Genomic DNA, 265,436 nt, shown 5'->3' with positions numbered 1-265,436 from the left:
AAAGTTTTGTGTTATCGCTTCTAATCATGCAATTTGACACACACACACACACACACACTGAAATATAGTTGAAAAAAGGTACTGAAAGAAAATAGTTAAAAATGGTAGTTAAAGAAATTACTGACCATTATACCCCATATCGACTGAGGACTACAAAGCCAATAATGGTCAGGGAATTGCTGCAACGGCAAACTGATCGAATGATCAGTCCACCATCCGATTCCCAGATCGAACTGCAAATGCAGAAGATTTGAATAACGGTGGTCCTTAGGCAGCAAAAAAAAAACAAAAAAAAAAAAAAAAAAAAAACACACAGACTAGTACTCCAGAGGAAAGCCATGCCACTGACACAATGTAAGTTTAACCAGATTATATAGGCAGATAAAGAACTATAGATGGCAGTGTGGGTGCAGTGTTAGCAAATCAAACCCACTACTACCATGTGATATACATATATTTGAATAATGAAATATTGTTCAAAAAAGGTAGTGAAAGAAATTAAAAGAAATAAAGCAATCATCAGAGGCAGCAAAATGCATATTCTTCTACATGATGCCTAAAATATAACTAAAAGTAAATTTAAAATAAAAACTAATGCCAGTAAAAACTGGTATAGTTTTATTTTAAATTTACTTTTAGTTACATATATACAGGCATACCTCGAATAACGAATAGGATGCGTTCCACGAAATTACTTCGTTAAGCGAAACTTCGTTTTCAGAGGTAAAAATACTATGGCCAGAATAGGGATACGTTCCTACGTAAAGAAAATGAAAAGCTTTTTTTTCGAACAAAGAAAAGTTTTATTAAATAAACATTCAACTTACATACAAAGTGAAATCACATTTTAAAATATGAGTCTAAAGTTGCTTATGCTTTTTTTCTCTTTCATTTAACAATTGCCTATACGGAGTTATTGCATTTAACACTGATCGCTTAACAATAAAACTTCTTCCTAAATCAGGATCATTTTCACTAAAAAAATTTAAACGTTTTCAATGTCATTTAAGCAGCTTTTTAAATCTTTGTTTGTTAACACTTTTTCGGCAGGAACTTCTTTAACTTCGTCTTCATTATCTTTGTCTTCATTGCTAACAAGGTTTTCTAAATCTTCCACTGAAAAACCATCATCTTCTGCATTCAATAAATTTCTAACATCCTCTTCATCGACATTTTCGAAACCTATTGATTGAGCCATCTGGATAACTTCATTTCTAATTTCTTGGATGTTATTTTCTTCTTCTAGTACAACTTCTGGCCATATTTTGCGCCAAACTCCATTTAAGCATTTCTTAGTGACTTCTTTCCAAGAACTATCAATGTTTTCAATTGCCTTTTTAATAGTGTAGTTTTTCCAAAAGGTTTTAACTGTCATTTCCTCTTTATCCTCTAGTTCAGTTAAATTGCTTAATGTTCGACGCAGATAATAAGCTTTAAATGATGCTATCACTCCCTGATCCAATGGTTGAATCAGAGAAGTTGTGTTTGCTGGAAGAAACACAACTTTGACAGGAATGCATGTGTCCAATGTGTTAAGATCAGTAGGATGTCCCGGAGCATTGGCTAACAATAAAAGAGCTTTTTCTTCAAAGTTGTTTTTTTGACAATACAGTTTTACTTCAGGACAAAAGTGGTTAACAAACCAATCAGTAAATAACTCCTTGGTAACCCACGCTTTTCTATTTGCTTTCCATATTACAGGTAAATTCATTTTTATGTTACCTTTTAACGCCCTCGGATTTTCTGAATGGTAAACTAATAACAATTTTAATTTATAATCGCCAGAGGCATTTGATCGAAAGGGTAACATTAAACGGTCTTTAGCTGCTTTGAACCCAGCAGCTGGTTTTTCTTCAATAGAAATGAAGCTTTTTGTTGGTAGCCGTTTCCAGAACAAACCGCTTTCGTGAACACTGAACATCAAATTTGGTGGAAAATTTTCACGTTCAATTATTTCCTTTAGTTTTTCTGAAAACTTATTTGCGGCTTCTCCTGTTAATTTTACACTATGAATCCTGGCCCGTTTTTTAAATTTCTCGAACCAACCACGAGAAGCCCAAAAGGTTTCCGTAATTTCGTCAGTTTGTTTAGATTTCAGGTGATTAAACTGGAATATTTTTTTTATGTTAAATGGGGCTTGAAATTGCGGACTTCGTTATATCGAAGCTTCGTTATCAGAGGTAACGTTAACCGAGGTATGCCTGTATTTATTTCAGTAAAAAATCTAGTCTTCTGCTGATAGAATTGTATCTCTCTCTCTCTCTCTCAGGCAATTACCATTACAATTTGTGAGACCAGCAACAGATGTCTAACACTAACACATAGCTTTGACTTCACTGGCAAAAGGTGAACAGCTGACAAAAATACAGATGTTCACATTGTATCTACCTGATGCTATGTGAGTGTAGGTTTCAATTCCAGGGGATGAGTGACCTTAAATTATAAAAAAATGATAAAAACTTTTATTATTAATTTATCTCATTTATTTTCATTCAATATATATTTTTTTTATTAAGTTTAGCAAATCATAATTAATTGATCACTATTTTCAATTCAGTAAAAAACCCAAAAAAATTAATTTTTTACAATTACACACGAAAGGTGAACACCTTTCGTGTTTGTTTGAACTGTGCATGGAATGAAGGTTAAGATGAATAAAGATACTTGTTGCCATTACACTTGAATTTCTCTAAATTGTAATTTTCAGAAAATACATGTAAAAGTAGGTTCCAGAAAATGGAGGGTGAAGGGATAAAAGAGGTTCTGTGCATTTGAAGTTGAAGAGTAAGTGAATGTGGACTAGTTGTAGCAGGTGTTCGCACTGGTTTGGAAGAGTCGATGGACTAAAATATTTAACTATAACTATAATATTTAACATTATGGAGGAAGTTGTCTTTCAATGTGACGAACGTTGGCATGAGTCCCACGTACATGCTCGACATTGTCAACAGCAAGTGTCTGATTCTGCCCAGTAACCCATTCAATTTCCTTCCATTTAACATTCATGTGCTTCACTTGTCTAATACATGACCACGCCCGGCATTATTTGATAATCCATTGTAACGTATTTGTATATTAATGTTAGCTGATGAAGGGACCCATCATCCCGATATAGTAGAGGTATGATTTCTCTGTGAGATATCTATCCAGTTAACTGTAAAAGAATAAAAGAAGTTTACCTCAATATGATACGTAGAATATTTCCATATGATACTCTGCAGAAATTAAAACGAAAACTAAAAATAAAAAAAAATCTTACATTACAGTAAGAAATAATTAAAAATCAAATGAACACAATTAAAAATCAATTTAACGCAATTAAAAATTAAGTAAAAAATTAATTTAAAGAAAAAAATGCAAAACGATTTTCCTTCCTGAAGCTGACAATGCTTTTCGACCATATGTCATGATCACAGAAATGAAAATTACTGAATGGGTTGAGCATGGAACTTAAATAGGGATTATGTCTTTGCGCATGCACGTAAATTAGATATGGAAAATGCCGAGTTTCTGTAGGAAACAATAGGCCAAATAGGAAAGCTGGTCTTATGTAATTTTACCTGACTGTAAAAAGTGCAGGAATATTTATGTTCTGGCTTTCAATTCCTTTAACAGTAATGTAGTTGTTTTTTCAATATGTGGTTAACATTTTATTGTATTTATTGACCAAATTGGTGGTTGTTGTTATTTGGTATTCTAGGAGAATTAGCAACTAAGGCCATATTGCTCCGGGGATATGCGGTGGTCATTCCCTGACCTTTCCACATCCTCCGTATTTGGTGGATCACGGGCTCGAACCCCGGTCTAATCAAGAAGCGTGCTGCGCACTGCTGCTCCTGCCCACCTGGCTACGGAGGTGCCTCCCCAAATTGGTAAATAGTGCCAGGTCTACTTCAAGATAAGTGGAGGTATCTGATACAACTGACTAATTTATTAATATAATCAGGTTAATTGAGGTATTACCACTGTACCTCCTTTGTCAGCTCTCTGAATAATGATATTGTAGAACGTATTGAGCATTAGCTCTGGTTCATACTACCCAGTTAATAGAGGCCATGTAGCACCTTAAAGAATCGTAATTTCCTTTTCTGAAATTATAACTCATCCCTTTGCTTTTAACTACTGCTACCTCTCTCTTCATTGTCCCGCATAGAACTCTGTGATCACTTTCTGCTACTGGTTCCTGTACTGTCAGCCCTATTATGTCATCTGGTTCATGGGTGATGAACCAGAATAGTGATTTATACAAAAAACTGAGCATAAAAGTAACAACTTTTATACATGAGCCAAGAACATTCAGTCTTTGCAAATTCATTCCGCTAATCACCACGTGGACATAATATTCAGCACCTCAGCTATGATATATGATATATGGATAGCCTATGTAATATGTATGAAAAAAAGAAGTAATGATTTCTACTGGTCTGATTTTAACCAAAATCCATCCTGTGGGAGTTAATTTATTATTACTTTTTGATTGAGGAAGAAAGGACATGAACAAGGCAATGGCAATTTATGCATATATGCTGAAATGCCTAAAAATTAAAATAAATTTAACATTTCTCAAATAGATTTATTACAGGTCAGTGAACAATGTTCTTATACAACTGGGGTCATAAGCTCACCTAGCTGTGCTAAATTTTTAATGATGAACACTAAAATTACTGAATAGAAAAATGTAGAAAATTCAGGTCATAATTTTTTAGATTATTTTTTTTAAAGCTGAACATGAATATATAAAGTTATATTCAATGTTCAAGAAACTGTGCAAACACTAAAACTAAGCTAAGGTACTAGATAAAATTAAAGGTACCTCAAGCAAAAACTTCTCTGTAACATGCAATATGTTGTAATAACTATTATGAACAGTGGCAGTTCCAGTATTTTCTAAAGGGATGGTGGGCAAAAGCAGTGTTTGAAGAATCAGTAAGCTTTAATCATAATGTAGCAGTAAAAAAAAAATCCACATTTTGATAAGGGGGACTAAGCCCCTTAACCCCCAATCTGGGACTACCATTCGTTAAAAGAGAAGAGAAGAATATAACAAAGATTTTTTCGGGAACCAAATTTATTTAGGGCAGCAGATTATATAGTGCCTTTACCAGCCATATGATTAAAATTAAGAAAAAATGGTTGCAGGAAAACAGGATGTTAGCATTCCCAAGATATAGCAAAATACAGGCCAAAATATGTAGGAAATAGAAAGAGATTAGAAATATAGGAAATAATACACATACATAAAATGAAAATAACAAAAAAGTTCTCCAACAGGTAGACACTTGACCACGTTTCTCTAAATGAATGATTTTGCCACTAACATATCACGATTTAAAAATTACTGGAAATACAGGACAGTGTTATAGTATTAGTATAAATGAGTTAGGTAATGCACATTACATTCTTATCAAATAATGCCCCATAGAGAGTAACGCTTCAAGTCATCAAATGCAGACATTGTAGGGATATTTTAGACATGATTCTTTGTCACCACCAGAAAAAAATAAATAAATAAAAAAGCTCAAAATGATTCACTTTTCCTTCTCAAATAATGCCCAAGCATGCAAAACATACTTTCATTTATATATATACAGGGTGTCTCAAAAATATTGGTACAAACGTTTAGGGGAGGTAGGTAACATCTAAAGGAATGTGAATCGCATAGGAACCCATAACCGGAAACGTCACGGAAAAGTAATAGCAGAGGCACAAGAACCAGAAATGACACAAGACAGTAATTAGTGGAAAACATTTATCTGACATAATATTAACAATTGAGTACGAGATGGATGCATTTCATGATGTTACAACAGATGCTCGAAGGTTCCACCATGAGATGCGATGCATGCGTGACACCGACGCAGCATGGGTTGGCGGACATGGTCGAACACACCTGGAGTTTCTTTGACAGTAGCAGCAGCACAGATGAGTCTTGCCACAAGATCCATTTCCATCTCCACAGGCGATTCATACACGATAGATTTGAGGGCCCCCACAGAAATAAATCAAGGCTCAATAAATCAGGTGAGCGTGGGGGCCAGGCAACGGGTCCACCACGGCCAATCCATCGACAACCAAAATGCCTGTTCAAATGGTCACGAACACACCTTCCATAATGGGCAGGTGCCCCGTCATGTTGAAACCAAATGTAGCATCTCACATTTGTTGGAACATCGTCAAGTAACCCTGGTAGAACTTGTTCAAGAAAGATCCAATATTTAGCGGAGTTCGTGCGGGATGGTAACAGGTATGGGCTGACTAAGCAGTCACCGACCATACCTGCACACACATTTATTGCGAAGAGATGCTGTGCTGCATGGGGGCACACACCGTGTGGGTTGTTGTGAGCCCCCACATGAGCAATGTGCTGATTGAATAAGCCTTCCCAAGTGAAATAAGCCTCATCCATGACCAAAACATAGGCTGGAAAATTCAAGTCTTGAACACTTTCTTGGAGAAACCACTGCGAAAAAGCCACACGTGCAGGATGATCTTGAGGGAGCAGTAACCCTTTGGAAATGAAAGGGGTGTAAGGAATCGTGGTGCCAGCCATGCTGTACATTGCATTGAGACACTCCTAAGGCAGAGGCAAGTGTGCTGGTAGTAGGATTATTCTGGATGGCATTCAGCACACTTTCTTTCATGGCAGGAGTTCGCGTCGAACGTGGTCTGCCCGCACTATTCCTGTTACCTCTAAATGACCCATCGCACAAATTTTGATGCACACCCACAAACGGTGGTCCGGTACATGTCTGTCTGGGAAGCGTTCTCCATAAATTCGTTGAGCAGCTCATCCATTGCTCTCTGCTAATCCACACACTAGGTGCATGTTTGCCAGCTCACAGTTCGTATATTGATGCATGCTCTTCACGTGGCAACTACTGCTGCTTGAATGAGTAAACCAGAAATTTTTCCTCTTGCAAACTGAACAGCGCCGTGTACCGACTTAGGGTGACGTTTCCGGGTATCGGTTCCTATGCGATTCACATTCCTTTAGATGTTACCTACCTTCCCCTAAACGTTTGTACCAATGTTTTTGAGACATCCTGTATATATTAGTGTCACAGTCTTTTCTGGTCAAGAACTCCTTTTTTTAATTCCTAGATTTACTAGAAGACCCCCAATCAAAAAAATAAAAAAAATCTCAAAATTAGTGATGTGGGGGGGATTTTTGTCTCTGTGTGGGCTCCTATGGCATTGTTCATGGGCCTTGAGCAGTCTGCAAACCACAGTTTGCATTTGAATGATATAATATACACAATTGTTTTTGTTATTTGGTTTTTAGGAGCATTAACAACTAAGGCCATATTGCTCCGGGGATATGCAATGTTCATTCCCTGACCTTTCTGTATCCTCTGTATTTGGTGGTCACGGGCTCGAATCCTGGTCTAATCAATAAGCGTGTGCTACGCAACGTTGCTCCTGCCCACCTGGCTATGGAGGCGCCAATATATACACAGTTGAACTCATTTATAAACAAACTCAAAAAAGAGATGATGATACTTTCATTACACATCTTTACATTCTTTATAAAAAGTAACTGCAACAAAATGGATGAACAAAAATATAGCACTATGTATATAAAATATAACTAAAACCTACTTTTTTTTTTTAACCAATCATGTAAATTACTTTTTTTTCCCACTCCTTTCAACACACCCTACTATCAAGTTTTCAAGGAAATTAATTTCTTGTTTGAACTCCTGCACGACCACCAGGTCAGTGGAGTTTACAATAAATCAATCAATACAAATGTTAATCATATTTAGCAGTAATGGGCTTGAACCCAGTCCACTCAAAGAGCATGTGCTACTGCACTTGCGCCCCTGACCACTCGGCTACATCAGGCCTGGCATACCACCATTGTTGGCATGCCTTATGTCACAAAACCATTTTTTAGCTTTACTTAAATGCTCTTAACACCATTTACAATTTGTGGTAATTTATCTTCATCTTAGGACATTTTTTGTTAATAACTTCAGAAGCAACCCAACACCTGTTAATATCAGACTTATAAACAAGTTGTCTTCTGCAGTACAAAATTCATTCAAAGCCTTCTTTACTGCAAAAGCCAAATGCCACAGAGTTCCTCAAATAGGCCTTGGGAGTTAGGAAAGATAAATTTTGAAGGAAATTATTAACTGCAATTGAATACATTGACCTCAATTGAAAAAAACAAAAACAGTTCAGATCTCTTTCTAAGAAGCCATGTAAATACTCTTGACAGCAAATGAACAAAGCAGGGCCATAGTTATGAGCAAAACTTCAACTCAACATTTTAAAGAGGACAAAGCCTGTACCTACTCTTTCCAAAAAATCTTCAGTTTTCCTCCTACTAACAATTACCTGATCTCTAGCTTTTTGAAAGTCAAACATTGGCAGCTATGACCATAGTAAATTCACTTGGTAATGTATCAATTTCCATTGCACCTTTATTTTTTTATGTACATATGGTGTAATAAGTTTTATTTAGTTTACTTACAAAAGAAAGTGACACTGCTTTATTCACAATAATGTTCAAATAATCTATACCTGTTATATGTTGCAGTTGTATTAGCAAATCTAGATAATGCTCTCAAAAGCCAGCCTAAACTATCCAAACCACACATGCTAAGTCCAATTGTCCCCATGCTATTTTTGTGTTCACTGCAGTGTCTCCAAATGGTACAACAAAAATAAAAAGTGATTATTCATCAGACTAGCACACTCTTCTAGCCATCAACCATACAAATGAAATATTAATGGCATCACAAAAATCAGTTACTGGTGATGTGGGATTAACCACAGACTGACTTGGTTGTCTATTGTCGCACCAATAGGTGGTAGGGGATACATTGTACTGTGGATTCCGGTTATTTGAGCCACCGGTTAATTGGGGCAAATAAAATCTTAAAAAGCAAAAAAAAATCTTAAAAAACAGAAACCAATCGAGAAAATAGCAGGGGTTTACTTAGCTTAATTGGGACAGCATGCCGTTTAATCGGGGCAGGAGACCACAGCACTGGAGATTACCCTACGATACCACATGGTTCGGTCGAAATTCTGGAGGTCACAACCATAAAAACAATTAGGTCACTTGTTTATTGGGCTTTTCTGTTAGTGAAATCTATCATAAATGGACAGTAAACTTTTATCTTACTGAATTTGCGATAATACCGACAGCTGGAATTCTGTGGGTTATTATGGTGAAATGTGTTTACACTTCCATGAAATCTTCAATCATATAAAAAAATTAATTTTTAGAATCTTCTCTTCATTCCTATTTTTAAAGCTTTGTAACTCGTTACTCTGTTCTTACTTGTGCGTATTGTGTTACTTGCAATTTGTGTTCCATGTTCTTTGTTATTGATTGCTTATCTTTTTCCTGTTTTAAATTTTAACCCTCACCCACTAATGTCAGTGAACAGAAATGTCAACTAGTTCGTATGTACATATTACAGTATGTATTAATTATTCTGATTATCACGTATATTCTTCCAATTTTCACGTATCATTTAATTTTTTAATTGGTAAGGTAACATAGGGTAAATTTGTGCTTAATATATCTTTGCTTTTATAGCCTGTAGATAATATTCCTCCTATTTTCGCTAATTAGAATTGCTGTTTAATAGAATTAAAATTCAATTCACAAACATGATCACAATGACTGGCGCTTGCTACACATCGTATAGTGAACGGTATTTTACTATGGTGAGTTCGTCGTAACATGACTTGATTGTACAGTGAACCAATTGTAAGGGGGGCAGGGGATATATTGTATTTTTAACTATTTACGTGAAACTTTGGATAATTGGGGCAGCCGCTTAATCGGGCCAAAATGCACTAGTCCCGATGTGTCCCAAATAACCGGAATGGACTGTATATACTTTGAAGTGAGTATATCCATTGTCACACACTAAAAATGTATATACATTCATAACAGCTCTGAAAGAACTCTCTGGACGTACTGTTCCAGATACACATGCACACACATCCTCCGGAAGAAGAGGATAAGTGTGTTCATGTATATCTGGAACAGTTTGTCATATTTTGATATTGGAGGTGGTGTGATTCTCTCTCTTAGAAAGAATCACACCACCTCCAATATCAAAACATGACAAACCATGGCATTGTTGCCTCTTTACAAATACTGCTTTTAGTATGTGGCAAATACTTCCAAAAGTAATTTAGCTGGAATGGTTCATTTCTTACCATGGTCAGGAAAACAACAAAATCATATTGGACGTAGCCTAGTGGTCAGGCACGCGGGTGCATAAGTACACGTGCCTTGAGTGACCGGGGTTCAAGCCCGTGACTACTGAATACGGTGCTGTTTCTTGTATTCTGTCTATCTTGTGAACTCCTCTGACCATTTGGTCGTCCCGGAGTATAAACAGAAAATTTATTTATTTTTATATTTCAGTAGTCACCAAGTGTGAACTGCTAATTTCTATATTTCTTGAAACTCAGTTTGGTTTAAACAATATTTCTAACAATATTTCTCACCCAAAGGGCAATATAATTTTATAAATTGCAAATATTTTCTGTATTCTTATCAGAAATGCCTTAAAAGGCTGATTCAAATCTATATTAATGACTGTTGTCACATTATTTAATGTGACAACAGTCAAATAAAATGAAAAATCACTTCATATTTAGCTCCTGTGTACTCTTAACTGCAGGCATAATATTACACACTTGAGTGTGTTTGTAATATAAAAGCTTAACTTTTCAAGGAAAGCTTTTCTAAAACACTGCTAAAAGTCAACACTCAGTTTAAAAACATACAAAAAAATTGAGCCAGAAACATAACAGGCAACATTTAATTTATTCAAAACACTTCCAAACTCATGGTGTTCCAGTCCTGTGATCAACTTGAGTGCTAAAGCCTGCATGCACACAAAAAATTGTATGCACTTCCAGCATACATTTGGCAAAGCGCTCAATTAGTGAACACAGGCTTCTGAAGTGAAGAAGAAAAGGATATATTCTCTACGAGTTCTCACCCACATCAGAATCCTTACAAGTTTTATTCAATGTAATGTAAAATGCAACTCGAATAACACAATGAAATTTTATAATACTGGTCACACCTGACCAATGGTCATAAAATTGTTAAATTGTTCGCTTTGCCTTTTTAATATCTTATCTGTGTTAAATAAAAAGTTGTATTTTCTCCAATATCTCTGAAGAAATAATATCAATTTCATTAAATTATAGTATAATTCCATACCTTTTAGCAGTCATTCTAAATCAATATATGGATTTTTTTTTTTTTGATAATGTCAGTTCAAATCTGTCCATTGTCTAACTCTGGCTGTTAATCGGTTCTGGAAATCAAATGATTTCCATAATCAATTATTTTGATTACTGAAATAATAAATTATTAATCATTCAATTATGCCTGTCACTAAATTCACTTCTAGTAGCACACTTGTTACAGCAATTCTTTTAAGGGTTATAGATCTTTTATGAACATACCAAAATGTATCATTTTGAAAAGCTACAGAATAAACTATTCTGTAGCTTTTCAAAATAAATTCAACATTCACCTATCCTGAATGCTATGAGATATATCACAAAATTAAAGAGACTAATTTTTATAAAATGCAACGTAGCAGCACTGTGCATGTATATTACCTATCAGCACGTAGGTTGAACTTCCCTCTAAATGAGTAGTGTTTTGTTGCCTTCAGTGTGTCAAGTCATTATGAAGTATGCAAACCATGTGTTTGTTGACTGTCTCACGAAAAATGGAGTAGAAGAATATTAAACATTATGCAATCAAATGTTGCATCAAACACAAGGAAAGCATGCTGAAAATGTATGGAAAGTTAGAGCTTACAGAGATCAGGTTTTATCCCGAGCCCAAGTTTTCTGGTGGCACAAGGCATTTTCGGAAGGATGTAAAGCTCTTGAAGATGAACCAAGTGGAGGGAGACAAGTATCGGCAACAACAGTGAAGAATATGGAGAGGGTAAGGGCTCTGATTATGTGTGACCAACAGTTGAATGTGTGATTGATAGCAGGTAAGCTGAACATGGGTCACAGTCTATGACACTTTAACAGAGCATGTGCAAAATTTGTGTGAAATGGTGCAAAAATATCCCAGTGAAGAAAATATGCAAAATCAGAACATCTAACTTGACTGTGTTCAAACTGAGCCAGAGTTCCTTCAGCAAGTGATAACAGGTGACAAAACATGAATTTTTGAATAAGATCCAGAAACAAAAAAGGCAGGTGCAGAATTGCCTACCACAAATTCACCATGCCTGAAGAAAGCACAAATGAGCAAACCCAGAATCAATCTACATTCTTTTTTTTACCAGCATGGAGTGGTGTACAAAGAATACGTGCTTCAAGGTAAAACTGTCAACCAAACTTTCTTCATGAGTGGCAGCAGAAAAGGGTTCTGTGTGCTCGATCTGAAAAAGGTCAAAAACTGGATTTTGCATCAAGCCAATAAACCCTGCCACTGTGTGATATGTTACCGAGTTTGACCTCCAAAAACATTCCACTGCTCCTACAGCAACTGGTTCCCTAGATCTGTCACCGTGTAACTCCCCCCCCCAGCCCAAACTATCAAAGAATTGCCTAAAAGGGCATTGTTTTGGGACAATTGACAACACCCAGAGCACCATAACCAATGCACTGAAGGACCTCACAGAAGACTTCCAGTACATCTTCTAGGGAGATGGAATGAGCGCTGGAGGCAATGTATAGCTTCTCAAGGATTTGGTTGGTTTTTTTTTGTTTTTTTTAGGAGCATTAGTAACTAAGGCCATATTGCTTCGGTGATATGCGGTGGTCATTCCCTGCCCTTTCCACATCCTCCGTATTTGGAGGTCACAGGCTCGAAGCCCAGTCTAATCAAGAAACGTGTGCTACCCACTGCTGCTCCTGCCCACCTGGCTATGGAAGTGCCGCTTCTCAAGGAAGCTAAGTATCACCTCCATAATCTATCAGCACTTCAGGTGCAGCATCATATATCCAGTCCTTTCACCATAAAAAATATAACTGATTAATGGTTGCTGAAAGCTAAAATACACCAATGACAAAGAATCTTTGTTCCAGTCAGTTTCCATTTGAAATTCTGGCTGTTGCAATTTCAGCTCAATAGGTGGAACAAAGGGGTGCTCTTACCAAGAACGGCTTCAGTCTGCAAATTGCACTGTCTAGAGACTAAGCACCTCCGAGGTGTCTGATTGAGGTGTTTAAGGCTGAGAATGGATTGCACCAGCTCAATGCTGATGGGATTCTTCCTTTTGTTCTGACCACATATGAGGGGGAGCATAAATTGAAATTGAGGAAAGACAGTAAGTGGTTGACTGCTGGAACAAATTTCTATTTGTTGTTGTGGAAGTTGATAGTTTAAATAAATTCAAGTACTAGACAAATTGAAGGGAATAAATAGGTGAAATGGGATGCATGGCTGAATTAAGGATGAAATAGGCCTCCGGCCATATATAAATTTGAGGCCCCTTCCCCGGCCATATTTAAAATATATTATCTTACACATACATAAAAATACAAATACTAAATAGGTTTTTATATTTATATTGTGAATAGTAATTCCTTGATAAAAATGTAAAAGTTGAAAAATAAAGTACAGTACTTATAAAAACAACTTTAGTAAAAACTTAACTTATTTATTGTACAATAAAAAGGTATAAGAATAAATTTAAACACTTAAGTTTAAATATGCTTTTACATTACATGTTTTCTTGGTTTATTATTAGAAATTTTTATCACTACTTTAGAAAATATTTACACTGAAAATGAGGCCCTTGGCCAGTTTTGCCTTAGCATTAATGCAGCCCTGATGGGATGTCTTTTTTTTGGCTGATGCTGTATAAGCTTGTTTTCTTGCATCATTTTCCACTGCTAATGCTAATTTTGATGCACCTCACATGGCATGTGTGTGTGAACTTCATATCAATGTTTTGTTTGAATCTGATAGTTCATTTAATAGTAAACAGTGTTCCTTCTCGAAAATATTATTTTCATATTAAACTATTGCTTAATGTGAACTAGATAACTTCTGCAGCTAATAAAGAAACAAACTTCATTTATTGACAGTAATACTGTTTGATTTAGCATAACTTGAATTGCTCCAGAGATTTACAGTAAAAAAGTCATATTAACCACTTACATGTTCCTCTCTGCTAACAGCATTTCTCTCTCCAAGACTAAAGCTTTCACTTGAATTTCATCAAGCCTTACATGTTACAAAACTCACAATCAAATTAAATCAAATTATATAGTCAAGATAACTGCAATTCATTTTAACTTGCAGAAGAATGACTACTTCAATGATACTTGCGTAAATATGTACCTAACACTTGAATAAGAAGAGTGACTATTTTGAACAAAATTTTTACATTATGAATTATTTAAGACTGGATCATTTCAGGAGTCGAACTGGACACACTGCTGCTTTAACTATCACACAAGTTGTCAAAAAATTAAAATAAGAAAAAAAAAAAAAAATAATATATATATATATATATATATATATATTAGTATAAGGGATCATTTGTGGTGTTTTATCAAATTTCACAAGTTTTATTAGTTACAATGCTTCAAAACTGTATGCCTCCAAATATCTAGTGTTGGATTTCGGATGCTCGGCCTAAGAACAATTCAAATCAAGCACAGTCAAAAATTCTTAAAAAGTTACACTTAGTCACAATCATTAAATGAACTGTAATGTAAATTAAACCATGTCATTAGAACGATACTGCATGCTTCATTAAGGGAGCATGCAATATCGTCCAAAAGGGACTGTTACTACGCTGTTGAGTGATGTTACTGGAGGAGTTGGAAACCTATAGCACTGGTGCCAAATGTAGTACTTGGAACTACCTGGAATGGCACCAGAGAATATCCAATTTAACCATCCCACCAAAGCACTGTTTCAAAACCTACCAGAGAGGCAACAAATTATACCCACATTTTGCATTTACAGAGCTTATAAGTGTACCACTCCCACCAAGCACCAAATCATTTTAAAAACCCTTACTTATCTACAATGTGCTCATTTGCTGCTAAATAATAGCAGGTAGTTCCCTCAGACACAAACTCCTCCTTGATTAAAAAAAAAAAAAAAAAAAAAATCAACAGAGGCTTCAAAGACATCAGAATTAACCCAGCACACCACTCCTGCAATACCTAAAGAGTATGAGGATCTGGTAAGGAGGATAGTTTTTCAATCAACATGTACAGAAAGCAATGGTGGGAGAGGATTCTAAAAGCTATACTGGGTTGAGGTTGCCAGTTTTGTTATATTGAGACAACCATTACAAATAATTGGTAAAATAAAATCAGAGAGCGTAATTATGAAGAAAATTACTAAAAATGAGATGATATATTTGCGAGCTACATTAGTACAGGAGAAAAAAAAAAGGTGTAGGAGAGGCTAGTATTACACTAGTTTTGGTACTGTTTGCCCCCAAACAGAAATAAATTTTCTCCACACACAGGCTTATAACAGCAGTTTTTCCTATACTGTATTCTGGCAACTTTAGAAACCTCACTGCAGCTTTCTACAAGTCAACTGTAAAGCAGTCTCCCTGAGTGGATATACCCATAATCTATTACCACTTCAAGAGTGGATGCAACATCATGCATCCAGTCTTTTCATAAAAAATAACTGATTAATGGTTGCTGGTGAGCTAAAATACATCAGTTACATAAAACATCTTTGTTTCAGTCAGTTTCCATTTGAAATTCTGGCTGTCGCAATTTCAACTAAGCATAAGTATCTCATTAGATTTTTTCCCCCCCCATAGCCATTATATTTTTTTGATTTTACTTTTATCTCTCCTCCCCGAAATGTTACCACCTTGTTGCGGTGGGGAGGCTTGAGTATCCTGATGACCCAGAGAGCTATGCTGGCGGTAGCTAGACTACCGGTAGGGCCACCCTAGCCAGACAGGTCAAAGGATAGGGATCAGACGAAGAGTAACATACTGGTCCTCCAGGTTGGGGGTTGTGCGGGAGACTGGTTCCCTCCCCATGTAAAAAAAAAAACTCAAAGCTTAAACAGGACGGACAAAGGGACATGACTCGGACTGGAAAAAGGAAACGAAAAGGAATAACGGACATTTTAAATATTGTATCTTATGTACATGGAACATAAAAGGAGGATTAGGATATAAAGAAGCCGAACTACTTAAACATTTAAAACAGAAGAAAGTAAATATAGCAGTAATAACAGAAACAAAGAAAAAAGTAAAAGGTACAAAAGATTATGATTATTATACAATGATATACAGTGGAGTAGATCAAAAGGAAAGAGCTATAGTGGAGGGGTTGCAATATTAACAGATCGAAAATGGAAAACCAAAATACAGAGCTACACGTTTATAAATAATAGAATAATAACAGTAAGATTTAAATTAGACAGAGGTTATTTTTGTATAACTGGAATTTATGCTCCAGAAGATGGAAAAGAAGAAGAAACAGATAAATTTTATTTAGAGTTACAAAAAGAACTAGATAAGAATGAAAAAAAAGGACCATGTAGTTATTTTTGGGAGATTATAATGCTTGGGTAGGGAATAAGCCAATAAAAAATATTATGGGATGTGAGAAAATAAAGTAAATGGATATAAATTAAGAGATTTTGCAACATTTAATAATTTAAAGATAAATAAATTTTTTAGAAAATGTGATATACATAAATATACATGGTTGGCAAGAGGTACACAATCAATAATAGACTATGTAATAGTAAATCAAAAATTAGCAAAACAATGTCGAGGTACTAGGGTGTTTAGAGGATATGATATTAATTCAGGTCATTTTTTAGTGGCTTCAAAAATAGAGTTATTGGCTAAATGGAAGAAGAGAAAAGCTATTAAACAGGGGAAGGAGGAGTTGGGTTATAAAGTATATCTACTTCAAGAAGAAAGTATACAAAATTTATATGAAAAAAGGATTAAAGACGAAATAAGTAAAACATCAGAGAGAGAACAAATAGAAGAATGGAATAATATACAAAATATAATTCAAAAGATAGCAAAAGAGACACTAGGACAATTCAGGAAAAACTATAAGAAGAGGGGGGGGGTAAAGATATGGAATGAAGAAATAGCTAAAGCAGTACAAGATAAACAACATAAATATTTTAAATATATACAAAACAGGAAAGTGAGAATGAAGAAATATATAAACAAGAATACAATAAAACTAAAGATATAATAAGGAAGACTAAAGCAGGGTCATGGGATAGATTTATAAACACAACAGAACATGATGTTCATGGAAGACAAAATCTGGCATATAAAATGATGAAACACTTGAATAGCACAGAGAAAGACACTTCAAGAATAAATATAATAAAGGAAGAACAATGGAAAAAAACATTATGAAGAATTGTGGAAAGTCTCAACATATCAAACAGAAGAGATACAGTTAGACCCAGTTAGTTACATAGATCCGATAACAAAGGAAGAATTGGAAAAGGCATTGAAAGCTACAAAAAATAGGAAGGCAGTAGGAATGGATGGTATAAATGCAGAACTGATCAAGTATGGAGGAAGTTTTTTAAAAGACAGGATACTAAATTTATTTAATAAATGCTGGGAACAATATAAAATACCAGAAGAATGGAAGACAGCAAAAATTATTTCAATATTAAAAAAAAAAAGGAAATAGAAATGATACAAAGAATTATAGAGGGATTGGCATACTAAATACAGTACATAAAATGTATAGCAAAATAATAAATAATAGAATTAAAATTCTCTGATGAAATATTAATAGAAGAACAGGCAGGATTCAGAAAAGGAAGAGCATGTACAGATAATATATTTATATTAAAACAAATAATAGAAAAACCAAAAGAGTTTAATTTAAAAATGCATTTAGCATTTATAGATTATGAAAAAGCATTTTATCGAGTAAACAGACTAAAACTATGGGACATATCGAGTAATAAAGGATACACAAAGCATCTTACAAAAATAATACAGTTTATATCAAGGAACAAAAATAGTAATAGATACAGGTAATAAATTAACAGAAAAAAGTATAATAAATCAAGGAGTTAGACAGGGATGTAGCTTGTCACCAATGTTGTTTAACATATGATATGTAAATGGAAAGAAGAAATTAATACAGGTATATATTTAAATACAAAGAATAGGATTAATACACTGTTATTTGCAGATGATCAAGTAATTATTCAAGATAGTGAAGATAACTTACAAAGAGCAGTATTTAAATTAAACCAAATAACAAAAGAATATAAAGTTAAAATATCAACAATGAAAACTAGAACAATGGCTTTTAAGGGGAAAAATATGGTGAGAACAAACAGAGTTATAGACAAAATATCTAGGATGTGATATAACATATGATGTCGAAGAAGATATGAACCAGTAACTGGCAAAATTTCAAAATATATGTGGAACAATAAAAAGAACTCGGGCTAAGAAAACAAGGAAAGAAACACAATTGAAATATTACAAAGTAATGGCAATACCAACACTTCTTTATGGTTCTGAAACATGGATACCGAAACAGAGACATTAATAGAATACAAGCTACAGAAATGAAAATTTTCAGGTATGTTAAAAGATGTACAAAATTAGATAAAATAACAAATGTAAATATTAGAAAGGAATTAAAGATTTACCCAATTAATGAAAAAATTATAGAATATAGACAAAGATGGAAACATGTAGAAAGAATGGAAGATAATAGATTCCCTAAATTAGCTTACACATATAGAGCAAAAGGAAAAAGAGACAGAGGAATACCAAAGAAAAGATGGGCAGGCCTCTTTGAGATCGGAACAGGCAGATAGCCTAATCTGTGAAGGAAGATAAGACTTTTATCTCTTCATGTTTAAAAGCTACAGAATTCTGTCGAATGCTCCTACTCAAACCTATTCCAAATTCTCAGCCACTCCTTGTTAAAACATTTAAGATAACCACATGAATTAATCTACTGATATTAAGTTTTGGTAATTTATCATTAGGAAAATAACTGTTTAGTAGTTAAAAAAAAAAAATCTACATTAACAAAAACCTTTTCCCATAGATACCAATTTGCACATAATACACATTACATGTTGGAAAAGCAATGCAATGCATTTCTTCTTTAATTTTTGTTAATTCTCTCAATTGCCAGAAACAAACTAATTTCAACTGATTGCACAAGCCATATCTCATAATTACAAACACAGTAGGCCACCATAACGATAGCCTCATGTTTACATGAAGGGAGCATAAAAGAAAGAAAAGCACAACTGATTACACCATTATAGAAAATGTACAGTATCTAAAAACAACTGGTTAAAGATACAAAAGGTATATGAGGTGTGATAAAACTTTTGGGAACTAATATTTGGGAGAGATGAAGATTAACATCAATTTGGATGGATTTTTGGAGGTTGTTTCCTCGACACTGTATGCACTGATTTAAATGTTTTGGCAACTTCTGGAAGCATTCCTGATAAGCTTCTTTTAGAGTTACTAATAGTTCTTGTTTTGCATTTTGAACAATTACCTCATTCATTGAAACAATGTCCTTTTAAGGGGTAAAGCTGCTTGCTTCTGGGGGAGTGGAAAAAATATACATGAAAGAAATAACAGGGAACTAAACCGATAAGTATGGCAAAGATGGTAGGCCACAATGCTTTACAAGAAATTCTTGACTGGTTTGCACTGAGAATGCAGGGGCATTATCATGCAACTAATAATTCCTTGAATCCCAATTTTTCAGCTGTTTTCTCTGAACAGCATCATGTGATAATATAAAACATAAAACTGTTTTATAGAGTTCCAGGTTCACCAATTGATATGCAAGACAAATTCATAATGAATAATGCCATGTGAGTCAAAAAAAATACAATAAGATTATCTTCACGTTTGACAGTTTTTTTGCTTTTTCTGGACCTTGGAGAAAATTGGACAGAAACAATGGAAGACAAAAAGTGAGGGTCAAGAATTAGCATGTTGAAGATCATGATATGTGAAAACTTGAAGCTCTCTGTGATCAGTGAGGTTGCAAGGCACAAACTTGGTTGAAATGCACTGCATTTCAAAATCTTGTGTTAAAATTGACATGTACACACCATAAGAAATACCAATTTCACTAGTAGCCTGATTGACAGTTACCCTCAATCAATCTTAAACTATTAGAGGGTGAGGATTAAGTTTTAATAAGACTTTACCACAGCCTAGAGAACTCTGAAAAGTCATGGTCACACTCCAAGTCCTCAGTGTGTGTGGGTCATGAGTTTGTACGTCAGTTTTATACCATTCTTAATCAAGCTCCTTTACATTTGCACAGGTATGTTACAATAAAATATTTTTGTGGAATTTTAAGAAAGGAATCAGGAATCACCAATCATATAGCATAACTATTTTTGAACTTCTTTTAGAGAATAAACTTTTATTTCATAAAGTTTTTTTTTTTTTTTTTTAGTTGTTGGCACATCAGCTTCTGTGGCCATAATGCATCTCCCAAAGGTTTTGCATTTTTACTCTGATCCAAGCCCGAGGTGGGATTCGAACCCGCGACCTTTGGGTTGCCAGGCAGGCACTTTACCCACCTGGCTGGCCCGGTCGGCATTTCATAAAGTGTTATGGCATTTGTTTCATCTTCATTACAGCTCTGCATAGTTTAAGTTCAATAAAATAGGATATTACTCCTCAGTATTTGACTATATTTCCTGAATGCTATCCATCCGAAATTTATTCTTCTCTTGACTTTCAGCCATTTATCGTTATTACAGCTAATGACTTCTCCCAGATACGAATCCACCTTTTCAATTTCTGCTCCTTCAATGATTATACCCCTTATTATTATTATTAGCAATATGGTTCAAGGAAGCCTGAGGCTTATGCTGCACCAGCCAAAAAAAATTTAAAATATTCCCAAGAAAGAGAAGAATGATGATATCCAGCTCAGGACCCTGGGTGTGCCAAGCCCATACTCTCCAGATGTGAGGCCTTTCTGTGGCATACTTGTTCATCATTTGTTTTAGCCATATTGATCTTTAGTCCGAAATCCTTAAACTCTGCATAACTGATTAAGATTTTCCTCTTATAATTCTTTGGGATCGTGGCTTATGATCATAATGTCATCTGCAAATCATAAATGGTTTAGGTTACTCTCCATTCACATTGACTCCTTTCTGTGACCAGTCCAATTCTCTGAAAGCTTCTTCAAGGGCAGCAGTATAAACAACTTCGGAGATATTGTGTCTCCTTGTTGAACTCCTTTCTCAATTTTAAATTTGCTACTCTAATAAAGGAGGTAGCATACTCATTTTCTTAAAAATCGTAATGTATGGGATGCCTATGCCTTGTCTTTCCAGTGCCCGAAACATTGCCTTATGCCATATGGAGTCAAACGCCTTCTCATAATCCACCAATGCTGGGCATAATGGTGTTTTATATTCATTTGCTTTCTCCATTAACTGGAGAAAGCAAATGAATGATATTACGTGAAGATGATCCATAGTTGAGAATCCTGTCCTAAAGCCAGCTTACTCTTTTGGTTGATTCTTGTCAAGTATTCTTTCTAATCTGCTAGTAGCTAATTGGTCTATGATTTCCAATTTCTGATTTATCTCCTTTCTTATGCAGCAAAATTATGATTACATTATTCTGCTCCTTAGGTGTCATGCCCTTCCTTAATGTATTTTGTGATGAATCTTGTCAGTTTCTGTGCCATGTCTCTTCCTCCCAATTTTAACAACTCTACAGGTAACATCTTCACCTGGGGCTTTCTGATTCTTCATTTTCTTCAATGCATGTTCTGCCTCATCAGGAAGGATATTGAGTAGGTCGTATGTGTTGCTAATTTGTGATCCATCTTCGCCACTGCTTTCATCATTTCCTTACTCTTTATATAATTCTTTACAGTAGTCTTCTGTTATTTGAATTATGCCTTCTCTGCTTTTTATAAGTACACCATCACTATTCTTCAGTTTCAGTATCACTTGTCTTTCTGTATTACTGCTCATTACTATGCTGATTTAAGTCCTTTGTTTTCCCTTAATGCTTGTTCTACTTTTCTTGTGTTAAGCCTTCTTATGTCCTCTCCGAGTCTCTTTATAATGGCTTTGCATAACTCAGTATATTCAATTTTGTCCTTGTCAGTGTTTATCTTGCTCTTCATTTGTTGTCTTTGGTTCATCATGACAAGTGTTTGACTAATTTTTTCTTCTTTGGATTTATTTTTACCAATGGGTTTCTCAGGCTTTTATCACTTTCAGAAAATTGCTGTGTTACTATCGTTATCTTGGTCCTGAAAGGTCTTCAGAAGCTCAAACTTGTTCTTAAGTTCCAGTACATACTGCTTTTTCTCATCTGTTATCTTAAAAACATTTGTATTATTTATTCGAGTCAGTTTTTTCCTTTCTTTTCTTACATCTATATGCAAGAAATAAACACATAAATGTCAACACAAATGGTAAGTTTATGACTGCTTTGCTTTAATACGGAAGACAGTAGAACACTAAACTTTTCTTGGAGTGCCATGTCACAAGAGATTATCAATCAGCTCTTTTGTGGCTAGAACAGAGAATCTTATCAGCACAGCCAACGTGCTTCGATGTAAAAAAGTATGCCCACACTTAGATGCAAATTGGAAAAGACTTGTATTTAAGCCACTAGATTTCATATAACTTGACGATTTCTATTAGTGCCTTAAAAATACCTTTCACAGCAAAATTTTCCTTGGGGGGTATACAGTGACTACTAAACCAGGAAGGGTGTGCTGCTGCTGCTGCTTTAATTCTCATAACATCTGAAATGGAACCCTGAGTAGCCCTGGCACTGTCGGTACAGATGTCAATACACGTCTTCCGGCTGAGTTCAATGAGCACAAAAGAAAAAAAGAAAAAAAAAAAAAAAAAGCTCCAGTTTGAAATAGCTTCTGTTGTAGTGGCTTTCAGATAGTCACAGATAAGAATATCTTTGTATAAGAATGTCTCAGCTTTGCACAACTCAAGATAATACAGGTATCAAACAAATACTAACAGCACAGCTAGGACAACAGTGCTCTCATCAAGCTGCATGGTAAAATAAGGCAATAACTTAGGTCTATGAATAGTTCATTGAGATTGGCTGAGCAAATTAAAATTCTTCTTTTTACTAGACAGCAGCACGTGTTTTATTTTTGCTGATTCATTAGGTCTGAATATTGTCTTGCATAAGTCAACAGTGATTGGTATTATCAAATTTTCAATATTGAGGGCTCTCCTTGACAAGCAATGCAATAGCTCCTATCAGTAAGGCTTCTAATAATTATTTTTAAGACTCACAAATAGATTGCACAAATGAAGCTTTTTGTGAAATATTTCTTTTTCTCTTTGAAATAAGCACTGGACTTGCTGTTCAAGGCTCGACTTCTTTCAAAATGTCTCATCAACATGGAGGGTTTCATACAGTTATTGTCGAGTTTCTGTTCACATATTAAACACTAGAGGGATTTGATTCTGCTCATCACCACAATAATAAAAGCATATTTCAAACATTCATTTTAATAATGTCGTTTTTTTCCTTCTTATCTGGAGCTGATTTGGTGAATGGCCATGATTACATGTGTCACTTGGTCTGAAGTGTTCTTGACTTTCTTTGCATCTTTTCTCTGGATTTTCTGTTCTCTCTGTAGGACCTAACTTTCTCTTTTTTCCTCTTACTAAAAATTTATACATGATTGGATTATTTTAAATTTTTAAATAAAAATAGTTATGCAGAAAAAACATGTCACTCCAGTACAAACTAACAACACAAAGCATTTCTGGGATTCTTATCTACTGTATATCCGTATTTCTAAGAGAAAATAGCTAAAAACTGGCTGCATGTTCACTTCGATATATTCAGTATTCAGTTGCCAGTGCTCGTCAGTGAATAACTACTGTAAACACTCAGCTAGACATGCAATAAAAAAAGTATTTCAGTGAAACCTTAATTACAAACAACTATCTCTGGTAGGGAATACAGTTACTTTTTGTCAAGCTCAGTACATTAGTTACAAAGTAAATTTTTGTAAACAGCAAAACATCCTTTCTTACACTTAAGATAGCATCACGTGACTTCACTTCAGAACTATGATAGGCCAGCCAGTTTGGTTTTCTCAAAGAATAAATTCTGAGCATCAGAAATAAAATACATTTATTTCTGATCTAAAATTTTGCAAATAGTTGATAAATTCGCTGGAAAAAGGAAAATCTCCGCATATCTATTATACAATTGTCTTTTCACAATTTAAATTGACACCCCCTCCAGTTCGTAATCTGAGCGAACAGAAGAATTCCATCAGAATTGAGCCTGCTCAACCCATTCAAGGCTTATACACCTCAATCAGATCACCTCGCAGGTGCCTAGAAGAGGACCCCTAGATTCCCCCTACCAATCTCGCTGCCCTTCTCTGTACTCGCTCAAGGCAACTCTACATCCTTCCTAAAATGAGGCCTCCAGACCTGTATGCAGCATTCAAGATGTGGCCTCACCATTGCCTTATACAAAGGGATAATCACCTTTTCCCTACTAGCAAAATTCCTGCATATCATTGACAATATCCCATGACCTGCTCTTGCACCTGTTTACACTGCTCAGAAAACTTCATATCTGACTGCACAATTACTCCCAAGTCTTTTTCATTTTAAACCACCCTAAGTGTAGTACCACACGGTTGGTACATTTCTCTGGGGGTTACTTCTACTCATATGCAGTACTTTGCATTTGTCAATCTGCAATCGCCACTTCACAGCCCAACTTTTCTAGATGTTGTTTGTTTGGTTTTTAGGAGCATTAGCAACTAAGGCCATATTGCTCCGGTATATGCAGTGGTCTTACCCTGACCTTTCTGCATCCTCCGTATTTGGTGGTGCCAGGCTCGAACCCGGTCTAATCAAGAAGCGTGTGCCATGCACTGTTGCTCCTTCCCACCTGGCTAATGAGGCGCCCAACTTTTCTAGATCCTGTTGCAATAGCACACTGCCAACCTTTGTAACATCTGCATACTTGGACATTAAGCCTGTTATACCTTTATTAATATCATTGATAAATATATGAAAACAACAGCGGACCCAACACCAAACCCTGGGGGAGGGACTACACTAATAACATTAGTCCACGAAGAGCAGCATTCACTGATTACCAATCTCTGTCATCTCCCACTCAACCACCCTTTTATCCATTGTAGCAACTTGCCCTTAATACCATACTGCTCCAATTTGTACAGTTGTCTTCCATGTGCAACAGTATCAAAAGCTTTCCTGAAATTCAAGCATATGATATCAAAATTTATAAAGAAAAGAGAAGAGATGATTAGTATTAGTAATGGCCGCATGGTGCAAGAAAGCCTATGGCTTATGCTGCACCAGCCAAAAAAAAAAAAAATATCCGAACAAAACAATGATAAAAACAAAATAAATAATAATAATTAATAAAAAAAAAAAGGAAATTAAACCTATCATCCCACGTGCATCCCCTACTCGAAGGCACTATCCAGATGACCCTTGAATTTCCCCAAACTGTCTACCTCTACCACCCACCCATGAAGGCAACTTATTCCAGTAATTTATAACTCGCTGGCTAAAATAAAACTTCCTGCAGTCCAATCTAAACATTTCCACCCGTAACTTGAATTTATGTCCCCTAGTTCTAGCATCATTTATAATCTTGAAAATTTCGCCCTCATTCATTTTACTGATGCCTCTCAGAGCTTTAAACACCTCAATCAAATCTCCTCTAAGGTGTCTAGTTTCCAAACTCTGCAACCCACATATTCGTAGTCTTTCTTCATAAGGACACCCTTTTGCAGATCTCACCAGGCGAGTTAGCCGTCTTTGCACCCTTTCAAGAAGCTCGATGTCTTTCTTTAGGTGCGATCTCCATACTTGAACACAGTATTCCAAGTGTGGTCTAACATTAGCCTTATATAATGGGATTATCACGTCCCTATCTCTACTTGCAAAAGTTCGATAGATCATCGATAGGACACCATGGGCCTTCCTTGCAACCTGTTTACAATGCTCAGAGAATTTCATGCCTGACCGTATCATACCACCCAAGTCCCTTTCCTCCAGTACTGGGTTTAGTTGAACTCCACCAAGTGAATAAGTTATTTTGGGATTACTGTTTCCCAGGTGTAATACCTTACACTTTGTTGGATTAAAGCATAGATACCTTCATCAATGTCGTTTATGAAAATTAAAAACAACAGTGGTCCTAATACTGATCCTTGGGGAACCCCACTTCTTACATCAACCCAATATGAGAAATAGCTATCACAACCCTCTGCCTCCTGCCCTGAAGCCATCCTTCTATCCATCTAAGGATTTTACCAGTGATTCCAACCTGTTCCAGCTTATAAAGTAACCGCTCCTGTGGGACTGAGTCAAAAGCTTTGCTGAAATCTAAATAAACAATGTTGAAATTATTCCCTAAATCCAGCTTGTGAGTGACCCTTTCGAAATAGCGAACCAGATTTGTTAAACATGATTTTCCCTTTACAAAACCATGCTGAGTATCCTTGAAAATTTCAATTCGATCCAAATGATCCTGAATTCCACCCTTGATCATTGCCCCCATGATTTTCCGAGGCGCCTCCGTAGCCAGGTGGGAAGGAGCAGCAGTATGTAGCACACGCTTCTTGATCTAGACCGGGGTTCGAGCCGTCTCCACCAAATACGGAGGATGCGGAAAGGTCAGGGAATGACCACCGCATATCACCGAGCAATATGGCCTTAGTTGCTAATGCTCCTAAAAAACCAAATAACCATGATTTTCCCTACTACTGAAGTCAGACTGACAGGTCGATAATTTCCAACTCACTTTTAGAGCCATCCTTATGTATTGGAGAAACATTTGCACTTTTCCAATCCAAGGGAATCTCCCCAGAGTCTAGTGATGCTCGCATAATTAGCCTCAATGGTTCAATGCACTCGCTTGCTGCCTCTCCCTTAAGATTATAGGGTATATTCCATAAACTCCAGGAGCCTTACTGGTCTGTAGGCTCGAAAGTTTTTTTCATTAAATAATCTTGCAAAATTTCAATATCATTAATTACATATTTTTTAACTTCGCTCCCACAATTTCCCATTGCCACAAAAGGTTTTTCATTTGTAAATATCGATGCAAAATAACTGTTGAGTTCATCTGCAATGGCAGCTGGTGTATTTAATACTATCCCCTTTCCCTTACTTGATCTTGGAAACAAACGCCTCTTGAATTTCTGAAGGCAACGACCCCTTGTGCAACAAACCAATGAGTGCTGATGCAACAATGAGTGATCAGTGAGTGTGCATTTAGTTGATGACAATGAAGAATTCTTTAATTTCTTTAATATAATTTGCTTGATTTTACAAGTTATGTTTTAATTTCTTTGGATAAATCAATCACTGTTTAAACAAACTAAGTACATTATTGAGAACGTAACCCCTTTTTAACATTATGTCTATGGTAAATAAATTCCTGCTTTACGAGAACTCACTAGGAAAGAACTCGTAAAGTCGGGAACTATGTTGGAAGAACATGTGGCCTAATTAACTCATCAGTATTGTACCTGACGTTAATAGAAAATTATTCCTCCTAGGCGTTTACTATTACACCTTGCAGATTTTCTTCCACCCAGTTGTGTAAGCAAAATTTTTTTTTTTTTTTAATGGGAACCCCAAACACGAAAGGTATCAAAAACCTATAGTACTTAGTACCGTGCATGGGTTGAAGGAGAAGTATGGGGGGGGGAGGGGGATGCCGGAAACTTTGCTCTAGAGACTAAACATGGGTTTCACCACTTCAAGACTCCAATAAGCACAGTGGTGGTAATTCACCGGTTGATGAAAGTCATCTACCACCTGAATCAGACCCACAAGAAGAGAATCTTATTCATAAGAACGAAAAATATTTGGCTGCATTTTCTGCAAATGTGAATCTTTAGAGATGTTTTAATTTTTCTTTTTCAGTTTAGTGAATACACTCCTAGAGGGTTTCACTCAAATGCTTACAAATGTTCAACAATTTGGCAATCTTATGTGAATAAATCTGTGGTGTAATCACCATTCTTCATGCAACTATCACTGAATGAATCCCCAATGAATGATAATATTATATGTAGTAAATAAAATATGTTGGCTGGGAAAGGAGAATGTACACAGTACCCTCCTTTGTTTTAAGATCACATTCTTTCGCAATAAGTGACAATAACAGTTTTTTATGTATTACCATTATTTAAAAATAACTAAATGCACAAGGCATAATACGTTAAGAGTTTATCTATATAATATCGATGTAGATACACCATAGATAACTTAGTCATACGATGCCTCCCACACTACCATCATAGTGTGGGAGGCATCATTTGCTCTGTATCTCATATTGTGCTCTTCCTTCACAATGAGTTGTCATGGTATTGCACTACCTCAAATAAGTAACACTTCACTAATAGAGAAGGCTATTGTTACTTATCCTCAGTGAGTACCACTACTTAGATGGCACTGTTTCAAAGCTATTGGCCTATCATCAGAAGGAAGAGCACAATATGAGATATAGAGCAAATGATGCCTCCCACACTACCATCGTAGCTTCTTACGAGTTATCTATGGCGTATCTACACTGATATTATATAGATATTAAACACTTACTGTTAACATATTATGCCTTGTGCATTTAGTTATTTTTAAATATTATCATATAAACCATTTGCCATCTCTCATATTGTATGATTATCTTCAAAACTGGGTTGTCATGTCTATACCAGGGTACCTGCTCGCCCACCCACCAATGATAGGCCAATAGCTCTGAGTGGCGGTACTCACTGAGAATAAGTAACAATAGTCTTCTCTATTAGTGAAGCATTAGTTATTCGAGGTAGGACAATACCAAATGCAACTCATTGTGAAGGAAGAACACAATATGAGATACAGAGCAAATGATGCCTCCCACACTACCATCGTAGTTTCTTAGTTATCTATGGTGTATCTACACTGATATTATATAGATATTACCATTATTGCACATTCACACCTCCCTTCCCTACATCACATATCAAGGATACAGTTTCAAATTTTATTGCTTTTGGGTACATGCTTATATGACCATTTAGATCCTTAGAATATGCCTTTTTTTTTGTATAAGCCTTTAAAATATCCTGCATATATGTCTGTGTGTAGGGGGGGGGGGATTCACCCCCAGACCAATGGGTTAAGAACCTCTCCAGCTTTCAACTGGATCTAACCTAAATCTCTTCAAACAATTGACAAAAACAGCATACCCACTAACAGCCGTGGAAGACCTGGTCGGTAGTGATGCCATTTTTGTTGTTACGTGGAAATCACTGCCTGCTGAACTTTTTTTGCTCTTAAAAAAATCTGATTTATCTAACAATATGTCTTCAAAGCAATGCAACATATATAGCATCTTAGCAACTCAACATCCTTAGATTCAAAAACAATATCCAAAGTAACTTCAGAAATGTTATCAGTGAATTAATTTTAGCACATCGAATGTGCTAGTTAGGGGGAACTATATTCTGTATTTTTAAGAATAAACTAATTCTTTGTTAATGTCATATGCAGCAGAGTTCTTCATATAATTTTAAAAAATGTTTTCCTTTACACAATAAATTAGATGTATGATTTTCACGAACTTACCTTTAATCTCATTCTTTTGCTTTAAGTTTTTACATTAGGTTTATTTACTGTTTGTTTTATAATCTGAAACTGTCTCTTGAGGCTGGAAGATTGCATATAGATCTAGACCAGTGGTGAAGGCAAATTTATCTTCTAAGTTATCCAAGGCAGACATTAAAACTATAGTCTGGTTTAGCATTACATCCCTAGATAATCTATCTAGTACATAACCTTCATCAAATTTTTGCTGTGCATCTTTAAAACTATATAGGCTATTCATTAATATTAACATTTTATGAAAAATGTCTCTACATAATATAAAACTTGGATTTCAAAGTCTCTCTGATTACTTATCACTTTATGATAGTTTTCTTTAGAGCTTTTTTTAATTAATGACTGCAAGTGGATCATGGATTTTTCAGTTAGGGAGGGGAGGTAATTTTAAAAAATAGGTCTAGAAGTGTTACTGCAGAATTTAACAGCCATGACAGCTTGAACATAAGTCTTACGATATGGACGTTTTGAATTATTATTAGGCTGGCATTTAATAAATTTCTAGGCTAACGTTTTTTTTTTTTGAAAAAAAAAAAAAAAGCTTCAAAGGTTTGGGAACTCATCCCCCACACTAATCAGGGGAAGAACCCATAATTATATATAAGAAATAACCAAGAGGCATATCTATATGGCAGTGCTCTGCTAATGCTAATAGTATTGTACCATAAAGATAAATCAAAAGGGTTTTAGTTTTCCAAAGCTGAATATGTTTTTAAATGGAAGCCAAGCAAATATTATATGTAGTAAATATTAAGATATAACATTATTTTCAGAGCCCAAATTTTTCAGTAGCTTATTTTGTTATATATACAATAAAATCTCGATAATTCAGACTAAGATGGCAAAGGTAATCCAAATTACAGGATACAATTAAATGTAAATACTTTCAAGCCTTACTTATTAGTTCATATAATCAAATTTTTTCACAATATAGCAAAATATGTTAATATAGGAGACAAATAGGAGGACACAAATATGATGAAAAGAAAAATTTAAGATAAAACTGAATATAGAGATCAAATAAAATAGAACATGAATAATGTAATGTTTTTAAACATTGAACTTTAAAGTGTTAAGCTTTAATTGCAGTAAACATAATAAGATGCAGATGTCATTTTCCAATTGTATTTGACATTTTTAAAGAATTGTAAATTCTGCTCAAATTCTATTACATTGGTATTTCATGTTGTTCTTCATTTCTCTTGGAGCACAAAAACCATTTTTTAACTTTGTCATCAGAATTAGAACATTTATCAAGATATCAAGGTAACTTGTCTTTGTGTAAAATCGCCCCCTCTTCTAACTAACAGATTACTTGAACTACTCTTTCTGTTTCTTCTTCAGTTACCATGATATCCAACCTCATCTTCACAAGCTTCAACAATGTTTTTACAATTGTTGAAACTAAAATCCTGCTCACTGTTTTTCACTAACCTATCGGCTCTGCAAAAATAAACGGTTGCTTCTGAATGCACCTATCAATCAAATAGCCTGTGTTGTAGAGGATGCTGTGTGGCTGCTAAAAATTCCCACTTTGGAAGTTTTTGAAAACAGACATTTTATATTTAATTACTATACTAAACTGTTTAATAAATAGTTTTAATTTTCTTAATCATATCGTAGCTTATCCCGGAGTTGAAGCTTAATATTTAGCAAATATTAAGTTATAACTTAATCTTCACAAAATTATTCTGGGCAAACATAACAGCCTAGCAGATACTGCCATTGCCAAAAACAGTGCAGTTTTACTATACTCTTATTTCTTAGAGTATGTGGTATTTTTAAATTACAATTAGTATAAAATCATGTCTCAACAAGAGTAGCAAAGCAAAAAATCTCAAAACAGCAGGAATAATGCTTTGGCTTGGGAGAGAACCATTGATGGCAGTTCTCTTGTGAATCAAAGCAGCATATACTGTTCTTCTTGCCATCCTTTGCCAAGTTATCTGTAGCAAAAGATGGGGATGTTTGTGTTCTTTGTTGCAGAGTATAAGGAAATTAAATGCCAATCAGCATATGGGCATGTACAAAAGCTTATAAGGAACAGGGCTGATGCCCCTGAAGTAATAAAAGAGTGGGACCTGTAAAGCACTCAGCCACCCAGCACAAGAATGGATACTACACTCAAGCATCACACAACACAAAAATCCCACATGGCAGAATGCAAGAAGTAATTACTGTCAAGGGAAAAAGGAAATATATTTCATAAAAAGGATAAGTGGAATAGTATCAGGGTATACCTGCCTGGGAAAAAAGGTTCATGATTTGTAGAGCAGCTATATTCTTTTAAGGACTCAAAAGTTCTACATATTAGCACTAATGATGTAAACAGTGGCAGATATGAAAATTTATTTAAGTAAAGGGCAATGTTTAGTAAAAGTTGCAAATTAGGATTAAATTTCAGAGTCTGGATTCTTCCCTTGAAACTGCACATGGAGTACAATTTTTCTCAGCATGGTCTGCATTTAACAGAAGAGACAGGTTTTAAAGGATGCCCTTAGAAGGGGTGTAAGAATATTTGCTGATGCCATCAAGGAACTATTAGGTGGGTCAGAAAATGGTTAGCTTGGAGGAAGAAGTGTACATAGACTAATAGATTAACAACAGCCATAGGCAGTGGCAAAAGACATATCACCTTTCATTGGGTTGGTACAATACTGAAAGCAGTAGACAATGAAAAAGACCTGAAGAAAACTGTGCATTTCACAGGGTTTGTCAATGATATACAGGAATTTTGTTTGCAAACCACATCTCAGGGTATTGCATACAGACCTGGAAGGCTCATTTTATGAAGGACATGGATCTGTTGGAACAGGTGCAACAATATTAGTGAGAGACACAAAAGGGTACCCTTACCACAAGACAGACTTTAGTTCTGCAAAATTGCAGTGTCTGGAAACTAGGCCTCTGCGGGAAAATCTGATTGAGGTGTGTGTATAGCTCTGAATGGATTGAGTATGCTAAATATTGTGGCCTCCTTACTCTATCTCAGATAACACACATAAGGGGGGCACAAATTTAAATTAAACTAGGATGGTTGAATGACAGCTGTGTGGAAATTTGCTTTCAGCCAGAGTTTAGTTGATTGTTGAAGCAAACTACCATTTGGTGTTGTGGAAGTAGGTCATTTGAATAAATTTAAGGAAGAATTAGATAAATTATTAGAGGGGGATGGATATTGAATTTGGGTGGGGGGGGCATAAGCTTGTTTCCTTGCATCATTTGCTAATATTAATACTATCAATGTCATAATGGTAATACTCTATGATTTTTTTTTAATGAATTCCAAAACAAAAAAGTATTAGAATCTATAGTAATTAGTATCATGCTTAGGTTCAAGGTTGAGAAGATGACACTCATTGACATACACTTTGAATTTCTGTAGACTGTAATTTTCAGGAAATACATATGAATGATAAACAATGAAGAAAAAGCTAGGTTGTGCAATTTGAAGTTGGACAGTAAAAGGATGTTGACTGGTTGTGGCATGTTTGGAATTGTTTGAAGGGGGGGAGGGGTTATAGAAGCAAATTCAGAAGAACAGTGCCTGTGGAAGTATTTATAGAAAATGGATGCAGCAGAAACAGAAAGCTGATGAGACAATGAAGAGATGGGTCATTAATTAACCTAACTGTCCTTTTTTTGAATGGAGTTTAGAAGCCTGAGAAAAGTTATGGGGGCACCACCCCAGATATGGGAGCAATATTCCATGGTAGGGCAAATTTGAGATTTGTACAGGGTGAGTATTGGGTTAAAAGAAAAGCAAGGCTGAGAGCAAAGTCAGGATAATCCCTAATAGAGATATGTGATCTTGTTTAGAAATCTGAGTATCACCCAAGATAAGCAGAAGAATCTATTTTGCAAGATACAACCGAATTTTAGAAGGAATTAAATTAACTTTAGCCCTGCTGGAAAATTAGCTGGAGAGGAGCACTTAAGGAATTGGTAGTAGACAGAGCCAAGTGGCCAGGAGTGGGAGTGCAGTAGCACACACTCTTTGAGTAGACCGGGGTTAAATCCCCTGAATGCTAAATACGGTTGATCTGCCAACCTGCACTGGACCAGCGTGGCAGATTATGGCCCATTTCCCTCAACATTAACTAAGGAAGCTTCCATCCTGCAGTGGGTTGATAATGGCTGCAGTTTACTTTACTTTTACTTTATTCAAAACGTTGAAGCCATTTGGAGCAGGGCAATACTTTTCAAACATTGGCAAAGTGCAATGTGGTATTATCAGCAAAACTACGGACACGATTTCCAGTCAATGGAAAAAGGTCATTAACGTACAAGAGGAAAAGAGCGGGAAAAAGACTTTTGAGGAACACCAACATTAGTTGAGAAGTTAAAAGACAGAGCCATCTATTATCACCTGCAATGAGCAGTCAGAGAGAAAACTGGATACCCAATTACAAAAAACAGTTGGCACTACCATAAGATGGAAGCTTATTTGACTATGTCAAACACAATCAAAAGCCTTTGAAATTTCAAGCGAAACCACTTGAGTTTCACCAAACCTTTCCATTGAAGTTGTCCACAGATGGATAACATAAGCCACTATATCACCAGTGGATCAACACTGATGGAATCTATACTGGTGTTCACTGGTCACGAACTGGCTGGACCTGGCCAAATTTTCAAGCAGAAGGAAAAACACCAGTGGAATAAGAAAGTTTAAAAAGGTGACAGAGAACAGGCATATCTTAGGAGCACAGTTTTTAAGAACAAGTGGAGAAAGACATACCATCATCGCCAGGCAATTTCTCGGTATCAAGACTGTTCAAAATTTTTGTGACAAGAGACTACAGGAGGCACTGAATGGAGTTTACTGGGATGGTAAGAGGTGGTTTACTAAGATCATCAATACAAGAGTTAAAAGAAAAGTAGAATGCCAACAGGTTTTAACAGAGTTGGGAGAAGGGATGGGCAAAAGCTGTGGCTAATAACTTTGGCAAGAAACCAGATGCTCAATTACCATTTGAACAAGAAGCAAGTTTACTACTCTTATACTCTTATGCATGTTCAACATCTAGTTTGGCCTGATTAATAACTGCTTTACAATCATTGCAAGCTTTCGTGCAGGCAGTAAATGAACTTGGAGATTTGGATGCAAGCCAATTGTGATATACAACATTCTTATCTTGAACAGCTTTAGCACATTTATTGGAAAACCAAGGTTTAGATAAAGGCAGAGTGTGGAATAAAAGATTTCATTCCTACAAGAACAATTTCACTGGCACAACCTGAGAAAACTTTGACATCAGAAAATTTAAAACAGTAATCCAACCAAGGAAAAAAAGAATTTTCAGACTATTCCATTTTGTATTCTTGTAATGCCAAACATGAGGTTGGGAATGGCCCACAAGAGAAAGGCACAACTGGAGAAGAGACCATTACCAAGTTGTGATTTGAAGTGGCCAAAGGACCACTCACCTCAACTGTATACTTGGAAGGATTGTTTGAAAATTTTCAAGAGTATTGGCCGTGTGGTTATGATTGCCTGGTATTCTGTAGGCAAATGAACAATTTGTGAGATGCCACTGGTAACTGCAAAAGCCTCACTATCACGACCAGCTGGAGTTGTGAATATTAAGATCATCAAGGAAAATTAACTTTCTGTTAAGAAAGTTGAACTGGAGACAGTCATATTTCAAAGTGATTAGTGGAGCTGGGAGAATGACAGAGATAACAGACGAATCTGACAGAATGGGTTAGAAAGATTTTAAACCAGAGAAGATCAAATAGGAGATTCCAAATCACTGTCTCTGAGAGGGAATATCAGAGCAGACATATGCACAAGCACCACCTTCAAAGTGAAAAGAAACACACAGCAAATACAGTGGAAATTGTTTAACATGAAACTATGGGGGCAGAAATATTTTTTCGTGTTAAAAGAAGTAAACAAAAAAAAAAAAAAAAACGCCAATGTGTTTGATGTCGTAATAATCAAAAGTGTTAAGGTAGAAAGTTTAAACAAGTTAACATTTTATGCACTATATAACACTACACAAGGGGCATTTTACAAAACACAATTTATTAAAACTTAACATGTTCATTGACTTCATCTGATAAAAAAAAAAAAATGTAAAAATTAAAAAAAATAAATAAATAAAATAAATATATATTTTTTGTAAAAAAATCTGATTTTTTTTTTTTTTTTTTTTTGCACTGTGTTATTTATCACCTTATCTACAAATTGTTCAATATCATCCATCATCTGGTTCATTTCACCACTCTCGTATGTATATTTAAATATCTGCACATACTTTTTATCAATTTTCGCATTTCTGATGTAGTAGGAAGAGGAACTAACAAAGTGATGTCATTGTCTACATTATCATCACTATATTCACCCACAGGATCCACTTCCGTAGGCCGTACAATGTCTAAAATATCACTATCTGTTAAAATCGGTGCTGTACAAAAATTAGTATCATCAACTGCGACAAATTCATCCAAAGATACTGAACTTTCTAAAAGAGATGAAACACGCCCAAACATTTCACTGAATGTCGGTTCGATTTCTTGATTGTTGTTGTTTTTTTTTTTTTTTTTTTTTTTTTGATTTGGTAGTTGTTGGCGCATCGGCTTCTGTGGCCATATTGCACCTCCCAAGGTTTTTGCAGTACTTTGATCCAAGCCCGAGGCGGGAATCGAACCCGCGACCTTTGGGTTGCCGGGCAGGTACTTTACCCACTCGGCTAGCCCGGTCGGCTTCTTGATTGTCTTGGGTAGGTATTAAATCTGTCATTTTGGAAAATCCAGCATGACAAAAACAATTTTCAATAGTCTTTGGTGTTACAAGATTCCAAGCAGTGCACAACATATGCAATGCATACAATAAGTTGACAGAGAAATCTTTTGCTTCAATTGTGGCCAAATTTTTCTTAGCAATTGTTTTTGGTAATAAAATTTTAAATTCTGTATTATGCCTTGATCACAAGGCTCTAAAATGCTCTTAGTGTTTGGAGGCAAAAATATAAGCTTTATAGCTTTTAATCTCATTTCAGAATGAGCTGGACAATTACCAACAATCATGGCAATTTTTTGCGTAAAAAGCGTTTATCTAAATTCAAAAGCCAATCAGTAAATGTTGCCACGGTCATCCCATCCACGCCGTCTTGTTTGCCACGTACTCAACCAGTATCTTTTTTTTTACATTTTTAAAACAGTGCAGATTCGTGCTCTTCCCAATAACGAATAATAAGGGTAGCTTTTCAGATCTGTCCGAATTGCAAGCCACCATTACCGTTATCCTCTCTTTGGACTTTTTGCGGACAGAACACTGCCGTCCCTTAAACGATAAAGTTTTATCGGGTAAGCAGCGATAGAACAACCCCGTTTCGTTGGCATTAAAGACATCTCTCGCACTATATTCTTCAAGCACTGTAGGCAATGTAGACTGCAGACAATCTGATGTCATACTCGGTGAAACTTGATCTGCTTCTCCGCAAACATTTTTGAAAAAGATGCTGTTTCTTTTCTTGAAACGTTCCAACCAGCCTTGATTCACAGTGAATTCAATCCCCATTTGAATTGCAAACACATCTGCTTTTTCCATTAATAGAGGTCTAAATATTGGAGCATTCTGAACCCAGCTTGTTTGAACCAAACAAGTAATGCCGCCTCCAAATCTTTGTTTGGCCATTCTCATCATTTCCTATCCGGCTCAAACATTGCAGTAAGTTAGTCTCTATTCTTTATGATTGCCGACAACGTAGAGTTAGCGATTCCAAACTTTTTAGAAATGTGTTTTCGAAGAATCCCCTACATCTACTGCTTTAAGCAACTCCATTTTTTTTTTTTTAACTTTAAGCGAAATAGCACTTTGTTTACGCCCTGATTTTTCCATTGTACAGTTGAGGGGGATAAATTTACAGACTTTTTACTAAACATGAAATTCACCACTTTATACAGTACGTGTCACTCACTTCAAGACTGTAAACAAAATGTTTTGCCCGCCGACGGGTAATTCCATTTGTTTAAAATGATAAGGGTGGTGTGCAGAAAGCAGCATCTTTGTACTATCTAGATATTGTTTATTATCAGATGTCGGCCTAGTCAATAGAAAATTGAGTCAAAGTCATAAACAGTAAAAATTTAGTGATGGCACGGCAGCTGGTATACTTTTTTGTTCTTGTGAGATGCAAAATCTTTTTGTGTTAAACGTTTTCCAGTGCAATTATAACAAGAGTGGTAGTTAAATCAGTCAATAATTGGGATTTTGTCAGATAGTAAGTAAGTGGAAATGGACTTCACTGAGATTGGAACTGAGACCACTTGAATTAAATGAGGAAGTGTTTGGGAGGTTTACATCTTTTCACAGTTTAAGTTTTTTTTCTATTAGTTCGACTATTCATGATGTATTCAGGGGCACGTTGTATGAGGTAACAAAATTTTTGGATATTGTATACACATGGCAAGAATATATCCAGCTCATTGGTATAACATGGTCTCAACGATGCCCCTGAATACCACTACTCTGGCTCCCTCCAGTCACTAACTCACAAATTAGAGACAGTGAGATTATACACCAACAGATCCACATGCCTCCTAGTTACCAGTTGGTTCAGTCCGGTGGACTATCTAGCAGCCAGCCTGCCAACACTGTTGTAGATGTATCCTTGAAATATAAGATAGATTGGATCTTGCCATGATGCCCATCATAACCTCACAAGATATCAATCATACTGCATGATGGAAAAGATGGGAACTGCCTTAGGGTGGTGAAACATGGGTTTCATCGCTTAAAGTCTCCAAATAAGCAAAGTGGCAGTACTGTACAGGTTGATGAGTCATCTACCACCTAACATTGCCTGGTAACAGAGGAGTGCCATTCCTCTGTGTGGCACAGATGTTGCACCTTTACCTCTGTTTATGTTGGTTCACACCTAGGTGATCACCACCAGTATACTAGGTGCATTATTTCTAGGCTTTCACATGGAGGTTATACACAGAATTACTAACAGTCCCATCATTGTGAAGGTGCAAGCAATCGATGATTGTTGCAGAATGACCAGACTTTGCTGAAATTTGGTATACTTGACACATGCATCACCTGAATTATCACAGTTCAATCAGTGTTTTAGACTCCTAGATAATAAACCCAGCAGTTCATACCCGAGAGAATGTGTGACACAGCCTCAAGGATGGCTCCAACGTTTAGTACAGCTCACAATTAATTACATAATAAAATGGTGTATGATTTCTTCACACATTCTATTTTTTTTTTTTTTTTAATTTTTTTTTTTTTTATTTTTTTTTTTAAAGTCTGCCATTTATCAATGACAAATGGGTGAAAAAATTTGTCCTGATGTGTTTGTTTTGTTTGTTATTTGGTTTTTAGGAGCATTAGCAACTAAGGCCATATTGCTCCGGGAATATGCGGTGGTCATTCCCTGACCTTTCCACATCCTCCGTATTTGTTAGTCATAGGCTCGAACCCTGGTCTAATCAAGAAGCTTGTGCAAGCACTGCTGCTCCTGCCCACCTGGCTATGGAGGCGCCTGTCCTGATGTGTGATGAACCATGTGAGAAATTGCTGAAAAACTGGGTATCTCCTCTGAAACGTGGCAAGTTGTTTTGGTTGAAAACAGTGGTATGTGTTGACTGCCAGCAGATTTTGTTCAAGGTTGTTGAACAAGTACCAATAGGTCATTGTCAGACACTGTAAAGGGGCCAAAAAAAAAAAAAAAAAAAAAAAAAAAAAAGAAGATGGACTTAACTTCCTAAATTGTATTTGGGGGGGGGGGGGACAAACTGCCTTTAACTGAAAAATAAAATAGTGCATAGTTTCTTCACACATTGTATACTTTCCATTTAAGGGAAAGGAAATAAAACATAACAATATTCTCAAATAGCGCCACCCTCCATTCACGTATATTGTGACATACATTACAACAGAGCACATGAGGATTTCTACACCCAAATATACTCTACTGTATAGTAATTTTGTACCTAGGCACTACATTTTTGAAGACAGCTGTGTACCTTTCAATATATACAGTATAATGTGACTAACAAGCAAGTCCTTGTATGCTACAGTAAAATCTGGTTTATTTGAGGTTCAAGTGACTAAATACAACCACTAAAATGGGTTCAAAACACTCAAACAAGAAAAGAGCATGTCAGTATTAATCAAGAGATAAATTATTCAAGTTAAATATACAAAATGTTTGCAATTCTCTTTAAAGTCGTCTTGACTAACTTTAATTTAGCTAAAATCAAGAGATAAATTATTCAAGTTAAATATACAAAATGTTTGCAATTCTCTTTAAAGTCGTCTTGACTAACTTTAATTTAGCTAAAATGAGATAAACAGCCATTGTACTGGGAGAAATCAAATTTCACATAAAAACAGAGACTAAGTTTCATTTTTATTACTATTATTGTCACAAAGCTTGTTACCTAGAAGCTAATAAACTATGTATTAGCATAAGCAATATGTTGTTTATTATGTATAATTGCATATATCTGTTACCAAGAGAATATCCATATCTTGGGATATTATTTGGTGTGTAAAGCTTATAATAATGTAAGAAATGAAGGATATTTCTCACTTTTAGCATATTACTTATTCTATAAACTCTGTAAAGTACTCTTTCTAATTACAGATATGTAACTGGTGAACAGCGCTTGCAATGAGCTGGTGACATCCCCTTAAAATAACTTTAAAGCAAACAGACAAAGTCCAAAGTGAATACAGATGGAAGAATGTATACTTGATTAGATTTGTCAAATTTTATGCAGGTTGTTAGAATTAACCTACTTTTGTATATATGTCACTATTTATGGAGAGTGTTAACTACAGATATAATGAAACACATTTTTTGCAGCTGAATCTACAATGGACATTTTCTAGCTCTCTTCAATCTCAGCTTTTGTAATATGATGATAGAGTGGTCACTGGTTCATGGAAGTGCTATGATCAGTTACACAACTCCAACTGGCCAAAGCAATTCACAGTAAATTATAAAGTTTACTAAATAAGTGAAAACATTCAAAAAATTTTTTTTTTGTATGGATTACAAGTAATAAATATAAAATTATTTCCCAAGGTATTCTGTCAGGTATATACAATTATGAATAATAAACAACATAGTTCTTATTTTAACTTACATTGATAGAATTTCTTTACGGAAATAATAAAGATTGCACACATCCCATTTTAAACTATTCCTTAAAGAGTAGTTAATTTTTTTACCATTCAATAAGCCCCCTCCCCCCCAAACACATTCAATATTTTCTGTACTGTTTGTTTGGGGATTTTTTTAGGTGCATCAGCATCTATGGCCACAGTGTGCCATTTTCTGTACTGTGCGTGTACATAGTGATGTAACAAATATTTACACCTCTTGTGGAAATCATGCATTTTGTACTAGTTGATCAGTGCATTTTGTGTTCATGGGTGTAATGTTTTTAAATGGATTAACACTAATGCATTCACAGCACAAGTTAGAGGTACACGAATTGCCTGTGATAATGTCTCTATACAGTGAGCAGTTCTTAAAGAAGGGAATAAAAATGTAAAATTTAAAGATGACATATACAGTGTAATGAATTATATTAAACAACTACAGTATTGAATTACTTATAGCTCATAAGTTTTGTTATGATACTGCTTGACTAGTTAGTTTCTTACATTTCTTTTTAAGCAGACAAATTATTTTCAAGTGGTATCTAATTCAGACTTTAAATCTCATGTAATATGGATCATTCAAAATACATGTATTTTGAATGATCTATATTACATGGCATATGAAGCTTTCCTATTAGTCAGCGGACCATATAGATATGGTTGAAATACACAAATTCCATATTGGAATTAATGAGAATTTACCGTAATCACATTTAACTGTATATATTGAAAGGAACAAGTTTCTTCAGTATCATTTCCTACAAAGAACAAGTCTATTAAGTATATATAAAATATTTTTATGCACAAAAAAAAAAAAAAAATAAATAAATAAATAATAAAAATAAATAAATAATCCGTGATTCATTACACTCTTTGGGATGTTGAACCATTTTAAAACAGTAAAAACAGTGTGGGAAAATACACAAGTAATTTTTGTCAGCATGGAACTACAACATTACAAAATGACAGAATAGATATGACAGAAAGAAAAGAACTATTGGTTTTATTACCACAATTTATACAAAAGGTAGACAAATTATTTACAGCTATAACAGTTTCTAGTGACTTTATGATGTATGGAAACACCTGGAGTAGCATTTCTGCACAGCACTTCACGTCCCAGTATTTTAATACATGATGCATATGCGGTTGAAATACAGAACAGTGAACGCACTGCATGACCATTAATATTTTATGAATATGCCAAAAAAAAAAAAAACATACATCTTCATTTAGTTTTTATGCAATTTATTAAATAACTGTCTAGATGAAGCGTGAGGAGAGGTTAATATAAACAAAACAATATAGCATGTTGTTCCCGTTTTCTTTTTTAAAAAATATTTTCCATATGCAGAAAAATGAAGGTAATGGGAAATAACTACAAGCCAATGCTTATAACAAATTAAATGTAAGCAATGGCGTATGTGTGCATACATACGGCACATGAGGGGAATGAAATTTATGATGACTACCATTCTTTGGCTCAGCCATTCTACACCGTAGTAAATGACTGGTACAGAACTTTGCGTCCCTAAATCACAATAAAATCCTAGTTTTCTATATAATTTATTAGCTATTAGTCCCCCCCCCACCACCACCACCATTACTTCGAAAAAATTGGGTGAAAGATTCCTGTTCACATAATAAAATTTATCCTCATCACAGCCTAGTAACAAAATAAAGATAGAAGTGATAATAAAGTCTACCAATTGATATATAAATGTCTAAATAGCTGGTTTAGCAGAGAACTGTTGTATACTGATATTTTACATTTATACTGAGCATCCAAATTATGTTTTCAGTCCAAAACTAGAAGCCTGACTATACATTTAAAGTAATAAAAAAAATTGGGCAAGATGGTTGTCACACCTACATTAATGTGTAAAATGAAACTATTTTGATGTATCAGCAAAAAAAAACGAGAACTAATAATTTTCTACCTATAATTACCTGTTACTTTCATTTTTTTGGATGGGCTACTAAATAATTATGTACATTGCTTGGTATTTAAGTCCTGATATTTGTATGAAGCATGGAGAAATGGAATTGAACAGAACTTAAAAATAGACTGCCTCAATAAATAGATGGCACAGTAATACATACAGCTGATCAATGAAGCCATTGCCCTTAAAGTTGAAATAAATATATGGAAGTCTATTTTCTTAAACTTTTATAATTATGGCATCTCTAGATTCTCAAATTGAGATTGCTTAATCATTTTATTAAAGCAAAGTACCACAAAACTGTTTTTTTCACCCTCAATTACCTCGGTAAAATCAAACTAGATGAAGCAGTATAATTTAACATAATTTTTGCAAATTCAAAGATTAATCTTATAATATAGTAAATGAGCACGGAAATACATATATTAACTGACCTCTTAATTAGTTCTGGTCAATTATCTTAACTTAAATATCCATAAAGTCTGTTCAAGTAAAATAGTTTGCATAACTGATACTCAACCAACAAATTTCAATTGATAGATTTAAAGTATACAAAAAAAAGTGTGTTTGTGTATATATTATAATTTTTTTAGATTAGCCATTCGTTATGATTTGTATGTTATTTATAGATAATAAACCACTCAAGAAACAATTTCTTTTAAATAATCTAATGACTAGCAACAATGCTTGTTCAACTCAATAATGTTCATACCTGAACAGAAAAACTGCAGCATACTTCATCACAGTATCATCTGTTTATTACCTGGACTCATTAACTTACATCAATGAGGTTTATAAAAACAGCTGATGATCATCACAATTTTTAAATGGAACAGTGCTCCTTTATATGTACAATGATTTTTTTTTCTTTCAAAAGACCATGACAACATGGTACTTACAGAAAAATAACGTAGGTGATACAGCTAGCATCTGTTTCTCTGCACTGCCACATGTGGCGGCAGGCCAACATTATTTTATGGAACAATCTGTTGCAAAATGAGAATTCTAAAACAAACTTCTGGAAATGATCAGCACGCCATGAGTCTTTTAGTATTCCACCTTGTTCTGTTGATTTATGTTCACCTTGTGATCAAAACGGTAAGAAGGCAGACTGGCATGCACCTTGGTATCTTCCACTTTAGGGGCTATGGGTAACTGGGGAGAATGCCATACATACACAAACCTCTGCTAGTAGAGAGGCAACTGGCAAGTCATTGCACAGATGAATCTCTACAATTAAGAACTGTGTGTACATCTCTTCAAAGCACACTAATTTACATGCCACTTCTTTAAGTCATTTTTGGCTATTTAAACTGGGTTGTTATCCTCTTCTTTCTCTCCTGGGGTATATACACAAACCAGGAGAGATGAATGATTGAGCAGTTAATTCATGGCAAAATACCGTGGCTGAGTGCACACAGCATTACTCCGGGAAACTAGAAATTGGATGCATATTATGGGACTGAATAGCCCAAATGGGGCAACACATTCTATGAGATGAGTATACACATACACACACAATGAGGCACGCACACCAACAGGACTTTTTTTTTTTTTTTTTTTTTTCTATTTTCCATTTCTTTGTCCTCAAAATTACAAGATGACTTAGCCGTGGGAAATTCATTATCAGAAGTGTGAATTGTTAAATGATCAAGTTGACTGTCCCATTTATGCTTCAGGTCAAGCTCATTAGAAATGGGGAAACAAAGGCTACTTGTACTCTTTCAGGTAATGATTCACAGGCCACACCCAAGCCATCCCAAAATATAACAGTTCAATTAAAAAAAAAAAGAGAAAAAAAAAAAAAAAGAACATTCAAAAACAGGGTCCCTTTTTTTTAATCCTGTAGCAAGCTCTAAGAAGCAGTGTCTCTGAGGACACATACACAACAGCTGCACTAAACACACAAAATTACAAAGCAAGTAAATCAACTGTTTCCATTTTTAACAGTCAAATATGCCCCCCCAACAAATATATATACAGCTGACTGGACAAAAACAGATTCTATCATTAATAAATACTGCAGAGCAGAGTAGCAAAACAGACCTGCAAGTGGTAACCAGAATTAAAGACACAGGAGTAAAAACAGAAGACAGGTGGAGGGCATCAAGGCAAGATCACACTATAATAAGCCAGTGTCCATTTATTGACTCCGATGAGCCAAACGGTAATTGGGATTCATAGACCATCCAGCTTCCATATACCACAGCCAAACTCTGTTTTACTGAATTCAAAATGCTAGCGGCGACCACCTCGCCCTCCTCTATTGTCACCTCGTCCAGTACCCTGCATGCCACCCATTCCACCTCTTCCTCCCCCACGACCACCTCCCATTCCACCTCTTCCCATCATACTGCCTCTTCCCATGTTCATACGTCCATCGCTTCCACTAGGACGTGGATCTCTCAGCTTTGTCTTCTTCTCTTCCACATTTAGACGATGGTTGTTGTAAATTATTGGCTGCAGAGAGAGAAAGAAGAAAAAAAATTACAGATAAAATTTATAAAACACACACTATATATATATATATATATAAAATTCACACCACCTCTACTTTTCATTCATATCAATGAAAAGTATCATTTTCTAACAAATCAAGGTATTAAAGTCTTAGAAATATATGTAAAATTTGATTTCAGCTATTATCTGTTTCCAAATTGCAAAAGGCCTGTGCAATAAGCAGCACAATTAGAATAAAACTCTGTATAATAAATCTATGCATGAATCTAAAGCAGATCTTAAAGAAAAGGATAAGCAAACCTTCAGAGAAATAACAAAACAGATAGCAAACTGGAAGATTATATGAATGCAATCTCATCAAAATCTGAAAGTATCACTATTTACAATAAATACAGGATATACTTATTATCAGTAAAACGAAAGAATGTTTAATTACTAGTAAATTATCAATAGGATGCATAGTGTAATGAGTGGAGGGGGGGGAATACTACATAAATTAGCTATGGTATTACATTAAGTTGTTCCCTGGTCTGTAAAAACAATTTGTTACCTTTAACTTACAAAAATCAACTTGTATGTATTCTCTTGTTAATATCATGTTCATATCAAAATGTTCATTTAGATTCGATATGAAATCAAACCAAAGAAATATAAGGTGTCCAAAAATAAAAGTATAAAATATAATCTTGAATAGATGGTTAAATCATTGTTTTTCAACACTATAAAGATTAATTCAAAAAATTATTGTTGTACTATATGGCATCCATTAGGCAGCATCATAATAAACTACCAGGCAAAAGGAACTGCACAAAAGAAAGCATGCTCTGTTTTTTGGGAATATCTGAGCACAGATTGGTTACCATACAACAGTTCGTGTGGTACAGCCCACTTCCTGACTAATGCAAAGATTGCATTAGTCAGATTTACGTAAAATCGAATTTTACGTAAGTCAGAATTATAATAATTGTATAAGATGAAGACAGGTAAGGAGAAAAGAGGAGGATATCCCGGCCCAGTGAAGCCCCACTCCAGGATGGATTGCTAGAACAACACAAGAAAAAAAAAAAATAATAATAATAATAATAAATAAAATAAACGAAAATTAGAGCTCTGGACCTTTGACAATTTCCTGGCCTTCTCACCACCAAAAGGGTATTTTTATTTCTCTCTTCCTTCCTTAGGGACTAGAAAGGGTGGACTCCCTCCCCTATAGAGTTTTTTACCCCAAGTGAATGAAGGGAGCTGGAAATTTCAGGAAAATGAATCCTGTTTTCCTTCATTCAGTAAACAACTACTCTGTCAGTGCAAGAGAGGCGACTTTATTACAGTTACATCTCAGAATGCAATTCAAGCATTGAAACACGACATTTTATGGTGAATTTTTCGGGCGTTGTGTGATAATGAAAATTCAATTTTTCTCTTGAAATTTTTTGATGGTATCAAATGCATATCAAGGAAATATTGAAGTATTCAATAACAATTACTTACAATTTCCCAATCTGTCACTACGAGTAACGGATTATTTTCACAATCTGTTATTAGCAGCACATTTTTTTTTTCATTTGCACACCAGGTGAGATGCATGCAAAGTTCCTTGGACATCAGTTTTCAAAATTCATAATGCAGATATTTTCTTGAAATTTCATTAGAAGATCAAATATACATCCATGAAACTGCTGTTCCGATTTAGTCCTCTAAAAACAATTACAATAAAGCGAACTTTTTTTTTTTTTATGAAATGTGCATTGTAGTGGTCAGTTTTACAACAGTTCCGATTTAGTTGAAAAAACAATTACAATAAAGCGAACTTTTTTTTTATGAAATGTGCATTGTAGTGGTCAGTTTTACAACAGTACCCCCCCCCCATTTCCAATAGATGAAAATCCTTGGTATACATATTGAAGGAAGGAAATGCGATATTTTAGTTTTTCAAAAACAATCGATTGCAATTCTTTCGTACAACAATTACGAAAAGTAGTAAAGCAAACTGTTGTGAGAGAGCCATGCAAAATAATGTTCGCAAGTAATGATGCTCAACTGTTTGTTTTCCACGAAAGTTGTTTACAGTTTTATTTTCTCCTTGGATCACCTTGGTAACGCTAATGACATAAGCTTGACCAGTCAATTATCTCTCTGCGTGTGTTCATTCGTTTTAGCCAGAGGCGCGACGAGCTGACGCGCAAATTTTTGAACTAATGCTGTAACGCGTTTTATTTTCAAAGCTTGGATCTTGTTTTGCCGACATCAAAATTTAATAAATTGAAATGTTATCATACATTTTTGCTGTTTTAGAGTGAATTAATAGTTTTTGCCGAGCGCTACAGGTAGGAAATCAAAAAATATACTTCTGTTTATGTATATTGAGAGTTTCAATTTTGTAAATTGAGTAGAAATTAGTTTTTTTCAGGGGTGATAACTTTCAAGTGAGGGATTAAAACAGGGCAGACTAGAACCGTGTCAAGTGATCTAGAAGTCTTGGTTTCATAGCCTCATTTGAAAAATAACTATTACACATAAGACATATGGACTGTCTTGAGTCGAATGGGCTTTCATTAACACGGTAAGCTAGATCCAGATCCAAAGTGTTGACACTTTCTTTTCAGCACTTGACATGATTGAAGATGGGTTGAATAACTACAAAGAATTAAATAATAAAGTAAACTATTTTTATTTAACTCTCATAACCCATGTCACTCAAAAATAAAAAGCAATGTAGATCAAAAATCAACTTCCACAAGGAAACAATAAATCAATAATAATTGTCGCTTAGAAAGTAGAAACAATTGACCGAAACATTTCCTCATCCCAACCATTCCGCATGTATTGATCAATGAAACAAAAGAATAAATAAATAAACCATGTCCACCACGCTACCACCAAGAATTGCGTAGACATTACCTCTGAAAACACTTAGGCATTTAATGCCTATGAAAAGGTGGTTGAATTAAATCATGCCCACTATCTTCCTTTTATCAAAATTTCTCATACACTCCTAATATAATATACCTATATGCTAAAAATCAGTTGTTTCAGGGGAAAAGAAAACCCAATGAGAGAAATTAAATATTAAGGAATAGGATGTCGTTGGATAGGGTTGAACTTTGGAGGGCCACAAATAATTTTTTTGCCCCCTTGGGGCAAAAACTCAAATTCTCAACTCCTTTAGATCAGGGATTCTCAACTGGGGTGATATCACTCCCGTTGAGAATCCCTGGTCTAAAGGAGTTGAGATTTTCATTATATATATAGTTATATAAAGTCACTACTACAAGCTATTTCAGTACTGTTTATCTTATTTATTTTTATTAATATCATTATATTGTAAAACAGTAAATCTAATCAGCAATTACTCTTTTCTTACTTCATGAATCCCTTTAATTCTAAAATAAGTACAGTTAGTATTAGTATTAGTAACGGCCGCATGGTGCGAGAAAGCCTATGGCTTATGCTGCACCAGCCAAAAAAAAAAAAAAAAAAATCCGAACAAAACAATGATAAAAACAAAAAAAATAAATAAATAAATAAAATAACTAAATAATAATAATTAATAAATAAATAAAAAAATAAAATAAAATATAAATAAAAAGGAAATTAAACCTATCATCCTATGCGCTTTCCTTACCCGAAAGTACTATCCAGATGACTTTTGAATTTCCCCAAACTGTCGGCCTCTACCACCCATGAAGGCAACTTATTCCAGTAATTTATAACTCGCTGGCTAAAATAAAACTTCCTGCAGTCCAATCTAAACATTTCCACCCGTAACTTGAATTTATGTCCCCTAGTTCTAGCATCATTTATAATCTTGAAAATTTCGCCCTCATTCATTTTACTGATGCCTCTCAGAGCTTTAAACACCTCAATCAAATCTCCTCTAAGGTGTCTAGTTTCCAAACTCTGCAACCCACATATTCGTAGTCTTTCTTCATAAGGACGCCCTTTTGCAGATCTCACCAGGCGAGTTAGCCGTCTTTGCACCCTTTCAAGAAGCTCTATGTCTTTCTTTAGGTGCAGTCTCCATACTTGAACCCAGTATTCCAAGTGTGGTCTAACATAAGCCTTATATAATGGGATTATCACGTCCCTATCTCTACTTGCAAAAGTTTGATAGATCATCGATAAGACACCATGGGCCTTCCTTGCAACCTGTTTACAATGCTCAGAGAATTTCATGTCTGACCGTATCGTAACACCCAAGTCCCTTTCCTCCAGTACTGGGTTTAATTGAACTCCACCAAGTGAATAAGTTATTTTGGGATTACTGTTTCCCAGGTGTAATACCTTACACTTTGTTGGATTAAAGCACAGCTGCCATTTTTCTGACCATTCTTGAAGTCTATCTAGGTCTCTCTGAAGAAGCTCAGCTTGACAGTGATCATTAACTACTCTACCAATTTTAACATCATCTGCAAATTTAGACATCACGCCCTCTATCCCTTCATCAATGTCATTTATGAAAATTAAAAACAACAGTGGTCCTAATACTGATCCTTGGGGAACCCCACTTCTTACATCAACCCAATCTGAGGAATAGCCATTTATCACAACCCTGTGCCTCCTGCCCTGAAGCCATCCTTCTATCCATCTAAGTATTTTCCCAGTGATTCCAACCTCTTCCAGCTTATAAAGCAATCGCTCATGTGGGACTGAGTCAAAAGCTTTGCTGAAATCTAAATAAACAATGTCGAAATTATTCCCTAAATCCAGCTCGTGAGTGATCCTTTCGAAATAGCGAACCAGATTTGTTAAACATGATTTTCCCTTTACAAAACCATGCTGAGTATCCTTGAGAATTTCAATTCGATCCAAATGATCCTGGATTCCACCCTTGATCAATGCCTCCATGATTTTCCCTACTACTGAAGTCAGACTGACAGGTCGATAATTTCCAACTTCACTTTTAGAGCCACCCTTATGTATGGGAGATACATTTGCACTTTTCCAATCCAAGGGAATCTCCCCAGAGTCTAGTGATGCTCGCCTCATCACTAGCCACCTCTCTTAAGATTATAGGGTAAAAAGTAAAGTGCAGCCATTATCAACCCACTGCAGGGTGGAAGCCTCCTTAACAATTCATGTTGAGGGAAATGGACCATAATCTGCCTCGCTGGTCCAGTGCGGGTTGGCAGATCGACCGTATTCAGCAGTCAGGGGCTTGAACCCCGGTCTACTCAAAGAACGTGTGCTACTGCACTCCCGCTCCTGCCCACTCGGCTACGGAGGCCATTCCATCAACTCCAGGAGCCTTACTGGTCTGTAGGCTCGAAAGTTTTTTCATTAAATAATCTTGCGAAATTTCAATATCATTAATTACATATTTTTTAACTTCGCTCCCACAATTTCCCATTGCCACAAAAGGCTTTTCATTTGTAAATATCGATGCAAAATAACTGTTGAGTTCATCTGCAACGGCAGCTGGTGTATTTATTACTATCCCCTTTCCCTTACGTAAAGGTCCGATCTGGTTTGTCCTGCTCTTCTTGGCATTTATATATGTGAAGAATTCTTTATCCCCCCTCTTTGCTCTGTTTGCTAGTGATTTCTCATAAACTGCCTTTGCCTGTAGTTGTACCACAAGACAATCTATTTGGCATCATCTGAGCTACCTTGTGGTCGATGTTCAAGTTCACTGACATATATGAGGGAGGGGGAATAAAGAGGAAAGCAGATGTTTTTTCTTGGATAATCTGTATTAGAAAACAGCTTACCAAAATCATAATTACATGTTTATTATTTTTATAATGCAATGCAGAGCATCGCAAAAGATGTGCACACATTTTAGGAAATGAATAAGATGAATTACAAACCTAAAACTATTATCATTATTAGGTGTGCAACTTGTGCAGATGTTCAAATTCTCCATTTGCTTTTAGGCACTGTTCACAATGGCAAACAACTCTGACAAATGTTCTGCAATGTACTGGGATAGCTTCCCAAGCTTGTTTAATTTAATCTTTTAATTGTTGAAGTGCACCGTTTTTCTGCTGTGTATTACATCTTCCAGTTAGCCACATAAATAGAAGTCGAGGGGTTAAATCAGGTGAATGAGGATACTTGACACTTCCTCATATGCCCATTCACTGGTGTATGAAATGAATAAGGTATGTTTTAACATCATGATAAAAATGTGGAGGTGCCCATTCTGTTGATAGTAAACCATCTGATCCCTATATAGTTCATAAATGGCATACATAATGGATACATTAAGGATGTAGAAGTTCATAAAAAGGGCAACTCTTCCTTCAAAACACCAGCTGACAATTTCTCTGCATACAACAAACTCTTGGTTAATTCAGTGCCTTCTCTACATGTATGGTTGGTTATTTTATTTATTTATTTTTTTTAAGGAGCATTAGCAACTAAGGCCATATTGCTCCGGGGATATGTGGTGGTCATTCCCTAGCTTTTCCGCATCCTCCGTATTTGGTGGTCACAGGCTCGAACCCCGAAGTGTGTGCTACGCACTGCTGCTCCTGCCCACCTGGCAACGGAGGGCCCTCTATATGTATGTCTGGATTATCAGTATATCATGTGGGACATGATATACTGATAATACGCACAGTTATGCCAATTCACTGAATCAACATGCTTCGATAATGTCCCATGATTAAATAATCTTGCATCCTCATCCACAAAACAACTCGGCAATTGGGACCACTTTCATTCATAGTGTAGCAATCTTGGCACACAGATTTCCACTTAGCACTTTTGAGAATGTTGTGTACATTTGCTTTGCTGATTCCAGTCTCACAAACATGTCTTACAGATTTTCATGGTATTCAAGCAAATCACTGCTATACAACATCAAAATGTCCTTGCCCTCAATGAGTGGGCTGTCCCAGATCTCTGCTTGTGCAAATCTTGTGATACCATACATCAAATTTATCACGTACACTTGAAATTAATATTCACTGTTGTGGTATTGTGGCAAATTCATTGAAGTTGCACTCATTCTCAGATTTCCAGGACCACCATAAAATTGTTTTATATTGTTCACACATCAGGTTCCCAGCTAGCATGTTGTTTACACTTCACAATATATTGGTGGCATTTCTTTTGTTTTAACAACCAAAGACATCTTTTATCAACAAAGCATACTAATCAAAAACCAAAAAATAAAATAAAATAAAATAAATAAATAAATAAAAAATTAAGTTCAACTACTAATGTGATTAAATATCTCACAATGAAAGTTACTGTTGCAGATGTTGCCCTCTTTAGAAATGTTCACAACAAAGTCTGTCTAGATTTGGTTGCCATGAGCACTTACAAAGCTTCACCATTGCACTTGGGAAATAGCAACCCAAAATAAACTTACAGATTTGGTGGAAGTTGAACTAAAGACAGCAGAGGAAGAAGGGATTTGGGAGTTACAATACAGCTGGACACAGAATTCTCAAAGAAATATAGACAGGTGGCAAGGAAAGCCCATAGCATCCTATCAATGATTTATCAAACTTTTGGCTGTAGAGAAAGCAGTTTATTTTTTAAAGATCCAAACTGTCCTAGAAATTATATATATATATATATAGTCATATACAGTCAGTCCTCATATAACACATGTTTACACTACACGAACCGAATTCGCTTATGCACGAATCACCTTTGTGTTTACAAGAAATGGCAGTCGAATGTGGAATCACCCCAACTGAATGCAACACGATAGCAATGAAGAGAAGATTCTGAAAATGTATTTATGTTTTTTATATCAATGAAGATCATAATAACATAAAAACGCTTTTCGCCATAATAATGTAAAAACCCACACAATTCCAGCTATCGGTATTATCACAAATGCAATTAGATCGAGTTTACTACCAGTTTATAACAGATTCCACTAGCAGAAACGCAGCTGGAAATAGTTTTTATTGTTTTATGGTAGTAACCCCCAGAAATGTGTTTTAGTAAAATGTGAGCTAGTGAGGTGTTAGTGTGTCTCTGCCTTTATGGTGTTGTTTATTCAGTTGCTACACGTGCACAGCTTTGTTTATGTGTACAAGCATGCCTCCTCATTTTGTAATTGTGCTTTATTCCCTAAAAATGAGTAAAATACTTAAAAGTTGTGAAAAGGAAGCGTCCTGGTGAAGACACTATTACAGATGCAGAGAGAAAAAGAAAAGCAATAGATTAAACAGAGGCGGATTGGGTCAAAAATTCTTACCCGGGAAAATTTGTACCGGCCTCATACTAGCATTTATGGCCAAAATCACACCGGCTTCCATCCTCTTCTGGCCTCCGGCCCACTGGGGTTCCCCCGTTAAGGCTTATGGCCAGTCCGCCTCTGTTGATAGAGAAAAAATATGAAATTTTGAAACACTTTCAGCGAAATTAAGACCGTGTGATATTGCCTGTGCTACTCGCCTAATTGAGGCAACACCGAGAATTAAAAAGAATGCAGAGAAAATGAAAACAACTTTCATAGCAGGAACAACTCAAAGTGTAATTAAAATCCATTAGATCAAGACACAAAGAACTGGAAGAGATGGAATGGCCGTCATCTGTTTGGATAGAAAAAAAAAAAAAAAAACAAGTTTGCTTATGAAGAAGCAAAAGCATTAGCAATATTTTATTACGTAATAGTCGTAATAAAATACGTAAATATATTATTATGATTATTTATTGTGTTTGGTAATGTTTTGGTTACAAATGTGTGTTCAATCTTGGATGGTCGGCACTAACCCTATTTTTCCCATAGGGCCTGTTATTTATATTGCACGAGGATTTCTAGGAAAACAACTATCATGCTATACGAGGACTGATTGTATATATATATATTTTTTTTTTTTTTTATTGTTTACCTGGTATTTTTTTGTTTGTGGACTTCAGCTCTGAACTTTGTTTTTCTAACCAGGTTGAATATTCTCTCATGTTCAGCATTGCTATGAGGAATTGTTAAAATGTCAAGAATGACTTGGGATAATTTTTTTTTTATATTTCAAGCATCTGTATATACTTGCCATTTCACCAAAACAGCAATTTTCAAATGCTGTTGTAACATTTAAAAGAAACAAGTAAAGTGTTTTATTCAAGCCAGAAGAGAGAAACCTGAACAGACTTTCTGCATGGATGAACATAAAAACAAGCCTAGAATTACCAGCTTGCTTGGGCTGTTCAGGATTGCCTTTTTTAAGAAGTTTACAATTCAGAAGTTCTTTTTCTTGAGTTCATCAATTTATCTTGTTAAGAGATCATGAACTGGATTTGAACATGAGTCGGCACACTCACTAGTGATCATTGGTTCTAGTTTTCAATTTGTTCAAAGGTTGCCAACTGTTCTACCAGTCTAGTTGCACATTTAATAAAAAAACAGACGTGTACATGCATGCTCCAATTTTTTTTTAATTAATTTATTATTATTTTACTTCAGTGGCATGCACATATTAAAATTATCTTTCCTTTAGCACTTCTTCCTAGCTAGTAAACTTCCACCAAGTATACATCCACTTTCACAGGAAGGCATGCGGTTCCCTTTTCACCAATAAATTAAAATGGCAGTGTATTACCAACCAAGTGCTTAGTGCTTGATCTCCCCTTTCAATATCCTCAATAACAGTTTTTAGGCCTACTATAACATACACATTATCAACACTACATGCCACAGTTTTTTGAAGGAATCTCTCATTTCAAGTTGTTCTTAAGATCACATCCAATGTTACCGTGCAGAGTGACCTTCCAATGATGGTACACAGAGAGCTGATTTCGATTTTACCCCCTTTTTTTTTTTTTTTTTTTTTTAATTACAAAAGGTAGCCACAAGGCAATACAGCTTGGAATCATTTTGATTCCAATATTTTCATGAGCTAGGATCATGATTTATATGATAAATTGTTATTAAACATGGCAGGCCTGCCTAGTAGACCTGCATAACCACCTGAAACTAAGAATTCATCCAGTCTCCGATGGAACTGGAACCAAGATTTCTCACAAAGAAATGGGAAGCTGTGGAATTCCACTATGGCATTCAAGACAATTCATACCTCAATCACAACCATCTTTATATTGCATGGCTATTACCAGAGGGGGAAAAAAAAAAACGACGTTGGCTCCATGGAGCCAAAGGTAGATCTGTGAATAACATCATGTGAAATGAAAAAATACAACTTAGGCTTAATAAAATCAGTTTTATTTTATTTGGTATTTTCATTTACAATCAACAATAAAAGTTTGTGGTAACTAAAGTGGGATACATAGTTGAAAATTCAAACTATTAACATTGCAGTTGAAGACCCAAGTCAATACATGATTGACCACACGTAGTAGATTTTGTAGGTTCTGATGCAAGTTTAAGATCAAATGTTGATTCCATGAAGTCGAGGAATGGGCATTTTCAGGTTTCTTAACATCAATGTTGAGATAACCCATTAAAATTATTGGGATCTTTTGAAAGTTGAATTTCCTTATAATTTTAGGTATGTCTCCAAACTTTAATCTGCTCCAATGTTGAATTAGGTGAGATCTAGAATGTTACAAGCAAAGTCTTCTGTCCATTTATTTATCAACTTCAGCTGCACAAATGTCGCCACAATTATCTGTAGCAGTCATTTGCTGTAGCGCGTCTGCATTTACGGTAATGAGAATATTTGACGTGCATACATACTGTCAATTCGACTTAATTGTATATCACAACACCACCAGATCACACAGAAAGCTTTTCAATTGTGTGATACATTTATATCCTTGAACATCAACATTTTCATCGTTTTCAAGCAATGTTTCATTTAATGCCAAGATATTCGATTCCATGAGAATTGGATCGGTCACAATGTCTTCACTATGAAGTTTCAAACTGTGTATTCAACAATACCATTCTGAAACTCAATGAAGCAACTTGATCCCAAAACGTAATGTGGTTGTAGAGAGCATTTCCAAATGATGGTTATTCAAACGTTTCAATTCAGTTCGAAGATCATGCATCTTAGGTGCGTTACAACCACGAGCATGGTAGAATGTAAAGTCGTCTTTCTGATGTATAGGCCATTGATGCTTCTAACTCTTGACAATACAACGTATACCAGTTGTTGTTCGAGACTCTTATCGTAATCGAATACGATTTCTTTGAAAGTTCCACCCTGAGATTTATGAACCATCACGGCACAAGCTTCAACCAAAGGAAATTCGATTCTTTTGCATTTAAGCATTTTGCTTTTGAAAGATACTGTGGCGGAACGTCTCGTAATCGGAGTACAGCCAAATTTTTAATATGCCACGATGCGACAATATGTGTGGGCGAGACAACTCTTAGTTCCAACATTCTTGCTTTTGAAACGTAACCACAATCTTTTGATTTCTGTTTCTTCTATCTCAACATGCTGTAAAGTTTCAATTGCTCCATTGACCAAACCATCTTCAATATTGATGTTTGTATTGATCATGTAAGGTTTTCCAGTTGATAGATGCAATATTTATAGCAAACCTCCAGTCTCTGCTACGCTCATTTGATGGAGTTTTGTTCGCATATTAGTCAGCTGTTCATGACTCTTGTAACCGGTGAAGTGATCGTCAGCTGTACAATCAATGGTGGTGTTTCCTTCCAATGCTTGAGCATTATAGTGAACAACATCGTTGTTATGATGAAACAAACGAACAGCATTTGGTACTTGTTTCACATGACAAAGTAATGAAGTATTTACTTTAACGAGTTGTTCAACTCTCGAAAACTAAAAATCAGATTTGAAATCTAGTTATATATCCTTGTATGCTCTCAAAGAGCAACAATTTTTTTGTTTACTGTTTTTGTCTAACATTTATAGTTTTCAAGATATTGCGAAAACAAACATGAAAATGCTTGAATTTTTCAACTCTCAACTTTGCATTACTATTACTCGGGAACCATAAGAGCTACATCAAAACTATTTATAGATGTAAAAACTACATTTCCTACTGAACAATTTTGTTCCTTACTATTTTTGTCTATCTATCATAGTTTAGAAGTTACTGAGAGTGAAAGTAACTAAGGCACAAAGGCAAATGACCAAAATGTGAACTTTTTTAGTTTTTTTGAAAAAAAATTATATTAAATTTCAAAATTTTTATTTTTCTTGCATATTCATTGATGGCATTGTATAACTGACAAAATAAGTAGAATTTATACTGTCTATTAGTTTGGGAGATATAACAGCAGTTAGATGTTTCACTTTTCGTGACAGCCTGAACGCCATAGGGTACCCCCCCCCAGCATTATTCACGTCAAAAAATAAAATAAAATAAATAAATAAATAAATAAAAAAAAATATATAGATATATATAGTTTTGCCTAAATCACTGTTACTTGCAACCATCCCTAACCATATCTATAAAAATTTGCTGAAAATCAGAATTTCCATTTTTACATAAAGTAAATAAATGAACAAATCATGCATGCATGCACAACATGGGATCCATTTTAAATCTAGATGCCCTTTTCAATTATCTTACTACTGCTAATTGATTTCCCTTGAAACAATATTTTTAAACTAGATTCACACTCACCCTTTTATTTAATACCAGATTGGCTGAATCCGCTTCCTCAAAGACCACAAATCCATAATTCTGAAAAGAAATCTGATTTCACTGAACAATTTAAAACAAAAATGAAAAAAATAAATAAACAAAATAAATAAACAAAATAAATAAGGACATTTTTTATTTATAAGAAATACTGTATGATGATATAAAATCTTAATTTCACAATGCTGATGCTACCTGCAAGGAGAACCAAAATTAAAATAAAAATTCTTAAAACTGAGAAATGTTATTTTCTATGTTTTATTTAAAATTAGTTTCTTGTATATTTTACAGTTAAAATTAATTTTCTACACAGCATGTGAGAGAGGCAACAAGAGAATGCAATACTCATATCTTATACTGGTAGCAACTATTCATGCATTAACAATCTGCAGATAAAAGATCCACTAGGTAGCAGTAATTGTGCACAGCAATTGTGCACAGAGTGCTGTCTTGTTGAAAGAGTACAGTGCCATCTGGATACACTGTCACTACATAGGGCAAAACATTCTCCAAACCATGATATCAATGCTGCTGGCTTGTTTTCGTTCAACTGTGCAGTCTAGTTGCAGCCGCTCCCTGTCAAATACACACTCATCCATCAGCATGATGGAGCTAGAATCTTGACTCATCAGACCATGCAACTCTTTTCCAATTGTCCAATGTGCATAAATGCAGAGTTCTCATGCATAATGCAGCCAGTCACCATGGGGAGATGAACATGTCACCTACTCTTACAAAAATGACTGCAGGGTGGTGTGCTCTAAAGCAGTTCTCTGTGTGCCCTGGTTGTACTCGGACATTAACTTAGGGATTGCAAGCCTGTCAGTTGTCCCAGACATTACATGTCAACTGCCATTCCCTTTGACTGTCAACCAATGGTGCTTTTCCCTGTTGTGGCATATTGGGTTCTGTCCCCCCTTCGGATCATTCCCACCACAACTTCACTATGGCAGGCCTCGAACAGCTAACGCATGCGGTTGCTGAGATGTTGGCTCACCTTCCTAGCACCACAAATCAGTCCCTGTTCAAACTCCATCAGGTCCTTCCCTTTCCCCACTGCAGAGGCTTTATACTGAGAACTGACAGGCCCTACCCGTGCCGTCAATATATATGCTGTGACATTACTCCTCCTAGGTGCTGCAAGATGGGTCTAATTCTGGAGACAGAGTTTGTCATGTTTTGGCTTGGCTCATAAGTGTATATTATCAAGGATACCAAAGCTACAGCAGATATAAACTAGTCTACAATCAAGTCACAAAGGAGGTTAGACATGCTAAGGCAGAAGTCTTTGGCAATGAAAAGCAGCAGACCTCTTTGATTATACAAACACCAGAAAGAAGGGGCTGAATCACACTAGTTCAGTAGATATAGATTCTGAGAAGCTATTATAGATTTATATTTAGACATAAAAAAAAAAAAATTTTTTTAAGAGTTAGGAATGACAGAAGTTTATCAAATTCTAACAGAGCTAAGATGGCTTTGCAATGTCTGGAAGAGAAATTATTGAAGCTAAACTTAAGGCACCTGGGGTGGAAGGGATCTGTCCAATTATATTAATGGAGGCAGCAAAGGAGGTAAGCAAGCCATTAGCTATAATTATGAGAGAATAGTTTGATTGGGGAGAGGTTCCTATGGACTGGAGATGTGTGAATGTATCCTCAATTTGCAAGGAGGAGATCAAAAGTTGACCTGGGTAATTCTAGACCTGTTAGCTTGGTTTCTGTTCCAGGGAAAATAATGGTGTCCGTGATAAAAGAAATAATGTATGATCATTTTTGAAGGAATGTGTAAATGAGGTTAGACTCCATTTACACATTCCTTCAAATCTTTCTTAAATTTATTCAAACTATCATCAATCTCTACAACATTAGGAAGTTGTTTAAAAGCCTTTTCCACTTCAATTAGGGCATATTACAGATACCTAGTTTCTAGAGGCAGTAATTTACAGAACTCCAGTCTTTCTTGGTAAGAATATGGTTTCTGCCCACAGCTAATCTTGTCCCTAGTTTCTGTACTTTTCCAACAGATCTATCTCCTTCATAAAGTGGAGTTTTCAAACTAGTATGCCTAATGCAGGTTTTTTTTTTTTTTTTTGTTAGTTGTTGCCGCAACGGCTTCTGTGGCCATAATGCACCTCTCAAAGTTTTTTCACTACTCTGATCCAAACCCAAGAAGGGATTCGAACCTGCGACCTTTAGGTTGTCAGGCAGGTACTTTACCCACCAGACTAGCCCGGTCGGCCTCTAATGCTGTGGCTGACCACTGCCATAATCACTTTCCTCCTAGCAAAACTCCAATATATCAATAAAATAACTAAGAGCTATTCTAGCAGCTTATTTACATTGCAAAGAGACTATACATTTTCCTTTATATCTTTATCATACTCCACAACTTCAAGTTTGGTACCTCCGAAATGGTATGTTATGCTGGGATTAATGCTATCTGAATGCAGTACCTTGCTTTATCACTATTAAACTTCAATTGCCATTTTACAGCTCATCTGTTTAATTTATCTAGATCCACTTGAAGTAGCATACACTGATTACTATCTTTAACCACTGTGCCCATGTTTATATTATCAGCACACAGACAAATGACAAACCTGAAACCCTATAATGTCATTAATAAATAATAAAAACAATAAGGGAGATCAACGGTATGGAGCCCCACCCCATCACATTAGTCCATGAACAGCATTGGCCATTTATAATTACACTTTGTCTCTGCTCCAGTTTATATAACAACAGTACAGGCAGTACACTATCAAAAGCTTTACTGAATTTAAGTATAAAGTGTCAAAATTATTCTTTGCATGAAGTTTCTTTGCAACAACCTCATAGTACCTAATCAGATTTATGAAGCGTGACTCCCTTTAACAAACCTATGCTATGACTGCCTTCTGGCTACACCTCTATCAAATGATCTTATATTACTTCTTTAACTAATGATTCCATTATTTTAATCTGCCAGATCTATAGTTGGCCACTTCACACTTTGAACCACACTTGTAAATGGGAGATACATTTCAGATCTCCAATTTACAGGTACTTCCCCAGAATCTAAGGATGCTCTCATTATTATGCCTACCAGTGTTGGGTCCATTGTTGTTTTCTGTATTTATAAATGATATTGATGATGGTATATCAAGCTTAATGTCCACGTTTTCAGACGACATAAAGGTTGGCAGGATTGTTAAGGACACTACTGACAGTATACTGCTGCAAAAGGATCTGGAAAGGTTGAGCAGATGGGCTGAGAGGTGGAAAATGAAGATTAACATTGACAAATGTAAAGTACTACATATGGGAAACAGTAACCCCAGAGCAACGTATCAACATTGTGGTATTACACTGACAGTGGTAGAGAATGAAAAGGACCTAGGGGTAATTGTGCAGGCAGATATGAAGTTCTCTGAGCAGTGCAGATGGGCTGCAAGAGTAGCTTATGGTGCATTGTCAATGATACATAAGAATTTTTCTAGCAGGGATAAGGAGGTGATTATTCCCTTGTAAAAGGCAATGGTCAGGCCACACATAGAGTACTGTATTCAGGCCTGGAGGCCTCATTTCAAGAAGGATGTAGAGCTGCTGGAACGAGTACAGAGAAGGGCAACAAGGTTAGTGAATGGAACAAAGGGTTGCTCTTACGAAGAAAGGCTCAAGTTTTGCAAATTACAGTGTCTGAAGACTAGGCACTGGCGAGGTGATCTGATAGAGGTGTATAAAGTCTTGAATGGTTTGAGCATGCTCAATGCTGATGGGATTCTTCCTCTTGCTCAGAATAATCACCTGAGAGAGTATAAATTCAAATTGAGGAAAGACATATGTAGGACAGACGTGCAGAAATTTGCCTTTAGCCAGCGGGTAGCTGGTTGGTGGAACAGACTTCCATCCCTTTTTGTGGAAGTTGATAGCCTAAATAAATTTAAGGCTCAGCTGGACAGGTATTTAGAATGAACGGAGGGATAAAATGGGAGTAGGTTTTTTTTTTTTTTTTTTGGCTGATGCTGCATAAGCTTGCTTTCTTGCATCATATGCCTCTACTAATGCTAAGGTTTAGCATTAGTTTAGCATCATGAAAATATTGGAATCAAAATCATTTCGTAACTTCTACAATTATTTAATAATTGTAGCTTCTACAATTATTTAATAATTGTAGAAGCTACCAAGCTTTTGTTTGTTTGAGATTTTTTTAGGCACATGGGCGTCTATGGCCAGAGTAACCAACCAAGCTTTTTAAACCGACTATGAGATACTGTTCATAGTTTAGACCTAAATGGATGAGACAAACTGATGATAGTGGCAAAGAAGAAAAATGCATGGAATAATTATAAATTATCAAGGAAAACAGAAACATACAGTAACTACAAACTAGTCTGCAATCAAGTCACACAGTTGGTTAGGCAGATTACAAGGAGTCTCTGGCTAGGAATGTGAAGAAATGTAGTAAAGAGTTTTGTTTTTGTTAACACTACAGGGAAAGAAATTAGCTACATTGGTCCACCAGATGTGACTGGTTATTGAAATCATCATCATCATCAGCCATTTTCAATCCACTGCAGGATGAAGGCCTCTCCAGCAACTTTCCAGTTCCTTCTGTTTTGAGCACTGGCCATCCATTTACTACTCAAAAACTCATGAATTTCATCTATCCATCTCCGCCTTTGTCTTCCAGGTTTTCTTCTAGCTCCTCTTGGGTACCATTCTGTTATTTTCTTAGTCCATCTGTCATCATGTCTTCGAGCTATGTGTCCTGCCCAAGACCATTTTAGTTCTTTAATTTTGATAAGAATGTCCTTTACTTGAGTTTGCTGCCTAATCCATGTGTTTCTCTTCTTATCTAACATTCTAATTCCCAATATAATTCATTCCATTCTTCGCTGTGTAGTTCTTAGCTTCTCTTCCATTCTTTTGGTGAGTGCCCAAGTTTCACTTCCATAAGTCATGGTGGGGAGTATACATTGATTCATTATTTTACGTTTCAGACAAACTGGGATATTGCTCTTCAGTATGTGACTATATTTCCTGAATGCTATCCATCCAAAATTTATTCTTCTCTTGACTTCCAGCCATTTATCATTATTACAGCTAATAACTTGTCCCAGATAAGTATATGACTCCACTTTTTCAATTACTGCTCCTTCAATCATTATTTCCCTTTCCGTGGCATACTTGTTCATCATTACTTTTGTTTTAACCATATTCATCTTTAGTCCAAAATCCTTACTAACTGTGCATAACTGATTAAGATTTTCCTCTAATTCTTTGGGATCGTGGCTTATGACCACAATGTCATCTGCAAATCGTAAATGGTTTAGGTACTCTCCGTTCACATTGACTCCTTTCTGCGACCCGTCTAATCTTCTGAAAGCTTCCTCAAGGGGAGCAGTAAACAGCTTCGGAGATATTGTGTCTCCTTGTCGAACTCCTTTCTCGATTTTAAATTTGCTACTGTCTTTGTCTAGTCTAATAAAGGATGTAGCACTCTCATATATTTTCTTCAAAATCATAATATAAGGAGTATCTATGTCTTGTCTTTCCAGTGCCCGAAACATTGCCTTATGCTGTATGGAGTCAAATGCCTTTTCATAATCCACAAATGCCAGGCATAATGGTGTTTTATATTCATTTGCTTTCTCCATTAGCTGTGATATTACGTGAAGGTGATCCATAGTTGAGAATCCTGTCCTAAAGCCAGCTTGCTCTTTCGGTTGATTCTCATCAAGTATTCTTTCTAATCTGTTAGTAATGACCCTTGTGAACAACTTGTAGATGTGGGATAACAAGCTAATTGGTCTATAATTTCCAATTTCTGATTTATCTCCTTTCTTATGCAGCAAAACTATGATTGCATTATTCCACTGCTTAGGCATCACACCTTTTCTAATGCACTTTGTGAACAGCCTTGCCAGTTTTTGTGTTATGTCTCTTCCTCCCAATTTTAACAACTCTACAGTAACTTCATCTTCCCCCGGGGCTTTCCGATTCTTCATTTTCTTCAATGCATGTTCTACCTCATCAGGAAGAATATCGGGTATGTCGTATGTGTTGCTACTTTGCAATCCATCTTCCCCACTGCTGGTATCATTCCCTCGCTCCTTGTATAATTCTCTATAGTAGTCTTCTGCTATTTGAATTACGCCTTCTCTGCTGTTTATAAGTACACCATTGCTATTCTTCAGTTTCAGTATCATTTGTCTTTCTGTATTACTGCTCATGGCTGCTGATTTAAATCCTTTGTTTTCCCTTAATGCTTGTTCTACTTTTCTTGTGTTAAATCTTCTTATGTCCTCTCTGAGTCTCTTTCTAATGGCTTTGCATAACTCAGTATACTCAATTTTCTCCCTGGCAGTGTTTTTCTTGCTCTTCATTTGTCGTCTTTGGTTCATCATGACAAGTGTTTCTTGACTAATTTTTTCTTCTTTGGATTTCTGTTTCCCTATAGGTTTCTTGGGCTTTATCACTTTCAGAAAGTTGTAATATTCCTCGTCGATATCTTGGTCCTGAGCAGTCTGCAGAAGCTCAAACTTGTTCTTAAGTTCCAGTACATACTGCTTTTTCTCCTCCTCTGTTATTTCAAAGACCTTTGTATTATTTACTCGAGTCAGTTTTTTCCTTTCCTATGTCTATATCAAGTGTACATCTTACCATTCTGTGATCACTTCCAACATTTACCTTATTCAGGACGGTAACATCATTCACAATATATCTTCTGTTAGTGAGGATGAAGTCGATTTCATTAGTAGTTAATCCATTTGGACTCTTCCATGTCCACTTTCTGTTCACCCTTTTCTTGAAAAAAAGTGTTCATTACTGACATTCCTTGAGATTCTGCAAATTCCACAAGTCTTTCACCTCTTTTATTTCTTTCACCAATTCCAAAATTTCCTATAGTTCCTCTTTCTGCACTGTTTTGCCTTTTTCCAGCCTTAGCATTGAAGTCCCCCATAATAATAGTGTAGTGGGTTTTCTGCTCATCTAGAAGACTCTCAATTTCAGTGTACATGTCTTCAACCTCTTCATCATCATGGCTCGATGTTGGTGCATAAATCATTACAATCTTTAGCTTGTACCTCTTAGAAATCTTGAGTATTAGTCTTGACACCCTTGGTGATGTACTTTTGAATTCCAAAATGTTGTTTTTAAAATCTTTATGGACCAGAAACCCAACGCCACCTTCACTCTTTTCACTGTTTCCATTGGTGTACAGCAGATTTCCACTTGATAAACTTATAAGTGATTCATTTCTTCTTCTTGTTTCAGCCAAACCGATGATATTCCAATTCACATTTTCTAATTCCTTTTCCAGCTCTAATATCCTGTCTTCACCGATGAGTGATCGTACGTTATAACAGGCCAAGTTCAATTTCCGTGCATGGCAGCCTGGTCGTACCCAGAGATTCTTAGCACCCTCTGCTTCCACTCTGATCCTCTCGCTGCCGTAAGAGGGAGAGTTATTTATTTTTGTTATTTATTTGGTTTTTAGGAGCATTAGCAACTAAGGCCATATTGCTCGAGGATATGCGGTGGTCATTCCCTGACCTTTCCGCATCCTCCGTATTTGGTGGTGACGGGCTCGAACCCCGGTCTAATCAAGAAGCGTGTGCTACGCACTGCTGCTCCTTCCCACCTGGCTACGGAGGCACCTAAGTAAGAGGGAGAGTGAAAGCTGCTGGGGACTGAGGGCCATTTGTATTGTTGTGCTCTCATTGCTGGAGGGATTGGTCTTTTCCTCTTCACGCTGACCAGGCGTCTTGAAGAGAACCACTCTGCACGTTCGTTGCCACCTAAGTGACGTAACAGGGCTCACCATCGAGAAGGTGTGCATGAGTGGATTTTAGGGAGACAGGCCAACCGGACTTCTCCTAAATCTTCTGTAATAGAGAGATATTGGATCCATCAGTGTTTTAGGCTGAGTGTCTGATAACACACAGGATACCTGTTCCCCTCTAAGCCACTGGTTATTGAAATAGCTATTGATAACTATTTTGGTTTTTACACACTGAATACAGTCTGTCCTCGTATAGCACGATAGTTGTGTTCCTAGAAACCCTCGTGCAATATAAACAACAGGCCCTATGGAAAAAGTGGGGTTAGGTGCTGACCACCCAAGATTGAACACACATTTGGAACCAAAACATTACCAAACACAATAAATAATCGGGTAATTTTAAGCGTTATAAAATACTTACGTATTTTATAATGATTAAAATAGTAATAAAAATAATATTATAATATTTTTTTTTATTATAATATAATAAATAATAAAAAATATTTATTTAAATAATAAAAATTTATTAATAAAATAGTAAAAAATTTATTATATTAAATAAATTAGTTGTAATAAAATACAGTTGATTCCGGTTATTTGGGACACATCGGGATTAGTACATTTTGGCCCAATTAAGCGGCTGCCCCAATTATCCGAAGTTTCAAGTAAATACAGTAGTTAAAAATACAATGTACCTCCCCTTTACAATTAGTTCACTGTACAATCAAATCACGTTACGATGAACTCACCATAGTAAAGTACCGTTCGCTATACGATGTGCAGTAAGCTCTGGTCATTATGATCACGTTTGTGAATTGAATTTTAATTCTATTAAACAGCGATTCTAATTAGCAAAAATAGGAGGAATGTTATCTACAGGCTATAAAAGTAAAGATATATTAAGCACAAATTTACCCTTTATTACCTTACCAATTAAAAAATTAAATGATACGGGAAATTCGGAAGAATATACGTGATAATCGGAATAATTAATATGTACTGTAATATGTACATACTAACTAAACTAGTTGACATTTCTGTTCACTGACATTTGTTGGTGGAGGTTGAAATTTAAAACAGTAAAAAGATAAGCAATCAATAACAAAAAAAAAAAAAAAAAAAAAACACTGCACACACAAATTGCAAGTAACACAATACGCGCAAGTGGGAACGGAGTAACGAGTTACAAAGCTTTAAAAATAGGAATGAAGAGAAGATATTGAAAATTATTTTTTTTTTTACATGATTGAAGATTCCATGGAAGTGTAAACACATTTTACCATAATAACCCACAGAATTCCAGCTGTCAGTATTATCGCAAATTCAATAAGATCGAGTTTACTATCCGTTTACAATAGATTGCACTAACAGAAAAGCCCAATAGACAGGTGACTGCTAATTGTTTTTATTGTTTTATGGTTGTGACCTCCAAAAATCCGACCAAACTACGTGGTACAGTCAGAGAAAATCTTAGGGTAATCTCCAGTGGTGAGGTCTCCTGCCCCGATTAAACGGCATTTTGTCCCAATTAAGCGAAGTAAACTCTGGCTATTTTCTCGATTGGGTTCTGTTTTTTAAGATTTGCCCCAAATAAACGGCTGCCCCGATTAACCGGTGGCCCAAATAACCAGAATCCACTGTACTTATGTATTTTATAATACGTAAGTATAAATTATAATACATAAGGCGTAATAAAATATTGCTAATGCTTTTGCTTCTATCGTAAGCAAACTTGCTTTTTGTTTGATTTTCTATCCAAACAGATGACAGCCATTCCATCTCTTCCAATTCTTTGTCTTAATCTAATGGATTTTAATTACACTTTGTGTTGTTCCTGCTATGGAAGTTGTTTTTATTTTCTCTGCATTCTTTCTAATTCTCGGCGTTGCCTCATTCGGTTTGTAGCGTGCAATATCACATGGTCTTTAATTTTGCTCAAAGCATTTCACAATTTCATATTTTTTCTGTATCGACAGAGGCGGACTGGCCATAAGCCTTACCCGGGAAATCCCGGTGGGCTGGAGTGATTTTGACCATAAACCGTAGTATGAGGCCACTATAAATTTTCCCGGGTAAGAATTTTTGACCCAGTCCGCCTCTGTTTATCGATATTGCTTTTTTTTTTTTTTTTTCCCCCTCTCTGAATCTGCAGTGTCTTCACCAGGACGCTTCCTTTTCACACCTTTTAAGTATTTTACTAATTTTTAAGGAATAAAGCACAATTACAGAACGAGGAGGCATGCTTGATACACATAAACAAAGCTGCGCCCGTGTAGCAACTGAATAAACAACACTGTAAAGCCCGAGATACACTATTAACACCTCACATTTTACTAAAGCACATTTCTAGGGGTTACTACCATAAAACAATTTCCAGTTGCGTTTCTGCTAGTGGAATCTGTTATAAACTGGTAGTAAACTCCATCTAATTGCATTTGCGATTATATCGATAGCTGGAATTGTGTTGGTTTTTATGTTATTATGGTGAAATGTGTTTCCCCTTCACTGATATAAAAAACATAAATACATTTTCAGAATCTTCTCTTCATTCCTATCGTGTTGCCTTCGGTTGGGGTGATTCTGCGTTCGACTGCCATTTCTTATAAACACAAAGGCGAATCGCGCATAAGCGAATTCGGTTCGTGTTATGTAAGATATCGTTCCCCTATTTTTAAATCGTGTATGATCGAATTCATGTAATGTGAACACGTGTTATACGAGGACTGACTGTACCTATTTTACACCTGCATTCACACATGAAGTGCTTGTGGATAGCTAGAATCATACCAACTTATAACTGGGTGCTTAATGATTTTGATAACACAGAAGTGGAAGAAATTGTTAAGGTTAAAAAGCAAATAAGGCACCTAGCACTGGTGGAATCCATCAAATTATATTAAAAGAAGCAAAAGAGGTAAGTAACCTTTAGCCATAATTATGAGAGCACCATTGGATTCAGATAAGGTCCCATGGACTGGAGATGCACAAATGTCTCTTGCATTCATAAAGGAGGATCAAAGGGATAAGTGAGTAACCACAGCTCTATAAGCTTGACATCTGTTACAGAGAAAATAATGGAATCAATGATCAAAGAGGCAATGCAAGGTAATCTTTCCTGTAATCCAGTTATATGGCAATCACAGCATGGATCATTAAGAGATCTTGTCTCACCAATGACTGACTACTGTGATATCATAACACAAGAATTGGATGCAAAAAATTTTTCACATCACATCATATACTTAGATTTAAGAAAAAAACTTTTGATCCTGTTCCATGTGCAAGACTGGTGTACAAATGGAGCAGTGCAGCATTAGCAGCAAGTTACTTCTATGGATAAAGGGAGTGAGTGGCAGAGAGTGGTTATCAGTGAGCACTGCTCTTCTTGGACTAATGTTATTAGCACACAGCCCATTAGAGTTCAATGCCAGGCCCTTTATTGTTTTCAATATTTATGAATACCGACAAAATATCAGGATGAATGTCTAAGTTTGCACAAGATACAAAGGTTGGCAGGGAGGCTATCACACATAGGGTATAATTCTGCAACAAGATGTAGATTTTTAGGCAGATGGGATGAGAAGAGGTAATGGAGGTTTCGCATTAAAAATGCGAGGTGCTACACTACCACATGTGAAGCAGTAATCCAGGATGTCATACAAACTGGATGGTAGCGCACTAAAAGTAGTGGCAAAACAAAGGCCCAGGAGTAATTGTAGTCTTCTAAGATAGCTGACGTGGCTCTGGTCAATGATTGATGGTGTCCTATTGATGGTTTATCCGCAATGATGGTGTCCTATTGATGATTTATCGAACAATATATTCTGTAAAAATAGCTAGGTCATAACCCCACTGCACATATAGACACCTCATCTGAAACAAGGCATCAAGCTTCTTGAAAGAGTTCCAAATAAAGGTAACTTGCATGTTGAGATTGACTAAAGAGCAACGAAAGACTGATTATGTGGGATTGGCAACCAGGCACCTTAGAGGGTACCTGATTGAGGTTTATGAAGCTCTAAGAGGTTAGCAAAATGAACGACAGAATTTTCACTGCTATAAAGAATTCCAGAACTAGGAGGCATAAATTCTAATTATCGGGAAAGAGGTTTAGACTAGATTGTAGAAAGTTTTCTTTTAGCCAGCGAGTCGATCACTGGAACAAGTTACCCTTGCAGGTAGTTTAAGCTAACAATTTGAAGAAATTCAAAGGTCAACTGGATAGTTACGTATGTGAGGAGAGAAGTGCATAATTTGTATTTTCTTATTTTGGCTAGTGCAGCAAAATTCTGCTGACATGCTATAGGGTACATCAGCAGACTTGCACTATAGGGCTAATATTAATAGTAAAGGGAGAATTAGATTATTGAGGGCACAGGCAGTGAGTGTTCCCACCCACATTTGGTTGACACTGTTTAAGCTTACTTCCTTATGCCATTTGCCACAAATATTGTATTTTTAGTAACTCTTACTTAGTCTATGTAATTACTAGTCCCTTATGAACCCTCATCAGGAATTGAACCCCCCCCCCATTACTCAGGCTACTGCATGTCACAATAGAAACTATGCAAGAATCAATTCTAGTTCTGCATGTGGGAGTTGATACATTATTAGTCTGTGTATCCTCCTCAAACTAAGTTTTCTGACTTCCACAACAAATGCCTTGATAATAGTATTAACAAATATTCTTGTGCTTCTTCTATTCAAATGAAGGCCATCTGAAAAGCAGTACTGCCCTAAAGAAGCAGTATCTGTTAACAAGTACTGCACCTTGGGTCACACGCAATCTCTTCAGGACCAAACTGATTGACAAGGCTCCCATCAACAACCCTCCTCTTCTCGTGTCTTGACAAAATTCAGCCCTAATCTGCAACTTTCTTTAAACATTGCTTTGCCCTTAAGTGAATCTTCAGATCACCAACTCTTAATATAATTAGTACCAATGCGTACATCACCATTTATGTCGTTAAAAGATAATTTTCCCCCAATACCACTAACTCTTGTCCCAGGAACAGACATACTCTAGTACTATTCCACCTATCCTTATTCAATAAAATACTTTGCAGCTAGATGCATTAGGGCAGGCTCGAATGTTAAGATAAAACAGCTGAATGCTGGACTTTATATTATCAAATACTGTATATACAGCTTGTTATTTTTTCCTACATTTTTTGTTTTATTTTTAATGTTAATTTTAGCACATTTTTAGCCATATTCGGCTAAGAGTTTACTTTTATTACTACTACCAGCATGGATGTCTTTTAAATTGAAACTCAGTGGCAGATTTATCAATAATCATAGTAAGCACAAGATCAGGACTCCTAAATCTGGTATAATTAAAAAATAAAGACAGTATACAAGTCAAAATATACCTAAAGCCCCAGCACTGATGCAGATTTGCAACAAGTGGGGGCACTACCACCACAGGGTTAAGGTTGGTTGGTTGGCTACTGGAAGTTTAATGGCGCATCAGCATCTAAGGCTATCGTGCGCCAACAGGGTTAAGGCAGTTACAGTATTGCGTCTTGCAAACCATCTAGTATCACTAAGGCCTGACTTAGCTGAGTGGTCAATAGAAAGAGTGCAGTAGCATGTGCTCTTTGAGTGGACTGGAGTTCAAGCCTGTGACTGCTAAATGCGATTAATGTTTGTATTGATAATTTTATTGAAAATTCCTCTGACCTGGTGGTTGTGCCATTAGTATAAACAAGAACATTAAAAAAAATTTTTTTTTATTATATTACTGCAAAGTTTTTTTTTGTAACAAATTTCAGTGAGAAGTGGATGTTAAAACAAAAGCATATCAAAAAATGATGCTTCTTTGCACGATTTTGCAGTTCTATTTATAAGATTTAAAGAATGGTTGGTTGATATAAGGAACATAGGCTCCTCGACTTTCTTTTTTTGCCTGTAAACACGAATATATGCCTGCCACGTTTGCAGCATTATTATACGTTTGGCCTCAACAAAATTATATATAATCTCATGGCGTAAACTTATTGAAAGATAATATTTATCAGATTTTCAGAAGAATGTTATTCTATAGAAATGAACATAAAGAAACATTCCACAATCTCCCCCATCTGGTTATAAGTATCTTAAAATAAAAGTCAACTGATCCACGTGACTTGCACTGGGTGCCAAATCAAGTATAATAGAAAAATACTTGGTTTCTTTCATTTCATTAATAAAATTGTTCTGCAGGTGTTCCATCATAATATTAAAAACCTTATCATATATATGTGATAAAAAGTTAGTTCTGCTGGAACAAAATTTTTAGTTTTCTGATGTCTTTTTTAGGAAATCTTTGTCTGCTAGATCATCTATACAAGTTACAAAGTTGCCCTTGAAACTCAAACTAAGGTATATCCATTGTAGTCTCTCAAATCAAGTTCTAAATTTGCAAGCAATTTAACAGTTGTCACAAAATACTTTAATATCTTTTGCCAATAACAAACACTTCTTTTTCAAATTGAAGTGCCAAATGAGAATAAACTGTGTCCATTTACTTCTTTTAAAAAATGGTACACATAGCACTCATACATATTTTAGATTTTATGTTCTTTAGAATGTGATATAGGCACAAAAAAATTGGAAAATTACAAATACTTGCCCTTTTCTCAGGTTCATTATTAGGAAATAGTTTACAGATATAGCAACACACACACACACACACACACACACACACACACACACACACACACACACACACACACACACACACACACACACACTTCTTAGTAAACCAACCACTGTACCTTTTCCTTCATCAAATAAAAATGATTTTCCATAAGGTGGGGGTCGGCAACCTCCAGCTCTTTGAACTACAACTCTAACTTTTAGCCCACATGTACAATAAGTGACGTATTTCCTTGAGAAAATATTTTCGAACATGAACTACATTAAAAATAAATCAAAACCGTCTGAACAATGCAAGTGTCTCGGCATCTTTAAAGATGAAAATTACGGCATACTCGCTCAAGAAGTTCAGCAGCAAAAGTCACATTAATTTGTACCTAATTGGATGTTTGTTAGGTTTTTTTTTTCAGTATTAATAAATAATATTTAAAAATATATATTTTTCAATAGAACACCTTCCCACTATTCCATTTCTTAAACCCCCCCCCCATCCCAGATTGAGCTGAGGCACTGCTCTTCGGATTATTTTTTTATTTTTTTAATTAAATCAAAAATGGCTCTTCACTCGAAAAAGGTTACTGACCCCTACCATAAGGTATTTGAAATATTTTCTTTTTACAATTTCATCCTTGTTTAGTCTGCTATGTTAATCAATTTCCAAAATGGAAGACTCAAAAACTGTTTGTAAAATAAATTTGCACATAACATTCTTCAACATATCTAGGAATAATGACCTCAATGTGGCTGTGAGGGGGGGTCTACTGGAATGAACAGCCATGTTCAGATTTTCAAACAACAGCATTTAAAAGAAACAAGTAAGTTGATTTCTTCAAACCAGTAGAGAGAGAAACAGACTTTCTGCACTAGTGAGGATAACATGGCTATGTAATTGTTAGCTTCCTTGGCCTATTTAGGATTGCTTTTACAAGACATTTGCAATTCAACTTTTTGTTGGGGAGTTCATGAATTGGACTTGTATGCATCAGTGCCACTCAGTAGTAATTGCTTGTGGTATTTTTCAATTTGATAACTCTGAAGAGTGCTCACATTTAACCAAAAACAGCCAAGATGTACACAAGATTCAAAATCTTTTTTACTTCAGCAGCATGCATCAACTAAAATTGTTAAATTCTATCTTTCTTTTTAGCACTTCTTTCTAGACAGTAATAAAGTTCCATCAAGTATTGCATTCACGTTCACAGGAAGGCATGCAGGTACTTTTCTGCATACAAATTAGCAAGATGACAAGAACAACCAAGTGTTCAATCTCTTCTTTTATTATTCTTGCTACTACAGTTTTTAGCCTATCATAACACTGGTACATAGGACTGCCATATGCTTTCACATTGTTTAGAAGAAGTACAATGTTATACTCTGTAGCCACCTTACAATGCTGGCATTGAAAGCAAGTTGCTTTTGATTTGATGGTTCTTTTTATTACGAAAGACCACCACAACGGGATATAGTTTTAATTGGCTTGATTACTGCCATCTGTTAGCAATCAAAAATGGCCTACTTTTCAGAGCCACCACTACCTCTTCTTTCCCTACTTGTGCAATTTCACTACATCTGTTTTTTTTTTTCCTTATGCAACAGCATTTATTTATTTTTATTTTTGGATTTCATTATCAGGAATCATATTCCTGAACATGTCTGCATGATCCAGCACAACTCAGAGGAAGATTATGTTCTATGACAAAATATGCAAATAAACACGTGGAACACGATATCAATACAAAATGCAACATCCATTTTTGTGTTTCTTTCTGTGCACTGACTAGTGGCCAATTTGTTAACGAAAATAAGTAGAAATTTGCAAAATTTTAAAAAATCCAATTTTTACCTACTTTTGTGTTTTTGTAAAAATAAATGGACAGAGAAATTGTTTGTTGCCAACTATATTACAATGGTGAAACTAGAAGGGTTAAATAGAGCTCATATTTAAAACAGACAGATCAGATTCTCGGCTGTAAATCGAGAATTGGCAGCTATGAATATGAAATGTACTGTAAATATCCTGCTGTGCTGCACCTTCTTAATGACATTACTCTTCTTAAGCCTTAGAGCATAAAAATATTCTTTCATATTCCTCATCAGAATTATAAAATTTAATAAGAGCACTGAGAAACTTCTGCCTTCGTCCAATTTAACGTTTTCTTTATTTTAATTCTTTTTCTTCACTTTCTGAAGTGGCTGTTGCTTTTTCTTCTTCTCAGGCATGTTCTTACATCATCCATAATAATCTTTTGCTATTGTTTGCAATATATTGCAACTATCTCTGATTCCAACTAAATAAGTAAGAACATGCCTGTCATTCACGCCTTTCAACTTTCAGAAATCAAAGAAATCTAGCTTTAGCTAGAATGCACCAGAACTATGTTACAGCACTACCTAAACAGTGTTCCTAGTCTTTTCTTTCAAACTGATAAAGAATTACTGCATCTCACATGCCACAACAGGTTAATCACACACTGCCAAGAAAAGCAACAATTGTACACTAAAGTTTCTTGCTTTCGCCCCTTCCTCATTCCATTCAATTACATAGAATTGGCTATTCAAAGTTTTTATGCTTCATATCGTGTACCATGCCAACTTGCATGAAATGACTACCAACCATAGTGCTAAACAAAGAATAAACCACCTGATTGCTATCCATTAATACTACTTAAAAAAAAAGAAGAAAAAAAAAAAAAGGAATGAAATGAAATTAGTTATGATCCATAACCTTGTTTTGACCATGATGCAACATGCCATGCCAAAATCAACTTACTCTGTTTTACTTCATTCCAATTTGCAGCCCAATTGTAAAAAGTACATTTTATGTTATAATTTTTAATACTGAATAGCCACTGTCTTTTCTCCTTTTTTAACTATTTAAAAGTTGCTAACTAGCATTTTTAATCTCATCTTCTGATTTTTATTCTGTCACTGATATTTTTGTAGAAATAATCTTTTATTACCCATTCACCTAACATATTCTTGTTTACACTCCGGCACAACCAGCAGGTCAGTGGAGTTTACAATAAATCATCAATACAAACGTTAATCATATTTGGCAGTTACAGGTGTGAACCCTGGCCCACCCAAAGAGCGTGTACTACTGCACTCATGCTCCTGACCACTCGGCTACGTCAGGCCTACTTGTCCACATAAACCTCCAACAAATATGTTAAATCTGCTCAGACAAGAATAAAGCATATCAAACTGTCTTCCATCATAATCACCAGTTTCATTTTCTACTTACATTAAACTTTGCAATGGTAATAACAAATTCAAACAATTTGAAAAAAAGGACAAGAGTAGGAAACCTGCCTATGTCGAAGTTCCAATAATCTTTTACACTTTGTAACCACATAAAGGACACACTTTTCCCTGCATCTTTTAAAAAACACCTGGCAATAAATCTGCTGGAATGGGAATGATTCTGATTGAGTTTTGTGCCAGAGTCACAACTACACTTTTATATCTGCATTCAGCTCCAGTGTAACAGGTAGCTGAATGTGATAGGTGACTAAGTCAAAAGGTAGTGCATTTATTTGCTTTAATTTACACACTGCTTTCATTGTTCTGTAATTAAATGTCTTTTCAAAAAAAAAGAAAAAAAGATGTTACTTTAGTTTTCAAACAGCCCTCATAAATGACAGCTGGATAACAATGACCAATGCATTCATTATATTAATTTTTTATAAGAAAATGAGAAGAAATTATCTTAATTTTTACACTAACACAATTCCCACAAAGTTAGCAATTTAGTACCAAAAAAGTTGCCATGAGTCTTACATCAATTATAGTATATCTGTTTTGGTTTTTTTTCTCATTAGAGCAAGTGAGAACAATACTTACAGGAGGAGCTTTAGTGCCACTATTAGGTTTTGGATTTACTTTGCTGTTTATGCGTAATTCCACCACAGTGCCATACTGCATAAAATGGTCCTTCAATTCTTCTTCAGTAATCCTATGGGGTAAATTACCAACAAAGAGTTGATGGGAATCAGGATAGTTAGCACCAATAGGTTTTCTTCTTTCCATATCACCACCACCATCTTCAATTCGGCCACCAGGCGGTCCAGCCGAGAGATCACGTCCGTCCATAGGTCCGGAGGATCGCATAGAAGGCCTAATTGATCTTGCAGGCCGCTGTACTTGAGGAGTCTGTCCTGGACCTGAACTTGGAGAAGTAGATATACCAGGACCAGTAGTACTAGGCTGATCTGGCTTAGAAAAGCTAGATGAAGGTTCTGTTTTGCTGTGCGAAGTTGTCTGAGCTGTTACGGGTGCTGCAACAGGAGCAGGAACTGCAGGAGGAGGTGTAGTACCTATAAAGCCTCCAGCAGAAGCATTTTTGCTTACCATGTTTGCATAAGTTTTAGGTTCTGGAAAAATACAAAATTAAAAATTAATGTACAATGTTAAATGAAATGTATTTATTTAGTTACTTATTCATTGTTGTTATAACATAGAATCTTTATCAATTCTAACGTGGTTTAATACACTACCTGCAAGCAATTAAATTTTCTATTTACAGTAAGTCCCCGACATACGTAAGACATATGTTCCAGAACTTCTTATGTAAATTGAGTTTTATGTAACTTGGAAATGATTAATAAAATATTTTCTACTATATCCATGATAAGCCAAAATTACAAAAACCACATAATATTCTCAAATGAATGAAGAAAAATAGTTATATATATATATATAGAAATACAATAAGTGCCAGTTATAGTGATCACTGGTTATTAAAACCAGCTGCATTATAGAATCAAATTTCGAAGAACTGATTCAAATCAATAAAATGCACTACACTTTCTTCATTTACTAGAATCACTTTCGGTTATAAGAATCAATTCTGAACGCCTCTGTAATATTTTTCCAAAGCACATTTTGGAGGTCACTACCATAAAAAAAAAAAAAAAAAAAAAAACAATTTGCAGTTTATGGTTTATTGGGCTTTTGCATTAATGCAGTTCTATTAGTGCAATAAACAGGTAGTAAACTCGATCTTATTGCATTTATGATAATACCGATAGCTTCAATTCTGTGTTTTCACATTATTATGGTGAAATCTGTTCTTCATCTCACTTGCATGTGTTGTTGTTAGTTTACTGTTTTAAATTTTACAACAACAACAACAAAAAAAAAAAAAAGTCAGTGAACAGAAAGAATGAATTTGAGTGTAAAAGATAAGTTATGAATTACAGAAACATATGATAAATTAAACCTAGGCAATACGTCTCAAAGGGAAGCGGCAGTAAAATTAGTAGCGTCTCAGTCATCTTTATCAAATTTATTAAAATCATGTCACACGTTAAACACTAATATGATTAATGAAACCAGAAAAAGGAAGCGTGAAGGGAAATGCCAAATAGTAGATGAAGCTCTGTACATTTGGTTCAAATAGGCCAGCTCATTTAATGCACTAATCAATTGTAGCATTCTTCTTCAAAAAGCTAATTATTTCTCTGAAAAACTACACGAAGAATTTAAGGCGATGGACAGATGGAATGAGAGGCATGATATTGTTTACAAAAATCTTTATGGCGAAAAACAGGATTCCAATGGTTCTGCAGCTGACAACTGGTTTAAAACCTCTTGGTAAACAGCGTTAAGCACTTATAATCCTGTAGACATTTTTAATACGGGTGAAATTGGGCTAACCCAGACCACTGCATGATTTTTAAAAATTCCTGTGCGTCTGCAGGAAAGAAGATCAAGGACAGGATTACAGTTCTTTTAACCCGATTCGCGTCCGTTGAAGAACAGAAAATGTGTATTGCACCTACTAACAAGCAACATGATGCAAACAATCAAGATGAAGCTGTTAGTTATAGGCAACGAGTAAATCGCTAGATGTTTTAAAGGAGTAAAAAGCTGCATGTTCCAATAATGCCAATGCCTGGATGACAGCTTCTTTATTTGAAGATTATCTTCGTAAATGGGATTTGCAATTGGATAACAAAAAAAAAAATGCATTGGTTTTGGACAACTGTCTAGCTCATCCAAAGTCGAGTTTCAAAATCATTGAATTAGTTTTTCCATCTTTGAATAACACATCACTGATTCAACCTCTCGACCAAGGAATAATAAAAAACTTTGACCTTTTATAGATCGGATATGGGTGATATCCGATTAATACGGGTGAAATTGGGCTAACCCAGACCACTGCATGATTTTTAAAAATTCCTGTGCGTCTGCAGGAAAGAAGATCAAGGACAGGATTACAGTTCTTTTAACCCGATTCGCGTCCGTTGAAGAACAGAAAATGTGTATTGCACCTACTAACAAGCAACATGATGCAAACAATCAAGATGAAGCTGTTAGTTATAGGCAACGAGTAAATCGCTAGATGTTTTAAAGGAGTAAAAAGCTGCATGTTCCAATAATGCCAATGCCTGGATGACAGTTTCTTTATTTGAAGATTATCTTCGTAAATGGGATTTGCAATTGGATAACAAAAAAAAAAAAAAAAATGCATTGGTTTTGGACAACTGTCTAGCTCATCCAAAGTCGAGTTTCAAAATCATTGAATTAGTTTTTCCATCTTTGAATAACACATCACTGATTCAACCTCTCGACCAAGGAATAATAAAAAACTTTATGACCTTTTATAGATCGGATATGAGGCGAAGAATCATCCAGTCTATAAATGAAGGTTTGGGAACATCATCCAATATCTCAAAGCAGATAACTGTTCTAGATGCACTTCACATGACAATGAGTATCTGGAACGAAGTTTTCAAAACCTGCATTAGCAACTGTTTCAAAAAATGTAGTTTAATTATACATGGTAGTCAACTAAGTCATGATACAGATCACGTTGAAAAGCCTGAAGACATGAATGAACAGGAGTTTAATGACTGGGTGGACATAGGTGATCTACAAGTTACTAAAGCTTTAATAGATGAAGAAATTGCCCAGTCTGCTACTGATAATTTCGCGAAGAAGGAGGGAAATGAAGATGAATTGGAATGAATTCTAGTTCAAAATGGCAAATTCGTGAAGATATAGCCATCGTGAGTAGAGCGTTGGTAGAAACTGGTGCAAGTGATCGTGAATATAGACTGTTATACAATATTGAAAAATCTATAAATATACTTTGTAGTGATATTTTTAAAGCAATAAAATAAGTGACTTTTTAAATTATAAGCATATTACAAAGTGCTATGTTTAATTAATATGTATATTAATTAAACTATGTACGTTAAGTATAAATTTATTTCTATTTTGCTAACCTATGGATAATATTCTTCCAATTTTCATGTATCATCTAATCGGTAAACCTTTAGCAATAAAGTGCAAATTTGAACTTTTTATATCTTTATTTTTATAGCCTCTGGATAATATTTGTCAATTTTTGCTTATCAGAATCGTTTATTAGAATGAAAATTCAATTTGCAAACGTGATCACTATAACCAGCACTTACTGTAGTTATATATTTTTAATTAGTTCAATTAAAAACTTTATCTGGGAACAGTGGTGAAGTAGCCAGAGCGTCACATACAAAAAGAAAACATAAAAGGAAGAAAAAATACATGTTATTGTACGGTAATTACTAATACGTATTTCGTAGCCTTGGTTATTACAGTTGACTTCATTGGTGCTGATCTTTTCAATGCTTCTTGCATTCTTCTCTGTCCTTTATTATTATGTTCACTGTTGACACTGACAAATCTAAATTTCGCACAATACTTGTTAATGTTTGACCATTTTCATACATCCTTATTATTTTAATTTTCTGATCCAAATTGATCGCTTTCCTTTCCTTGGTAAATTTACTAGTACTGCTGTCATTTATTCTTAGTCGGCACCATGATAACGGTCAAAATTAAATTTTCTGTAAAAAACTTCACAGGGTTAAGGCGAAAACACACTATCACCCGACGCGAGCTCACAATTTACTAAAGCACATTTCTGGAGGTCACTACCATAAAACAATTTGCAGTTTCTGGTTTATTGGGATTTTCTGTTAGTGCAATCTATTATAAACAAGTAGTAAACTATCTTATTTGAGATAATATTGATAGCTGGAATTCTGTGAGTTTTTATATTATTATGGTGAAATGTGTGTCCCCTTCACTGAAATCTTCAGTCATATATAAAAAAATAATAATAATAAATAAATTTTCAGAATCTTCTCTTTATTCCTATTTTTTAAGTTTCGTAAACTTGTTACTCCATATCTCACTTGTGCAATTTGTATGTGCCACGTTCACCGTTACTGATTGCTCATATTATTTTTTTTTTTACTGTTTTAAATTTTACAATCCTAAAAAAAAAATATATAATAATAATAAAAACAGAGTGAAAAAAAATTTACATAAGTCCAAAGTTACATAACTCAAGGACTTACTGTATACTCTACATGGATAGCATCAGGAATTTTACAAGCTCAACTATTGTATTCCAGCTGACCACCAGTGTAACAACTAATGGGTCATGCACCCCACTTCCTGTATACATTACCCCAGGAACAGTTAGCTCTCTAATCCTTTACTTACATGACTAACAATTTATATGAAATAAACAATAATTAATACCACAGGCAATAACAATATTGCATTCGGCTCTGCTAAGCTTATTTCTGAAACCATATTTAATTAGGCAAAGGTGGCTCAAAGTAATGCCTGCTTTCTTTATGTACATGTTTTAATTCTGCAGTCACATACTTGGGGTAATGGATATACATAATTATAATAGTTAGAAAGAAATTTGCATAATTAAACATACCCATCATTTCTGACTTTACAAGCCAATCTGTTATAGCCTTCAGTACTCGGCAATCGAAAATGTTTTTCCACAAAGATATCTATTCAAGATATCAAAGACAAAATATTCAGAAGGTGCAAGATCCAGACTGTAGGGAGATCATTGCATCATTTGCCTTCCCCACACCTGCAATTTTCTTTCCAGTTAGGTTAGCTAAGGCCTTCCATGATTATGGTATAGTGCGGACTATTTGTGTTGCTTTAATTACCTTATTCAGATTCATTATTGTTTAGTAATACTGTCCAAATAGTGCCTTCACTTCCAAATTAATTCATGTAATACACCACACCATAAACTTCTTTGCTAATTTTATTTATATTTTCCCCTGTTTGTGTTCAATTGTACAGTATTTAGTAACGCAAAATCTTTACATTTCATCACCTGCTTGAAGTTGATTAGAGTGGCCATCACGCTTTTCAAATTCAAAGTAACCTAATCTTCTTTCAAGTAAACACCACAACACAGTACAGAAGAAAAATTATAACCAAAAACATGGTTCACTGCACTCCATTTGTTAGCACTAGAACTGAAATTAAGTAGAACTGTTGCAAAAATAAAATATGTAAACTTACCTGTCAAAATAAATGTTATATGAAATCAAGATATACTTCATCTAATGAAGGCATCAGCACATGATTACTATATTAGGCTAACATGCGCAGATAAACCTAATGTTAGCTTTTAGCACATACTATTAAATTCACTAGGGACGTAATTAGAAGACGGCTACGATGTAGCTGAGTGGTCAGGAGCACAAGTACAGTGGCACGCCCTCTTTGAGTGGACTGGAGTTCTAGCCCATGACTACTAAATACTCATGCTTACACATTTTACCTAATTTCAAGGCTTGAATGATTAAGTTGCTAACTGTATACACTGTTCTTGGATCATTAGAAAAATAACCCAGGGAACAAATCTCTGCCTTTTCATAAAAATTTAAGTATTTTTTGTGCTTTACAGTTCCTATGACAGCTTCAGAAAGAGAGTTCCAGCAATGCTGACAGTGAATATTAATTCACAGGTATGGATACTAAGCAATTTCATATTGGAAACTGGAAAAAGCGAATACTGTATATACTCTTATCTACTATATATCATACTACCGTATTTCCACAAGGGATAATTACCTAAAAATTGGCTGTATATTCATTTCAATATATTAAGTTGCACAGTAATTTTTGTAAAACACAGGACTCATCAGAGACTAATTACTGTAGACACCCAGTTTCACCCTTCAGCTATAGGTGCAATAAAAGATATGTCTGTGTAATGCTAATTACAAACGGCCATCTCTGTAGAGGAATACAGCTACCATTTCTCAAGTGTGTCACATTAGTTACAAGGTAAATTTTTGTAAACAACAGCACATGACATCCTTCCTTCAACTAGAAGTTAACTTAGGATAGCAAAATCTACTAAGGGCTAAACTAGACAAAAATATACATGAACTGACGAGTGATTTAGGGAAAAATCATGTGACTTCACTTCGGCACTAGGATAGGCCAGAGTGTTTTTTTTTTTTTTTTTTTTTGGTTTTGATTTAATTTTCTCAAAACATGGTAAATTCCAGGTCATCAGAAATTCTCGGGGGATGCCACCACCCAGACAACACTGTTTCAAGGCATGTAGGCCTATCGTCAGTGGGCAGGTAGGTACCCCGATGTTGCAATCATGCTTCACAGCTGGGCTGGCTGACGATAGGCCAACAAGTTTTGAAATGGTACCGTCTGGGTGGTGGTATCCCCTGAGAATAAGTAACAATAGTCTTTTCCATTGGTAAAGCATTACTTATTCGAGGTAGTGCAATACATGGTAACTTGTGAAGGCAGTCACAATATGGGATACAATTAAATTGATGCCATTTACACTACTTCTGTAGTTTTCTTACTACTATGGAAAAATATGGTGATATATCACTGGTATTCTTATAGTGAATTACCAATCCCTAGCCTATTACACCTTGTGCATTTATTCTTTTAGAAACAAATGTATGCACAAATTATTCAATTCTAATGGAATTAGGACTATTATATGGGGAGAATGACTGCCAAGGAAAAAGGTATGTTCCTCTCCACCACATGCTTTTTCTGGTGAAAAAGCATGTGGTGGAGAGGAACAAGAAGTGGTAAAAGTACAGTCAAGATTTGGCACGCTAAATGTTCCAATTAGCTGTTCTTATCCAATTAATTTGGGTAATTCCCATTAAATCTTACAAAACAGAGCAGAAGAGGCAGATGTAATAGATCTCTCTGGTAGGGTAAACACAATTAGGCAGAAGATAAACAGAAACATACAAGAATGTGATGTTGGAGGAGGATGCGCAGAAAATTTATCACACACACACACAGCAATACCTTGCTTAGCACGGCTTCAAACAGCACGTGTTTCATTATAACACGCTTTTCAATTAAATTTAAGTCGAAAATTTACTGCACATATTAAAACTCATTCAATAGCCTAGACATGCACTCTGCATATATGCTGTGGTGTCAACCCAATTGTCTCACATTCACATTGCCAACAGCTCCCAGTGGGCAGTCAGCGGCAATGTGCAACGCAACAGTGTTCAGTGTTCTTAATTCCATCCTGACAAGGTGCCGTGATAGCTTTTCAAACTTTTCATTTCACAATTTATTTGTTACCCCTTTAAATACAATTGAAAATATACTTGCATCTTGGATAGAAATCACTGCCAACAACATGTGTTCTGTTTAGCAGCATGTTTTGCCCCATTTGGCAAATGATTTCACTGGTCTTGAATCACAAATTTAGACAATTGCCGAAGATCGGAAGACTTGGGATTCAAAACTTTGGACACTGCCAATGTTTGTTATTTGGTTTTTACGAGCATTAGCAACTAAGGCCATATTGCTCCGGGGATATGCGGTGGTCATTCCCTGACCTTTCCACATCCTCCGTGTTTGGTGGTCACGGGCTCAAACCCTGGTCTAATCAAGAAGTGTGTGCTACGCACTGCTGCTCCTCCCCACCTGGCTACAGAGACGACCCTGCCAGTGTTTGTGGCTGCATTGACCGACATGCAAATGACTTAGATGATGCAACTCTCCTTGAAATTGACAAGCAAACTGCATATGAAGAAGAGGATAACACTGAAGTAGCACCAAAAGAATTAGAGAAAGTTTTTCGGGGGGGGGGGTTGACTTGGCCTGCAAGGTGATTATGAATGGAGATCCGGATGTTGAACATAGCATCAAGATACAGCAAATTTTACAAGGTGGAATTCGATGCTAAAAAGACTTTTATGCCGAGAAAAAGAAGACAACTTCACCAGACTTTATTATTGAAATACTTAAATAAACAATACAGCTTTTTTCTGATTTCTAATGATGTTACCTTTTCATTAATAAAATTTTTGCAATATTTTTCATTTCAAATCCTTTTAATTGGCAATCAAGTGCAAACTGTTTATAGATTTATTATAATTTGTTTATAGACTATTTCTCTGGTACGCATTCAATTAAAACCCATTACAATTATACCTCAATCAGCATGGTTTCACATAACACGGAGCAGTTTTGGTACCAATTATCAGTGCTATGTGGGGTATTGCTGTATAACATTTCTGCCCAATAAACCAGTTTGGTATAATTCTGTCACACAATATACCCATGAAACCTCCCAATAACAGACACCAACAGTACATGCTGTGATGTCCATTATTGAGAATGGGAAGGAAAACATACTAAAATACTGTAAGTAATACAAACACAAATAAACAACTTTTCTAATTGTACATACATTCAGGTAACAATAAAGGAAAAAAAGAAAAGAAAAGAAAAATGCATTATTAAAAATTTTATGAAAAAAAATTAAAAATCAGAAATTTCAGATTAAATAGTTATTTTCCAACAGCTGTCTCAAGGTGAATTTTTGTCTAAAACTGGCTTTATTCCAATTACTGTGTTGAAGACGGAAAATTTTCAGTTTCTCTATGTGTTCTTGGAAAGCACAACGTTAAAAGATCCTTCAGACTAACTGCTTTTTATTTGTTTTTTAGGAGCATTAGCATCTAAGGCCATATTGTTCCGAGGATATGCGGTGATCATTCCCTGACCTTTCCGCATCCTCCGTATTTGGTGGTCACGGGCTCGAACCCCAGTCTAATCAAGAAGCGTGTGCTACGCGCTGCTGCTCCTGAGACTAACTGCATCTTCATCACTCTTAGTAGTTTCTTAGTTCCATTAGTTTCTTTCTCATTTCATGAAATGTACTAATAATATACATTAATATTTATGGAAGAATCTTGCATGAAGATTATTGTCAATAGATATATAACTTTTTTTTTTCTAAAATTGCTTAACCCTTGCATAATTGCACTCCACTCAGGTGTTCAAATGGACTCATATCTGGGATCAAAATGGCAGGTTCAATGCATTCCACTGTGGTACTAACAGTGCTTTATGAGTATTATGATAAAAATATGGTTCCTCCCTAAAAAAAAATTTTCCTCAATGGATGCAAGGTAGAATTACAATACAGGGCGTTCTAAGTTATTGTGTATTTTGGTGAAAAGGATTTTCAAATAAATTTCATTATGATAAGTATATTAATTCTTTTTTACATAAAACATCAGTATTTGTAATGTGTCAGAGATGTTACTATAATTTTTATTAATTTTTTAATGGTTTCTTTTCAGACCCGTAATTCATGATGAATGTTCAAGAGTGAATTTTTGGTGTAATATCTCGCATCAAAGGAATGAAGTTTTGTGAAATTTTGGAAAGATTCAAGGAGATTTCATAGTCTTGGTCCTACAGACAATGTGATTTGTGTACTGGTGAATAAGTTTAAAAGAACTGGGTCTGCGCATGACCAGGAGAGATTTGGACCCCCAAGGACAGCATGTGAAAACATTGAATATCAATTCGAGAAATGTTCGAAGAGGACCCAAATTTATCAAGTTAGGGAGGGACCTGGAAGACTGAATATACCTAAGACATCAGTTCACAGAATTTTGGTTTTGACACTGATGAAAAAGCATCCACAATTAATTGTGGCGCAACCTGCATGAAGATTTTCCCCAAGTCTAGCAGCAATGTGTGCAGAACTTGTCAATCAAAGCCAAAATAACAGCTTAATGGACCACATATTGTTCATTGATGGGGCAACTTTTCACACTTGTGGTAAAATCAATCGCCACAATTGTCATATCTGGACTTTCCAAAAACCATCTGAGTTAACAGAATGCCAAAGAGTCTCCCCTAAACTAAATGTGTGGCTTGGGATGACGAAATCAAAAATGTATGGACCTTACTTTTTTTTTTTTTTTTTTTTTTTTGCAGAAGCTATAGTCACAGGAACTGTGTACCTTGATAAGCTTCAGCAGTTTCCTCAACCCAACTTCTTGATGATGGTGTTATTTCAAGTGTAGTGTTTCAGCGGGGTGAGACACCATGTCATTACGCTCAAACTGTCCAGGAATACCTCAACAGTTGCTTTCCGGATCAGTGGATTAGGCATGGAAAACCTAGACCTTGGGCAGCACATTCTCTGGATTTAACTCCCTTGGATTTTTTTTGCTTTGGGTTTCATAAAAGCAAAGGTTTATTGCAAGAAGATTCAAGATTTACCTGATCTTAGACAACGCATTTGTAATGCAGTACCAGAAATTACCCCCGAGATTCTTGCATATGTGTTCCATGACGCAGCTGAGAAATTTGAAATTTGGAGGGACACTGATGGGGCACATGTGGAAAGCAATATTTAAATTCTTGACCTTTGCATGTAATAATTTTTTTCTGCTTAAAAACTTGGATACTGTATAAAAATAAATTTGTAAATCATGCTATTAAGTCATTCATCTCAAATTCACTGGATTTCACCAAAATAGGCAGTGACTTTTGGGACACCCTGTATAACAGGTTTCATGATCTAGTTAATTATAATTAACCAGACCACAAACAGCTGTCTATTGTAAGGTTAGTATTACAGACAACCGAAGATTCTCAATTGAAACAATGATTACTACCTCCAAAAAACAGTTCCTAACTATTTTTAGATTAATTTGTTTTTTTTGTTTAATGGTATGCAATACACAGCCATAATCCTATCTAAAAGCCAGTATCCAATACAGTGGCTGTATTCGCGAGTTGTGATGATCTGAAGCTTTCTGTTTTCTTCAGATATTTTAAATTTCATTTCTGATAGAAAACTAAAATTTTTAATAACTCCTTTGTCCAACAAGTGGTATTCTGCAATTGTATGAGGATGGTTCAGTGTTGACTTGTATCTTTTGGAATGTCAGAGATCTGGTCTTACTAATACTAAACTTCTCAGCTAGAACACTGTTCTTGATGGAACTGAAAGTGTTCTGGATAATTAGCATAAAGTCATTTCAGAACATATATGACATGATTTATTTTCTGTGTCCTGATATTGAACCACTTTCTTGCTTTTAATCCAGTTTCTCAGTACTTTAACTTCACCTTCAATAAGAAAAGATTAATTTTTTAATATTTTAGGCAAGACAATATGAGCTAAAATAGATCATTTACCCCAAAAAACAAGCAAGGAAAATAATGATCAAAAGGATTAATATTGGTAAATAATTTTAGTCTAGCATACAGTAAATCAGATTCTAAGCACATCTCAGTTCTTCAGCCCACATTCATTATCTAGAGGGGTCCCCAAACTATGGCCCACTGGGCGGAACCGGCCATGTGAAAGAATTTTATCTGCGGGCCAGATAAAATTCAATTAGAATTAAATATTTCAATTAGATCGTAAAAATTAATGTTTATGTTAGATTACAATAAAATTTATGAAAAACACATTTTACAGACTATTTTAATATTCGTTGGTTGATTAATAGTGTTGACGCCTCTGCGCTGTCAGCTTAGTCTTGTTAGATATTCATTCTGTTATTTCCACTCAAAGTTATTCTTTGAAACATCATTAAAATAATCCATTAATCTCAACTCTGTCATTAAATAGCAATAGCTGTCAGAGAGCACAATTAGGGATTTCCTAATCCAGTGGGTTCCAAAACTACTGAGATCATATACATATATATGGTTGACTACCATTTCGTGGACCCCTAAAACTGGTCTACGGACCCCTAATCCCTTGGCTTCGGTGACATGTCCCCTCCACAGAGACCTACCCCTTTTGTAGGGGGGGGGTAACTTTCTGCCCATCATGTTGTAAATATATATTTTTTAGTACTAAGTTAGCAGTTCACTTGTTAAGTTCTAAGTTAAACGTTTCTTAAGAGTCTCATATATATGTTTCGTTTAATAAACTGTTAAGAGAAAATATAGAAGCGTTGTACTGACTGAATGCTTTGCAACTTCAGTAGCCTCAACAAATAGTTTATTGAAAATCTGGGTAAAAACAATAAGTTACTGTTGTGTTTTGTAGTCAGGTAAGTAGGTACTATTTTTATCTGATGTTACATTTTTGGTAGTATTTAGAATCGCATTGCTGTCATACGAAAAGCCATGGAAACGATTTGCTAAAAATCAACTGTATAAATTTTTTTTGTAATAAACCTTAAATTTCAAAATAAATTTAAGTTAAAATATTTCATAAAATTTTAAGACACATTAGTGCTTGCTTACTTCAATATTTACAAGTTTTTTTTTGTTTCATTCTAGTGACAACATAAAAATCATTCAAAGTTGATATTGAGTGTCACCTTTTTAATGAGCAGTGACCAATTAATTACTTTTTTTTTTTTTTTGCACTGCTGAATGATACTTGCACTTCTCTTATTTGCAATGAAGCCTTGTCGGTATTGAAGGAATGTGTCTCCACACCACAAAACATGCCTCAAATTACGATAAATTTCAAGGAACTTTGCAGAAGAAAAAACTACAAGAACTAATCCCCAAGTTTTTCAAAGTCAACAACAGAAGATTAGAACTTTTACTCATCAAAATTTATCTGCAGTTAGAGCTAGTTTTCGAGCTTCCCAAATCATTGCCGAACAAGGATGTCCTGAGAAAGTAAAGAATTTTGAGTCTGTAAGTTTATTTTCATCAACTGTAATGAGAAGAATTAAAGATTTAGGAGACTATATTCAAAATCAACTCATAGAACGAAAAGTTTGGGAATTGGCAGATTTTTAAATAGCAATTGATGAGAGTGAAGGTAGAAGACACACAGCTCACTTACTAATTTATATCCGAGTTGTAAATCAAAGTTTCAAAGTAACTGAAGAGCTAGTTGCATTAAAATGCCTTGAAAGATAAAACAACAGCTAAAAATATATTTTTGAGTGTGTCAGAAGCAGTTGAATTGGGATTTGCTATCAGCAATTATGGCAGATGGCACTAAAAATATGGTCAGTATTAAAATCAGGTTCATGGGTCAGCTTCATTTCAGTAAAAAAAAAAAAACCCACACAATGCAAGTTCATTGCATACTTCACCAAAAGTCTTTGTGCAGAAAAATTTTTGGGTGTGGATTCAGTCATGTCAATTGTAATATCAACAGTAAATTTTATTCGCAAGACTGGTCTGGATCACCGGCAATTCAAAAGTTTTCTTGAAACTACTGAGGCCAAATACGGTGACTTGTTATACCACACTGAAATACAATGGTCGAGTCATGGTGGTTGAGTAACGTGTCAAAGCAATTTAAAAAAAAAAAAAAAAAACATATAGATGTATTTATGAATGAAAAATTGAAACCTGTTCTGAAACTGTCAGATCTCAAATGGTTGTGGCACCTTGTCTTTTTAACAGATATATGTGAATACCTGAATTTTCTTAATATGAACTACAAGGATGAGACAAATTTGTCAATGAGTTGTACTATAATGTCAAAGCATTTAAAACAAAACTGGAGATATTTAAAAGTCAACTACTTCAGAATAATTTTTCACATTTTCCACATTGCAATAATTCATCTAAAAATATGCCTAGTTGTAATTTTTCCACTGAAAATTTTGTTCAAAACGTTAGTTTGTTACAGGAAAATTTTGCGGATAGATTTTCTGATTTTAAAAATAATTCAAAGGCGGTTGAACTTTTTCCAAATCCATTACATGACTTAAGAATTGGAACTAGTACTTTAAAATCTGATATTACAAAATCCAGCCGTACTCCACAACCACATTCATCGCATTAATTATAATTCTGTTGTATTACTAACTATTTTTATGTTTAGTACAACAAATAAGTAATAATTAAAATTTGATATAAACTGGTATTAGGTACATTATTGCCAAATTGCCATGTATTATTATTATTATTATGGCCATTTTGCCGTTGCACTGCAAAGCTCCCAAACAAACAACAAACTGGTATATTTTATATTACATATCCATCGATTTATTTTTGAATCTGTAGATATAGGTAGGTATAAAATTTGTTTCTCTGCTTCAATATGATAGAATAGAGTTTTCAATAATTAGGAATTTTCTCTGGTCCAAATATTCCAAAAATTCTTATGTGGCCCACTTTTCTAAAAGTTTGGGGACCCCTGATCTAGAGGGACTGTTAATCAGGAGGTAGCATGTCCATGAGAAAGTACAGATTTGGACGGTGCATTAAAAAAATATCCATTATTTGAAGGTTTCTAATTAGTGCATTACATTTACATATAATTTTGAGCATTTCTTGAGGTAGCATGCTAGTCATGATCAGGTTCAGATTTTTTTTTTTTTTTTTTTAAAAGGGGCTGGTTGGACAGAGTCCATGTCATCTTTAGAGGTAGTATCTGATTTTGATTGTTGTTAATATCCATATCTGATTCATGGGTATGTTGACAAGATTCTGGGTCTCTCAATTTCACTATAACTGCCAAAAAAAAAAAAAAAAAAAAAATGTGGAGGGTGTAATTGTGAGGAGTGTTTGCATCCCAATCTGAAGAGCAGATCATACTCAATTGCAGATACTTATTGGATAAACTAACCCACTGGTCTGTACAATAGACACAGGAATGTTTGTAGGTATGTATAGTTTGTTTTCTTGCTTCCTAACTGTACTATGCTTTGGCTTTTATTCCCCCACCAACAAGCTTTGGAGAGGTCAGATGATCATCTCGGATATATGCTTTTAAAGTGCCTGGTAAGCTTGTCTATCTTTCACTTGATAAACAGTTGGTACTGGAGCTCCTTAGCATATGACCATTTACAACAGGGATGCCTAGTAGATTTAAGAACGAGAGTAGCCTTGTGCAGGCGAAGTTTTTATGCTCCTGGAATTTTAATAAAACAGAAAAAAACAGAAGTTTTTTCTGTTTTATTAGTTTAAATTGGCATATTAACTTATTTCCTAGAGTAGCTTTATATTCCTAGTTATGATATTTAGCTTAAAGTTTAACTTAGATAGAGATTTTGTAGGTATTACTTAGTATCGGTAAGGGTATCAAATCCAAGTGTTACAAGTTGCAGCTCTGCTGAACGAGAAGTTTTTTAGCCATATTTAGCCACTTTATTGACCAATTGTTATATTAAATTATTTTCTATAAGTAGCTTATGGACCTAGTCAGAATCCTTAGTTTATTCTGAATTGAGACAGTGAGATTTGGAAGTTAATTAATACTTAAGGTAGATTTACCGTTCATAACTTGCCGCGATTGTTATACGATACGTTATATCCCGAACTAGATAGCATTAGTATCGTATAGTATAGTATATAATATAATATTGTCAATCAATCAGTAAAATCTATTAATCTTGTTAAACTTCATTGTCAATTGAATCGTACTTTTTAACAAAACACATATAATGACTTAGATATTACAAACGTAACATAATTAATTAATACATAACTTGATACGCAAGTTATATAAATGGAACTCGTAGATAATACTCGATACTGAAAAATATATATATATATATAGCGTTTTAACTGTGTTGGGATACATGTTTAGGGTTATAATTTTGTACTGAAATTGAAATTTTATTGAAATTAAATCGAAATCATGACTCAGACCAGAGCAGAAAAGCAAAAGGCTCAAGCTAATAGGAGTGCTGTGGCTCAGAGGAGAACTGAGGGGGGCCAGTTGCCCTCTGAATCACAGCCTTTTAAAATGCACTGCTTGCTTTATGTTTGTGGAGCAGTCAGGTACGGGACATGATATTGCCATGGGGGATGTTTTTGTGTGTGTGTGCGCGCGTGCGCACGCGATGTAAGGAGTGCAAGGAAATCAGGCGACAACTCAGTGTTGTTATGGGCCTGTATGAGAGCTTGAAGGACAGGGTGGATGCCCTCGAAGGATCTAAATTGAGGGGCCTATCAAGCTCTCAGCTGCCCACACCAATGCCAGAGCTTGCACTTGGTTATCACGCAACACAGCGGCAACCCCCAAGGCAGAATGCGCTGGTCCCACAGGAACTAGTGGTTGTTGGTGACTCTATTGTCAGGGAAACGGGGAACATGGTACACAAAAAGGATAGGTGGAACAGGACCAAGGTATGTCTGCCAGTGGCAAAGGTTGATGACGTTGTAGGGCAGATATCTTTTAAGGGCACAAAAGGTGATATTGTTGTACATGTTGGCACTAATGATATTAAGAGTAGGAGATCGGCAGAATTACTTAACAAGTACAAGTCACTGTTAAAAAAAAGCCATGAATTAGGATTGAATTTGAAAGTGTCTGCAATTGTGCCCAGACACAATAGGAGGGGGTGTATGATGAGATCATCGTTGATCAATTCGGCCCTGGAAAGATTGTGCAAGGCTCAAGGGGTAGAATTTTTTTTCAGCCTGGTCTGTACTTGTTAACAGGAGAGACTGCTTCTACAGGGATGGGATACGCTTAAATAGAAAGGGCGCAAGAATATTTGCTAATGCTGTCGAGGCAGTGTTAGGTGGGTCAAAAAACTGCTAGCTTGGGGGGGGATACAAGGACTAATGGATTAACATTAGCCACTGGAAGAGGTGAAAGTGATTCTTGCACTCCTTCTATTGAAATGAGCAGCAGCCTGGAAAACAAGATGCAGTGTATTTCAGAGACTGCTGGGAGTCATTGCGGTACAAGTGAACACATGGGTTGTGTTGGGGTAGCTAAGAATAGGAACAGGTGCATGTATACTTGCGTATACACCAATGCTAGGAGTTTGGTAAATAAATTTGATGAATTTGAGGTATTGCGCAAAACACCAAAGGCAGATATTGTTGGGATATCAGAGACGTGGTGTCACACGGATATAAGGAATGCAGTACTGGAATTTGGGGAGTATAGTGTGTACAGGAAGGATAGACAGAATAGGAAGGGAGGAGGGGTTATGCTATTAGTTAAGAAACACAAAATCCAAGGAAGTGAAGCCGGTCGACAGTGCAGTGTCGAGTCAGTTAGGTGTGACATAAGAATTAGGAGATCAAAATTGAGAGTAGGAGTGTTATAGGCCTAATGACTCTGATGAATATAATAAGGAACTGTACAGTGAAATAGAGTGGGCCAGTAAATCAGAGAGTCTTATAATGATGGATTTCAATTTTCCAGATATTGATTGGAATTTGTGAGTTGGCCACTCATACACTAGCAAGGCTTTTGTGGATTTATTGGATGTTTCCTACATCAGCATGTTTGGGAGGCAACTAGAGGGAGTAATACTCTTGATTTGATTATCAGTAGTGATTCTTCATGCATTAAGAATCTGCAGATAAAGGAACCACTAGGTGTCAGTGATCAAAGAGGTAACTACCATCAGGGCTAAAGGCAATTATGATGGTCTGAGACAGTATTTAAATTCTATACAGTGGGAGCAACTGATAATGTTACCAACAGAAAATTCAAAATAGGAAGCATTCAAAGAACTTATCTTGGAAGCTACTAGGCTTAACATACCAACTAAGAAATATTGTTCAAGATTTAGGCCTAAATGGATGTCAGATGAACTAATGAAATATATGGCAGAGAAGAAAAATACATGGGATACATATAAATTAATGGGTGACATGGAAGCCTATGATAGATATAAGCTGGTCAGTAACCAAGTCACAAATGAGATTAGGCAGGCAAAGGCAGATTATGAAAAATCCTTGGTAAAGGATGCAAAGAAAACAGAAAAGAATTCTTTACCTATGTAAACTCTAGAAGGAAAGGGATGAATCAGATTGGTCCTCTGGATATCAATGGTTCAATAGTTGAGAATCCTGCTCAGGTGGCTAAAAACTAAACGAGTATTTTGCATCTACATTCACACATGAGGAGTTATACAGGAAGGGGAATAAACTCTGGCAGTGAGCTAGATGATTTTGTAATAACTGAGAGGAAAGTGGAGAAACTGTTGAGGATAAACATAAAAAAGGCACCTGGGGTGGATGGAAACTATACAGTTATATTAATGGAGGCGTCAAAGGAAGTAAGCAAACTCTAAGCCATAATTATAAGAGCTTCTTTGGACTCACGGGAGGTACCCATAGACTGGAGATGTGCAAATGTGACCCCAATTCACAAAGGAGGATCAAAGGCTGACACAAGTAATTATAGACCTGTGAGTTTAACTTCTGTTCCAGGAAAATTAATGGAGGCACTGGTTAAAAAGCACTGCAGGATCATCTAGACAAGACTTCAGTTACAGCTCGGACACAGCATGGTTTTCTTAAGGGAAAGTCTTGCCTGACCATTTTGATTGGATACTATGATGCAGTCACAAAAGAACTGGATGCAGGGAATAACTTTTGATATTATATATTTGGATCTTAGAAATACTTTTGATACTGTTGCACATGGAAGACTGCTGCACAAATTGGAGCAGTGTGGCACTGGAGGCAAATTGCTGCTATGGATAAAGGGATGGTTGAGGAGGAGAAGACAGACAGTGGTAATCAATGGACACTGCTCATCGTGGACTAATGTTATTAGTAGAGTCCCTCAGGGTTCAGCGTTGGGTCCACTGTTGTTTTCTGTATTTATAAATGATATTGCTGATGGTATATCAAGCTTAATGTCCAAGTTTGCAGACGATATAAAGGTTGGCAGAGTTGTTAAGGACACTACTGACTCTATGCTGCTGCAACAGGATCTGGAAAGGTTGAGCAGATGGGCTGAGAGGTGGCAAATGAAGTTTAACATTGACAAATGTAAAGTAGTACATATAGGAAACAGCAACCCCAGAGCAACGTATCAACTCTGTGGTACTACGCTGACAGTGGTAGAGAATGAAAAGGACCTGGGGGTAATTGTGCAGGCAGATATGAAGTTCTCTGAGCAGTGCAGACGAGCTGCAAGAGTAACTCATGGTGTCTTGTCAATGATATACAGGAATTTTTCTAGCAGGGATAGGGATGTGATTATTCCCTTGTATAAGGCATTGGTCAGGCCACACCTTGAGTACTGTATACAGGTCTTGTGGCCTCATTTCAAGAAGGATGTAGAGCTGCTGGAACAAGTACAGAGAAGGGCAACAAGATCAGTGAATGGAACAAAGGGTTGCTCTTACAAAGAAAGGCTTAAGTTTTGCAATTACAGTATCTGGAGACTAGGCACCGGTGAGGTGATCTGATCTGATAGAGGTGTATAATGCCCTGAATGGTTTGAGTATGCTCAATGCTGATGGGATTCTTCCTCTTTCTCAGAATAATCACCTGAGAGGGCATAAATTCGAATTGAGGAAAGACAGATGTAGGATAGATGTGCAGAAATTTGCCTTTAGCCAGAGGGTAGTTGTTTGGTGGAACAGACTTCCATCACTTTTTGTGGAAGTTGGAAGCCTAAATAAATTTAAGGCTCGGCTGGACAGGTATTTTGAACGAACGGAGGGGTGGAATGGGAGTGGTTTTTTTTTTGTTTGGCTGATGTTGCATAAGCTTGCTTTCTTGCATCATATGTCTCTACTAATGCTAAATGCTAATATGAATTAGACCTTTAAAGTTCACCAAAACCATTTAAATGTAAGATACAGTCGATTCCGGTTATTTGGGACACATCGGGACTAATGAATTTTGGCCCAATCAAGTGGCTGCCCAATTATGTGAAGTTTCGCGTAAATAGTTAAAAATATGTGGACCCCCATATAAAGTGGACCCCCACTTTACAACTGGTTCGGTGTACAATCAAATCATGATACGATGGACACCATAGTAAAGTACCATTCACTACATGAGATGTAGTAAGCACCAGTCATTGTGATCACGTTTGTGAATTGAATTTTAATTCTATTAAACAGCGATTCTAATTGGCGAAAATAGGAGGAATATTATCCACAGGCTATAAAAGTAAAGATATATTAAGGAAAAATTTACCCTTTATTGCCATACCGATTAAAAAATTAAATGATACTTGAAAATCTGAAGAATATGTGATAATCGGAATAATTAATACGTACTGTAATATGTACATACTAACTAGTTGACATTTCTGTTCACTGACATTTGTGGATGGGGATTAAAATTTAAAACAGTAAAAAGATAAGCAATCAATAACAAAGAACACAGCACACACAAATTGCAAGTAACACAGTACATGCAAGTGGAAACAGAGTAACAAATTATGAAGCTTTAAAAATAGGAATGAAGAGAAGATTCTGAAAATTAATTTTTTATATGATTAAAGATTTCATGGAAGTGTACACCCATTTCACCATAATAACCCATGGAATTCCAGCTGTCAGTATTATCGCAAATTCAATAAGATCGAATTTTCTATCCATTTATGATAGATTACACTAACAGAAAAGCCCAATAAACAGGTGACTGCTAATCTGCCACGGAGACTCACATCTGGCGAGTATGGGCTTGGCACACCCAGGGTCCCGAGCTGGATATCTCCATTCTTCTCTTTCGTGGTGATTAATTTCTACTTCTCTCTCTCTCAATTTTTTTTTTTTTGGTCAGTGCAGCATAAGCCTCAGGCTTCCTTGCACCATATGGATTATAATAAACTTCTTTATTGCTGTTAAGTACGGTACAAGTACTAGGAACAATAATTTTCATCATGGCGACATGGCCAGGAGTTTTACATTATATTGATTAAATTGGTAAAAATTACAGTTTCATGGGAAATTGAGTTACACAAAATTAAAGATGTAAAAATGAAATTATTATAATAATAGGAAAATATAAAGAGGAACTGAATGTCATAACCCAGTTGGGAAGAATTTATCCCAGTTCAACAGATGCAATCCACTCGAGGAGCATGACGGTATTTGTAGTCGGTAGCCATTTTCTGTAGGTTGACTCCAAGACGGAGCAGTGCCAGGGCAGGTAGGAACTGACTACACAGTTTCAACTGGTTGTATTTGAGGATTAGCGTGGGGTCTGAGCTCAAGGATGGCAAAGGATTGTGCCACTGACAAAAATCCCAGATGTTTGGGGCATTTATCACTCCTATGTACATTTTTATTGTAGTCATTAAACACCTGCTGTCAATTAACCGTGGGAGCCTGGGTACATTTAGCTGCTCAGCCATGTCGGTTATTCTCAATTGAGGGGGTCGGCGATGCTTATTTGTTGCCCATTTCAGGTTCCAGTATTCACACAAAAACACCGGTTTTTCAAGTGATTGAAGATGCCCAAATTTCAGCAGCGTATAAGATAACCATACAAACAGTGGCTTGAAGATATCTGGTAGTGGTTGCGGCATCGTTGGAATGAATTAAGATTTAATGCTTTAGAGCATTAAATCGCTTCCGGAGGTATTGTGTGTGAACACATTACCTCCGGAAGCGATTTAAGTTCAGGTTTCTAGCAGTAAATCAGATGTAAATAAGATTGAAAAGAAAAAAAAAACAAAACCTAGTTGAAACCTATGATCACGAAATCAAAATTTCTAAAAGAAAGAGACTAGAAAAGAACATGCTGTTATTTACTTTTTTTTGTGAGTCATAAAATAATTCACAAAAAAAGTCAATCCTCTGAATGGAATCTTCCATGTATCCAAGAAGGTGGGGGGGGAATATCGGGTCCTAATGTCCATAAGACTACTTACTTAGAAATAAAATCAGAAAGAATATATTTACTATGCAGGCAAGGAAAAATTGCAATTCACTCCTAGAAAATGCTCCTCCTCATTACAGTAATGTCTGGATACCTTTCCAAGCATTCTGTAATGTCTTACAAAACTTATTCACTTATTCTGCACCATGTAAATTTTATTCTTGTCCCACACTAATAAATTTAAAGGGATTAATATTTCCTGGAAGACCAGAAGTTATGCCATCTACAACAAATGCAATAAAGGAAATTTCAAATAATGTCAAAGAAACTTTTCTGCAGTTATAATAATGGATGGAAAAATATGTAAATAGCCAAGCTCATTATTTTGAAAATTTAATGTGTAATTATCTGCAAATATTACATTTGTTCAAATAATAATTTAGTTCTGGAGATTTTATACCACCTTGTATACACATTCTACAAAAAACATATTTCTTCTTGTGTAATGTAAATCACTGTTCTCCATAATGCTACAATGCATATAAGTAATGATTTAATTTATCTTATTTAGTTAAAAATTGCACACTGTACAGAAAGTTTTACTTCCAATAACTAGATGCATGCAGCTGCTCAGTAATAAATAAAAATTTAAAGCAATACTTAACATCTATATAATCAGCATAAAAATATTAAACAAATATAAAACCATGTTTTAATAATGTATAAAAGGTAAGAGATAAAAAAATTTTGAACCTCACATTTGTAAGTAATAATGACTTTTATGAAATATCAAAAAAAAAAAAAAAAAAAAATATATATATATATATTCTAGATATGATAGAATATGGTAGAGTAAAAATTTATCGGATTGGCAATGAGGTAGCAGGTTGAGTGAGATTAGGTGCAGTCTGCGAAAGACCTGTGCATCAAAATTGCCCAATTGCAAAGGCCCAATGCCAGCACAGTGACAAAAACCTAGAAGTACAATATGTAATATAAAGTGAGAGTAAAACCAAAAATGAGATAAAATGTAAAGCAAAAAGGCGAAAAAAAAGTAGTAGTGGTAGTAGCATAAATGGAAATATGGTAGAGCAAAAATATATAAAATAAAATAATAAGGCAAAATTATAAAAGTTATAAAATATATTGAAAGGGACTTTTTCTAGGGCTAACCCTCTATATATCAGCCCATAATTAACGTGGCTATCTGTTTCTGTTGTCAACTGCCCGCAAAACTAGGTTTGAATATATATAAGATAGTATGATAGTAATAATGTAGTACCATGGTGAATCATCAGATAAATAATACACGTGCTCCACTTCTCGGTCTTTCTATCTTCACATTCACCGGTGGCAAGCATACTTATATATTTTTCACCAGGAATTTGTTCTATATATATGTCAACCATTTGGTCCATCCTATCTACATTATGCTAAGTCTTTATTATATCTTCAGTATCTTATGTTACTATATATCTCCTACATCTATACGATGTGATATTTACCATAAACCAGGATCCCTTTCTTTAAGGGGACAGTAAGTTACGCTCCCGGTTTCTTTCCACGTACAATTGTATTCTTCCGTTTTCTATACTTTTAGCCATATACTATATAACCCTACTCTTTCATACCTCATGAACTATTAGAGCAATTCGAGGAGGATTGAGGTACTATTGCTATTCTTTATCCTATTTCCGTTCTCCTTCCTTTAGCCCATGCTGCCTATTCAACATAGATAATATAAAAATGTAACTACAGTGGATGGAACTCTTGCTCTATCATATGCTACTATGCTATCTGTCGGGCTAATAGTCATCCCACCCGTAAACTACTAACAAAAAGCTGCTTATTACCAGCATTAGGCCATGATATCATATTACTTCCAAATTACTTTACTTACTACTTTTTGCTTATTATCAACTTTCGGCCCTTATTTTTTAATACTGCTAAATTTCTTGATTCACCATGGTACTACATTATTACTATCATACTATCTTATATCTATTCGAACCTAGTTTTGCGGGCAGTTGACAACGGAAAACAGATAGCCACGTTAATTATGGGCCGATATATTGAGAGGGTTGGCCCTAGAAAAAGTCCCTTTCAATATATCTACTAACCCATAATTAACACATTTTATAACTTTTATAATTTTGCCTTATTTTATTTTATATATTTTTGCTCTATCATATTTCCATTTATGCTACTACCACTACTACTTTTTTTCGCCTTTTTGCTTTATGTTTTATCTCATTTTGGTTTTACTCTCACTTTATATTACATATTGTACTTCTAGGTTTTTGCCACTGTGCCGGCGTTGGGCCTTTGCACGTTACTTGGGCATTTTTGACGCACAGGTCTTTCGCAGCCTGCACCTAATCTCACTCAATCTGCTACCTCATTGCCAATCCGATAAATTTTTACTCTACCATATTCTATCATATCTAGAAAATTTTTACTCTATCATATCTAGAACATATCAATACAGACCGATGTAATGCACAATCTTTCACTTAGATGGCATTAATCGGTGCTGATCTCTATGTTAAAATTTACAAATAATTCTTTGCTTAATATATATATATATATATATATATATATATATAACCTTTGCACTGACTTTCAAAAATAAAAATCTTGGAATGCCATTATTCAATGCAGCAAATTGTATTTTAAAAGTTATTCTCTTTGTTTATAATACTCTGCACATTTTGTTTAATTTCATGCTACTAAAAATGTTTTGAATTTCAAAAATACTCTTTTCATCTTCAACATGCATTAAAAAAAATAATAAAATAAATAAATAAAATGTAAATAAATAAATTTTAATGCCAAGTATAATCTCCTCCTCCAAATGAACTTGAATGACATCAATAACCAAATGGCAGGTTCACTACATTCTCCTCCTCAAAACACTGTCATACTAACAGTAATTTATGACAAGGGCATTGTCATGTTTATGCAAATATATCCCTCTAAAAAATTTGCCTTAAATGTATATAAGGCAGAATTGTTCAGAATGTTACAATGGACAAGTTTTCATGGTCACAGAAAATAACCTCACTTCACCACATTTCTACAACTGAGCTTCAACTGTTGGTGCAATATAATCTGGGTGAATCAATTATTTGGGCAATTGTGCTACATTCTTTGTAGCACTGTAGCACAATTCACATGACATCACAATTTTCCACTGTTTAATGCTTCCTTTTTCTGCACTACAATAAGCAGTGAATATAGTAACCCATTCTATGAAGTATTTTTCTGATGGTTGTTGGTCCTACAACTATCCAGGTTCTGTCATCTGTTTCTTGAATCACCTCATTAAGGAGGTCTGCAATTTCCTCTCACTACCCATTTCTACAATCAACATGCTCCAGGGGTTATTAATGGTAATCTACCTAGTTTTGGTATAATTACCTTCTGTTCTCCACTGGCATATGATGTTTCCAACAGTCAATACACCTGGGTGAGTGGGTCACCCGCTCCTTTTGCCATTCGGCAAAATTAAAAAGGTTGTCACTCAGGTGTGTCCAGCAAATGGACATATGAGTGACACCCATGCCATAATTATGAGAGAATCTTGGATTGAGGGAAAGTCCCTATGGACTGGAGATGTATGAATGTATCTTCAATTCATATAAGGGGATGAAAATGCGACATGAGCAATTACAGACCTCTAAGCCTAACGTCTATTCCAGGGAAAACAACGGAATCACTGGTTAAAGAAGTAATGCAGGATCATCTAGACAGGCATGCAATTATACTGCAATCACAGCATGGATTTATTAAGGGGCAGTTTTGTCTAACCAATCTGAATACGTTACTATGATGCAGTGATCAAAGAACTGGAGGCAAAAAATAATTTTGACATCATATACTTGTATTTCAGAAAGGCTTTTGATGCTGTTGTGCATAAAATACTGCTGTACAAAGTAGCATTAAGGGCAAGTTACTGTTATGGATAAAAGAATGGTTAAGTGGAAGAAGACAATGGTTATTAAACGGGCACTGCTGTTCGTGGATTAATGTTATTAGTGAAGTTCCCAAGGGTTCAGTGTTTGTTGTTGTTTTCAATATTTATCAATGATATTGATGAAGGTATATCAGGCTTAATGTCTAACGAGAGTAGAAGTTTTAACATCTAAAATGCAAGGTACTGTATATGAGTAGCAGTAACTCCAGAGTAACTTATCAACTGTGTGGTACTACACTCAGGGCAGAGGTGGATTTACCATGAAGCTAATTAAGCTTCAGGGACCCGTGCAAGTGAGGAGCCCTGTTAATGTGTTCACATAGTCATGTTTTTGTAAAATTTGCAAAAGTAAAATATTTTAACCACAATCGATTAAGACCGCTGTCTCTTTCCACTCCGACTTCCTCTCCATCGCATTTTCCCTTGTGTCGAGTGGCATTTGAGTGGCTGCCAACTTTAAGAAAAGGCCCCAAAAATTGTATAAGCTTCAGGCTCCACAAAACTTGGATCCACCACTGACTCAGGGAAGTAATGAATGAAGACGTAGGGTAATTGTGCAGTCAAGCATGAAATTCTCCAAGCAGTGAAACATGCTGCCAAGGCAGCTCAAGGGGTTTTGTAAACAATATACAGAAACTTTACTAGCAGGGATAAGGAGGTGATTATCCCTTTGTATAAGGCCATCATTAGGCCACATCTTGAGTACAGTAATACCCCGACTTACGCGAACTCGGAGTTACGCGGTTCTTGATTTTTTCGTTTGGCAACGCTGCCGCCCACTATCTTCAAGGTCGTTTTTCATATGTTATCGATATACGGTGCGACGGCGGAGAATGAGAGCGAAAGATGAACAAAATTCAACTTTGCTGCTTTTATGATTTTTATATCAGTGAAGGGAAAAACACATTTCACCATAATAACGTAAAAACCAACACAATTCCAGCTATCGGTATAATCGCAAATGCAATTAGATCGAGTTTACTACCAGTTTATAACAGATTTCACTAGCAGAACGCAACTGGATTTTTATTGTTTTATGGTAGTAACCCCTAGAAATGTGAGGTGTTAATAGTGTATCTCTGCCTTTATGGTGTTGTTTATTCAGTTGCTACATGCGCGCAGCTTTGTTTATGCGTATCAAGCGTACCTCCTCGTTTTGTAATTGTGCTTTATTCCCTAAAAATGAGTAAAATACTTAATTAAAAGGTGTGAAAAGGAAGCGTCCTGGTGAAGACACTGCAGATTCGGAGAGAAAAAGAAAAGCAATTATCGATAAACAGAGGCGGACTGGGTCAAAAATTCTTACCCGGGAAAATTTATAGTGGCCTCATACTATGGTTTATGGCCAAAATCACACTGGCCCACCGGGGTTACACTGGCCCCGATAAGGCTTATGGCCAGTCCGCCTCTGTCGATAGAGAAAAAATATGAAATTGTGAAACGCTTTGAGCGAAATGAAAGACCATGTGATATTGCACGTGCTACAGGCCTAAATGAAGCAACGGCGAAAAGCACATGACAATTGCAAACTTGACAGGTTGAAAATTGAAAAGGGCTCAATTGTAAACGGCTTAAAAATTTTAGAAAACATAGACTCCAACGAAGAACGCGTTATAGCTACAAAGCAAGGAATAAAAAAATTATTAGCTTGCTACGAAGAAATTCTGCGTGAAAAAAAAAGGCGCTGTGTCGTCAGACGAATTTGTTAGATTTTATGAAGCCATCGACATCGAAATAACTTTTTAACGTAAGTCATTTGTTTTAATACATATTTTGTATTAATATGTATAAAGAACTGCAATTTTATTAATATTTTTCTTCTAAACTAGTGTTTTTGTTAGTCCTTGGTCCCAATTAAGTAAAATTTATATGTATTTATATGCAAAGTTGTACCCCGACTTACGCGAATTTCGTCGGACCCACCTATCGCGTAACTTCGGGGTATTACTGTACTGTATAGAGTACTGGAGGCCTCATTTTAGGAAGGATGTAGATCTGCTGGAATGGATGCAGAGAAGGGCAACCAGCCTGGTGAAAGGAACAAAGCAAGTGTTCTTACCAAGAAAGAGCTTCAGTTCTGTAAATTGCAGCGTCTTGAGACTAGGCACCTGTGGGGAGATCTAATTGAAGTGTTTGAGACCTTGAATTGAGTAAGCTGTAAGTTAATGGAATTCTTCCACTTGCAGACTACACACGAGGGGGGCATAAATTCAAGTTGAGGAAGGATGGTTGCAGGATAGATGTGCAAAGGTTTGTCTTCAGCTAGCAGGTGTTGACTGTTGGAATAGTCTTCCATCTGTCGTTATGGAAGTGGATGGGTGAAACTATGTAGGTTTTTTTTCTGATGCTATATAAGGTTGCTTTCTTGCATCATTTGCCATTACTACACTACTTGTGGATTGTTCAACTTCGACTCATTCCCGTTCTATTCTATCTACCTATTACTGAGTGTGTGTATGCCTTTTGCATGTCACATGACCTCGGAATTAACCATTGCTTCCCAGGGGTGAGTTGACCAAATACATGTTGGAGGACAGTTAAAAGATGAGAACTTATAACAAGCATAAATTACATCCTGAAAGATCACTTTCCTATAGCAAGAAATGATAAAAGGTCAAAAATACCAATAAAAACTTAATGCATAAACTAAAAATAAAGAAACCCATCTATCCTATATGTGGACTTCTTTTAACAGCTCCACCAAGAGCCAGTAAAGAAAGACATCCAATCAAAATAAATGCTCATATGATTGGATATGAATCATCCAATCTGCAAACCATATTTCAGCTATATCTTATGATCAAGGCAGTAAGTCTCCCTAAATATATATTCTGAAAGCATTAAGTAACAAGGCATGGCCAAATTGGCATGCTTGTCAATACCAGTCAAATGCACTGACGATATCAGCCATATTCTATTGACACTACCTAGCTTTAATAGAGAAAATATCAAAATATGTAGCATATTTAGAAAACAACCACTTGGAATGTTCTACTCCTGACTATCAACATCATTAATATAATTACAATCAAGACTTTCCTCAGCAGCTAAATTCAGGATGAAATTTCAATATGGACTTCCTAACTTTTAACTGCAAGTTATCACACCTTGTATATCCCTGAAAAGATGAATTCCACCATTTCTTCATCACTTCCAAGTCTCTTTATTATACCATAGTTCTGGGAACGGGTATGGGCATTTTTGAGGCACTATACTTTTTAAAAAATATTTAATAAAAGTAACAGTTAAAAACCACAAGCCTAAGGCATTATGGCACAAACATTTTAACTATATTCATTCATTTTATTTTGTTACACTGTTTAATCCTACTTATTTTATTCTGTTTAGTTTGGAAGCCATGCTTACACGCACTTACTTTGTCTCTGTATGTAGGTACGCTTGTGCACTGTGTATATTCCTGAAAATATAAACATACTTATCTTTCTATTTATTTATGAATTACATTTCAAATTAAGCATATTAATCTATTTTCATTTCTTTGTGCTTGTCTTCTATTTCGGAACATTATTAAAGCAGGTTGGACACTAACTTTATATTCTAGAAGCTGCAATTCACAATTTTGGCCTGTTTGTGGCACTTTATACCATCATGATATCCCATGCTATACTCTTTAATTTATTTACACCTGCTCAGAAACTTGAAATACACCTGAGGTATATTTGAAAAGTTTCCGTGCTACCACAGAATAAAGCAGTCTGGAAACAAACCAACTTTTAATATGTAGTCACCTCTTAGAACTACACACTTGATGCACTATTCCCTCATATTTTTTAAACCCTTTTATGTAAATCCCACTGTTTTGGTTGTCTAATCGCTCCTTTTGCATAAATAGCACCCTTATTTGTCCCAAAGTGTTCGCCCTTTCAAATAATTTTTTCAGTTCTGGAAAAAAAGCAGCAATCCAAAGAGGGCACATCTGGGGAAGCGGGGGTGCGACAACAATTCTTACCCTTGATTGTTGACATCTCCATAATTACCCAAGCCTTGTGAGTGGCTTCATGGCTTCGATTGCTCAAAATTTCAGGAAGGAACAATATTCACCCTAATGCATGTGCCCTTTTGAAGTCAATCAAAAACTTTAGCCATTCATTCAGGTAGTGGGGGGGGGGAATGGATACCACCTTCTTGGTAGCTAATGGTGCCTTTCCAAATTGTGTCTGGTTAGGGGATTGTGCAAGATGCCAGTTCATGGATTCTAGATTATAGTAATGAATCTCAAGTTTCAGCCAGTCACCAACTGGCTGACAGACTTCGTTTGAATCCTGGGCAAATTTTGCAAAAGAATTGTCCACAATTCACCCTCTTCTGTTCTGCATTCAATTCTCTGTGGATTTCTTTACAGGAACTGAATCTGATGATTTATGAAATCAAGCATTTGTGATGGGGATGAGGTAATTGCCCAACTGCAATCTTTTGTGAAATTATTGGTTTTGGATTGGTGGCCATGACATTTTTTTTAAAACAAATAAAATATTTAAGATATTATTCTTGATATTATATTGAGCTGAAATGCATAGTAGAGTACATAATTATGTTTATTTCATTTTCAGATACCACATGTGAGTGTGAGTGTGTGTGTGTGTGTGCGCGCGCATGCGCGCGAGAGTGAGTGTGCACGCACACAAGTCTCAATTTTATTTTTATAGACAAAATGAACACGTTTGATGTAACCTAGTAATTACATTAACACTTCAAAATTTCATGTCTTTTACATTTTTGAATTCCAACTTGAACCTATGGATCCACTGCCTACTGTACTGGGGGGTTTAATATAAAACACGACAACAAAAGCGTAAAAGGATTGTTTACCAGTATTGTATGCTGGTATAGTCCTTTCACACATTAGTTTACCTACGATTTTTCTCTCATGGATTTCTGTTTCGATATTCTGTTTGACATCAACTGATTATGACTGCTTCAAGAAAGATACTGTTGCAGCATTTCCCTCTTTGGAAATGCCGAGTCAATGTTTTGTTCAAAACAACAGCCAGACTGTCTAGACTTCCCTGTCCAGAACATTTCCAATGCACCATCATAAAGAGAATATTTGAACTCAGGTTTTGCTTTTCTAACTTGACTGAATATTTTTTCTCACACTCATTTGCCAAGAAATTGTTAAAATAACTTGGGATAATCTGTTATATTTCAAGCTTACTTAGGCACTTTTCAGTTCCCCAATCAAGGATCACTGGGTACACAGACTGTTTCATACTAGTTTCTGGTAGAATCTCATGCTGAAAATTAACAGATCTGACGCTGCAAAACATCTATTTCTTTATCTTTAATGGCACCAGGAAGTTCTGGAAACTTACAAAAAATTTCAAATTTGAAAATGATGCATCTGGCATTTATAAGAAAATCATTTTTCATTTGGAATTGTACATGGATTAGGGATTAGGGATTAATTGTACATGGATTAATTGTACACAGCAATAGGGTATTTCCTCATTGAATAAAAGAATAGAATCTTCTCTCTTTTTTAGACTCCATGATTTTGAGAAGTGGAAATGCCTAGATCATCCTACTGGTTTAGTCTGTTAGGGTAAACAACATTCATACAGAAATGAAAGATTTAAGATTTAAAGATTATGTTATGCACAAATTTTTATACCATATTTGCAAATAACATTCTTCAACATATCTAGGAATGATGGCTTAAGTACATGGCATAACTCTTAAAAGAAATGAACACAATGCTTTATTTAAGCCAGAAGCAAGGAACACAAAAAGATTTTCTGCACAAGCGAGAACAGTATACCTAGTTATCAGCTTGCTTGGCTTCTTTAGGATTACTTTCATCAGAAGTTCTTTTACTCGAGGAGCTCATTAGTCTTCTTTCAAAACTTCTTTTGGACCATGAATTGTATTTGGACATGAGTCAGAGCTGCTCACCAGTGATCTGTTGTTATACATTTCAATTTGGTAATATGGCTTTTTCTCACCACATCTAACTTTTATTTAAACAGATATGTCAGAAGATACCACTATTCTAGCAACCTACTTGCTTCAAAACCTTTAATTACTTCAGTCAGTGCCAAGCATTAGTTGAAACCATTTAAATATCTTTCCTTTTTAGCACTTTACATAGTAGTAGTAGTAGATGTCCAATAAATATTCAATTACTTTCATAGGAAAGCATACAGCCTCACCCCTTTTCAGCATAAAAATTATGACATGATTATTACCTACACCAAATGATCAATCTCATCTTTTAATACTCTTGCTACTCCATCTTTTAAGCTTACCATACCATGGTCATTATCAACATTAAGTGCAAGATAGGTTTTTAACCCAGCAGTGGTGGTAGGTCACCTTTCAGGCAACCCTCAAAAATAATGTTCTTGCATTAACCATTAATTAATGATTAAAAATATGAAATTTTTTCTACCTTCCAAAATACACAATGGGGGTTCAAAAAAGATTTGTATTCACCCAGTAGTTGTGATAGAAGGTTGAAACAAACACCATGTATTATACCTTTTCAATATTCACTAGACAAAATGACACATTTTAACCCTCTTCCAATACACATCTGCAGGCCAGTTTCCATAGAAGTCCAGTCCTCTGATTGTCCTTAAAACCACAACTCAGCAGCAGAAATCACCTTATCACCCACAGCAAGAAGAGGAAGCTATCCAAGGGGGTGCAAGGTCAGAGGAATAAGCAGAATGTGACAATATTTCAAACCCATATCCATTGGCACATCTCAATGGGCACTTGGGAGGAGTGCACAGGGGGATTATCGTGGACAGGCACACACCTTTTGATAGCTTTTCCAGTCTTTTTTCTTTTAGAGCAGCAAGTAACTTTGTGAGGAGATTGGAATAATACTTTGCCATCACAGTACAGCCCTTCTGAAGATAATCTGTTTGTATTACATCATGCTGATCCCAAAAAACTGACAGCATCACCTTCCAGGCACTTGGTCATTCTGCATGTTTCCATTGTTTTGACATTTTAGTATCAGGATCATAGCGTGGAGACAAGTTTCATCCATGGTAACTAGCAGTGGGGGAAAAAAAAAATGCACCCTTTGCTTTTCCTAGCACACTGCCAACATTTCATGTGCACATTTTCCCCTTCTTCTGGTATAGGTCAAAAGTACGGGAACCCACCTACAAGAGACTTCACTCATATGGAACTGTTGATGGATTATGTTTCTCCACAGACCTTACACTAATTCAGAATTCTGCAGCTAGTTTCTTTGATGCTAATACAGCGATCTTTCAGGATTGATGTCTTAATTTTTGCAAAACTCTTCTGTTGAAGCAGTTGCCGGGCATCCTGGGATTTCTACATCATGCACTGAAGTTTTTACATATCTGAATTGTTCATACTAATGTGCAACAACACTATAACCTAGGTAGTCCCCTCCATACACAGTGACCATTTCTGCATGGATTGTTTTGGATGTTTCCCTTTAAGAAAGAGGAACTGAATCACTGTTCTGTATTCCACTTTATTTGCTATGAAACTTCATTCAGTGCTGTAAAGAAAATGGTAAGATCAAACCAAAATCTGTGCAATTGCTATAGAGATTAAGGTATCAAAAAAAAAAAAAAAAGGCACTCTGCTATCCTGCAGAGTGCCCTTCCAATACTGGCAATGACAATTTAACAATAGCAGCTATTTATGTTCTTCAACAACCTTATAATACATGAAAAATATTGCAAACTTGTCTTCCATTTTATATCGCAATTTCTTTGGCAGTTATATACATCTTTCTATCACAAATACTTCTGGGTGAATACAAATAGTTTTTGAACCCTCCTCATAGAAACGTTTACTAGTTTCTAAATGATTTTTTTGTGGTTTTTGTATAGAAATTGTGAGAGTCATTCAGGTTACTCACCACTGTCTTTTCAACTATTTGGCTCTTCTGTTGTGATACCAAAAGTGGCATAATACCGAATGAGCACTGGCCCGGCATTTGTTCAAAGTTTCAAAACCCAGCACTCTTTCAAGATGGCTGCTACACCGAAAATGGGAGTAACTATAGATTTGAATATATATAATACGAAGGGAAGTCAAAAGGTTATTAGGACAGAGTGTAAAAGACAGCGGTACTACAAACTTTTTTGCCTCTCTGCCCAGGCTTTGTGCATGGGTGAACTGTAATGGTGAAAAAAAAAAAAAAAAAAAAAACCCAATGACCCAACTTTCAAAGTCTTTTTTTCTTGAAATGCAGCTTAACTTTGGCATAACATTCCCCTGTAATTGTGGTTTTAGGTGCAAGGTAATCAATTAACACCCAGAAATCCAGGTCAACACTCTTCTGATGGTTGGGTTCGAAACCTTTTCAGTGTTAGATTCCTTGTGCTTCTACTGCATGCTTTCTAATTTGGATTAGAAAGAATTAATTTTAAATTCTTTTCTGATGATGCTACTCTCTTATAGAACAATGGTACTGAATGAGTTCTCAGAAAGTTTCTGGAAACTCACCTTGCACATACTTTGGATATTCCCAAATGCTTCAATGGAAAATGTAAAGTACTTTTTTCAAGTTCAGACATTTTAATTCTATTTTCTAAACTGTTTTTCCTTCAATGATGGCAAGTATTTCAGAACTGACTGCTTCGTATGGCTGATCAGAACTTGGATCATCTTCAACTGACTCTTTGTCTTCTTTTGAATTCTGCCAACTATCTTGCAACAGTAGCATAATTGGATGATACTTTCCTAAACATTCTAGTCATTCTTTCATGCACTTCTTTAGCATTTCTGCCATCTTCAGTTGTGAATATTCTGTGAATTGCTGGATATTCGTTTGTCTTCTTCAATCTTGCATTAAAAAATTGAATTTTGTAAACTGCTGAACACACTGACATGCAATGTTATTTTATAAGGTGTTAAACTATCAAAATAACCTGTACTATAATTTATTAATAGATTTTATATACCTTGTTCTCTCTGAAGTTTTTGGCCACCCTTCAATGTTTGAAATTTCACATACTTAATCATCTCTAAACTGGAAAATGGAAGAATAAGAGACTGATGTTTCTATTTTGTGTAAAATGTTTTTTTTTTTTTTTTACAACTGTTTCAGCAGAATTGTTTATTTATTTTTTAAAATAAAAGATGAAGAACATCTAGCACATGTTTTGCATAACTTAACCCCACCTCAAATGTCAGGTGATCCGCTGCTAATTTTTACTATAGTTTGGGTGCTGCTACTGCCACCAAGAGGACTCTGCTATCCTGCAGAGTGCCCTTCCAATACTGGCAATGACAATTTAACAATAGCAGCTCTTTATGTTCTTCAACAACCTTATAATACATGAAAAATATTGCAAACTTGTCTTCCATTTTACATCGCAATTTCTTTGGCAGTTATATAAAGGAGATTCCAGGGAAGGATTGCAGAACAGAAAGCTGTCTAGGTTCAATGTGAATAAATATTATGGCAATGTTTATGAGAATGGGAAGAAAAAGGTGTTATTCTCCTACTATTTCAGTATTATTTCTATTTGAAGAAAAATTATTTATAAAAAAAGTTCTATCTGAAAGGAGGAGGGGAAGTCACAAGTTTGGGTTAAACTGACTGCAATTCGGCCCGAACATGACATGGAGTACATGCTGAGTCTTGCCAATAAATTTGGCCCTGGACAGATTGTGCAAGGCTAAGGAGCTAGAATTTTTCTCAGCATTGCATGCTTGCTAACAGGAGAGACTGCCTCTACAGGGATGGGATACACTCGAACAGAATGGGTGCAAGAATATTTGTTGGTGGGGGGGAGTATAGACATGTATTAACAAAAGCCACAGCCAGGAGAAAGTGAATCTTGCACTGCTTCTATTGGAACAAGCAACAGCTTTGAAAGAAAACTGCTGGGGATTTCAAAGCCTGCAGGGAGTCATCATGAAACAAGTAAATATACGGACTGTGTTATGGTAACTAAGAGGATCATAATAAATAAATTTCGTGACTTTGAAGCATGGTCAAGACGTCAAATGCAGACATTGTTGGAATTTCAAAGACATGGTGTCACTAAGATATGCAGAAAGGACAGAGAAGATAGGAGAAAGGGAAGTTATGCTCTAAGGCAATGCATCAAGTTGACATGGGTGGCCATGTGCAATATTGAGTCAGTTTGGTGCTACATAAGCACTGGGAAAGCAATAACGAGAGGAAGTGTATGTTATATGCCTAATAACTCCGATGAGAACAACAAACAGCTGTAAAGAGAAAGAGTTGGCCAGTAAATCAGAATGTCTTATAATGGGAGATTTTAACTTTCCAGATATTGACTGGAATTTGTCTGTTGGTCACTACCAGACTAAGGCACCTCTGTAGCCAGGTGGGCAGGAGCAGTAGTGCTTAGCACACGCTTCTTGATTAGACCGGTGTTCGAGCCCGTGACCAAATACGGAGGATACGGAAAGGTCAGGAAATGACCATCGCATATCCCCGGAGCAATATGGCCTTAGTTGCTAATGCTCCTAAAAACCAAATAACAAACCAACAACAACAAACTACCAGACTAGAAAAACTTCTGTGGACTTATTGGATTGCTGTTTTCTACAGCAGCGGCATATTAGAGAGGAAACAAGAGGGAGTAATATTCTTGATCTGATTATTAGCAATGATCATTCATGTATTAAGAATTTTCAGATAAAAGAACCACTAGGTGGCAGTGATTACAGTATATTCATTTGGGATTTACTTAGATGTAATTACCATCAAGGATAAAGGGAGGGAGTTTTTGGTTTCACAAAGTTGACTACAGTGGTCTGAGTTTAAATACTATACAGTGAAACCAAATGATGATGTTGCCATCAGAAATTCTAAAGGGGAAGCATTCGAGGAATCAATCATAGAAGCTACTAGACTTTTCATACCACCTGAGAAATACTCTTCAAGGTACAGGCCTAAATGGATGTCAGAAGTAAGCTGATGAATCACATTGGTGCACGTGATATAGATGGTTCGACTGTTGATGATCCTGCACAGGCAGCTGACAAACTGAATGAGTATTTTGCATTTACATTCACACATTAGGAATTTTTTAGGGAAGTGGATGCTGGAAGTTTATCAAGCTCTAACAGGGAGCTAAATGATTTTGTAATAACTGAGAAGAAGATGGAAGAGAAGTTGTTGGGGTTAAACATAAGAAAGGCACCTGAGGAGATGGGATCTATCCAGTTATATTAAAGGAGGCAGCAAAGGAAGTAAGCAAACCCTTCGCCATAATTATAAGAGCGTCGTTGGATTCAGGAAAGGTCCCCATGGATTGGAAATGTGCAAATGTATCCCAATTCACAGAGGGAGGTTAAAGGATGACAAGTAATAACAGACCTGTTAGTTTAATTTCTGTTCTAGGAAAATAATGGAGCCACTGGTTAAAGAAGCAATGCAAGATCACCTGTACAAGACTGCAGTTATAGTTGACACAGCTTGAGGTTTGTTAAGCGGAAATCTTGTCTGATCGATTTGATTGGATACTACAATGTGGTCACAAAGGAATTGGATGCAAAAAATAATTTGATATCATATATTTGAACTTCAGGAAAGCTTTTCACACTGTTGCATATAAAACATTGCTGTACAAATTGAAGCAAAGTGGCATTAATGGTAAGCTGCCACTATAGATAAAGGGATGACTGAGTGGGAGAAGACAGAGTGGTAATCAGTGGACATTGCTCTTTGTGGACTAATGTTATTAGTGGATTCCTCCCCCCCCCAGGTTTCGTGTTGGCCCATTGTTTTCTTTATTTATTAATATTATTGATGAAGGTACATCAGGCCTAATTCCTAAGTTTGCAGATGATACAAAGATTGGCAGGGTGGTTAATGACAGTATGTTACTACAACAGGATCTAGAAAAGTTAGACAGATGGGCTGAGATGTGATAACTGAAGTTTTACATTGATAAATACAAAGTACTGCATATGGTAGCGGTAGCAGTAACACCAGAGTAACGAACCAACTGTGTGGTACTAAACTCAAACTAGTGGAAAATGAAACAGACATGGGGATAATTGTGCAATCAGATATGAAGTTCTCTGAGCAATGCAGACAAGCTGCCAGAACAGCTCATGGGGTTTTGTCAATGATATAGAGGGATTTTGCTAGCAGCGACAAGGGGGTGATTATCCCATTGTATAAGGCAATGGTCAGGCCATACCTTCAGTACTACATACAGGTCTTGAGGTCTCATTTAAGGAAGGATGTGGAGTTTCTGGAATGGGTAGAGAAGAGAAACAAGATTGGTGAGGGGGAATAAGGCATGCTCTTACCAAGAAAGGCTTCAGTTCTGCAAGTTTCAGCATCTGGCGACCAGGCAGCCGTGAGGTGATCTGATTCGAGACCACAGACATAAGGAAGGACAGTTGCAGAATTAACGAGTTTAAGTTTTCCTTTATCCAGCAGGTGGTTGATTGCTGGGACCTTAAATAAATTCAAGGAAGAGCTAAACAAATTACTGGAGCGGAATGAATAGGTGAAATGGGAGGAGTCTTTTTTTTTTTTCCTTTTGATTCTGTATAAGCTTGCTTTCTTGCATCATTTTCCACTGCTAACAACAAGACCAGCTTTGATTTTGTTAAATACTGAAACAGAAGGGGAAAGAATAAAACAGGTAAGCAAATATAGATATTCGCGAAGCCTAATAGCGGAAGAAGCAAAGAAGAATATTGTGGTAGATTAGGAATTGGGTTAAGGAAAAGACTGGTACAATATCTTGTATGGAGTGGGCTACTTTACGGAGACTGGAAAGTTTTGAGATGTGGATGGAAGATATAAGATGGGTTGATAACATGAAGTGATGTTTGTCTGAGATAATTAGAAAGTGGAATAGAAACTGGACTGGATATGTGTTATGAGGGATTAATGAACTGAGAGGGGGGGGGGTGGATATGGGGAGAGGAAGAGGGCTACAAATAGGGAGATATGGATTAGTTGAGTGTGCATGTGGACCTACCTTTGTCATTTTTGACTGAAAGAAAATGTTATAGTTTCACACCAGAAAAGTACAATGAAACATTCATGCCACATAACAATTCTTGCACCATAGATTAGCACACTTGACTACCAATTTGTTCAATATCATAACTATAGATTGCTCATAATATTTTGTATCTAAGTTCACACACAAAGTTTACAGACAGGGTAGCAGAAGCCAAATGAAAACTGAGGAGTAGAAGAGGAATTACTGCAGCTACATGTATACAAAGTACTTGGGACTGATGGAATCTATCCGATTATATTAAAAGAAGCTACAAAACAGGTAGATATTAAATGAAGCTGCAAAACATTCATCCACAATAGTTAATATCAAGCCCCTACAGATATTCAAATATGTACCTATTTGTACAGACCCATGAGTTAACCTCGGAGCCAGAGAATATAATGGAGCCAATAGTTAAAAGAAGTAATGCAAGATTTTGTTAAAGGTAGATAATGCTGTGTCAATTTAATAAACTATTAGGTTGTCAAGGTGGAATTGGCACTGGACCACATGTATAATTGTTGTATAAATAAAAGCAATGTAGCATTAGGAGACAAGTTCGTAATGTGGTTAAAGGAATGGTTAGCATTAGCATAGGTATATGAGGCAAGAAAGCAAGCTTATGCAGCATCAGCAAAAAAAAAAAAAAAATAAAATAATAAAAAAAAAAAGCTCCAATTTCACCCCTTCGTTCGATCGAAACGAATTTCCAGCTCAGCCTTAACTTGACATTTATTTAGGCTATCTACTGCCTTAACTTGACATTTATTTAGGCTATCTACTTCCACAACAAAGGATGGAAGTCTATTCCACCAACCAACTACCCACTGGCTAAAGGCAAACTTCCACACATCTATCCTACATCTGTCTTTCCTCAATTTGAATTTATGCCCTCTCAGGTGATTATTCTGAGCAAGAGGAAAAATCCCATCAGCATTGAGCATGCTCAAACCATTCAAGACTTTATACACCTCAATCAGATCACCTTGCAGGTGCCTAGTCTCCAAACACTATAATCTGCAAAACTTAAGCCTTTCTTCATAAGAGCAACCCTTTGTTCCATTCACTAATCTTGTTGCCCTTCTCTGTACTGGTTCCAACAGATCTACATCCTTCTTAAAATCAGGCCTCCAGACCTGTATACAGTACTCAATGTGTGGCTTGACCATTGCCTTCTACAAGGGGATAATCACCTCCTTATCCCTGCTAAAAAAATTCCAGTATATCATTGACAAGACACCATGAGCTACTCTTGCAAACTGTCTGCACTGCTCAGAAAACTTCATATCTGCCTTAAATAGTTATAGACAAAATAAAAGTACTAGACAAAAGATTGGGGTTCTGTAAAGTCTTTGAAACTGGGCACCTGCACGGTGAGCTATCTGAAGCGTATAAGGCTTTAAAAGGTTTATAAATTAAATGCTTATAACATCTTTACTCTTTTCAGGTGCCATACACAAATAGACCTAAATTCAAATTGAAAAACTGTTGCAAAACATATGCAGAAATTGCATTCAGCTAAAGAATAACTGACTGTCATAATAAACTTTCCCCTAAGTAAATGAGCAGTTTGAATATCAGAGAAAGAGCTATGGCCACCATTTTAAGCTTTTCAATCATGATACTACAATGGGTATGTAAAATAAAGTTGGCATAAAGAGATCATACAATTATAATTTATTAATTAAATGAATAAACAGTAAAATTCACGAAGTAAAGTTGATGTCCATCCACTAATTACATTATTTATACATGGATGATTTCATGAAAATAACAACTGCAATATTTAAAAAAATCTATTAAAGCAATTTTAAAAATAATTCTTTATTAAAAGTATTTCCAAAATTAAATTTCAAAACCAAAACATATCAATATACTTAAATGCATCATTATAAGGCCACTGTGCACACTGCCACCACAGCTTGTGTCAAGATGAAGCAATACTACTGCCTTAACTTGACATGACATAAATGGTTTTAGATTTTACTATTTGTTACTTTGAATTGATAAGCCAACTGAATATTTTGCTATTTACACAGGATTGAAAATAAAATTTTAAATGGCCTCTGTTAAGACCAAACAAATACTTTAAATGCTTTCAGGATTCGTGCTTGTTAAATTTACGGGTGTATAGCCATTTTATTTTCTTACCTGTCTGTGAAGGAGTTGCATCCTGAGGCTTTGGAGAATCATCAATCTTATCTTCTTCTGGTGCACTTTCATCACCGGTATCCCACTCAGATCTTGCAGGCTCTGCCTCAGATTCTGACTGCGGACTCATTTCAGGAGGAACAGTAGGTGGTGGTGGGGGCAGAGTTGTACTTGGTAGTGATTCATTCTCGTGTGATGTTCCATTCCTTATAGACAATTCAAAACATTACAGCTATCCATTAATTAAACAGAAACTGCACAACAGCAATGATGAAACTTTAATAAACTAATAAAACAAAACTGAATTTTTTTTTTTTTTTTTTTTTGTAATTAGAAATATAAAAGATTACTGGAACCTTAAATTCTCTAGTACCATGTAGAGACTGTAGATTGAGAAGGCAGAATATACTTGCTGACACTGGCTTTTTCAATTTCTGTTGATTATAATTTTCATGAAATACATAAAAAGGAAGGTTGTTCCAAAGAGCAGAAGCAGAAATGAATTAAGAATGGATTTTGCCTAGGTGGTGTTCAGGTTGGTGATTTGGAAGAAAGATGTGGAATTAGATGCAAATTTAGAAAATGCCCATGAAAATTGGAAAAGCATGCAGCAGAAACTGGAGTCAGTTTGTAAAAGAGGAATCATTAACCCATCAATGGACATACTATTGCATTGTAGAGCAACTTAAAATTTATTACATAAAAATATCTTATTCAATTAAAATTCACACTGGCATATCGGTTTCTATCTTTAACAATGATTATTTTTTAATTGAAAAAGTACAACTTAAAAGAATCAGTATTTGTGTAAAGGATGCACCACATGGCCACTCATGTATTTTCTCACAGTTTCGCTGTAGCTTTGATATCTATGTGCATTGTCCTTTTTTGATCTTATTATCCAATAGTCAAGAATAAAGAACAGATTATAAAGCACACCACTTTTTTTTTTTTTTTTGAGAAAAAGACAAGTGTTACATGCAATGCAACAACATGCCTGCATATGTGACTTTTTTAGAGGGTTAATTAACTTATCCACTGTTTTACATTCTATGAGTTTAAGATTTAGGGGAGGGTGGTGTGAGTCACCACAGAAGTGGAAACAGTTCTGTGGCCTGGATAGATTTTTGATTTGTAGTTACCAGCTGATTCAAAGAAATGCCATAAAAAGAGGTAACAAGAAACCCTAGTTTTTTGATGCACATAAAATAAAATTCAAGACAAGCATACACCAAGAAGGGCTGGATGCCAGGGTTATCCCCAAGGTTACCTCCAAAATTGGTGTTCTGTCTAAAATTAAGACATGGCAAATTACATTTTCTTTGCCCCAGAGGAGAAATTGAAATTGGCATTTAAGTGGCAGTTATTTAAGCTGCAGTTGTTTGTGCACAGAAGGATTTATCGCGCTGCAAAATAGAACGCAGTACACTTTTACCATCAAAACTACGATAGGATTTTCAGTCAAGGGGTAAAAGTTCATCATTGGTATGCAGAAGGAAAAGAATGAGAGAAAGAACACAACCTTGGGGAACTTCAGCATTAGTTAAACAGTTAGAAGACAGTCATCTATCATCACAAGCAGCAAGTGGTTAGGAAGAACTGTCTATTCAACTGTAAAAATCAGAAGGCACACTATAAGAGGGATTCCTGAAAAGAAGGCTTTTAGGCCAAACAAATCTGAAATCCTTAGGACAATCCCTTGAGTTTCTCTAAACTTTCCCATAGAATTTGCTCATGAGAAGATAAGTAACATAAATAAGCACACCGGCCAACATTAAATCTTGAAAAATTGGATGACCTTAAGAGGAGCCAGCTTTAGCCTGAATGCTTTGGAACTGCATTCCATGACTGTTTTCCATTTATACTCCGGACAGATGATGCCAAAAGTTTACACCCACACTGTAGCTGGTTTTATTGCAGCTAACAACGGACAGTATACATTTTATGGCAAGCTCTCTCTTGTAATGTGAAAATGCAAATTCCACATTAATAGCCTAGGATTCATGTGGTGCAGTGAATAAATTATGATCGCTAAATGCAATAACTGTGCAAAAATTTCTTTTATTCCTCCCCTTCTCTCTCTCTCTCTCTCTCTCTCTCTCTCTCTCTCTCTCTCTCTCTCTCTCTCTCTCTCTCCCCCTCCCTCCCTCCCTCCCTCCCTCCCTCCCTCCCTCCCTCCCCTCAATTCTGTTCAATTACTAAGTACTAGCTATTTAAAATCTCTACATTACACAACCTGGTTGAAGTCAATTATAGTGCACCATACCAATTTATACAAATTGACAACAACTCAGATGCAGACAAAGTAATTGAATCTTCTTTCACAAATTCTTCTAAAAAAACAAAATGCCTAGATCAGAGTAACCTGATTTGCTTTTAACACAACGCAGAACAAACAACCCCAGAGCCAGAAACAACAATGATGTACTAGACTCTGCCTGAGTTATTAATGCTGCTTCAAAAAAGCAGCAAAATTAGGATATTAAAAGTTTATTTTATTTTATTTTTTTATCAAAACTTGGAATTACTAATGTTTTATGCATTAATATGGTGAGAAATAATCCCACTACCTGGCATTCATTATGTTAATGTCACATCAGCATCAACTACAAAACAGAAACACTCTTCTTTTTTCCAACTTCAAAATACAGGATAATATACCCTAAATTCTTGGAAATAATACCTGCATTTCTCACCTGACACTGTTTGAAATAATCAAAACCTTTTCACATTAAATCTTGACTGTTATAAGCTAAATCTTGACTGTTATAAGCTCAACCTTTTCTTTGCTACAACACACTTTTAAAGATGTTAAAATTTTGCGGCACACTATAATCCCTACTATACTCGTATATTCACAAAGAGAAAGTTATTTCTGTTGGGTATTTTTAAAAATACATTTATTATTTGTGAAGTAAAGGCAAATAGATTTAGTACTAGGAATCAAAATGTGATGTCACACCGACTGCTGGAAAGTGCCTGGATCAGCTCAGTGCAAATAAACAAATTTTTATTTGAATTAATTTTTATTATAAAACTAGGGTTTAATATTATTATTTTTAAATTTGCCTTTTCTTTGGCACACTTGATTTGGCACACCGTTTAGCATACAAAAAAAAAAAAAAAAAGGATGGATGGAGAACCTTGCAATGAAAAATAACCTCCACATGTTAAGATAATTTTTTTTTTCCCCTTGTTTTAGGTAAGTGACCAAATTCTTACATACAGCAGCAAATCTCACTTCTATTCAGAAACAACAAAAGTGAACATGCCGAGCCACTTAACATTGGGTTTTAAGTGTATATTGTTAAATTTGCTATGGTTGTAACTAAAAAAAAATAATAATAATAATAATAATAATAAAATAAATGTATATTTGAAAAATAAAAAAAATAAAAAAAACCCAGAAGAAAACCAGAAGACAATTGATTATTGAAAAAGTTGGCAGGTATGCACTAAGCCAAGATAAATGGAATAGCACTGAGAGAATTCATATTAGCAATCAAATGGAGGGTTTTAAGTTGGTGCAAAGGTTAGCAGTTTGATTTCTCCATTAAATTTGAAAAGGTTAAGGTAAATAAGTAACAACAGAATGATATCTGGAAGGATTTATCTTTTAGGAATTGGCTGGTCATGAGCAAATTTCCATGTAGAAGTCAAATAAGAGTGTAACCAGGCAAGACAAAAGGTGTTTGTTCTGGAGCATAAATTTTAAAATCATCAGCAATGTCCGGGATTCTTCTAATATCTTTCTGCTAGAAAACAAGGCAGACACAGACTGGAATGTGGTCAGTATAATAGGTGTATACCAAGGTTGACAATGGAAGAGTAGTGATGAGTATAATCAATGATTTTCATAATCAAAATCATTGATTATATGCAAATTAATTGTTTATGTAACTGACAACATTAGTGACTGAGCACATCAAGCAGTGTGGCAAACCAGTAGGGTGAAGATGAATTTAACATATGAAGAATAGGGTACTGTTGGACATTCCTAAATACAGGGGGTCCCCAGTATCCGAGTCCCTGCAGTTACAAGGATTTGAAAATTAAAGAATCAGAGCTTTTTTCCCTTGAGAAAATCGACCAAGCACTTTTTTTTGTGAGAAAGATCTCCATGATCATGCGACAAATGTTAAGTGCAAAGTTAACGACAACTAATTTTATGACACAATTTTATATGAAAACACCCCTCCCCCCCTCTGGATTCATTCTTTATTCTAACCTTAAATTGTGTAACATTTTATAATAAAATATGTCTAATTAAATAATTTTCTCATTTTTCAGTTGCTTCGTCCATTTTTTCCTATGTACAAGTACATAATAAATATTACTATATAATATCTGTGTAGATACCATACTACTCATCCTTCACAATGAATTGCACATGTATTGCACTACCTCGAATAAGTAAGGCTTTACTTGCAATACCAGGGTACCTGCCCACCCACTGATGAAAAGCCAACTAGCTTTGAAACGGTGCTGTCTGGGTGGTGGCGATCACAAAGAATAAGCAACAACAATCTTCTCTATTGGTGAAGCATTAGCATTAGCATTAGTAGAGGCATTTGATGCAAGAAAGCAAGCTTATGCAGCATCAGCCAAAAAAAAAAAATAAATAAATAAAAAATACATAAATAAACAAAATAAAAAATAACCACTTCCACTTCACCCCTCTGTCCGTTCGAAATACCAGTCCAACTGAGCCTTAAACTTATTTAGGCTATCAACTTCCACGACAAGGGATGGAAGTCTATTCCACCAACCAACCAACCACCCGCTGGCTAAAGGCAAATTTCCTCACGTCTATCCTACATCTGTCTTTTCTCAATTTGAATTTATGCCCTCTCAGGTGATTATTCTGAGCAAGAGGAAGAATCCCATCAGCATTGAGCATGCTCAAACCATTCAAGGCTTTATACACCTCTATCAGATCACCTCGCCGGTGCCTAGTCTCCAGACACTGTAATTTGCAAAACTTAAGCCTTTCTTCGTAAGAGCACCCCTTTGGCCATTCACTAATCTTGTTGCCCTTCTCTGTACTCGTTCCTTACCTGCACTACCTCAAATAAGTATTACTTATTTGAGGTAGTGCAATACACGGGCAACTCGTTGTGAAGGATGAGCACAATATGAGATAGAGATGAAATGATGCTTTTCACACTGCTATCATAGTTTTACTTTAAGAGTTGTCTATGATGTATCTACACTGATATTATATAGACATAGAATTTTAAAACTCTTGAAATATTATGCCTAGTTGCATTTAGTTTTATTAAAAAATTAAATATTATGAAAATTGGTCACCGTTTTAAGTGGAATTTTCTGGAACCAATTATCCTCAGATAATGAGGATCCCCTGAAATTTAGAATATAGAGTCCTGATTAAAAGAAATTTAATGGCGCCCCTCTGCAAAGCACATGTTTCCGAATTGCGTGAAATATCACTATATGTAAATGTATTCTACCAACAATACAGACAGATAAGTAAAAATAAAACTATAAATAGTAGAACAACAAATAATATTGAATTAAATAGAAAAGACTGACCATTATATCCCATCTCATCAGTGGACTACGAGGCCATAACAGCCAGGGAACCATTGCATTTCGAATGCTAAACAAATCCATGCCACAACAGAATGATACTAAGATCAAACTGCCGATGCAGTAGATTTGCATAACGGTGGTCCATATGCAGTGTTGAAATAATAGGACAGAGTAATACTCACGTGGAAAAAACTACACTATTGAACAGACAAAGCAACCGCTAAACTTATTTTTTTTATTATTATTTTTTTTTTTAATGTAAACCTCAAACACAGAGGTATTAGAACCTATTGTACTTGGTACCGTGCTTAGGTTGGAGGTTGAGAAGACGAAAGAAGATATTTGTTGACATTGAACCTTAGAGTGTAATTTTCAGGAAATACGTATGAAGGAAGGTTGTTCCAGAAAACGGCAGATGAATGAATAAACGAGGAAGATGAAAAGTTGGTTCTGTGAGTTTGAAGTTGGACAGTAAATGGATGTTGGCTGGTGGCAGCACATGTTGGGACTGTTTTGAAAGAGAGAGCAGGAATTATAGAAGACAATTCAGAAGAACAGTGCCCAGGGAAGTATCTGTAGAAGAGGCATGCAGCAGAAACAGTATGTCTATGAGAGAGTGAGTGGAGAGACTCTGTTAGAGATGAATCATTAATTAACCTAACTGCCCTCTTCTGAATGGAATCAAGAAGCCTGAGAGAGGTTTTGGAGGCACCACCCCAGATGTGGGAACAATATTCCATGGCAGGGCGGATCTGCGATTTATAGAGTGAGCAGCTGTTTGAAAGAAAAGTAATGCCGAGAGTGAAAGAGAAAACCAAGTTTTTTAGATGCAGAGGAAGCAATATTTGTAATGTGCTTGTGCCAAGAGAGATTAGAAGTCAGGGTAATCCCCAAAAGAGATATATCATTTTGCCTAGAAATCGGAGTGTCACTAAAGATAAGCATAGGAGCAGAAGAATCCTTTTTGCGAGATATAAGACAAGACTGAATTTTAGAAGGGTTGAAATCAACTAAGTTGTCTTTGCCCCACTGGAGAATTACCTGAAGATCGGCATTTAAGGAATTGGTAGCAAATTTTCGAGAAATTGATGCTGATTGAGCAGGACAAGGTTTCTCAAAATGGAAAGTGGAATGCAATGTGCTATCATCGGCAAAACTATGGATAGGATTTCCAGTCAATGGAAGAAGGTCATTAATATACAAGAGGAAAAGAGTGGGGTAAAGAACTGAACCTTGGGGGACACCGGCATTAGTGGAGAAGTTAGAAGGCAGAGAGCCATCTACCATCACCCTCAGTGAGATATAAGAGAGAAAACTGGATAACCAATTACTAAAAACAGTTGGCAAACCATACGATGGAAGCTTGTTTAGAAAACCTTTATGCCAAACGCGATCGAAAGCCTTTGAGATGTCAAGAGCAACTACTTGTGTTTCCCCGAACCTTTCCATTGAATTAGTCCATAAATGGGTAAAATAAGCCAGAATATCACCAGTGGATCGACACTGAAGGAATCCATACCGGCGATCGTTGATCAGACGGAAGGTTTCCAGGTAGTTTAAGAGTTGGTGGTTAATTGATTTCTCCATTACTTTAGAAAGAGAAGTAATTGCAATGGGACGATAATTGGATGTGAGGGATTTGTCACCCTTTTTAGAAACTGGCTGGATATGAGCAAATTTCCAAGCAGAAGGAAAAATACCTTTGGAATAAGAAAGTGAAAAAAGGCGGCAAAGAATAGGAGTGAGTTCAGGAGCACAAGTTTTGAGAACAAGTGGAGAAATACCATCGGGACCTGGAGCTTTCTTAGCATCAAGATTCTTCAAAATCCTTCTGACATCCTTTTGACGGAAGACCACAGGAGGCATTGAATGGAACGTTTTGGGGTGTTTTACCAAGATCATTAATACATGAGTTGGAAGAAAAATGGGATGCTAGCAGGTCAGCTTTATCCTTGGCTGAAGTGACAACAGAACCATCTGGTTTGGACAGAGGTGGGAGCAGAGATGGGCAAAAGTTGCGGCCAATAGCTTTGGCAAGGGACCAGAATGCTCGGTTACCATTAGGGCAAGAAGCAAGTTTTCTACTCTTAGCCTGTTCAAACTCTAGTTTGGACTGATTAATAACTGCTTTACAATTGCTGCGAGCTTTGGTGTAGGCAGAAAATGAAACTGGAGAATTAGAAACAAGCCAATTACGATATGCAACATTCTTCTCTTGAACAGCTTTAGCACATTTATTGGAAAACCAAGGTTTAGATAAAGGACGAGATTTTAAAGTGGAGTGTGGGAAAAGGATTCCATTCCTGTAAGAATAATTTCAATGACACGATCTGAGCGAACGTTGACATTAGAAGTTTTGAAACAGTAATCCGACCAAGGAAAAGAAGAAAAGAAGTCTCGCAGGTCATCCCATTTTGCATTCTTGTAATGCCAAACAACGAGGTTGGAAACAGCCATGAGATGAAGGTTCCATTGGAGAAGAGACAATCATCAAGTTGTGATCTGAAGTGCCTAAAGGACCTCTCACTTCAACCGTGTTTGTGAGAAAAAGATCAAGCGTATTGGCTGTATGATTAGGAATGTCCGGTATTCTTCTAGGTAAATGAAAAATCTGTGCAAGGTCATTAGTAATTGCAAAAGCCTCAGCATCTCGACCAGCTGGGTCGGTGTGATTAGAAACCGGAAGCCAGCTGGAGTTGTGAACATTAAAATCACCAAGGAAAATTATCTCACTGTTAGGAAAGTTGGACTGGAGAAAGTCAAGTTGCAAAGAGAGGAAGTCAAAGAGCTCCAAGTGATTAGTGGAATTGGGAGAACGGTAGAGACAACAGATGAATTTGCCACAATGAGGTAGAGAGATTTTAAGCCAGAAGATTCCAAATTGCCAAGTCTCTGACAGGGAATATCAGAACGGACATATGCACAAGTACCACCTTTGAGGCGAAAGGAATCATACAGCGAATAATTTCGGCATCTGAGATGAGCAGTAGCTGAATCAACTGATAACTGAGATTCTGTCAGAAAAAGTACATGGGGTTTGGCAGACTGTAAGTGGAAATGGACATCACTGAGGTTAGAATTGAGACCACGTATATTTGTGAAATGAATTAGGAAGTGCTTGAGAGGTTTAGATCTTTTTGCAGATAAGCTTGCTCTATTAGTTTGACAATTCGTGGTGTATTCAATAGTAAGAAAAAGTGGGTGGGACATGCTGTATGAAGTACTGAAAATTTTGGATATGGCGTACATATGGTAAGAATATACCCAGATCCTTGACATCACATGGCCTCCACAATGCTCCCCGCATACACACTACTCGGACTCCCTCCAGTCACTATCTGGCAGAGTAGAGGTAGCAAGATTATACACTACCTGATTTGGAAGCCTCCTAGAGAGTTACCAATAGGTTCGGTCCGGTCTACTAACAGCTGGCCTGCGAACACCGTTTTAGAGCTGTACCCTCGAAATGTAAGGAATAATGGATCTTGTCATGATGTTCATCATAACCTCAAAAGTCATCAATCATACTGCATGATGGAAGAGATAGGGAAGGGTTGATCGGAACTTAGCTCTAGAGACTAAACATGGGTTCTACCACTTCAAGCCTCCAATAAGCAAAGTGGTGGTATTGCACCGGTTGATGAGTCATCTACCACCTAGTACTGCCTGGTAACATAGAGGGGGCAGCATTCCTCCATGTGGTGTGGGCGCCACACCTCGACCCCTGCTTACGTTGGTTCACACCTGGGTGGTCACTCACCGTGTACTTGTGCATGGAGGTTATACCCAGGATTACTAACAGTCCCACCATCGTGAAGGTGCGAGCAGAGGATTTGGCTGTCGCAGACCGTCTGGACTTCGCCAAAATTGGGGCCACTTGACTTGAGTGTTACCCGAATATCAGTTCCATCAGCGTCTTAGACTCCCAGGTAGCAAGTACAGCTTGTCTGGCATATCTGAGAGAATGTCTGTGACAACCTCAAGGATCGATTATATTTGATTCATTTATATGTATACTTATATATATATGATAAATAATGTAAATTAAATTAAAATTGAGAGAGAGAGAGAAATTGAGAAAAAGAATAGTGGAAACAATATATACAAATATGTCCAAAAAATATTTGAATATTTTAAATAAAAGACAAATATACCATAAATTTAAAAGCCAATAAAAAATTAATTTTGACTTATGCTTTCTCAATAAACCCAAGGCCTAATAATGTAAAAAATCACGATAACGATAGCTTAAACTATCCTGGAAAAACTAATAAATGAAACAACCAAAAATTAAAAACAGGCTACCAATGAGTTTCTTATCACCAGAAGGTAACAGTGGTCATGGAAATTACTGCATTTCAACAAACAGAAACTGACAACTAATGTCAGCCTGCTGATATATAATGGACCTGCAGAACGGTGGCAGTTTTGTAAAGAAAAAAGACAAGAAAGCTTAAGCCTTACACAGTGCCAATTCTCAACTGCCGACAAACACAGTGAAGTCTAAAATAAGAAATCAGAAGTAAACAGAAAATAGGTGGCAGCATGAGCAGTGCAATGCAAATCAGCTCACAACAAGATTAAATAAACAGCATATTATTATAAAGAAAGTAAAAGGGAGCAAAAGAAATAAAATCTTTACTGCACTTTTTTTCTTTATTTCTCTTGCCCTCTTTTACTTTTCTTTCTAATTTGTTTCCATGCTCATGTTCAACAAGTTTCCCACGAGGGTGAAATTCCAGTCTTCCTTACACAAGAAGCATACAGAGATTCATTGCTACTGTGAAAAACTCTACAACTGCTGCCAATTCGTTTAATTTTTGTTTCAGAACTAAACAAACAAGATTTCCTGCCACTCTTCTTCAGACCAATGTTGGTACTGTTTAACTTACATAACTATGTGCTTTCTGCTGTTTAGCAACAACTTGCTTCTTAATTGGACAGACAGGGGTTTCAGATTCATTCCCTTAAACCTTCTCCATACAGTTCTGCCAACTGTTTCTATTCCAGTTACTTCTTTCTGCTATTTTGTAAGACTTGCAGAACAAACAAATCAGTTGATTGAAGATATAACAAAGATGACTTCCATAATTGCTAACCCTTCCATTGAGAGCTTCTCTGAATTGTGCCATTTTCTTTAACTGCCACCCAATTGTTCCTTAGTACACAAACAATTTCTGTATTTGTTTTTCTGCATTCCTTCGGTCTAATTTCAGGCCTTCGTAGGAGTACCAACAATTTTTTTCCCACATCTTTGCTGCTTTCAAAGAGCCTTTCTTTGAAAGTAGCTAAGACTGGGAAAAATTACCAGATCATTCTTGAAAATAGAGCTGCTCTTTACAATGGTTTAGAACATAACTGCTTGCCAATGTATACAATTCACCTCTGATTAACATGCGTGTAGCATTTTTATTTTTTTGCAGACATCTGTATTTTCTATAATTGATATCACCCCTAAATTATCAATTTTGTTATTGCTCTTATATCCTTTTATTAAAAAAAAAAAAAAAAAGTATCTGAGTTAAAGTGCAAGAAAACATGTTGAAATGGAAGAGCTTCCATTAATTGGCATGTTTCTTCAGTATCATAATAATAATACTCAGATTTAAAAATAGACAACTATAAACAATTTTCAATGTATACGACTTATGTAAATCAATCAAAATAGAAGCTAAAAAGATGTTCCAATTATTTTGGCCTCTTAAAATTCAAATACAAACTAAAAAAAAAAAAAAAAAACCCACAACTTTCAGAGAATGCTCAGAAATTTTAATCAAATCTTCATACCTGACAATTTCTTCTTCACAATATGGAGATGCTGCATTTGTTTCCTGTATATCATCTGTTGTTGCACACTGATTCTGTTCATCAAGCTCAACTTCTAGTAAGAAAAAATTAGAATCAAAATCACTTTTTGAATTACTATACTTGCATACTAAAATGTTAAATGTGTGTCTATACTCAAGAGGATGAGTGCTTTACTTTAGCCCATTGGCAGTTGCAAAATTAAATACATCATTAACAATAAATAGTTCCTAGTGGAGAATGTTTTTAAGCCTGGATTCGTAAAACATCAAATTACAAAATTTGGCAAAAAGTTGAAAATATACTGCCAACTTTGTTGGCACTTTCATCCTATCCTTCATGGTTTTTCAGAGGTTAGAGTGGAATAAAAAATAAAATATTAAAAAAAAAAAAAGAAATTCCAATTGAATCATGAAATTGTCAACAGTTATTAAGAAAAAGAAATTTCTCTAATATAATGGCAATCTTAACTTTGAAAGGCAACGTCATCTTTGTAATGCAAGCAACCCTGTATTATAGGAACTATTTACTGTTAACAAAGAAATTTGAAATTTAATAACATTTAAATACCTAAAGATTCAGAGAACACTTATTTCTGATTAAAATAATCCACATATATAAAGGTCTATTCAAAATTTATCTGGATTATTCTTTTTGTTCAACGTAGAGACAATAGAAAGCACTGCAACAAAGCATGATGTGTTTGGTAAGTTTGGTAAGCTAGTTTACTTTTACTAACTTGATAGCTTGGTCCACATACACCTAATTTCCAACAGACAAATACCATTTAATTAAATAAAATCGACCAATATAACTTCACGCACGTATAATGTCTAATTGCCCTATATAATAGTATGAACGTTGCACAACTGACAAAGACCTAATACAGTAAACTTTACCAGATATCATTATTATAATCTTCAATAAGAACACAATATATATATATATATATATATATATATACACAGTGAAACTTCCCTTTAACGGACAGCCATGGGGAACGTAAATGTGTCCGTTAGAGAGAAGTGTCCGTTAACAAGAAGTCTGAGGGAGAGAAAAAAAAAAAATCGTTAAACGTTTAATGTAAAATTAAATTAAAATATATACAGATTTTGAACAATATTTTTGTAAATAATATACATACAATTGTGCTATGCATATTATGACTTTATCTTAAGAAAAATACATACAGTAATCACTTATTTTCTTCTGCACCTTCTTCCGGCTGATAATTTTGTTTTCAACATTTGTTTGGAGTGAAGAAATCATCGAAAGTCCTTCAGTAAGATACTTCAGCTGCGAAAAACATTTTTAAACGATTGATTTGTATGAGCGCTTCTTTTTTCATCAGTGGTTCGTCGTTAATATGTTCTTCGACATAATGACCTCCTTCCATTTCTTCATCCTCATGAGGAACTTCTTAAAAAATATCGATGATAATGTCGTTGATATCTATAGCACCATCTTCTGTAGTGAGGTTCGAGTCTATATCTTTGTAGCCAGGGTCACTTGTAGCTGAAGTATCGTACATTATCAATAGATGAAGTTCTTGTTCTTCTTGGTGCTCCACGTTGCTGTTCACAACTTCAATTTTTGCGTTTGAGAAGCCAGACTTTACAAAGCAGTTCACGACAGTTTGTTTTCTAATTGCGTTTACTGAAGAGGAAATCCATTGAATCGCAACTAGGATGCTGATTTTCTTTGCAAGGTCACTCGCACATGTTACATCGTTCCTGTTTGCAATGAGATGTCTTAAAACACGTTTTCTGTAGTGAAGTTTAATTTTTTATTATCCCTTGATCCAAGGGCTGACACTCTGCAGATGTGTTTGGTGGCAGAAAAACGATTTGAATGTTGGACAATTCAATGTTCGGGTGAGATGCAGCATTATCCAGGAAAAGAATAATTTTTCTGTTTTGACGAATCATGTTTTGGTTAAAGTGACTTATCCATTCGCTCATGATATCTCGGTATCATCCACGCTTTTTTTATTAGACTTCCAATCAACATTCAAGATTCAACTTTATTCCCTTGAAACAACGAGGATTTTGTTGTTTTCCTATAACAAGAGGTTGTTCAAAGTCTCCCAGCATATTTGTACACAATAGTACAGTCAAGCGTTCCTTAGAAATTTTTCCGCCCTGGCACTTTTCGTTTTTTAGACTCATTGTTTTTTCAGGAAGAGCTTTAAAAAAACAACCCTGTTTCGTCACAGTTGTAAATATCCTTAGCTTCAAAATCATGACATAAAATCTTCCAATTTGACGGTCCACTCTGTTACAACCCCAGTATCAACAGATCCACCTTCACCACTTACGGTTTTCCAAGAAATTTTATGCCGAGTTTTGAACTTGTCTAGCCATCCCACAGAAGCTTTGAACTCATTTACTCCCATAGATTTCGCAACCTCCAAAGCCTTTTCCCTAATAATATAGGCCCATTAATAGGAATTTTTTTAGCACGTTTGCGACAAAACCACTCGTACGTAACATTGTCAAGTTGAAGTCCAACAGCTTTCGGGAATGATTTTTGAACCTGATCATTTCCGTGTTGCCAAAATTGTTTGAGCAGTTCATTTTTTTTCTTTAGGATGTCGCTTACCTGCGTCTTCCCGATTTTGAATTTTACAGCAAGATTGCGAACGCTATTTTTTTGCCGATCATACGCATTAATGAGTTCGACTTTATCTTTTAAAGTTAAATGTTTACGAGAAAACATTGTGCACTTCACACGACACTGAACAAAACTGAAAACTGAAACTGAAAAGACGAAAGGCCGACCATATTCCCCCCCTTGCTCACACCGAATTCATCAGAAGTTTTACACGTGCCTTAAAATTCTTGAAAAAGGGTTAGAACCACGACGTAAACCTTGATAAAATTCAGAGAATCGGAAATAGAAAATAAACACACGATTGAGGCAATATGTGGAAGAAAAGTTCCTAGAAAAAGGGCCGTAAGCTCGCCCACTGTCCGTTATGGGGAGATCAAATTAAGTGCTAATCTAAACGAAACAGTGCAGATTGCCTGTCCACGTCCGTTACAGAGAATGTCCACTAGATAGAAGCTGCAAACACGTTAAAAACCAATAGAGGTGAGTTGGGGAATTTGAAAATGTCCGTTGTAGAGAGATGTCCGTTAACGAGGTGTCCGTTAGAAGTTTCACTGTGTGTGTGTGTGTGTGTGTGTGTGTATATATATATATATATATATATATATATATCAAGAACATAACACAATTCTTCATTAAACCAAGCTTTATATGCAAAGGTGGGAGAAGAAACTTTTTTGGTTCAACCAGTGAGGATCATATTTTATATTACTTCTTCCTGGTAAAATTCCTCCTCTTTTCCCACTCCTGCACAATATGTTTTTCGGTTACATGTGACTGTCCCACAAACATAGAAAATGATAGTATATTGTGAAACTGTCCCGTAGGTCAATGAGTAATCCGATTATTTTAAGATCACCACAAAAAATTCCACACAGACATTCCAAGCAAAATCATGGAACTTTATTGTACTCAGGATCAGAATGCATATCAATTGTGCAGAAAAACTGCCTTTAAAATTAATTTTAGGGCATCAATAAATATATGGCATTCATTGGGATTGTGTTATGTCCAGTTCATTCAGAAGACCTAATATCAAATACAGCCTTCCATGATTAAATATTTTTAAAATGTTATGTAACGTTTCAATAGTCTGTAATTTTGGTTCCTGCTTCAAGTAACTTTCCCTCTTGTAATCTATACCTAAGAAGTTCTGCTTCCTTTTAGATAAGTTTAAATCACAAACTAAATTAATGTCATTAAATTCTTCTTGCTTAATTAAGCATAGCATACTGTAATTTTCTGGCTGGCAGTCCAAATTGGTTGAAGTGGATGGACCGAAGTTGGCAACACAAGAATCCTTGCTATATTCATCACTGCTTCCTTTATCCACGATTTTGGAGGATCTGTTATTAGCATTATCTAAAAAAAAGACCTTATTGCAGATGATACGTTACAATATTTGATATTGTACTTGCTTATCTTTTATCCTCCACTAATATATCAGCTGATATATTAGTCTAGTTACTCACCTGATAACTTATATTCTTCCCATACATTTTTCTACTTCATCGGTTCATCTTTATTCATTTTGGAATAAATTCTGAATAATATCTCTTCATTGGTATAAAAAACTTAGTAGTTGATAAGATTACTTCCTTAACACCTTGAGTCCTTGAGGTTGTCACAGACAATCTCTCAGATAGGCCAGACAAGCTGTACTTGCTACCTGGGAGTCTAAAACGCTGATGGAACTGATATTCGGGCGACATTCAAGTCAAGTGGACCCAATTTTGACAAAGTCCAGACAGTCTGTGACAAATCCTCTGCTTGCACCTTCACAATGGTGGGACTGTTAGTAACCCTGGGTATAACCTCCATGCACAAGCACACTGTGGGTGACCACCCAGGTGTGAACCAACTAAGCATGGGTTGAGGTGTGGCACCCACAGCACATGGAGGAATGCCACCACTCTGTGTTACCAGACAATACTAGGTGGTAGATGACTCTCATCAATTGGTGCAATACCACCACTTTGCTTATTGGAGGCTTGAAGTGGTAGAACCCATGTTTAGTCTCTGGGGATAAGTTCCAGTCAACCCTTCCCTCATCTCTTCCATCATGCAGTATGACTGATGACTTTTGAGGTTATGATGAACATCGTGGCAAGATCCAATCTTCCTTACATTTCAAGAGTATGGCTCTAAAACAGTGTTCACAGGCCGGCTGCTAGTTAATACACTGGACTAAACCTATTAGTAACTCTTTAGGAGGCTTCTGGATCAGCTAGTGTATAATCTTGCTATCTCTACTCTGCCAGATAGTGACTGGAGGGAGTCCAAGTAGTGTGTATGCGGGGGGCATTGTCGAGGCCACATTATGTCAAGGATCTGAGTATATTTTTACCATGTGTACGCCATATCCAAAAATTTCATTACTTCATACAGCATGTCCCCCCCCCCACTTTTTCTTACTATTGAATACACCATGAATCGGCAAACTAATCATCATCGTTCTACTCTTCCGTTTGACACGGGTCGAGTCCCTATTTAGATATCATCCTCTTGGATCTTGCATCATTTGTTGACAACTCAAAGCCTGTGTTTTCCTTTAGGCATTGGAACCATTGTCTTTTGGGTCTTCCTGGTGGTCTCCTATCTCCAATTCTTCCTGTCAATACTACATTAGGCAGCCTTTGTTGTTTCATCCGGTTCACATGTCCAAACCACTGGAGTTGTTTTTTTGTAGATCTGCTCTATTATTCTGCATTCAAAATTTAGATCTCTCCTTACTTGTTCATTAGTTTTATGTTCTCTCCAATTTGTTTTTTTGATTTTCCTTAGACATCTCATTTCAAATGACTTTATTTTTCGCCTTTCTTTCTTATTCATTCTCCAATTCTCTGATCCATAAAGTTGATGTGGGTATGATGACAGTTTCATATAGTTTAATTTTTAGACTATTTGAGATTTCATTGCTCTTCCATATGTTTTTGAGTTTTTTCATGTTTGTCCATCTAATGTCTGTGATTAATTTGGTCAATATTACTTAGGTTTCCGGTTCTTAGAGATCCCAGGTATACAAATTTTTATACTTGTTCTATATGTTGATTTTGGATGATTATGTTTATGTCTTCTATGTTTTTTCCGATTTGCATTACTTTGGTTTTATTTATATTAATTCCATAATTGTTGCGTGCTTTATTGATGTTTGTTAATATTTCTTTTAGTTGTTCTTTGGTTTCTGTTAAAATCACAATATCATCTGCATATTTTATGTGGTTTATATTTTTTCCATTTATTATTGAGCCTCCTTTTTCAATTGATTTCATTAGTTCTTCTAGGTAGATATTAAATAGATATGGAGATAAAGGGCATCCCTGATTGACTCCTTTTTCTATTTCAAATTCCTCTGTTTTAAGGTTGTTGAATTTTACAATTGCTCTTGTATTTTTGTAGAAATTGTTTACAACCACGATTATTTCATGATTAAGTGGGATTTTTTGTGGTTGCTTCGTTAAATTTTCTCTGTTTACAGAGTCAAATGCCTGCTTGAAATCTATGAAGCACAGATAATGAAGTTTCTTCTTATTCCAATATTTTTCTGCAATGATGTTTAGTGTGAATATTTGGTCTATTGTTGATCTGTCTTTTCTAAATCCTGCTTGTTCTTCCCCTATTGTTTCTTCATATGTTTTAAGTATCCTATTTTGTAAGATCCTTATAAATATTTTATATATATGGTTTAAATATATGGTTTTATATATATGGTTTAAAAGGGTAATGGGTCTATAATTCTGACAATTTTCTTAATCTCCTTTTTTGTGTATAGGTACTATTATTCCACTTTTCCAGTCTTCTGGTATATTACTTGTAAATAAAATTAGATTAAACAATTGTGCAAGGTGTTTTAACATTGCATCGCCTCTGAATTTCTATAGTTCTGCTCAGATCCATCATTTCCAGGTGAATTGGCTAGCTGATTTCTGAACTTCTTTTGTTATCGAGGGTGATTTATCTCTTCTATTATCTAAGGTAAGAGCGTTTTTTCATTCCCCTTTGAACAGGGTTTGGTAATATTCTTTCCATATTTTTTTACTTTCTTATTCCAAAGGTGTTTTTCCTTCTGCTTGGAAATTTGCTCATATCCAGCCAGTTCCTAAAAAGGGTGACAAATCCCTCCCATCCAATTATCGTCCCATTGCAATTGCTTCTATTCTTTCTAAAGTAATGGAGAAATCAATTAACCGCCAACTCTTAAACTACCTAGAAACCTTCCATCTGATCAACGATCGCCAGTATGGATTCTATAAGTGTCGATCCACAGGTGATATTCTGGCTGATGTTACCCATTTATGGACAAATTCAATGGAAAAGTTCGGTGAAACACAAGCAGTTGCTCTTGACATCTCAAAGGCTTTCGATCATGTTTGGCATAAAGGTCTTCTAAACAAGCTTCCATCTTATGGTTTGCCAACTTTTTTTTGTAATTGGTTATCCAGTTTTCTCTCTGATCACTAAGTGAGGGCAATGGTAGATGGCTCTTTATCTTCTAACTTCTCCACTAGTGCTGGTGTCCCCCAAGGTTCAGTTCTTTCCCCCACTCTTTTCCTCTTGTATATTAATGACCTTTTTCCACTGACTGGAAATCCTATCCATAGTTTTGCCGATGATAGCACATTGCATTCCACTTTCCATTTTGAGAAACCTTGCCCTGCTCAATCAGCTTCAATTTCTCGAATATCCGCTACTAATTCCTTAAATGCCAATCTCCGGGTATTTCTCCAGTGGGGCAAAGACAACTTAGTTGATTTCAATCCTTCTAAAACTCGGTCTTGTCTTATATGTCGCAAAAAGGATTCTTCTGCTCCTATGCTTATCTTTGGTGACACTCAGATTTGTAGGCAAAATGATATATCTCTTTTGGGGATTACCCTTACTTCTAATCTCTCTTGGCACAAGCATATTACAAATATTGCTTCCTCTGCATCTTAAAAAATTGGTTTCCTCTTTTGCTCTCGGCGTTACCTTTCTTCCAAATAGCTGTTCACTCTGACAAAATGCAAATCCACCCTACCATGGAATATTGTTCCCACGTCTGGGGCGGTGCCCCCAAAACCTCTCTTAAGCTTCTAGATTCCATTCAGAAGAGGGCAGTTAGGTTAATTAATGACTCTTCTCTAACGGAGTCTCTTCACTTGCTGTCTCATAGACGTACTGTTTCTGCTGCATGCCTTTTCTACAGATACTTCCATGGGCACTGGTCTTCTGAATTGGCTTCTATAATTCCCGCTCTTTCTTTCAAAATAGTCTGAACAAGTGCAGCCACCAGCCAACATCCATTTACTGTCCAACTTCAAATTCACAGAACCAACTTTTCATCTTCCTCGTTTATTCATTCAACTGCCGTTTTCTGGAACAACCTCCCTTCATACGTATTTCAGTCTACAGTAATTACAGTCTACAGAAGTTCAAGTGTAATGTCAACAAATATCTTATTTCATCTTCTCAACCTCCGACTCAAGCACAGTACCAAGTACTATAGGTTCTAATACTCGTGTTTGGGGTTTCAAAAAAAAAAAAAAAAAAAAACATTAACTCCATCATAGGATTTTTAATCCACTTGGAAGGTAAATCAGCTGACTTTAAGAACCATTTTCTCCCGATTTGACAGAAGAAAAGCCTGTTATTTTTGTCAAGCAACCTTCGTCAGCTGCTAACTAATTCAGCCATAGTGAGAAGAAAGCCCAAAAATTCCCTCCCCATTCTAGATAAACTCAATCCTGGATTATACATGATTGTCACCATGTATCACCCAGTAACAGCAAAAGTGCTAAACACTTGGCATTTGTTTGCGACACTGGTTGGACCCAATGAGAATAATTTAAAAACTACCTAATATCATTAGCCCATGCTGCTTTCCAGGTTACTAAACAGAAGTACTGCACTAATCAATTTTACCTATGCTTATGGCTGTCAAGAAGTGTTAGGTGATTCAGTTTTATAAATCACCTAAGATGCCTCAGTGACATTGCCAGCTGCTAACTAATTCAGCCATAGTGAGAAGAAAGCTCAAATACCCTCCCCAATTTAGATAAACTTAATCCCGGATTATACATGATTGTCGCCATGTATTGCCCAGTAACAGCAAAAGTGCTAAACACTTTGCATTTGGTTGCAACACTGGTTGGACCCAATGAGAATAATTGAAAAACTACCTAATATCATTAGCCAACATATGTTAATGATATTAGGTAGTTTTTCAGGTTACTAAACACAAGTACTGCACTAATCAATTTTACCTATGCTTATGGCTGTCAAGAAGTGTTAGGTGAATCAGTTTTATAAATCACCTAAGGTGCCTCAGTGACAACAGCAAGCATTCCTACACCCCTTCTATTTAAGAACATTCCACCAAAACAACAGTCTCTCCTGTTTCATAGGGATGGGATAACCCACGGACAGTTTTTCCCGTTTAAAAGGCATGGGTCAAGCTAAGAGAAATTCTATCAAAAACCTTGTGCACTGATTGACAAGGTTCTCTTCATGTACTGCCTACCAGTGTCTATAAATTCCACACTTTCAAATTCAGCACTTTTCTGGCTTTTTCTCTCAACATTGCCTCATAACATGAAGTAACTCCCAAGATCACCTATGCTTATTATTATTAGCATCATACTTCACTATCACCTTTTATGCCCTTAAAAGATAACCATATCTCCACCCTTATACTATTAACTTTCCCCTGGAGTATATATTCTGGTGATATTTCACCTATCCTATCCTTTCTGCATATTATCTACTTTCTCTGACAACAGTCACCAAGAGCTACTTCCTGTGGTACCAGCACCTTCTGCTATTGTGATTGCAGTGAGTTGCCCGATGCATGAGAATAATCTAGCAGTGAGCTGGACAGCTGAGTACTTAATGGCCCCCCTTCACTTTTAAGTCTTTTGAAGGCAACAACTCTTCTCTTCAAGCAATCAAATTTGATCATCAAGAATTGAATTCTTGCTCTCTTTGCAGTCATCTCGACACACATACTGTGCATATTGCGAACAATAAGATCCTGATTCATAGAAGGAAATGGCCTTGGTAATTTTTCTCTAAGCTAAAAGCATTCTCACTGCCTGCTCTAACCATTTTCTTATATGTATGGTCTGAAGCATGATTTTAGTTAAAATTTAAAGTGAACACCTCACTATCACAGTAATAATAAGAAATATACAAGTACAATAATACCACATTATTTCCACTTACTACAGCAGGATATATATATTAATTACATTATGTATTACATTATAAAACTGATAACTGATAAACTATAAAGACATTAATAATATTAGTTATACACCTATGAAATTAGGTAAAAGAATAGTAAAGAATTGTACTTATATCAGTACAATGAACATAATGGTAGAAAAAAAATTCTCCCCTACTCCACTACCATTTTGTGAATTACTTGTCCAAGAAAGTTATGCCTACAAAATCATATAAACAACTTTCACCACAAGTCTGAAACAAAGTGATATCAAAAATCTAATAAATTTTAGAAACGTTTTGGTTCATTTTCAATTTATATCACTGAATGTGCTATAATTTAAGACAGTGGTCTCAAACTCAAATTGCATACAGGCCGAATGCACGATCTAAAAGCAGCTGACAGGCCGGAATTTTTTTTTAAAACAAAATGAGAGTGAATATATATTGCACCGTACTTACCCCTAATTCAGTGGTTTTCAACTGGGGTGACATGGCACCTTAGGATGCCCTAACAACATTCCAGGGGTGCCACGTAATTTGAGTTTAAGTTACTTAAACTTATTATTTTTTAATTTATATGTTTATTTCATTATAAAAAGGTGTACAGTATCTTTTTAATTTTGGTGGTGATCTATAATTGATGTTTACTTAGTACCTTTGTATAAAGAATAAAATTATATACTGTATATATATAATTTGTATTATGAAATGTAATTTTTATAATTATATTATTGTAATAAATATCATATAACATATATATTTTTTAATATTACACAGAGAGAGAGAGAGAGAATCAGATTTAACAGACAGAAAATTGAGTAGGGATGCCGCAAAATAAAATAAATTACTTAGGGGTGCCGTTATTAAAAAAAAAAGGTTGAAAACCGCTGCCCTAATGTATGGATACCACCCCTTTATAACCTGGCGTGATGCGTGTGTGTGGTGTGTTGCGTGTAAGTTTATAATAAGTTTGGAAATTTTACTTTTAAAGTTTAATTTGCCTCGAACATGGTTTAATTGAAAATTTATTTCAATAATGTTCAATTGTATTTTCTACAATGATTTTCTCTATATTTTTTATTTCTCAAACTTATATTTTTCTCCTTCTCTCCATGGCTAAAATTATGACTCTTTTGGTGCCCAATCACTTACTAAATATTTATCAAAACATACATAAACAATAATAATAATAATGCAAAGGAAAAAATTCAAATTTATATTTATTTTCTATCTGAAATCTAAAGGTTGGTACCTGCAAGAAATTTCTGTTGGTTACACTTTGTAATTCAAATGTATTGACAGCTAAATATTAAATTTTCAGACTGAAATTTATTTCAAATAATTCTAATATGTTGAATTAACCACTAAATAACTTACTTTTAACTTAAACAAAAATAAACAAATTATGAAAACTTTCCAAGTGGGACAAAACTTGAGAATAAATAATGACAACCTATTCCCTTTCTTTTATTTATTAAATTTTTATTCGACATATGCAGAAAAAATACAAATGTTTGTATGTAAATAATTATAAACTTCTTTATTTCTTACTACAACTTCACACTTGATGGCGTTTCGATTCTGATAAAGTTTGTAGCCTTGGAGAAAAATTACTAGAAACTATCTTCATCACGGATTGTAGATGCTCATCGGTCAATCGGGTTCTTTTCTTAGACTTATTAATTTTCAATGCGAAAAAAACTGTTCACATATAAATGTACTCCCAAACAAAGCGATTATTCTTATTGCAAAAATTCGTAACTGGGCGTATTTATCTTTTGACAAGTACAAATAAAAGTTAATCAAATCTGTATCTTCAAATCTTTGAATAAGATTTATATCACACTGTAAATTAATTAGCTCCATTTGTAGATTTTCTGGTGCAGTAATGAAAATAATGTAAAATCGGACTCCAAATCATTAAAATCTTTAAATCTTTCTTCAAATTCTTGTCGTAATAATGCTATTTTTCTTACATATTCTTGAGATTTTTCATTTGAAATAATAGGGCAGGATTTAAGATGTAGGAAATTTGATTCCAGTTGTGTTTCCCATAATTGCAATTTAACTTTAAAAGCTTCAATACAAGTCAGTGATAAGTTTATTCTTTCCTTGCAGCTCTTTATTAAGAATATTTAAATGGCCAGTTAAGTCAACAAGAAATGCTAAATTTGTTATCCAAGTATCATTATGTAGCTCGTCAATGGGTTTTATTTTTTTTGTGTCATGAAAATTTTGATTTCATTTATTAAATCAAAAAACCTTTTTTAATTCAGCTCCTTGACTTAACACCTCATCTCGTTATAATAAATCATTTCTCCGTACTCACTTTCAATTTCTTCAAGCAATGCAACAAATTCTCGACGATTCAGAGCTCATCCATGGATAAAGTTTACTGTTTTAGTTACTGTTTCCATAAAATTATCCATCTGCAAACTTTTGGCACAAAGTGCTTCTTGATGAATAATGCAAAAATTATTCTGAAATTTTTCTTCTTTCACTATATTTCTTAATTTTACCACTATTCCATTTTTTTTACCAACCATAGCAGCTGCAAATCTTTCTCCCAACTTAATTTATATTTATCTATTGCAGTTTTTATTTCAGAAAAAATATCCTGTGCACCAGTTTTTCCTTTCATAGGAATTATTTCCAATAATTTCCAATAATTCCTCAATTACTTCAAATTCATCAGTAACACCTTGTATGAAAATGGCAAGTTGTGCTATATCTGTGATGTCAGTGCTCTCATCGACTGCTATCGAGAATGCTGCAAATATACTTTCTTTTAACTGACATCGTAAATCACTAGCGATTTCATTAATATGTTCTGCTACCATGTTGGCTGACAAACTAATATTTTTAAGTAATTGTTGTTTGCCAGGACAAAAGTTCAGCAGACTTAATCAAACAATCTTTAAGGAATTCGCCATCATTAAATGGTTTTGATCATTTTGCAATGATGTGCGCGAGAGCAAAACTTGCATGAACTGTTGCTTCACTGGATTTATTTGCTTCAGTAAAAAAAATTTTGTTGTCATTGTAAGCCAGATTTCAGAAACTAACTTTTCTTCCTTCAATTTGCCTTCCAACATTTCAAATTTTTCTTTATGATTTGTTTCGTAATGGCGATGTAAATTGTATTCTTTTGGAACTGATATTCCCTTATTACAAATAAAACATACAATTTTATTGCACACAACACCACAAAAGTACATCATTTCCCATTTATCTTGAAAAACACGTCCTTCTTCGTCCACTTTTCGTTTACCCTTTGTTAAAGACATGGCTTGCAGTTTAATCTCTTAATTAAAATCACTATTATAATTTTATTTACAACTTTAATTTAACAAGATGAATTTTCATATGAAAGCAACACTCAAAAGTTATGCACAATTCTAAATGATAGGTATTGATATAATGTAGAATCTACATTATATCAATACCTATCATTTATCGTTAGATCTACATTGTAGATCTGACAACAAGCATAAATAAACAGGTTTTATAAGCCGTATGTTAGTTTGTCTCCATCTATATAGCAATATGAACTGCGCAGCTGTGCATCCAGCTAACCAACTAGTGACTGACTCAAGGAAAATATATATCAGAAGTACCTACTCAATAGAAAAAAATCGGAAACACCAGAATACTGAAGCGCCACCAACTGTCGGCTGGTGAACTAAATTTACTGATTGTACCAACATGGGAAGTTCTCCCACCTTACCCCAGTCATGTGGCCTGGCATACAAGCATACAGTGACAAGACAAAGCCTCAACCTATTCATTCTCTCTCTTTTTCCTTCAATAGCAGTTGCGCACATAAGCTCAGTCCATATCTCTATGTCTCTAAAACTATAAGCACTGTATTTACAACAAATACATAACTGAAATGCATTCGCGGGCCGTCTAAAATTGCTTCGGGGGCCGGATGTGGCCCGCCAGTTTGAGACCACTGATTTAAGAGTTTACACAAATGCACATAAATTACACATAAATTTTAAAATTTATACATTACTTACTCTAAAGCAAGCTTATGTTTGATAAAATCAATATGTAAAATAAAGACCATAAAATTTTTACCTGTTATTTCATGGTTATCAGTTTCTTCATCATCAGTAAATATCTCATCTTGATAGCGAAAAATATCATTTCGAACATAATACTGCTTTGGTGATTGTGGTGCTAAAACAAAAGTCTGCACAAATCTCCTCATTGGCTGTCCATTATTTGACAACTCACCATTAACCTAAAAAAAATAAATAAAATATATATATATATATATATATATATATATATATATATATATATTTATATATATATATATACCACAAGCAAAATCAAAATTATTTGAATCACGCAAACTAAAGATGTAAAGTTTATGTTATACGTGAAAATGAAATATGTTTGAACAAAATTTTTTTTAGAACTTTAACTAATGGTATTTGGTCTTTTCAAAATTAAAAATAGGGTTACTAAATGATCTGAGGCTATATAGGCTCAGATATACCAGTCAGTTCCCCACGATCCTAGCCCTAAGCTAAGATTGAGGGGAACTGAATTGGTGTTATCATCCAATGTTTATTCCTTGCTTTCTTAGCAAGCATAACCTATTGGTAGGAAATCAATTTATGGCCACTGATAAAACAATTAATGAGCTGCCAGTACAGGATGATGCCAACTAAACTATAAATTACTGGCTGATATATTTTCACTATGGTAGGATGAAAAATATCAAAATATAATGTGGTTTGGTCAATAAAAATTACAGAAACAGGAGATGAATATAGATAAGATGCAGCTAATCAGTAATTATAAACTAAGTGGAAGGAAGGTGTAATCATTTTTAGCAGACTTTGGAAGAAAGTTTAATAGACTGATCTATTATCCTGCAGAATTATATAGGCAAAACTGAAGTTGTAAAGTGAGTGACCAAACAGAATTATTCCTCAATGTCAGAAATATCGCAGAAACTAATGGGGTGGGGGTCCGAACCTAATGGTAAGAGATAAAAATAACAAGGTAAGAAATGCCAATTATATCCACAGTGATATTTTAGGAAAATTTGGAGAGACAGGCAAAATTTAGAGTAATAGTAAAAAGCTACCAGAATTTTGTGCCAGTCACATACCCTTAATTAAACATTTTTAGAATATAGATAGATAAATTTACACGGAAGGAACATAAAAGAAACAAGAAAAAAATTACTACACAATTACTTACAGAAAGGAATTTTAAACAATTTTAAGACAGAGATTACACAGAAAAGGGTCATGGAAAGACTGTTGGTGAATATGTAATTAGATCTGAAATCAGGAGGGGAAATAAAGCTGAATATGGCAATTACCAGACAAATTTTTCACCTTAGTGTACCAGTTAAAATCTATGTATTATAAGTACCTAAACAGTTCAGTTATTGGTAACCACAATTAGTTGGTTTCAGGTTAAAAGGGAGATGCCAGGATTTTTTTTTTTTGCACTAAGATAAATTACATGGAAGTTGTGGGAGCATAACAAAAACACGTATTCAGGATTTGTTGATATTCAAAAAGCATATGAACCTGCTAAACTTATAAACCTGCTATTTCTGAATTTGATAAAAAAATAATAATAATAAAATAATAATGCCATCAAGGATAGCCTTTTAAGGAAATTTAAATGCGAAATTGCAAAGGATGCTATATAGGCCAGAGTAAGGGGTGCTTGCACTACAGTTTAGGGAACACCAAACTGATGTTGAAAAGAGCAACACAGTGAACTTGGAACCAGTGCAACTGTCGTGTGAGGAGGATCACAAGTGGGTTTCGCTAACACAAGTATATTAGCATCTGATAAATATACTATTTGCAGGCTCTACACTGAAGCATTTTGCATTATAGTGCTGCTGAACATAATCAACTGCTGCAGTAGTTGATTATAGCCATGGTCTATAATTTCAAGAACAGAATGCTGGTCCAGACCAAACCTCATAGCTAGTGATGCAAAAGTAGTGGGACAACCATACTTAGCAAACACCAACAACAAAATATTTGGACAATAATTTAATAGTTATAAAATAAAATAGGCAATTCTATTAGCATTTGAAATTATATGGAACAAGACTATTCTATCCTTATATTTTATTTGCATCTAACAAAATTTAATGCAATGGTCTATATGCTCACACAGAAGGGAAAGGGGGGGGAGACTTTCCTTTTCAACAGTTGCTATAGTATAGCAATGCAACTGGTAAATTAATATTTTAGAGATAACACTACACTGCTAAAAGGTTAATCTGCTGTTTAGCCATTGTCATCTTTTAAATAAATGGCAGATTGATCTTTTTTTGGACATACCACTTGTTCGAAAGTACTATGATACCAGAATTTGCTGCAAAAAGACATGGGAGGACAGGATAATCCTGCTAACTTAAATTTTATTTTATTATTACTAAATAAAATTAAATGATTTTATTTATTACCATAATTTTTTATCTTCGACTAACTTAATTATTCTTCATCACATCCATCCAGGTAAAATCTCTATTTCCAGGGGATGGATTTTCATAAATATCATGTTTGGCGTGCTTATAACAATTAGAGTTTCCCCAAATTTCATTAAAATTGGTAATTATTTCTCCCCCCCTTCCCCCCACCAATATATATCACATAGACCATCCATATACAGTATATTATGTTTTTTTTTTTTTTTTTTGCTGTGCATTGATTGGAAGAATAAACAGGAATATGATGACTGGGCAGTAATGAAATGTTCTCAGTTTGTACAAAGAAGTCGTTGCTTTTTACTAACTTTTTTTTTTTTTTTTTTTGTTATAAATCATGAATTATTACCATTTGTTAATGCACCTGAAATGTAATGCACTGCAAACATTAACTAACTTGTTTATAATATAACTATACTTTTATTTATTCAATAACAATTATACAATTATACAATACAATAACAATTATATAGAGCAAACTTATCTGCGAAAAGATCTAAACCTCCCAAGGACTTCCTAATTCATTTCACAAATATACGTGGTCTCAATTCTAATCTCAACGATGTCCATTTCCACTTGCAGTCTGCCAAACCTCGCACTTTTTCTGACAGAATCTCAGTTATCGGTTGATTCAACTACTGCTCATCTCACATGCCCAAATTATTCGCTGTATGATTCCTTTCGCCTCAAAGGTGGTACTTGTGCATATGTCCATTCTGATATTCCCTGTCAGAGACTTGGCAATTTGGAATCTCCTCTCTTTGATCTTCTCTGGCTTAAAATCTCTCTACCTCATTGTGTCAAATTCATCTGTTGTCTCTACCGTTCTCCCAACTCGACTAATCACTTGGAGCTCTTTGACTTCCTCTCGTTGCAACACTTGACTTTCTCCAGTCCAACTCTCCTAACAGTGAGGTAATTTTCCTTGGTGATTTTAATGTTCACAACCCCAGCTGGCTTCCGTTTTCTAGTCACACCGACCCAGCAGGTCGAGATGCTGAGGCTTTTGCAACTACTAATGACCTAGCACAGATTGTTCATTTACTTACAAGAATACCGGACAATCCTAATCATACAGCCAATATGCTCGATCTTTTTCTCACAAACAACCCTTCTAAGTACACGGTCGAAGTGAGAGCTCCTTTAGGCACTTCAGATCACAACTTGGTGATTGTCTCTTCTCCAATGGAATCTTTATCTCATGGCTATTCCCAACCTCGTGTTGTTTGGCATTACAAGAATGCAAAATGGGATGACCTGCGAGACTTCTTTTCTTCTTTTCCTTGGTCGGATTACTGTTTCAAAAGTTCTGATGTCAACGTTTGCTCAGATCGTGTCAGTGAAATTATTCTTGCAGGAATGGAATCCTTTATCCCACACTCCACTTTAAAATCTCGTCCTTTATCTAAACCTTGGTTTTCCAATAAATGTGCTAAGGCTGTCCAAGAGAAGAATGATGCATATCGTAATTGGCTTGTTTCTAATTCTTCAGTTTCATTTTCTGCCTACACCAAAGCTCGCAACAATTGTAAAGCAGTTATTAATCAGTCCAAACTAGAGTTTGAACAGGCTAAGAGTAGAAAACTTGCTTCTTGCTCTAATGGTAGCCAAGCATTCTGGTCTCTTGCCAAAGCTATTGGCCGCAACTTTTGCCCATCTCTGCTCCCACCTCTGTCCAAACCAGATGGTTCTGTTGTCACTTCAGCCAAGGATAAAGCTGACCTGCTAGCATCCCATTTTTCTTCCAGCTCATGTATTAATGATCTTGGTAAAACACCACCCACCATTCCCAACACACTCCATTCAATGCCTCCTGTGGTCTTGGAGGCACCTCCGTAGCCAGGTGGGAAGGAGCAGCAGTGCGTAGCACACGATTCTTGATTAGACAGGGGTTCGAGCCCGTCACCACCAAATACGGAGGATGCGGAAAGGTCAGGGAATGACCACCGCATATCCCGGAGCAATATGGCCTTAGTTGCTAATGCTCCTAAAAACCAAATAACAACATCCTGTGGTCTTCCGTAAAAAGGATATCAGAAGGATTTTGATGAATCTTGATGCTAAGAAAGCTCCAGGTCCTGATGGTATCTCAAAACCTGTGCTCCTGAACTCACTCCTATTCTTTACCGCCTTTTTTCACTTTCTTATTCTAAAGGTGTTTTTCCTTCTGCTTGGAAATTTGCTCATATCCAGCCAGTTCCTAAAAAGGGTGACAAATCCCTCCCATCCAATTATCGTCCCATTGCAATTACTTGTACTCTTTCTAAAGTAATGGAGAAATCAATTAACCGCCACTCAAACTACCTAGAAACCTTCCGTCTGATCAACGATCACCAGTATGGATTCCGTCAGTGTCGATCCACTGGTGATATTCTGGCTTATGTTACACATTTATGGACTAATTCAATGGAAAGGTTCGGTGAAACACAAGTAGTTGCTCTTGACATCTCAAAGGCTTTTGATCGTGTTTGGCATAAAGGTCTTCTAAACAAGCTTCCATCTTATGGTTTGCCAACTGTTTTTAGCAATTGGTTATCCAGTTTTCTCTCTGATCGCTCACTGAGGGTGATGGTTGATGGCTCTCTGTCTTCTAACTTCTCCATTAATGCCAGTGTCCCCCAAGGTTCAGTTCTTTCCCCCACTCTTTTCCTCTTGTATATCAATGACCTTCTTTCACTGACTGGAAATCCTATCCATAGTTTTGCCGATGATAGCACATTGCATTCAACTTTCCATTTTGAGAAACCTTGTCCTGCTCAATCAGCTTCAACTTCTCGAAAATCTGCTCCCAATTCCTTAAATGCCGATCTTCAGGTAATTCTCCAGTGGGGCAAAGAAAACTTAGTTGATTTCAACCCTTCTAAAACTCAGTCTTGTCTTATATCTCGCAAAAAGGATCCTTCTGCTGCTATGCTTATCTTTAGTGACACTCCAATTTCTAGGCAAAAGGATATATCTCTTTTGGGGATTACCCTGACTTCTAATCTCTCTTGGCACAAGCACATTACAAATATTGCTTCCTCTGCATCTAAAAAACTTGGTTTTCTGTTTCGCTCTCGGCGTTACTTTTCTTCCAAACAGCTGCTCACTCTGTATAAAACGCAAATCCGCCCTGCCATGGAATATTGTTCCCACATCTGGGGTGGTGCCCCCAAAACCTCTCTCAGGCTTCTTGATTCCATTCAGAAGAATGGCAGTTAGGTTAATTAATGACTCTTCTCTAACGGAGTCTCTTCACTTGCTGTCTCATAGACGTACTGTTTCTGCTGCATGCCTTTTCTACAGATACTTCCATGGGCACTGGTCTTCTGAATTGACTTCTATAATTCCCGCTCTTTCTTTCAAAATAGTCTGAGCAAGTGCAGCCACCAGCCAACATCCATTTACTGTCCAACTTCAAATTCACAGAACCAACTTTTCATCTTCCTCGTTTATTCATTCAACTGCCGTTTTCTGGAACAACCTTCCTTCATACGTATTTCCTGAAAATTACAATCTACAGACGTTCAAGTCCAATGTCAACAAATATCTTCTTTCGTCTTCTCAATCTCCAACCCAAGCACGGTACTAAGTACTATAAGTTCTAATACCTCTCGTGTTTGGGGTCCACATAAAAAAAAAAAAAAAAAAAAATTCTATGCTCAAAGGTATAGAATTTTCCATATTCTTTATGCTGAAGCCATTTTGTCCACAAATTTTAAGGGGTAAAAAGGTAACCCTATCCCTAAAGGCCGATTTTACACGATACACTTTGATGAAAAATAGAATGAATCTTCACCACTGAATTGTGAAGTGAAAGGAGATTCGTGTTTAGACTTGTCACTAACAGAAAATCACATAATCCACTCCACGTGAGATAGTAAATGCCTCAATTCATATTATCTATAAACAATTGACTGTAGTATTATCACTTCAAAAATAAAATGCAACTTATGTCATCATTAGTAGGTAAACAATGGTTCACATACTGCAATATTTTAGCAGTATCAGAATCATTTTCAAGGAAATGGAATAGAGAAGACCAAGATGCATTTAAAAACCACCTTGGAATGTTTGAAGATCAACCATAGTTGCTTTTAAGACCGATGCCATTAATACATAGATAATATCACCCAGTTCAGCTCCACTTTTTTTAAACTTCACCCTTGACAGTTCTGCTGCATAATGCATTCTGTTCATTTTAATCTTTGCTTTCCCACCTATTAAATTTAAATCCAACATCAAAAATTGAATGCCATTTCCCAGAGCTGCCTTCTTTTTTGTAATCAAGGTTAACTGTATGGTAAACATTCGAGACTTTCAAGACCTAACAATTTAAGGAGTGTGTTCTTCTCACCATTTGAAAACTATGTTGGCAAATAGACAAATTCTGTATGATCCAGTAAAGTTTTAATAATAAACAATAAATGACATGTAACTTTTAGGGTTAAAAGGACCACTTTAACTATGTTGGCATTATAAACTTATCAAAATTATAGCACAAAATTTACTGAAGCTGAATACACTATGCTTACATGCAATAATTGCATTCACTACTGATGATCAACCCAAAGTGAACCAAATTAGATATCACCCTATCCCTTCCACCATTCATCCTTGATGCTCACTTTTGCTGAATTGTTATTTATACAATTCCCTTTCCTTTCTTATGATTCACATTGGATGTTCAACAAAATGTGTCAAAATTGACCTTAACTGAAGAATAGAAAATGAATCTCTTTTCTTCAAGTGTCTACACACATAACACTATTGCCCTGAAATAGAAATAAATTATTCTTGGAATTACACACATAAATACACAGTTTTTGGGGAAATTCTTGTCTCCTCTGCAACATGTGCTCGTTTTTTTTTTTTTTTTTTTTTTGTGAACTCAAATGCTACAAACTATAAATGACTGAATACAATTAAAACAGATGAGGGGGGGGAAGACATTCATCTGCCAGGGCACCCACCTCTTAGCAACCATAAGGCACCAGCATCCAAAACAACCAAGGACCATAGCATTTCAATAAACTCTAATAAACTTGACAAAGTTCAGAGTTTATTGAAATGAGAGGCATACATATGCAAACCACTAACAAAGTATTTACCCAGTATTTCCAAACTGCCAGACTTTCTTTTAGTCTTCAATATTAGAAGTGGATGAGGGCAGTTTAATAGAAAAGACTTTTCAAACTTTGACTCTTGCCTTTTAAGCTGATATCCTGTAAGGTGAGATGCATACAACAATCAAATGAAGTTGGCCACTAAATTGAAGTCATTCATAGAAGCTTTCACTCCAGGCACATAGGCTTTCTTCCTTTCTTGTAATGGAAACCATGCCAGCATGGTTTCCATCAGAAGAATGAACAGGAATATTCTTTGTCATGCAGGGAAGGCTATGTATAATAATGGAGTACGACTGCTAGCAAAAATACTCAAGTAACTCTGCTTTATGGCCTGTCATAAGCAAAGGCACATACAGCAGACATAGAAGTAGAGACACTAAACAGTGGACAACTTGAAATGGTTTCCTGGTTCAATCAATTGCATTTCTAAATGCAACATGTAGTAGTAGTAGTGGCATGTGATGCAAGAAAGCAAGTGTATGAGCTTATGCAGCATCAGCCAAAAAAAAGAGAAAAAAAAAAAAAATCACACCATTCCCTCCAAATGCCTGTCCAGTTCCTCCTTAAATTTATTCAACCTATCAACTTCCACAATGACAGGTGGAAGTTTGTTCCAGCAATTAACCACCCGCTGGCTAAAGGCAAATTTCCACACATCTGTCTTTTCTTAATTTGAATTTATGCCCCCTTAGGTTCGTAATCTGAACAAGTGGAAGGATCCCATCAGAATTCAGCGTGCTCAACCCATTCAAGGCCTTATACACCTCAATCAGATCACCGCACAGGTGCCTAGTCTCCAGCCACTGCAATTTGCAGAACTTAAGCCTCTCTTGGTAAGAGGATCCCTTCATTCCCCTCACTAATCTTGTTGCCCTTCTCTGTACACGCTCAAGTAAATCTACATCCTTCCTAAAATGAGGCCTCCAGACCTGTACGCAGTACTCAAGGTGTGGTCTGACCATTGCCTTATACAGAGGGACAATCATCTTCTCCCTGCTAGCAAAATTCCTATATATCATTGACAAAACCCCATGAAAAAACCCCATAATAACTCAGAAAACTTCATATCTGACTGCACAATTACTCCCAGGTCTTTTTCATTTTCTACCACCTTAAGCGTAGTACCACACAGTTGGTACGTATCTCTGGGGTTACTTCTACCCATATGCAGTACTTTGCATTTGTCAAGGTTAAACTTCAGTTGCCACTTCTTAGCCCATCTGCCCAAATTATCTAGATCCTGTTGCAGTAGCACACTGTAATTACTGTCATTAACAACCCTGCCAACCTTTGTCTCATCTGCAAACTTCGACATTAAGCCTGATATACCTTCATCAATATCATTGATAAATATACAAAACAACAGTGGACCTAACACCGAACGCTGTGGGACTCCACTAATAACATTAGTCCACGAAGAGCAGCACCAATTGATTACCACCCTCTGTCTTCTCCCACTTAACCATCCTTTTATCCATTGCAGCAACTTACCCTTAATACCATTCTGCTCCAATTTGTACAATAGTCTTCCATGCGCAACAGTGTCAAAAGCTTTCCTGAAATCCATATATATGATATCAAAATTAGTTTTTTGCATCCAGTTCCTTTGTAACCACATCATAATATCCTATCAAATTTGTCAGACAAGACTTTCCCTTAACAAACCCATGCTGTGTCTGAATTATTGCTGCAGTCTTGTCTAGATGATCCTGCAATGCATCTTTAACCAATGACTCCATTATTTTACCCGGAACAGAAGTTAAACTAACTGGTCTGTAATTACTCGTGTCACCCTTCGATCCCCCTTTGTGAATTGGGGATAAATTTGCACATCTCCAGTCCGTGGGAACCTCCCCTGAGTCCAAGGATGCTCTCATAATTATGGCTAAGGGTTTGCTTAGTTGCTTTGCCGCCTCCTTTAATATAACTGGATAGATCCCATCCACCCCAGGTGCTTTTCTTATGTTTAACTTCAACAATTTCTCCTCCACTTTGCTCTCAGTTATTACAAAATCATTAAGCACCCTGCTACAATTTGATAACCTTCTGCCATTTTCAATCCTTAATAACTCATGTGTGAATGTAGATGCAAAATACTCATTCAGTTTGTTTGCTATCTGTGCAGGATCATCAACAGTCGAACCATAGATGTCAAGTGAACCAATCAGATTCATCCCCTTCCTTTTAGTGTTTATATAAGTAAAGAAATCCTTGCTGTTTTTCTTAGTATATTTTGCCAAGGATTTCTCGTAATCTGCCTTCGCCTGCCTAACCTCCTTTGTGATCTGATTACAGACTAGCTTATATCTGCCATAGGCTTCTGAGTCGCTTGATAATTTATATGCTTCCCATGCATTTTTCTTCTCTGTTATGAGTCTCATTAGTCATTAGATAACCATTTAGGCCTAAACCTTGAACAATATTTCTTAATTAGGTATGAAACTTTTAGTAGCACCCAAGATTAATTCCTTGAATGCTTCCCACTTAGAATTTACTGTTGGTAACATCGTCAGTTTATCCCACTGTACAGAATTTAAAAACTGTCTGAGACCACTGTACTCACCTTTACGGAAGCAAAAACCCTTTCCTTTACCCCTGATGGTAATTAAATTTTTAAGTAAATCCCACATCAGTACACTGTGATCACTGCCACCTAGTGGTTTCTTTATCTGCAAATTCTTAATACACGAATGATCGCTGCTGATAACAGATACAGATATGGCATTCTTATCATGAGGCTCTCAAATACACTGTATAGAATAGCATGCAGTACACCTCAATACTGAAATAGAAATTTGTGGAATCAAGTCTCCTGTAGGCTCAGCCCAACAAGGTTAAAAGTTAATTAAACCGTGAAAATCATCAAAATTGGAATGAAAGTCTCTATTGTATAATTATTTGAATTTGGTTAAAGTTAATGATTGACTTTTTTTTTTTTTTTTTTTTTTCAGGTTTAACCTGCTTGTACTCAATTTTAGTCTTGTCATTTTTAGAAAATATGCTGGTCACACTGATTCCATGTCATATGCACAATCTCTACAGCTGGTATCTTGTGGCCAACTTTGTCATCAATGTCTATATCTGATTCGTAAGTATGATTGGTCTCAATAAATTACATCCTCAATTTTACATCAACCTACTGGAAGAGTAAGCAGATGGTGTAACTCTGAGGAGTGTGACTGGGCTGATTATACCCAATTAGAAATGGATTTATTTGGGATAACTAGCATACAGGTGTATATGGAGACACTTAAGTATGATCTGCTTTCTGACACATGTCCTTTGCTTCACATTGTGTTTCTACTCCCCCCACCCCAAACCTTACAAGCTCTGGAATAGGATGGGACTGCTTGCAGTTGGGTCATGCTGCAGCACAATTAATTGGGTGTGATTCAGTTGGATTGGAAAAGTGCTGGCTGGTCAGTTTAACTTTAGTAGTAGGGAAAATCATGGGAAGAGAGAGAGATCAAGGGTGGAAATTCAGGATTATTTAGATAGAAATGGTACTCTGAAAGTTACTCAGCATGGTTCTGTAAAGGGAAAATCATGTTTAACTAATCTGGTTAGCTATTTTAACAGGGTCACTCAAGAGCTGGATTTAGGGAATAATTTCAACATTGTTTATTTGGATTTCAGCATTTGATTCAGTCCCATATGAGCAGTTACTTTATAAGATGGAACAGGTTGGAATCACAGGGAAAATCCTTAGATCGTTAGCAATCCAGCTAGCTTAGCTGGATGGCTTCAGGGCAGGAAAACAGACGGTTGTGATAAATGGTTATTCCTCAGGCTGGGTTGATGTAAGAAGTGAGGTTATCCAAGGATCAGTATTAGTATCACTGTCGTTTCTGATTTTCATAAATGACATCGATGAAAGGATAGAGGGTGTGACGTCTGAATCTGCAGATGATGTCAAGATTGGTCGAGTAGTTAATGATCACTGCCAAGCAGAGCTGCTTTAGAGTGACTTAGATAGACTTCAGTATGGTCAGAAAAGTGGTAGCTATGCTTTAATCCAGCAAAGTGTAAGGTATTACAACTAGGGAACAGTAACACCAAATAACTTTTGCACTCAGTGGAGATGAACTAAAAGCCAGTACTGTAGAAAGAGCCTTGGGTGTTACGATACGGTCAGTTTGGTTATGATCAAAAGAACCACAATTAGGGGAGACAGGATTCTCAACACAAAGCTTAAAAATGCCCAAGATCTTATAGCTTTTAACATCATAGAAGGTTAGTTATGTTTGGATGGATGCAACGTACCTTGCTTTTAAGGTGTCTGATAAGTTTTGCAAATTAAAGGTGAGAATGATATTTCATGCAAAGGGTTTACATGCCATCTTTCTTAAACTGAATTCCTACCTATACAATATTTTGATCTCTAAGCTCTTGGATAATCTTTTCTGTGACATTCATCAAACCTCACTCAGATGCAAACTCAGTCTGCATGTGATAAAAGCTCAATCAAAATAACATAATATAGTGCTGAATAACAAATGATTTTATCACATCAATCATCACACTAATGCCCACTAAGAAATTTACACATTTAAAGTTTTGATTAAAGTGAATAAAGATAGAACCACTAGAACCTAGTGACTGGCTATATGGCATTACTCTTGAGGTGAGTAATGCCATACCTTATCATTAGAACCAACAGTTGACATCTTTTCTAAATGCTTTCATTGGAAGGCTGGTTCGATTCTTCAGAAATACTTGCTTTTTTTTTTTAACAATCATTGACAAACCAGGAATTGTGTTGGAAATTATGTGCTTGATGGCACATAAAAACTTATTGATAAATGTAACATCTTTCTCCAATTTTTCTTCCAAATTCAAGCTTCCAGTTTTATTATGCACCTACAGAAATAACAGTCAGTAAATTCTGGAGGAAACCTGTTTACAAACAAAATTGATGAATGAGTATTTTAAAATTTTTGAAATATACTGCAAAAAAGTCTTGAGTATCAGGAATCAAAATATAAAATTTTTGGCATGACATTAGAACAGTTGACATTTTTTTTTTTTTTGGCATACCCACGAACTTTCGGGGGGGAAAAATAGAAAACTGGCTGGGAAAGGAATGCTCTGAGAGTGTCTGAACAGTGTTCCCCAATTTTGCTTTCAAATTAATGGCAACTAATTAAAGCAGAACAAAACAAAATGTTAAAAAAAAAATAAAAAATATATATATATATATATATATATATATATATATATTAAAGTTCTTAGCTTCATTTTATTTATTTTTCTCATTCTGTTCAATTACACAATACTGACTTTTTAAAATCTTTCCATTCCATGAACTTTTGTTAAGGTTGACTATAACACAATGCAAACTTACTCTAATTCTATTAGCAGAGCAGTCACATCATTCAACAAATTTAAAGTAAGCCAAACTTCTTTCACAAACAAATTCTCATAAAAAACCTAAACGCTTATATACTTAAACTATGTAACCTTATCTTTCAACAATAAACACTGCAATATACAACACAAAACAAATTGCCCAAAAACCAGTAATGTTACACTAAACTCTACTAAGCCATATTAACTAATTCAATAAATCCAGTGAAAAAATTCGTTATAGAGAAATTTTGTTATACAGAGAATATCTTTTTTATTGGAAATTGTTATCTAATTAGAAAATGAAAACAAATGTACATTAATTTTCAATGTATTTTATTTCAAAAACATAATTTATTTAAATTTCATTTACACAATTTTCGCCAGTATCACAAATTTAAAAAATATATATATTTGGTAATTTTCGTTTGCACAGTACAATTAAAAAATATCTGATTCTCAAAGAAAACTTCACATTTATTCACAGCATTAAAAACATTATCAGGGACATTTTCACCAAACTGTAGACCCAGACGAACAGTTTTTTAAAAGCGTCAATCATTTCTTCGCGAGTTGGCTTTTATACGGGTTCTGATGTGTCTTCAGTGTTATCGTTAATGAAGATGAAATGCAGAGCAGCAGTATTTCATCTTCATTTGGATGTTCTGTTGTAGTCAGATCTTGACATACACAAACATAACCATCCAGTGTTATTTCATTTTCGACATTTCCAGATGATTCTTATAATGTCCAAAAGTTTTTCAGTTGTGAAAGGGGCAGTTCATCTTGTTCGTCTGACTTCTGTATTCAATGCAAATCTCGCTTTCGAAGAACAATTTTGAATAGTGTATCCAGTGACATCATTTGTCCAAACTTTTGCCAGTTCAGAGATGCAATCTCCAAGGTTAACTGTAACCACTAAGTTTCTATTTTCTTGTAACACATTGACAATCTTCATTATTATTCTCTTTCGATAATAAAATTTAAAATTTTTAATAATGCCTTGGTCAAAACTAGCTGGAGTTTTGATGTTATGTTTGGTGGTAAACAACTTCACACAACGGATGTGGATCGGGTTAAATTTGGCAGAAATACTTGCAGGATGTGCCAGACAGTTGTCAATAATAATCAACAATTTTTTTTTGTAATACGCTTGTCTAGTTTTGATATCCATTCTTTGCAAATATCACTTGTCACCCATGCTTTTTTATTAAAGGTGTAGTCAACTTCCAAAGATTTTGTGCTTCTAAAACATCTTGGGTTTTTTGATTTTCCGATGACTAAGTCTTAATTTTTCACTTCCTGTCATATTGGCTCCAACTAGCACAGTGATTCTTTCTTTTCTTTCCACCAAAACATTTATCATCCTTAAAAGCAAGTGTTCTATTAGGTAAACATTTAAAGAATAAACCAACTTCGTCAGCATTAAAGATATTCTTCCAAAATCTTTATAAAGTGTTGTTCCTCCAACTGTTGCAATCTTTTTCATTTACATTAGCACTTTCTCCACAAATAACCTTTTCCACAATTCTGTGGTGCATCTTAAATTTATCTAACCATCCAGTGCTCGCATTAAGTTCTGTACGTCCAAGGGACTGCGCAAATTTCAAAGCTTGTTGCTTAATTATTCGACCTGATATTAGTATATTCTTTTCATGTATCATTTGAACCCATTTTAGAACAACTTTATCAACATCTTCGTATATAGACAACTTAATTTGCTTCTTGTCTGCTACTCCTCCAATTGCATTTAAAACTCAATCTCTATTTTTTAAAATCATAGATAAACTGCTTGCAGGTATGCTATATTTCTCTGCAATATCTTTTTTCTTAAAACCCTGGACAATATAATGAAGAATCTTGACTTTATAATTAATACTTAAATACTTTCTCTTCAACATTGTTTCTGCAACTGTAAAAATTACTCAACTGCAGCTCTTGCAGATACATACACCATGTAGCCACCACAACTTCGCTGCGCTGGCCATATAGTGAATTGTTAGTACCACCTACTCAATGATGTTCGCTTGTCAATTCAACAGTAACACGTGAGCTTTCCTATCAATCACTTTGAAAAAAAAATATGTGACTTTGAATTTCTTTTATTCTGATTTCATTCATATACACACATGAAAGAAAATTTATGGTTAATTATATGCTATATGTTAGTTTTCAGAACCAAAAAAAAAAAAAAAAAAACAAGAGCATATAGCCTATGTGATTGATGACAAATTGTTCTAAAACAAAAAAAAAAAAAAAAAATCATGGAAATCATCTACTGAGGGTGCAGTTAGATGAGAATGGACATATACAAAAACTATCATATAATGATATAAAGAAAGGTCATATGGTACGGTTGAGGTGAGCAGCGGATGTCAGTAGGTGTTACTAAAAACCGACTGTCGAAGCATTTTATGTATTGCCACTACAGCACCCACAGTGAATTTTGTTTTCCCTTTCCCCTTAGCCAACATCAATTTACAAATCTTCTCTATTTATTGCAAAGTTCATGACCACTTTTAAGAAAACCCATTTGGTTTTATAACTGTAACAAAAATGAAACAATGACCACAAGTGTTCACTAAAAGAATGATTAATTCCAGATGCTAATGAGTAATTTCGGAAGGAAGGCGGCCATACATTTGAGTGGCTGTTTAGTGGTAAATGCTTGAAAATCTTCAAAAATGTTTTTGCTAATTTTTTTTAAAAATTCGTTATAGAGAGACGAACACTTTGCTATATGGGGTTAATTTTACATGTAATTTCAATTTCAAGGTGCGATGTTTTGCAAAAAAATTCGTAATATAGAGAAATTCGTTAAATAGAAGTTCGTAATAGAGAAGTTTCACTGTGTGTATATATATATATATATAAAAAGTAAAATTAAGATAAGTTAAATCTTTATTATAAAAAGAAAATATTTAAACATAACCACAAGAACATTGTGATAAATCTATATATTTCACATATTTTTAAATGTAATGTTGCAAACGCATTCAACACATGGTAACTATATTTAGGCAAAACAAGACCAGGGCCACCTAATGTCAGGTTTAAGCTTATTTCATTAACTTTGTTATGCCCATAATTGAAACAATAACATGGCTGCATATTTAAAAAATATCTTGAAAATCAAAAGACAACTCAATTTAACAGAAAATTAGAAGAGTTAGTGAATATGCAGTGATGTTACCATTAAAAACAGGTTTTATTTTTATTCTGCCTAGGCCAGTGTACCAATAATTTTATTATTATTATTCCGAAATATATTTTGAAATTAACAATACCATCAGCATAGGCAAATAAAAATAAATTCGTAATTGATCTAATATAACATTTCTGTAGGCACAACAATAATACTCATCTAATTTAAGCAATGTTTTTAAGGGAATTCAACAAGGTGTGTAAATACAACAAAAAATTCTGATGCTAATACAACATAATATATAGTCTTAACACCAATATAATTTTCATTTACAAGAATAAATTTCAATCTTTAAAAATACACTTACCTGTACGACTACTCCACTACCAAGAGTTTCATGACTATCCACTTGATGTATGGTAGCATGACAGTCACGAAAATTGAGTTGCATAATTCTTTGATGAATATCCTATAAAAGTGATAAATCTATCATTACTGCCAATTCCAAATTATAATACTAAAAAAAAAAAGAAAAAAAAAATCGTTATTAGATATCTAAAAATACATTGAAGAAAAAACACAATAAAGTAAAGCCAATTTCATTTAAAGAAATTATGACTACTGATTAACAAATACAGAATTTAACCTGCCATCGTATACCTACCTTTCATGTTATACATGGTTGCCTAGAAGTGTCTGATACAGTAACGTTAAATGAAGATGCATATAAATATTTTAAAATTTTATTTTCTTAGAAATAATTACCTTCTAACCAAACCAGTCACAGAGGCAGATTTTTGTGCCTTGACCTTTAGAAATATATGATGTGGCTGCATATGAGAATATTCATCAATTAAATTTATCTCTAAGCATATATACACTGTAAATGCAAATTATAATGACAATAAATGCAGTAGTCAAATTTCAAAGTGACAAGTTTTATTTATCTTTTTTAAATATCTTATCCTAATTGGCCACTTTTTTTGGTGATTACAGAACTACATGTTTTTAAAAATATATAATGTGAGAGATTTTTTGCTGAATTTATTTCCCCACTAAAGTCTTCTCTATTCTCTATTAAAAATAAAATATCTTATAAATTTAAATGCTATTTAATTTTTTTTCCACTGGTCATTTTGGTGATCACTGTAGTCCATTTAGAAATTGATAATGTAGCAGCAAAGTTTTATTTTTATTATTTTTTTCCAGTCCAGCCATCTCTTAAGTATTAAAAAACTTGTTTTTTAATTTTATAGGATCAAAACAACTGTACTTCCATTTTCAGAAAATTACAAATAGTTTTACTCAGTGCTTTTTTTGGGAGGATACGCAACGGTACCAGCACCTTTATTAACAGTGACGTGTGACATTTGGATGCAGTGCACTTCGAAATTTATAATATTCCATAAATTTTTTTCACGTGTTTACCCATTTTCAAATAAGCTTAAAATGATTTAACTAAATTTGCATTTTTCACTGTCTACTGTTAAGATATTTTCTATATAAAACTGTATAAACATTTTTATAATTCTAAATTACTCAGTCGGGCCTCTGTTTAACGAAGTCCTTTATAGCGAATCATTTTGAATTCCCTTTGGAAGTAACATTTGAAATACTTTCCGATGAGCAAAGAAAATTTTCACGTAGCGAACGGATTAGGAGAGAATTAACTCGGTATGCACTGTTCGCATTTCTGGCCTTCAAGCAATTAGTGCTTCTGCGCGAATTAAGAGATCTAAAGGGATTACCATTCTACAACTTAGTGGTACCTGGTAAAACCTATCCGACCACCTGTCCCACATATGGTGAAGTCGCACTGGTCAACAGTGAGCAGATCAAGGGGTATTCCCAATGGGCTCTGGCCCACCACCTACTGCAGTGGTATCCAACCTTTTCCCATACAGGGGCCATATTCAAAAAAATTCAAAGTTAAGATTTCTTTAGTGTGTTACATTTTTCATATCTTGTTGCATGTAAAAGTAAAATTGAAAATATTCGAAAATTTTATTAAGTACAATACACAATTACATTTACTGAACAAAACATTTGATGAGAAAATTTTTTTGATAATTAACAAAATTTAAAATGCTCTTTTAGTTCACTTTCCGGGCGGGCTGAAGATGCGCTGTGAATCAACTGTAAGTGCCCCATTCGAGAATTAGGAGAACCTGATTTTCTTTTACCCCGACAAATAATTATCTGTTGTTTCGCAGAAGTGATTTATCCACATTTTTCCGAATTTTTTCCATCTCTGTTTACATGGCATAGTACCTGAATATCGGAATGACAGTGACATTTCGGACAGTTTCAAAAAAAAGAAAAGAAAATTCAAATTTAAGAACTAGTGACAATACCGATGACGAGAGAGGGAAAACGAGGACAACAAAGGTATTAAAATCTTCTAAACATGAATTGCTGGCATTTGGTGAAAATGAAAGAGATACAATGCGTGGATTTTGGGAATACCTAATTGAAAAGGTGGTTTCGGAAGAATTGAAGCATTCTATGGACACTCTGAGTGCGATACCAATTTCATTGAGTGAATGTGGACGATTTCCACAAATGAATCTGATCGCCAGCCCAACCAGAGCTTCGTTGATGACAAAACTGTTTCTTAAAATTGTAGGCCCACCGCTGACCCGTTTCAATCCAGCAAAATATGTCGATTCGTGGCTACTTCGGAAACGTCATTCACAAAGAGGAAGAAAAAAAGTCGGCAAGGGTGTCGGATGAGAACTTAATAAAAATTTGGAATATTCTACAAAAGCTTTATTATGAAATTATTTTTAGTGTCTGTAGTCTAATGAAGGACCCCAAAAATAATAAGTAAAAATAAATGTCACTCGGTTGTCTGTCTGTCACAGCAGTGTATCTCCCGAATCACTCAATCTATTGACTTGAAATTTTGCATAGGTTCATACATCATGTGAGCCAACATATGCCATATTGATCGCCATATTGTTGACAAGAAAACTGTAACTGTGTTTAAGAAATTGGGGGTGGGGGTGGTTTGACAACCTATAGCTTATTATACACCGCTGGAAACAGCTCAATGTAGGTTTAAAATATAATTTTAAAATATTTTTAAAATTAAAAATGGTGGCGCCAGACAGGAAAATGAAATTTTCGTGTCTCTCCCCCTCTATTTCCGTCGTAATGGAGCTAAAAATTTAAAAATCACAGTAGCTATGCGTTATTCGATGCTTATCAAGGGAAAACAATTCCGATTGAAATCTCTCATTTATTTTTTGTGTTAAAATTAAAAAAACAATTTTTTATTGCACTTCAACAGTGTACTTCTTTGTACTAAGTAACTCTCCTTTTGGTGACGAAAAGATTGCTAAATACCGTATTTCTCCATGTATAAGACGCACTCTTTTTCGAAAACATTGGGGTCTAAAAACTGGGTGCATCTTATACAGTGGTTATAGATTTTTTTACTTGCATTTCCCACTTTTTTGCGCTTGTTGTCTTTGTGCTCATTGTTTTGCGCTTATTTCCGGTATACTAGGTTACGTTTTGCCACGTTCTGCCCATAAATGGCTCAGAAAAGATTTTCATACAGTGCTGAATTCAAGTTAAAAGTGATCCAGTTTGCAAAAGTGAATGGAAATCATGCTACTGAACGTAAGTTTGGTCCTCCTACAACTGAGAAAACAATCCGAGACTGGCTACGGGAAGAAGAAACCCTACTGAAAACGCCACGGCAGAAGGAGGCCATGAGAGGCAAGTCAGCAAAATGGCCTGATTTAGAGAGGGAATTGAAGATATGGATTGAAGAGAAAAGGGCAATTGGAATTCCTGTGTCCACAAAGATGGTTCAGCATGAGGCAAGAAGAATTGCTGATGAAAAAGAAGTTACTGATTTCAAAGGACACAATTGGTGCTTCAGGTTCATGAAACGGAATGGACTAAGCATGCATACACACACCAGACTTGCCTGAAAGCTATGAGCAGAAGGTCCTTGAATTTCATCGTTTTGTCATTCAATGTCCGAAGACATCAGTTTGAGTTGGGACAGATTGCAAATATGGACAAGGTCCCCCTTCAATTTGATGTCCCAAGTAACAGAACTGTTGATAAGAAGGGGGTGAAAACTGTAACTGTGAAGACAAGTGGACATGAAAAGAGCCATTATACAGTTGTTCTAGCTTGTTGTGCCAATGGAACCAAGCTGCCTCCTATGCTGATTTTCAAATGCAAAACAATGCCAAAAGAAGACATTCCTCGAGGAGTGATTGTCCACGTTCACGACAAGGGTTGGATGGGATGAAGATCTGGTTTGAGAAAGTTTGGAGCAGGAGACCAGGTGGGCTCTTATGCAAACCTGCCCTATTGGTGCTTGATCAGTTCAGGGCACACATAACAAAAAACACAATTTGACATCAGCAGGAAGAGTGAAGAAACCAACTATAGGAGAAGTTTGTACCTGGGTGAAAAGATCCTAGGATAATATCAAGATTGAGATCTTTGTCAACTCATTTAAGAAGTGTGGCATTTCAAATACCATAGATGGAACTGAGGATGAGGCAATATATGAAGACAGTGATTTGTCATTAGACACAGATGAGGACAAGCTAATGGATGGAAGTTTTGACAGTGATGAGGAGTTGTATGAATTTTATGATGAATAAAACTTGAGTTCAATAACTTTTGAACTCAAGTTTTTTTCAAATTTTGGGCCCCAAAATTAAGGTGCGTCTTATACAGGGAGAAATATGGTAGTTATTTAATAATTCTATAAAGGTCATTTATAAATTTTGCAACGAAAACTATTTTTTAACAATTTTCAAAGTTGGAGTTGTCCCGACAAGGAGATACTCAGAGAGCCAGTGTTGAGGCGGCAGTAGTGGGGAGGCACCTGCGTGTAGTCTTGCATGGTCCTCACCTGCCAGTTGCCTCTCCCCGCCCCCAAGACTTTAATCGTTTCTCCAGGAAGAAGTCTGAGTCGCTTCTCCCACCCTTGCCATTCACAAGAACTGGAAAGACTCAAATAGACAACGTTTTCGTTAGTTCCTCAGTTTTAGACCAAGCCGGGGTACTAGAAACTTTTTTCAGTTACCATAAAGCTCTCTATTTGAGATACTACACTAACGACCATTCGTGACTACGGACATTCATCCTGAGTGCGCAGCACTCAGTAGTTGACTGATTTATTTACTTATTTTATTCACATTTTACTTATTTTTTAATATACTTGAATAAATTTATGCTTAATAAACTGTGTTAATATACTAAATTTGTTGTTCTTATTCCAAAATCATTACTACTAAAGTAACAATATCAAGAAAAAAAATTTTTTACAGTACTTTTCATATCCTTTTAATTTTCAATTTTTCCTGATAGCAAAGAATGAGTACCGGCACCTATTTTTTTACAAAAAAAAGCACTGGTTTTATTGAATTTCTTTTATTGCCATTAATATGCTTTCATAAAAACTATATACAAAAAAAAAAAAAAAAAAAAATTTGAAGGCTACTATTCCTCCTCCTTGAGAGCTATGGGAAGAGATGCAAAACATCACAGAGACAGAAGCTAAAATAAGTTCCCCAACTTAAAAGAAGGGGAACAATGATTTTTGATAATTTGTTCTGATAGCTATCAGAACAAATTATCGAAATTAGAGAGATGAAGATAGAAAGCCACTGACAATTTTCAGTCATACTGCAGACTTACTACAAAAAGCAATAAAACATAAGAAGATACCACAAACAGGAATGACTGGAAACTGAGGGAGGGAAGGGTCTCTCTCTCTCTCTCTCTCTCTCTCTCTCTCTCTCTCTCTCTCTCTCTTCAAAAAGATCAGAAATTACAGTCAAATTCACACCTACGAGCCCTAAAGAATAAGAATGGAAAGGATCTGATGGAGGAAAGAGAAATAATAAAATATGTGGAAGTTCTTTATAAGTAGGACTGCAACATGAAAGAATCATCCACAAGCAAGGCTTTTAGTGAGGAGTAAATGGAGCTCAAAAATGAAACTTGGTGAGCACTAAATCACACTACAAATGGTTAAGCACCAAACACAGAAATACTACTGTATTTTTCAAAGCAGCAAAAGAAGCAATTAGTGTTGTGGCAAATATGGAACAAGATTCTAACTTCTACACTAATGCTAGTGCTCTCCCCAAGATTCTATTCTTTCTCACACACTTTTCCTCTTCTACATTAACGACCTTTTTCCACTGACTGGAAATCCTATCCATAGTTTAGCTGAGATGGCATTCTATTCTACTTTCCAGTTTAAAATCTTGCTTGCAAAAATGGCCTAAATTTCCTGAATATCCACCAGCAATTCTTTAAATACTGATCCCCAGGTATTTCTCCAATAGTTACCAATCCAGCTAAAACTCAGACTTGTCTATTTCTTTAAAAATAAAAAAAAAAAAATCTTTGGCTCCTATGCTCATCTTTCATAACACTCAGATTTCTACAGATCACCTATTTCCATTATGGATTAGCCTAACTTCGAATCACTCAGCATAAGCACATCACACATATTGCTTCGTCTGCATAAAAAACCACCTCTGGGGCTTCGTTTTTCCCCTTTGATTTCAGTATCACCTTTCTTCTAAAAAAGAAATCACTCTTTACTAATCTAAAATTCAACCTACCATGAAATATTATTCCCACATCTGGGATCCTAAAACCTCTTTTAAGCTTGACTCCATTCAAAAAAAAAAAAAAAAAAAAAATGTAGCAGTCAGGTTAATTAATAACCTATCTCTTACAAAGTTTCTTCACTATCTCACAGACATTCTGTTTCTGCTGCATGCCTTCTCTATAAATACTGCCATGGGCATCTCTAATTCCCAATTCTCTTTCAAACCAGTCCAAACATGTGCTGCAGCCAGTTGGCATCCATTCACTGTCCATCTTCAATCTCACAGAACCAACTTTTCTTCATCCTCATTTATCCCTTCAATTGTTTTTTTGTAACAACCTTCTTTAAGCAAATGAAGTCCATGTAATGGAAACCAAGGATAACTACTGCCCAAAAACCTCAGGACTCTACTCTCTGTTGGGAAGAACATGGCCACCATTTTTTTGGGATATGGAAGGAATTTTTTTGAAAGGCTACATGCTACATAAGAAAATAATCTCTGCAGATGCCTATGCTGCTGTTTGCAAAAACTGAAGAGACTACTTGCCCTACAAATCCAGACACGCCCCCAGCAATTATTTCCTCTTCAGAAATCTGAAGAAACACCTTAGTGGGTATTGATTTTCAAGTGATCACAATTTTATGCAAGCTGTAAATGGTTTTTTTTCAGAGACCGGAACACTACCCTCACCCCTTCAGGTATTTCTTCAAAATGAAAGACATGTAAGGAATAAGGGATAAAAGTAAAGAAATCATAAAAAAGAAAAAAAGAAGGGGGAAAAAAAATGAAAAGAAAAAAGAAGCAACATAGCTTAAATAGGCTATATTGTTTCTTTATTACCAAGGTATTTAACTGTGAGTCCCTCAAAAAGTTACCATAATTATCTTTTATATTATGTTAGTATTTGTTCAAGTTTCTCAAACCTCTGTAGTGTAACTTATCCTAACTTATATACCCTAGTCCAGTGGTTCCCAAACTGCGTGCTCCGGCATATTGGTGTGCCCCAAGATTAGGAAAAACTCTCTTGATTTCAATGGCAATCATTCGTTAAGTGTGCCGTGAATATGTGTCTTTTAACTCAAGTAGGATTTGAGTGACAAAAGATTGAGAACCACTGCCCTAGTCATTGCAATTAAATATGATTTAATATTTTTACTTAATAGAAGTTAAGACAAGTCAATAGCTGCTAAATGGAGCCTTTGGGTTCACATAGTAGCAGAGTAACTGCTTACATTTCTACTCACTCTGGGACTTTCTGTAGAGGGTGGTCTGAAAGGCCTGTTACCTTCCTCTCAAAAGTACATACCGTAATGTGGATAAAAGTTAATGCACTATCCTTTATCAGGACTTCATGTACAAAGACACAAAATGTACAAATGCTTTATTATATACTAGTCAAGGAGGGAGAGGGGGGCCTCTTATAGATTCAGAAAGTCAATATGACAACAATGGTTTTCATGACAAAATAATTTGACACCATGTCCATTCATATAACTGCAACTCACAAAGCATCCTGAACTGTTCTGTTTTCTTTCCTTGCATACACATTCCTTAATAATGGCCCATAGTGTGTTATTGCAGGAAAGAGATCGGAACTTCAGGGATGAACAATCAACTGGCACTTTCAAATGCTCTTGCCCTCTCTATCTATTCCCAAACATTTCAAGAGTTCCCTGACAATGACGGCACTGTCAGGGAATTAGCATGAAACTCCCTCCTGTCAGAACTAGCAACTGACTGGAAGATCAGCCTCTGGAATACTCCAATTCTTCAACAGGCATCAATGACAACTGACAGCTCTATCAAAGAAACAGGGTCTATTAAATGCTTAATGATATTGCAAGCCCAGTTCGTGTGGCAGATTGCGTTGGGTTTGAACAATTCATATTAATCTGAGCTAGCTTTAATCCAGAAATAAGCATTCCTACTACAAGTGCTTGAATAAGTTATATATTCATCTGAGAAAATCTTACTATATTGTTGGAGCACTGTGAAACATCAAGAACTCTGCACATACTAAACTTGTTTTTCATATCATCACTTAGCTTGATGATGGATTTCAACTGAAAATCATTTTTATGAAGGATCTCATTCATCATTTTTAGTACATAAGCACAAAGGCAGCCACTAATGCACTTTTTTCTGCATAATACTTGTATAGATTTTTGTTAAATCCAGAACTGACTTGGTTGTAAAAGCAATTTTTGTTATCCCCATATACACATAAAGCAATTCTTTCATAGCTACAAGAGCTTGTGTTGAATATCTGAAATAGAGAAGATGCTACCACCATCTGTACTTTTTGATAACAATACCTAAACATACTACTTAAAAGAGAAATGTGGGATAATATATACAGCACTCTATATAACAAATAAAGTTGTGGAAATCTATACTTATTCACAAAACTTATAAAATTTCATGTGGGGTGTAGGAAATTAAAGAAAATTCTTTATCATATAGTGGCACTACTAGGAACCTATAATTTTGCTTTTGATATCCATGTAATAACACTATTGATTGCATCAAACCTAAACAGAAATAATAAGTTACAAAATGGGCTTACATGTTGTCCAACAACAGGTTTTGATTCCTGTCCAGGTTTATCCATACCTCCATGAACAAATGATGAATCACTATTGTAAAATCTATTTTAAAAAAAATAGTATTAGGACAAAGAACTGAAGCAAGAGCCAATAATAAAATCTTAATGAGTAGCTGGCAAGTAACATTAAAACATATTATAAAAATCATGTTTTATTATATACAGGGTGTTAATGACAAATTATGGGGATGAAGTTTAAAAATATGTAATTAACAATACTAAAATTTCTCATGATTATTTAATGAAAATTAAAAAAAAAAAAAAAAAAAAACTTTCGAGCCTACAGGCTAGTAAGGCTCATGGGGTTGATGGCATATCCCCCCCTATAATTTTAAGGGTGGTGGCAAGTGAGTGCATTAAACCATTGAGGCTAATTATGAGAGCATCATTGGATTGGGTGTGATTCAGTTGGATTGGAAAAGTGCCGGCCGGTCAGTCTAACTTCAGTAGTAGGGAAAATCATGTAGGGAAGATCAAGGGTGGAATTCAGGATTATTTAGATAGAAATAGAATTCTGAAGGTTACTCAGCATGGTTTTGTAAAGAGAAAATCATGTTTAACTAATCTGGTTAGCTATTTTGACAGGGTCACTCAAGAGCTGGATTTAGGGAATAATTTCGACATTGTTTATTTGGATTTCAGCATTTGACTCAGTCCCATATGAGCGGTTACTTTATAAGATGGAACAGGTTGGAATCACAGGGAAAATCCTTAGATCCTTAGACATCCAGCTATCTTAGCTGGATGGCTTCAGGGCAGGAAAGTAGACGGTTGTGATAAATGGTTATTCCTCAGGCTGGGTTGATGTAAGAAGTGAGGTTCTCCAAGGCTCAGTATTAGGATCACTGTTGTTTCTGATTTTCGATGTCATAAATGACATCGAAAATCAGAAACATCTGCAAATTTAGATGTCACACCCTCTATCCCTTCATCGATGTCATAAATGACATCGATGAAGGGATAGAGGGTGTGACATCTAAATTTGCAGATGATGTCAAGATTGGTAGAGTAGTTAATGATCACTGCCATGCAGAGCTGCTTCAGAGTGACCTAGATATAGACTTCAGTATGGTCAGAAAAGTGGCAGCTATGCTTTAATCCAGTAAAGTGTAAGCGATTACACCTAGGGAACAGTAACACCAAAATAACTTATACACTCTGTGGAGTTGAACTAAAGCCAGTACTGAAGGAAAGGGACTTGGATGTTACGATACATTCAGACATGAAGTTCTTTGAGCATTGTAGACAAGTTGCAAGGAAGGTCCATGGTGTCGTATCAATGATTTATTGAACAACTGCTAGTAGAGATAAGGACATCATAATCCCATTATATAAGGCTATTGTTAGACAATTGAAATACTGTGTTGGAGACCGCACCTAAAGAAAGACATGTTACTTGAAAGGGTCCAAAGACAGGTACCTCCTCTGGTGAGATCGGTAAAAGGGCGCCCACATGAGAAAAACTTCGAATATGTGGGATGCAGAACTTGGAAACTAAGCACTTAAGAGGAGACTTGATTGAGGCTCTGAGGCATAAGTAAAATGAATGCAGACGAAATTTTTATGGTTATAAATGATTCTAGAACTAGGGGCCATAATTTAAGTTAAGGGGGGGGATATGTTTAGACTGGACTGCAGGAAGTTTTATTTTAGCCAGCGAGTTATAAATTATTGGAATAAGTTACCTACATGGGTGGTAGAGGCTGACAGTTACCTACGAGAGAAGGGAGATGCATAGGTTGTCTATTTCCTTTTCTCTTATTAATTACTTATTATTTTAAAATTTTCTTCTTATTATTATTATTTTTTTTTTTTTTTTTGGCACTGGTGCAGCATAAGCCATAGACTCCTTGCACCATGTGGCCATTGCTAATACTAATACTCAATTTCTAATAACTGACTATACAAATACTTTAACTGATAAAAATTGTTAAGCAATTGCTAAAGGTACACATAGTATGTGCAGAGCAGTAATCCATTGTCTTTGCTTTTTCACAAGGTCAAATCTTCCCCGGGTGATTCTTCTTCAACAAATGTATTACTAGAGCTCTTTTAAGTAGGGAAACTATCTACCATCACCTGCAGTAAGCAATCAGACAGAGAGAGTACCCAATCGCAAAAAAAAACAAAAAAAAAAACCGAAGCACATTTACAAATGTGTTCGATTTAACAAAAGGAAAAACATATAGGTATAAGAGAGTGTATTAAAAAAAAAAAAAAAAAAAATCACAATAGGAGTTAACTCCAGAGCATGGCTTTTAAAAACAAGGGGAGAAATTCCATCAGGAACTGGACACTTCTTGGCATGAAGGTTGTTCAGGATTCTTTTAATACCTGGTAGGAAGAGATTTACCATGAGTGCTGATGCAAAAATTAGGGGGGAAAATAACATGCTACATCAGCTTTATCTTGAGATGAGTATGCAATAGAACCACTAGGATATAACAGAAAGGGAAGTATGGATCGATAGAAGTTGCAGCAAAAGATACGGTATGGGACTAAAAGACTTGGCTAATGTTTTGGACAAGAAGAATGTTTCCTACAGTTAGCCATTTCATTTCCAAATCAAATCTGGATTTACAACTCACTTAAACGAGAAGATGGAAGTTAAACTACCAAAAATATTAAAATTAGGGATGGGATAATGGCAATTCCAAAATTATTTCAAAATTAACTTTATTTAAATAAATGTGCTTCCATTGTAACTGCATTTTCATATCAATATAAAGGGTGGGGAGAATAAAATAATGAAACATGAACATATGTTAAGTTTCATCTATTTCCTCTTATAAGCTAATATTTTTTGCAGCAGCTGAAAGCAGATTAGCAAAACAAAATAAAAAGAAAATTTGAAATACAAGAGTAAACATGATATCATTGAAAAATCACTTAGCACTCTTACTGTTTTCAAAGTTTCTGGCAGCTCTCTCTCCAAGCATCTTTCAAGTATAAAGGTCTTATGCTTTTTTCACATAAGACCTTTATCCTTAATTTTGCAAAAACTTTAAAATTTCAATTTTACAACTAAAAACACACTGCACAAAGTCTTACTTTGTCTCAGTTCCTAAGGCACAAAACACCAATCTTCTTTACTTAGGCAAAGCTGCCCATGTCTCAGAAATTCTGTAATAAAAGTCAGTTTTGGAGTTTTTGGATGTGCAGGTTTGGCATAAACCCCATTACTGCTCTTTCAGAAAAGTAATTGAGTCTCTGCCAAACCTTCGAATGATTCTTGTCCTCAGCAACCCACAGCCAATTTTGAGAAAATCAGTTATGCTAACTTGCGAATTGTTGCTTTATAAAAATATCTAAGGCAATGATTTCTTCAATGTCAAGAATCCTTAAGAACGCAGATTAGCACTAACAGCAATGTTTCTCTCCAAGAAGTGGAATGGCATATTTGGTTCAACCATGCAGTAAATTCCACCTTTCGTCAGATTGCTGATCTCTCAGCTAGCAAGTAAAACAGTAGTGCTACTCTCTTACACCAGGCCTAACTGCTGTTGCTGGCCAGAGTTAAGAAATACTTCCTGTTACGAGAAGAAACTTAGTTTTCACACCGTAGCTAGGCTTCACAAAGCCTTTGCTTCTCTAAAATAACTCAAGTCATTCATATTTTATGGTTGGTGTGCCTATTTTGAAGATCACACACAAAAACATTTTTGGAAGGGGGTAGTATTCCTGTCACCCCTAAGCATCATGTAAAAGAAATTGAGGCCATGAGGTATCACTACCTTTCATCTGGATATTGTGTGCTATATGGTTGGTTTATTAATCAGGTTGGATAAAAATAAAAAAATCTCAATTTCTACATGAAAGAACCATGCAATGTTTGTCCTAGACTAACTTGGCCACACTTCAGGGAAAAAAAAAAAAAAAAAATGGCTGAATAGTGATAAGTGGGAGAGCACTACTGCCACCATTCTCTCTACAGTTTCTCTCCAGAATGAAGTCAGGATCACCTCTAAACAAAGATATTTTAGGACTACGGGATTCTTGGTATCCCTATATTTAACTAAAGTAGAATAAATGTTATCTTTAGTGATTTTTCAGTTATTTGAAGCTGCTGTTATTTCAAAGTATTTCAGTATTGTTTATTTTATTTTGTTAATATCACTATATTACTACAAAATAATAAATTTAATATCTGAATTCTCTCGTTTTCCTACTTCAATTCCTTTACTTCTAAAATACTGTCTGGCAGTAACCCTGAGTTCACTGTCATGGTGTAGAACTACATGAATGTACTGGCCGTTATGTAAACTACAACTAATTTTCTCAGAGATTATATTTAAAGCCTACTGAAATTAACCTACATTTAATGATGAAAAAGACCAGCCTGTTCTGTTGTAGCATTTTTCCCATAATGTAAAATCAACCCAGAAGAGATTAAACTGTAGAAGAACAAGTAATATAAAAAAAAAAAATTTAAGTCAATTCCTACTTAGGTCAACAAAGAAAAATTTTATTTTAGTTACTTTTAAATAATTACAATTAATATAAATATGTATATACATATGACAGAATCACAATATTAAGTGGCAAAATAGAAAGCGAATTTCCTTGCAATTTTCCATTTTCCTTTCTGGTGTTGGACTATTATTTTTATTCACATGTTTCATTTTCCATTTTGTTCCCTCCTTGACTCAGACTAGACCCCAGAATGAAAAAACAATCTGAAAAAGAAATTTTTTTCCAGCGATCTACACGCTTTGCCACTGATGGTATTTATTCCTAAATTTATATCCTGCTAAATATCTTATATAAGAGAAATTTTTTTCTCCCATATAAAACTAAAATTAATTAATTAAATTTAATTAATGAATTAATATTTGAAAAAACCATATTGACATCAAGTGTCATCCACTACAAGTTTAAAAAAAATTTATTTGAACTTGAGTGGATGAATAAAAAGTATTTTATTAACGATTAAAAATTTGAACAAGATATATAAATATATATATAGGGAGAGTGTGAACTAATAGTAGGAATTGAATAAAAACAATTGATTTTTATATAACAGTTAGGCTTAGCACTGCTATTTCACATTTTTCCTGCATTTCTGAGATATGAAAATATCAAAATTTTTAACAAAAACTAAAGAATACACTTTTCTTAAAAATTCACTGTGAATTGGTGGGCAGTGCAGCTCAAGAGCATGAATCCGTTAAACACCGTGTATCAAAATGCCCACCATATGCCTAACTCTGGTTTAAAAATCTCGGACTTAACATTTTTGCTATGGTTTTGCAGACATTAAAAACCCCAGCCTCCAGTAAAGTCTGCTTGACAAAAATATCCAGTTTTACTTCTGTAAAATTGGGAAGAAAATGTTCTAAAAGAAGGTGGTTTTCCCTCCAATTGGACTAAAATCCAAAGCAGCATATTTGCATTCAGAAAGCAGCAAATGTGTTAAAAATGGATATTAACTCTAGAATCATCTCTACTGAACTTATTTTAAGACAGAAATAAATGCAGTTTCTGCTCTAGCAGTCAGACTGTCACTCCATCCATTCTCTTATCTATCAAACTGCATATTGGATAGGTTTTTTTTTTTTTTTTTTTAGTATTACATTTCTGCCTTGCAACTTTCTAAGAAATTTCAGTTGTTGTTTGGTTTTTAGGAGCATTAGCAACTAAGGCCATATTGCTCCGGGAATATGCAGTGGTCATTCCCTGACCTTTCCGCATCCTCCGTATTTGGTGGTGACGGGCTCGAACCCCGGTCTAATCAAGAAGCGTGTGCTATGCACCGTTGCTCCTTCCCACCTGGCTACGTAGGCTACTGAGAAATTTCAGTTAAGCTGATCACAGATACAGATGAATTTTTCTTTGGTTGTAATTATTTGGGAGTTAAATGAGATCTATCTGCAAAAACACATAAATGGATAAAATTAAGTTTTAAAACTTATAGATTTTCTGATTTAGTAAGAATAATTACAGCTTCTATTAAAATCTCTCCTGAATTTTATAATACAATAGATAATTTTTTTGTGTTACATGGGTATATTTCATAATATCATTTGCAATAAATTTGCATTAGAGGCACATGATGCAATAAAGGAAGCTTATTTAGCTTCAGCCATAAAAAAATAAAAAAAAAACCCTTCCCATTTCACTGATCCATTTGTTCCTAATATTTGTCTAGTTCTGCCTTGCATTTATTTAAGCTATCAACTTCCCCAACAACAGGAACTATGATATACAGGAATTTTTCTAGCAGGTAAAGAAGGTGATTATCTTGTATAAGGCAATGGTCAGGCTACACCTTGAGTACCATATACAGGTCTGGAGGCCTCATTTTAAGAAGGATGTAGAGAGAGCTGTTGGAACGAGTCCAGAGAAGGGCAACAAGATTAGTGAATGGAACAAAAGGTTGCTCTTATGAAGAAAGGCTTAAGTTTTGCAAATTACAGTGTCTGGAGACTAGGCACCTGCAAGGTGATCTGATTGAGGTTATAAAGCCTTGAATGGTTTGAGCATGCTCAATGCTGATGGGATTCTTCCTCTTGCTCAGAATAATCGCCTGAGAGTGCATAAATTCAAATTGAGGAAAGACAGTTGTAGGATAGATATGTGGAAGTTTGCCTTTAGCCAGCAGGTGGTTGACTTTTGGAACAAACTTCCATCTGTAGTTGTAGAAGTTGATAGCTTAAACAGATTCAAGGCAGAACTAGACAAACATTTGGAGCGGGTGGATGAGTGAAATGAGAAGGGTGTGTGTGTGTTTTTTTTTTTTTTTTTTTTGGCTGATGCTATATAAGCTTGCTTTCTTGCATCATGTGCCCTTGCTAATAGATGGAAGTTTGTTCCAGCAATCAATACCTGCTGGCTAAAGGAAGGCAAACTTCTTCATATCTATTCTACAACTGTCTTTCCTCAGTTTGAATCTATGCCCCCTCAGGTTTGTAATTTGAGCAAGAGGAAGAATTCCATCAGCATTGAGCCTGCTCAATCCATTCAAGGCCTTATACAACTCAATTAGATCGCTTCGCAGGTGCCTAGTCTCCAGAAGCTGCAATTTGCAGAACTTAAGCCTTTCTTCAAAAGAGCACCCCCTTTGTTCCCTTCACCAGTCTTGTTGCCCTTCTCTGTACTCATTCTAGCAACTCTACATGTACAATTAGTGCAGACTTTGTGCATTGGTGTATGCAAAAGTACTGAAAGACATTTTACTGAACTTAAACTATGCAGAGCTGTATGTAATGAAGATGAAACAAATGCCATAACACTTTATGAAATAAAAGTTTATTCTCAAAAAGAACTTCAGAAATAGTTATGCTGTATGATTATAACTTAAAATTCCACAAAAATATTTTATTGTAACATACCTGTGCAAATGTAAAGGAGCTTGATTAAGAATGGTATAATACTGACGTACAAACTCACGACCCACACACTGAGGACTTGGAGTTTCCATGACCATGACTTTTCAGAGTTCTCTAGGCTGTGGTAAATGGAAGTGGTAAAGTCTAAATTAAAGAAAAAATACACAGCTAGTGTTAAACAAAGCATTACTGTAAATACTTATTTAAACTTATGGTATGAATTTTTAAAATATCTAAAGCAAGCAAAAATATATATAGAAATAAATAATATAACTTAAATCATCACCTGGAATTCAAATTATTATTGTGTGTTATTTAAAAATTGCACATTTTCTAGTCGACTTTGGTAGGTCTCATTTCAATCGGATTACTTTGAGGCTGAAAATAGATATTCTTTGGAAAATACTCTTGAAATAGGATACAGATAGATGAATAGACAATAATAAGAGCAAAACATCCTTTTGTGAGAACTTAAAATAGCATGATCAAACTATTTTAATACACAATATTAAATGTTTACTGCTCAAAAAACATTCTCAGTATAGTTACACATGTGGCCCTATCACTTTACATTTCTAAAGAAATTCTGCTCTACAATTTAATAATCTGAAATTCAAATTAGCTAAAGTAACAAAAAATAACCCTTTTTGACAGCAACTGTAAATGGAAGTGGTAACTCACACGCACTGCTTCTCAGCCTAGCATTTTTGTCCAAATTATAATTTCTTGTTATATGAAAGAGTAAAATATCAATAGTGGTCATTTATAGTAAAAAAAAAAATGAAATTGGGAGAACAAACAAATAAAAAACCAACACATCCACAATTAGAGATGATTTGCTACAACACAAATATAACTCTTTCAGGAAAATGCCTCCCTCCTCTTCCTGTTCTCCCTCCCTCCTGTTCTCTTCCATAATGCAGCAAGTCATCTTCTGTGGTCATAACTGGCATTGCAGTGAATGCCAAACAATACTCACATTTCATAAGTAGTCAACTAGACCAGTGTTTCTCAACATCTACTGAACAACGAAACACTTTGCAATGAGTAAAAAATTACATCACAAGAAGTTATGATACAGATACATAAGTATTTTTTTTTGATACAGATACATACGTATACTTTCTCTTCATTTTAAAGTGCATCAAAATATCTAAACGTAAGTGCTAGCATTTGATGAAACATTTCACAAAACACCTGAGCAATGCTGATGGAAAACCAGTTAAAAACACACACTGCTAGACAGTCCACTGGACTAAATCTGTTTGTATCAACTCTAGAACAATCCTGATCTTGTCTCTACTCCACCCAGCTGAGAATGGAAATGGCACAAATCTATACTAAGACCCACTGTTAAGGAGTTGAGTATGCCTTTTAGCATCTCAAAACTTTATGCAGTTTTCTAACCACTCCTAACTTCTATAATAATGCATCTTGTAAAACTAATAGAACAAACATCTGCAAAAAGAGCTAAACCTTAAGAAATCTTTCTGCATCATTTTACAATATATAACACTCAGGGTCCTGGGCTATATCATCATTCTCTTTCTTGGTGATTCCCTTCTACTTCTGATTCTTGCTCTCTCGGGGTAACTTAGAAATTTTTTTTTTTTTTTTGGCTGGTGCAGCATAAGCTTCAGGCTTCCTTGCACCATGTGGCTAATAGTAATAATACGTGGTCCAATTCTAATCTCTACCATCTTCTACACCCCACTTACTTTTTCCAATAGAATTTAAACTGTTTTCTTGAACACAACTCACTCTGATTACTTCTGCTTCAAAAGCTGCATTGTGCACATGATGTCCACTGATATTCCTCTGTCAGACATCCTAATGTGGAATTGCCTTTTTTCCGATTTTCCTCTAGCTCAAAATCTATTTATCCCAAGTGACATAACGTTTCCAAATTACATAACTTTTCCTTTTTCTGTCCAGGACTTTTTTTTTTCTTTTTTTCTTTCTTTTTCCAAAACTATTTTCTCTAGCTTAACTTTCCTACAATGAAGTAATTATTCTCACTTATACCAATGTTCAAAACTGCATATGGTTTCAATTATTTTTAGCTGTACAGATACTAAGATTTTTACTATTACTAATAACAATGGACAGGTTTATTTACTTACAATAGGATACAATGCTATCCACACATGCCTAACAGATTGCAGAACTCTTCCCCCCACCAACAACCCTTAAAAACACAGTTAAACAATACCACTTGCTCACATCTTGCTCAAATGCCACCCTTTGTTTTCTGAGAGAAAGATACTTATACTCCACTACAGTCTCAAGGAATCAACATCATAATGGAAGGAATTACTCTGAACTAAATGGAAATTTCTGTACATTTATGCTACAGCACTCCTTTTCCAATACCCAGATCTTCCCTAATAACTAATCCTTTTGTGCTCCCATTTAATCTTGTTTCTCTTCTCTGCATCCTTTCCAATAGATCTATTTCGTTCCTAAAATGAGGTTTCCAAACTTGTATGCATATTCCCAGATGTGCCCTAAACACTGCCTTATACAACAAATCACCTCTTTATTCCCCATGGCAGTGTTTAGGGCACATCTGGAATACTGCATACAAGTTTGGAAACCTCATTTTAGGAAAGAAATAGATCTATTGGAAAAGATGCAGAGAAGAGAAACAAGATTAGTTGGAAGCACAAAAGGATTTGTTATTAGGGAAGATCTGGATATTGGAAAAGGAGTGCTGTAGCATAGATGTACAGAAATTTCCATTTACCTAACAGATTAATGGTTGCTGTGTATTATTAACAGAACATTGTGGGTAATTCTAGCAGGTTACTTGCAACCTGCTAGAATTACCCACATGAATTACATGAAATGAAATGTTAGACTGTGCTATTACTCTGAGATCTTTTTCATACTTAACTTCAGTTGGTATCACTGAGATGTTATTTTATTTTGGGATTACTACTACCCAAATATAGTACAGTACACTGCATTTAGCAATATTAAACCTCAATTGCCATTTTTTTGCCCATCTCATCTGCTCTGTTTTTATCTATATCTTCTTGAAGTAACATACTCTAATTATTGTCAACTGTGCCCACATTTGTATCATCAACAAATCCAGACATCAAAATTTTTACCTACATCAATACCATTAATAAACATTGAAACTTCGCTCATCACTTTAGTCCAGGAACAGCAGTGGCCATTTATAATATTCCTACAACGCCACACTGCTCCAATTTATACAACTGTACTTTTTTTTCTTTTTTTTTTTTGTAGTTGTTGGCACATTGGCTTCTGTGGCCATAATGCACCTCCCAAGGTTTTTGCAGTACTTTGATCCAAGCCCAAGGCGGGATTTGAACCTGCGACCTTTGGGTTGCCAGGCAGGCACTTTACCCACCCGGCTAGCCCAGTCGGAAATTGTACTTTTGGTACAGTATCGGTCTTGACTGAAATCTAAGTACATTATATCAAAATTATTCTTTGCAACAACCTCATAGTAGTTAATCATATTAGTGATCTACCTTAAAAAAAATCACTGCATTTACATCACTGTCTCCCCCCCCAACATCAAGTTGATCTTGCATTACTTCTTTAACTACTGAATCAGTTATTTACCCAAGAACAGTCCTGTAATTATCAACTTCACATGTTGAACCGCCTTTGTGAATAGGAGACACAAATGCAAATCTCTAATCCATAGGTGCTTCTCCAGAATCTAAGGTGGCTCTCATTATTAGCATTAGCATTAGTAGAGGCATTTGATGCAAGAAAGCAAGCTTATGCAGCATCAGCCAAAAAAAAAAAAAAAAAAAAACCACTTCCACTTCACCCCTCTGTTCGTTCAAAATACCTGTCCAGCTGAGCCTTAAACTTATTTAGGCTATCAACCTCCACCACAAGGGATGGAAGTCTGTTCCACCAACCAACCACTCGCTGGCTAAAGGCAAATTTCCGCACGTCTATCCTACATCTGTCTTTCCTCAATTTGAATTTATGCCCTCTCAGGTGATTATTCTGAGCTAGAGGAAGAATCCCATCAGCATTGAGCATGCTTAAACCATTCAAGGCTTTATACACCTCTATCAGATCACCTCGCTGGTGCCTAGTCTCCAGACACTGTAATTTGCAAAACTTAAGCCTTTCTTCGTAAGAGCACCCCTTTGTTCCATTCACTAATCTTGTTGCCCTTCTCTGTACTCGTTCCAGCAGCTCTACATCCTTCTTGAAATGAGGCCTCCAGACCTGTATACAGTACTCTAGGTGTGGCCTGACCATCGCCTTATACAATGGAATAATCACCTCCTTATCCCTGCTGGAAAAATTCCTGTATATCATTGACAATACTCCATGAGCTACTCTTGCAGCCCGTCTGCACTGCTCAGGGAACTTCATATCTGCCTGCACAACCACCCCCAAGTCCCTTTCATTCTCTACCACTGTCAGTGTTGTACCATAGAGTTGATACGTTGCTCTGGGGTTGCTGTTTCCCATGTGTAGTACTTTACATTTGTCAATGTTAAACTTCATTTGCCACCTCTCAGCCCATCTGCTCAACCTTTCCAGATCCTGTTGCAGAAGCATAGTGTCAGTAGTGTCCTTGACAACCCTGCCAACCTTTGTATCGTCTGCAAACTTGGACATTAATCCCGATATACCATCATCAATATCATTTATAAATACAGAAAACAATAATGGACCCAACACTGAGCCCTGAGGGACTCCACTAATAACATCAGTCCACGATGAGCAGTGTCCATTGATTACCACTCTCTGTCTTCTCCCCCTCAACCACCCCTTTATCCATAGCAGCAATTTGCCTCCAATGTCACACTGCTCCAATTTGTGTAGCAGTCTTCCATGTGCAACAGTATCAAAAGCCTTTCTAAGATCCAAGTATATAATATCAAAGTTATTCCCTGCATCCAGTTCTTTTGTGACTGCATCATAGTATCCAATCAAGTTGGTCAGGCAAGACTTCCCCTTAACAAAACCATGCTGTGTCTGAGCTATAACTGAAGTCTTGTCTAAATGATTATGATGGATAAAGGTTAACTTACCTCTTTTGCAAAAGCTTCTTTTAATAACTGGATAAATTCCATCAGCCCTATGCAGTTTATTCACTTTCAGTTGTGGAAATTTCTGTTCCACCTTACTTTCTATTATTGTGAAATCATTATTGTTGACCAGAACTCAAAGAATGGTAGCCCCTTCCTTACCTCCAATAATATTCAAGTTCCAAGTGGTTGTTGTTGTTTGGGGTTTAATGGCACAAGAGTAGCTTCAGCTATATTGCGCCTTCCCAAGTGGTAATGCTGACTTTAATATACCTTTTGGTTGCTAGTTCCTTCACACCCTGGTCAATGTACCGAACTGTGAGTTACAGAAAGAAAAGGTACAGTTCATGAGGAACAAAACAAAAAAGACTGAGGATCTGTTCAAATCTTGTTTCTCTATTATAAATACATTATATCTTATTATAACACACTTTCTCTCAGGTTTATATTTGCCTAGCTGAAATGTTGCATAAATTTTATGTTGCTTTTATCCTGTTGTCTCAATGCATGATCATCTTTATGTTTTTAACTGATGTTGCAATAAAGTTCGGGATATATATACCTACTGCCAATTTCAGGAAATTGAACTGTTCTGATCTGATTGGGGATATTCACACATATCAAAGTCCACAGGGACCTCCTGAATCCAAGGAAGCTCTCATAATTAGAGCTTAAGGCTTGCTTACCTCCTTTGCTGCCTCTCTTAATATAATTGGATAAACCCCCATCTATCCCAGGTGTCTTTTTTATGTTCAGCTTCAATTCCTCTTCCACTTTTCTTTCAGTTATCAGTCATTTAGTTGTCCACTGGAATTTGATAAACATCTGGCATTCCCCCCCCCCCCCAAATAATTCCTCATGTGAATGCAGATGCAAAATTCTTATTCAATTTGCCAGCAACCTGAGGTCATCAACAGTTAACTCACTGATATTAATAAGCTAAATTACAATGGCAGACTTAATACAACATTGTAGCAAAGTCAGAACAATACAAATATTACAAGAAAACAAATTCACTGGTGTCAAATACACTCAAATTTCCTTTAAATAACTTGCACAGCATTTACATATACAGCAGAATGACAATAGCATCTAATGACATGGCTACTCTGACCCCACTGCAACGTCATGGAAAGTCTCTCTCTTGCCATAAGTCTGTACAGAAGCATGTCTACCAACAATCATTTTATCTAAGCATAACAGATTCAAATAATGTACAGTTACACATCCCTCCCCCCACTTAATCCTGATAATACCAAAGCAAAAAGCTGGAATACATGCTGTCGAGCCCCCTTCCTTTGTCAGTATATGTCCCTGCCATCCACTAAAACAGCATGAGCCATTTATTATCCTTTACCAACATTCATATTTAAGATGGTCAATAAACCATTTAGAAAAAAAAAAAAAAATACAACTCTGGGAAAAAAAAGATGGTATTGCTGAATATGTGATTGGTTTTTCCACTGTGCTGGAATACCTACTGTACTGTCATCTATCTATATTTCATAAAAACAATCCAAAAATGATTCTCAATAGAAGGTGGCAGATGATTTTTGCTTTTTATTTTTGAAGTGAATTATTCAGACATGGTAGCATCAACATCTTGAGGGACCTTCTGATGAATAAATTCATAAACTGTTAGAACTTTCTGATTTAGAATTTGAGTTACTTGTGCCAGATTGTGATGGTCAGCAATGCTTCATTCAAATATTTTCCTTTTACTGCTTTAGTGTGATGATTCAAGGATTAAAAAAAGCTGAACTTAGAATATATATATATATATATTTTTATGTTTTAAATTGCAGTTTTATGTATCAACTTGGAAAGTTAATTTACAAATATGGAGGCAAAAGATGAAGTATATGTATATGGCTCCAAAACAAAGAGCTCACGCAAAACTTTTCTGAACACTAATTTGAATATTTTCCTGCCCCCTCCAATGTAGAATCAGTGTAACAGCTGCAGCATATATTGTGTTCTAAAGAAACTGTTTAGATAGACTTAATTTCAAAAGATAATGTAATTAATTAATTGCAACAGAATCTGGGCTTGGTGTTATCATGGCCCCAGACAATCTAACTTACTAGGAATAAATCCTAGCCTGTTAGCTCATGCAAACCCAAAAATAATTTGTAAACAACAGATTTAAAGCAACAATTATTTTGGAACTGGAACACGGCAAAATTAATGCTGGACTTCGAAAGGTAAAACACAAAAAAGTCCACTTAAATTTGCTCTACAAAATTCAGATATAAGAATTATTGACAATTCACAAAGAGTGAAATAATTTGCAAAGACAGTTTATATGACTTTTTCGTAATTTCTGAAAGAAAATATACAGGCGGGCCTCGATTAACGCGATTAATTCGTCCCGCGAGCGCATCGCGCAAAACGGAAACGCGTTAATCGAATATAATAACCAATAGGAAAAATTATAATTGGTCCTTGACCTTCTGGAGGGTCCATAAAGAATTTTAAAAATACCTTTTAAATAACTTTTTAACTGTATATAATGTAAAAGATAATGAAAATAATTACGGAATTAAATGTTTATTGCATGAAACAGCGGTTCTTAAACTGTGCGCCGCGGAATATTTTAAATTTTCGAGGAAAACACAGCGATACTCGACATCTGTCGGACACCGCGCGAACTACTAGCTCGAGGTAGTTCACAGTTTCAGCATTTCTTATTAAGTTGTTTGGACCTAACTACTAAACGAAACGCCTCCATAGCAGAGTGGGCGGGAGTGCAGTAGCACACGCTCTTTGAGTAGACCGAGGTTCAAGCCCCTGAATACGGTTGATCTGCCAACCCGCACTGGACCAGCGTGGCAGATTATGGTCCATTTCCCTCAACATGAATTGTTGAGGAGGCTTCCATCCTGCAGTGGGTTGATAATGGCTGCACTTTATTTTTTTTTACTAAACGAAACTGTTAGGTATTTCTTTTGGTCTGGGTGCGCCTTGAAAAAATTACTGAGACATTAAAAGTGCCGTGAACCGAGAAACTTTGGGAACCTCTGACATAAAATACACAATGAAGAAATTACTGTTGCGGAAATATTTGAACAGTGTTGACTTTCTCTTTTCATCAATCAATTTCCGATAGCCGACAACAATCTTCTCTGGGCCCTGGCGAAATAAATATCGCAGAGAACATCAAACCTTTTGTTTGAGGTTCTATGCGATAAGAAAGATTTCATCTAATTCTTTTACCGTTATCTCCTTCGCGGTAACATATTCAATCTGGCTCATTTAAAATTTTGAATTTTTAAATGCAAGTCTGCATTGACTTTATTAGCAGGAGACAAACACGTCTTCTTCCGATGGTTAATGGAACACACCGAGGCGGCCAGAAGGCAAACGTTTGTTTATTGACCGTACGACTCGCTGGAAGCTTAACGCGCGATTCAAATCTTTATCAATTATCTTATAAAAAAAAAAGATCGCGTTAACTGGAAATTTGCATCGTGTAAAGTGAAAAGTGGTATCATTTTTCAAATAGCGTTAACTGAATATCGTGTTAATCAAACTCGCGTTATGCGAGGCCTAGCTGTAATTATTCTTCACATTTTATTTTTTATTTGCTGATAAAGCAGATCCCTCCCACAAATTGGTAAATCAATGAAAAGAACATGCATATAAATCCTCACAAACTTATGACATCTTTACATAAAAATGTAGTGAACTGCTGCAACCTGGTGGAATGGTCAGAGAAATCTTTCATGATGACTGAGTGAATGCTGACCGTTACCTTAAAAACTAGGGTATTATACTATGAAAGAAACAGGCAGACCACATTAATCCAAGTGTGTGTGTGTGTGTGTGTGTGTGTGTGTGTGTGTGTGTGTGTGTGTGTGTGTGTGTGTGTGTGTGTGTGTGTGTGTGTGTGTGTGAAAATAATGCTAGCTATATTATTATAGAAAATTTTCAGACATCTGCAAATGCTACAGGGATCACATTCTTTTTTCTTTGAATGGCTATCCTCAACCCCAATCTTTCCCCAGGGTTTCATAAGTGTTGTGATATCAGAAACAGTGTTTTAAGTGTGTGTGTGTGTGAGATGGGGGTTTAATGGTGCACGAGTTGCTGGGGCTATAGTGCCTTTTTTTTTTTTTTTTTTTAAGTATGTGGCCATAGTGCACCTCCCAAGGTTTTTGCAGTACTTTGATCCAAACCCGAGGCGGGATCCAAACCTGCGACATTTGGGTTGGGCTATAGTGCACCTAGTGTTTTAAATGAAATAATTCAAACTAGATTGCCATTTTTTAGTGATCCTGTAATTTCTAGTTAAAATAATGTATTGTTTTCACCCATGAAATACAAGTAGCCTCCTGATTAATCCCACTGTCTTATCAAAATACATAAAACTGATCTTGTTGAGATGAAGCTTCAAAATTTAGCCAGTACCATTTGCAAGAGAACCAATCAAAGGAGAAAGCAAATTTCATTATTTTCCTTTTTTTAAAAAAATTTTTCTAATAAATTTATTTCAAATCTTCCCATGCTGCAGTATACTTTAATAAATATGAATGTGTAAATAAATTTATATTTTTGTGGCATTTACACATTTTTGTCATTTTGAAAATTATCCATTAATTTATTTAAACCACCCCAGAGAACCACAAGTCTAGGTGCAACTAGTTATTTCTAGCCTATTCAATGGAAATTTCTTGCATTTTTAACATAGAAATTATGCAATCACTTTTCTTGAAAGGTATAAGTCACGTGGGTGAACAGAGTGGGCAAGTGTTCAAGATTAAAAAAAAATAATAAATAAAAAATAATAATAATAAATAAAATTGTTGTATTTGAAGCATTTTGGCACAAGGGTCTCATGGGCCATATTGTGCCTGTTCACAATTTACTTAGAACGAAATCTATATTATGATCTTCTAATCAGACAATTATATAAATTTATGCAATTCAAATACTGAAAACAGTTCTTTAAAATCTGTATCACTGTAAAGAATGTGTGAAATTAATGGTTCCTGCAAGTTGGATAGAGAGCTAAAGCTGGATTTCTAGATACTTGACTGTTGAATAAATTCAATGAGGATATGTTTGATTGTTAGCTGGGATTAGAGAAAGAACACTAAGGAGGGTTCTCTCCTATAAGCAAATAAGCAAATACTGATCATCAGTGGGTGGGAATGACCAATGCAAAGTCTTGCCTCCTTCTCCTGAAACTAAATATCCACTGCTGAAATAAAATTGAAGTTGCTGAACATTCCATATACATTCACATAAGCTAACTAAATGCACAGATGTTTCAAAAAGGCATACCTTTTGCCATTGGTGCTTATGTTTCCCTTTAATCAACAAATCTGATCTTTCATTTATATTTTAAAAACTTACAAAAAAAAAAAAAAAAAAGACAGTAGTAGAGCATGTGATGCAAGAAAGCAAGCTTGTGGAGCATCAGCCAAAAAAAACCCATTTCAGATATCCATTCCCTCAAAGTTTGTCTAGTTCCTCCTTGAATTTATTTGGGCTATCAACTTCCACAATGACAGATGGAAGTTTGTTCCAGCAATCAACTACCCACTGGCTAAAGGCAAATTTCCACACATCTATTCTACAACTCTACTCAATTTAAATTTATGGCCCCTCAGATTCGTAACCTGAGCAAGAGGAAGAATCCCATCAGCACTGAGCTTGCTCAACCCATTTAAGGCCTTATACACTTCAATCAGATCACCTTGCAGGTGCCTAGTCTGCAGACGTTGCAATTTGCAGAACATAGGCCTTTCTTGCTAAGAGGACCCCTTCGTTCCCCTCACCAATCTTGTTGCCCTTCTCTGTACTTGCTCAAGCAACTCTACATCCTTCTAAATTGAGGATTCCAGACCTGTATGCAGTACTCAAAGTGTGTCTGACCATTGCCTTATACAAAAGGGATAATCATCTACTTTTCCCTATTAGCAAAATTCCTGTAGTTCATTGACAATACCCCATTACCCACTCTGGCAGCCTGTCTGCACTAGTCAGAAAACTTCCTATCTGACTGCACAATTACACCCAGGTCTTTTTCATTTCTACTGCCCTAAGTGTAGTACCACACAATTGGTATGTTACCAAAGACATCGAAGAAAATCTTGACTCTTCTGAAATCAGTTATCCAAAAGCAGAAAGCTGAAATCTGATAATTTTTGTTTGATAAGTAATAATACTATTGCCATTTCTATCCTATTTGAATATGATGGTGGGGGGGGGGGGGGAATAATAATAATAAATAAAAATTCGAGTTCCTGCAAGCAGAGTTCCTGTATATCACTGACAAAACCCACCATAGGCTGTTCTGGCAGCCTGCTTGTATTGCTCAGGCAACTTTGTACAAGACAATTTGGTGAAGGTAAAGAAAGCCAACATGAGAACGACAAGAAACGTCAAGTAACTTGCGGATAATTAGTTTCCTGACACCGGACTCTAGCGCTGCTCGCTCAGTAAACAGATGGTAGGTGTCATCAGTCTGGAGCAAAGTCAAGAACGATATATTGATTGACAGGTAAGCATGGCAAATGATGTGCTGATTGGTGCGCGAACACAACACACAATAACATCGGTTTAGTATCACTTTAGTAGCATTAATGGTAACTTGCCCTAATGAATGCTTTCCATAATGGTGAAAAAAGGTCAGGTTACCTCCACTTGAATCACACGGAGGGGATAACCTAACCATTTTTCATTAGAAGCACAGTCATATTTAGAAATACATTCATCAAAAAATCAACCAATGTTTTATTTTCCTTACAAATTTCTTCCATCTTTAAAAGATTCATCGCTACTATTACCTGTTTACCGTTCATCACAAAACTATCATGTACCGTTCTTTACTCATAAATACACATTATAATGCCAAACAATGAGTACACAGTAGCTTGTCGACTGTCGCACTCACCACCACCAATCATTTCATCGTTTGCCACGCTTACCTGTCAATCAATATATACTTTTCGATTTTGGCTCCAGACCGATAACACCTACAGTCTGTTTACCGAGCGAGCAGCGCTCGAGTCCAGAAACTAATTTTCCGCGCAAGTTATCCGATGGTTCTCGTCATTCTTGTGTTGGCTTTCTTTACCTTAGCCAACAATTTAATTATCTAAGGTCTTTTTCATTTACCACTATGCTGAGTGTAGAACCACACAGTACATTAATTTAGGATACTGCTACCCATATGTAGTACCTTGCATTTGTCAATGTTTAAACTTCAACTGCCATTTCTCGGCCCATTGGCCCGACTTTATTAGATCTTTTTGCAGTAGCTTGCCCTGATTACTGTGATTAGCCAAACCTTTATCATCTGAAAACTTACACATTGAGCCTAATATAGCATCATCAATGATTATAATAGAAAACAATAGGCCCAGGAATGAATGATGGAGTCTCCACTAATAACATTACTTCATGAACAGCGGTATCCTTTAATAGCTGTCTTCTCCCACTCAATTATCCCTTTATCCAGAGCAGTAACTACCCATTATTCCCACGTTGCTCCAATGTGTACAGCAGTCTTTAATGTACAACAGTATAAAAGTTTTCCTAAAATTAACTATATGATATCAAAAATTATTTTTTGCATACAGTTCCTTTGTTACTGCATCATAAGGTGCAAGTAAACACATGGGTTGTGTTAGGGTAGCTAAGAACAGGAACATGTATACTTGCATGTACACCAATGCTAGGAGTTTGGTAAATAAATTTGATGAATTTGAGGTATTGCTCAAATCATCAAAGGCAGATATTGTTGGGATATCAGAGACATGGTGTCACACAGATATTTGTGGAGTACACAAATATCTGTGTGACATCTGTGTGAAATATCTGGAATTTGGGGAGTACAATGTGTACAGGGAGGAGGGGGTTATACTATTAGTTAAGAAACACAAAATCCAAGGAAGTGAAACCAGTCGACATCGCTGGACAGTGCAGTGTCGAGTCAGTTTGGTGTGCATAAGCATGGCGAGATCAAAAAGGCAGATTATGAGTAATCTTTGGCAAAGGATGCAAAGAAAAACAACAAAGAGTTCTTTATCTATGTAAACTTTAGAAGGAAAGGGATGAATCAGATTGGTCCACTGGATATTGATGGTTCAACTGTTGATGATCCCGCTCGGGTGACTAACAAACTGAGTATTTTGAATCTACATTCACCCATGAGGAGTTATTCAGGGAGGGGAATGCCAGAGGTGAGTTAAACTCTGGCAGTGAGCTAGATGATTTTGTAATAATTGAGAGGAAAGTGGAGGAGAAATTTTTGAAGATAAACATAAAAAAGGCACCCGGGGTGGATGAGATCTATTCAGTTATATTAAAGGAGGCAGCAAAGGAAGTAGCAAACCCTTAGCCATAATTATGAGAGCTTGTTTGGACTCATGGGAGGTACCCATAGACTGGAGAAGTGCAAATGTTACCCCAATTCACAAAGGAGGATCAAAGGGTGACACAGGTAATTACAGACCTGTTAGTTTAACTTCTGTTCCAGGAAAATTAATGGAGGCACTGGTTAAAGAAGCACTGCAGGATCATCTAGACAAGACTTCAGTTACAGCTCGGACACAGCATGGTTTTGTTAAGGGAAAGTCTTGCCTGACCAATTTGATTGGATACTATGATGTGGTCGCAAAGGAACTGGATGCAGGGAATAATTTTGATATCATACATTTGTATCTTAGAAAGGCTTTTGATACTGTTGCACATGGAAGACTGATGAACAAATTGGAGCAGTGTGGCATTGGAGGCAAATTGCTGCTATGGATAAAGGGATGGTTGAGTAGGAGAAGACAGAGTGGTAATCAATGGGCACTGTTCATCGTGGAAATGTTATCAGTGGAGTCCCTCAGGGTTCAGTGTTGGGTCCATTGTTTTCTGTATTTATAAATGATAATGATGATGGTATATCAAGCTTAATGTCCAAGTTTGCAGACAACACAAAGGTTGGCAGGGTTGCTAAGGACACTAATGACAGTATGCTGCTGCAACAGGATCTATAAAAGTTGAGCAGATGGGCTGAGAGGTGGCAAATGAAGTTTAACATTGACAAATGTAAAGTACTACATATGGGAAGCAGTAACCTCAGAGTGATGTGTCAACTCTGTGGTACTACACTGACAGTGGTAGAGAACGAAAAGGACCTTGGGTAATTGTGCAGGCAGATATGAAGTTTTCTGAGAAGCGCAAATGGTCTGCAAGAGTAGCTCATAGTGTTTTGTCAATGATATACAGGAATTTTTCTAGCAGGGATAAGGAGGTGATTATCCCCCTTGTATAAGGCAATGGTCAAGCCACACCTTGAGTACTGTATACAAGTCTGGAGGACTCATTTTAAGAAGGATGTAGAGTTGTTGGAACCAGTAAACAGAGAAGGGCAACAAGATTAGTGAATGGAACAAAGGGTTGCTCTTATGAAGAAAGGCTTAAATTTTGCAAATTAGTGTCTGGAGACTAGGCACCTGCGAGGTGATCTGACTGAGGTGTATAAAGCCTTGAATGGTTTGAGCATGCTCAATGCTGATGAGATTCTTTTTCTTGCTCAGAATAATCATCTGAGAGGGTATAAATTCAAATTGAGGAAAGACAGTTGTAGGATAGATGTGTAGAGTTTGCCTTTAGCCAGCAGGTAGTTGGTTGGTGGAACAGACTTCCATCCTTTGTTATGGAAGTTGATAGCCTAAAAAAAATTTAAGGCTGAGCTGGACAGGTATTTGGAACGAATGGAGGGGTGAAATGGGAGTGTTTTTTTTTTTTTTTTTTGGCTGATGCTGCATAAGCTTGCTTTCTTGCATCATATGCCTCTACTAATGCTAATGCTAATAATATCCAATCAGCTTGGTCAGACATCACCCCTTACAAATCCATGCTGAGATTGCAGTATGAGTGTATTCCTGCTTAGATGATCCTGTATTACTTCTTTAACCAGAGACTCCCTTATTTTTCCTGGAACAGAAGTTAAGGTAACAAGTCTGTAATTACTTGTGTCACCTTTTGATCCCCCCCCCAACATGAATTGGAGAGGATACCTCACACATCTCCAGTCCATAACAAACTTCTGTTGAATCTAAAGATGTTCTCATATTATGGCAAAGGGTGAGCCTTCTTTACTATCACCGACAATATAGTTGGATAGATCCTTCCCACCCATCCTAGGCACCATTTTTATGTTAAGCTTCACAATTTCTCTTCCACTTTCCTCTCAGTTATCACAAATCATTTAAGCTTCCTGTTAATGCACACACATCATCAGCAACCCACGAAAAAGTAAACTTCTTAACACTCTGAGACTTTAGCAAAGAAATGTCTTTTAGATTAAACCATTGCACACCATCAGGCATCTCTCATATTGTGGAGCTATACTTCATAACCGAGTTGACACTATTGCAACACCAGAGTACCTACCCACCCAATGAAGAGAGGCCAAAAAGCCTTGAAACAGTGCCATCTGGTTGGTGGTATCAACCAAGATTAAGTAACAATATCTTCTCCATAGGTGAACTGTTACGTATTTCAGGTAGTACAATACCATAGCAACTAGTGGAGGTATTCACAATATGAGATATAATTAAAACAATGCATTAATCCATGCATAAGTTGAGGCTTTAGCCAAGAAATGTCTTTTAAAGTTTGGATTTATTAACAGGCATTTTTACATTTGTTTTAAGCATTACTATAGGCAGAAAAAGAAGAGTGGAGATTTGGATACAAGCAAACTGTGATATGCAATATACTTATCTTGAACAGCCTTGCGGCATTTTTGGAAACTGCTGTTTTGACAAAGGCAGAGAAAAAAAAGATTTTAATCCTGGGTCCTGAAAATTATCTTAGCAAATATTAAAATCAGAAGATTTAAAATAGTAATCCAATAAAGGAAATGCACATGCCAGTAAATACACTCATAATACCAAAATGGCACAAGTTAATAAATATGGAAGTGCTTTACATTTGATTTTTTTCTTTTTCTGTTATTAATAAAAGCAAAAAATTAAATAAATTACTTGGTTATTAATTAACTACTAATTACTTTTTAATATTTATTTTATTAACTAAAAATATATAACTGTTCACTCCACTGCACATATCTCCTAAAGTAATATTCATGCCATGTTTGTAATACTTTATAATCAATAACAAAAGAAATGCAACATATATTTCAGGCTTTGCTATTTAATAAACTAATCATATATATCCAAACACCTTCATAATGCAGTATACTCCTTTCTTCCTGCATTTTAATAACAACTGAAATATAAGATTTATTTAAAATTTCTGCTGCAATTAATATAACAAACAAATAGTAATATTTTGTGATTTATGTACACCAAAAATAAAAAGGGACAAAAGCAAAAAAAAAAAAAAAAAGGCTTGTGCACAAAATGAAAACATTTCATTCCTGCACATCTGCCACATTGCCAATTCATTCTTCCAATCAATGGAAATAAACATAATATCGTCATCATCAGTCATTTTCAATCCACTGCAGGATGAAGGCCTCTCCAGCAACTTTCCAGTTCCTTCTGTTTTGTGCAATGGCCATCCATTTACTACCCACAAACTCACGAATCTCCGGCTTTGTCTTCCAGGTTTTCTTCTAGCTCCTCTTGGGTACCATTCTGTTATTTTCTTAATCATCTGTCATCATGTCTTCGAGCTATGTGTCCTGCCCAAAACCATTTTAGTTCTTTAGTTTTGATAAGAATGTCCTTTATTTGAGTTTACTGCCTAATCCATGTGTTTCTCTTCTTATCTAACAGTCTGATTCCCAATATAATTCGTTCCATTCTTTGCTGTGTAGTTCTCAGCTTCTCTTCCATTCTTTTGGTGAGTGCCCAAGTTTCACTTCCATAAATCATGGTGGGAGTATACATTGGTTCATTATTTTATGTTTCGGACAAACTGGGATATTGCTCCTCAGTATGTGGCTATATTTCCTGAATGCTATCCATCCAAAATTTATTCTTCTCTTGACTTCCAGCCATTTATCATTATTACAAGGCATAATATTATCATTATTATGCCTTGTCTTTCCAGTGTCCAAAACATTGCCTTATGTATGGAGTCAAATGCCTTTTCATAATCCACAAATGCCAAGCATAATGGTGTTTTATATTCATTTGCTTTCTCCATTAGCTGTGGATATTACATGAAGATGATCCATAGTTGAGAATCCTGTCCTAAAGCCAGCTTGCTCTTTCGATTGATTCTTTCTAATCTGTTAGTAATGACCCTTGTGAACAACTTGTAGATGTGGGATAACAAGTTAATTGGTCTATAATTTCCAATTTCTGATTTTTCTCCTTTCTTATGCAGCAAAACTATGATTGCATTATTCCACTCCTTAGGCATCACACCTTTTCTAATGCATTTTGTAAAGAGTCTTGCCAGTTTTTGTGTTGTCTCTTTCTCCCAATTTTAACAACTCTACAGTAACTTTATCTTCCCCCAGGGCTTTCTGCTTCTTCATTTTCTTCAACGCATGTTCTATCTCATCAGGATGAATATCGGGTATGTCATGTGTGTCACTAATTTGAGATCCATCTTCCCCACTGCTGGCATCATTCCCTCGCTACTTGTATAATTCTCTATAGTAGTCTTCTGCTATTTGAATTATGCCTTCTCTGCTATTTATAAGTACACCATCGCTATTCTTCAGTTTCAGTATCATTTGTCTTTCTGTATTACTGCTTATTGCTGCTGATTTGTTGTTATTTGGTTTTTTTAGGAGCATTAGCAACTAAGGCCATATTGCTCCGGGAACATGCGGTGGCCATCCCTGACCTTTCCGCATCCTCCGTATTTGGTGGTCACGGGCTCGAACCTCGGTCTAATCAAGAAGCGTGTGCTACGCACTGCTGCTCCTGCCCACCTGGCTACGGAGGCGCCGCTGCTGATTTAAGTCCTTTGTTTTCCCTTAATGCTTGTTCTACTTTTCTTGTGTTAAATTGTCTTATCCTCTCTGAGTCTCTTTCTAATGGCTTTGCATAACTCAGTATACTCAATTTTGTCCTTGTCAGTAATACAGTCTTTCTGTATTACTGCACTGTTGAGAAAGAAGGCTGAGCCTTCAAAAGCTTCAGATATTTTATCGCTTTTAACCTGATATATTTTATTGTATTTTATGATATTTTATTTGTTTGTTTTTATATTCACTGTAATTAGTATTTTATTGTAAGCTTAATTATAAAGTTATCAAAATTTTGGCTTTCATTTTATTTTGTCATTTCAACATAAGGTTGGTGAAAAATACTTAAACTTATATTATGAATATGCCCAACCCCAGAGGCCTATTTGGAGAATAAGTTGTAATATTCCTCGTTGATATCTTGGTCTGAAGCAGTCTGCAGAAGCTCAAACTTGTTCTTAAGTTCCAGTACATACTGCTTTTTCTCCTTTTCTGTTATCTCAAAGACCTTTGTATTATTTACTCGAGTCAGTTTTTTCCTACATCTACATCAAGTGTGCATCTTACCATTCTGTGATTTACCTTATTCAGGATGGTAACATAATTCACGATATATCTTCTGTTAGTGAGGATGAAGTCTATTTCATTAACTGTTAATCCATTTGGACTCTTCCATGTCCACTTTCTGTTCACCCTTTTCTTGAAAAAACTGTTCATTAATGACAATCCTTGAGATTCTAAAAATTCCACGAGTCTTTCACCAATTCCAAAATTTCCTATAGTTCCCATTTCTGCACTGTTTTGTCTTTTTCCAACCTTAGCATTGAAATCCACCATAATAACAGTGTAGTGGGTTTTATGCTCATCTAGAAAGCAATTATGCCACCACAACATATCATCTGCCACTTGCAAGAGACAAACGTCTGGGGCAGATGCGCAATTTAAAAGAATGGGATAGAAATAGTGCAATGCAGGAATATCCAACCTGTTTTCTTTTTCTTTGGCCAGGAGCCAAAACTGATAAAACGTGGAAGGTTGTGGCCACATTGGCTCTTGTGCACCAAGGTCCACTGATTACGCAATTTTCAAAATTAAATTTAATTTGTTATTAATGTTTATATTTACACTTTAATTATTTTTTTACATTTAATAAAATATGAAAATCCAGCTATCACTACGTAACACTAATAATATTCTTATTATAGTTATAATAATATTGTTAAATACTGAGGAAGATACAGATATTATGATAAAAAGGTAACACCAAAATCAAATATTTTCAAAAGGTAAGTTCATGTTAGTGATATGCTAGTTTTAAAATTATGGAATGAGTGTTCACGGGAACAAAATACATTTTGTGTATACACAAGTGTCTCATAAAAATCTGTATAATTATTAACATAATCTTAATATTTTTTTTTTTTTTCAGTGAAAGTGTGCCCTGACAAAACAACAAGTTGCCACACTGGCTGTTATATAGGGTCAGCTTTTAAATAAATGTCAGATAAAACTTTTGGCAACACCAACTAAAAGTAGTGCAACACCAAGAAAACAGACGATGAAAACTAAAGTTTTCTACTGTGAACATTAAGACCACAGTAGTTCCTAGGCAGTTTAAATCCTGCTGGCCACAAAAACACAAGAAAGAACAAGAAACCCTTCCTATCTTTCAAAGCAGACTACAGAAAATGCACACCTGATTAAACTTTGATGTAGCTTTATTCTTATTTTAAAAACTGGAAAAGATAACTTATGGGATGACTTGATACTATTATACATACAGGCAATATTAGCACTAAATTGAATTTTAAACTATACAGGATATGTTGTTGTTATTTGGTTTTTAGGAGCATTAGCAACTAAGGCCATATTGCTCCGGGGATATGCAGTGGTCATTCCCTGACCTTTCCGCATCCTCCGTATTTGGCGGTCACGGGCTCAAACCCAGGTATAATCAAGAAGCGTGTGCTATGCACTGCTGCTCCTGCCCACCTGGCTACGGAGGTGCCAATATATATATATATATATATATATATATATATATATATATATATATATATATATATATATATACAGGATATGAAAATAAAAATGAGTTAACTGAATTAGTGTCTTACACACCAACCTTTCAATCAAAACAATAGTTTTGGATCAGAAATTTGTTTGGGTAAATAAAAAAAAAAAAAAGCTTTTGTAGCATATAAAAGCACTAAGTGGTTATAACCATTAATGATATCTTCACACAGCTCAAATACCACAGCAAACTAAAAGATGTCTTTACTTTGCTTACATTCCAACTGGATATCCTGATAGTCCCTTTCCTGCTGTGCTCGAATGACTAGGACCCTTTTGGCTTTTGGATAACCTTTCCCTCTGAAAAACTGCAGTAATGATAAACAGCTATCACTATATTGTATACGTTTCATCATGAGCTAGTATTCAAATACTTATCCCTTTATATTGATGAATACTTGATTTGAGAAAAATATATATTATTTTCTACACAATGATGCTTTTTCAGTTTTTATTCTAACTGTTCTGGCTCAAAAGAATGGTGTGCAAGATAAGATTTTAGTTGAAACACTACTTTATGCATGAAAGAGAATGGGCCTGTGACACTGGTTTCCATGGTTTAGAAGAAGAGAATACAGCAGAGACAGTGAAAGCAGTAACTAAAATAAATTTAATTAAGTTTTAATATGACAAGTAGCTTTCAGGGTGATGAACCCCTTCCCCTTGCTGAGGAAGAGGTTCATCACTCTGAAAGCTACTTGTATTAAAACTTAAATTTATTTTAGTTACTGCTTCCACTGGCTCTGCTGTATTCTCTTCTTGTAAACTACTTTATGCATCTGCTTATATGTCAGTGTTTCTGATTATTATGAAAAACTTGCAGTCATGGGTTGGAAAAGCTTCCCCGCTCCAGCAATCTGTTGCATCACATGGCCCACGTCTCCTCTCCCTGATGACTCTGTATAGCACCACTTCATCAAATAACATACTGGTGTTCTTATTCATGCCACTTGGGATTGTGTAGAGATTATAATCCTGCACTCTCCACTGACATTACAGAAATGCACACTTCCTGCCATGCTTTGATTAGTAAGAACTGGAATGTTATTCTACTTTTATCAGTACTGCACCAATAAGTAAGGAAGAAAGGAGACTACCTCAGGGCACCACTTACATAACACTGTGTTTAATGTTTAGGTATAAATAAGAGATCCATATTCAAAATATCTAGCTTTGGGTATTAGCATATTAATTCAGTGGTGAGTCGCCTGACAGGCAAACCTTGAAAATAACATCCCTGTTAACTGCTAATCAACAATTAAAAATTTTTCTACCTTCCAAAATATAATCAGAATTTTACTGCAACATTTCTGAAGTGTTTTTTTTTTTTTTTTTTTTTTGTTACAATTTTCATATAGAACTGCATGCAAGAACTTGTCAAGTTACCCACCACTATCCATGCAACTATTTGCTTTTTTGCTTGAAGTGGCATGGTAGCTATGCACTGAATCTGTAAATTTACAGTTTCAGGTTACTTGTTTCTCTTCTACTAGTTCAACAAACATCTGCAGTCTTGCACTATTTGTTTCTGACTTATTCTTGAAAACAAGAATAAATCAGAAACAAAAGAAAAAGGCAGATAACAAAAACCTGATATTCTCTCTGACAAGGGTCACTATACTGCAAGAAACTATGTATCGTGCTTATTAATTGGCAATAATTCTGAAAAATGTAAGTAACTAATAGTATCAAATATACATAATAACAATTTTTAATAATTTTTTTAAAAAAATATTTATATCATAATCTTCATCCACTGCAAGATGAAGGTCGTCTCAACACATTTCCAGCAACTTCAGTCTTGGGCTTTCTGTTGCCATTGTACACAAGCAAATTTCATCGATCCACCTCATCTTGTCTTTGTCTTTTAGAGTCAAGCAGTATCCATTCCAAAATTTGCTTGGCCTATCTATCATGGGTTCTTGTGACCTGCCCATTTCCAATTTAAGTGTTTGTTCTTTTGATGATGTCATAGACCTTGGTTTGATGGCAAATCCATGCACGTTTTTCTTTTAGTTATGTTCAAAATTCAGTAGTCCATACTTCTCTGTGTAATCCTGTCTTTGTAAAGCTTTGGCATTCAATGTCTATGTTTCGTAACCATGTGTTAGGACAGGGAGGATACGCTAATCAAAAAAGTTTCCTTTGAGATAGTGACAAGTTTGTCCTGAAGACTATATTAATCTTTCCAAATGCTTGCCTTCCCAATTTTATGCACTGTTCAATTTCCATCTGTTGAAATATCTTGTGCAAGGTAAACACGTTTCCACTTCTAATTTTCTTTGGTCTGGTAAAGTTGAACGTAACCCGTGTTTTCTTGATATTCATCTTCAAACCAAACTTGTAACTTTCATGCTGCAGTTCTTAAATGTTTTGCTGCAAATTCTTCCAGATTACTGGAAAAGAGTTTGTTTGCTTGTTTGTTTGTTTGGTTTTTAGGAGCATTAGCAACTAAAGCCATATTGCTCCGGGATATGCGGTGGTCACTCCCTGACCTTTCCGCATCCTCCGTGTTTGGTGGTGACGAGCTCGAACCCCGGTCTAATCAAGAAGCATGTGCTACGCAATGCTGCTCCTTCCCACCTGGCTACAGAGGCGCCTACTGGAAAAGAGAATGATATCATCTGCAAATGAGAAGTGATTTATGTAATCTCCATTTATCTTGGGTCCATTATTATCCAAATTTAGCTTGCAAAAAATTTATTTTAAACAGGCAGAAAATAGTTTTGGAGAAATTCTCTCTCCTTGTTGGAAGCATTTTTCTATGTTGATTTGAACTTTATCATTGTTGACCCATATTGATGCCATCGTCTTTTCATATATTGATTGGAAAATACTGACGTAAGCTCTATCTCCTTGGCTGATTAGGGCATCAAATATTGCTTGTTTTGTAACTGAGTCATATGAACGCTATACATAATGGAAAGTTATATTCATTGTGCTGATCTATAACTTTGTACCTTGGTTTCCCAATAAATGCGCTAAGGCTGTTCAAGAGAAGAATGTTTCATATCGTAATTGGCTTGTTTCTAATTCTTCAGTTTCATTTTCTTCTTACACCAAAGCTTGCAGCAATTGTAAAGCAGTTATTAATCAGTCCAAACTAGAGTTTGAACAGGCTAAGAGTAGAAAACTTGCTTCTTGCCCTAATGGTAGGTGAGCATTCTGGTCCCTTGCCAAAGCTATTGGCCACAACTTTTGCCCATCTCTGCTCCCACCTCTGTTCAAACCAGATGGTTCTGTTGTCACTTCAGTCAAGGTTAAAGCTGACCTGCTAGCACACCATTTTCCTTCCAACTCATATATTAATGATCTTGGTAAAGCACCTCCCATCATTCCCACAACGTGCTCCATTCAACGCCTCCTGTGGTCTTCCGTCAAAAGGATGTCAGAAGGATTTTGACGAATCTTGATGCTAAGAAAGCTCCAGCTCCACTTGTTTTCAAAACCTGTGCTCCTGAACTTACTCCTATTCTTTGCCACCTTTTTTTCACTTTCTTATTCCAAAGGTGTTTTTCCTTCTGCTTGAAAATTTGCTCATATCCAGGCAGTTCCTAAAATGGGTGACAAATCCCTCCCATCCAATTATCGTCCCATTGCAATTACTTCTACTCTTTATAAAGTAATGGAGAAATCAATTAACCGCCAACTCTTAAACTACCTAGAAACTTTCTGTCTGATCAACGATCACCAGTATGGATTGCGCTATTGTTGATCCACTGGTGATGTTATGTTACCCATTTATGGACTAATTCAATGGAAAGGTTTGGTGAAACACAAGTAGTTGCTCTTGACATCTCAAAGGCTTTTGATCGTGTTTGGCATAAAGGTCTTCAAAACAAGCTTCCATCTTATGGTTTGCCAACTGTTTTTAGTAATTGGTTATCCAGTTTTTTCTCTGATCACCCCCAAGGTTCAGTTCTTTCCTCCACTCTTTTCCTCTTGTATATTAATGACCTTCTTCCATTGACTGGAAATCCAATCCATAGTTTTGCCGATGATAGCACATTGTATTCCACTTTCCACTTTGAGAAACCTCGCCCTGTTCAATCAGCTTCAATTTCTCGAAAATCCGCTACGAATTCCTTAAATGCCAATCTTCAGGTAATTCTCCAGTGGGGCAAAGACAACTTAGTTGATTTCAACCCTTCTAAAACTCAGTCTTGTCTTATATCTCACAAAAAGGATTCTTCTGCTCCTATGCTTACCTTTAGTGACACTTCGATTTCTAGGCAAAATGATACATCTCTTTTGGGGATTACCCTGACTTCTAATCTCTCTTGGCACAAGCACATTACAAATATTGCTTCCTCTGCATCTAAAAAACTTGGTTTTCTCTTTCGCTCTTGGCGTTACTTTTCTTCCAAACAGCTGCTCACTCTGTATAAATCACAAATCTGCCCTGCCTTGGAATATTGTTCCCACATCTGGGGTGGTGCCCCCAAAACCTCTCTCAGGCTTCTTGATTCCATTCAGAAGAGAGCAGTTAGGTTAATTAATGATTCATCTCTAACAGGAGTCTCTCCACTCGCTGTCTCATAGACATATTGTTTCTGCTGCATGCCTTTTCTACAGATACTTCCATGGCCACTGTTCTTCTGAATTGGCTTCTATAATTCCCACTCTCTCATTCAAAACAGTCCAAACACGTGCAGCCACCAGCCAACATCCATTTACTGTCCAACTCCAAACTCACAGAACAAACTTCTCATCTTCCTTGTTTATTCATTCAACTGCCGTTTTCTGGAACAACCTTCCTTCATACGTATTTCCTGAAAATTAAAGTCTACAGAAGTTCAAGTCCAGTATTAAAAAATATCGTTTTTCGTCTTCTCAACCTCCAACCCAAGCACAGTACCAAGTACTATAGATTCTAATACCTCGTGTTTGGAGTTTACATGAGAGAGGAAAAAAAAGACTAGACAAAGACAGTATGAAATTTAAAATCGAGAAAGGAGTTCGACAAGGAGACACAATATCTCCGAAGCTGTTTACTGATGCCCTTGAGGAAGCCTTCAGAAGATTAGACTGTGTAAACAGAGAGTATCTAAACCATTTACGATTTGCAGATGACACTGTGGTCATAAGTCACGATCCCAAAGAATTAGAGGAAAATCTTAATCAGTTATGCACAATTAGTAAGGATTTTGGACTAAAGATGAATATGGCTAAAACAAAAGTAATGATGAACGAGTATGCCACAGAAAGGGAAATAATGATTGAAGGAGCAGTAACTGAAAAGGTGGAGTCATATATATATCTGGGACAAGTTATTAGCTGTAATAATGATAAATGGCTGGAAGTCAAGAGAAGAATAAATTTTGGATGGGTAGCATTCAGGAAATATAGCCACATACCGAGGAGCAATATCCCAGTTTGTCTGAAACGTAAAATAATGAACCAATGTATACTCCCCACCATCATTTATGGAAGTGAAACTTGGGCACTCAACAAAAGAATGGAAGAGAAGCCGAGAACTACACAGAAAAGAAAACGAATTATATTGGGAATCAGACTGTTAGATAAGAAGAAAAACACATGGATTAGGCAGAAAACTCAAGTAAAGGACATTCTTATCAAAACTAAAGAACTAAAATGGTCTTGGGCAGGAGACATAGCTCGAAGACATGATGACAGATGGACTAAGAAAATAACAGAATGGTACCCAAGAGGAGCTGGAAGACAAAGGCGGAGATGGATAGATGAAATTCATGAGTTTGTGGGTAGTAAATGGATGGCCAGTGCTCAAAACAGAAGGAACCAGAAAGTTGATGGTGAGGCCTTCATCCTGCAGTGGATTGAAAATGGCTGATGATGATGATGATTGGGAACGTAAAAATTGAAAAAGGTAATAATGCTGCTGTAATACATAAGGAGGTTCCCCCATTATTTGCATTAAGTACAATCTAATGAAGGAGCGGTTCCCAACCTTTTTGGACTCGCGAACCCCTTTCAATGTAATATTTTTATCGTGAACCCCTTTTAACAATATTTTTAATGCAAACCACTAAGCCTATATTCTCTGAAATCGTTTAATATTTCTGAATTTTTATTATAAAATATTTCCAGTACTACACTTTTATAAGCGACATTGCGTAGTAAAAAAATTATTATTAAGTATTATTTAAACTTTGTAAAGCAGTTATTAATAACGCCAAATTAGATTTTGCTCAGGCTACAAGTAGAAATGCTTGCTTTTAGTCCAAATGGTAGCTGAGCATTCTGTTCTCTTGCCAAAGCTATTTGGCCGCAATTTTTGCCCATCTGTTCCCACCTCTGACAAAACCAGATGGTTCTGTTACCACATCAGCCAGAGATAAAGCTGACCTGCTAGCACCCTATTTTTCTTCCAACTCATGTATTGATGATCTTGGTAAATCACCTCAAACCATTCCCAGCACTCTCCATTCAATGCCTCCTGTGGGCGTCTGTCAAAAGGATTTTGATGAATCTGATGCTAAGAAAACTCCAGGTCCTGAGCTTACTCCTGTTTTGTGTCATCTTTTTTCACTTTCTTATTCCAGGTGTTTTTTCTTCTGCTTGGAAATTTGCACATATCCAGCCAGTTCCTAAAAAGGGTAACAAATCCCTCCCATCCAATTATCGCCCCATGGTGATTACTTCTACTCTTTGTAAAGTAATGGAGAAATCAATTAACCACCAACTCTTAAAATTATCTGGAAATCTTTCATCTGATCAACGATTGCCAGTATGGATTCCGTCAGTGTCATTCCACTGGTGATAATCTGGCTTATGTTACCCATCTATAGACAAATTCAATGGAAACGTTTGGTGAAACTGAGGCCATTTCTCTTGACATTTCACATTCCAAAAGTGGGATATTACTTAGTGGGATATTACTCATTTCATTGCAAGGAAACACTGAAACTTTTCCAATACCAAATCAACAGTATGCATGAGATTATGGTATTATCACTGGTTTAAAAGTTTACTTTGCAATGAAGACACTGAAATTCTGGATAAATTTATTTCACTGGCAAATTGTGGTTTCACTTTAGTGGCTATAACAACAGTAAAAATTGAAGAATAAGGAGTTGCTGAATATCTACAAAACCTCCTTACACAAAAAATAATCTGTTTGGTGTGGAATATCTTGAAGAAGGGTATATTAGGCCCATATTTTTTGAACAAATTGTCACCTCTGATGTCAGCCCCAAGACATCATAATGCAGTTTATTGCATAGCTAGAAGAAAATGAAGGAGATATCTAGCTCCAACAAGATGGTATAACCTGACATACTGACCATGCTCAACCATTGAAATTTTGCAAATTTTTTGGGGATTGAATTGTATCACAAGAACTATTGGCCACCTAGACCTCCTGATTTAGCATCCCCAGACTTATTTTTATGTGGTCATTAAAGCAGAGAGCTTACGTGATCAATCCATGAAGTATGGCAGCTCAAAGAAAACACTAAAAAATACAGGCATCTATCAACACAAATTCTGTCGTGTTGCTTGCAACATGATCAGAAGAGTGGATTCATGTATTGCTGACAATGGAGGACACTTCCAGTATTGTTTATAAACTATTATTTGTCAATTATAAATAAATTATATTTATTAAAATATAATTTATTTTTAATTAATAAATTATATAATATAATTCTGATAAATTATATTTTTCTTTGATCATTTTTGAGTTTGCTTTTAAAATAAACACTGGGATCACATGTTTTGCAGATTGTATCCCACACCAGATATAAATCTAGCACCTTAACATCTAACCTCATGCTTTTTTTTTTTTTGATTTGGTAGTTGTTGGCGCATCGGCTTCTGTGGCCATATTGCACCTCCCAAGGTTTTTGCAGTACTTTGATCCAAGCCCGAGGCGGGAATCGAACCCGCGACCTTTGGGTTGCCGGGCAGGTACTTTACCCACTCGGCTAGCCCGGTCGGCAACCTCATGCAAAAGAATTCCTAGTTTTAGCCCTGATCTTAAGCCAGTTATAACATGAAAGACTTGACTTATGTTGAATTTGACTCATCTGAGAATCAAGTTTTATTGAAAGGACAAACCAGAAAAAATGCAGGCTTAAGAAAAATAATAAAATTCTAGTTTGTATCCAAAGCAGCCACATATCAGGTGATACAGAAGCCTATGATAGATATAAACTAGTCTAGTAATCAAGTCACAACAGAGGTTATGTGAGCTAAGGCAGGTTACAAGAAGTCTCTAGCAAAGAATTCCAAGAAAAGCAGCAAAGATTTCTCTATGCATATTAACAGTTAAAAATAACTAAATGCAACAAGGCATAATATGTTAAGAGCCAATAGCTTTGAAACAGTGCCATCTGGGTGGTGGTACTCACTGAGAATAAGTAACAATAGTCTTCTCTATTAGTGAAGCATTACTTATTTGAGGTAATGCAATACATAGCAACTCATTGTGAAGGAAGGGCACAATATGAGATACAGAGCAAATGATACTTACCACACTACCATCATAGTTTCTTAAGAGTAATCTATGGTGTATCTACACTGACATTATATATGCATATTAACAGTAGAAGGAAGTAGTTGAATCACATTGTCTATTTTATATCAATGGTTTAACTGTTGATGATCCTGTTCAAGTTGCTGACAAACTGAATGAGTACTGATACCAGTAACATTACAATTCTCAGTGTCAAGCTGGAGAAGTATTCTTGCAAATTTGACTACAAAATGAAAGATATATTAAGTGGTTATAAAAACTACTCCAGATGAAAGCACTTTAAGTTTCATCCACAAACATGTATAACATGCTAACTGTATATGTTTACATAGCAGTATACATGATATAAAGTGACATGACATCTAACACTACCACCAAAAGTAATCTCACAGAATCCAACATGAAATATGCCACAACTGTCACCCACTTACGAAACTGTTGTCTAGTTTGAATGTACAGTAATTCTGGTAGTGTTAAACAAGGTTTGGTCTTCTTTAACACAACTAAAATAAGATATTTACACTTATTAATACTCATAATATGTGTAAATACAGTGACCCTAACAACTTCTTACACCTAACAAACAGTAATGTATGTTAATATAATTAAAAGAAAAAGCTAAATGCAAGGATGCAGCAACACATGACTATATATTTCATGTTTATAAACATAGTACTTTCTTTGCATAGAACAATCAAACACCATGTTGAGTGAAATGTTTTATGCAACATAAGAATTAAAAGTGAAAATGTCCATTTTATCTTTTTTTAAAGTAGTGCTGTTTTAAGACATGTTCTTCAAAGAACTCCTCTATCCCATAGGATGTTTTCACACAAAGAGGAAACAACTTCATCAACAAAAGCTATCCAAGTTTCAGAGCTTCCAACTAACCTACTTATTCCTAAACATGGATGTCAGTTGAACTAATGAGGCATATGGCAGAGAAGAAAAATGCATGGGATACATACAAATTAACACGTGACACAGACGCCTATGATAGATACAAGTTGATCTGTAACCAAGTTACAAAGGAGGTTAGGCAGGCGAAGGCAGATTACGAGAGATCCTTGGCAAGGGATGCGAAGAAAAACAGCAAAGAGTTCTTTACTTATGTAAACTCTAGAAGGAAGGGGATGAATCAGATTGGTCCACTTGAGATCGATGGGTCAACTGTTGATGACCCTGCTCAGGTAGCTAACAAACTAAATGAATATTTTGCATCGACATTCACACATGAGGAGTTATTCAGCGAGGGGAATGCCAGAGGTGTATTCAACTCTAGCAGTAAGCTAGAGAATCTTGTAATAACTGAGAGCAAAGTGGAGGAGAAATTGTTGAAGATAAACACAAGAAAGGCACCTGGGGTGGATGGGATCTATCCAGTTATATTAAAGGAGGCAGCAAAGGAAGTAAGCAAACCCTTAGCCATAATTATGAGAGCTTCCTTGGACTCAGGGGAGGTACCCACGGACTGGAGATGTGCAAATGTGACCCCAATTCACAAAGGGGGATCAAAGGCTGACACAAGTAATTATAGACCGAGTTCAACTTCTGTTCCCGGAAAATTAATGAAGGCACTGGTTAAAGAAGCACTGCAGGATCATCTAGACAAGACTTCAGTTATAGCTAGGACACAGCATGGTTTTGTTAAGGGTAAGTCTTGCCTGACCAATTTGATTGGATACTATGATGCAGTCACAAAAGAACTGGATGCAGGGAATAACTTTGATATTATATACTTGGATCTTAGAAAGGCTTTTGATACTGTTGCACATGGAAGACTGCTGCACAAATTGGAGCAGTGTGGTATTGGAGGCAAATTGCTGCTATGGATAAAGGGGTGGTTGAGGGGGAGAAGACAGAGAGTGGTAATCAATGGACACTGCTCATCGTGGACTAATGTTATTAGTGGAGTCCCTCAGGGTTCAGTAATGGGTCCTTTGTTTTCTGTATTTATAAATGATATTGATGATGGTATATCAGGCTTAATGTCCAAGTTTGCAGACGATACGAAGGTTGGCAGGGTTGTCTAGGACACTACTGACACTATGCTACTGCAACAGGATTTGGAAAGGTTGAGCAGATGGGCTTCGAGGTGGCAAATGAAGTTTAACATTGACAAATGTAAAGTACTACATATGGGAAACAGCAACCCCCAGAGCAACGTATCAAATCTGTGGTACTACACTGACAGTGGTAGAGAATGAAAAGGACCTGGGCGTGGTTGTGCAGGCAGATATGAAGTTCTCTGAGCAGTGCAGACGGGCTGCAAGAGTAGCTCATGGTGTATTGTCAATGATATATAGGAATTTTTCTAGCAGGGATAAGGAGGTGATTATTCCCTTGTATAAAGCAATGGTCAGGCCACACCTAGAGTACTGTATACAGGCCTGGAGGCCTCATTTCAAGAAGGATGTAGAGCTGCTGGAACGAGTACAGAGAAGGCAACTAGATTGGTGAATGGGACAAAGGGGTGCTCTTACGAAGAAAGGCTTAAGTTTTGCGAATTACAGTGTCTGGAAACTAGGCACCAGCGAGGTGATCTGATAGAGGTGTACAAAGCCTTGAATGGTTTGAGCATGCTCAATGCTGATGGGATTCTTCCTCTTGCTCAGAATAATCACCTGAGAGGGCATAAATTCAAATTGAGGAAAGACAGATGTAGGATAGATGTGCGGAAATTTGCCTTTAGCCAGCGGGTGGTTGGTAGGTGGAACAGACTTCCATCTCTTGTCGTGGAAGTTGATAGCCTAAATAAGTTTAAGGCTCAGCTGGACAGGTATTTCGAACGAACAGAGGGGTGAAGTGGAAGTGGTTATTTTTATTTATGTTACTTTCTCTTTTTTTTTTTGGCTGATGCTGCATAAGCTTGCTTTCTTGCATCAAATGCCTCTACTAATGCTAATGCTACACACAATGCACACATTTATTGATACATATGGCCTATCAGGCATATTCCATCCTGAAAACCTAAGGAACCTAACCAGTTCAACATTGTAAAATGTGAATGAAGATTGCTGGAAGACACTGCCATTCAAACATAAATGTATGGTAAATAATGTTTCAACACTTCATTAATATTACATACTATGTTTACTTCATATCAGTTCCATATACTCCAATAAACCACACATTTATCTTAGTAAAATAAAAACACCACTGCACTTCAGAATCATTACAAATACATTTAGAAAACATACATTCTTCACATCATTTCTGCAAAGTACCCAGAAAATTAGCAATAATCAGGTTTGAAAGTTTTCAAATTTTAACCTTCATGTCTCTCGGCATTGTCACTTTCAGAACACTAAATTCTAATAAACTTCTGTGGAGTGACACTAATCTTCCATTACAACTTATACATACCATTCCTATCATTCTGCAAGTCACCCAAACCGTTTCTTGTGAAGCAACTTATACTCTAATGGAATTTTTTTTTTTTTTTTTTTGTTGAGGGGGGAAAAAAAAAAACTATTAGAAAGTGATTACACAACAGCATTTTAAAAGGTATTAAGTTAGGAAAGTTAAAATGTTAGGAAGGCATGAAGTTCATGCTGAACACATGATATACCCTTTTATCGGGTACACATGATATACCCGAAGGAACTAGTAGTTGTTGGTGACTCTATTGTCAGGGAAACGGGGAACATGCTTTGTAAAAAAGATAGGTGGAACAGGACCAGGGTATGTCTGCCAGGGGCAAAGGTTGATGACGTTGTACAGCGAATATCATCTTTTAAGGACACAAAAGGTGATATAGTTGTACACGTTGGCACTAATGATATTAAGAGTAGGAGACCGACAGAATTACTTAACAAGTACAGGTCACTGTTGAACAAAAGCTAAGAATTAGGGTTGAATTTGAAAGTGTCTGCAATTCTGCCCAGACACGATAGGAGGGAGTATATGATGAGAGCCTTGTCGATCAATTCGGCCCTGGAAATATTGTGCAAGGCTCAAGGGGTAGAATTTTTTTTCAGCCTGGACTGTACTTGTTAACAGGAGAGATTGCTTCTACAGGGATGGGATACACTTAAATAGAAAGGGTGCAAGAATATTTGCTGATGCTATCGAGGCAGTGTTAGGTGGGTCGGAAAACTGCTAGCTTGGGGGGAGACAAAGACCAATAGATTGACAGTAGCCACTGGCAGAGGTGAAAGAGATTCTTGCACTGCTTCTATTAGAATGAGCAGAAGCCTGAAAAACAAGATGCATGGTATTTTAGAGACTGCTGGGAGCCATTGCGGTACAAGTAAACACATGGGTTGTGTTAGTGGAGCTAAGAAAAAGAACAGGTGCATGTATACTTGCGTGTACACCAATGCTAGGAGTTTAGTAAATAAATTTGATGAATTTGAGGTATTGCTCAAAACATCAAAGGCAGATATTGTTGGGATATCAGAGACGTGGTGTCACACAGATATAAGGGATGCAGAACTGCAATTTGGGGAGTACAACGTCTACAGAATGGATAGACAGGAAGGGGGGAGGGGTTATGCTATTAGTTAAGAAACACATAAAAACCAAGGAAGTGAAGCCAGTCGACATCGCTGGACAGTGCAGTGTCCAGTCAGTTTGGTGTGACATAAGCATTGGGAGATCAAAACTGAGAGTAGGAGTGTGCTATAGGCCTAATGACTCTGATGAGTATAATAAGGAACTGTACAGGGAAATAGAGTGGGCCAGTAAATCAGAGAGTCTTATAATGGGAGATTTTAATTTCCCAGATATTGACTGGAATTTGGGGGCTGGTTACTCACACACTAGCAGGGCTTTTGTGGATTTATTGGATGATTGTTTTCTACATCAGCATGTTCGGGAGGCAACTAGAGGGAGTAATACTCTTGATTTGATTATCAGCAGTGATTCTTCGTGCATTAAGAATCTGCAGATAAACGAACCACTAGGTGGCAGTGATCACAATGTGCTGAAGTGGGATTTACTCAAAGAGGTAACTACCATTAGGGGTAAAGGGAAGGGTTATTGCTTCCGTAAAGGCGACTACGATGGACTGAGACAGTATTTAAATTCTATACAGTGGGACCAACTGATGATGTTACCAACAGCAAATTCAAAATGGGAAGCATTCAAAGAACTTATCTTGGAAGCTACTAGGCTTTACATACCAACTAAGATATATTGTTCAAGGTTTAGGCCAAAATGGATGTCAGATGAACTAATGAGGCATATGGCAGAGAAGAAAAATGCATGGGATACTTACAAATTAACACATGACACAGAAGCCTATGATAGATACAAGTTGATATGCAACCAGGTTACAAAGGAGGTTAGGCAGGCAAAGGCAGATTACGAGAAATCCTTGGCAAGGGATGCAAAGAAAAACAGCAAAGAGTTCTTTACTTATGTTAACTCTAGAAGGAAGGGGATGAATCAGATTGGTCCACTTGATATTGATGGGTCAACTGTTGATGATCCTGCTCAGGTAGCTAACAAACTAAATGAATATTTTGCATCGACATTCACACATGAGGAGTTATTCAGCAAGGGGAATGCCAGAGGTGTATTCAACTCTAGCAGTAAGCTACAGAATCTTGAAATAACTGGGAGTAAAGTGGAGGAGAAACTGTTGAAGATAAACACAAGAAAGGCACCCGGGGTGGATGGGATCTATCCAGTTATATTAAAGGAGGCAGCAAAGGAAGTAAGCAAACCCTTAGCCATAATTATGAGAGCTTCCTTGGACTCAGGGGAGGTACCCATACACTGGAAATGTGCAAATGTGACCCCAATTCACAAAGGAGGATCAAAGGCTGACACAAGTAATTATAGACCTGTGAGCTTAACTTCTGTTCAAGGAAAATTAATGGAGGCACTGGTTAAAGAAGCACTGCAGGATCATTTAGACAAGACTTCAGTTATAGCTCAGACACAGCATGGTTTTGTTAAGGGGAAGTCTTGCCTGACCAACTTGATTGGATATTATGGTGCAGTCACAAAAGAACTGGATGCAGGGAATAACTTTGATATTATATACTTGGATCTTAGAAAGGCTTTTGATACTGTTGCACATGGAAGACTGCTGCACAAATTGGAGCAGTGTGGCATTGGAGGCAAATTGCTGCTATGGATAAGGGGATGGTTGAGTGGCAGAAGACAGAGAGTGGTAATCAATGGACACTGCTCAACGTGGACTAATGTTATTAGTGGAGTTCCTCAGGGTTCAGTGTTGAGTCCGTTGTTGTTTTCGGTGTTTATGAATGATATTGATGATGGGATATCAAGTTTAATGTCCAAGTTTGCAGATGATACAAAGGTTGGCAGGGTTGTCAAGGACACTACTGACACTATGCTGCTGAAACAGGATCTTGAAAGGTTGAGCAGATGGGCTGAGAGGTGGCAAATGAAGTTTAACATTGACAAATGTAAAGTACTACACATGGGAAACAGCAACCCCAGAGCAACGTATCAACTCTGTGGTACTACACTGACAGTGGTAGAGAATGAAGAGGACCTGTGGGTAATTGTGCAGGCAGATATGAAGTTCTATGAGCAATGCAGACGGGCCGCAAGAGTAGCTCATGTAGTATTGTCAATGATATACAGGAATTTTTCCAGCAGGGATAAGGAGGTGATTATTCAATTGTATAAGGCAATGGTCAGGCCACACCTAGAGTACTGTATACAGGTCTGGAGGCCTCATTTCAAGAAGGATGTAGAGCTGCTGGAACGAGTACAGAGAAGGGCAACAAGATTAGTGAATGGAACAAAGGGGGTGCTCTTACGAAGAAAGGCTTAAGTTTTGCAAATTACAGTGTCTGGAGACGGCACCAGCGAGGTGATCTGATAGAGGTGTATAAAGCCTTGAATGGTTTAAGCATGCTCAATGCTGATGGGATTCTTCCTCTAGCTCAGAAAAATCACCTAAGAGGGCATAAATTCAAATTGAGGAAAGACAGATGTAGGATAGAAGTGAGGAAATTTGCCTTTAGCCAGCGGGTGGTTGGTTGGTGGAACAGACTTCCATCCCTTGTGGTGGAGGTTGATAGCCTAAATAAGTTTAAGGCTTAGCTGGACAGGTATTTGGAACGAACAGAGGGGTGAAGTGGAAGTGGGGTTTTTTTTTTTTTTTGGCTGATGCTGCATAAGCTTGCTTTCTTGCATCAAATGCCTCTACTAATGCTATCTAAAATTAGTGTTCACCCAATAGTAACTTGCAATGGCTATATAATAATTTTCCTCAATTTCTCTTTATATTATATTCACCCGATTTCCTATTTTCTTTTTGTATAGTACTAAATACTGTAGTGCTAATACCTTTACTACTTGGGGTTTTCATTTATTAAAAAAAATAACCACTTTAAAATGGCACGTATTAAAATTTTATTCTTGACTGACACTACATTGGATAATATGACCACATATCTTTAATACCATCAGTCCTGTTAAAAAAAAATTGATTACTGTAAAGTAAGATATGGGAGTATATAGCTGCCAACTTTTGAACTTGAAAAAGCTGGAGAATAGGCATTTGTCAGCAGGAGTAAGACAGCTTTTTTTATTTTCTTTGCCAGAAGCAGAAGTGTTTCTTGGGAAAAAAAAAAAAAAAAAAAAAGTTTTATCCAACCCCAGCACTAGGAATTAAATTTCACTAGCAAAATAACATTTTATTTAAAATATAGCCATAGTATTACTTACCAATAGAGCATGCTTTTAAACATTAGCTTACCTAACATTTTCTCCGTGGATTTCTGTTTCAATATTCAATTTGACATCAACTGGTTTTGATTGCTTCAAGAAAGATACTGTTGCGGATGTTGCCCTTATCAGAAATGTCGAGTCAAAGTTTTGTCATAACAATGAATCTGCCATCTAGACTTAGCTGACAGGCACACTTCCAAAGCTTCACCAGAAAGAGAAGGTCTGAACTTAGATTATTTGTTTCTCTAACCTGGCTAAATATTCTCTCACTCTAATTTGTTAAAAAGAATTGTTAAAGTGCCAAGCATGACTTGGGATAATTTTATATTTCAAGCTTCCTTGTGCACTTGTCAGTTCCCCCAACCTGATGAAGCAAATGTTTTAGACCACCATACATCAAATAATTCTTTCATAATAGCATCTGGTAGGTCCTCACACAAAAATGCAGAACTAATGCTTCAAAACATTTGCTTCATCTTTAACAAGTACTGGAAACTCCAAAAAATTTCAAGTTTGCAAATGATGCACTGCCTACTGATGAAATTTGTGCTACCTCAGAACATCATTTTTCAGTGGGAACTTTTACACCATGCAATCACATGCAGTCATAAAGTACAGTGGATCCCCCCACTTTACGATATTGATCCATTCCATTGTGAAAATATCATATGAACTCATTGTCTTTTGATAATTCGTTCCAAGACCTCAGAAGTTGAAATTTTCAACTTCTAAGCTATTTATCTCTCTCAAAGGTGATTTTTATAATGGAAATTGTACACATTGATTAAAACTAATACATTGATTAAATCACATCACAAAAAAATCACTTCAACTAAAGGAGGCAAAAACAAAACACGCACAGCTGTTTACAAACACTGCTATTGGCTGAAAGGAGGGACCATGTGGTCCAGTCGAAGAAAATCGTAAGCCCATCCCATCGTAAAGTGAAATAAGTAGGTGCCGGTTGACATGATCACTGATTAGTGGAAGTCAGCTGCTTTAATTTCAAAGAACCAATTCAAATCGTTAAAATGCACTAGATCAGTTTTTCCCAACCTTTTTCGAGTTGTGACCTCTTTTATAATAGCCAAGTAACCTGCGACCCCCGCCATATTTGCATAAAGGCATATTTAATAGGGTAAAGAAAACACATTAAAAATAGATTTTTCAGAATATAATTCTAACTTAATGTTTAATTAACATAATATTTAATGCAATGGTTGTACTTGCATCTGGACAACGAGCTTCAAAATTCGAGGCTCAGTGTTTGCTAAAGCCAACCTCATGTCATCCTCAACATTCCGTCTGTTTCTTGCCTTTTTTTGGCTATGAAGAAGCATTGAAAATCCACTCTCAGAGATACAGTAAACCCCCCACTATTCGCAAGGGTTACGTTCCTGAGAAATGTCGCGAATACCGAAAACGCGAATACTGAGTTACGGCTCCCATAGTAATAAAGGGGTTCCGTTCCAAAGTATGAAATATATAAGAAAAACTAGTCTAAAATTTTGTCTATGTATGTATTATATGTACCTTCATAATATGACTATGTACATAGTGAAATGCAAAGCATATGGCATCGAAATGAAAATAAGAAACAATTTAATAATAAATGTAATATTTATTAGAAATTTCAAACAAATCTTTCAAACCAGCGTCTTTGCTGGCTAAAAAACTTATCCTGCCAGTGCTATCACCAGTTTCGCTAAAGTGTTGATAAAGGAGTTTTGCCTTTTCACGAATGATGAGTGAACTTAACGGAATTTTATTTTGAGTTCGGTCTTCTATCCACAGATTTAAAGCCTTTTCCATTTTTTTCTAATTTAACATCACGAGTTACAGTATGAGAGCAAATTTTTGAAGCAATTAGCGCGTTTTCATGGACACTACGGCGGATTTTTTTCTTCCGATTTTTTGATTGATCATACCGTTGACTTATTGATTTTATGTTTTGCCACTGAGAAGACACTTTCACTATTAGAAATTTTATTTAATAACTCAATTTTATTCGCTAATATCATCACCTTCTTTGATATTTTCACATTTCTCTTGTTATTCGTAGCCATATTTTTGTAGGGGTTAGAAAGAACTTGTCAACAATAAAGTCACTTTGTTCCGTTAACACACTCGAAAAAGTCTGTTTTACAATGCAAAATGGTAGATTTATCACTTTTGTAAGCATATCAATTTATAAATTTATATATCAATTTATAAATTGATAAATTTATTCAATTTATAAGCATATAAATTAAAAGCAAACGACGAAACCTTCCATGACAAGCGCATAACATACTGAAAAAGGATTAGCGAGAAACATCGACGACCGCGATTGTCACCTCTCTCTCTCTCTCCTCACCCACTGAGCACTGTTTTGACCGGGAAAGATAATTTTAGCCACGCCCATGTTTTTTTATGGTGGAAAATGTTCACGGCGATATAAAATTCACATTTTTTTTAGGTTTCACTTTATATTAAATCGGCGACTGCGAATACGCGAAACCGCAAATGCAGATACTGCGAATAGCGGGGTTTACTGTATATAAAAGCAAATGGAAGTAAAATTTGAAAGGCAAGCATGGTCACATTTGGATATGACTGATACATAGCACACTACTGAGTCAGAAACTTTTCATAAAACAAATTACGTGCAGTTGAATCGTTCTGCAGATCCAAGAATTCATCCTGTACTTCATGGGGAATGTTGACTACATTCGGGGAAGCAGAAAATGGGTTTCATACCAGTGCAGCTTCTTCCTATTTTAAGCTCAGGGAAGACCGGCTGAAATTCCTTTTCAAGGGATTCAAGGTGCCCAGTAATCTCCTCCTTCAGATTCTTCTACCACACTGCAGAGTTTTTCAAACATGGCAATGTTTCCAAGATTTACTTTCCGACGCCAGCTTTACAGCTTGGATACAAATGCCTGAAGATTGTCTTGAAATTGGATAATCTGTGTTCCCTTTCCCTGAAGTTTTAGGTTTGGCTTATTTAGCTGGTCTAAAATGTCTGCTAAGTAAGCAACTCTTTCTTCCAAGCTTCATCATTAAAGTAAGCCACAAGGTCATGTTTCCCTTGCACTACCAGAAACAACTTGTTTTCATCTTTCAACTCAAAGACATGATTGACAACATTTCCTTTCAACAACCAGTGTACATCAGTGTAGAAAAGAAGAACCTCGTGATCAGAATTCATGTCTTTAAAGTTTTTTTAAACAGACGGGTGTTGAGGGCTCCAGATTTGATGTAATTCGCAATTTTGATCAGAGAATCAAGTACCTCTTGCAGAGGAGCTGGAAGAGTCTTACTGGCAAGAGCATATCGGTGAATCATGCAGTGAATGCCTTTTGCTTGGGGAGCAAGTTCTTTCACTTTTGTCAGAAAGCCTGACTTTGACCCTAGCATAGCTGGTGTTCCATCTGTACAAACCCCACACACATTTTTCCACTGTAGTCCTCCAGTTTCAAAAAAGGTATTTATCTTCTCCATAATAGCTTCACCTTTTGTAGTAGTTTCAAGTGCACTACAAAACAGAAACTCTTCTTTGATGAATATATTTCACGAAGACAAGCAACTGAGAACATGAATTTATGTCCATTGATTCATCAACTTGAAAAGAAAACAATGGAGAAACTTTGATTTCATTCAAAACCTGCTCTTTCATGTCTACGGACATATCTGAAATGCACCTCAGAATAGCGTTATTGGACAGAGATATTTGTCACATCTTTATCTCGCTGGCTTCCCCAAGAATTAACTTCACCACCTTCAACATGCAGGGTTTTATGCCTGTTTCTCTAATCATGTAAGGTTTTTTTTTTGTTTGGCAATTTCCAATGCGACTTCATATGATGCTTGCACTGCTGCTGTGCTCTGTTGCTGAAAACTTCCCATAGGATCAAGTCTCTGGCGTCTTGAACCAGTTTCATGGCATTGAAAGAACTCAAAATCCTTTTTTAGGATGTTCTGGATGCTTTGTCTCTAAGTGACGTTTCAGTTTTGAAGGTTTCATAGATTCGGCACTGGGAACGACATTGTACAAAACACATTGTGGCTTCTCTATGCCATTGTTGAGTAACTCGCCTTTATTCAACGGTTCGTATTTGACAGTCTGCTATTCACACATCGAGACACCGATTAAAAATGAATTTTGATATTGAATTTTGCATCATTGTGAATATTTTTTTCAGTTCACTATTTGTAACAGAATTTTATTCTAATGACAACACTGCATTTGTATATTTTATTTTTAGGGAGTGAATCAAGGTCACGGTGGAAATTTGAAAAAATAAAGGCCCGCCATAGCAAGTAATTAAAATAATATAAAATGTTTAATATGTATAAATACTGTGGGCTTTTAATATTTTTTTAAGTATCTGCTGCGGCGGACCTTAAATCACTTCCTTTCATTTATCAAAAATCAGTGTTATAACCACTAGTAGAATAATGCCATATTGAAAAAAAATAATTGCAACTAAAAATAACTGCAGCAACCCCTCACAAAACACTTTGTGACCCCCTTGGGGGTCGCAACCCACAGGTTGGGAACCCAGGTACTAGACTTTCATTGTTATCATATGTTCTGCGATAAGTATCAATTTTGAACACCTTTGTGATATTTTTCTAAAGCACATTTCTGGAGGTCACTACCATAAAACAAAAATCATTTTGCAGTTTTGGGTTTATTGAGCTTTTTTCTTAGTGCAATCTATTATAAATGGGTAGTAAACTCAATCTTATTGCATTAGTGATAATACAGTCCATTCCAGTTATTTGGGACACATTGGGACTAGTGCATTTTGCCCCGATTAAGCGGCTGCCGCAATTATCCGAAGTTTCACGTAAATAGTTAAAAATACAATGTACCTCCCCCCCCCTTTTTACAATTGGTTCACAGTACAATCAAATCACGTTACGACGAACTCAACATAGTAAAGTTCCGTTCACTACACGATGTGCAGTAAGCGCCGGTCATTGTGATCACGTTTGTGAATTGAACTTTAATTCTATTACACAGCGATTCTAATTAGCAAAAATAGGAGGAATATATCCACAGGCTATAAAAGCAAAGATATATTAAGCACAAATTTACCCTTTATTACCTGACCAATTAAAAAATACGTGAAAATCAGAAGAATATACGTGATAATCGGAATAATTAATACGTACTGTAATATGTACATACGAACTAGTTGACGTTTCTGTTCACTGACATTTGTAGGTGGGGGTTAAAATTTAAAACAGTAAAAAGATAAGCAATCAATAACAAAGAACACGGCACACACACACAAATTGCAAGTAAGACGATATGCGCAAGTGAGAACGGAGAAACAAGTTACAAAGCTTTAAAAATAGGAATGAAGGGAAGATCTGAAAATTAATTTTATTTGATTGAAGATTTCATGGAAATGTAAACACATTTCACCATAATAACCCACAGAATTCCAGCTGTTGGTATTATCGCAAATTCAATAAGATCGAGTTTACTGTCCGTTTATGATAGATTTCACTAACAGAAAAGCCCAATACACAGGTGACTGCTAATTGTTTTTATTGTTTTATGGTTGTGACCTCCAGAATTTCGACTGAGCCACGTGGTACCGTCGGAGACAATCGTAGGGTAATCTCCAGTGCTGTGGTCTCCTGCCCCGATTAAACGGCATGCTGTCCCAATTAAGCGAAGTAAACCCTGGCTCTTTTCTCAATTGGTTTCTGTTTTTTAAGATTTGCCCCAAATAAACAGCTGCCCCGATTAACCGGTGGCCCAAATAACTGGAATCCACTGTACTCATAGCTGGAATTCTGTCAGTTTTTACATTATTATGGTGAAATGTGTTTACCCTTCACCGAAATCTTCAATCATATAATAAACATAAATACATTTTCAGAATCTTCTCTTCATTCCTACTTTTTAAGCTTTGTAAACTTGTTACTCCATATCTCACTTGTACGTATCGTGTTAGTTGCAATTTGTGCGTACCATGTTCTTTGCTATTGATTGCTTATCTTTTTTATCGTTTTAAATTTTACAACCACCCAAAAAAAATGTCAGTGAACAGAAATATCAATTACATACATATTAGTATGTATTAATTAAGCTATGTACATATTTTCATGTATAATTTAATTTTGTTAATTGGTAATGTAATAAAATGTAAATTTGTGATCTTTACTTTTATAGCCTGCAGATAATATTCCTATTTTCGCTTATTAGAATTGCTGTTTAATAGAATTAAAATTCAATTTGCAAATATGATCATAATGACTGGCGCTTACCACATATCATATAGCGAAGGAAGATTTGCAAGGAATTGCAATTTGAAGCATGTGTGTGCACGTGTACACACATGCTTCAAAGTTTTTTTTTACTTAAGTTGCATGCATCAGATGAAATTGTTTAAAATCTAGTTTTTCTTTTAGCACTTCTTTTTAGATAGTAGTAAATTTCCACCAAGTATTCATCCACTTTTACAGGACGGCATACAGCTCTCTTTTCAGCACAGAAATTAATAATATGACAAGGACAACCTATTACTATCAAATGCTCCATCTCCTCTTTTAATAAACTTGCTACTCCAGTTTTTAGGCCAACATAACATAAGATGCATGTATTATCAATACTAAGTGCCAGCCAGTTTTTTTTTTTTTTTTTTAAGAATTTCACAAGCTTGTTCAGCAGATGCCCAATTTATCCTGTAGAGTTACCGTCCAATGCTGGCAGTAAGAGCAATCAAAAAATGGCCCATTTATCATTGCAATTAACAGTGTGTTATTAATTTTTTATGAATAGAAAATACAGAGAGAAACTGAGGTTTCTATGCAATAATACAGAAATTTTGACACCAATTATATGAAAGTAAAATGGAAATGGGTAAAATTGAGTAAAAAAGATGAATAATCCATCTCTTTTACACAATTTTACTCCATAGTAAGTTGAGAGTTGGAAGCAATGGGAGTATTAAAGCTAGTAAAATCATGGCCAAAACCAAAGCTCTATGGAATATTAACACAGGAACATTGAGTTGTAAAGATTTTTTTGTAAACATTCCCGACACAAAATGAAGGGAAGCAAAGCAAAAGAGGCTCAGCCTCTCCAGAGCCCAATATCAAAATATACTGAAGCAAAAAGATCAGCCATTGTGTTGCCTAGGCTTCAAACACACCACATGCATATGAAGAAGGAATGTGCACACATTTGAATTGGCGTTCACTTCATAAACCCAACTCTCTCTCTCTCTCTCTCTCTCTCTCTCTCTCTCTCTCTCTCTCTCTCTCTCTCTCTCTCTCTCTCTCTCTCCCCCCTCTCTCTCTCCCTCCAAATGATGTCAGGTACACTTTGATGTGGACATCAGAGGTTACACTTTCTTTTCCTAGTTTCAATTTTTTTTAACATTTTCATTATGATGAAAATCGCTAAAAATTTTCGATTGCCTGAATTTAATTTTTTTTTTTAATTCAGTATAAGAAAATGATTTGTGCATCCCCAAGAAGTTCATAATGTAATTTACTGTTGATTCATTATTGTGCAAACCTTACTGTTTGTTTAATGGCTAAGATTTTATTATTACACTGGTGGCAACCTTGTTTATATTTATAATTAAATAAATGTTTAACAAAATGTGGAAATTGACTTTTAGAAAGTCTATCCCAAAATTTTTCTATACTGTTTCACTCTAGTTAACAACAACAACAAAAAAAAAAAAAATTTACACTTTGAGGATTTAGTATCAAACAACATTTAACTACAAAATAATTTTGTTTCTATAATTAACCAAGAAAATGTCAAATTACTTTTTCTTGGTTAATTCTTGGTCAAAAGTCATTTGACATTTTCTTGGTTTACTGGAAATGTGCTTATAGCCCATGCTAACTTCTAAAGTACTAGAGGATACAGCTGTGCAACGTGATATGCACTGTTATTTGTATAAAGCAAAACTAAAATTGTCTCAAAACAAAAATGCCATTTTGTAGTTAACGTTTGACACTAAACCCTCGACTTGCTTTATGCCATACTCTGACATACAAAAAAAAAAACAGTTCAGTAGTATTAATAGCATTTAATATTACATAATTTGGGTCTATACATTTATATTGAAGAAAAATATGGCACAATAAAGATTAGATTTATATTTTCCTATTAATTTTATTTTATATACATCCATATGTAAAAGTGATGTCACTCCAATGCTTTTCTTTTTAACCTTCAGACAAAATGCAACATTTTTAATGAGGGCATGTCAGGTTAACTGTCAACATCATAATCTGTAAAGTCTATTTCTCAGAAATAAATGTGAAACTGTTCAAGAAGAGAGAAGTGTTAGGCAAAATACCATAGCATTTCCAGGACAACTTTTTTGTTTGATTTAGAGCCAAAAGGAAGCACAGTAATGCCCTTTGTACACTGGGATAAGTACAACAAGCAACAAAAGTCATCAAGGTAAGATTGCCTAATATTGTCAACTATTTGCAGACAGGTTCACAATTTCTTCAGGAGTAATGAAACCCCCACTAAACAAAAATGCAGAATCGTGTTTTGTGTAACTGAGCCATTCCTTATTGACTGTTTAGTACTACACTGTTTGTATCTACAAAAACAATGCCTCAATACAGAAGTGCAAGAAATCCATAATCTCAAATGTTTGCTTTCTGGAACTTGAAAGGTAAACTTTTGAGATTATAATTTCAGAGCAAATTCCATGGTCTCTTTTAATCTGAAGAAAAAAAATGAACAGATTCTTGGAATTTAAAAGGTGAGCAAAAATGTATATTTGTGTAAACAGATATAAGTAATAAATTGGAAATATAGTGGTATTAATTAATGTCTTTCAAAACTTAAGCACAAGTCTTTAATTCAAGTTTGGTATTTTATACCTAACAAAAGTGTTGACAAAAGTGTAAAATTTCATATTTTAGTGCTTTGAAGGCTGCTGCATACACTGGAATATACAGTATTTATTGGTGTTACAGCATAATAGGAAAGTGGAAGCATTTTTTGGGTGGGGAATAAGACACGTCTTGGTTTCCATGAATCATTTAACCATTCTGATATTAAATTATACTTACATGGGGTGATGGCCAAAACCAAAGCAAAAATGAGTTAGCCTAAAATCCAGGGCAATTTACAAAATAAAAAAGCAGAAAAATTTAATAAAAATCTGTGACAATAAGAACTTTGCCATATGTGCTCTAAAAATGAAAAAGGATTGTTTATAAAAGAGAAAGTATGATTTAATATATCATAAAAATAATTGCATTAATATATTTGAGGAATAATTAAGCAGTACTGTGATAAAATTAATTCAGAAGACAAGTTTTATTTGATAACTTAACTTCTTCCTATCTAAATCACAATTTGATCATCTTATAAAAATATTGACATTAAATTTATGTTAAATTTACATAACAATGAAATTAATTGTCTTTATATCAAGATAATTTTGATCAGCACTGCACATTATTTCTGAAATACCTTCAACACTTGTTTACCATTCTGCACATAATGTGCAGAATGATAAAAAAAAAAGCCACAATTTTTCATTTTTCAACATCTGCCTTTGGGGAGTGGGGGCAACCGATCAATCATTCCTCAGTTTTCAGCTCTTCTAAAATGAAAGTTTTAACAAAGAAAACTGACTAAATAATGTCTGCTGATCTGAAGCTGCATATGAATATTTTTAAATTTAAGCAATTTTTGTATTTTTTTTTTATTTGAAAATTTTAATATTTTGTATGTACTCTCAAACTGGTGTTTTTTTTTTAAAAGCATCAATTCCAAATTTTAATTTATTGAAGAATCCAATCCATTTTTTTTTGGTATTTACAAGTTGTTCATACATATTAAATATTTCATATCATTTAATTTTGTCACACTGAATATTGCAATCAGTTCAAATTTGGCACTTTTTTTATATTCATTCACTTACATTGCAAGCAAGGGAACAAATTCTTTTAAAATGCATAATTTCAGCATTTATCATCATCTAATGGACGTAACTCATGTCATCTATTACTCAATTTTTACAACATTCAATTTTTAGTATTGTTTATTAAATATGTCAAGCACAATGTACATAACATGGGTACTCCCTGACAACACAGTGGTTTTGCCTTCGCTTACTTGGAGAGGTTTGGATTCATTCAATGTGCTGTAATTTTCGGAATGTTGGGGGTAAAAAAAAATCAATTTTCTGAAATTCCCAGCACTGAACAAATTCTCACATTTCGGAATTCATTGATAAAAGCAAACATTTTTGTGTTGCACTGTAAATCAGAACAAATCTTAAAATTCTATAAAATGTTTATTCATGTATATAAACTAACATCAACACTGTTATTGTTATTGTTATTTGGTTTTTAGGAGCATTAGCAACTAAGGCCATATTGCTCCAGGAATATGTGGTGGTCATTCCCTTGACCTTTCCGCATCCTCCGTATTTGGTGGTGACGGGCTCGAACCCCGGTCTAATCAAGAAGCGTGTCCTCGCACTGCTGCTCCTTCCCACCTGGCTACGGAGGCGCAACATCAACACAAGCAAAAAAACAAAACTGTATGGCAAGTTTATAAACAAAAGCTAAACATTACTGCAATGCATTCAATCAGTGTGCCAATACTGAGTAGTAGTTAATTTCAAATGCCTTTACGTTTACAGCTCTCACTGGTTGACCACTTAAGAGTGACCACTCACGTGCATTACAGCACATCACTTCTGGTGCTATTTTATGCTTATATGTGTAAAGGCAGTGATGTGTTAATGAATGGGGGAATTTCTAAAGGAGTAGGTTTTCCGAGTTATTCAGGGTTTGTCAGCCCACACAACCTGCAAATCAGCCTGTGAATACACACACACACATGTACATACACAATTTACAACACAGCAATATGGCCTAAGTCACTGATATTCCTAAAAACTAGCAACACATAACATGAAAGTAAGCTTCATTTAATGGAGATAAAAAAAATTTTACAATAAATTTTGAAAGTTTTGCTTCTGAAAGAAGAAATGCCTTCTATAATTTGAATTTTTTAAATATTCTATCGATCACTTGGTATAAACTTAACCAGTGAGTTCTTCAACGTCATCAATAGCCTGTTTATATATAGTATCTTCTAAAAAAAAATTCAATTTTGTACACTACAGGTTTGCAAAGTGTGACAATATTTTATCACAACCACTTCCACATTGCACAGCAGTCTCTCTCTCTCTCAGCTCTCTATGCAAATACTACTGCATAAATAGTATTTGGTATATCTAATTTAAAATTAGAAATAAATTTGTGCAAACAGAGATCAGAACATCTGATCAACCTATACTTACATTATATGAAGTTACATTAATGATGTGACAAAAAGTATGAAATATAAGTTAGCCAATTTGTGGCACAGAGGAAAGGGATAAAGGGTTGTGGTGTATGGCTATGTGCCAATCTTTCAGTCCGGCAGTTAATAAATTGTGTGCCACGGGATATTTTTAAATTTGAGGGAAACATAGCGATACTCGATATCTGTTGGATACCGCGCAAACTACTAGCTCAAGGAAGTTCACAGTTTCAACATTACTTAAGTTTTTGAACCTAACTACTTAATAAACAGAACTGCTAGGTATTTCTTTTGGCCTAGGGGTGCAGTGAAAAAAATTACTGAGACACTAAGGGCGTTGTGAACTGAGAAAGTTTGGGAACCTCTGTTCTAGTCAATGGGATTTATGGGCACATAATCAATTTCTCAGCAGTGTTCTGCTTACAAATGAATTGCATGTTTCACAAGAAACAGAATTCTTAGCTCTCAAAACATATGAGAGTTAAAACACAGGATGGTCAGTACTCATTACAAACACCTTTTGCCTGGAGTTACAACGCTCAGATTACTTTGTGTGGGAGTCACATGAAATTGTGGTTTATCCTATACAAACTACCAAACAAATTCCTTGAACTGAGGAATAGCATTCTAGAAGATGCTGAAACCATTGACAGAAATCATAAGGTGCAGGGGAATATGGAACTGCTAGGTTGAATATTTCACTTAACAAAATGTAGGTCACTTTATATAGTTGCTTTAAATGTTTTCCTTTTAGTGGTTCATTTCATTTTATGTGACTAATGTGTAATATCTTGGAAATAAAATACTTTCAGGATATGTTTAGATAAACTTTTTTTCTTGTTTTTAGAAAAAAACAAGAAAAGAAACAAGAAACAAAAAAAAAACAAGTACATGGCACCCTTGGGTTGCTCCCAAGGGTGCCATGTACTTGGACACTTCAAAATGAGAAGTTTTGTAAACAAGAAATGTTATAATGGCAGCAAAAGCCCGTTTATATCAAGAGAGGAAGGTAGACAAAGATGCCAATGTGTAATACAAAGGGTTTAAAAATAACACAATTTTTAAAGGTTGCCAATAAAAAATATTAAAATATAATTCTTGAAACAAAGAAAATATTGAAAACAAAACCATTTAACTAAAATTAATAAGAATCCTGAGTTTGTTTTAAAGACTGCACTGCTTTATGGTTCAAGCCTGACAGAAGAGGGCAGCTTAAACCTGACCCTTCACTAAGCTTGTTGGGATATTCAGATTCTACCAAAGTTAAAGTTAATATTTTTCTTTCACATCAGGCAAAAAGGGGGCAAAGGAATTTCACTGCTTTTTCACAAAGCAGTAGATATTCCTGCTTAAATGTGGGTGGGTGGGGAGCTCATGTGGCAGGTAAGAAGCACTTTTTTTTAGCAAAAAATGGATTGAAGTATATATTAATGTATAGAAGGATAAACACTTGGCTATTTATGTCAAATTTGTTCATCTGCAGTTGTTCTGGAAGGGGGAACAAAGGTATAAAAGTTTAGGAACCTCTGTGCTAGAAGAATACAGTTACATGTTGCCAGGCTAGGCTTGTTATTGCTGCCAACATGTTCTGAGATACTCATGTATATATTTTTACTAGAAGCTGGGACTTAAAACATCATCCAGCCACGGTTGTTGGCCCTGTGCTCTTTCTGAGCTTGTTGATGCCACTGCACAAAAGCTGTTGGGAGGGGGGGGGGCAGATTTCCACATTCTTTTCAGGAAACAGCCATGGCTAGTTCCTGAAAAAATATGGTGATTTATGAATGTGGCTAATTTAGTGAGAGGAATGAGCTTCTTCTTCTAGTATAAACCTTACATTTCTAGACAGATTGTGATACATGACTTGGATTCTTCCCATTATTACTTTAAGAAATAAAATACTTTTCATTTCTGAGATTTGTTTAATTTGTGAACAGTAGAATTTGCATATTCACTCTAAAAGGATTTCAATTTTTACTGTATGGAAATAAAATTTTGCTATATTTAATAACTTTACTGAAAAGTTTAAATAATTCAATGTGAACAAGTTAGTGCATAGCATCATGTTAGTGCATAGTAAATCACCAAAGCAGGTGAAATGGCATCGTTTTTGTTATATCTCTTCACAAGTTGCCCTGATATTGAAATTGCCCAGATATAACAAAAATGATGCCATTTCACCTACTTCGGTGATTTACTACAAACTAACACGATGCTATGTACTAACTTATTCGATTAGTGAATTTTCCATAGTCTGAGACTTCTAGCCATAAAACCTTTTTAGTCTATAATTCAATGAACTTAATTTTAATATATATTAAAGACCAAAGTATTTTGGTTTTTAATATATATTAAAAACCAAAAAATTTAGAAATTCCATGAAAAATCTTCATGCTACAAGGGTTTAATGAAATGTCTGTACTTATTTTGGAAAAATAGATGTACCCAGCATAATGTAAGCCATCTTTCTGATTATAGCATCATCATCAGCCATTTTCAATGATAATTATAGTATAAATAGTTTAATCTAGATCCTTCAGCTTTCGCCATTCTTGTTTAGCCATGATATAATTCTACAGCAGTCACCTGTGGGATATATGCATGTCTCTATTTATAGGTGGTTCCCTATCTTTGCTAACAAATATTGCCGCACCCTCCATTTTGGATGTAGGTGCATTATATCATTTCTTAACCATCTCATCCAATTGTTGCATTACTTTGGTCATACACCTTTGGTTTGATTTTTTCAAGCTGTTTGTTATTGCTTCAGCAGAATTGAAAATATAAAGTTGTCCATATCCTGGCTTATTTGCCTCATTTGGATATAGCAGCGAGATCAAATGATAAATCTGGCTGTGTATTCTAAAGCAGCATGGACCATTTCCAGGCAGTGATTTAATCTCTGCATCCACTGATGTGAACACCATTGTATATGTACTCTTGTATATGTTCTCTGTAGTTATTTGCTTCACATGTATCCCCTGTAAGCAGCTCTCGTAATAAGAGTAAGTTGTTGTTGTTGTTTGGCTTTTAGGAGCATTAGCAACTAAGGCCAAAGTGTTCCGAGGATATGCGGTGGTCATTCCCTGACCTTTCCACATCCTCCGTATTTGGTGGTCACGGGCTCGAACCCCGGTCTAATCAAGAAGCGTGTGCAAAGCACTGCTGCTCCTGCCAACCTGGGTACGTAGGCACCTATAAGAATAAGTATCTCAGACAGTGGGTCAAGTGAAACCTTTCCATCATGACAGCATTTAGTGTATTTATTCAATGTGTTTAACTCATGTCCCCAATATCTTGCACTGAAATACTCACAGCTGTAACACTTATTTCCTATGTCATGCTCTTCCACATTAATTACAGCTTGTCAATTATTTGCATTGGTACTTCTATTTGATTAGTCCTACGGCATTTCGCCAGTCTTCTGATTTCCAATCTTGCCTCTCTTTTGTCATCTGTCCATCTTCATAGTCATGTTTCAGTCTCTTAGATCTCTCCTCTAATGTTTCGTTAGCATTTCTACATTTTCTCCAAGTTCTAACACACTGTTTGTTCGGCCATTTTTTTTACACTTCTTAAAACTTAGAACAGTTTATTAAAATTGAAGACGGATAAAATAAACATACATTGATAGCTTTCAGGCACAGGTTGCCTTTCTTCAGTCGAAAAATATTAGTACAAAAATTATAAAGAATGTCCGGTATGGTGGTCATGCAAGGTAAACCGTGTGAACGGGTACTGGGAACAATTAGCAGTTGGAAAATTTGGGCAGCATACCTAAGCATTTTACATATATAGATGCCTCTTTCTTGTATAGCAGAACAAAACAGGGCTTGAATATTTAGTTTATTCATCTTAAAACTCAATTTTCCATTAAGGTACTGTTCCATATGCAGATTTTAATAATTTTAGCTATACAGTTTATTAAAAACTGAGCAAAGCACAAAATTTCAGAAATAAAAATTCAGTTTCTATCATAGGCATATTTTTTAAATAATCACTGTGATTCACTGAATGAATCATCTTCACTAATCAACTTACAAAAAATGTCTTTCTTATTAAGAGCACCCTTTAGTTCTCAACTAATGTTATTGTTATTCTTTGCACCTATTCTACTAGCTCCTTCCAAAAGTGGTTTCGAGACCTTTATATATAGTACTCAAGTAGCCTGGCCATCCTGGAAGATAATTGCATCTTTGATACTCTCTTGAAGCATGCTGTCATTGAGAGAAGCCCATAAGCTGTCCTAGCAGCCTGTCTGCACTGTTCTCTGAACAGTGCAGAACTGTAAAATTAAAGCTAGATCTCTTTCATTCTCATCACCTTGTGTGTGATACCACCCAAATGGCATGTTATTCTGAAATCACTGCTGCCCATATGCAGTATCTTGCATTTAATACTGTTAAAACTCAATTAACACTTCTGAACCCATGTACCTAATTTTTCTAGGTATTGTTAGTATTAACAGTGACAAATGATGCAAGAAAGCAAGCTTGGAGAACATCAGCAAAAAAAAAAAAAAAAAACTACCCACCTCACCCTCCATCCCCTTCAAGAATTTATCAAATTCTTCATTCAAACTATCTACTTCCATAACAACAGATGGAAGTTTGTTCCAACAATCAACCACCAGCTGGTTGAAGGAAAACTTCCATGCATCTATCCTGCAACCATCCTTCCTTAATTTGAATTTGTCCCCTCTCATGTGTAGCTCAACATGAGGTAGAATGCCCAACATTTGGCTTACTCAATCCGTTCACCTCAATCACCTTAAACACCATAAAACCCACCTTAAACTCAGGTGAATTTAAACCCACCTTAAATACCTCAATCAGATCTCCATGCAGGTGCCTAGTCTCAGGAATGGCGCTAGTGTCCGTGGCATGCCTGAGGGAAAACCTTGTCAAAACACCTAATTCATATCGGCACCTGTGGCAAGTGCCTCACTTGCCACAATTGCTAAACAAGGCCTCTAGAACTGTATACAGTACTCAAGATGTGGCTTAACCATGGTCTTGTACAAATGGATAATCGCCTCCTTATCACTGCTAACAAAGTTCCTGTATACCATTTACAAAACCCAATGGGCTGCTGTCCTGGCAGTCTGTCTGAACTGCACAGAGAACTTCATATCTGACTGCAGAATTACCCCCCAGGTCTTTTTCATTTTCCACTACACTGAGTACAGCCATACGGTTGGTATGTTAATCTGGGATTACTGCTACCCATATGCAATACCTTGCATTTGCCAATGTTAAACTTCAATTGCCATTTCTCACCTCATGTTGATGCAGTATGACTTTATTCCATCATTAACTACCCTGCCAACCTTTGTCATTAACAAACTTAGAAACTAAACTTGGTATATCTCCATCAGTATCATTAATTAATAAATATTGAAAACTGTGAAGGACCCAGCACCAAACCCTGAAGGGCTTTATTAATAACATTAGTCCAGGAAGGAAAGTGCCAATTAATAACCACTCTTTCTTATACAACTCAACCATCCCTTTATCCATAGCAGTAACTTGCTCTTAATGCCTGCTGCATTTGTACAGCAGTCTTTCATATGGAACAGCATCAAAAAATTTAATAAAAGCCAAGTATATGATTTTAAAATTATTTTTTGCATCATGTTCCTCCGTAACTGCCATAGTAGCTTACCAGACTATTCAAGACAAGATCTCCTTAACAAATCCATCCACGAAGTGATTGCCTAATAACTGCATTTTCATCAAGATTATCCTGAATTACAGCTTTAACCATTGACTCCATTACTTTTTCTGGAACAAATCAAGCAGGTCTATAGTTACTCACACTGCCTCTGATTCTTTCTGTGAACAGGGCCATTTGTACTTCTCAAACCAGCAGTTACCACTCATGAATTCAAAAATTCTCATAATTATGACTAAAAGTTTACTTATCTCTTTTTCTGCTACTTTTAATATAATTACAGATTCCATGAGACCCGGGTACCATATTTATTTTTAGGGCCAATCTTTAGAACAGGGTCCCCCTTCCATACTGTAACCAAGATGGCAGTGATTGACAGGTTGGGACTCCACCCACTCACTGCATTCCCCCTCTTCTGTTACACACAGATGTCAAGTGATTGCAGTGATAAATGTGAAATTATCATTTGCTTAGTTTCATTGCTGTGTGCTTGTGTTCAATTATTACTGTGCTGTATATATCGTGCTATTGAATTATAATTTAAATTATCAGTTATCCTGAAGTTTTTATATTGAGTTATGTTTGAAAACTAAGTTACACTTGAAGTATGGGAGCTGACTTGTTATAACATTCCTCAACATTTTATATTAGAAGGGAATTAGTGATCCTACGAATTCCAAATGTGAAATTATCATTTGCTTAGGTTTGTCGCTGCTTACTGCTGTTCGGTTATTATCGTGTGATGAGATGAGTTTTCTTTGTATTCATGTAGTTTTTTGACAATTTCAATGTTTTCCCAGTTATTCTTTCAGTTTTTACTGTATCAAAAAAAAAAAAAAAAACACATTTTTGTACACACATGCAGGAGCAATTCTCATTGTTCATACACGTGGAATCGTCGAGTACTGTTTGGTCACAAGAGCGGGGGTCGGCAGCCTCAAGATTTTTAAAAAAATAACCGTTTCTTTAGACATTTTGTGCATCAAAAAAAAAAAAGAGCAATTTCATTGTTAATGAACATGCAATTGTCTAGTTAAGTGTTGTTACAAAAGCAGGGGTTTGGGGGCTGCTGCTGCCCCCAAGATTTCTTTACACATTTTGCACATTTACAAAGAGTAAATTTCATTTGTTAACGCATGTGCAATCGTCTAGTAATGTATAGGCAAGAAGAATCATGGTTGCACATGGTGTTTCTGCTACTTTTTTAAAAAATTGCTGTTTTGCAGTTTCTTTTTCATTTCAGCTCCAACGTATTGTGATGTCATCCCGAATAATGTGCATTTTTGTTACCTCATTTTAAAAAAATTGCTGTTCCCTTTTCTTCATTTGAGCTCCGACATACTGTTGTGTCACGTGACATCCGCCCCGTGCAGTCGAGAAATGGGGGATGCAGTAAGTGGGTGGAGTCACAACCTGTCAATCACTGCTTTCCCTCTCTTCTTGCCACCATTTTGGAGGGCAGACCCTGTTCTAAAGTTTTTCCACTTTTAGCTTCAACAATTTGCCCAATATTAAATAACTTGTACTTTTCCTTTAGACGTACAATCAGTCCTCGTATAGCACGATAGTTGTGTTCCTAGAAACCCTCGTGCAATGCAAAATCGTGCAATATAAACAACAGGCCCTATGGGAAAAATGGGGTTAGGTGCTGACCACTCATTTGTAACGAAAACATTACCAAACACGAAAATAATTGTAATAAAATACTTATTTTATTACGACTATTACGTAATAAAATATTGCTAATGCTTTTGCTTCTATCATAAGCAAACTTGTTTTTTGTTTGATTTTCTATCCATACAGATGACAGCCATTCCATCTCTTCCAATTCTTTGTGTCTTAATCTAATGGATTTTAATTACACTTTGAGTTGTTCCTGCTATGAAAGTTGTTTTTATTTTCTCTGCATTCTTTGTAATTCTCGATGTTGCCTCATTTAGGTCTGTAGCACGTGCAATATCACATGGTCTTTCATTTCGCTCAAAGTGTTTCACAATTTCCTATTTTTTCTCTATCGACAGACGCGGACTGGCCATAAGCCTTACCAGGGGAAACCCCGGTGGGCTGGAGGGCGGTGTGATTTTGGCCATAAACGCTAGTATGAGGCCACTACAAATTTTTCCGGGTAAGAATTTTTGACCCAGTCCACCTCTGTTTATCAATATTGCTTTTCTTTTTCTCTCTGAATCTGTAGTGTCTTCACCAGGATGCTTCCTTTTCACACCTTTTAAGTATTTTACCCATTTTTAGGAAACAAAGCACAATTACAAAATGAGATGGCACGCTTGACACACATAAACAAAGCTGCATGCATACAGCAACTGAATAAACAACACCGAAGGCAGAGACACACTATGAACACCTCACTAGCTCACATTTTACTAAAGCACATTTCTGGGGGTTACTACCATAAAACAATACAATTTCCAGTTGCGTTTCTGCTAGTGGAATCTGTTATAAACTGGTAGTAAACTCGATCTAATTGCATTTGCGATAATACCGATAGCTGGAATTGTGTGGGTTTTTAAGCTATTATGGTGAAATGTGTTTCCCCTTCACTGATATAAAAAACATATACATTTTCAGAATCTTCTCTTCATTCCTATCGTGTTGTGTTCAGTTGGGGTGATTCCCATTCGACTGCCATTTCTTGTAAACACAAAGGCGAATCGTGCATAAGTGAATTCGATTCATGTTATATATGATATCATTCCCCTATTTATAAATCATGTATGATCGAATTCGTGTAGTGTAAACGCGTGTTACACAAGGACTGACTATATTGGATGTGGAAGGGTAGATTAGCTGCAGTAGTTTAGATACTTTTCCTGATTTACATAGAGAGAGGAATTGGGCTGGGGAGCCACCAAATATTTATTTACATGCTCAAAAAATGACACAAAAGGACCTAGGAAATGTAAATCAACATTTAACTAACCAAGAAAAAAACATTATGACAAACACTCATTTTTATAGTAGCAATAGTCCAAATTCAAAAAGATAATTTTTGAATTTTTCCACTTAATGCCAGAAAAATAAGTCCAAAACTTTAACTTGTAATTGAGCAATAATTATTCCAAGATGGTGATGGATCTGAAATGCTTTTCGAAAAATCTTACACTTGCAAAATGCCCATATAAAAGAGCACATGCAAATACAACACTGCTACATTCACTTCTTAATAATGTTCGTGCAGGAAAAAAAAATTCTTACAATATATACTACCAACCAGATAAAGCATACAATAAAATGTTACATTAGCAATACACATTTTTACTAGGGGGGGAGTGAATTTCGAATAGTGCACCAAAGCTCTATTGTCATTTTAATGGCATGATGAAACAAATAATGAGTACCACATGCCAAAACATTAATATTCCTTATTAACCTATTACTGCTTTATCTTAACTCTGAAAATTCCTCACATTGTCAAAACCAGTGCTATACATGATCATGATATGCATACCATAAATGGCTGTCTTTTTAATCCATTTCATTAGGGAATATGACATATATAGTACTTCAGTTTACAATCCTATTAATGTAAATGGATACAAGCCACTGCAATCATTTGTTTACTGAGGCTCATTGGGTAGAAGCTATTAAATATATAAGTTATGGGCGTCGATAGCGAAATGAGAAACCATTTTTAGTCTGCAACCGCCAGTTAAAACAACAAAAAAATAATAATAATAATAACTAAAATAAAAAACTATTCAAATTCTTTCCAAAAATCTAGCAAAAAAAAAAAAAAACTAGCCATACATTGTAACTTTTAATTAACATTTTCATATTTGTTGTATATCAACACAATAAGTAGGGAAGAACAGTTTATTACAATACTAGCGCTTCGGTTAACACGTGCTCAGGAAACGCCACAAAAATGAAATTTACGGTTTTTAATACAATGACAAACATTTGCTTCTTTTTTCATTACCACCTGCAAGCTCCACATTTTAAACAGTGAAGTAGTCTTACCACGGATCACAAACAAGCGCCACAATAGGAACACAGTGAGAATACGAAACTAAAACGTTAACCCTAACCGTAATAGAAACCTATATCTGATTTAAGGCTTAACCCAGAAGACGACAAAACACTGAACAAAAGAACACCTTCTATATATTAGGCATCGGAATCGTGCAATGAACTATTCTTCGTCACTCAGATAAATATACATATTTTCACAATATCTACAAGTAAAATAAGAGATACCTTATTAAAGCGCAGATGTTAAATGAAGAAAAATCTTGCCCTTGTTACACATTCGGTAATATGCGTCCACCGTCGTTGATTGTTCCTAGAGTGCGCAACTCTACAACCACACAACACGCCGGACAAAACCGTGAATACACTTAGTAAACCCCGCAGGCTCCCGGCAAGGCCAGCAACCAAAGTTTTTCAATCTTATCCACAAAAACGTGCTGAATTTTTTTTTTTTTTTTTAATTTCATTCTCTTTTCAAATTTCCGTTATATATACGGTACCTCTTCGAAAGCTGGTACATTCAGTTTAGTTGTTAAAAATTTGTGCAACTATATCATAACTTCAATTAAATTACAAAAAGAAAAGAAAGAATAGATGAAATAGTTTCAAGAATTTAACATTTATAAATAATGACAAAAAATGTCTCTCATAGTTATTTCATTCATCAAACTTCGTAAGAGTGAACCCATTTGCAGAACCATCATTTTTATCCAATATTAGTTAACCCCCGCCCCCAGCATAAGAAACTTCAAGGTCCCTTTGAAAAAGTTTTCTTTTCTTTTTTGTATGGCAGCATTCAAATGCAAGTTTATTTCCGTCCTTCGTAAAAGTTCAGACAATCAAAATAATAAATGAGAATCTATTTTGAAGCACAAATTTACAAGCAGCCACTTACTCAGCCCACAAGGGAAGGCGGTTTTGCGTTCTAAATCAGGGACAGCATTCGTACTCGAATTTAAAAATAATAACTATTAAATGATACGCTAATAACTAGCAAAAATAGAATAAATATACACTGCTCTCCAAAATTTGTTGGATCAATAATCTAATGTAATCTTAAGGACATTATCCACCTCATGGGCTCACATCTGGTGAGTATGGGCTTGGCAAACCCAGAGTCCTGAGCTGGATATCATCATTCTTCTCTTTCTTGCTTTCTTGGGGATTCCCTTCTACTTCTGACTCTCTCTCTCTCTCTCTCTCTCTCTCTGGGTGAAATGCGGGAATTTTTTTTTTTTTTTTTTTTTTTGGCTCGTGCAGCATAAGCCCAGGGCCGGATTTAAACTTGTTGTGACCCTAAGCTATAACATGTATTAGGCCTTTCTATCTTACTGTTCACCTGTGACAATATTAAAAAAATGATATTTTAAGATGGAGCGAGGCCCTAAGCTGTAGCTTGTTTAGCTTATATGTAAATCAGGCCATACATAAGCCTCAGGCTTCCTTGCACCATATGGCTAATATTAATAATAATGGCTGTCACGGCCATACGAATGGGTTTCCCCACAGATATGTACCGCCATGATTTTGGTAGACGGAGTTATCGTGCAAATATATATATTTTGTTTAAAATATTAAAAACTGAATCAAATCAAATTATTATATTAGGGTTACCCGTATTTGTGTCTGCAAATTGTTTTCAGGTCGATTTGCCTGTTTTGCTGGACGTATAAAACCCCAGTTTCTGAGGGGGTACCCTTGCTATTTATGCCTGAGAAAGACTAACTCAGCCACAGAGTGAAAAAAGCCCATTAAAGTTCCTTGCATCTTCGACGGGATTCGAACGCAGGCCTTTTCCACCCGATACCACTGTGCTACCTGTACAGACATTAAAAACTGAAAATTAAAATTTATTAATTGTTTCCATTACTAGTAAGTCGCACACAAGCGACTTTTACCATATCTTTTTAACTCGCAGAACTGGACCGCCACAGATCTTCATGGGGATACTGCTCTTGTATGGCCGTCAATTAATATCGACACTGGGGAAGCCTTCTATCAGTTTTTGATATACGGAGGGTGGACTCTTCCTGCACCTTTCCCATATACCACAGCTAATACTCTCCTTGAAGATGTCTGGTAGCGGCACTATGGTTCCAAAATATCTTTAGCTATTTCATTGCATTCAGATATGGGCACTGGACATAAAGTGCAAGTTCACCACATTATTTTCCTGAAACTACTGTTCTACTGATCATTATTTGGGAGAGGTAGTGTTGAACAAAATTGCAAAGTACTATTACAAAAATTAAACAATGCAAGTAAGGCAGAATTATTCAGAGTATCATATTAAACACCTCCATTCGGAGTTTCATCGATTACCCCCAGAAAAACAAGCCCGTAAAATAAACCTCGTGGATAGCACAGTTAACAGGATCGCCATCCTTCCCACAAGAATTGGGAAAGAGCTGACTTCGAGTCCCTTCAATGACGATAGGAATTTTTATGGTCTTTTTCACAACGGGTTATGGTTTATTTCTTCTCATGGAAAATGGGGTTTTTCGTCCAGCAAACAGAAAATCGACCTCAGAACAAACGCCATTTAAAGCCACTACACGTGGAGTAATATGACCTTAGTACTAATGCTCTTAAAACCTGTCAACAACAACAACAACCCATACAATCATAACATGGCATTAAAGCCATAATATCATAATGTAGCATTAAAGCAAATTACTGCAATGACAAAGGGACGGTTGAGTGGGACAAGACAGAAAATCGTTATTAATAGACACTGGTCTTCGTGGACTAATGATGTTAGTGCAGTCCCCTAGATTTCAATTCTGAGCGATTGTTATTTTTAAATATTTATTACTGATATTGATGAAAATAATCCTTGCCAAATGTTTAAGTTTGCAGATGATACAAAACTTGAGAGGTTGGTTAATGATAGTAAAGTAAGCTACTTAAAGAAAGACGAGAGAAATGGCAATTGAAGAATACTCGTATATACAGTCCACTCAGAAACCATTCCTTCCTACAAATCTCCTTCTCTTGGAGAAAACCTCGTGAAAAAACATCGAAGAGCATCAAAATTATCCTTGGAGTTCAAATATCTTTTTAGATTGTTTTCTGTCAGTGAGAAGATAACAGATAATAATTTCCTCCTTTTCTACTCATAAAGAAGAGAATAAAGTCATAAATTCAGCCAAGATTCTTCAAGTGGATAAAAGGATAGTTGAGAGGTAAAAGACAGAGAGTAGTAATCAATGGGTGACACGGCCTCTACGTGGACTAATGATATTAGTGGTATTCCTCGGGGTTCAGTGTTGGGCCCATTGTTGTTTGTATATTCATCAATGATATTGATGACTGTGTATCAAGCTTAATGTCAAAGTCTGCAGATGATACAAAGTTGGCAGGGTTGCTAATAACAGTAATGACAGTATGTTGCTGAAACAGGATCTGGAAAAGTTGAGTAGATGGGCTGAGAAGTGGAAACCGAAGTTTCACGTTGACAAATGCAAAATATTGAATATGGGTAGCAGTAACCCCAGAGAAATATACCAACTATGTGGTGGAGAATCAAATAGGCCTGGAGGTAATTGTGCAGACAGATATGAAGTTTTCTGAGCAGTGCAGACAGACTGCCAGAGTAGGTCATGAGGTATTGTCAATGATATACAGGATTTTTGCAAGCAGGGATAAGAAGGTGATTATCCTCTTGTATAAGGCAATGGTTAGGATACACCTTGAGTACTGTATACAGGTGTGGAAGCCTAGCCTCATTTTAAGAAGGATGTAAAGTTGCTAGAACGAGTACAGAGAAGGGCAACAAGACTGGTGAAGGGAACAAAGGGGGTGCTCTTATGAAGAAAGGCTTAAGTTCTAAAATTGCAGCTTCTGGAGACTAAGCACCTGCCAGGCGATCTGATTGAGGTGTCTAAGGCCTTGAATGGATTGAGCAGGCTCAAAGCTGATGAAATTCTTCCTCTCGCTCAGATTACAAACCTGACGGGGAACAGATTCAAACTGAGGTAAGACAATTGTAGAATAGATGTGCGGAAATCTGCCTTTAGCCAGCGGGTAGTTGTTTGTTGGAATAAAGTTCCATCTGTGGTTGTGGAAGTTGATAGCTTAAATAAATTCATGACAAACATTTGTAATGAATGGATTAGTGAAATGGGAAGGGTTTTTTGGGCTGATTCTGTATAAGCTTGCTTTCTTGCATCATATGCTTCTACTAATTCTAATGCTTAAGTACAGAACGGATCTGGTTCCAACTCCGGTTCAAATAATTTTGGCTTAAGTGTTCCGTGTCTGGAAAGAATACACGATATGGTTATAGATGGAGAATACCATTTAATGCCAAAAAGAAAAAAAAAAAATATATATATATATATATTATCTTTAGGCCACCCGAATAATTAAATTCACCTGCCGTGCTGTGTGTATTATGTCTCTTAACTGCGTGTGTTCTATGATCAATTTGTCTGGTTTGGAAGGTGGAAAAATCTTGTTATTTACACTTGAGACTGATTAGCTCCTCCATGGAATGAAAAAAGCCCATTAAAGCTCGTCGCGTCATTGACAGGATTCGAACCCGGGTCTTTTCCATCAGGTGTAGGAAGAATGGTGACGATACCACTGTGCTACCGGCGCAGACACCATTTAATGCCAGAAGAATTTACAAATTAGTATTAGTATTTTATTTATTGTACTAGGCGGTCCCAGCCAGATTTCCTGGCATCTACGCCACTATGTACAATACTGTACAGATAATCACAGAATTTACAGAAATTAATACCTGCTCCATTATAAGACATTAGAGATGCACTCCTTGCACCCGCTCCATTATAAGGTATTGAAGCTCTGCAGTTCATTTAAGTGAACTTGAAATCCCTGCCACGAAAAGTAGCTAGTGGGCAACTGTAGTCAGTCTTTGAAATCTCAATGTGATGTTAAGTCCAGGAAAGTTTTGAAAAAATGAAATATAATTCGAAAAGCTGAATTCCACGCCGTGGAAGTATTCTCATCAGTAAATTTCTGCCAGATCATGGAAGTGTTCTCATTAGTAAATTACAGTCAGACCATGGAAGTATTCCCATCAATAAATTGCAGTCTGAAGATGAACACAGCTCTGTTGTAAGTGCATCATTTTCAAAAACGTTGAAATATGCTTAGTTAGACTTTGACGTTTCCAATGGCTTCACTGAGTACACCGACTTGAAAGATCAATCAGTGATGAAATGTACGCCGTAAAGCACCTGTCATCTTCGCTCACTCGGACTTGAAAGACCACTCAGTGAAGCACCTGTCTTTCTCAACTACTCTGACTTGAAAGACCATTCAGTGATGAAATGTGGGCTGACTATGGATAAACTGGCTTTTTCGTACTAGCCCTCTTGAATCATTAGATTGTCTACCAGCTGCCAAAGCTGGTAGACAATCTAATGTCGTACAAAGAACCGGATCGCACAGCTGTCGTCCGAGGCACAATGAACCGCTTTGCAGTAATCTAAAGATCGCCAAATAAAGCAACTCACCTAAGGATATCGTGGTGTGGGAACTGGTCACTCCTTAAGTTCAATATGATGTAGCCAGAGGATCAACTCAGTCAGCAAGATCATTCAAGGAAATGTTGTTGTAGCTTTTTCACTGCGTGGTGGAAATTGGTTTTCATATCATGTTGCATGGATCACATTTTTAGGAAGAAATAGTTACTTCCTACTGAAAAGGTGTTAGTTTTTACCTCCATAAGGAAACAGCGAATTAGCACCTCCTACTGAAGAAGATGTAAATTTTACGCGAGTGTCGTCTGTGGTTAAATCTCTTCTTCTGCTTTGCTTGCAGCAGCTGAAAGAAACATTCTACATATTTCTTTCAGCTTCGGACTCAAAAGGATCTTTGAGTCACGAAAAACTGGAATGCGCTAAGAAAATATTCAGTGCAGCAGAGGGAAATACAGCGTGATCTTTTTTCATACTGTTCTCACACAAGAATACTATTTCACTGTGAGCGATAGTCACAATTGTGGATTTTTACAGGGTATGTTACCCGCCATTAATCTGAATGGTACCACACATTCTATGCCTTACACTGACCGCAAAATTCTCCATTCTAATGTGCAATGAACTATTTAACCCATACACCCTACCATATACTTTATGCATGTTGCTTCATCAGATTTGTTCTTGCTTCAATTGTAGCAGGACTTGTCTTCTCTTTGAAACCTGTACTAGTGGCATAGTGTTTAGGGTAAGGTGCCACCAGTAGTCTCCCACAACTGCATCATCCGTACTGTTGTGACGTATACAGGACTCTGTAAATGCCAGAAATATGTGTGGCATGTTGTATGTGTATGGTATTGTGTTGGGTTCTGTTGTTTCTCTTGCTTCTTGGCCGCAGGGCCCTTACGTTGCCCGAGACTACCACTGGGAGGTGAGCTAGGCTGTCCATCATACTCTTGCTGGCCTTTGTCAGGGTCGCTTGAGCTTCCTGACAGAGGCCACAAAAAAAAAAAATGTTGAAGAGAGTTCACAGGGAATAAAAGAGGTCAGATTGTGGGGTGAAAGAAATTTGGACTAATAGTGAAGACAGTCCACCACGGATTTAGGCGAAGTAGGGGTAGGGAAGGGGCTTAAAATTCGCAGAAACAGGTGCCCCTGTGTATTGATCTAATATCCAGTTGAGTGTCAGAAGTGATCCCGTACCTTAAATTGGGTGCCAGCATGAATCCTACACATAAAGGGTTTTTACTATTGTTTCTGTAGCACAGATTTACATTTATTCTACCCCGAAGGGGTTAGCAGTGGGGAGTGGGGAGTATTCTGGACTGTCCTAGCAGCGATGAGCTTGGCACGCCTTGTGGTGACGACAGCCTGGGAAAATCGAGTGAGCGTAATATATTTATCTCCGTCATTTAGTAGATCTTGCGCTCCTGATTGTAGGGAGTTCCTCGGATTAATGTAAACAGTTGTAACTGGTGGTTTTCATAGGAGGAGCACTCATAGAGAATGTGGTCCCAGGAATCCTCATCTCCACAATGGCAAAAAGGGATGTGGTTCGATACTCATAAAGTTGAGTTTTTGCTGGAATGATCTGTGTCTTGTTAATAAAAAAGTTGCTTGCAATCCAGGTAAGTACCAGGGAGGAGGCTTGCGAAAGGCGAAGCTGATTGAGGGGAAGAACTTCTTAGTTATTTCTCCTTTGTAGGTTGAATTCCAGGATTCCTGCCAGAGGCGCAGCAAGTGATCTGAGATTCGTGTTTTTTCCTGTTTGTGGTCGCTTGTCAGGACCAGTTGGAGATTAAGTAGCTATGTAGGTATGCCTTTTTCAGACGATGTAAAAGGCCTATTTTGGCAACTTCAAGGTATAGGGGCATATACTCTGCGATGACTTGGAGCGAAGGAGTGTTGACAGTGCAGCACGCTCTGTTTACCGATAGGAGCATAAATCGGTGTATGGAGTCCAGCTTGCGTTTATTTCGCTCCAGTGAAACTTTGGTGCACCAGACTGAAGCACCGTAACTGACAATCGGAACAAAAACTGCTTTGTGAATTTGTTTTAGGCTCTACTGATTCTTCTAATCATAGTTACATATTTCTGTATCTTGATTGCTCGGTATTTCAAGTGAGGATAGAAGGTTAGCTTAGTGTCAATGTACAGGCCTAGGTATTTAACTTCCTCATAGAGGCGAATTGGAATATTATTAATCTTCATAACTGGTGGTCTGCATATCTGGAGTTTCCCGTTCAATAAGATCGACATCGTCTTCTCACCGGAGAGAGAAAGTTGATGCATTCTGGCCGAACTCTGGAGGAGTGCTAAAGCCATATTGACCTTAAACTCCAAAGCATCTCTAGTGTCGGACTGAATGACCAGAACAAGATCGTCGGCATAGCTAAGGGAAGAACCCCACCCCACGAACTCATCCAAGACAATGGACAATAGAAATGGTTCCAGAACAGAGCCCTGAGGACAACCCCGGAAGACACTTCTTGTGACTGTTTGAAATTTAGTAATAATCTGCACTCTTCTGTCTTCAAGGTATGATTTTAAACTGTTGTAGAATTTTCTGGAGATTCCATCCTGCAGAAGTCTTCGAAGGACACTGGGCCACCACAGTCGATCAAAGGCCCCAGCGAAGTCAACCATAATAGCCAAGGAATATTTTGCTTCCGTTTGTTTTAAAACCTGTACTACAAAATTTTGGAAAGTCCAAAAGTTTGGACTTTCCATAACCATTCAAGGACTTATACACCTCAATCAGATCACCTCGCAGGTGCCTAGTCTCCAGAAGCTGCAATTTTCAGAATTTAAGCCTCTCTTGGTAAGAGCAACCCTTTGTTCCACTCACCAATCTTGTTGTCCTTCTCTGTACTCGTTCCAGCAGCTCTATATCTTTCCTAAAACAAGGAATGCAGACCTGTATGCAGTACTCAAGGCGTGGTCTGACCATTGCCTTATACAAGAGGATAATCACCTCCTTGTCCCTCCTAGAAAAATTCCTGCTTATCATTGACAGTACCCCATGAGCTACTCTTGCAGCCTGTTTGCATTGCTCAGAAAAAAATTCTTATCTGACTGCACAATTACCCCCAGGTCTTTTTCATTCTTCACTACTCTGAGTACCACACAGTTGGTACGTTACTCTGGATTACTTCTGTCCATATGCAGTAGTTTGCATTTGTCAATGTTAAAATTCAGTTGGCACCTCTCAGCCCAAGGCACCTCCATAGCCAGGTGGGAAGGAGCAGCAGTGCACAGCACAAGCTTCTTGATTAGACCGGGGTTCGAACCGGTGACCACCAAATACGGAGGATGCGGAAAGGTCAGGGAATTACCACCGCATATCCCGGAACAATATGGCCTTAGTTGCTAATGCTCCTAAATGACAAACAAACAAACTCTCAGCCCATCTGCTCAACTTTTATAGTTCCTGTTGCAGTAGCGTTATATCCGCTCGTATGGCTCTACGCCGCAATTAGAACACATTGACTTAAATACTAAGATCAGATCCAGGGGTAGCCTTCCAGTTATCATCTGCAAGACCTCATTTGACGCAGTCATACATTTATGTCATAAAAAAATGTAGGCATGGGCCTACATTTTTTTTTAACCGGCCCGGCCGGAAGTGTAGACAGCTCGAATTTGTTTTTAAAATTCATTTTCCTCCAGAACCGATTTTTATACTACCCCGATTGAAACTTTTTATATAAATAAAATCGCTAGCATTACTTTGAAGTTTCATAATAATAAAAAAAATAAATTTTCATATTCAAAATTTAATATTAATAATTATATAATAATTATTATTATTATCTAAAATAATTATCAATATTAATTATATAAAAAATAAAATGTAATAAATTTTAAATTTACCATATTTAATATAATTTCAAAACGAATATCGATATCCGCCTCTACTTAAATTAAAAAATTAGCACTGACTGGCAATTCTCACGGCGTTCATTCAGTATGAACGATGTGTAAGCATCGTTCATACAGTATTGGATATAACAAAGAAGCAGTTAGAAAGTTTTACAAATTAATGTTTTTAGAATTGAAAGTAGGTCACCCCAAAATCTCGGAAGTAGTAGAACTAGGGATTAACGGTATCACACTTTTAATAAATAATGTATATTGTACATAAACTAAAAAAGGAACCCATTGCTCGGGGATATAATGAATCATATCATTCTCTTGATTTAAAGTGAACTGCAACTTAATGACCGCTTAAGGGCAAAGGCTACTTTACTGAGATAAAAGGAACCCATTGCTCGGGATATAATGATTCGTATCATTCTCTTGATTTAAAGTAAATTGCAACTTAATGCCCGCTTAGGGCAAAGGCTACTTTACTGAGAAAAAATACAGACTGGGTCATTTCCACGAAAGAGTACAAATTTCGGTGAATTTTAGAGACGCTGGAGAAGTGCGCCTTATTGGTCAATTAAAAGTATCAACAGACAACTAATACACATATTTTCTTAAAATCTTTAAGAATTTAAATACATAAAAAAATATATGTTGGAAATAGCAATTCAGTACCCGACCCGAGCCGGAATATCCTTCATGTTACTAGGCCCTGGCCCGTGCAGACCTCTATCATGCAGCCTGTACGATAGAAGTCATACTGAGTTGCAGTGCTTTTTTTGTAATAAAATAGGTGCCGGTACTTATTCTTTGCTATCAGGAAAAATTGAAAATTAAAAGGATATGAAAAGTACTCTAAAAATTTATTTTTCCTGACATTGTTACTTTCGTAGTAATGTTTTTGGAATAAGAACAACAAGTTTAGTATATTAACACAGTTTATTAAGTATAAATTAATTATTCAAGTAAATATAGAAAAATATGTAAAATGTGAATAAAATAAGTAAATAAATCGGTCAACTACTGAGTGCCGGACACTCAGGATGACCCGAATGGTCGTTAGTGTAGTATCTCAAATAGAGAGCTTTATGGTAACTGAAAAAAGTTTCTAGTAGTAGTAGTAGTAGTAGTAGTGGCATTTGATGCAAGAAAGCAAGTGTATGAGCTTATGCAGCATCAGCCAAAAAAAAAAAAAAAAAAATCACACCATTCCCTCCAAATGCCTGTCCAGTTCCTCCTTAAATTTATTCAACATATCAACTTCCACAACGACAGATGGAAGTTTGTTCCAGCAATTAACCACCCGCTGGCTAAAGGCAAATTTCCGCACATCTAATCTACATGTGTCTTTTCTTAATTTGAATTTATGCCCCCTTAGGTTCGTAATCTGAACAAGTGGAAGGATCCCATCAGAATTCAGCGTGCTCAACCCATACAAGGCCTAAATAGTACCCCGGCTTGGCCTAAAACTTAGGAAATAACGAAAACGTTGCCTATTTGAGTCTTTCCAGTTGTTGTGAATGCCAAGGGTGGGAGAAAGGACTGAGACTTCTTCCTGGAGAAGCGATTAAAGTCTCGGGGGAGAAGCGACTGGCAAATAAGATATGTTATTCCTAATAACGGAAGTAAATCCTTCTATAGGAAGGTTTATTATTTCGTTCTGGTTCACATTCTGTAGGATTGTTCTTCCTATACCCTACCGAAATTCACAATTAATAAGTTTTAATGATGTCACTCTTTGACATTTCAAAAGACTTACAGGTGAGAGCCGTGCAAGACTCCGCGCAGGCGCCTCTCCACCACCACCGCATCAACACTGGCTCTCTGAGTATCCGAGTTGTCCCGGCTCCTTGCCAGGACAACTCCAGCTTCGAAAATTGTTAAAAATACTTCTGGTCGCAAAATTTATAAATGACCTTTATAGAATTATTAACTAACTATTTAGCAACCTTTTTGTCACCAAAAGGAGAGTTATTAGTACAAAGAAGCGTGCTATCGAAGTGCAATGAAAAATTGTTTTTTTTTAAATTTTAACACAAAAATAAATGATAGATTTCAATCGGAATAGTTTTCTCTTGATAAGCATCGAATAACGCATAGCTAATGTGATTTTTAAATTTTTAGCTCCGTTTGCGACGGAAATAGAGAGGGGGACACGAAAATTACTCACATTTTCCTGTCTGGTGCCGCCATTTTTAATTTTAAAATTATATTTTAAACATACTCGTTGAGATCTTTTCAATGGTGTAGCTATAGGTTGTAGACAACATTTTTATCCCACCACATTTTAACCCCCCTCTATTTCTCAAATTTTTGTCAACAATGATCAATATGGCGTTATGTTGGTCCACTTGATGTGCAAACCCATGCAAAATTTCTAGTCAGTAGGTTGAGTGGTTCCAGAGATACAATGCTGTGACAGACGGACGGACAGACAGACAACCGAGTGACGTTTTAAGGTTCCTTCGTTAGACTATGGCCCCCTAAAAATAAAAAGTAAAAATAATTTTATAATAAAGTTTTTGTAGAATGTTCCAAATTTTTATTAAGTTTTCATCCGACACCCTGTGCCGACTTCTTTGTGTGTGTGTCGGTTGCTGAATGACGTTTCCGAAGCAGCCACGAATCGACATATTTTGCTGGATAGAAGCAGATCAGCGGTGGGCATACAATTTTAAGAAACAGTAGGGAAGAAACTGTTTTTGTCATCAACGAAGCTCTGGTTGGGCTGACAATCGGATTCATTTGTGAAAATCCTCGTTCATATTTAATCGATGAAATTGGTATCATACTCAGAGAGTCCATCAAATTCTTCAATTTTCTTCCGAAACCATCTTTTCAAATAGGTACCCCCGAAATCCACGAATTGAATTTAACTGTAACCTAATTGACAATTTTCTAACTTAATTTTCACCAAATGCCAACAATCCATGCTTAGAAGGTTTAATAACTTCGTTGTCTCTCGTCGTCGGTATTGTCACTAGTTCTTAAATTAAATTTTTTTTTTTTTTTTTTGAAACTGTCCAAAATGGCATTGTCATTCGGATATTCAGGTACTGTGACCATGTAAACAGAGATAGGGAAAATTTACGGAAAAATGTGGATTTTACTTTTCAATTTTCAATTTTACTTTTTAAAATTTTCAATTTTACTCTTTAAAATTTTCAATTTTACTCTACAAGCAACAAGATATGGAAAATGTAACACACTAAAGAAATCTAATTTTGAATTTTTTTGAATATGGCCCTTGTACGGGAAATGTTTGGACACCATTGCAGTAGCAGGTGGACCAGGGGCCCATTGAGAATACACCTTGATCTGATCACTGCAAACCAGCGCGACTTCTCCGTATGTGGGACGGGTAGTCGGATAGCTTTTACCAGGTACCATTAAGTTAGAATAGTAATCCCTTCAGCTCTCTTAATTCGCGCAGCAGCACTAATTGCCTAAAGGCCAGAAAAGCGAACAGGGCGTACCGAGTTAATTCTCTCTTAATCCGTTCGCTATATGAAAATTTTCTCGCTCAACGGAAACTGTTTTAAATGTAACTTCCAAGGGGAAGTAAAAATAATTCGCTATAAAAGGACTTCGTTAATAAAGGTGCCGGTACGCTGTACCATTGCGTACCGTCACAAAAAAAGCAGTTGTAACAAAATAACTGTTGAAGTGCAAATATCTTCTTCACGGTTGCCTTTTGAAGACATGGTCTTTCAGGTGGTGTTCAAGTGTAATTGTGGGTAAAATTATGCAGCTACAAAGTTCTCAATTAAGATCTTTCAAATGTTGTTGCGTTTTTATAATATCAATAAATGCTATTCACTAATTTTATTGAGTTTTTTTTTTTTTTTTTTTTTAGCTTAGCGAAAATTCGAATATTTTTGTTTCGGTCTATTTTTAGCATGCAGGTCTAAAAGAATTGGCATCTCTGGTATAGACCATTGGCACAGCAAACTGTGGTACGCGTATCCCTTCCTCCGCCCCCCCCCACTTTCTGGTTCATGGAATCAGAAAGAAGTTGGACTTTAGGTGCCAAATGATGATGAAAATGCATCTTGAATACTGTATGACCAAAGTCCTGACTCTGCGTACTATCAATGACTGCTCATTATTGCACCCACCAATGATGCAAAAATAATACATGCTTCCCCGTTGCACTAATTATGAGAACTGTCTAGGCCTTTTTTTTTGCCCCCTAGAATTTGAGATTATGTGGTTGGGCGAACTGCATATGAAGAGAATTTTTTGAAAATTTTTTCAAGTTTTATTATTTTCAATTTTGCAGGTAGTTTAATAATATTTTCGTTTGTCGATCGCAATGTTTTATTACGGAAAACAATAAACAAAATGATATTATAATTTTGAAGTTCTCCGATAAAACTAGGAATCCTATCCTTGACTGAAAAAGATAGCAGTGATACTGATATGGGAAATCATAACGGATCTGCAACTGGGAAGAGAAGACCTCACTTTCAACTCCATTTCCAGCCCTAGTTGCATTATTAAAATTTTAAATTTAATTCTAATTATATTATATTATATTATTATATTTTTAAACAATTTCAACAGAAAATTTAGGCTTAAAATTTTAAGCGAGATGATCTGTGAGAATATCAAAAGTTAAGATCTGGAATGGGGAAAATTTATAACCCCCTGAACTTTCAAACGGGGGAGAGGGCGCTATTATGACCTAAATTTTCTGTTTAAAAATATAATAATAATTTAATAAAAAGTTCTTATATAATGATTAGTATATTTTTAATAATATAGTATAATTAGAATTAAATTTAAAATTTTAATTCAGTTTTTTTTTTTGGCCGGTGCATCAAAAGGTTAGAGCTTCCTTGCACAGTACGGCTAGTATCAGTATTAACTAATACTAATATAATTTCGATATCCCTATCATCAAATTTTAACGACATTTATGTTTAAAATTGCATAAAATTGAACAAGCAAGCAAGCAAGCAAACAAAAATTTTATTTTTTAAATGAATTTTCTTTTCTTTTCTTTTTTTTTTTTTTTTTTGCACGCCAATGCAGCCTGTAGGTGTTTATAGCTTCATTGTTATTGTGTTTGTTTGCCAATATTATAGCGTCAGAGAGAACAATGGTGTGTGTACCTTGTAAGTAGAAGCACAGGCGTTTTATCTTATAATGAGTATTTGCGTTTGCGTAAGTTACCCCAGACCCGCGGCCAGCCTTTTCGAACACACACACAGTATTTTATCTTTTGAGTGGACAAGCCATTTATGGTTTAATACCCACTGAAGTGCAGCGGGTATTAAAAATAACAATTATAAAATCATTAAAACGAACCATTGAATCATTATGAGGAACACTATTAAATTAAACTATAAAATAAAAAAAAAATATATATATATAATATATGTATATATATTATAAAACATTGTATAAAATTATGTAATGTAGATTGCTAATTCTGTAATATGTTTAGAACTGTAAAAAAGAGGGAGAGAGTTACAGTACTGTACCCAAGGAGCGCGGGGAGGGGGTTTTCAACCCCCTCCCCGCGCTCCTTGGGTACAGTACTGAAAAGGTTTACTATTTTTATGGACATTCTCAATTTACCGAGGATTGTAGGAGTATATGTACATGTCCTTAAAAATTGAACTACCTGTTTTCGTTTTTCTGTTTGTTTGTTTTTAACACTATTTTTCTTGACATTTTATAATGAGTTATACACTAGTATTATTATGAAATATGGTCGCATTTTGTTTGTGCTTAATAAACAATTTTTGGTGTTTATTTTATCTAAATAAACAAACACTGGTCATCATTATGAGGAACACTATAATAAAATTTAAAAAAAAAAATAAATATATATATATACATTATAAAACGTTGTATAAAAAATATATAACCGGCGGTGGTTTCAAGATTTCTTAAAGGGGGAAAGAGGTAAGAACAATTTTCCGGAAATCAGGATTTTCTGGGGGAGGGGGGGGCTGTTAAGTAGTGTTCCTTCTCGAAATCATTAAGCTATGATCACATGCAGCAATTAAAAAAAAAAAAGGAAAAAGTACACATTATTTTGATCATATGGGAGGCGGCTGTAGTTCCTTTGGCCCATACCTGGGACCGTCACCGTTGGTCATTTTCAACCCAAGTTATTTGTAACTTAGCAGTTTAATCTTGCTTCCTGGAATTGCATTGTGTAGTTAGAAAGGACGGAATCCATTTTTCCCAAAAGGAACTGCAGAGTGAAAACGAAATCTAAATCAAAATACGTTCTAAGAAACTACTGCGTCTTAAAATAGAACTGTGAAAACAGGATGGCCTCATCTCTATCCAGATATTTTTGTCGCCATCAGAATATTTCTGACTTCACCATCGACTGCAACAAGAGGCGAAAGTTTTTCTTAATTAAAATTAATAAAAACATATTTGATGTTAGCTGTGATTTAGATTTAGTCAATTCAGTGACTTGGCACTGATTTGAACTGAACTGGACGTTGCAAATTCTCTCCAAATAAAATATATATATAGAAGAAGACTTTGCGATAGAAAAGTTTGAATATTAATATTTAATAATGTGATAAATATTTGATTAGATACATTTGTTGCTAAGAAAACAACTAATTTAATTTTTAGTTTATACTCCGGGTCAGAGGAGTTGTCAAGATACAGAGAATACGAGAAACAGCTCCGTATTTAGCAGTCGTCAAGGGCTTGGACTCTGATAATTCAAAGCACGTGTGCAGATTTCGTTATACTTTTTGTGTATTTAATCATTTATTGTAAAAATATATGTTTATTTCATTAGCAAGGCCGTATTATTCAACAGACATAGTAGACACTGACCTACAAAAACTAAAGATACCATGAAAAAAATTTGGGCCTTTTTTTTTTTTTTTTCTATGATAAAAAACTGTTACAGAGCCATCTTTTTGAAGAAAATAAAATTGTACATAGCAGGGATACAGAGAGGCAGAGTCACGTAGCTCAATCTTCAAATGAAAAATAATCTTCTTCTGTAACACCTTCAAATGATGTTTTTCGCACAGTCTCAATAGAAAGTAATGCAAGTGAAGATGAATTGTCCCACGATTCATCAGAGAATATATATTTTTTTCCAACAGATTTAGCTTCGAACAAAGTATCCATCAAAAGCCCTACGAGCAGTGTTGAATCCAAAGTGTTTGAACCCTGGGCGGGGGTTCAAACTTCGGGGGGGGGTACATGTAATATATGTGTATATTTTTATTATTATTTAATATTTACAACATATGCATATGTTACAAACAAATCTGTATATTTATGAATGTTATAATAAGAGATTTCCAGAAAACAGAATAGGAAAGAAAAGGAAATACTGTATTTATTATTTAACATCTAAATACTAATAGTAAGTTCACAAAAACCGCGTTACAATAATCACAGTTTAATAATATGAAAATCATACAAATTATAATCAAACATGCAAGTATTATAATAATCTTATTCTTCTTTGCATTTTATTTGCATGTGTGTATCAATCACTTCATTTATTAATTTTTCTGATAGCTAATTGGGGACCTCTAAGCTTATCTTCATGCAATATTAGTACAGATGCATATATAATAAAAAGATTATAAAATGTATTGTTTATAGGCTGTGACCAAATCGTCTTGTTTGCTCTATACCAACGGTGGGCAAATGCGGCTCTTCGTTGAGTTAAGGGCGGCTCCCATTGAAAATTTAAACCGTTTTTTTTGTATTATTTCAGAACTTTTTTCACTTAATCTTGTTAAATTAACTAAGGAACTAATATTTTGTTATACGGATTTTACGTTGTGTTTATTTTATTTTTATGTCTAGATATTTTGCTATTTTTATTTTGATTATAAATAAATCCGCGCGCATTTACACTGCTGGCGCCATCACGGACTTGTGTGTAAAAATCGGCACGGAAAAATTACGAGTGTAATTTTTCCGCGCCGTAAAGTAATTTAATTATTTTGTTTCAATTTCAGACTTTGGAATTAAATTTATTTAAATTTTTTGATAACATGACCTCAGAAAATATCAAAGAACAAAAATACGAACAAGAAAATAGAATCTTTCAAGAAGAATGGGTAGAAAATTTTGCTTTTATTGACAATAATGGAAAGTCGTTGTGTCTTATTTGTAAAGTTACAATTGCAAACTACAAAGTAAGCAATTTACGTCGACATTACGAAGTAAGTCATCCCCCCTTTTCAACTCAATATCCACTCAATTCAAATTTGCGAACAGAGAAACTTAAGTCCTTGCAATCTGGTCTTCATAAGCAACAAGGACTCTTGTCTTCTTTTAGTCGCGAAGATGACAGAGCAAATGAAGCTAGTTTTTTGATAGCTTGGAATATTGTTCGTGCCAAACGTCCATATGGAGAAGGAGAACTTATTAAACGACACTTGGAAGAAGTGGTTAAAGTTTTGGATCCAGATAATACAAAACTGCACAAATTCATTGCACAGATTCCTATGTCACGCCGTACAAATTAGCGTCGTATTGGTGCAATTAGTAAAAATGTTGAAAATAGTTTGATGTGTGATTTGAAAAATTGTACTGCATTTACTTTAGCTCTCGACGAGTCTACAGACATTCAGGATGTTCCACAATAATGGAAAGTCAATTTAAGAACTTTTTAGAAGAGTTGCGAGTGAATGATGAAACAGATGAATTACCCAGTGATTTATCCCTATGGTGTGTTGTAAGATGGCTGTCAACTTACAATGTTTTGAGCCGTTTTGTGGAACTCCTAAATCCTATCGTAACATTTACAAAAGAAAAAGGAAAAAAAAAAAATACCCAGAATTAGAAAATGAAACTTGGCTTTCTGACTTAGTGTTCCTTACAGACATTACAGAACATTTGCAAACATATTTAATAAATTTCCACGAGTAAAAGCAAATATAATATAATTAATATCAAAGAAGAAAAGTTAGACGAAGACAAAGAAAAATTGGAAGAATTGCAAGCAGATTTCAAACATAGGTTTGAAGATTTGAAAAGTTTGAAATCTACATTTGCACAATTTGTTAACCCATTTATTTGTGATATTATTGAAGATGGATTTCCGATTTCTGAAATAATACTTGTTGAAAAAGCGGCTGGGGAATTGGAGTTATTAGAGAAGAAAGAGGATCAGGCATTGCAAATGCAGCAGAAATCTACAGCTATAATTGAATTTTGGAAACTCGTGCCAGAATCAAAATATCCACATTTAAAGAAAGCTGCTTGCCGTCTAATTTCAATTTTTGGTAAAACATATTGCTGTGAATCTTTGTACTCCACAATGAAGTTCGTGAAGTCGAAATATCGTTCACAGTTGACCAATCATCATCTCACTGAATTGCTGCGAACGGCTTTAACAAATTTTACGCCAAATTTCAAAGATTTGACCAGAGGTCTTTGTTAAATGTTATACTTTTTATTAATGCATTTTCATTATATTTTATTTCTATGATTAAAATTTTGTATTTTCTTTCTCTTAATTATATTTTCTTGTATATGTATACATTTTACATAGCACTTAGGACTTGTGTAGAATAGTAATCATATTAATTAAATTAAATTAAATTAAATTTGAATTTGTGTATTTAATACTATGTAACTATGGTATGGCTCTTTATAATATAAGAAAAACCGGAATGCGGCTCTCATTGACCTCATGCATGCCCACCCCTGCTCTATACTATACAAAGGAAGACTTAGCCACAGTAGACTCTTGCTGTGTAAAAAACAAATAAAGGGAATCTGAAAATCATAAAGCGAAACTGACGACGATTGAAATACTGGCTGCAGTAGACTCCCTTCTCTGCCCAGACATCGTTTAGCCCTTCTCCTGAAAGCCGCGGGACACTTTCTAATTACAATAGCATCTGTCAGGAACCAATTCAGGCGAATCTATTCACGGCCTGCGATCCAGTCGGTCTTGTTTGCGACATACAAACAAAGAATTAGTCACAAGTAGATCGTTTGTGTTTTACACAAACGGTATACTTGTGACTATTTCTTGAAAAACCATCAAGAGACGGTTTTTCGTGTCCTTTGAATTTTAGTGATTTATTTTCGTCGTGTACCACCTAACGAGTACCATATTTAGTTGATGTGATTTTTTATGTTGTGTTTAACGTAAATTTATTGAATTCGTGTTTTATAATTACAACATTGTGTAAACTGATAATATGGCCACTAAAGAGAGCAGTAAGAAGAAAATTTCAGTTGAAATGAAACAAAAAACATGGCGAAAATTTCAACATCTGAGGTCTTTGAACGAATATTAAAATAAAAATTATTATTTTTTGAATAGTAGGCACTTCTGTGTCGTAGGCAGTTTCACCCTGGTGGGAGTGAAACTGCCTACGACACAAAAGTGCCAAGGGCCGAGTTTCCAGTGTGGGGCGCAATTGTTTTTTTAGGAGTGGTCTTGATTTCTACAAAGCACTTATGGAGCCCACTAATCCAGGTATAAAGCGTATTTTATTTTAGTCTTCGAGACTATAATTTCAGGTATGTATATATTTATAAAATTATGTATACTCATGGCTAAATTTTATCTCAGATCTGTTTATTTCCACTTGTTCCTGAAGGGGGTGAAATTTATAAAATATTTTAAGGGGAGAGCAAGGTTACTTGTTTGGGAACCTCTGGCTTAGAGCTTTATCAGCCCTGTTTACTAATATTGTTTGAAACCATCATAGGTGTTGCTGACCGTGCTAGCCGGGTAGGTAAAGTGCCTGCCTGGCAACCCAAAGGTCGCGGGTTATTCACGCCTCGGGCTGGATATCACGATGGTGCCGAACCAACCGGTTGGTTGGATATCCCGGCCACGATATGCGAAGGAAGCAAAAAAAAACTGGTTCCTTCGTGTATTGATCACATCATACGAAATAAATAAATAAATAGGTGTTCATGCCGGAGGGGAAGGAGGAAAAGACAATGCCATAATTTTGCGTCACTAAAATTTTCCCTCGAACCCGCACAGGTTGTGTCTTGTTATGCTACTCATGATAAGAACTTAAGCGAACAGGGAACTAGGGGGGCTATTTATATTGACATGGGGTTGACTGAAATAGGTAGAATGAATTAATGTGACATGAAAGCCAATTGTAGGGGCTCGGCTGGTCTGGATTCCTTTAAACATGATTATATGTCTGGATTACTGTTAAACATATGGCAAACATCCCCTGTGGGTGTTTTTCCCTCCCTGGTGGCAGAGTGGCCTGTTTTTTTTAGATTCCATTTAATACAGAATATGGTGGAGATGAACACTTGTCTAGGTGCCATCATAGGCAATTATATACAATGTGTTCAACTGTTACAATGTTAAACATGATGGTCTGCACAGATAGCACGGTGGTAACATCACCGTCCTCCACACACCAAGTGGAAAAAAACTCGGGTCCGAATCCCATCGATGACGCAAAGAACTTTAATGGGCTTTTTTCACTCCATGGGTGAGTTAATCGGTCTCAGGCGTAGATAGCAAGGATTTTTGCCCCATTTACGGACATAATACACAATGCACGGCAGATGAATTTAATTATTCGGGTGGCCTAAAAATAATTGTTATAAGAAACATGATGGGGGGGACATAAGTTTATAAAGAAGTACACTTAGTAACTCGAGAGGGACAAGAAATTAGATTGGACAGTTAACTGCTGCATTTTTTTTTCGATAATATTAGCACACATGTTATTTCGGAGTGCAGGTAATTTGGAAATTTCTTTGTTTGGTGTGTTGACGGCATCATATATTTTTTTTCCATATTCTACAACACGTTGCCCAAAGGCCAAATTGAATTAAATCCAGTCTTCTTTATTCCCTAAGATATTATATTTGTGCCTCCTAGTTCTACTCTCACCTGCTAGGGAGATCATAACCTCCCCCTTCCTCAGTGCATTATACTCCTCAGCAATGCTCCTCAATGTTTTTTGGTGTTATTTGTTTTTTTTTTTTTTTTAGGAGCATTAGCAACTAAGGTCATATTGCTCCTGGGATATGCGGTGGTCATTTCCTGACCTTAGCGTCCTCCGTATTTGGTGATCACGGGTTCGAACCCCGGTCTAATCAAGAAGCGTGTGCTACGCACTGCTGCTCCTGCCCACTTGGCTATGGAGGCGCCACTCCTCAATGTTATTAGGGAAACACGTGCAGAGTTGGTTATAGAGTTCTGGGTTCAAGGTTGGTTTGGTTTTTCAGTGGTCTGGGTGCATCGCATTCGGTGCAGCACGTTTTGCATGACCTGCTCCTCATTCGAACCTTCCCTAAGATACCCAAGTCCAAGATTTGCATTCCACACCTTCTGACACGTTCTCCCTAAGAAAATTGTAATAAGTTCCCATAATTCCGACTAGGTATTTACCTTGTGGCTATTATTATTATTATTATTATTATAGAAAAAGGGGCGCGATGACCCAGTGGTTACGACACTGGCCTACCAGCCTGATGGACCCAGGTTCGAGTACCACCTTGGCAGAAGCAAACGCAGCTCCATCACGCTGGGAGATCGGTATAATAATAATAGTAACAAATTAAAATAAAAGTAATAAATTAATTAATAGTAATAAAAAATTAATAAAATAAATAAAACATTCTGAAAGTTTCTCCAAGGGACCTACCCCATGACCTGGGGTAGGTCCCTTGGAGCACCCAAGTCCCTTGTGGCGCCATCTGGCTCCACTCGCGAGAACTACCACTGGACATAAACCGAAACTAAAGAGGTCCACCTCCAATAATGGATAATGTCGCAGAGATATTAATCACACTACATCGAGTGTGGCACAGGATAAAGTCACTCGACTTAGCAGAGGGGTCGGTTTGATATATCAGAGAGAGTCTCCCGAGGAAGACAGTGGAGCGAGTGGCACTGTCCGCCATTTGGCTACCGCAAGAGAAGGGCAAGCCCATCCAACCCCACCAACTGGAAGTGCTAACTGCGTTAGTGACCACCCAGGAAGGGAGAAAATGCCAAGGCATGAAGTGGAGCATCGAAATGAACACGTACATCATGCAAGCATACTACGAAATAACAAAGCTGGAGACCGATATGATAACTTACAGGGCAAGACTACATACCAAGTGGTTGGAACGATTCCCGGATATTCAGGTCACCGAGCAGCGGACCAGAGAATCACGAAGCACCTAATAGCTCCTGCAATTTTGGAAAAAAACAAGCAGGACGTGAGCGATCAACTACAAAGGATAAAGAATATGGAACGAGAGGAAGCAGAACCACCACCGAACCAGAGGAGGAAGAGCAAGAGGAAACACAACCTGCAGCAACTGAAATGGAAACAGACAAGGTTATGATCGAGAATAGAGGATGAACGGAAGAAGGCCCTAATAGAATTCGAAGGAATGGACCCCATAAAGACCCACGTGATACGAAGCAGAGGCCGAATTACTTCGACAGCAATGGTGCAACACTGGAGGCCATCCACACAGCTCTGTATTGTGCTGCAGTAGCAGTCACGAGGATTAATGGAAGAGAAGCGAGAGACCAGCAGCAGAAGAATCGAAAGCAGAAGTAACCACCAGATTGGGAAAGAAGACTTCAGCAGAAGATAGAAGAATTAAGAGTCAAGATACGCCAATTTACCCAGTACCAACGGGGCAATAGGAGTAAGAAATTAATTGCAAAAGTGAAGAGCATTCTCAAGGGAGACAGCATCCATAGCAAAAATGAGACAAAGAATCAGAGAATAGGAGAGTACTTGGATGCTTTGAAGCAGAACCTCGTTGCACTCAGCAAGAGACTATGCCGATACAAAGAGAGCTCCCAGAGGAAAATAAACTGCGGAATCTTCGATGAGGACCAAAAAGGCTTCTGCAGTAATCTGGGAGATGACGAGAAACAACGGAACGGACCACCCGAGAAGAAGACGATTGAGGATTTCTGGGGAAACATATGGAGCAGGGTAGTAAAAAATAACAGCCGAGCCACCTGGATAGAACTAGAACGCAAGAAAACCAAGGACGTACAAGAAATGAAAGGGTGGGAGATTCGGGAAGAAGATGTAAAACAGACGACCAAGAACTCTCTACTGGCAAACTCCAGGAATACATAACGTCCACAACTTCTGGTACAAGAAACTCACTTGCACACACACAAGCACCTGGCAGTGCAGTTCACCCGAATGATAAGGCACCCAGAGACAATCCAGAAGTTTCTCACTCAAGGAATCACATATCTGAAGCCTAAAGACGAAGATACAGGAAAGCCGGATAGGCCAATTACCTGCCTCCCAACAATGTACAAGATCCTGACCAGCTGCATAATCAGGAAGATATCAGACCACTTGGAGAGCCAGAATACAATGGGTGAACAGCAGAAAGGATGCAATCGGCTGAGCAAAGGGTGCAAGGAGCAATTAACCATAGATGCTGCGGTTATGAAGCAAACCTAAGAAGCGCAGCAACATGTACACAGCCTACATCGATTACCGCAAGGCCTTCGACTCCGTTCCTCATAGCTGGGTAATAGAGGCACTGAAGATCTACAAAATCAATCCGATAGTGAGATCCTAGGAGAAACGATGGCGAAATGGAGTACCACCATTAAGGTCGAAAACATCACAACCAGGCCAATCCCCATGAGGAGAGGAATCTTTCAGGGAGATGCCCTGAGCCCATTGTCGTTCTGTCTAGCACTTAAATCGCTATCAACCATGCTCAACGGTAGCAATTAAATAAATAAATAAATCTTTATTGTGAAGTAGAGTTACAGCACAATATCCCATCACGGCGACGAGCGCCAGGGGTTCACATATAGCAGTTAGAGAAAAGATAAGTACAGCGAACAAATACAAAATGCTACAAAATACAGTTTACAAATTCAAAAGGCTACAAAATACCGCGAACAAATTCAAAAGGCTACAAAAATACAGCGAACAAATACAAAAGACTACAAAATACCGATCACAAATGCAAAATCAATACAAATACAGCATAAAAACGCAGAGCTAGACATAAATACAGAAATAAATACAAATTGGCCATATATCAGGGTTCAAGGGCTTTGATAAAGTTCTGTCTGTCCTTCTTCTTACTTATTATGCTGTCGATGTCGGCGTCCACACGGTTGAGGGCAGCGAGCATCTGCTTGGGAAGAAATCTATCAGTGAGTACAAGCCTGTTGTGGTGAGCCACGAGTGTTGGTACCGACCTTAGGCTTGGCTGTGGAATCCTCCAAGAGCAAGCGTTCCAAATATTTGGAGATGATATCTGGCCTGTGATGAGTTTGGCTGTGAAGACCAGCCTCTTTTCCACGATCAGGAACTTCAACCTCGGGATGTCGAGTGCTTGTGCCATCATGGTGGTTGTGGTAGCGGGAGGTAGACGAAGCTTGTTATTGGCCCATTTCAGTAACCAGTATTCAGCGGTGTACACCCGCTTGAGGTTTGTAGGTGCAGCAGAGGCCCATATTTCTGCACCATAGAGAATGGCGGGGTAAACGGTGGAGGTGATGAACCTTTTGACAGTGACAGGATGTCGGACATGTAGCAGCTGCTGCTTTGAGATCCACCATAAACGAGAGAATTTGGTACTGATTTTGTTGATCTGGTTGACAAAGGACATCTTTTGGTCAAACAGAACGCCAAGATCTGTGTGCGAGGGTACATTTGGTACCCCTGCGAGTGAAACGTTGAGTACTGTCGGCATGGATTTAAGGGAGAATATAACCTGGACAGACTTCACTGGGTTGATTTTTAGATTGAAGTTTGCCAGGTACAATTCTAGATCCTTAAGTTGAGAATTGATCTTGTTGCTGAGCTGAACGGGATTGTCGCCAGGGTTAATTTGAGTCAGCAGTTTGAGGTCATCGGCATAGCATAGGAGACCATTCATTGGGGCAATAATGGGCACGATGATAGCTGTGAACAGGACACCGGATAGGACACCCCCCTGCGGGACTCCAGCAGTAATGTCGCAGGATAGGGTGTGTTGTTGCCGATGGAGAATAAGTATTCTGTGACAGAGAAGCGATTCCAAAAAGCACAGCATATCACCTCGAATGTGAAATTTCTCCTTAAGTAGGAGAAGCAAGGCCGGGATCGACACGGCATCAAAGGCTGCGCTTATGTCAAGATATGTGGTTGCTAGATCAGCTCTTTGTTCGAATGCTGAGAGGATGCGTTCTGTGGTGGCTGCCAAGTTAGTGACTGATGATTTTCCTGCGATGGCATAGTGGATTTCGAATGGTTTCGTCTGGAGGATTTGGTGAGTGATTGTGGGTAGCAAAGCCTTTTCAAGAGTTTTTAGCAGACAAGAAGCAACTGATATGGGTCTGAACTGATTGACATTTGTGGCAAATTTGTTTTTAGGGATGGGGCACACTCTGTACTTATTCCACTGGGGTGGGAAATAATGCTCAGTGAGGCATCTGTTGTAGATCGAGAGAAGAGGGTCTAGCATTAGCATTAGCATTAGCATTAGCAGAGGCATATGATGCAAAGAAAGCAAGCTTATTCAGCATCAGCCAAAAAAAAAAAAAAAAAAAAAAACACCACTCCCATTTCACCCCTCCGTTCGTTCGAAATACCTGTCCAGTTGAGATTTAAATTTGTTTAGGCTATCAACTTCAACAACAAGTGATGGAAGTCGGTTCCACCAACCAACCACCCGCTGGCCAAAGGCAAATTTCCGCACATCTATCCGACATCCGTCCTTCCTCAATTTGAATTTATGCCCTCTGAGGTGATTATTCTGAGCAAGATGAAGAATCCCATTGGCATTGAGCATGCTCAAACCATTCAAAGCCTTATACACCTCTATCAGATCACCTCGCCGGTGCCTAGTCTCCAGACTCTGTAATTTGCAAAATTAAAGCCTTTCTTCGTAAGAGCAACCCTTTGTTCCATTCACTAATCTTGTTGCCCTTCTCTGTACCTGTTCCAGCAGCTCTACATCCTTCTTGAAATGAGGCCTCCAGACCTGTATACAGTACTCAAGATGTGGCCTAACCATTGCCTTATACAAGGGAATAATCACCTCCTTATCCCTGCTAGAAAAGTTCCTGTATATCATTGACAAGACACCATGAGCTACTCTTGCAGCTCGTCTGCAATGCTCAGAGAACTTCATATCTGCCTGCACAATTACCCCCAGGTCCTTTTCATTCTCCACCACTGTCAGTGTAGTACCGCAGAGTTGATACGTTGCTCTGGGGTTACTGTTTCCCATATGTAATACTTTACATTTGTCAATGTTAAACTTCATTCGCCACCTCTCAGCCCATCTGTTCAACCATTCCAGATCCTGTTGCAGCAGCATAGCGTCAGTAGAGTCCTTAACAACCCTGCCAACCTTTGTATCATCTGCAAACTTGGACATTAAACTTGATATCCCATCATCAATATCATTCATAAACACCGAAAACAACAACGGACCCAACACTGAACCCTGAGGAACTCCACTAATAACATTAGTCCACGTTGAGCAGTGTCCATTGATTACCACTCTCTGTCTTCTGCCACTCAACCATCCCCTTATCCATAGCAGCAATTTGCCTCCAACGCCACACTGCTCCAATTTGTGCAGCAGTCTTCCATGTGCAACAGTATCAAAAGCCTTTCTAAGATCCAAATATATAATATCAAAGTTATTCCCTGCATCCAGTTCTTTTGTGACTACATCATAGTATCCAATCAAATTGGTCAGGCAAGACCTGCCCTTAACAAAACCATGCTGCGTCTGAGCTATAACTGAATTCTTGTCTAGATGATCCTGCAGTGCTTCTTTAACCAGTGCCTCCATTAATTTACCTGGAACAGAAGTTAAACTAACAGGTCTATAATTACTTGTGTCAGCCTTTGATCCTCCTTTGTGAATTGGGGTTACATTTGCACATCTCCAGTCTATGGGTACCTCCCCTGAGTCCAAAGAAGCTCTCATAATTATGGCTAGGGGTTTGCTTACTTCCTTTGCTGCCTCCTTTAATATAACTGGATAGATCCCATCCACCCCAGGTGCCTTTTTTATGTTTATCCTCAACAATCTCTCCTCCACTTTCTTCTCAGTTATTACAAAATCATCCAGCACACTGCCAATGTTTACTTTACCTACATCATTCTCCTTCCTGAATAACTCCTCATGCGTGAATGTAGATGCAAAATACTCGTTTAGATTGTTAGCCACCTGAGCAGGATCCTCAACTGTTGAACCATCAATATCCAGTGGAACAATCTGATTCATCCCTTTGCTTCTTGAGTTTAAATATGTAAAGAACTCTTTTCTGTTTTTTTTTGCATCCTTTGCCAAGGATTTTTCGTAGTCTGCCTTTGCCTGCCTAATCTCCTTTGTGACTTGGTTACAGACCAACTTATATCTATCATAGGCTTCCATGTCAAACATTAATTTGTATGTATCCCATGCATTTTTCTTCTCTGCCACCTGTCTCATTAGTTCATCTGACAACCATTTAGGCCTAAACCTTGAACAATATTTCTTAGTTGGTATGTAAAGCCTGGTAGCCTCCAAGATTAGTTCCTTGAATGCTTCCCATTTTGAGTTTGCTGTTGGTAACATCATCAGTTGGTCCCACTGTATAGAATTTAAATACTGTCTCAGACCATCATAGTCACCTTTACGAAAACAAAAACCCTTCCCTTTACCTCTGATGGTAGTTACCTCCTTGAGTAAATCCCACTTCAACACACTGTGATCACTGCCACCTAGTGGTTCATTTATCTGCAGATTCTTAATGCATGAAGAATCACTACTGATAATCAGATCAAGAGTATTGCTCCCTCTTGTTGCCTCACGAACATGTTGATGTAGAAAATGATGAATAAGCTTGCTTTCTTGCATCGTATGCCTCTACTAATGCTAATGCTAATGCTAAAACAATCATTCAATAAATCCAAAAAAGCCTTGCTAGTGTGCGAGTGACCAACCCACAAATTCCAGTCAATATCTGGGAAATTAAAATCCCCCATTATAAGACTCTCTGATTTACTGGCCCACTCTATTTCCCTGTACAATATCTTATTATACTCATCAGAGTCATTAGGCCTATAGCACACTCCTACTCTCAATTTTGAGTTCCCTATGCTTATGTCACACCAAATTGACTCGACACTGCCCTGTCCATCGATGTCGACTGGCTTCACTTCCTTGGACTTTATGTGTTTCTTAACTAATAGCATAACCCCTCCCCCCTTCCTATCCTGTCTATCCATTCTGTAGACGTTGTACTCCCCAAATTGCAGTTCTGTATCCCTTATATCTGTGTGACACCACGTCTCTGATATCCCAACAATATCTGCCTTTGATGTTTTGAGCAATACCTCAAATTCATCAAATTTATTTACTAAACTCCTAGCATTGGTGTACACGCAAGTATACCTGCACCTGTTTCTATTCTTAGCTACCCTAACACAACCCATGTGTTTACTTGTACCGCAATGGCTCCCAGCAGTCTCTGAAATACCATGCATCTTGTTTTTCAGGCTTCTGCGCATTCTAATAGAAGCAGTGCAAGAATCTCTTTCACCTCTGCCAGTGGCTACTGTCAATCTATTGGTCTTTGTCTCCCCCCAAGCTAGCAGTTTTCCGACCCACCTAACACTGCCTCGATAGCATCAGCAAATATTCTTGCACCCTTTCTATTTAAGTGTATCCCATCCCTGTAGAAGCAATCTCTCCTGTTAACAAGTACAGTCCAGGCTGAAAAAAATTCTACCCCTTGAGCCTTGCACAATCCCTCCAGGGCCGAATTGATCGACAAGGCTCTCATCATATACTCCCTCCTATCGTGTCTGGGCAGAATTGCAGACACTTTCAAACAACCCTAATTCACGGCTTTTTTTCTCTGTTTATGATGAATGCGCTCAAGCATTTGATCATAAATTGCGGAATTCCATCCTCCCCAACAGTGGCTGTTGTGGGAAGGGAATTGATACGTATGAGCTCCTGTTTCGTGATCTGGATAGTCCCTAGGACATCTGAAGGGTTTTCATAGTCAGACTGGACAACTGTGGATGGGACTGTGGTTGTATTTGAAAACCTGGCGATGTATTTTAGCCATTCTTGAGGATCAGGCATATGATTGGATTCACCATGTGGGGCAGCATAGAATGGCTTTCCTTTCCTCAGAGTGCGGTTAAGATTTACTTGGATTGCAGCAGCTTTCTTTCGATTAAAGTGGGCCCTGGCGCGGGAAAAGGCTATTCTGTCTTGACTGCCATTCGTAAGTTTCCATTTCTTATGTAGGCCTTGTTTCATTTTGAAGCTGTTGTTGAGGTCAGCAGTCCACCACGCTCTGGAACGGGGAGTTACTGTTACTCGTTTGGTGGCAGCATAGTCGGTGACGGATTTAATCCAATTAGACAAGAGTGTCACTGCGAGGCTGAGGTCGCAGTCAATGAGGACATCCCAAGGAATGCAGGATGCTACTTCTACACAGAGTTGAGGATTGAGGTATTTAGGTGCTGAAACATATTTGATTATTTTGTTGTCAGTGATGTTGAAATTTGGCACCTGCAATGACCACGTCAAAACTATAGGCTGGTGATCCGACAGGAAGAATGCGATGGGATCATCCTCAGCTGTGCATGGTGTTGAAGCAAAAGCGAGATCCAGTAGGTTCAATCCCCTGGTGGGGTTCTCATTGACCCGTGTCATGTCAATGGATTTGAAGAACTCACAGAGCATGATAAAGAGGTGATGGCGGTTTGGAGGCAGGTTAAAATCACCACAAACGAGGCGTTGTGCAGATGGACTAAAATGGTTTAAGAGCCAGTTCCCTAGATCTTCAATAATTTCAATTGTAGGCCCTGGAGGAATATACACAGATGCGATATCAATGTGGCTGGAGTGGAAGCGTAGCGAGACTATAATCGCTTCCAAGGCTTGAGTTGTAGTTGAGGTCTAATTCTCATATGAGAATAGGGAGGTGTTGTACAGTATGGCTACTCCACCGCCTCTAGATTGCTCCCTGGAGGCAGACAGCATGTGGTAACCAGCAATAGCTGAGCAGAAGAGTGTGTCTTGATTAGGTTGAAGCCACGTTTCTGCGAGGCAGACCACATCAGCGACCTGGGAGAGGAAGATCTGTTCTGCAGAGTCTAGTTTGTTCTTAATGGACCTGATATTTTGGAAGTACACCCTGATGACAGGTGTTCGACGAACTTCCGTCCTGATTGGAGGTGTCCTGAGTTGGCATGTTCGCGAGCGAATGGCACAACTTCCTATCGACAAATGGACTGGTATTTTATGGGGACCATCACATAGGGGACTCAGGATACTCTTATTATGGCGGAGTGGTGCTTTGACTGTAGCGCTTGGCAGAGCAGTGGTATGAAAGGAGGACTGCTGAGATCTTTGGAGGTTGTCCAGGAATGAGTCCAGTCAGCTGTGGGTGGTGATGTTGCAGACTTGGTTTTGGTGCAGAGGTGGAGGTTGGGGAAGGTGACTGGTTCTCCTATTATAGAAGGGTCGAATAATGGTGCCAATAGGCCAGATAGATTCGGTTCCAACTAAATTGAACAGGTCTTGTGCGCATTCAACCCTGAACGATGCGCAGCGCGGGTTCCTGGTGTGAAGTTGCTGCACCTTTAGTCGAAGGTTTAGTTGATCACGCAGAACCTCCGCAACATGATTTGCTGTGGTATTTGGGGCTAATCGAGATATGAAAAGTCCACTAGAGGGTCTGGACTTCTGCCGTCTGGGAGGTGTGTGGGAAGGCTGCAGTTTGGAGTTGGTCGATGTGCCAATTCGAAGCCATTCACGTGACGCTATACTTGCTCGTTGGCTCACTCTGAAGTTCATACGTGTACTATCCTCTGGTTGCATAGGATAGGATGGATTTGCATTGGGGTGAACTGGGAGTGGAAATTGTAGTGTGGAAGAATCCGCTGGCTCGAATATTGTATTCGCTCCGACACTGAGTCCCAGGCCTTGTGAAGATGAGCAGTGCGAGTGAGGTATGACGGGACAGGCATTGAGAGAAGTTGGGTGTGAAGGTGGAAATGATGACTTTTGCCTCATTGGCATAGAGGTAGAGAATTCGTTATTGCAGGTAAGAGAGTTTCTATATGCGGTGCCGTTGACCGTTGGTGGAGCCTGCTTCTGTAATTGTGGAATCCTCTTTTTCGTTGAGTGGTGATTAACATCAGTTGCCCCTTTCAGCTTCAACTTGAGCGTACGTGAATGTTGGGCTTTTGTGGGTGGTTTTTGCCCTTTCCCATCTGTTTTTGGAAGCTGGCTGGAGCGAGGAGATGGCGCTCGAGGATGTCCAGTGTTTGGCCGTTTTTCAGATTCTTTCATACCAGGAGCTTCTGATGGAGGACTGGGGATTGATTTTTTGCTGCATTCGGGGCAGACTGATACCGTAATGGCCTTTGGGTAATTTTTATATAATCTACTAAGATCGTCTGAGTTCAGAAGGTTAGTGAGTTTGCTCGGATCTGCTAGCTTACTCAGTTCGATCTTATTATAGATATCAAGGAGTATAAATTTCATCTCTTTGTTTTCTTTGTGTAGCACTGTGATGTCGTCTTGTAGCTCTGCCAGTTGTGCTTTTGAGATTTCATTTCCATGATCTATTTTTGCTATTGCTTCTGATGAGGGTGTCCTGAAGTTTAATATTTCTTTTTCAAGCTGGTTAATTCGGGAGATCAACCGCTCGGTACTCTCAACAACTGCGTCCGTGGTTGCTGAGCATGACACACTGGGTTCAGGTATCCTCAGTTCTAGACGTTCATCAGGTTTCACACCTGTGGTGTCGGTTCTCTGTTGCCCTGAATCCTTTAACCGTGTAAACTCAGCAGAAAGTTGAGAGATTGCGGTCTGAATTTCGTTAACAGAATCCCTTAGCTGAATAAAATCACGGCGGGATACGCACTCCGTATCAGTTTGTAAATTAGATGAAGTGTCATCAATATTCCTCGAGTCATTTTCTGCTTGTTTGCAAAGTTGACATTTCCAACAATTTTTAATTTTCTTTGCGAATTTCAGGTGGTCATGTCAAGTTAATCTATTCTGGGAGTAGAAAGGAACATGGGCTGATTTTTTAATGAGTTATGGATCTGATACAGGGACTGATTGCAGTGCCTGTCTTTTCAAGTCTCTCCTGATATCAAATTCTTTTTGTGCAAAATTGGTGAAGGTCTTATAAAGGCGTTCCTCCATTATAAATAGGTGTTCTTGGCCTAGGAAGGGGACCAATTTCTGTGTTAAACTGGTTTCTTTGATTTCATATAGTATATTGTACAGTCGTGCGCCCATTCCTCACTTTCAACACTAGTACAGTGGGGGTCAACAGGCAGTCCCAAGGAAGCCAATTTAGCATGGAGAGACCCATGACCAGTTAATCAGTAGGTTGTAAACAGTCCTGGAGCATACCATTTATGGGTATAACCCCCATGTACAAGTCATGAAATACGATACTTAGCACACTGTAGGTGCAAACCAAGTGTAAGCAGGGTTCGAGGTGTGGCACTCACAACACGCGGAGAAATGCCGACTCTCAGTGTTACCAAGCAATACTAGGTGGTAGATGACTCTCATCGACCAGTGTAATACCGCCACTTTGCTTATTGGAGACTTGAAATGGTGGAGCCCATGTTTAGTCTCCAGAGCTAAGTTCCGGTCAACCCTTCCCCATCTCTTCCATCATGTAGTATGACTGATGTCTTTTGAGATTACGATGAACACCATGGCGAGATCCAAACTTCCTTACATTTCGAGGCTACAGCTCTAAAACGGTGTTCGCAGGCCGGCTGCTAGCTAGTACACCGGACCGAATCTATTGGTAACTCTTTAGGAAGCTTCCGGATCAGCTAGTAATCAGCTATAATCTCGCTGCCTCTAGTCTGCCAGATAGTGACTGGAGAGAGTCAGAGTAGTGTGTACGCGGGGGGAAATTGTCGAGTCTTACCATGTGTACACCATATCCGAAAATTTCATTACTTCATAAAGCTTGTCCCCTTTTCTTACTATTGAACACACCATGAATTGTCAAACAAATAGAAGAAACTTATCTGCGAAAATATCTAAACAGCATATCTGAGACAACATATATTTCACAAATATATGTTGTCTCAGTTCCAATCTCAATGATGTCCATTTCCACTTACAATCTGTCAAACCCATTATACTTTTTCTGACAGAATCCCAGTTATCGGTTAATTCAACCACTGCTCATTCCAATTATCTAAATTATTTGTATAAGTAGTATTATTCAAGAATTTTATATAGAAGAAAACATGTTAGAGGGAATCAGAAATCTAAAGCCAGTTTTGAAGCAAAATATTCGATGGGATTCGAACCCAGGCCTTTTCTACCTGGTGTGGGAAGGACGGTGACAATACCACTTTACTATCGGTGCAGACTACTACCACTTCGACTGATGAACGAAACTGTTCTTTGTAATACCTGGCTACCCTATGTATCACTGATCCGTAAATGTTGTTTTGTGACTAGCCGATCCACGTCGAATTAACCTGCATTCAAGTTCAGTTATTTTGGGTTAGGTAGTAATCTTTTTCATGTTCTTATCCGTTGGGTTTTTTTTTAAATTCTGT

General features: G+C 36.2%; 1 protein-coding gene across 4 annotated transcripts; it reads right to left on the bottom strand.

Annotated features, from left to right (window-relative positions):
• Window positions 1-44,521: 44,521 nt before the first annotated feature.
• rin (ras GTPase-activating protein-binding protein 2) lies at window positions 44,522-231,949 on the bottom strand. 4 transcript variants are annotated; one of them, XM_090389639.1, is made up of 12 exons: window positions 231,835-231,940; window positions 194,736-194,826; window positions 174,512-174,652; window positions 167,142-167,223; window positions 158,338-158,439; window positions 141,974-142,139; window positions 128,060-128,153; window positions 116,720-116,925; window positions 104,977-105,018; window positions 75,908-76,437; window positions 57,638-57,697; window positions 44,522-45,169 (listed from the first exon to the last, which is right to left on the bottom strand). In XM_090389639.1, the coding sequence occupies exons 3-12, from the start codon at window positions 174,604-174,606 to the stop codon at window positions 44,948-44,950; spliced, it is 1,599 nt and encodes a 532-aa protein (XP_090245765.1). In that variant the 5' UTR covers window positions 174,607-174,652; window positions 194,736-194,826; window positions 231,835-231,940; the 3' UTR covers window positions 44,522-44,947. The 4 variants fall into 4 exon arrangements, with proteins under 4 accessions (XP_090245765.1, XP_090245764.1, XP_090245766.1 ...); XM_090389638.1 differs by lacking the exon at window positions 194,736-194,826 and having other exon boundaries at window positions 231,835-231,949; XM_090389640.1 differs by lacking the exon at window positions 194,736-194,826 and having other exon boundaries at window positions 174,512-174,627.
• Between the last annotated feature and the right edge of the window lie 33,487 nt (window positions 231,950-265,436).

This window comes from Mastigoproctus giganteus, chromosome 2 (genome assembly GCF_048544385.1).
Source record: "Mastigoproctus giganteus isolate SK-2022 chromosome 2, ASM4854438v1, whole genome shotgun sequence".
In the NCBI taxonomy this organism is placed as follows: domain Eukaryota; kingdom Metazoa; phylum Arthropoda; class Arachnida; order Uropygi; family Thelyphonidae; genus Mastigoproctus; species Mastigoproctus giganteus.
The sequence above is the reverse complement of the archived record's forward strand: the minus strand, read 5'-3'. Positions and strand labels throughout refer to the sequence as shown.

Coding starts and splice junctions, on each gene's coding strand:
- rin (XM_090389638.1), bottom strand. CDS start 174,606: ATGGTCATGGAAACTCCAAGTCCTCAGTGTGTGGGTCGTGAGTTTGTA. Junction 142,140..158,337: donor GTAGTGGAGTAGTCGTACAG/GTAAGTGTATTT, acceptor TATTTTTTTTAG/GTTAATGGTGAGTTGTCAAA. Junction 105,019..116,719: donor TGCAACTCCTTCACAGACAG/GTAAGAAAATAA, acceptor TTATATTTTCAG/GAATATACACAGTGCACAAG.